Source organism: Leucopleurus acutus, assembly GCF_964270905.1.
Source record: "Leucopleurus acutus genome assembly, chromosome: 10".
NCBI lineage: Eukaryota > Metazoa > Chordata > Mammalia > Artiodactyla > Delphinidae > Leucopleurus > Leucopleurus acutus.
The window spans coordinates 51,952,014-52,239,225 of NC_139153.1; the positions used below are offsets into that span (position 1 = coordinate 51,952,014).

General features: G+C 38.3%; 2 protein-coding genes across 7 annotated transcripts; both read left to right on the plus strand.

Moving 5' to 3' along the window:
• Positions 1–339: 339 nt before the first annotated feature.
• On the plus strand, positions 340–190,291 carry CLASP2 (cytoplasmic linker associated protein 2). 4 transcript variants are annotated; one of them, XM_082848265.1, is made up of 38 exons: positions 340–684; positions 14,936–15,014; positions 20,893–20,996; positions 23,290–23,381; positions 24,581–24,656; positions 26,197–26,294; positions 32,326–32,396; positions 60,214–60,360; positions 82,462–82,541; positions 84,817–84,909; positions 87,730–87,875; positions 90,665–90,800; positions 96,515–96,585; positions 99,655–99,714; positions 100,903–100,980; positions 101,962–102,129; positions 104,339–104,394; positions 105,461–105,634; positions 122,915–122,938; positions 127,538–127,639; positions 133,320–133,490; positions 134,050–134,157; positions 138,869–138,975; positions 142,016–142,260; positions 144,367–144,430; positions 155,453–155,616; positions 156,471–156,549; positions 156,682–156,732; positions 160,910–161,053; positions 168,296–168,439; positions 169,830–169,936; positions 171,845–171,998; positions 175,177–175,405; positions 181,775–181,968; positions 182,468–182,596; positions 184,761–184,967; positions 186,031–186,147; positions 188,567–190,291. In XM_082848265.1, the coding sequence occupies exons 1-38, from the start codon at positions 490–492 to the stop codon at positions 188,651–188,653; spliced, it is 4,551 nt and encodes a 1,516-aa protein (XP_082704391.1). In that variant the 5' UTR covers positions 340–489; the 3' UTR covers positions 188,654–190,291. The 4 variants fall into 4 exon arrangements, with proteins under 4 accessions (XP_082704391.1, XP_082704393.1, XP_082704392.1 ...); XM_082848267.1 differs by lacking the exon at positions 156,682–156,732; XM_082848266.1 differs by lacking the exon at positions 122,915–122,938.
• A 25,145-nt stretch (positions 190,292–215,436) lies between these two features.
• UBP1 (upstream binding protein 1) lies at positions 215,437–286,038 on the plus strand. Of its 3 annotated transcripts, XM_082849155.1 has the most exons (17): positions 215,437–215,488; positions 215,861–216,052; positions 232,289–232,440; positions 259,292–259,368; positions 263,526–263,631; positions 264,834–264,940; positions 267,292–267,444; positions 267,547–267,657; positions 268,100–268,207; positions 273,362–273,465; positions 275,761–275,815; positions 276,059–276,152; positions 279,105–279,195; positions 279,952–280,061; positions 281,092–281,234; positions 281,940–281,991; positions 284,006–286,038. In XM_082849155.1, exons 2-17 carry the CDS (start codon positions 215,940–215,942, stop codon positions 284,041–284,043), a joined length of 1,614 nt encoding a protein of 537 aa, XP_082705281.1. In that variant the 5' UTR covers positions 215,437–215,488; positions 215,861–215,939; the 3' UTR covers positions 284,044–286,038. The 3 variants fall into 3 exon arrangements, with proteins under 3 accessions (XP_082705281.1, XP_082705282.1, XP_082705283.1); XM_082849156.1 differs by lacking the exons at positions 215,437–215,488; positions 268,100–268,207 and having other exon boundaries at positions 215,548–216,052; XM_082849157.1 differs by lacking the exons at positions 215,437–215,488; positions 215,861–216,052; positions 232,289–232,440 and adding an exon at positions 252,981–255,223.
• The last annotated feature ends 1,174 nt before the right edge of the window (positions 286,039–287,212 follow it).

Sequence of the window (287,212 nt, forward strand, 5' to 3'; positions counted from 1 at the left end):
TCAAGTGGAGGAAAACCTGGAAGTGTTCTCGATTTTACAGGGCGAGGGCAGGCTGCTGAGATGGCGGGTGGCAGAGAACTGTCGGCTTCCCGGGGGTGCCAACACGGTCCGACCCCAATTCCCCGCAGGGGTCCCACTGTCCCCAACGGTTCCCGCCCCTGCCTCCGCCTCCGCCTCCGCCCCCGCCTCCTCCGCGAAGCTAGAGTCCGGACAGGCGGGCGGGCACTCGCCCGCCGGCGTCGCGCTGACGTCAAGCGCGTGCTGACGTCGCCGGCGGCCGCGGCCTCTGAAGCGGGTTGGGGCGCGGGGGGCGCCGAGTTTGACTAGTTTGGGGGCCGATCCGCGCCTGACGCTGCACCCGCCGCGCCCCACGAGCCGCGCCTCGGCCGAACCCAGCGCGTCCCTCCCGTTCCCGTGGGGCCCCGCGCTGGCGGCTGGGCGGCGCTCGGCGAAAGTTGGTCCCTCACGGGCGGGCGAGCGGTCGCGGCCATGGAACCCCGCTGCATGGAGTACTTCAGCGCCCAGGTGCAGCAGAAGGACGTAGGCGGCCGCCTGCAGGTCGGCCAGGAGCTGCTGCTCTACCTCGGCGTCCCCGGCGCCATCCCAGACCTGGAGGAGGACCTGGGCTGTTTGGGCAAGACGGTCGACGCTCTCACCGGCTGGGTGGGTTCGAGCAACTACCGGGTAAGCGGCAGCGGCGCGGCCTGGCCGGGCACGCCCTCCCCCGTCGGCCCTTTAATCACGGATGTACGAGGCCGGCCGGGCGAGACCTCGGGGGGGCGTCGGTCACCTCGGAACCGCCTCGCGAACTCGGGGTCCCCCGACGCGCCCCCACCGGGGAGCCTGCCTCTCCGAACTCGAGCCGGAGACCGACTTCCCACCACGACCAACTTTTTCGACAATTGTGAACAGTGACAAATTCAGCGATTCCGTGACACCGCACCGTGCGGAGTTCCTTGTCAGTGGGATATAGTGTTTCATCACGTATTTTAAAAAATCAGTGATCATTTACATGCATAAAAGATTCGAAGACGTTTTACATTTCTACGTACCTATGTAAACACTACCCAGACCAAGACGTAGGACATGAGGATACAAATTTTAAGTTGAAAGGTGTCAGGTTAATCCCTGTTCATTAGTGATTTTTATCCTACTTAATCGCCTGTTTCTTTTTTTCTTATATAGTTTGTGTGTGTGTGTGTGTCTGGAAGATTGTGCTTTTCGTGTCTAAGGCATCTTTAGAGCTTAATAACATGCCTGATTAAGTTTACTGTTAAATCTGATGAAAAGATGCTGACCTCATGGCATTATTTATTTGCTTTTCGTTATGGCCGACGGAAGGCAGTTGAATGCTGTCATTTTGTTTTGCCGCAGTTGAGGACTGACTCGGATTTGAAACCGTGCCGTAGAAGGTTAGCTGATGCTGACAAAAAAATAAAAGGATGAGGTACAAGAAGGAATGAGTGTTTCTGAAGAGCCGGTAGTAGGCAGGTTGTAATGTAGCCAAGTTGGGAGACCAGGTAAATATTCTGTAATCAGCCTGAACTGTGGTTTTTGGCAGTAACTTTTCTTTCTAGTCTTCTGGTGGCAGTGTTGCTTTAAAATGTTGGCCCAAACGTCCTGTGGATGAAGTGATTCTTCTTAGTAATAGATCTTTAAAACCCAGCGAATAGGCTGTACTTTGAAAGCATTATCATCATGGAGAAGAAAAGCAAACTCTAAAATTATTATGCAGATTTAATGGTGAAACTTGTATGAGTTTTGGAAGGGTTTGACGTTTTACAAGAATAATAGACAGTTTGAGAATTAACCACTTCAGTGCTCCATTATATACTATCTCTTTATTATTTTTAAAAACTTTGGGAAAAGTTAATATTTAAGAATATGTCATTACTGTTTAGGGGATTAGTTTTATTTCTGTGGAAGAAACAAGCTAAATTTACTTACACTGTAAGAAGAGCATACACACTCAAGATAGGTGATTTTGTGTTACAGCCTAGGCTGCTGTAGAAAGTCGGCTCTTTGGTAATGCTTGCTATCCTTCCCAAGTGAAGGTTGATGTGTCACCTCTACGCTGGCTGTGGTTGAATTGGCTTTGGGCCATTTCACTCCTCAGATGTACCATCAGTGAATGGCAGTTAAGTAGTCCCATCTCTTGAAACATATTTTTGGCTTCTGTGATACCACAGTATCCTGTTTTTTCTTGTCTCTAAGCACTACTTCTACTCAGTGTTATGTTTTTCCTTTAACTGATCCTTAAGAGTTAGAATCCTTCAGGGATCTGACTCAAGTTCTTATCTCTTTACTACACATTCTCTCCATGGTCCTCAGTAGATACTATAGCCTGAGACAATTTCAGAAATCCGAAGAGAGCTCCCACATCCTCACCTACATACTTCCTTGTAGCTGTGCCCATATAACTCTGTCTTCTCTGTTATAGTGAACAGATTATCTATCTTTCCCACTTCTACCAATCCCCCCACATGGGTGTGAAGGCATGTGTATCCCATGCCCTCTTGCCTTCTCAAGGACATTAATTCATTAATTCTGATCTCTCCTTGAATTATTAGTTCTCTCCTTTCTACTGAATTCTGTAGTATAAGAGCTTTTCTGACATTGTTAGGGAGAGGGCATTCTAATTAGTTTATTTGGGATTTATAAACTAAGTTACCAAGCTAGGCCATCATTTTTTATTCAAGATACAATGAATATTTAAATCTTTTGAAAAAAGTGTATCATGGAATTTTTTGAACATACATACAAATAGAAATGTACTTAAATTTCAAGTTATGCTGAACAAAATATAGTTTTTCTTTGGATTTGATAGTACTTCAGAATTTGAGTTTCTTAATAACAGTGAATTTGAGTGACTATACTTATATGCTGGGTATTGTTCCAGATATTGAAGACCCACCTGTGAACAAGACTAGAAAGGCTTATTCATTCAGCTTCATTTGGATATTAATTGAGGACTTACTATGTGCAGACAATCTTCTGGGCACTTGGGATACAATAGTGAAAAACAGACAGAAATCCTTGCTTAGATTCTCGTGGGGGCAGAGGAATAAACAAGTTAAAATAACTAAAATCTGTAGTATGTTAGATGGTGGTAAATGCTTTGGAGAAAAGCAGTGAAGGGAATAGGAATGTTGGGCAGGATGCAGATGTTGGAATTTTAAATAGTTGGTCATTGAAGACCTCACTGAGAGAGTGATTTAAAGGAGGGAAGAGTGAGATCACTGCTGTCTTGGAGACAGATAGGTATAAAAATTGAATAGTTTCAAGTAACAAGTGTTTGTAAATCAACTGATGTGAAAGAATGAGGAGAAGATGAGACTATTTTGGAAGTAAAGGAAGTGAGGTGAAATTTGAGTACAGACAGGAAAGAAATACAGGAATGAAGAATGCCTTTAGGGAGAGGAAACTGCAAATGCAGAGAACCTAGTTCTGTGGAGGAACATAAAGAAGGCCAGCATGGCTAGAGTTTACAAATGAGTGAGGTGTTCAGAAAGGTGAAGTTGAGGAGGCAGGTGGAAAGAGCTTCGTAGGATTTTATTCTAAATTGGCAGAGGTTTTTATGCAGAGGGTTGGCTGCTTTGTGGGCAGTGGACAGTAAAGCAGCAAAAGCAGAAGGAGAGCGATGGTGGCTAAGGCTTGTTTGGTAGCAGTGGCAGTACTGAGAAGTGGAAGATTTGCTATGTGACTTGGTGGTAAAGCCAATAGCACCTCCTCTTGCATTGAATATGAGCATTGAGAGAGAGCAGTTAGGGGTAGTTGCGTTGCTTGAGCACCAATAGAGGGTAGTATTTACTGAAATGGGGAAGACTGAGAAAACAAGTTGGGTGAAGGAAGTAAAAAGTTAGGTTTGAGAAGGTCGTTTGACATCCAAGTTGAGATGTTAAATGGACGGTTGGGGTCTTCATCCCAGTGGAGAAATCATAATTGAAGATTAAAAATGTGGGAATAGGTATGTATATTATATAAAATATATATGCTCTGGTGTTTGACTTTGGTAAGGATAGTCCTGTGATTTCATGAGTTCCCAAATTTTAAAATGGTACAACAGCAATAAAGTGTCCCTTATAAAATGCAGTTAAATATGATACCCACCATTTTAAAAGTCCTTAGTGAGTATCAGGCATTGTCTCAAGTGCTTTATTTCCATTATCTCATTTTAATCTTTAAGGTGGCCTTAGAAAGTCAGTATTATTTCCTCATTTTGTAGAAAAGAAGATAAAAGTATCTTGGCGTAGGTCCTAGACCTGGTATATTGGTGGAGTACTTAAACCAAGGGAGATCAGGATTTTCCTTTCCTTTTCTGTACTTTTGTAAACCTCTTCAATATCCTATCATTTGTCAGCTCTACTCTCACTTTTTAATTTTATCTATCTGCAACTATAACAAGTTGACCCTAAAAATGGAGAAAACAGTAAGTACCATTTATATTATAACTAGTGCTGGGCTAGTAATGTGCTAGGATTTCAAGTCTTATAATCCAAAATCACAGCCCTTTTGCCACTTGAAGGATGATACTTTTCAATGTTAGCATCACCTTGATTGTATATCTTATAAACCATCAATTTCTTACAATATACTATTTTTTAGTTTGAAGTCTATCTGTATATATGGATGTTGTCTCTTCCTTTTACCTGCCATATAGGAAGAACATCCAGGTTGTTTTTAACTTTTTCCTGTTCGCATTGTCCTTTTGCATTGTCACCTTGTACATGTGCATGGGAGTTTCTGTAGGGTGGTGATTCTGAACCCTGTCAGATTCAGTGCCTTCTTTTAATGCCCCCTTTACAATCCTGAAATAAAATTTATAGATAATACTCAGTACACATCATTTTAAAAAATCCCAGTAATGACCTAACTGTACTATAAAGGAAAATTACACATACTTTATAATGAGATAAAATGTTTCAATATGTAAATGTGCCAGCCTGACTACCCAGGAAGACATAATGCTAGTCAGATGGCTGCATCAGTACATATTGCTATAAATGCCGATTCAGACCAATACAGGTATGTGGTTGCTCATTATTCAGACTTCACCAGCGGCATTACTGTTGGTGGTTGTGATATTCTGTGACTATAAATTCTGAACCTTATTTCTTTGACTATACCATCTTAAAGAGATTGACCACCCCATGTGACATCCAATTCATTTAAGTTTTAACTGTCCCATTATCCCTCTTGTCTGAGTTTAAATATCCTAGTCAGTCAATCACACCCTTACATTCATTTTTAATTCTCTTCTCCCTCCTCACTTTTCCTTTGTGGTTCTCATTTGATAAAATGTAATCCTAGTTAATCGAACTCTACCTACCCTGTATCTGCACCAGTGCAACTGAAGGTGGATGGAGAAAAACACAAAACCTCTAACTGATTTCATTTTATTTATTTATTTTTTTGCGGTGCGCGGGCCTCTCACTGTTGTGGCCTGTCCTGCTGCGGAGCACAGGCTCCAGATGCGCAGGCTCAGCAGCCATGGCTCACGGGCCCTGCTGCTCTGCGGAATGTGGGATCTTCCCGGACTGGGGCACGAACCCGTGTCCCCTGCATGGCGGACTCTCAACCACTGCGCCACCAGGGAAGCCTCTGCTTTCATTTTAAATTCCTGACCTTCAAGTGGGTCCTCTTTGGAGCCTGGCAATCTTCCTATGTTTTCTTGGTTCATTCATTCTTTCATCTGTTCCTCTCCCCTCAGACCTATCAATAGTTCTGCTTCCATCATCAGTTTCAGCTGATGGCCTTGCTTCCTACTTGACTGAGAAAACTGAAGGAACTAGAATTTATTAAGATTTCCACTGCTGTATGTACCCACCTTCCAGCATTTGTACCCATGGCAGGCTCTCAGTATTTGTAGAATCAGTGAAAGTGTGTGAAAGCACATTTGATTTATCTGCTGGCTGCATTCCTGGAAACCTCATATAGTAAAACTGTGTACACACACACAAAAGTGTTAGCCTCTGATAACTTCAAACAGGGCTTTTATTTACTTAAATGACTGGCAGCAGGGCTACCAAGTATGGCCATATACCTTTGGGCTGCAGAGCTGCAGGGAAGAATACTGTGTGTCTCCAATAATTGTTCTTGGTTATGTGTCTAGCAGTGGAAATATTGGGTTATACTTCCTGTCTTGTCCCCCTTGCCCTACCTAGAATTTATCAGTATCTTTAAGTTACTTATTTCCCTCCTTTTTTGAGGGAAATAGTTTTTTAATATATTTATATAAAAACCTGATATTTCTGTTCAGGTTTTCAAAATTTGTAAGCCATCATGTTTTACTTATTTGATCTGTGCATACATGTTCACTTGCCAATTATTCTATCCCATTCTTTTACTCATTTTCTTAGATGCTGAGTTAATTTGTGTGGGGAAAAAAGGTCCTGTACACCTACAGTATTTCCTAATGAGAGAAGGAGCATTACAGAAGTATGCTTGTTATGAATAACACATGTCTTTCCTCTGTTGCACCTATGGTGGAAAAAATCTATGACTGTGAATTAAGCTTATGTCCTACCTAGATTTCAAGAACTCTTGTTGTCAGGCTTTCTGACTTTTACATGGAAAGTTGTGATTTTTTTTTTTTTTTTTTTGGCCGTACTGCGTGGCATTCAGGATCTTAGTTCTCCCACCACGGATCAAACCCTTGCCCCCTGCAGTGGAAGCGCGGATTCTTAACCACTGGACCGCCAAGGAAGTCCCAGTTGTGATTCTTAAATTGGGGGTAATTACTGTCGCGTGCAATTACTTAGCTCTATTGTTGGTTGACAACATTTCTGATTTAAATCATTTTGAAGATTAAACATTATATTGAATTAAAACTGTCACCAAGATGACAACCTGCGTGTGAGTTTATTGATGTCAGATTACTCAAAGATGTTCAACCACTTGTAATTCAGAGGTAAAAAGGGAGTGAGAGAGAGAAAGAAAGAATAGGAAAATGACCCTAAAGGTTCTGGGACTTCTTGGGGTTAATAAAACTTCATAATTTTTTTTTTTGGCCATGCCATGCCACTTGCAGGATCTTAGTTCCCTGACCAGGGATTGAATCCAGGCCTTGGCAGTGAAAGTCCCAAGTCCTAATCACTGGGCCACCAGGGAATTCCCCATACATTTTTAAAAATTTTCAGTTTTGTGGCTTAAAAACACCGTAAAATTTAAGCTTGGTTGTAGCCCAAAGTTTGCTTTTTGGGGTTTCTGTTTTTCTACCTGTTAAAAGGTATGTTATTTGTGCTTTTATGTCTCTCTCTCTCTCTCTCTCTCTCTCTCTTTCTATATATATATATATATATATATATATATATACACACACATACACACATACACATATATACACAATCATACATATATATAAAATTTGGCTGAGCCACGAGGCTTACAGGATCTTAGTTCCCCCACCAGGGACCAAACCTGGGCCCTGGCACTGAAAGTGCCGAGTCCTAACCCCTGCACCACCAGGGAATTCCCATATATTATATATTTTACATATTTTATTGTTGTATATTTTATATTATATAATATGTTTTATATTTTTATTTTATATTTTATATATACATGTTAGAAAGTACATTATTTTTGCTCTTTTTTTTAAAGGATCTGAATGGAGGCATTTGAGTTCCTAAGAAATTGGTGAGGAGCAAATTGGAATACTGCTCTAGTTGTTTTTTCTTCTTTTTTCAGGGTTTTAGTATTCTACTGAAAGGATCCTTAGCCAAGATGCAGGCTAAGTTGAAAGATGTCTAAATGGAAATTCAAGAAAGTTATTTGTAGCTCCGTGGTAAATCTTGATGTTTGCTGTGTCATATTCACTCACCAGATTCTTTAGGAATGTGTTGGCTATTATTGGGTCTTTATTTACTATCCCATGCGAATTTTAGAACCAGCTAGTCAAGTTGCACCAAAAAATTGTGGCTTTTTATTGGGATTACATTGGATGTCATCTTTTGGGGGGAAGATTTGATATCTTTATAATATTGAATTTATCATAAATTGCAAATATATTGTTTCATCAGTTAAGTCTTTCTATTAATGTCTCAAAGATATCAATAAGTGCTCTTTAAAAAAAATAGCATAACCTCAATACTATTATACATAAAAAATTCCTTGATATAAAATATGTTGGGTTTAAATTTCTAGTTTTTAAAAATGTAGTACAAATTTTTAAATTAGTTGTTTTAAGAAAAATCAGGATCTGAATAAGGTTCACATGTTGTGATTCATTAATATATTTGTTTTCTATTGCTGCTGTAACAAGTTACCACACACTTTGTATCTTAAAACAAAGTACATTTATTTTCTTACAGTCCTGGAGGTCAGAAGTCAAAAATGGGTTTTATTGGTATAAAATCAAGGTTTCAGCAGGATTGTATTCCTTCTGGAGACCTTAGAGAATTTTCCAGCTTCTAGAAACTGCCTACATTTCTTGGCTTATGGTCTTTTCTTCCATCTTCAAAGCCCTCAGTATCTCATCCTCCCGATCTTTCTTTCTGACCACTGCTTCTGTCATCACATCTCCTCTGACTGACTGATTCTCCACCCTGTCTCTTATAAGGACTCTTGGGCCCAGGATAATCCCAGGGTAATTTCCCCATCTTAAGATCCTTAACCACATCTTTAAAGTTTTTTTTACCATGTAGTTAATCTTTTCACAGGTCTGGGGATTAGGATGTGAACACATTGGGAGGCCATTTTTCTGCTTACCTCAGTTAACATGTTTATTTGTTTATTTATTTAGGCTGGGTTGGGTCTTTGTTGCTGCACGTGGGCTTTCTCTAGTTGCAGCGAGCAGGAGCTACTCTTCGTTGCAGTGTGCAGGCTTCTCACTGTGGTGACTTCTCTTGTTGTGGAGCATGGGCTGTAGGTGCGCGGGCTTCAGTAGCCGTGGCATGCAGACTCAGTAGTTATAGCTCAAATCTGTGTCCCCTGCATTGGCAGGTGGGTTCTTAACCACTGCACCACCAGGGAAGTCCTAACATGTTTATTAAGTCTCTTAATCTGTTTCTCCCTCAGTGCCTTTTAAAAAAATTCTTGGCTTTTGTTTGTGGTAGAGTTTCCCACAGTCTGGATTTTGCTGATTTCATTCCTATGATGTTTTCTCTGTATTTCCTATAAATTGGTAGTTGGATCTAAAGTTTGATCAGAATCAGTCTTTTTTTTTTTTTGGCAAGACTACTTCATAAGTAGTGCTCTTCTTCCACCAGCTGGCATGTAACATTAGGAAGGCACGTAAGGTCTTGTTCAGTGACGGTAGCAGCCATTAATGTTCAGTGTTTAGATCTCTTATTCATTAGGGTTTGCAAAATGATATTCTAATTATGTCATTCCTTCATTCATTAGCTGGAATACTTTTATAAAGAGAAACTTCCACTGTTTACTAGTATTTGGTTACCCAGTGGTATAGTTTATATATAAACTATAGTTTATAGTTCGTATGATTCTTTATTTACTAATTGTCAAAATAATGAGGTAAAAATAACTAGTATCCTCCAGTGTTGACCAGATAGTTTTTGTTATCATTATGAACTCTTGCATTTAACTATATGTAATGCATTTCAAGACAATACAGTTATTATCCCCCCCCCCGTTTTTTTTTAATGTTCAGGCTGGTTTCTTTGGTGTTTTTTTGTTTTGTTTTGTTTTGTTTTGTTTTGGGCCACGCTGCATAGCATGTGGGATCTTAGTTCCCCAACCAGGGATCGAACTCGAACCCATGCCCCCTGTAGTGGAAGGGCAGGGTCTTAACCACTGGACTGCCAGAGAAGTCCCCAGTTATTATCCTTATTAATATCCAAGCTGTTCTGTCACATGACCCTAATAATCTTTGATAGAGTCTTTGATATCTGGTATAATGAGATCATATTTTCTGCTCCTGCCCTGGAATCAGCCACTTCTCCAAGAAGCTTTGGTTCCTTTTTGTGGGAAATGGTATGTGGAAACTACAGTGTGGGTACTAATGGAACTTATTGTTACTCATCTGATCATTGTTTCCAGATTTTTTTCAATGCATAAGGTTAGGTTTAATTTAAAGAAAAATATATCATGAGTTCATACTGATATTCTAATTCAGATTCAGGACTGCAGTTTTTACTATTATATATCTTCTATCTGTATCTCCTTCTATCAACAGAATTTCTCAAAACATTGACAGTTTCTTTTTTGTAGAGTTTCATTTTTGTCCTTAGGGTATATCCCACTGGAGAGATAATAGTCAAATTGCTGTATTTTAAAGTCACTTGGAATAGTCTTCTGTGTGGTTATGCTACTAATTGAGTATACATTTAGATTTACTTATTTTATTTTATTTTCAATGTAATTAGTTATTGCTACAAAGAAGGTATATTCAAAATAGTGTGGTTTCTTTCTCTGTTCCTTATAGCCTATTGCCAACCATAAATATTTTTTTCTGATTATCTTTCCATTGTTGCTATATTTTAAATAAACATTTATAACTAAATCTATTTGTAGTCCCCTTTTTAAAATATACACATGCATTTCTCCAACTTGCTTTTTTCACTTAATATATCTTGGAGAGCATTGCATAACAGAAGTAGGGTAGCCCTCATTTTTATTTTTAAAGTGTCATAGTACTCTCTAGTGTGGATGTACCATAATTTTTTGAATCTGTCCCATACCACTGATGAATGATTGGATAGTTTCCAGTCTCTTGCAATAATCTTTGTGTGTCTTCTCATAATTTTGCTGGTATATCTCCGGGGTAGATTCCTAAGTCAGATCTTACTAAGAGTTCATGTTTTTCCTGTTGATTTGAGATACTGCTTTTATCATCTATTAAATTTTGTGTATGAGTGTGTCTATTGGTGCACTTTCAGTTAATTTTTTAAATAGCTTTATTGATATAATTCACATATTGTACAGTTCACTCATTTGAAGTGTACAGCTCATTGTTTTGTAGTATATTTGTAGGTATGCATGAAAGTCAGCACAGTCAATTTTAGAACATTTTCATCACCTCAAAAAGAACCCTGATGGCATTTTTCACAGAACTAGAACAAAAAATTTCACAATTTGTATGGAAACACAAAAGACCCCGAATAGCCAAAGCAATCTTGAGAAAGAACAGTGGAGCTGGAGGAATCAGGCTCCCGGACTTCAGACGGTATTACAAAGCCACAGTAATCAAGACAGTATGGTACTGGCACAAAAACAGAACTATAGATGGATGGAACAGGATAGAAAGCCCAGAGATAAACCCACACACATATGGTCACCTTATCTTTGATAAAGGAGACAAGAATATACAATGGAGAAAAGACAGCCTCTTCAGTAAGTGGTGCTGGGAAAACTGGACAGCTACATGTAAAAGAATGAAATTAGAACATCTCCTAACACCATACACAGAAATAAACTCAAAATGGATTAAAGACCTAAATGTAAGGCCAGACTCTATAAAACTCTTAGAGGAAAATATAGGCAGAACACTCTATGACATGCGTCACATCAGGATCCTTTTTGACCCACCTCCTATAGAAATGGAAATAAAAACAAAAATAAACAAATGGGACCTAATGAAACTTCAAAGCTTTTGCACAGCAAAGGAAACCATAAACAGGACAAAAAGACAACCCTCTGAATGGGAGAAAATATTTGCAAATGAAGCAACTGACAAAGGATTAATTTCCAAAATATACAAGCAGCTCATGCAGCTCAATATCAAAAGGCAAACAACCCAATCCAAAAATGGACAGAAGACCTAAATAGACATTTCTCCAAAGAAGATATACAGATTGCCAAAAAACACATGAAAAGATGCTCAACATCATTAATCATTAGAGAAAGGCAAATCAAAACTACAATGAGGTATCAACCTCACACCAGTCATAATGGCCATCATAAAAATTCTACAAACAAATGCTGGAGAGGGTGTGGAGAAAAGGGAACCCTCTTGCACTGTTGGTGGGAAAGTAAATTGATACAGCCACTGTGGAGAACAGTATGGAGGTTCCTTAAAAAACTAAAAATAGAACTACCATACGACCCAGCAATCCCACTGTTGGGCATATACCCTGAGAAAACCATAATTCAAAAAGAGTCATGTACCACAATGTTCATTGCAGCTCTATTTACAATAGCCAGGACATGGAAGCAACCTAAGTGTCCATCAACAGATGAATGGATAAAGAAGATGTGGCACATATATACAGTGGAATATTACTCAGCCATAAAAGGAAATGAAATTGAGTTATTTGTAGTGAGGTGGATGGACCTAGAGTCTGTCATACAGAGTGAAGTAAGTCAGAAAGAGAAAAACAAATACCGTATGCTAACACATATATATGGAATCTAAAAAACAAACAAAAAAATGGTCATGAAGAACCTAGGGGCAAGACAGGAATAAAGACACAGACCTACTAGAAAATGGACTTGAGGATACCAGGAGGGGGAAGGGTAAGATGGGACAAAGTGAGAGTGGCATGGACATATATACACTACCAAATGTAAAACAGATAGCTAGGGGGAAGCAGCCGCCTAGCACAGGGAGATCAGCTCGGTACTTTGTGACCACCTAGAGGAGTGGGAGGGAGGGAGACGCAGAGGGAAGAGATGGGGATATATGTATATGTGTAACTGATTTACTTTGTTATAAAGCAGAAATTAACACACCATTGTAAAGTAGTTATACTCCAATAAAGAAGTTTAAAAAAAAATTGGTTCTGAAGAACCTAGAGGCAGGACAGGAATAAAGACGCAGACGTGGAGAATGGACTTGAGGACCCGGGGAGGGGGAAGGGTAAGCTGGGACGAAGTGAGAGAGTGGCATGGACATATATACACTACCAAATGTTAAATAGATAGCTAGTGGGAAGCAGCACAGGGAGATTGGCTTGGTGCTTTGTGACCACCTAGAGGGGTGGGATAGGGAGGGTGGGAGGGAGACACAAGAGAGAGGAGATTTGGGAATATATATATATGTATAGCTGATTCACTTTGTTATAAAGCAGAAACTAACACACTATTGTAAAGCAGTTATACACCAATAAAGATGTTTAAAAAGAAAAAAAGAACCTAGTAGCTTTAGCTGTTACCTTCCTATCCCCCACATACGCTGGTCCTAAGTACCGCTAATCTACTTTCTATCTATGGATTTGCTTATTCTGGACATTCTTATAAATTGAATCACAGAACATGTAGCCATTTGTGTCTGGCTTTTTCACTTATAATGTTTTAAGGTTTATCCATGTTGTAGATGTGTCAGTCATTACTATTTATAGCCAAATCATATTTGATTGAATGCATATACCACATTTTGTTTATTCATTCATCAGTTGATGGACATTTGGGCTTTTCCACCTTCGGGCTGTAATGAATGATGCGTAATGAACATTGGCATGCAAGCATCTGTTTGCGTCCTGCTTTAATTCCTTTGGGTATATACCTAGGAGTGGAATTATTGGGTCCTCAATGTTTCTGCGCCACCCCCCACACTTTAGGCCTTCTTTTTTCTCATGATTCATAGAGGGGTTTTCTTCTTCCCCAGTGGTAGACTGCCGTTGCTTCTTATTCTGTTCTTGCTGGCTGGTTTATGGGTAGTGGGGCTGGTCCAGCTGTTTTCCTGGTCCAGCTTCAGTCTTAGGAACCCTCTGTCCCTGAATCTTGGGGGCAAGGCTTTATCAGAAATCCTGCCCCTCCTCAGCTGAAACCTTTAATCATCGGAGCCCAGCATGGTTTTTTGTTTCTACCCTTGAAGTAGAAGCCTTTTTTTTTTCCTTTTCTCTTTACTTAATAGGTATGAGTTTTTACCTCTGTCTAGAGGGTAACAACGTTGTCTTTCCCTCAGTAGCTTCAAACTGTCGTTTCTTGTAGGACAAGGAAACGGGAAAGGTTTGTGCTTTTCCTGCAGAGGCAGCTGCTCCCTTCCTACGAGACCTGTAACCACCAAGAGACTTTCTCTTATATCCTGCCCTGTCCTCAGTCTTAATTATGAGTGTCCAGTGGAGGTTTGTGGAGAAAGAGCCGACAAGTGGTTGTGAACTCTCCTTGTGTCTGCAGCTAATAGGGATTCTGTATTTTCATGCTAACCCACACTCAACTATTAACAGTGAGTTGAATATAGCTGAATTCTTTTTACGCACTTGCATCTCAGCTTCATTTTCCATCTGTCCTCTGCCACATGTGACCTACTGCTTATGTCCCATTCTCCTTGGCACCTGTCTTTCCTAAAGATTTCAACCTAGATGATTTTTCTACAACCTTAGCTTTCTGATGAATTCAAGAATAGTTATGGTTTTGTAGATTATTTGGCTTTTTCTTGTTTATGGTGGGAGTGATGGTTTTTTTCCAGTTTCTTCATGCCAGACAGAAGCTAGAATTCCTCTGTAATTAAATGTGCTGTTTTGTTTAACTGTTTCATTTAAGAAACATTTCAACATTACAGGAAAGTGACAGGTATAGTCAGTGAACTCCTGTGTACCCTTCACCTAATTTACCAGTTATTAATATTTTGCCAAATATGCTATATCACTATCTTCCTGCATTTGCACGTCATCATCATTATTATTATTATTGAACCATTTGAGAATAGGGTGCTAAGCTTACCCTCATGACTGTTCACCCTGAATATTTTAATCTCCTTATTTTTTAAAAAACTTGGTGATATATGAAGATCTTATGTCAGCAGTTACATACTGATATTAAAATATGCATCAGTGGGCTTCCCTGGTGGCGCAGTGGTTGAGAGTCCGCCTGCCGATGCAGGGGACACAGGATCGTGCCCCGGTCCGGGAAGATCCCACATGCCGCGGAGCGGCTGGGCCCGTGAGCCATGGCTGCTGAGCCTGTGCGTCCGGAGCCTGTGCTCCGCAACGGGAGAGGCCACAACAGTGAGAGGCCCGTGTACGGCAAAAAATAAAAAGTAAAATAAAATATGCATCAATAATTTGTATTCATTAAAATTTCTTTCAATCTGTAGGTGTCATTAATGGGACTGGAAATTTTAAGTGCCTTCGTGGACAGATTATCAACACGATTTAAGTCCTATGTAGCAATGGGTAAGTTAACTTTATTTAAAAATTATTGTAGGGTTTGACATACTTTTTTCTCATAATTTTTAACAGAATTAGTTCTTTGTAAATGCGAAAATGTAATTTTATACAACCCAGAGATCTGCCACTTAGCATTTTAATTTGCCGAACATAAAAGATTTTAAGCCTATTTAAATAAATATGTTCCTTTTAAGACAAAAACAAAGGCAAAAAACTTACCAAATATACTGCTAATAGATTTTTACTTTGTATTTTCAAATTTTTAACTTATCTTTTACTTTTTTGTAACATATTAATAATTTATAATATAATTCGCAGCACCACTTTTTACTTATCTATGGTGAAGGACCAATTTTTTCATTGCTAGTCTACTGCAGACCAATATTTTGTAAAATACAATACAAATAAATTACAGCAAAATGAAATGAAAAAAATACAAGGCTCAGTTTTTTATTGGTAGATTCAACAAATGTATAATTTACTTTGGTCAGATTGTTTCCAAACCTTGTTTTAGAAAAACTTACAATTTCTTTACCACAAGTAGTTTGTAGACTGGTCCTGGGCTGCTGGCTGTACTTTGAGCAGCACTTACGTACAGTGTGTTTGCAGTCCAGAACGATGTGCTAGTATAAAGCTCTTTGTATAGTAGTTAGATTGCAAAGTTGGCTTTGACTTATCTTTTAAACCTAAGTGACCTTTGTGTGCCTTTTGGAGTGCTTCAGTGAGTGGATTTGGTCCTATTATATAGAAATATATTTAAGGGTAACCTCAGATGTTTGTGATTTCTTTTATGGATTAAGTTAATGCCTCATAATGTATCATCACCCTTATTTTCAAATTATCTTTGGTCAGCTTCATGTTCGGTATGCCACTAAATTCTGCCAATTTCTTCTTTTATTTTTATTGTCTATCCTTTCAGCAGAAGCATCTTAGTGACTTTCTCTATCTCTGTTATTTCCTTTTTAATCAATACCTGGTTCCAATTCAATCTTTGTATAAATATCTTCTGAAAAGATGATTTTTAAGCTGTCAGTCTCCTGCTTAAAATCCTATGATAGATGTTAAAAACTGTGCTTTGCAAACATGTGTTACTTGCTTATGTATTCTCTTAATGTATTTTGAATCATTGTTAGTAAAAATTCATATTTGTAGCTTGTCTTGAAAAATTGGCCAGTGTGGCAACCCTGCTCTTCCATTTCCACGTGTAAATAAAGGGAGAAGCTCTGTCGTAGCTTCCTTTTTGTCTGGGTCATGAGCTTTCCAATCCATAAGTCCCTCCCATCTCCTCTTGTTTCCTCATAACTGAGAATTTCAGTTATAATACACAGAGGTTGGAATACTGCAGTTCTTAGGTCTGGTTCATTTTTGGCATTTCTGGTACCTCCCTGACTGTAGGCACCTCTGTTTGTCACCCCTGCCCTGTAGTAGCTCCCTATTATTAGTTGTTACAGACAATATTTTAGACTTGAGAGTAATTCTAGGTATCACGTATCTCACTTATTTTTCAGACACAAGGAGGACCAGGTGGGGTTTGATATACCTACTGACTGCTCATATTGAGGCAGTAGGAGTATTAGGACTAGAACCCTAGTTTGCTGCCTCCCAGGACTGTCCTGTTTTCAAAACTTATTTCTGTTTTTCTGTCCTTGGTGTTTCAGTTCTCTCAGCGTGTATGGCTCTTCTCCACCTCAGCAGCCTTATTTATTTGTGATTGTCAGTAAATACTCTCCACTGTTGTTAATCAAAAACTTGCTCACTCTTGTTAGTTCTGGCTTAGCTTGTTTATGCCTCTGCTGTGCTGTTATTTCTTTCTGAAATCCTCTCTTCTTCTCCATGGTCCTTCCTTTCTGGGGTTTTTTTGGATTTTTTTTTTTTTTTTTTTTTTTTTTTATGGCTGTGTTGTGTCTTCTTTGCTGTGTGCAGGCTTTCTCTAGTTGTGGCAAGTGGAGGCTACTCTTCGTTGCGGTGCACTGGCTTCTCATTGCGGTGGCTTCTCTTGTTGCAGAACACAGGCTCTAGGCGCGCGGGCTCAGTAGTTGTGGCTCGTGGGCTCTAGAGCGTAGGCTCAGTATTGGTGGTGCATGGGTTTAGTTGCTCCGCAGCATGTGGGATCTTCCCAAACCAGGCCTTGAACCCATGTCCCCTGCATTAGCAGGCGGATTCTCAACCACTGCACCACCAGGGAAGCCCCCTTCCTTTCTGTTTTAACGATTTACTTCTGATTTCAGTATCTGGGAGGTTTGCAGGTTAATCTTACCAAATACTGAATTTTTTTTTTTACATGATTCTTATACCTGTAAATATTAATAAATTGCATTAAGTTGTTTTTGTTGGTTAGTGTTTTCTGTATGTTTCCCACATATCTACATATTCTCATATGTATAACTTTATCTTTTAATCTCCTAACTCTTTCTGGTTATCTGTGTGCATTTACTGTTAGTATTGTTTTCATTTTGAACCCTAAGTGTTCATTATTTTTCTTAGTGAAACCTGAACTTGTTACTACTTGAGAGTCAGTGTGATATAATAGGAAAATTTCATCCCAGTTTTGCTACCATTTATTGAATGCCCACTTTTTATCCATTTACTGGGCTTCTCTACTTTACATATATGAAAGATTATCCTCAAATAATTATTTCTAATTTGTATGACAGCTCTACAAGAGAGGCTACAGTATATCTGTGTGCTCTTAAAGAGATATAGTACTAGACTAAGAATCCCAGAGTTAGCTTTCTTGTTTTACTCCATCATAGATCTTAGCCAAACCATTTTAGGAGCCTTTCCGTAAAAGGAGGGAATTGAATTAAGTTATGTGCTGAAGGGTTTTTTTGATAATGTAACCTTAGATATATGTAACTTGATGTGGTGATATTGTTTTCCTTTTGGTACACTTAGGTTATTAACTATCATTACAGATATTTTTTATCTTTTTACATTAAAAGTGAAGTTTTAGGAAAATTGAGGTTCATGTTCAGTTTTAGACAAAGTACCAAAAAAAGTATGGACTCTATTAATGTAATTCTTTAATATATTTAAATTTTCTCTTGTGACTACATGTACTGTGGAAAAATTTAATGTTCAAACCAAAAAAAAAAAAATACAATTTACATTTAACACTGATCACCAACCCCAAGTTTTTTTTTTTTTTTTTTTTTGCCGTACCATGCAGCTTGAGGGATCTTAGTTCCCTGACCAGGGATTAAACCTGCACCCTAGGCAGTGAAAGCATAGAGTCCTAACCACTGGACCACCAACCCTGGTTTTATGATTCCCCCAAGCCTGGTTTTATGACAACAGTAAAGGATTTCATATTTTACAAATCTTAAACAGATAGTTTTAGTCCAAAATGGTTTTGTAGAAAGGGTATTAGAACAGTCAGGATGCCTGGTCATCAGCTTTGCATCTTGTACAATGGTTTGCATCTTGTACAATGCTAAGAGAATAAAATATGCTAACACCTATGCTTCAGATTTCTTCCGTGTTTTCACTGTCCAAATTCCAGTCTATGATAGATGTATTTGTTTAACAAGTTCTTTTTGAGAGTTTACAGAGTGAAAAGCTCTGTTTTGTATTCCCAATAATTATTGATTGCATGTTCATTATCTACAGATCTTTAAGGAATAGTGCTAACACTTCTGAATGGTTGTTATGGGCTTGGCCACAGGTGCTTTTTACCAGTTTTACTTATTCTGTCACTAGCTGTGTGAGGTATAGACCTGAATCCCTCCTTATTTTACAGACAAAGAAACTTTGAAGTTAAGAGAAGTTTACTATCTTGCATAATTAAATAACCAGTAGAGCTAGAAATAAATCTTGTTCTGTTTGACAAGAGTTTATATGTTAAAAAGGAAAAAAATTATGAATTTTTTTGTTTAATTTAATAGCTGTAAATCTTAAGTTTATGTAATATGAGGTTTTTTGTTTTAGTTGTTTATGTTTTACAAATTTTAGTTTTTAAATTGAAGTGAGCCCCGTTTGGGCCAAAAAAAATTTTTTTTTTTTTTTTGGCTGTGCCGCACGGCATGCGGGATCTGAGTTCCCCAACCATGAATTGAACCCGTGCCCCCTGCAGTGGAAGCACGGAGTCTTAACCACTGGACCACCAGAGAAGTCCCTTTATTTTGTTTTGGAGTTAAACTCTACCTCTCAGGAATGAAGTGTCTGGTTTTTTTTCATTATTGTTATGTGGTTGTTAATACACACACACACACACACGCGCACACACACACACACACACACACACACACACACACACAAAACACCTCAGTCACAAATAAATGGAAGTAGTTATAACTGTAGCCTAACACTGTGTAGATTACTTAAATCCTGATTTCACTATTTGCTACTTGTGTGACCTTGGTCAAAGTATTTAATTGCTCTGGGCCTTCTCTATCAAACGGGCCTACTCTGTTTCGTAGGATTGTTATGAGGATTAAGTGAGATAATTCAGTGCTTAGTACATAATAATATCTAACATTTACTAGTGTTTAGTATTGTCTTCTGTCTGTCAGAAGCTATCAGAATGAGTCCCACAATAGCCAATCCTGTAGATATAGGTGAATTTCTCTAGTGTTAACAATGCATCTAAGCAAAATGAGAAGGATTTATATTGTTTCAACTGACAGATACTTCAGTTGCCTCATGATTAGGCTTATGATTTTTATGACAAGGACTTTGTTTTCTTACACAATCATTTCCTTGATTAAGCTTAGATTTTTGGATGATCTTTCCATTTTGTATGGTTGGCTTCTCACTTGAATCATTTTCTTCCAGAAGGATGTGTTCCTTCTTTCCTTAAATGTTGTTGATTATTATATCAGTTCTGGTTGTTATGTTATAGACAATGTTAACATTGCAGCATACATTTGCATTACATTACATACACATTTAATTATATGTGTCTATAAATAAACTAGAGACACATTGAATGCTTACCCAGTGTCCTTCACTCTCTGAGTTGTTTACGTATATTTCAGTAATCTTCTGAGGTGAGTACTGCTGCACATATTTATGGGTTGAGGAGATAAAGACAAAAAGATTAAATAGTTTGGTCACACACCTAGTAATACTACACTGAGTGGTAGTGGTAATTTAAGGGATTACAAAAAGATAATTTTGACTATGAGATATTTTTGCCCTATGGGCTGACTTTAGAAACTATAACCTCAGTTCTAGCCCCCCTCCCGTTTCCTTCCCCCCACACCTAACAGATGTGATTTCTTTGTGGAGCTTTGTTGATTTATAGTTACAGCAACCTGTTTCATGAAAACTCTCTAAGAATGGACTCTAACCTGCCTTTCCTGCCTCCTTTCATGGAATAGTGTCAAAGTCTTGGACATAATAGAGAAAGACCTCAGTCCCATGGACCCGTGCTTTGTTTTTGTCATTTGAGTAATATGTTGTACATATAGAATAATACGTATCAAGCATGTACAATTTAAAGAATAACTATAAAACCAACACCTGCCTGTGCCCAGGTCAGAGAACTAGAGCTCTGCCAGTTCCTTATATGCTCCCTCTGCATTTCCTGATGACACCTCCCACCCTCTACCAGAGATGACTGCTGTCATGACCTTTGGGATAATCACTCCCTTGTTGGTCTGTAGAGCTTAACTGTCTATATGTATCTCTAAACAGAATAATATTAAATTTTGCCTGTTTTTTGAACATTATTATTATAAGTGGGTGTCATACTGTATGTATTCTTTTGAAACTTGCTTCTCATTTATTTTTGATTGTACTCATGAGTAAAGAACTTGAAACAGTTTGCTTACCTCATAACTTTTCATTTATGGAAATAATTGATGTTTGTAATTTTGTAAAATACAGTTTATAATGGAGATGAATTATAAATATTTATTCTTTTCCCCCTTAATTTCTCTAGTTATTGTAGCTTTAATAGACAGAATGGGAGATGCCAAAGACAAGGTTCGAGATGAAGCTCAGACTCTGATACTGAAGTTAATGGATCAAGTAGCACCACCTATGGTAGGCCTACATTTTAGAATTCAGATTTTGCTAATTAATGATTAAATAACAGTAAAGATAGATGGTAATCACTGCAAGTCAGTAAAACCCCAGGGACATAAAAGCTAAAATTTTAAACAGTAAATTATTGCTAATGCTTTAAAGAAGTTGAAATTTAAGATAAAGTGTCAATATTTAACTTTTTGATTTTTTGCTTTCCTTTTTCTTACTTTTCTTTTAATGCTTTTTCAAAAAGCTAACTCATAGATTTAAGTGATTTGACAATGTACTGATTATACTATTTGTTAGGATTTTCTGGTTTTTGCTACCTACAAATAATACAATGTTCAGTGAGAAAGCTTATTTTGAGAACTACTGAATGTTATATGAATTTCTGCAACTCATACTGAAACAAGGAGAAAATTTCTTATTTTAACAGATGGTTACTAATTATATAAGGCGTATATTAGATGACGGTGACCTGTGTTTTATGAATATGGTAGAAAAAAATTGCCCTTACGGACGTATTTTGAAAGAGGAGTAAAAATAAATTGACACGTAAACAAAGATTTAAAGAGTAGCTCATGCCGGGGGCTTCCCTGGTGGCGCAGTGGTTGAGAATCCGCCTGCCAAGGCAGGGGACACGGGTTCGAGCCCTGGTCCAGGAAGATCCCACATGCCGCGAAACACCTAAGCCCATGCGCCACAACTACTGAGCCCATGTGCCACAACTACTGAAGCCCGCATGCCTAGAGCCCGTGCTCTGCAACAAGAGAAACCACCGCAGTGAGAAGCCTGTGCACCACAACAAAGAGTAGCCCCTGCTCGCCACAACTAGAGAAAGCCCTTGCGCAGCAATGAAGCCAAAAATAAATAAATAAATTTATTAAAAAAAAATAAAAGAGTAGCTCATGTTAAGTGGGAAAAAAACCAGAATTTACAAAATGTAGTGATACTAATTGTTATCATTTAAAATACAGTTTAAGAATTGTATTACATATGTTTTATAAAAAATCCAAATAGTAGTGAAAGTAAACTTCCTCAGAGTTTTTATACCATAGAGTATAAAGATATATATATAATCCTTATAATTTGATGGGTATCCTTTGACACTTGCTTAGCAGTTCAAATTTTAACTTGTTTTTGACATGCTGTTATTATGAGTGCTGTAAAGAGCATCCTTGTACATGTGTCTTTGGACATAAATGTAATTATAGAACAGAGTTACAGAGACAGTGTTGCTGGATCAGGTTATTCACATTTAAGACTTTTTTGGTAAACTTCCAAGTTACCCTCCACAAAGTTTGGCAGAGGGAAATAATATTAGTAGAACTGAATATAGAGTCCAGGGAGAATAGAGTTCAGGAGTAGGGATTTGTGTGTATGTGTGAGAGTATGTGTGTATGTGTGTATGTACACATTAATTTAGTAAATGGTAAGGGTGGTGTTTCTTAAATGTGGAGAAAGGATTGATTGGGACAATTGGCTATACGTTTAGAAAAACAAAGTTGAATTCCTTCTTATAACAAACCCATATAATTGTTTTAGATTGTTTGAATAGGTTTATCTATGCTTTTTCAAAAAAAAAAAAGATTATAGTGGGTAGCAATAGAATGATTATGTTTCTGTATTTGGATCCAGTGTTAAAAGGAAAAAACCCCTGAATTATAAAATGCTGAAAAAGCCTGTTCCATGTGACAGTCTGTACTAGTTGCTAGGCAACATTGGACCTTTTAAATGCTTACAATACTACTAGGCTTATAATGGTAACATTGTTATTGAAGGTTTCTAAAGTTTAGAAGAAATTATATGTCCTTGGAAATTTTAAGGTTTTTAAATGTTGGACACAGTTTTTCTGAGAATAATTGAAATCTAAAGTGAAAGATATAAAATAAAAATTGAAAATGTGATTAAGATATTTAAAAATGGGTGAGAGGGCTTCCCTGGTGGCGCAGGGGTTGAAAGTCCGCCTGCCGATGCAGGGGACACGGGTTCGTGCCCCGGTCCGGGAAGATCCCACATGCCGTGGAGCGGCTGGGCCCGTGAGCCATGGCCGCTGAGCCTGTGCATCCGGAACCTGTGCTCTGCAATGGGAGAGGCCACAACAGTGAGAGGCCTGTGTACCGCCAAAAAAAAAAAAAAAAAAAAGGGTGAGAGCAGCATCAGTGCAAATTTGGCTTAGAAAAACTTGTAGAGAAATCTGTGGGAAAATTTAGGTACCAATAAGGTTGGTAGTAAAGTTGGGAATAGATAAAAGATTATAACATGAGTAATTTAATTTTTTGTTATACATGTTTACTTTTCTTTCAAATAGTACATTTGGGAACAGTTGGCTTCTGGTTTTAAGCACAAGAATTTTCGATCTCGAGAAGGCGTGTGTCTGTGTCTTATTGAAACATTAAACATGTAAGTTTTATGATTACTGGAGTATATTTTTCATTTTTCTAAAAAAGAAAAAGCAAAATCTGTTTCACAAAGCTCAAGGAAAGCTATGGAAATAACAAATTTTAAATAGTTATTAATTTATCTCTGGCACCAGAGTTTTTCTATTTGATAGCTTTATCTGTTAATTTTTTTGTATGTATGTTGTTATCTTTCATGTTGTTAATTTAAAATTATTAGTCATTGATAAGAAGAGTTTCTTTTTTTCTCTTTAGTATGTTAATAGTTGCCAACCAAGTAGATGGTCATATAACAAATACGCTGATACAACTTAGGATCTACCTCTGTTCTGGACCCAGTTTGGAATTTTTTTAAACTCAGTGGTATTTCAACAATTGTAGCCATTTTCCGCAGCCCGCTTTTGCCAATTGGCCCTAGGTTTTCTAGAGCAGTGCAGGTGGTTACCAAAGTCATAGACTGAATAAGACTCCCCCAGGTAACCAGACAGTGAAGCTGACAGCAGTGTGCAGAGCTCTGACAGCATAAATGCCTCAGAACTCCAGCCTGAAGAAATTGTAAACTAGGGCTTTTGTTCTCTTTCTGGATGATTTTTTCAAGTTCTCTGCAACAAGATAGGTAATATATAGTAGCTTTCAACTTTTTTGTAGTGTTACTTCCTTTTCTCTAACTATACCTTCATTTTATTTTCTTTTACTCCTCTATGGTCCTTTCTGCCATCTAGAGCTTGTAAGTGCATTCAGCCTGCACAACTTTCATGGTTTTTGGCTGTCTTGTCATTTGCTTTCAACCAATGACCTCATCAAAATATTAATAAGCATAAATAAAGATCTTTTAATTTACTTATTGTACTGGAATGCAAATTTGTTTGAGACCCAGAGTCTAAAAAACCAGTATTTTAATGCAAAAGCTCAAATTTTCTAAGTGATTGATAGGTTGCTAGGTTTAAGAGTGCCATTGGTTGAACATTTTGCTCTGTTGGGTCATGTGTTGACAGTTTTCATTGTCAGTCATGATTATTCAATTTTACATATCTCACATTGTTTAGAATTAGGTTTTGCTTGTGTCTCATATCCTTCATGTTTTAATGATGTGTGCTCTCCACCGTATTTGTCTTATCGAGACAGATAAAAGTATAAGGATATTTTGTTTACTGTTTGATTAAAACCAAATTCTCTTTATTTTTTTTTTCAAATTATATTTAGTTTTGGGGCTCAGCCACTAGTCCTCAGCAAGTTGGTACCACATTTGTGTATCCTATTTGGAGATTCCAACAGTCAGGTAAAATTTTATCTACATTTAAGCACTGACTAATTTTTTAGCCACCTCTTGTTTTCTAATGCTCTTGTTCCATTTTTAAAAAGAAGAGAGAGGGTGGAGGGGGGTGGTAAAATCAAGATTCCACTTCATTTTTTTCTTTTAAAGTCTACCACATTTAGTTTTTAAGAATACATTATATTCACAAACGTAGCTTAAGTTTGTTAGCTGTTTGGCTAGTATTAAGGATAGATGGGACTTAAAGGATAGTTCTTGAGTTTGAAAGATTGAGTAACAAAGAACCTGAATTTCCTTCTCTACTCCTCCTATAAGCTAGTTGTGAGGGCAGATTGTCAGCTTCCTTTTCATTCCTGCATAACAACTTTTGCAACAGTTATAACCCTGTTTGTGCCAGTGGTATATCACTTGTTGGAAATTTCATTCCCTGAGCTTCAAATACTATAGGCATAAACAAGGGTGTGTTCTGGATCTTGTCCTTTGTGGTGGAGTTGAATCTTGTCTGTAACCCTTTTGGCACAGCTTGGGCATTTGGAATGACCCTGGATATTTCCTTGCTTTTAGGCCCTAGCTGCGCCTCTAGAGGTTTGTAGAGAGTTCTACTGTCTCTTCATTTGCCCTTCGACAGTGAGCTATGCAAAGGAACTAAAAGCTGTCTTCCACATTCCCGTCTTTAGGCCACATTTATTTTTTCTTTTAATTGTGGTAAAATATTCACAATATAAAATATACCATTTCAGCCTTTCTTAAGTGTACAGTTCATTGGCAGTAAGTACACTGACATTGTTGTGCAGCCGTCACCACCACCCATCTCCAGAACTTTTTCATCTTCCCAAGCTGAAGCTGTCTACCCATTAAACAATAACTCCTCATTTCCCCCAGTCCTTCAGCTCTTGGTGGCCACGTTTTACTTTCTCTCCAAATGAATTTGACTACTCATAAACGTGGAACCATACAATATTTGTCCTTTTGTATCTGGCATATTTCACTTAGCATAATGTCTTCACAGTTCATCCATGTTGTAGCATGTGTCAGAATTTCCTTCCATTCCTGTTTAAGGCTGAATAATATACCATTGTATGTATATACCACATCCTATTTATCCATTCATCCATGGATAGACATTTGGGTTGTTTCCACCTTTTGGCTATTGTGAATAACGATGCTGTGAACATTGGTGTATAATTATCTGTTTGCGTTCAGGCCACATTCTTGAAAGGCAGTTTTATTCTACGAAAATATGTTAACCACAATAATGATTTGTAGTCATATAGTTATTATCAGTTCTTTATACAATATTATTACAAATAGAAGATATTTTAAAAGCCACATTTATTTGCATGTTTCTTAGATTTCTGTAAAACTTTTACAAGGTTTCTTGGCAGGTCGTCTTGGTTTTTGTTAATGACCTGCCATAATCTCCCAGGGGTTTAGAGACATTAAAACCAACTTGGGGCTTCAAGTTGGTCTGTGAATTTAATGTTACCTTGAGGTGAAGTATTTTATTGTCTCCTGTAAGTTTTTAAAGTTCTGAATTATTTGGCAGGTTAGAGATGCTGCAATATTGGCTGTGGTGGAGATTTATAGACATGTGGGAGAGAAAGTGAGAGTGGACCTTTATAAGAGAGGAATTCCCCTTGCTAGGTAAGTCTTGCTAAATTTATTATTTTGCCAATGGTTTTAAAGGTTTTAATTTCATGTGCTTATTTAAAATAGGTTCAATTTTCTGGAATGCTTTAATATTCAAAAGATATAAAAGGACATATAGGTTATTACTGTTTAAAAAATTCTTAAGATTCTATACTGTTCTAGACAGGATAGTATAATGAACCTCATGTACCTATTATCCATCTTCAATAACTAACTTGTGGACAGTTTTGTTTGTTACACCCTTACCTACTTACTCTTGTCCTGTATTATTTTCAAGCAAATCCAACTCATAACATTTCATCTGTAATTATTCAATATATTTTTAATTTTATTTTTAAATTTTTTTTCACTGAAGTATTAGTTGATTTACAGTGTTTCAGGTTTACAGCAAAGTGATTTAGTTTATATGCATATATATACATATATATAATCTTTTTCAGATTCTGTGCCATTATAGGTTATTACAAGATATTGAATATAATTCCCTGTGCTATACAGTAGGTCCTTTTTGTTATTCAACATATTTCTAAAGGGAAAAAAAAATTTTTTTTTTCCAATCACAACCACAATGCAATCATCACACCTTACATTTTTTTGCAAATAATTCTGTAATATCAAATATCCAGTTAGGGTTCAAATTTTCATAAATGTCATAATGTTTTATAAATGTTGTATATATATGTTTTAACAGTTTGTTTGAATCAGTATACAAATAAAGTCCAACAATTAGTTGTTATGTGTTACAAGGCTGTTTAAATCTTTGTGTACCTCCAAGTACTTTTTTCCTTGTGTTTTATTTGTTGAATAAGTTGGGTAGTTTACCCTGAAAAGTTTCCCGTATCCTGGATATTACTAATTCTTTTCCTGTGGTGTGGTTTACTGTGTTCTACTGTCTTTATTGGTAGTTGGATTGGTAAATTGGTAGTTGGATCTATAGGCTTGATCAGATTTTCGGTGGGGGGTGGCAGGAGGAGCAAGACTACTTCATAGGTGGTGGTGTGTTCTGTTTACATAAGTCTCATCAGATCTTGCTGCCTCTCTTACCATGTAGATTATTTCCAGTATGAATTATTTTTTAGGTAATAAGTTCATCTAAAAAATACGCATTTTGTTTACTTATTTATTCATTTGCTTTCTGCTTCCAGGGTTAACAAAAATTTTATTTGAATACTGTATCATTTTATGAAAGAAATGGTATTAACATATATTGACATATTTTGTGTGAGTGTATGTATAATGTTACATTATATATTTTTAAATTTATATTGAGATTATTTTTTTAAGTATTTAGAATTTTTATTCAATTTTGACATTCATACAGAATAGTGCATAAATTGTAAGTATGCAGCTCTGTAAGTTATCACAAAGTGAATACACACATGTATCTCCCACACAGGTGAAGAAGTAGAACATTACAACATTCCAGAATCCTCCCCAAATCTTTCTTAATCCTTGTCTTTTCTGTCCTTCCCAGAAGTAACCATAATCCTGACTCTATCACCATATGTTAGTTTTGCCTCTGTTTGAATTTTATATAAATGGAATCATATAGTGTATACTTTTTGTGTCTTTCTTCTTTCAGTTAACATTATCTCTTTAAGATTCATTTGGGTTGTTGGATCCAGCTATAGTTGTTCATTTTCATTGCCTTATAGTTCTCCTTTGTATGAGTAGGTCATACTTTATGAATCCATACTGTTGACGGACTTCTGAGTTGTTTTCATTTTGTAGTATTTATGAATTAATGTTGTTAGAAACATTCTTATGCATGTCTTTTGGTATACTTATGTATTTGTTCTCTTGGAATATATTTGAATGGAAGTGCTGGGCCATAGGGTATGTTTACCTTTAGTTGATATTCACAGACAGTTTTCCAGAGTGGCTGGAGTATTGGATGATTTCATTTATATGAAATGGCCAGATATGGCAAATCTATAGAAAAGAAGTTAGATTAATGGTTGTGTAGGACTGAGGAAATTGGGAGGAATGGGGAGTGACTGCTAATGGGTACAGGGTTGTTTTTTGGGATGATGATGACATTCTGAAATTGATTGTGTACATCTCTGGCTTTATATTAAAAACCATTGAATTGTGCACTTTAAAGGGGTGAATTATATGGTATGAGTTTTATCTCAATAATTGGCTGTTATAAAGAAAGATAAGTTCTGAGATACCTAATTACCTCTTTCATATTGTACTTGCGATTTATTATTATGACTCTAAACTTAAATATGTACTTTGGATAGAGTTGCTTTTCCAATTTTATCCTAGTGCTTTACTGTTCTCTATCCTTATCCTGAATCAGAACCTTCCAGAACTTTACAGGCCTCTATTGTTTGGCCTCCTGAGTTGTGTTTTGGATATTCCAGCCTCTGTTGTATTTGCCTTCTGTTGAATTTCCTAAATTCTTTTTCTTCGTGAATTACTTAAAAGATCCCAGTCTCTTCTTTCTACTCTTACGTTGTTCCTTTCCTCCTTTTCCATCAGATTATATGTGTAATGATCCTCCATTATGAATAAGCTTGTTTTTCTAAATAGCTGTATTATTATTTTATAATAGCTTTTTATTTCTTTTTCCTTTCTTTCTCCCTGTTACTGTTATATTTGCCTGATCTTTCAGTTGACCCCTCTTCCCATTAAAGCTGCCTGTATCTACATTCCTTGCTGTATATTTTATCTGTCCCACCTCAATTCCTTAGCAACCCTCTTTTCTCTCAGAGCTTCCAGCCCTGAGTTTCCTACTCCCTTTTTGCTACTGAATAGCTGAGTGTTAATTTCATGCTTCGTAACATCTTGTTCTGCCTTTTTTCCCAGAGAGCTTTCCTAAATCCTCTCCTTTCTGTTTCTGGGCTGTCTGGTCTTCATTCTGAAGTCCCATCTTCCAATTCCAGTTTTCCCTCCCCTGTCTCATCTTGTCCATCTAGTCTCTGGGCAGCCTGTCTAGTGTCTGCTCAATTCTCTGGAAGGTAACTACTTTGTAGGATGAAGGGACCTGTGTCTTTTGACTGCAGTGCTTTCAGATGTGTGAATATTTGTTGAATTTAATGGGGGTAAGAGCTGAAGTTAAGGTTTAGAAATCCCATTATAATGAATTCCTAGAAGGTTTTCAACTAAAAAAAATTTTTTTAGACCAAACAGTATTTTCAACCTCAATTTACAAGTAAAAAATGACAGGATGTGGACCAAGGCTTAACTAAGGTTTTAGAAGTGAAATCATGACAGAAACATTGATGTGAGAAAAACATTTGGCAATTAAAGACTTAACCCAAATCTCTAACTCATAATTTAAGAATCATAGTGGGACTTACCTGGTGGCACAGTGGTTAAGGATCTGCCTGCCACTGCAGGGGACACAGGTTCGAGCCCTGGTCCAGGAAGATCCCACATGCCACGGAGCAATTAATCCCATGTGCCACCTACTGAGCCTGCGCTCTAGAGCCCACGTGCCACAACTGCTGAAGCCCGCGTGCCTAGAGCCCATGCTCCACAACAAGAGAAGCCACTGCAATGAGAAGCCTGTGCACCACAACGAAGAGTAGCCCCAGCTCGCCGCACCTAGAGAAAGCCCGCGTGCAGCAACAAAGACCTAATGCAGCCATAAATAAATAAATAAATTTAAGAAAAAAGAATAAATCATAGCATGATATAATACTGGAAAGTAAAAATTAGTGCTGTCAGCATGATCCCATGATCATGGTCTGAAAAAAATTTATATATAAATATAAAACATCGGAAAGCATGCAGTTAAATAAATTCTCTGGATTGTGGGATTGTGGTTTTTTTCTTTGTTCCTATTTATATTTCCTAATTTTCTTCTATAATGAGTATACATTGCTTTTGTAATAAGAAACACTTTTTTTAAAGAAGTGATAGAAGTGTATTATTCTGAATATAAAATCAGAAGTGCTAATAGAATTGCTGTTGAATTAAAATAGGTTAACAGGAAAAACATCAGATTATCAGTCATATCAGCATCACTTTAATTTCTGACATATTTCATTGTTTTTATGTTTGCCTTAAGTTTCCTTAGCATGATTTTTATGTAATTTTTAAAAATATCTTGGTTACTGAGTATATTCATTATAAGGTTGGAACTAAAGTATTGGGTTGGCCAAAAAGTGCCTTCGGTTTTTAAGTAAAAATAAAAGACACATTTTTCATTTTCACCAAGAACTTTATTGAACAGCGTACTCACCCTTTTGTTCCACTATCTTCTGCCATTTTTCAGGCAACTTCATAATTCCATCTTGCCAAAACTTTTTATCTTTTTGAGCAAAGAACTGTTCCAGGTGCCTTTTACAGTCTTCCAGGGAGTGGAAATTTTTTCCATTAAGAGAATTTTGTAAAGACCTAAATAAACGGAAATCCAAAGGTGCAATGTCTGGTGAATACAGCAGATGAATCAGAACTTCCCAGCCAAGCTGTAACAGTTTTTGCCTAGTCGTCAAAGAAACATGTGGTCTTGTGTTATCCTGATGGAAGATCATGCGTTTTCTTTTGTCACTTTTCGTCGAGTGCTGCTTTCAGTTGGCCTAATTGGGAGCAGTACTTGTTGGAATTAATCGTTTGGTTTTCTGGAAGGAGCTCATAATAGAAGACTCCCTTCCAGTCCCATCATATACACAGCATCACCTTCTTTGGATGAAGACCGGCCTTTGGTGTGGTTGGTGGTGGTTCATTTTACTTGTCCACGATCTCTTCCATTCCACATTATTGTACAGTATCCACTTGCCATCATCCATCACAATTGTTTTAAAAATGGAACGTTTTCATTACGTTTAAGTAGAGAATCGCATGCAGAAATACGGTCAAGAAGGTTTTTTTCGCTTAACTCATGTGAAACGCAGACATCAAAGTGATTAACATAATCAAACTGGTGCAAATGAATTTCAGTGCTTGATTTGGATATTTTCAGTATGTCAGCTATCTCCTGTGTTGAGAACAATGTTGATTGGTCTCAATTAATGTCTCAATTTGATCGCTGTCAACCTCAACTGGTCTGCCTGACCATGGAGCATAGTTCAGCAAGAAATCTCCCACATGAAACTTCGCAAACCACTTTTGACACGTTCGATCAGTCACAGCACCTTCTCCATACACTGCCCAAACCTTTTTTTTGCATTTCAGCTGCGTTTTTACCTTTCTTGAAATAATAAAGCATAATATGCTGAAAATGTTGCTTTTTTTTTTTTGCGGTACGCGGGCCTCTCACTGCTGTGGCCTCTCCCGTTGTGGAGCCCAGGCTCTGGACGAGCAGGCCCAGTGGCCGTGGCTCACGGGCCTAGCCGCCCGGTGGCATGTGGGATCCTCCCGGACCAGGGCACAAACCCGCGTTCCCTGCATTGGCAGGCGGACTCCAGCCACTGTGCCACCAGGGAAGCCCCTTGATGTCTTTTTTTAAATGCATGCTGGTACGACAGCTGTCACATACAGTCTAACAAAATTGTTTCAAATGAAGTTAAAGACAACTAAGTGCTAGCTACTAGAGCCATCGTATGGAAAATACCGAATGAACCTTTTGGCCAACCAATATTTTTGATGGGTTTGGGGAAATAATTTTATGATGAAAATATGAAACTGCTTTGTGTGAAAGTTATCTTTTTTTAAAAATTGAGGTGTAGTTGATGGTACAATATTATATAAGTTTTGGGGGTACAACATAGTGATTCACAATTTTTAAAGGTTATATTCCATTTATGGTCATTATAAAATATTGGCTATATTCCCTGTGTTGTACTGTCTTCTTGTAGCTTATTTATTTTATACATCGTAAACCCCTACCCTTGAAGGTTACCTTTTCACAAATATACCTGCGAGTGTGTAGAGTGCTACCTGTATTTGACTGCTTTGCTCTACTGAAGAGATGCATTTTGTGTCTGCTTTCAGTGAGTTAATTGTAAAAGAGAGTTGTATAGAGCTAACTGAATCCTTGGAATTGTTTTTTCTCAGGGAGATGGTGAAGGAAATTGTTTCTAATTAAAACTGTATGTAAAACAAACAAATAAAATTTATTCTTTATTCCCAGATTAGAAATGATACTTGGCAAATTTGATGAAGTGCAAAATTCAGGTGGTGTGATTTTGAGTGCCTGCAAAGGTAAGAATAATTAAGTTATTCCAGTTCTCAGACATTTCTAAGATTATTTAGCAAAGTTTTAGACACTAAAATATGTCTTCTAGTCAACTATTATATCACTGATTCAGCAGATTTGACTTTGTGGCTTAAAACTTGTTTAGGATAACAAAGTCTTTACATTCTGCTGATCATTACCTATCCTCTGATTCTTTTGGAGTAAGTGAAAATTTAATAATGGGTTAATTGTGTAAAATGATACTACTCTTTTGCCTTATATTTGGTATCTTCTGAGTTGAAGGTATGATGACCCTCTTGCCTTCTATGTTCTGTGCACAAAATGTGTTTTTTACTCCCAGAGTAATTGTGTTTTTTAAAAATTAATTAATTATTATTATTATTTTTTTTGCGGTACGTGGGCCTCTCACTGTTGTGGCCTCTCCCGTTGCGGAGCACAGGCTCCGGACGCACAGGCTCAGCGGCCATGGCTCACGGGCCCAGCTGCTCTGCGGCATGTGGGATCTCCCCGGACCGGGGCATGAACCCATGTCCCCTGCATCGGCAGGCGGACTCTCAACCACTGCGCCACCAGGGAAGCCCAATTTATTTTTTTAATTGAAGTATAGTTGATTTACAGTGTTGCGTTAATTTTTGCTGTATAGCACAGTGACTCAGTATATATATATGCTTTTTTTTTTTTTGGCTGCATTGGGTCTTTGTTGCTGCGCATGGGCTTTCTCTAATTGCCTTGAGCGGGGGCTGCTCTTCACTGTGGTGCACGGGCTTCTTATTGCGGTGGCTTCTCTTGTTGCGGAGCACAGGCTCTAGGCGCGCGGGCTTCAGTAGTTGTGGCACGTGAGCTCAGTTGTGGCTTGCGGGCTCTAGAGCACAGGCTCAGTAGTTGTGGTGCACGGGCTTAGCTGCTCTGCGGCATGTGGGATCTTCCCGGACCAGGGCTCGAACCCGTGTCCCCTGCATTGGCAGGCAGATTCTTAACCACTGAACTACCAGGGAAGTCCTCTACATTCTTTCTTATTTTCTTTTCCATGATGGTTTATCCCAGGATATTGAATATAGTTCCCTGTGCTATACAGTAGGACCTTGTTGTTTATTCATTCTATGTGTAATAGTTTTCATCTACTAACCCCAAATTCCCAATCCATCCCTTCCCCACCTCCCCTCTCCCTTTGTAACCACAAGTCTGTTCTCTCTGTCTGTGAGTCTGTTTCTGTTTCATAGATAGGTTCATTTGTGCCATATTTTAGATTCCATTTATAAGTGATATCATGTGTTTGTCTTTCTCTTTCTGACTTCACTTAGTATGATAATCTATAGTTGCATCCATGTTGCTGCAAATGGCATTATTTTGTTCTTTTTTATGGCTGAGTAGTATTCCATTGTATATATGTACCACATCTTCTTTATCCATTCACCTGTCAATGAACATTTAGGTTGTTTTCATTGTGGACTTTTTAATGATGGCCATTCTGACTGTTGTGAGGTGGTACCTCATTGTAGTTTTGATTTGCATTTATTTAATAATTAGTGATGCTGAGCATCTTTTCATGTGCCTCTTGGCCATCTGTATTGTGTGTCTTCTTTAGAGAAATATCTGTTTAGGTCTTCTGCCCATTTTTCGATCGTTTTTTTTTGTTTTTGTTGAGTTATATGAACTGTTTGTATATTTTGGAAATTAAGCCCTTGTTGGTTGCATCGTTTGCAATTATTTTTTCCCGTTCCATATGTTGTCTTTTTCTCTGTGTGTGTGTGTGTGTGTGTTTTTTTAATGGTTTCCTTTGCTGTGCCAAAGCTTGTAAGTTTGATTAGGTCCCATTTGTTTATTTTTGTTTTTATTTCTATTGCCTTGGGAGACTGCTAAGAAAACAATGGTACGATTTATGTCAGAGAATGTTTTGCCTATGATCCCAGAGTAGTTGTTTTAGTTAGATGCTTTTAGTAGAAATTGTAGGGTTGATTACTCTGTTACATCTATGTGTAGTGTATCAGTAATCATACTAGTGAAGAGACACAGCCATAGGAACTTCACCAGTGTAATAATTTTTGGCTTCTTAATTAGAATGAGATCAAATTGGAACTCAAGGAGGTTTGGAGTTGGTATCTGGCATTTATTTGATTTTGTGGTTGCTCTTCTTTTTGTAAGGTTGCTAAATTGTGTTTGGTCTTATTGGGTAGCATTTACCTTCAATCCTTAAATATTAATTAACCATACATGTGAAGAATATATTCTATTTCCAAAGATAGTATAGGTGGTTTTTCTACCTGGGAAAGTAGGTTCATATTAAAGATAGTATGCTTAGCTTAGTAATGTGCATGATGTTGGAGAAAAAATTTGGTGTATGAGTTGTTATAGTCAAATAATAAGAAAGCTAGTTACTAATATAATTTGGTTCTCTTTTGCTGGATAAACCAAGACCAAGCCTTGTTGTATTGCAGGAAGGCAGATGGAGTGAGAGAATTTAGTGTTAAAAAGATTGTGTCTACCTTAATCTAAAATTAGTTACAGAAGCATAAATTAACTTCAGCCTACCAGTCCTCACCCTGATTGCCAGCTGTTTCTCACTCCTCTTCTCTAAATAGAAGGTGTTTTAAGTACCTTGTCCTTATTTTTCCAGCCGTTACCACTGTCCATTTCCATAGAAACCAGAAACAGCAAGAAGATGGAGAATTGTTAAAATTCCTTGAATTAAGACTGTGTGTTTTCATATCATTTATACTACATACTCATTTATGTATTCCAGACTCTGTAGTTACAGCCCTATGAAGAAAAGTATAATGCGTACTATAAATTTAAGATATTTATTATTTGGATATGGTTTATTTTGAAAGTATTGTCCTTGTATTTTGTGAGGTTATTTCTGTTACCTTCAAAATAGAAGATTTTTTTGTTTCCTATTCTTTTAGCTCCCATTTCTTTTTCTTTTCATTATCTCTCCACAAACAGGGATGTTTAGGGTTCGTATCTGGCATTTATTTCTCTTGGAGAGAGTTTTCAGAAACCTTTCTGTTTTGGAGATTATAATCTGAATATTGCAAGTATAGTCAGATGTGAACGTTAAAGTCTATAATACTTATTGGTGTGTAAAAATTGGTCATGATGATTTTGATGACAGTATTAAGCTGTCATTGAAAAATACTTTAATGGCTCTGTTAATAAGGGATGAGACTAGAAGAGGAAAGCCCATTTATCATGTTGGTAGGTCCCAGGGCCCAAGCCTCTTTTTCCCCTTGTCTTTATTCTCTTTCAGTGATTTAATCCAGACCAAAAGCTTCGAATGATAACTATTTGCTGATGACTCCTAAATATATAGTTCTAGCCCTCATTTATCTCTCTGTGCTCTAGATCTGGGAGCCTGTGGCCTCGATGACATTTCCATTTGGATGTCTAAGAGACATCTCAGGCTTAACAGGTCCAAAAGTTAAAGCCTGTTGTCTCTTCCTTTCCCTCAAAACTGTTCTTCCCCCAGTTTACCCATTTCAGTCAGCGGCACCACCATCAGCTCAGGCTAGGAAATTTCCTGATTAGAATTAGTTAGCATTGATCTCCCATTCTAACTAGTCATTTTTGCCTCTGAAATTCTAATATATGCCAAATTTGCTTATTTTTTTCCATCTCCACTGCTAAAACCCTACTCTAAGTCTCCTTTAGCTTTTTTTTTTTTTTTTTCCTTTCCTTTTTTTTGCGGTACGCGGGCCTCTCACTGTTGTGGCCTCTCCCGTTGCGGAGCACAGGCTCCGGACGCGCAGACTCAGCGGCCATGGCCCACGGGCCCAGCCGCTCCGCGGCATGTTGGATCTTCCCGGACCGGGCACGAACCCGTGTCCCCTGCATTGGCAGGCGGACTCTCAACCACTGCGCCACCAGGGAAGCCCTCCTTTAGCTTTTACCTGCATCACTGCAATAGATTTCTGTTTTATGTTTGACCCCTGGAATCTATTTTCTTCCCAGAAGTGAGAGTGGTCTTCTTAAAATATAGACGGATTTATGTCACAACAGTGAAGAAGACAGTTAAAGTTTTTGCCTCGAGGAGCCTACATTCTAGTGAGAGAGATAGATCATAAACAAGTAAACAAATGGATATCCAGAGTGATTACAGTTGGTAATGAAAGAAATACAACTACTCTTTGTTTAATGAATTTAATGAAATTAACTTAAATTATTCCTTAAAATCCTTGCTGCTAAGTGAAAAGCCATTAAATGAAAAAGTTATTTCTTAATTTTTCCTAACTAACATTATGTTATGTTTCATCCCAACCCAAGATGCTTGAATAATTTTCACAGGTAGAAAAATACATCAATTGAGCACTGAAAACAAATTTTTATAACTAGCAATTTGAAGGCAAATAAATAGTTTATACCTAAAATAATGTAATGAAGGTTTATTCAACTCCTTTTTTATTTCTGCACAATTTTTCCCCACATAATTTTCAGTCCCTGTTAGCTCATTGTTATTGTGCACTCAAACTAAAACTTGAAAATAAAGTTATAGACCAGGAAAACATCTAGGACAAAATAAAGGCTCATCATGGAAACTTGTGGAAATAGTTCATGCACACAACAGATTGAAGAGCTATTAAAGATACCACCTCTTTTCTCTCTCACTTGGTGTACATATGCAAAGCAAATTATTGTGAGTTCACCCAAACATGGCATTCTATTCGGATTTGTTTCATCTGATATTCTGTGACTAGAAACTATTATGGTAAGTAAAAATTTTTAATGTGTCTTTGCCTGAAACCATAATAATAAAATATCACACTTCTTATAATATATTCGTTGAGGGTGTTTGGGGATGAAAAAATCATTTTACTAAATACAGACAAAAACAGACAAACAAAAACCCAGAGGATTTGTTGTAAAGGTGGTATAACTTTTTAAGAGCCACTGCAGTTAAAAGTTATCATCTACACAGTCATTAAGTGAAGTAAATAGGGTATGGAGATGTGAAGTAACTCAGTGATGCCACTTTAGATAGAATAGTGGGGCAAGCGTCTCTCAGAGTTGACATATTTGAATTGAGACTTGATAAAGGAAAATGAGCTATTCATTGGATACATGGTAGGAAAAATGCTTTGGGCAGAGAAAATGTGACCATAAAGGCCGAGAGGTGGAAAAGGTCTTAGTGTATTTGAAGAAAGGAAGGAAGGCCAGGGCTGACTGGAGCCTAGTGAGGCTAGGGCTCTGTTGGAAGGGAGACTGTGTATGAGAAAAATTGGAAAAGTAAGCAGGAACCATTATATGAGGGTCTTGTAGGCCTTGGGAAAAGTTTGGTAGACTTCTGGGAGTAGGAAGGGTTTTAGGCTGGAGAGGCATGTGGTAAGTGAGAGTGACATGGCCCAACACTATCTTACATACATTTATTGTTTGGAAAAATTGTCTGTTTCTTTATTTCGTCTTCCTTCTGCCTCTTCTCCCCTTATACATGTCTTGATACATAACTTTACATCTCATGCTTTTGTCTCTGATTTCTTTCATTATTGCCATATCTACGCTTTTAAGTTTTGATTGAACTCTTTGACTTGATTTTCTAGAGCATTAGTTCAGCACACTCAAGAACACAAAGTAAATTCTATTATCAGAGATTTGAGCATGTCGTTTAATTTGGGAATAGTGAGAAATGCATGGCATTTTTTTTTTTTTTTTTGTCGAGGGTTTTTCAAGCCTGACTTTAATTCTTGTATTACAGAGTAAGTTAGGCAGAATCCTTAAGTGCAGTGGAATTAGCTCTGCTATTAGAAGGAAACTGGATTTAAAATTAATCAAATCATGGCTGAAAGAAGGCAACACCAGCCCTGTAGGAAGGAAAAGACTGAAAGTTGCAGGCCCCCCTGTGATTATGGCAGGGTCTGGTGTTTTCTAGACAGGCTCCTATGCTAACTGAGATACAAGCACAGACGTGTTGGTGGCTGTGACTGCAAGTCTTTTTCTTTTTCACTGAAAAAACTATGTGTAATTCTGATTTGTCACGTGTGTGTAGGACCTAATGCAGTCTTGGCATGTAATCATTGTAAAATATTTCCCAGCTTCTCTCTTTGAAAACAGTTGCTAGGAAAAGCATTGTTTTAGGAGGCTGGCAATAAACTAAACCACAGAAATTAGGCTTTGAAATTACCTTGATATTTCGCAAAAGAGGTAATGAGGTAACTTGCAGTCTAGTTTATAACATACCCTTTGGTGAAAAGCAAAGTAGCCTTTTTCTTAGGTTGATTTAAAAATGTATCTGTTTGTGACCATGAGCTCCAGGGCCTTCTTGGAGCTTGACAATGTGCTGATGGTTGTGCAGCTTGGATGGAGGGTGCTCGGTGTCCCTGCAGCTGCGCACTGGCCAGGTTCTGTCTCCTCCACCAGAAGCAAGCTTTGTTCCGTGTGGCCCTGCCGTCTGCATACAGAGCAGCCTTTGATGGGCTGCCTTTGACGTGATTTGTTTACGGCAGCCAGAAATGCTTCTTGCATAATGAGAGCAGTTAATCATGGAAACTGAGCTCTTCCTGTTTGTGCACTTCTAGCAGTCTTCTGTTGTAAATATTAAAAGGTAACGGCAAAAGGATGAAAACCTTTTAAAAAGGCACAAATCAGTTAATTCATCAGATCATGTGATTGCTACTGATTACATGGATATCTTTAGGGAAGCAGAAAATGATTGCTGAACACATGCCTTGTGTTTTGATGATTGCATTAAAAGTCCCCCAGTGGGATGGCATTTATTGGCTCTTAGAGCTTTTCTGACATTAAATTTCAGGCAGCCAGCACAAGGAGAAACACCGTAACGTATATCTAACCTCATATGTGCAGTTAAAGAATAATCTTGATCAAGCTCTGCTAGGCTTTGCTAAATAGACGAGGGCTTTCAGCAAGACCCCAGACTTTTATTTTGAAGTGGAGTAGCAGCTGTTGGCTATTGCGGTGCAGAGCTGCAGCGGCCTGGGTCACACAGAGCTCCGGGTGTCTGCAGGGTGTCTGCAGGCTGCAGGCCGAGCCCAGTGGCGCAGGCACCGAGCTGCATTTATTTGCTGTGCTGTTTGACCTGTTGGTTTGAGAGAGCTCCCTGGACCATCTGAATGGCTATGGGAGATGGTGAGTAAGATTTATTTTTCTTTTTTTTGCTTGTGCTATACACTTCCTTTTAAAGTGACAGTCATCTGCTGTATAAGAAATATATTTCTCCCTAAAGAACGAAGGACACTGTGTGTGTATGTGTGTGTGTGTATATACACACACACACTCGTATGTTCATGTGTGCACGTGTGTGCGTACTTGTCATTTGGTATCTTTTTCTACTTGATATGTCTGTATGGGATCTGGCAAATACAAGATGACAGTTTATCCTGCAACCCAAGCAAACCCTCTGTCTTTGGTGGTGGATATAAAGGGATGTTGGAAGAAACATGGAATAATATAAAAGCTTTGAAGAGAGAACATGGCCTTTGGAAGAATGACAGATTTGGCAGGAAGGTTTAGTTAGCTAGCTTGATATCTTTCCTGTTGTATTTGACAACAAGTAGAATTCTGTGGTGATAAAGTATATAAAGAAGCAAAATGGCTTGCCATGGGCACTGTTTCAATTGATATGCTTGTGATTTGTCAGTGTCCCTAGTAAATAGTTCTCTAGAAAATATTTAGTCTTTTACAAATTCTGTACTGGTGTAATTTGATCGAAAATTGATTTTGCCAGTGTTTTATTGTGATAAGAATAATTTTAAAAACATAAATAGTGCTGTATAGTTTTCCAAAGCACTTGAGTATACTTATTGTACATTAACTCCTAAGGTACAAATAACTGTGAAGTGTACAGAGTATTTGGGTATTTCCATTTCACAGATTGGAAAACTAAGGCTTGTTGAGATTATAAGTCCCAGATCCAGGCACAAAGCAAACCAAAATCAAATCTGGAGCCTCAAATGTGCATTCAGTATTGTGCTTCATAACACTTAATACTTGAGCTTTTTTTTCATTATTAAACATTTTGTTAAGATGCTTATAGGTATACTTTATAATTACATCAACACCAGAGATGTGTAAGAAGGGGAATTTGAGGTTACTTCAAAAATGTTTTGTGTATTTTTCACTATGTTCTTTAGGAAGACTGGTCTGTATTTGGGAGTTTTAACTCTTAACAGTTTCAGCCTCCTTTATGACTGTATAATGACTTCTCTCTAAGGAGTCTGTCCCCTTGGGACGATGAGGAATAGGGTGCAAACTTACCAAAAGGATGATATTGGTAAACAGTCATTTAAACTTTTATACACATGTTAATGGAAATATGATACTAAATCTGGTTTTGCATATTGTTATAGTTTATCCCAAGAATTTACATAAATGTTTTATATGTCCTTATAGAAATAAATAACAATATAAACTTCTAATTTTTAAGGCAAAAGCCATCAAAGTTAACAAATTAAGTTCTTATATACTTACTGGCATTGCCAAGTTTGTTTGTTTGATTGTTATTTCTAAACCTTAATTTACAAGCAACTCTAAATATTGCATTTGATTTGGGTTGTATCCAGATTTTATTTCTTTTTTAAGCATTATAAGTTCAATGGCTATCAATGTATATTTATTTAATTTTTCTTTTTTCAAGTAATACTGAATACATTCAGACTGTATAGGAATGCACTGATTTTTTAAAAATCAAAGTAACAACCTCATAAAGCTCAGAGGGTAACCTTCTGGCATATTCTCGTCTTTAAAATGGAAATACTTTTATTGGATTTTTATCGATAAAGTAATATATCTTTATTAAAAAATTAAACACCTAAACAGTAGTAACAGGTTATCTTGGGATTTATAGTTCTTAACAGTTTCATATATACTTCTCTGTATATTAGTCTCTCTCACATAATACACATACATCATACTAGTATCATGTGAACACATACAACAAATGGATTATGTTATTCCTAACCTATTTTGTTTCTTATTCTTTAATACACAAATATCTTCTCTTTTTAAAAATTCAAACAATGTAGATAAAGCAAAAATCCTCTCAGAACCGCCTCCAAGCCTTTTTATACCTTTTACTCTGCCTTACATATATATTAAGTATCAAAATGAATTATTTTGTTTTTGACCATGTTTACATAAATGGCATCATTCTTAACATATTTTTGCCATTTACTATGTCTACTCAATATCGCATAGTGATCTTTCTTTATGCCATCATGTGTAACTGTTTTATTTGTTTGAACTGTTGCACAGTATTCCATAGTATGGATATATCATAACCATTTCTTTGTGGAATTTCAGATTGCTTAATCACATATAACTTTTCTAAATGATTCTGAAATAAACATCTTTGTACAAATCATGTGTGTGTGCACATATATATTTTTTTAAATAATTAGAAGTTGAATTTCTGGATCAAAGTTTTTATTCATTTCAAATTGTGTTAGCTATCTCTAATTTCCTCCCAAAGAGGCTTTACCACTTACATTCCCACCAATAGTGCCTTCTATCTTGCATTCTTTTGAGTTCTCATTATTATTAATCTTTTTAAAATTTGCCTATCAGATGGGTGAAAAATATCTCACCCTAATAAAAAACATCTCTTCTTTCTAATAAGGTTGATCATCTTCATACGTTTGGTTGTTTGTATTTTCTTTTTTGTGGATTGCTTTCTGGCATCTTTAGCCAACTTTCTGGTTGTGACTTTTTTGTTTACTTATAGTTGCTCTGTATGTTCTGGCTATTAATCTGTTATCTATTAAATATATAAGCTTAACTTCAAGGCCATATGAAAGATTTTATTTATTAACAGTTTTATTTCTGGACAAATTCAGATTTGTGAAGTACTGTAATGACTAACGATTGAAGAGTTGTCAGGGGTGGCTTTCAGGTGCCTTTCTGTTTAGTTGTCTTTATCCTCACCTAAGAATATAAAACCAGGCAGTTAGATGATTGTGAAGTAGCTCTGGGCAGTCAAACCAGATAGAGTTAAAAACCTGTAGGATTATTATGTGGCTCTGAGCCCTGAAATCTGCCTCAAAAGCTCACGAGAGGAATTTGGCCTTTTGTTGTTATGCTGCAGAGTGGCTGGAAAGAAATAAGGTTTTGTTGCAAATAGACTGTTTCTAAACTTTAAACATTTCAACACAATCTATCATTCCAAACGCTGAATCTCTTAAAAAATCCATACAAGCGATGACATAACCTTGGCGTTCTATAGGTAAGCCTTTTGGGACCACTCCAAACTGACATATAACTACTGGTTTGGGGGATAGGGAACAATAGCAAGAAATTAATGTTGAATAGATCTCTATTCTTTGAAACCCTTGAATATTCTATGTGATACACTAGGATTGGATAATTTAAGTCACTGAAAGAAAGCAACCCTTTAACTTACTGGCCAAAAGGCCAAGCTTTTCTTCTAGGAGCAGTAAGGGAAAAAAAGAGTCTATGAGGAGAAAAAGTAAATTACAAAGGAGAAAAAAAATGGGCATTCAGCAGCAATAAAGGCAGATAAGTAGTGGGAACTAAGATTGAAAATCTTCTTGATACAGACCCATTTACCCACTGGGTGCAAAGTGTTGGACATCAGTAGCAAGTTATCCTCAAACATGATGTTGCTAATGAACCTGAATCTTCAAGAAAAGATTTACATCTTTTCTTTGTATATATATAGGATGTATAGTAGATGTTCTTTTTTTTTTTTTTTGGTACGCGGGCCTCTCACTGTTGTGGCCTCTCCCATTGCGGAGCACAGGCTCCGGATGCACAGGCTCAGCGGCCATGGCTCACGGGCCCAGCCGCTCCGCGGCATGTGGGATCTTCCCAGACCGGGGCACGAACCCGTGTCCCCTGCATCGGCAGGCGGACTCTCAACCACTGCGCCACCAGGGAAGCCCTAGTAGATGTTCTTGACAGCTGTTATAACCAAGCTGTAGCTGTCATGAAATTTTAACTACCTGAAATGACTACATTTTGTAAAGTTCTAAATAAGCCTTATTATGAGGCTCATTTATTGTTTAGTTTGATATCATGGTTATCATGAAATATGTTATTTACTTGTATTAATACCAAATAATGGTTTAAATTGTGTTTAGCTTTTTACTTCACTGAACTATTGAAGGTCTTAAATTTTTAAAGACCCCTTTAAAGAGGAGGGTAAAAGTCTTCAAATATTTTTTAACTAGTGAGTTAATATCTACCTAGAAATTTTAAGAGAGTTTATCAAATTTCTTGGCCTCTCTTAAACTTTGTATGGAATAAACTTTATTTTTAATAAATAAAATAGTTAACTTTTTAAGATTAACTGTACTGTTGAACACAGTATCTTCATGTGAATATTAAAATCTGGTGATTAGGGACTTCCCTGGTGGCGCAGTGGTTAAGAATCTGCCTGCCAATGCAGGGGACACGGGTTCAATCCCTGGTCTGGGAAGATCCCACATGCCGCAGAGCAACTAAGCCTGTGCGCCACAACTCCTGAGCCTGCGCCCTAGAGCCCGTGAGCCACAACTACTGAGCCTGCGTGCCACAACTACTGAAGCCCATGCGCCTAGAGCCCGTGCTCCATAGCAAGAGAAGCCACCGCGATGAGAAGCCCATGCACCACAACGAAGAGTAGCCCCAGCTCGCCGCACTAAAGAAACCCCATGCGTAGCAACAAAGACCCAATGCAGCCAAATAACTAACTAAATAAATAAATAAATAAAATTTATATTTTTAAAATCTGGTGATTATTTTATTTTGAAGCACTTTGATTTTCAGTTTCTAATCACTTAACTGAAAATTTTCATTTTAGTTTAAATTGAAGACATTCTTAGTTTTTACTATTTGATTATTTTACTTCTGAAAGCTTGTGATTCTCTTTAGCCCTGGGAAATCTTTTTTTTTTTTTTGATAAGTTTCTCCCCTTCATTAGTTTTAGTCTCTCCTTATAGAATTATTATTCGTCAGATATTGAACCTTCTAGGTTGATTCACTGTGTCTTTTATGTTTTGTATTCTCTCTTCCATTTATGCTTTTCTCTTTTATTCTGTGTTCTGGGAGATTTCCTTGACTTTCTTCTCCAGTTCTTCTATTAAATTTTAATTTTGGCAAACAAAAGTTTGCCACTAAAAACTGTCTTTCCTTTTCTGGTGGTTCCATTTTTACAGAATGCACGTGCACACCTGTGTGTAAAATACGGAGCTCCCTGAGTTGGGGGTGGGAAGAGCTTAATGATGAAATCATTCCATAGGTTTTCAGTTGTTCCTTGCTAATCAGCTCTGTACTTGCTGGCTTAGAAACTGTCACTTCTGTCATTCTACAAGGTAGATCAGTTCTCTCTGCTGTTTGATTCTGCTTCTGAGAATTCTAAGTTGCAGCTTTGCTATGGTATTCTTCAAAAGCCTTCCATCCTTTTTATTTGCATCTTATAAGAAATTGTTGCTATCTTTAGGTGCTGATTTCACATACTCTCTGCCTTGCTTCATTTTCTTTGCTCTTATGATGTTGCTTATCATTTTTTTGTGTTCCATTGAGGGTTCTGGGCAAGAGAGTAAACACACTTTCAAGTGTTCTGGGCAAGTGTTCAAATTACCATACATTTTTAAGGAAAAACTTCAAACATACCCCAAAATAGAGAATATATTATGACAGACCTTCCTTACCACCCATTATCCAGCTTCAAGAAATTATCAATACATAGCCAATCTTTATTCATCTGTATCCCTACCTATCTGCCCGAGCCCTACTATCCTGCTGGAGTGGGATGTGTTTGTGTGTACATACGCACATGCACTCCTACTCATATATAAAATAAAGTAAAACATCTTTTTAAGAGACACTTACAGTACCATTTTCACATCTAAAAAAATTAACCCATAGTATCAAATGTTCAGTGTTCACATTTCCTCGATTGTTTCATAAATATCTTTTGACAGTGAAATAGGATTCAAACAAGGCTTACCATTGCAGTTAGTTGATATATCTCTTAACCCTCTGTTCATCTCTTTTTTCTCCACTTGCCATTTATTTGTTGAAGAAAAAAACATTTGAGAGTTGCCAGCATATATAGAAGATATTTAAAACTGTTGAGAATGGATGAAGCCATTTAGAAAGTGTGTTTAGAGAGGAGGATGTTCAACATTTAGTGGTTGAGTAAAGGAGGAAGATACTGAGCTACAGGGACTTGTGAGGTCAGAGGAAAGCCAAGGAGAGTATCCTATTGTAAAAGCAGAGTGGAGAGTGGACAACTAAAATGTTTTTGAGTTTTCCGAGACACGTATGGTACAATAGCTTACAGGGATTATTGTTTCCTAGTCTCAGTTGCTAATTTAGCTATGACCATGGTCATTGCTGGATATGTGAGTGTATAAAACAGTTTAGAAATCCAAAGCCCTTTTACTCAATTGTTTTAATTAGAATAAGGAAGGATATAGCTTCAAGTGAAAAGCGGAACTTTGGTATAAGAAACTATTAATATGAAAGAGTATATTTTTTGCATGAAAATCTGTGACATGGGTTCTTACTGAACTGGTTGGTTCACTGAAGAAAATACCAAATGAATTCTTTTTTTCTTGAGAAATGGTATAAAGTTTTGGCTTGCTCTTTTGTTTGCCATGTAAGATGGAGCAGTTTTTCATATTTTGTATGAATTCAGAAGCAGAAATTTCAGGTTTTCACATACATGTACCCATAAAAGTGAAGTGGAATGTTTAAATATATGGCTTTCATTTGAAGGGAAAAAGAAAAAAGGTAAGGGACTTGATTATGGTAATATGAATTTACTATTTTATATCGGAAACCGTGGGGACCAGTTGTGTTTTGGAATTCAGAATATGTCAGATTTTAGAAAACTAATATGGCCACACACCATACATTGTATAACAACTCCACCTGGGTCTGAGGCTATACCTTGTAATCAAACATATTAATATTTTTGCAGTTAAATGTATACAAATTCACAATGAGTAAAATACACATAATAAATAGTCTCTTGTCAGTTCACATCATGTTTTGCTATAAACTGAGTTCAAATCAGTTCAGATTTTGCCACCAAATGAATTTAAAAAGACAAAACAAGTAAAGGTGGACTTTAAGAGCTTTTTGGCTTTCAGGTATGTAGGTATGGGATTGTGGGCCTGTAATAGCTCAGTGTTTGCTGAGGGCAGTTTCCAAGTGTTATATGAAGGGAACAAAAGGTAAAGCCTTATACTACTTGGGCTTCTTTCCCCCCCCCCTCAATTTTTGCCTGTCCCTCCCCCCCCTTTTCTTATCCCCTTCCTCCTTTCTCCTACTCCATTTCTTCATCCTCTATTTCCATCTCTTCCTTCTCCTCCTCCTTTATTTCTGCCTCTTCCTTCCATCACCATCTCTTCTTCCCAGTCTTATCCTCCTCCTCCATCTTCATCTCTTTCTCCTACTCTTATCAACTCCTCTCCTCCTTTTTCTCTCTTTCTCTTCCGTCATACACATAACCACTGCAGCCTGCTCACTTTATTAGTTTATGTCCTCTAGTACTTGTTAATATGTTCATCCTTTTCAGTTTCTGCACCAAACCATAGTATTGTCATTTTGAAACATTGGAGTGAGAAGAGAAGTGTCAACATAATCATGATTTATAGGTTACTTTTTGTATTTGATCCTTTTTTTGGGGGGGGGCACGCCACGTGGCATGTGGGATCTTAGTTCCCTGACCAGGGATCAAACCTGCACCTCCTGCATTGGAAGCCTGGAGTCTTAACCGCTGGACCGCCAGGGGAGTCCCTTGATCTTTTGTTTTTGTTTATTCAATTAATATTGAAGCACCTACTATAGGTATCCTGGGTGATTTTTTTTCTGATTTGTCTTCTGGTTCACTAATGATCCCTTGAGCTGTGTCTAAAATCTACAGTTATGCCTGCCTACTGAATTTAAATTTCAGTTATTGTATTTTTATTTTTAGAAGTTCTATTTGGTTGTTTTAAAAAAAATCTATGTCACTTTGAAAATAACTTTCTTATCCCTGAGTTATTTTCAGCTTGCCTAGTAAAAGCTGCCAAGTACAGGTGTTTTATAGCCTGTGCTTAATAATTCTAAAATTTGAATTTGAAATTCTAGGACCTTGATAATTCTAGGATCTGTTCCTATTGTCTATTTCTTTTTGTTTATTCTTGCTCATGGTGTCTTGTTTCCTGTCATGCCAAGTGATCTTTGGAAATTATTTGTGCAAATGATGTGAGGCCAGAGAATTTCTTCCAGGAAAAGTTTGCATTTGCTTTTGCTATTGCTTGGGAGTACTACCAGTGTGAGCCTACTGAGTTTTTTTTTTTTTTTTTTTTTTTTTTTGCGGTACGCGGGCCTCCCACCGCTGTGGCCTCTCCCGCTGCGGAGCAACAGGCTCCGGACGTGCAGGCCCAGCGGCCATGGCTCACGGGCGCAGCCGCTCCGCGGCATGTGGGATCCTCCCAGACCAGGGCACGAACCCATGTCCCCTGCATCAGCAGGCGGACTCTCAACCACTGCACCACCAGGGAAGCCCTTTTTTTTTTTTTTAGACATCTTAATTGGAGTATAATTGCTTTACAATGGTGTGTTAGTTTCTGCTGTATAACAAAGTGAATCAGTTATACATATACATGTGTCCCCATATCTCTTCCCTCTTGCATCTCCCTCCCTCCAACCCTCCCTATCCCACCCCTCTAAGTGGTCACAAAGCACCGAGCTGATCTCCCTGTGCTATGCGGCTGCTTCCTACCAGCTATCTATTTTACGTTTGGTAGTGTATATATGTCCATGCCACTCACTCACTTTGTCCCAGCTTACCCTTTTCCCTCCCCATATCCTCAAGTCCATTCTCTAGTAGGTCTGTGTCTTTATTCCTGTTTCACCCCTAGGTTCTTCATTGTAGAACCCCTAGGTTCTTACCTCATTGTAGTTTTGATTTGCATTCTCTAATGATTAGTGATGTTGAGCATCTTTTCATGTGTTTTTTGGCAATCTGTATATCTTCTTTGGGGAAATGTCTATTTAGGTCCAGGTTTTTAAGAAGACTTTTGTAAATGTACATTTTATCCAGTGTTTATAGTTGTTTGTCTTTGGTGTTTCATTTCAAATAACCTAGTAACACTTTTATTGGAGACAGAATGTCTCTGTACTATGAAAAATGCATTCTGAGTGCTGTTCTACATGTTGGAGATATGGTAGTCTGCAAAATAGACCAAAGTTCTCACTCTAATAGATAATGCATTTCCTTGGGAGGAGGCAGGTAATGAAATAAGTAAAATATGTAAATGGTAAGTGCTAGAGAGAGAAATAAAGCAGGGAGGTAGGGATAGATCAGTAGCATCAGGATGGTGGAAAGTTTATAATCTTAGTATCCAGAGCAGACCTAATTGAGAAAATGATAGATGAATAAACACATGAAGGAGGTGAGTAAGCAGTGTGGCTATGGAGGGGAGGAGCATTCTTGGCAGACAGGTGCAGAGCCCCTGATATGAGTCACAGCAAGAAGACTGATGGGACTGGTTGGAGAGAAAGGTGGAGAGTGAATAGGAGACCTACGTGGTATCTAAGGTCTCACAGATCTTGGAGTCCTGGTAGGCCTTTTTATGGAGTCATAGGAGGATTTTGAGCAGCAGTGTGATGTAACTTTGTTCAACTCAGGACATTATGTTGAGAATAAACTCTAGGGGGACAGAGGTGGGGAGCAGGAGGAAGAGTTAGCTATGACAGTTATCCCAGGATTGTTCTAGGTACTGGTGTTACAGTATAAACAAGACAAAGTTCCTGCTGACTTCCAGTCCACGTTGTAGTTCACTCAGAAGAAACTATTATTTCAGGAAGTGGTAGGTGCTATGAAGAAATATAGGATTTGTTCTGATATTTTATAATTATTAAGAAAATCTTTTTAAGCCTGTAATATTTATAACCTACATATAAACTAAACTACAGAACATTTTAAATTTGGGGGCTTGTGATAATGAATTAGTTTTATGAACTCTTTTATTTTTTTTTTAATTTATATTTAGTTTTGGCTGTGTTGGGTCTTCGTTGCTGCATGCAAGCTTCCTCTAGTTGGGACGAGTGGGGGCTACTCTTCATCGCAGTGCACGGGCTTCTCATTGCGGTGGCTTCTCTTGTTTGCAGAGCACGGGCTCTAGGTGCGTGGGCTTCAGTAGTTGTGGCTCGTGGGCTCTAGAGCTCAGTCTCAGTAGTTGTGATGCACAGGTTTAGTTGCTCCACGGCATGTGGAATCTTCCCAGAGCAGGGCTAAAACCTGTGTCCCCTGCATTGGCAGGCGGATTCTTAACCACTGCGCCACCAAGGAAGCCCCTAATTTTATGAATTCTTTTATCTAGCTTATGGTCAAGAAAGGTATAACCTTATGGGAAGTGGGTAAAAATCTATTTCCGTCTGTATTTGTAGATTTGTCTGTTTTTCCTTTTAGTTCTTCTTTTTGCTTTATATATCTGAAGATGAGTTATGGGTGCGTAAAAATGTAGAATTAATTTTTTTCCCCCTATTGGATTGGGCTCCTAAATCATTGTTAAAAAGTCTCTCTTTATCTCTAGTAATGCTTCTTCAAGGTGCTTTGTTTGAAATTAGTATACCTATGGCAACTTTCTTTTAGTTGGTGTTTGCCATGGTCTGTCTCTCTCATCATTTTACTTTTTATTTTTTATTTATTTATTTTTTTAACATCTTTATTGGAGTATAATTGCTTTACAATGGTATGTTAGTTTCAGCTTCACAACAAAATGAATCAGTTATATATATACATATATTCCCATATCTCTTCCCGCTTGCGTCTCCCTCCCTCCCACCCTCCCTATCCCACCCCTCCAGGCGGTCACAAAGCACCGAGCTGATCTCCCTGTGCTATGCGGCTGCTTCCCACTAGCTATCTACCTTATGTTTGGTAGTGTATATATGTCCATGCCTCTTTATCGCTTTGTCACCGTTTACCCTTCCCCCTCCCCATAGCCTCAAGTCCATTCTCTAGTAAGTCTGTGTCTTTATTCCTGTTTCACCCCTAGGTTTTTCATGACATTTTTTTTTTTTAAATTCCATATATATGTGTTAGCATACGGTATTTGTCTCTCTCTTTCTGACTTACTTCACTCTGTATGACAGACTCTAGGTCTATCCACCTCATTACAAATAGCTCAATTTCGTCTCTTTTTATGGCTGAGTAATATTCCATTGTATATATGTGCCACATCTTCTTTATCCATTCATCCGATGATGGACACTTAGGTTGTTTCCATCTCTGGGCTATTGTAAATAGAGCTGCAATGAACATTTTGGTACATGACTCTTTTTGAATTATGGTTTTCTCAGGGTATATGCCCAGTAGTGGGATTGCTGGGTCATATGGTAGTTCTATTTGTAGCTTTTTAAGGAACCTCCATACTGTTCTCCACAGTGGCTGTATCAATTTACATTCCCACCAACAGTGTAAGAGGGTTCCCTTTTCTCCACACCCTCTCCAGCATTTATTGTTTCTAGATTTTTTGATGATGGCCATTCTGACTGGTGTGAGATGATATCTCATTGTAGTTTTGATTTGCATTTCTCTAATGATTAGTGATGTTGAGCATTCTTTCATGTGTTTGTTGGCACTCTGTATATCTTCTTTGGAGAAATGTCTATTTAGGTCTTCTGCCCATTTTTGGATTGGGTTGTTTGTTTTTCTGTTATTAAGCTGCATGAGCTGCTTATAAATTTTGGAGATTAATCCTTTGTCAGTTGCTTCATTTGCAAATATTTTCTCCCATTCTGAGGGTTGTCTTTTGGTCTTCTTTATGGTTTCCTTTGCTGCGCAAAAGCTTTTAAGTTTCATTAGGTCCCATTTGTTTACTTTTGTTTTTATTTCCATTTCTCTAGGAGGTGGGTCAAAAAGGACCTTGCTGTGATTTATGTCATAGAGTGTTCTGCCTATGTTTTCCTCTAAGAGTTTGATAGTTTCTGGCCTTACATTTAGGTCTTTAATCCATTTTGAGCTTATTTTTGTGTATGGTGTTAGGGAGTGATCTAATCTCATACTTTTACATGTACCTGTCCAGTTTTCCCAGCACCACTTATTGAATAGGCTGTCCTTTCTCCACTGTACATTTCTGCCTCCTTTGTCAAAGATAAGGTGACCATATGTGCGTGGGTTTATCTCTGGGCTTTCTATCCTGTTCCATTGATCTATCTTTCTGTTTTTGTGCCAGTACCATACCGTCTTGATAACTGTAGCTTTGTAGTATAGTCTGAAGTCAGGGAGCCTGATTCCTCCAGTTCCTTCTTTCGTTCTCAAGATTGCTTTGGCTATTCGGGGTCTTTTGTGTTTCCATACAAATTGCAAAATTTTTTGTTCTAGTTCTGTGAAAAATGCCAGTGGTAGTTTGATAGGGATTGCATTGAATCTATAGATTGCTTTGGGTAGTAGAGTCATTTTCACAATGTTGATTCTTCCAATCCAAGAACATGGTATATCTCTCCATCTATTTGTATCATCTTTAATTTCTTTCATCAGTGTCTTATAATTTTCTGCATACAGATCTTTTGTCTCCTTAGGTAGGTTTATTCCTAGATATTTTATTCTTTTTGTTGCAATGGTAAATGGGAGTGTTTTCTTGATTTCACTTTCAGATTTTTCATCATTAGTATATAGGAATGCCAGAGATTTCTGTGCATTAATTTTGTATCCTGCCACTTTACCAAATTCATTGATTAGCTCTAGTAGTTTTCTGGTAGCATCTTTAGGGTTCTCTATGTATAGGATCATGTCATCTGCAAACAGTGACAGCTTTACTTCTTCTTTTCCGATTTGGATTCCTTTTATTTCCTTTTCTTCTCTGATTGCTGTGGCTAAAACTTCCAAAACTATGTTGAATAAGAGTGGTGAGAGTGGGCAACCTTGTCTTGTTCCTGATCTTAGTGGAAATGCTTTCAGTTTTTCACCATTGAGGATGATGTTTGCTGTGGGCTTGTCATATATGGCCTTTATTATGTTGAGGAAAGTTCCCTCTATGCCTACTTTCTGCAGGGTTTTTATCATAAATGGGTGTTGAATTTTGTCAAAAGCTTTCTCTGCATCTATTGAGATGATCATATGGTTTTTCTCCTTCAATTTGTTAATATGGTTTATCACATTGATAGATTTGCGTATATTGAAGAATCCTTGCATTCCTGGAATAAACCCCACTTGATCATGGTGTATGATCCTTTTAATGTGCTGTTGGTTTCTGTTTGCTAGTATTTTGTTGAGGATTTTTGCATCTATGTTCATCAGTGATATTGGCCTGTAGTTTTCTTTCTTTGTGACATCCTTGTCTGGTTTTGGTATCAAGGTGATGGTGGCCTCGTAGAAGGAGTTTGGGAGTGTTCCTCCCTCTGCTATATTTTGGAAGAGTTTGAGAAGGACAGGTGTTAGCTCTTCTCTAAATGTTTGATAGAATTCGCCTGTGAAGCCATCTGGTCCTGGGCTTTTCTTTGTTGGAAGATTTTTAATCACAGTTTCAATTTCAGTGCTTGTGATTGGTCTGTTCATATTTTCTATTTCTTCCTGATTCAGTCTTGGCAGGTTGTGCATTTCTAAGAATTTGTCCATTTCTTCCAGATTGTCCATTTTATTGGCATAGAGTTGCTTGTAGTAATCTCTCATGATCTCTTTTATCTCTGCAGTGTCAGTTGTTACCTCTCCTTTTTCATTTCTAATTCTATTGATTTGAGTCTTCTCCCTTTTTTTCTTGATCAGTCTGGCTAGTGGTTTATCTATTTTGTTTATCTTCTCAAAGAACCAGCTTTTAGTTTTATTGATCTTTGCTATTGTTTCCTTCATTTCTTTTTCATTTATTTCTGATCTGATTTTTATGATTTCTTTCCTTCTGCTAGCTTTGGGGTTTTTTTGTTCTTCTTTCTCTAATTGCTTGAGGTGCAAGGTTAGGTTGTTTATTCGAGATGTTTCCTGCTTCTTAAGGTGGGCTTGTATTGCTATAAACTTCCCCCTTAGAACTGCTTTTGCTGCATCCCACAGGTTTTGGGTAGTTGTGTCTCCATTGTCATTTGTTTCTAGGTATTTTTTGATTTCCTCTTTGATTTCTTCAGTGATCACTTCATTATTAAGTAGTGTATTGTTTAGCCTCCATGTGTTTGTATTTTTTACAGATCTTTTCCTGTAATTGATATCTAGTCTCATGGCGTTGTGGTCAGAAAAGATACTTGATACAATTTCAATTTTCTTAAATTTACCAAGGCTTGATTTGTGACCCAAGATATGATCTATCCTGGAGAATGTTCCATGAGCACTTGAGAAGAAAGTGTATTCTGTTGTTTTTGGATGGAATGTCCTATAAATATCAATTAACTCCATCTCATTTAATGTATCATTTAAAGCTTGTGTTTCCTTATTTATTTTCATTTTGGATGATCTGTCCATTGGTGAAAGTGGGGTGTTAAAGTCCCCTAGTATGAATTTGTTACTGTCAATTTCCCCTTTTATGGTTGTCAGTATTTGCTTTATGTATTGAGGTGCACCTATGTTGGGTGCATAAATATTTACAATTGTTATATCTTCCTCTTGGATCGATCCCTTGATCATTATGTAGTGTCCTTCTTTGTCTCTTCTAATAGTCTTTGTTTTAAAGTCTATTTTGTCTGATATGAGAATTGCTACTCCAGCTTTGTTTTGGTTTCCATTTGCATGAAATACCTTTTTCCATCCCCTTACTTTCAGTCTGTATGTGTCTCTAGGTCTGAAGTGGGTCTCTTGTAGACAGCAAATATATGGGTCTTGTTTTTGTATCCATTCAGCCAATCTGTGTCTTTTGGTGGGAGCATTTAGTCCATTTACATTTAAGGTAATTATCGATATGTGTGTTCCTATTCCCATTCTCTTAATTGTTTTGGGTTCGTTATTGTAGGTCCTTTCCTTCTTTTGTGTTTCTTGCCTAGAGAAGTTCCTTTAGCAGTTGTTGTAGAGGTGGTTTGGTGGTGCTGAACTCTCTCAGCTTTTGCTTGTCTGTAAAGGTTTTAATTTCTCCATCAAATCTGAATGAGATCCTTGCTGGGTAGAGTAATCTTGGTTGCAGGTTTTTCTCCTTCAACACTTTCAATATGTCCTGCCACTCCCTTCTGGCTTGCAGAGTTTCTGCTGAAAGATCAGCTGTTAACCTTATGGGGATTCCCTTGTGTGGTATTTGTTGTTTTTCCCTTGCTGCTTTTAATATGTTTTCTTTGTATTTAATTTTTGACAGTTTGATTAATATGTGTCTTGGCGTATTTCTCCTTGGATTTATCCTGTATGGGACTCTCTGTGCTTCCTGGACTTGATTAACTATTTCCTTTCCCATATTAGGGAAGTTTTCAACTATAATCTCTTCAAATATTTTCTCAGTCCCTTTCTTTTTCTCTTCTTCTTCTGGAACCCCTATAATTCGAATGTTGGTGCGTTTAATGTTGTCCCAGAGGTCTCTGAGACTGTCCTCAGTTCTTTTCATTCTTTTTTCTTTATTCTGCTCTGCAGTAGTTATTTCCACTATTTTATCTTCCAGGTCACTTATCCGTTCTTCTGCCTCAGTTATCCTGCTATTGATCCCATCTAGAGTACTTTTAATTTCATTTATTGTGTTGTTCATCATTGCTTTTTTCATCTTTAGTTCTTCTAGGTCCTTGTTAACTGATTCTTGCAATTTGTCCATTCTATTGTCCATTCTATCTCCAAGATTTCGGATCAACCTTACTATCATTATTCTGAATTCTTTTTCAGGTAGACTGCCTATTTCCTCTTCATTTGTTAGGTCTGGTGGGTTTTTATCTTGCTCCTTCATCTGCTGTGTGTTTTTCTGTCTTTTCATTTTGCTTATCTTACTGTGTTTGGGGTCTCCTTTTTTGCAGGCTGAAGGTTCGTAGTTCCTGTTGTTTTTTGTGTCTGTCCCCAGTGGCTAAGTTTGGTTCAGTGGGTTGTGTAGGCTTCCTGGTGGATGGTACTAGTGCCTGTGTTCTGGTGGATGAGGCTGGATCTTGTCTTTCTGGTGGGCAGGTCCACGTTTGGTGGTGTGTTTTGGGGTGTCTGTAGACTTATTATGATTTTGGGCAGCCTCTCTGCTAATGGGTGGGGTTGTGTTCCTGTCTTGCTAGTTGTTTGGCATAGGATGTCCAGCAGTGTAGCTTGCTGGTCCTTGAGTGAAGCTGGGTGCTGGCGTTGAGATGGAGATCTCTCTGAGATTTTTGCTGTTTGATATTATGTGCAGCTGGGAGGCCTCTTGTGGACCAATGTCCTGAAGTTGGCTCTCCCACCTCAGAGGCACAGCACTGACTCCTGGCTGCAGCACCAAGAGCCTTTCATCCACAGGGCTCCTTAATTTGGGATGATTCGTTGTCTATTCAGGTATTCCACAGATGCAGGGTATATCAAGTTGATTGTGGAGCTTTAATCCGCTGCTTCTGAGGCTGCTGGGAGAGATTTCCCTTTCTCTTCTTTGTTCTCACAGTTCCCAGGGGCTCAGCTTTGGATTTGGCCCCGCCTGTGCGTGTAGGTCGTCGGAGGGCATCTGTTCTTTGGTCAGACAGGACGGGGTTAAAGCAGCCTCTGATTCGGAGGCTCTGGCTCACCCAGGCCGGGGGGTAGGGAGGGTCACGGAGTGCGGGGCGGGCCTGCAGCGGCAGAGGCCGGCGTGACGTTGCAGCCTGAGGCGCGCCGTGCGTTCTCCCCGGGGGAGCCGTCCCTGGATCCCGGGACCCTGGCAGTGGCAGGCTGCACAGGCTCCCCGGAAGGGCGTGTGGCTAGTGACCTGTGTTCGCACACAGGCCTCCTGGCGGCGGCAGCAGCGGCCTTAGCGTCCCATGTCCGTCTCTGGGCTCCGCACTCTTAGCCGCGGCTCGCGCCCGCGTTCTTAATCCCCTCTCCTCGTGCACCAGGTAACAAAGAGAGACGTAAAAGTCTCTTGCCTCTTCGGCAGGTCCAGACCCCTCCCCGGACTCTCTCCCGGCCAGCCGCGGCGCACCAACGCCCTGCAGGCTGTGTTTACGCCGCCAACCTCAGTCCTCTCCCGGCGCTCCGACAAAAGCCGGAGCCTCAGCTCCCAGTCCCGCCTGCCCCAGCGGGCGAGCAGACAAGCCTCTCGGCTGGTGAGTGCCGGTCGGCCCGATCCTCTGCGCTGGAATCTCTCCGCTTTGCCCTCCGCACCCCTGTTGCTGTGCTCTCCTCCGCGGCTCCCAAGCTCCCCCACTCCGCCTCCCGAAGTCTCCACCCGCGAAGGGGCTTCCTAGTGTGTGGACACTTTTCCTCCTTCACAGCTCTCTCCCGCTGGTGCAGGACCCGTCCCTATCCTTTTGTCTCTGTTTAGTTTTTTCTTTTGCCCTAACCAGGTACGTGGGGGGTTCCTTGCCTTTTGGGAGGTCTGAGGTCTTCTGCCAGCGTTCAGTAGGTGCTCCGTAGGAGTTGTTCCACGCGTAGATGTATTTCTGGTGTATCTGTGGAGAGGAAGGTGATCTCCGCGTCTTACTCTTCCGCCATCTTCCCGGAAGTCCATTTTACTTTTTAAATTTTATGTGATCCTTATATGTAAAGTATATCTCATTTAAGCAACCTGTTTTTAAAAATTCAGTCTTGGTCTTTTACTCGGCATATTTAGTTCATTTACTTTTAAGGCACTTACTGATGTATTTGATTTTATTTTTGCCACTTTATCTTTTATTTCTTTTTTTTTTTCTTAACCTGAGTTTTGGCACCTCAGGTTAAGTTTTTTTATTTATTTATTTATTTTTAATTTTGGCTGTGTTGGGTCTTCGTTTCTGTGCGAGGGCTTTCTCTAGTTGCGGCAAGGGGGGGCCACTCTTCATCGCGGTGTGCAGTCTCTCTTGTTGCGGAGCTCAGGCTCCAGACGTGCAGGCTCAGTAGTTGTGGCTCACGGGCCTGGTTGCTCCGTGGCATGTGGGATCCTCCCAGACCAGGGCTCGAACCCGTGTCCCCTTCATTGGCAGGCAGATTCTCAACCACTGTGCCACCAGGGAAGCCCTTTATTTCTATTTTTATCCACTTCTTTTATCTTTCTGTCTCTTTCTGAATCTTTTCAATTAATCAAATCCTTTTTATTATTTTATTTTTCTTCTAGTTGTTTATTTATGTATATATTTACTCTTACTTTAGTGGTTCGGCAAACTGTTGCTTGCAGGCCAAATCCAGCTGCCCTTCTGTTTTTGTACATAAAATTTTATTGAAACACAGCCACACCCATTTGTTTACATGTCGTGGTATCATTGCTTTAACACTACAGTAGCATAATTGAGTAGTTGTGCAGAGAGACTACATATATGTATGGTTTGCATAGCCTAAAATATTTACTATATGGCCCTTTATAGAAAAAGTTGGCGTATTCCTACCGTAGGGCTATGGCTCTGAAAATTGAGCATGCATCATAATCACTAGGAGGACTTGTTAATACACAGATTGCAGGGTCCCCATCTCCAGAATTTCTGATTCAGTAGATTTGAGTTGGGGCCTGATAATTTGCATTTCTAACAAATTGCCAGATGATGATCTGGGACCACATTTTGAGTACCACTGCCCTAGAAGTTACAATACGCATCTTTGACTTTATACAGCCTAAAATAAATTACTGTGTTTACTACTTCCATATTAATACTAAAAGCCTTAGAACCCTTTAACTTTGTTTGCTTACCTCTTTGGAGCACTATTTTATAATAATCTCAGACTGGCCACAGCTCATATGTCCATCAACAGTAGAATGGATATTAATAACTTGTGGCACATTCATGCACTATAAAACTATAAGCAATGAAAATGCATCTTCCAAATATTATATTGAGTGAAAAGTAGCTAGGTACTAGAGTACCTATGATATGATTCCTTTTATATAAAGATCAAAAATGGGCAAAACCGACTGTGGTGTTACAAGTCAAGACTAGTTAGCTTTGGTAGGAAATAGTGACTTTTGCGGGGGTCAGTGAGGGTGCTTACAGGATGCTGATAGTGATCTGTTGGTCTGGAGACTGGTTACACTGGCATATTCCTTTTGTGAAAATTAATTGAGCTGCGTACTTTAATCTATATACTTTTCTCTACCTTGTTTTGATAAAAAGGTAAAAATTAATTTCCTAAGAGTTTAAGAATGTTGAGTTATTTTTAAGCAGTAGAGATATTTACTCATTTTAATTCTTGTGTGTGTGTGTGGGAACAGAGAACACTGTTTCCATGGGAACTTCTGGCTACTCAAGTTTTAGTACCTCTCTCTCTCTGTAGATTTGTGTATATACTCTGTCCCTCTTAGCTACATTTTTTTGTTTCAATATGGTAGTGGCAAATAAAAGCTTATTTGGGATTGTATTAGTTTTTTTAACAGAGCAGTCTCTATAGAGCATAGGTTTTAATTGATCCAAACTGGCTCCCCAATAGCATTATGCTAAAAATATATATATATATATATATTTTTTTTAACTAGAAGATACTTTTTTCCTACAAGTTGTGCTATTTAAGAAAAACACTTGCTGAAATGGAATGTGGTTTATGGGTGTCTACTGAATAGTAAATTTAATGGGTATCTATTTGATTCTTTTTTCCAATAAGTAAAACAGTCTTACTTGTCTGGTATATATATTTTAAAATATATTCAATAGTTGGACTTGCAGTCCTTTGTAGGGATGATTTTATTCTGCTGGATTTGGGTGTTTGCATAGGTAAGGGATGCAGACTGAAAGGAAGAGATTCTGGCACGTTGTTGTGAAGCCTGTTGTAAAGCTCCTTCTCTGCCTCGCCCATCTTGTTTGTCGTGGTTGGTTTGTGCAGGGTCCTAGAGAAAACCATCTTCTTGGACGAGTAAAATGCATACATCTTGTGATTTGGAGGGTGGGGTGGGGGTGGGTGGGTTCATTTTATATAAGGAGATTATACTTGTGTGGTTATTCATAAATATTCCAAAGGGAGCTTTGTAGAGTATTTTAGAATCATTTATGAGAACAAATTGTTCAGTTTGGTTCTGTGGCCTAAATAAACAGCAAATTGTAAGATTACATAGTTAATTATGCCAGTAATGAGCACTGTGATACTCCGTATTTTTACTGCTGCAATAATAAGCACTCCAGCAGATTGAATATTGCAGAAAACATTTTCTATTTGTATAAATTTTCATGTGAATTAAATAGGAGAAAACAAATGTAGGTTTATAAACCTTTAGTATTGAATGCCCTTGAAATTTTGATATAGACTAAGGATTGCAACTACATGGAGGATTTTTTAAAAGACATGGAGAATTTTTACCTTTCATCTGGCAGTAGCTGCCATAAGATGATGTCACCTTGTAGCTGATTGGCTGTTACAGCACCTAGGGCAGGGAAGAGAAAGAAAAATGCCGGCACAAACCTCAGTGGTGGTTCTGTGGTTGTTGCTGTCTGTTTTTGATAGAATCTTTGATTAGTATCAAATCTATTGTATTTGGCCATGTGAACTATTCAGAGCATCCTAGGGTGAGGAAAATTAAGAGCTTTCAGAGGAATGAGGCGACTGATTTGCAAACGGATCTGTGATTGTAAGTTGCAGAATCTGGGTATAAGGAATAAGGCAGGGTGTGCTGGAAGATGCAGTATGGGAGGAGCTGGCGGAAAATGCTTATATGAGTAGCAGAGAAATGAAAAATGCTTTTTACTGTTCTTAGAGTTAATGTATTCGGTTTTATGTTTTGACTTAATATATATAGGTAGGAAATATAATATTGCAGACTGATTTTAAATTATACTGGGTTATTTTATATAGTGTTAGTCAATATATAAATGCTTATTCAAAGGAGCTTTATTTTATATTATATATCATAGAAATTAATGGCTTTATATATAGCTTTATTTGATTTTGAGTCTTATGGAAAATTGAGCAAAGCTTAGTTCTCTTAAAATACATTTTTCTAATGATTTGTGCAGATAAAAGCTTTGATGATGAAGAATCAGTGGATGGAAATAGGCCATCATCAGCTGCTTCAGCCTTCAAGGTTCCTGCACCTAAAACATCCGGAAATCCTGTCAACAGTGCAAGGAAGCCTGGTTCAGCAGGTGGCCCTAAGGTTGGAGGTAATGTAAATCCATTTCAAATCTGATGTGCATGCCTCATGCCCTTGATATGGCCACACATACTTAGAACTTTAGAGGCATATGTTTATTCATGACTGCAGCAGGATTGCAGGTCTGGAGAGTCTGTTGCAACACACAGAAGAATGTGCTGCCTTTTTGAAAATGTTTAAAATATTGTATTTTGATATTTCCTGTCAGAACATATATGAGTTTGTGTTTTCTTGAGAGTGTTTATTTTTCAGAAGCCATGAAAAGATATTTAAGGGAATTTTTTGGGTTTGGGTTTTGTTTTGTTTTTTGTTTTTAAGGAGAAAGGTTTTACAGAATTTGGCTATTTTCAGATGCTTTAGTTGTTAAAGAAATATTGATATATGTAATGTTATATATTCATCTAGGGCATGAGTCTTAAATACTCTAACATTGGAAAAATGTTTGAAGATACTGGGTATTGAATAGTTTGTCACAATAGGAAATGGGTGGTGGTCAAGTAAAATTGCCTCAAAAATATTTTCTGGATTAGATAATAATAAATAGGAAAAAACAGGTTTTATGCAGTTATACAGAAAATAGTACATTCTTTGATCATTTTAAAACTATTTCTAGCATATTGTCTAATCTTTGAATTTTTAATGAGTATTTTTTCGTATACTAATTAGAAAGTTGTGAGTCCTTTTCAGGTGCTAGTTTTGCCAAGTTTTTATGGTAAAATGAATCCTATAAGAAAAAGGGTAAATATTTAATGCTAACAAGATAGTAGTTCCTTTCTTTCCCTTTTTTGTTAATAAATTTGTGTGTTAGTTATAATTTGGGAAAACAGATTTTTCCTTGTTTATGATAGCTGGTGGGAAAGTCATGGTCTTCAGGATTTTGTTTTTTCTCTGTCTGTAGTTCTTTTAGTAAAAGCAAAAAGGAAAGAAAAATAAACTATATTTTGACCAGGTTCTCTAAGTTGTGTGCTCTTGATCTTTTTATACAACCAAACGTTATTTTCTATGTTATATGATATTCTAAATATAGGAAAACTATTATAAATATTTCATCTTAAATATCTTTAACTAATATGTCATGTAACCAACAAGAAAGATGGTATGGTATAGGTATACACACACATATATTTGCATGCATATAAATAAATAGATAAATAAAATACTGTTTAATAGAAATGTCTTATTGATTTCTCTGGATATTTCGGGTAATTTATACTTTAGTATTTTAATTATTTTATTTTTGTTTTGCAATTATAGGAGTGTATTCTCATTCAGATGTTAGTTATTATATCCTATTACATGATGTCTATTATGCATTCTTACTTATTTCTGGTAAAAAGTAAATGACATTCTTTGCTTTCTTACTTTTGTAACAAATGACTACCTTCACTTACTACAAGGAATATTTTTTTATTTTGAGATATAGGTTTCCAATCTATGATACTATGATAATTATTTTATGAAATTGTCTTATTTGACTTAAAATGGATTAATATTTGAAATTCATGGTGAAAATATTTAACATTTTTGTGAATCTGAGCCAGTAGTTTATAATTAGCTCTGATTTTCATGTTTTACTTTCTTTTCTTAGATGAAAATTGAAGATTGTAGTTTACCTACCAAAGGTCACTTAATTCTGATGTTAATCAAATTGATAAAATCAGATTTCTTTTTAAAGAAACAGTAGACTTTCTTAATGCCATTCCCCCCTTCTCTGATTTGTAGTCCTACCAGATATGAGAATGTAGGTAGCTTTCATGATTGTAGTCATTAATCACTCATACAGATTATATTATCCATCCTGGCAGTGGCCCTTTTGATAAAAATAAGGGAGAGACCTTCGTTCTTTTTTCATTCTCCTCTTCCTCCACTTCTTCCTCCTCAGTCTTTTGGCAGTTGCGTATTCATTCTGCAATTTTTAGTTTATTTCTTTTGTTTGCCATAGCTCATTTAGGTTCATTCATTACCCATTTTTGTAAGAAAAAAGCTATTAGAGGATACTGATATTGCTTCAGAAATTGTTATTCTTGGCTGTCAGCCCTTCTTTGAAAATTTAACTTTAGATCTTTTTGTTCTTGGCAGAAGCTTATTGATTTTTAAATCAGTTGTAGAATGTTTTCTTAGAGTTGTAGAATCTTTGAGTTAGAAGGGACATTGGGAGTCATATAGTTAAATTTACTATTCAAGTATAGCAATCCCTTTCAAAATATTCTGATAGATGATTATTCAGCATCTGATGAAATATGTGCTCATGGATTAAAATTTGGGACAAAAACCATCTGCAGTACCACTACGTATAGACATAATCAACTGATAAATTATGATGTACTTTGTTCCAGTTATTTTTATAATAACTTTTCTAACTATTTTTACACATAGAAATATTTTCTCAGGAGGAGGACAGAATTGGCACCCTTCCTTTTGTAGTTTTGTATACCTTTTGTCTCATTAATATTTTACCCTGATCATTTCCTCATTGGTCTAAAATTATTAATTTAAAACTATTCATGGTTAGTATTCATATCTAGGCTGCTTTCATGTTTTCTGCAGTTATAAACGGTGCCATCATTCTTTTAAGTATATATTTTATTAGCATATCTCCAATCATTTCCTTGGAATAAATTTTTAAAGTTTACTTAATCAAAAGTTACAGAGATTTCTTGTGTTCTTTCAGTTTGGCATAGTATCCTCCAGAAAAGTTATAAGCCATTTCAATTCTGGATAAATTTAATTATTTTTTTATATTGCATTAAAATCTGCCTCCTTGTAACTTAGGCAGGGAAGATGAATTATCTGTTAACATAATACTTTCAAATTCTTGAAGGTTGTCCTGTCTCTCTTTATATAACTATTGTGTTTTCTAGACTGTACAGTTTCTTTCTCATAACTTTACATGGAATAATGGTGATTTAGTCCAGGCATTTTATTTGCTACTTCTTGGTATATAATAAACAGGTATGATTAGTTCCTAATTAAAGGAGTATGGTAGACGGAGGTATACAATAGTGGTATAAGCCAGTCACAGTCCACTGAGTTTAACAAATTTCTTTTCAGAAGGATTACCAAAATAATAAAGTGAGCTTCTTTGGAATCCTGATTGAATCTACTCTGAAGTTTTGGAGTTTAATTTACTTCACTTCTCCCAGAGATATATGTCAAGATTAAAGAGATGTATGCTATTTTTAGCAAAGTATCCTAGCCAGTTAAAGCCAGTAGGACCTGTGTTTAATCTTTACTGTGTGTTAGTTTTGTTTTGTTCTTTGCCTCGGTGTGCCAACCTTTTCTACTCATATTGTAATTGTGGGGCTTTTAAACCAAGGAGAATTAAAAAAGAAAAGGTTATGGGTTGCTCCCATAACCTTTTCCAAATATATCATGGCTATAAAAATCCATATTATGTGGATGTCAAAAGTGTTACCTTTGTGCTTTGCTAATTAGAATAAGGATAAATTGAATTCCCTTAAATAGTCCATTTTCTGAATAACATTTGTGGCTTCATAATAGGAATTTAGATAAACATATTTTCCCTCCTTTTGGCTTTATGGCTTTAATACAGTTGCTGATTATACCAGATTATTTGTAATACTTACATCTCTATAGTATTTTAGGTAATAGTTTTTTAAAATTGGGGGATGTTTTTACTTATGTTCTCTCATTTAAACCTCAGAACTCTTTGAGTTAGATACTTTATCTCAGTTTTACTGATGAGCAAACTAAAGTTCAGAGAATTTAAGCAACTTGAACAGGTCATGCATCTAATAAGTAGATGAGGCACAAAAATCACGTTGCTATACTGCCACCAACACTAATCTCACTGGGTAAATAAGAACTCTTCTAGATCCTAAAGCTCTGAGGTTATAATCTACAGGAATGATCACTACTTTCAGGGTCCACAAATCAGTCATTTTAAACCTCAACTAGTATGATTCCCAGCAAAATAGAATATTTGGAAGTAAGCAAACTGGTAATTTTTTCATTATAAATGGAAATACTTTTTAGAGTTTTCTTTTTGAAATTGCCTTTTTAAAGCTTACTGAGTTATAATGTCCTTATTCCTGTACCAATTATTTTGGCTGCTATTCTTTTCTAAAAATAAAAATTGAATTAGATGATGATATAATTGTTTTTGTTTATCATTAGTACCAGATTCTGACGTTAGTGATTTGTCACTGAGGCTTGTATGTAATCATTGAAACACATCATTAACCAAATCATCAATTGTCAAAGTTCTGTTGTTCTCTCTCACTTGCCCATTCATTCAAGCAGACAGAGTATTTTCTCTCAATTGTTTCCATCTAATATCAAAGGCTACTTTGAAATGGCTTTAACTTTGAATTCTTACAATTGGTTAATTACTGTCTTTTCAAATTCAGTAGTACTTACTTGTCTTTAGGGTATTTTATATTAGTTTTACTTTATGTCTTACCTGAGGTTTTATTAAGAATGTCTAAATATCTGTTTTCCACAAATTATGCTAATCATTCCCATTTTTTCCTGTGATGCAAACAACAAAGATGTTTTTCCTTTTAAACAAATAAAGATCATGAAAATCAGTATGTGTTTAATAAAACAAATCTCACAGAATTTGTTGTTTAATCTTGAAATCTAAATTTTTAATTCGTAAACCTAAATTTCTTGTTTTTGAACTTATGTAAAACCAAATAACTTTTCTGTTTGTGTATTTTGTTTTGCTCATTTTCTTCCTCCTTTCTTCCCCTTAATGACAGGGAATGATACTAAACCCAAAAGATTTTAGCCTTGAAGGGATCTTAAAAGATGATCTGACCACAGTTCAGATGAAGAGACTAATAAGCCTCAGAAAGCTAAATGATGTATCCAAGATCAGTTAGTTATTAGCAGAGATGAAACAAGGGCCCAGTGTTTGGCCCACCGTCAAGGGCTTTTTGGATTATCTCTGGGTCATCTCCTCACTAATACCGCATATAATACATATTTCGTATTTTTATCCCATATAGCAAAACACTATTAATGACATTTGGAATTTAAGGATTGGCCAGTCACCATTCTGTCTTAAATTTCTGTGAATCCCATGTCATTCATCATAAGATGCCCTGGTGCTGTCTCTCTTAACTGTGGTTTTAAGGTAAATAAGATTTGAATAATTAACCAATAAGTTATTATAAATATGAATCAATAAACTGCCCAATGGCCTACTGTGTCTAAGAATATGTGTGTTTTGCTGTAGTTATTTTCTTTGTCCTCAGTTTTGTTTTACCTCTTGTGCAAGACTTAAAGTCAAAGAAATTTCATTGTGCAAGGTTTATTTTCTGAAAAATTCAGAATGTTTGAGAAGGGAGGAAATTAATATAAACAGCCAAATTATTGTGATTAAAATTAGTAGATATATTGAAGACCCAGTCTCTTCACAGATGAGTTATTGTCTTTATCTACATGTGTATGTAGAGCTTACTGTGTGCAAGGCTTCATGTTAGGCACTGAAGAGACCATAGGAATGCTCAAGAAAGAAAGCAGAAAAGAAATTGGAAAAGAAATTACAATATCTGTCCATGCTCATTATCCCACCAACCAGTGTTAGTGGTTTTTAGTGTTTTGGCCTTTCCATACTTCATTTGCCTATACTTTTTGACTGAGATTTAAGTGTTAGAAAATTATAGTGTCATATAGGTAGGCAAATTGATTTCAAGGTTTGCCTCAGAAAAGAGTGAAATATTAATATAGATCACACATGTGAGGGATTTTCCATTAGTTAGATTTGTTATACTTGATCCATATAAAGTAGAAGTTTGTAATAACTTACAATTCCAACTTATATTTATTACATTATATTACTGAATTGGTAAGAAGCATTATTTCTGTGACGGGCATGCTGTAAATTTAATTTTTTCCATTAACTTGGCATTTTTCTTTTTTAGAACCAATTTATGTGTTTCTTACTAATAAATTGAATGGCATAATTTGATTTTTTAAATATAAAATGTATACCCACTGTTAACAAGTCTAACATTAGAGAAATGTTTAGAAAAAAAAAACTTTCATACCATCTTGCTTTTCTAATCTCATTGCCCAGTGTTATGTATGATATCCTTCCACATCTTACTCCATTTTTATTTGTGTAGGTATTTAGATTAGATTTTATTTTTGCCCCCATTAAACATACTAGTAAACACTTTGCAACTTGCTTTTTTTTCACAAAACATCCTCTGTCCTTCAGCATCAAGAATGAGAGCTATCACATTCTTTTAATAGCTATACAGTGTTCCACATTATTGATGTACCATGATTTAATAAACTATTTCTCTGTCAGTGTCATTCAGGTTGTTCGCAACTTTATGCCATTACAAAGAATGCAGGTCTCCATGTACTTATGTATTTGGTCATTCTGGTGCTTCTGATCTGTAGAATAGACTCCTCTAAATGAGGTTGCTTGGTCAAGGTTGTGTGCGCTTTTAATTTTTTTTTTTAACATCTTTATTGGAGTATAATTGCTTTACAATGGTGTGTTAGTTTCTGCTTTATAACAGAGTGAATCATGTGCTTTTAGTTTTAATAAAGACATTATTTTACCTTCTCTGGCCTTGAATATAACAGGTTCATTGTGATGGGTGAAAAATGGTACTTCTTTTTCTTAATCCTCATCCGTCTATCCAGCCAGCCAGCAGCTAGCAGATGTTTACTGGAAGCTTTTAGTATGCTGCTATTCTCGTAATCTCTGGGAAATATCAGTGAACAAGAACAAACACCCTGTCCTCCCAGAGTTTATATTCCAGTGAGATTCAGAATATTTAAATTCATTAATAGGGATTAGCATATCCTCTTGTGTGAGTTGTAATTTGTTATTATTTGCCCATTTTTTAATTGGGCTGTTTTGTCTTCTCAGTTTGTTACAGTTTTTAAAATATTAGGCCTTTTATGCTTTTATTAAAAGTTACAAATATTTCTTCAGTTCCTCCTTTGTCTATGGCATTTTTATGTCAAAATTAAAAAATTTTTGTTTTGGTAGGTAAAATATCTATCCTTTTTTTTTTTTTTTTAACTTCCCAATTTCCTGTCTTGAATAAGAAGGACTATTGTCTAGTCCCCAAAGTTTATACAAATAGTCTAATTTATTCTAAAATATAAATTATTTTACATTTAGTTTGTTAAGTATATCTGGAATTTTTTTTTGTATAAAGTGACAGTATATTCATTTTAATTTCTTTTCTTTCTTATGTATGGGCAAGTTAATGTCGATGCAATTGGATAAAGCATTCTTTACTCCATTGAATTGAGATACTACTAACTGGATATATTTTGGTTACTGATGTTCCTGATGTTTATCTGTACTTATTCTAACTTTTTAGTGAGTGGTTTCCCAAACTTTTTATTATGAAAATTTTTAAGCATATAGAAAAGTTGGCATGCAGTAAACACTCATCACCTAGATTTAATAACTAGCATTTTGTCATATTTGTTTTAACCATCTCCATATAGATATATTCCCACACGTATTCTTTTTTTTTCCAAAACTCAACAGTTGGAAAGTAAATTGTAGACATCATGACATTTCAGCCATAAATATTTAATATACACCTCCTAAGACTTAAAGGTGTGCTTCATTATAACCATAATACAATTATCATATGCCAGAAAATTCCATAATATTATGTATAAAAAAATCCCTTCACCAATTTTTATACCATGACATTGACTTTTTTTTAAAAGAGTCTATGCTAGTTGTCTTTTAGATTGTCCCATGCTGTGGATTTGTCTGATTTCTTTGTGGTGATATTTAACTTGTTCCTTTAAGCCCTTTTATTTTCTGTAAGTTTATTCTAACTATATACCTCCTTTTAAGCACTTCCATTCTGTATTCAAATTTCCTCAAATGTCCTAAAAATATTTTTTAATAAGTGATTCTTTGGGGCCAGAAAGAAAAATTTACTGTTTGTTAGTTCAGGAATGCCCTCTTCTGTTGGTATAGTGAAATGCAACTTCTTTTCTAAATGATACATGGAAGGCTTTCTATTCAGTGCTTCTGATTCTGTGATACCATCTCATTTCAGTAGAACTGTTATCTTTTTCTTCCTTTCCTTTATCCGCCAAGCTTTGAAGGAATACCTCCACCTTCTAAGTGCTACTTACCTCTTGTTCCGAGGGGAACCATATTTGATGTCTTCGTACTCCACTGCCAAGATCCTCCTCTTCCATACAAATTCCTCGGATTTTTCTCTCCAGTGAGGATTCTGTAATTGACGTTGCTGGTTTTGGATGTTTATATTTCCCCATTTACCTGTAAATTGAAGTTTGAAGTGAGAACTTGTATTACAAGTATGTGCTGTGGAGAGTTTTTCTTTTTGATCTCTGGTTTTTGGAGTATTTAGTAAAACATTTGATTTGAATTTGGATGACTACCATTTTCCCATGGGAATCAGAATGTCTACTGTAAGTTTTAAAATTGGGTAAGGAAATAACCTTTTTTTTAAAACTAGATAATCCATTATCTCAGCATTCTGTTGAATTTTAGGCATTATTATTGAATTACTTTCCTTGTTGATCTGAATCACTTCTTTGTCGTGTATCAAATTTTTGTACATTTGTGGGTCTGTTTCGAAGTTTGTATTTTGTTCATTTGATTAGTTGGCCTATCCCTGCACTAAAACCTGTCATCATTATCTTAGGTTTGTAAGTCTTCATTTCTGTTAGGGCAAGTACTTCCTCCCTTTTCTTATAAGGATTATCTCAACGGTTCTTGGCCCATTGCCCTTCCAAACTTTAGAATCAGCTTGACAACTTCCACAAGAAATCTGTTGGAGGCTTGATTATGGCAGTACTTTGGGAAGACTGGACATCTTTATGATACTGAGTCTTCCTGTCCATGAACACAGAATATCTACCCATTTATTTTAGTGTTCTTTAATGTCTCATTAAAATTTATTCTTTTTTCCACCTCAAGGTTTTTCACTTTTTTTGTTTTGTTTTTGTTTGTTTGGTTTGTTTTATTTCTAGATACCTCAGAATATTTTTATTTTATGTTAAAAAACGTAGTTTTTTTTTTGGCTGCGTTGGGTCTTCACTGCTGTGTGCGGGCTTTCTCTAGTTGCGGCGAGAGGGGGCTACTCTTCGTTGCAGTGCGTGGGCTTCTCATTGCGGTGGCTTCTGTTGGTGCAGAGCATGGGCTCTGGAGTGCAGGCTCAGTAGTTGTGGCGCAGGGGCTTAGTTGCTCCGCAGCATGTGGGATCTTCCCGGACCAGGGCTCAAACACATGTCCTCTGCATTGACAGGTGGATTCTTAACCACTGTGCCACCAGGGAAGTCCCAAAAAGCATAGTATTTTTTTTAATTGTAAAACTTCATTGAAAGAAATTTTAAAAGTCATAAATAAATGGACATACTGCATTCCTGGATAGGAAAACAGTGTTACAAAGATGTGAGTTCTCCCCAAATTCATCTATAGAGTCAACGCATTTTCTTTTTTTTTTTAAATTGAGGTATCGTTGACATGCAACGTTATATCAATTTCAGTTGTACAATATAATGATTCAATATTTTTATATATTGCAAAATGATCACCACAATAAGTCTAGTTAACATCTGTCACCATACATAGTTACAGAGCTTTTTTTCCCTTGTGATGAGAACTTTTGAGATTAACTCCCTTAGCAACTTTCAAACATGCGGTACAGTGTCAACTCTAGTCACCATGCTGTACTTTACATCCCATAGCTTATTTATTTTATAACTGGAAGTCTGTACCTTTTGACTCCCTTCACCTATTTCATCCACCCCTTGCCTCTGGCAACCACCAATCTGTTCTCTGTATCTGTGTGCTTGTTTTTTTGTTTGTTTGTTTTTTAGATTTCACATATAAGCGAGATCATACTGTATTTGTCTTTCTCTGTCTGATTTATTTCACTCAGCATGATGCCCTCAAGGTTCCTGGACATAGTATTTTCTTAATTTAAAATTTCTAACTTTGTTGCTGATGCATAGAAATGAAATCAATTATTATATTTTGATTTTATATCTAGTCACCTAGCTAAAGTTTAATTTTTAATGATTTTACTATATATTATTTTGGGTTTTCTATCTACACCAGGATTTGGCAAATTACAGCCAGCAGGCCAAATGTGTCCTTGCTATCTGGTTTTAGAAATAAAGGTTTATTGGAATGTCAGGGAACTAAGGTCCTGCAGGCCCTGCGGCCAAAAATAGTTAGATAGATGGACAGATAGATAGCTAGATAGCTAGACAAAGTGTACAGCTCAGTGTTTTAAAAAAAAAAAAATGTTTAAGTGGACCCGCATAGTTCAAACCTGTTTTGTTCAAGGATCAAATGTATTTAAACTTTGATTGTGAGCTCGTTGCTTGAACTTAATTAGTGGAAGTCCTTTAGGTCCAAATTGGGGATTCTAGAAGCTTTCCTCTGAGAAGTTTTTTTTCTGCTGGACACTGGGGAATAACCAATCAGGGACCCCTTCAGCCTCTCCTAGGTCTTGTCTCAACCAGAATTCTCAGTTACTCTTCTCCACCTCTTTACTGGGAACTCCACTTTTCAATAGGGAAATCTGCAAAGTCACATTGTAAAAGGAGCAGTTGTCAAGAATGAGAGCAATTGTTGCTGCTACCCTTGCAGCCAGCCTACTGCAGCTTGCCCTCTGACCACGATAATTTACACGCCTCCTACACACAAAATGCATTCATGGACATTTCCCCAAAGTCTCATCCTAATTATACCATCAGGCTCAAAGTCTGTGATCCTTTGATCTGCATCAGGTCCAGATACATGAGGTTTCTATCCTCTGGTGTGGCTCCTCTCCATGCAGAGGCCTCTGAACTAAAAAGACATCTACTTGCACCCCACATACTCAACATACAGGACAGAAAAACCATAATAGACACTCCCATTAAAAAAAGGGGAGGGGCTTCCCTGGTGGCGCAGTGGTTGAGAGTCCGCCTGCCAATGCAGGGGACACGGGTTCGTGCCCCAGTCCGGGAAGATCCCACATGCTGCGGAGCAGCTAGACCCGTGAGCCATGGCCGCTGAACCTGCGCGTCCGGAGCCTGTGCTCCGCAACGGGAGAGGCCCGCGTACCGCAAAAAAAAAAAAAAAAAAAAAGGAAGGAGGGCTTCCCTGGTGGCGCAGTCGTTAAGAATCCACCTGCCCGGTGCAGGGTACGCGGGTTTGAGCCCTGGTCCGGGAAGATCCCACATGCCGTGGAGCAAATAAGCCCGTGCACCACAGCTACTGAGCCTGTGCTCTGAAGCCCGTGAACCACAACTACTGAAGCCCGTGTGCCTAGAACCTGTGCTCTGCAACAAGAGAAGCCACCGCCATGAGAAGCCTGTGCACCGCAACGAAGAGTAGCCCCAGCTCGCCGCAACTGGAGAAAGCCTGCGCACGGCAACAAAGACCCAATGCAGCCAAAAATTTTTTAAAAATAAATTAAGTAAATAAGTTTCTTTAAAAAGGTTGGGGGAAGGAATGGGAACTTCATAGTAGTCACTGATTTATAGCAATTTTGAAATCCAACAGGAACCTGCTGTCAGTTCCCTTATTACAGGGGTCATGAATGTTCCATCATGAAGGTTTCATTCTCTCTTTGGGTGTGCTTCTCTAAATCAGTGTTTTCTTCTGTTCTTGGTTTCGCCCTGGACTCTGGGCTCTGCCCCCGAAATCTTTTCTTCTTTTGTATCAAAATGTCCTGTGTTTTCAGCTGATTGTCGTTTTCAACCTACTTCCCTTAGAAAGTTGGGGATCCAGAAAGCTTTTCTGTCTTTTCATAGCACTCTTCAAAAGCACTGATAGTGCTTTCATTAGTGTAACTCTCTTTAAAAATTATAAATTTTGTATGAATTTCATCAAGGTTCCTGCCATATTTCCCTCCATGTGTTTTTCCAGCATTTATCTTTCTCTTCAGTGCTAGTCGCTTCACTGTAGCATGAGAAGAATCTGCCTCTTTCCATCTCTAAAACTTTGCTCTCCTTGCTCCTGTATCTGTACTTTACCCTTTGTTTCATTCACCATTGTATCCAGCACTTCACCTTATTAGTAGTTAAGGACTAAGTAGAATGGAGTTTTCTCTTTATACTTGAACCTTTTAAAGTAGTATTTGAGGATTTCTGAGAATGCCTCGTCTAGGCAGTCTGGCACACTAGAAACCATGGTATCTCCTGAATGACAGTACCCTCTAATCCCCCTTCCCCTCCCTCTGCTTCCCAACCAAGTGATTACCAGCTTAGAGTGGATTCTAGAGCAGGGATCAGCAAACTATAGTGCACAGGCCAAATCCAGCCAACTGTCTGTTTTTGTTTCACCCATGAGCTAGGAATATTTTTTACATCTTTAAATGATTAAAAATAGTCAAAAGAAGGATAATATTGCATGACGTGTGAAAACCATATGAAATTCAAATTTCAGTGTCCACAACTAGAGCTTTATTGGAATACAACCTTGTTCATTGTATATTGTCTGTGGCTGCTTTCAGGCTACAATGGCAGAGTTGAGAAATGGCAACAGGAACCATATGGCCCATAAAGTCTAAAATATTTGCTCTCTTGTCTTTTACAGAAAAAAATTACTGACCTCTGTTTTAGAGTGGTTAGACAGCTGGGCAAAGCTCTTCTGTTCTGTTTCAGCCCATTAATATTTTCTGGTATGATTGTTAACACAGTTATATTTGAAAGAGCTTTAGTAGAATTGGAAGCCAGCTTCGCTTGTCCCTTCAGCCCAACCTCTACTTGTGCTCCTGCTCTCAAACGTAATTTATCTAAACACATCTCCTCTTGGTGTGCACACTCATTCTCCTTTTCTTGCAGTAATATTTGACATTAAAGCCCATTACTCTTTTTGACTGTCTTCCTATGTAATTCATTCTCCTTGCTGGTGCTAAAGGGATTTTATAGTATTTTTGGGTGAACTTTTTAAAGCTGTATCAGGAAATGGAGTGATGATTGCAAGATAAAACAGTTCATTCAACAGTTTATTCGTGGCCCATTACTCTTTTTGACTGTCTTCTTATGTAATTCATTCTCCTTGCTGGCGCTAAAGGGATTTTATAGTATTTTTGGGTGAACTTTTTAAAGCTGTATCAGAAAATGGAGTGATGATTGTGAGATAAAACAGTTCATTCAACAGTTTATTCCCTATGCAGGCATCCTTTTCCTACTTTGTAGGCCAGACAGTCAAAACCAAGGTGAGGAGAAACATTAGGCAAACATGGATTGTAAAAAGGTTTACTTGTAATACATGCAAGGTATAAGCAAGGTTAGAATGGGGAGCTCAAAATGTCCTCTGTCTTTACACTATTCGTATATCCCAAACACTCCCATTAGCAGCCCCTCTGCTTAAACAAAGTGATTCTCCAAGGTAAGAGTGAGGTAGATTAGGGTTAACTATTCAGACCATGCAAGTTCTTACCAAATTTGGTAATGCCCATGTCCAGGTTTAGAGACCTAACTGTCACATCTGAGATAGTCACAAGGCTGCATTTATTTGTCTCTGCATCTTCTGTGGGACTTTTAAAAGCCATTATATTCTACTCCCCCACCACTCCCTACTAGCTTATTTGGCCCTAGTCATAAGAAATTACTGCATAATAAAGAAATTATGATTAGAGTAAATTGTGACTTTCAAAGTTAGACTTTCCTATGTATGTCCTTAGTGATTGGCACATTTTTCTGGCCTTATCTGGGATCTGTTCAGATGCTCTGCATCCCCTTGAAGGATTTTGACATTGTGTTATGGCTGGCGGGTTAATGTATCGACGTTAGCATTCTGTTGTATGTATGATACCTTAGTAAACTGCATATACACTGTAGCAATCCTTCATACTGATCTCCCCTTCACTTCTCCATTCCTCTGTAAAACTTTCTGTCTTCCACACTTTAGTACACTAAGGTTGTTAACTGGCTCTGCTCTGGTACATCTGCACAGATCTCCTCTACGACTTGAGATGTATACTTTCTAGGTGTCAGTTGTTTGTTCTCAAACTTGCCTAATGGTTGCTCTTATTATTGTAACAAAGTAATTTGCAAGAAGTGGTAATATAAAGGAACAAAATATATTAATGAATGTGGAAAGAACTTTGTTTTTATGAAAACTGTATTGAATGTTTAGGAACTGCTTGGTAAGGACCAGTCCCTAAGGAAATTTCTGTTCAGTGGCTTAGACAAAGACAACTGTGAAAGACTGGGAACAAATTGTAAAAATCTAGGCATATGCACTCCTATGAGAGGACCCACTGTCGAAAGCAATAAACCCTGCCATATTAAGAGATTGTAAATGAATGTAGTATCTTATAAGATGTTAAGATAATATGGTTAGCTATCTTTTTGTTTCTTTGCTTTAGCTGATTATTTTCAGGTAATCAGTTAGTTACTAGTACTGATTATGGGGTTGGGAGTTTTATTATTTTATTGGATTTTTTAATATCTAGGGAGTAACTATAATTTATTTACTCTTCTAATTGAATTTCCTATAGCAAGCATACATCCATTCCTCTTTTAGTTTATGAAATTGTCATTGCTTTTAATTTGCAGTTTTATATTGCCTTAAACTTTATGCTGTTCTGTGGTCCATTTCTTATTGCTGTTAAAACGCATATACAAAGACCTTCTGAGGTTTTTGTTTGTTTTTAAGATAAGGAGCTTTTTATACACCTTTGGAAATCCTGAGTATTTTTTATTTTTTAGGATGATTTTTTTTTAAGTCCAGTTTTGCAGTATTAATATTTCCTTTGGTAGATGATAAACTTAATTGAAGAGATATTTTCTGTTTAATTTTTTTTTTAACATCTTTATTGGGGTATAATTGCTTTACAATGGTGTGTTAGTTTCTGCTTTATAACAAAGTGAATCAGTCATACATAAACATATGTTCCCATATGTCTTCCCTGTTGCGTCTCCCTCCCTCCCACCCTCCCTATCCCACCCCTCCAGGCTGTCACAAAGCACCGAGCCAATATCCCTGTGCCATGTGGCTGCTTCCCACTAGCTATCTACCTTACTACGTTTGTTAGTGTGTATATGCCCATGACTCTCTCTCGCCCTGTCACAGCTCACCCTTCCCCCTCCCCATAACCTCAAGTCCGTTCTCTAGGAGGTCTGCGTCTTTATTCCTGCTTTACCCCTAGGTTCTTCATGACATTTTTTTTCTTAAATTCCATATATATGTGTTAGCATACGGTATTTGTCTTTTTCTTTCTGACTTACTTCACTCTGTATGACAGACTCTAGGTCTATCCACCTCATTACAAATAGCTCAATTTCGTTTCTTTTTATGGCTGAGTAATATTCCATTGTATATATGTGCCACATCTTCTTTATCCATTCATCCGATGACGGGCACTTAGGTTGTTTCCATCTCCGGGCTATTGTAAATAGAGCTGCAATGAACATTTCGGTACATGACTCTTTTTGAATTTTGGTTTTCTCAGGGTATATGCCCAGTAGTGGGATTGCTGGGTCATATGGTAGTTCTATTTGTAGTTTTTTAAGGAACCTCCATACTGTTCTCCATAGTGGCTGAACCAATTCACATTCCCACCAGCAGTGCAAGAGTGTTCCCTTTTCTCCACACCCTCTCCAGCATTTATTGTTTCTAGATTTTTTGATGATGGCCATTCTGACTGGTGTGAGATGATATCTCATTGTAGTTTTGATTTGCATTTCTCTAATGATTAATGATGTTGAGCATTCTTTCATGTGTTTGTTGGCAGTCTGTATATCTTCTTTGGAGAAATGTCTATTTAGGTCTTCTGCCCATTTTTGGATTGGGTTGTTTGTTTTCTTGTTATTGAGCTGCATGAGCTGCTTGTAAATTTTGGAGATTAATCCTTTGTCGGTTGCTTCATTTGCAAATATTTTCTCCCATTCTGAGGGTTGTCTTTTGGTCCTGTTTATGGTTTCCTTTGCTGTGCAAAAGCTTTGAAGTTTCATTAGGTCCCATTTGTTTATTTTTGTTTTTATTTCCATTACTCTAGGAGGTGGGTCAGAAAGGATCTTGCTGTGATTTATGTCATAGAGTGTTCTGCCTATGTTTTCCTCTAAGAGTTTGATAGTTTCTGGCCTTACATTTAGGTCTTTAATCCATTTTGAGCTTATTTTTGTGTATGGTGTTAGGGAGTGATCTAATCTCATACTTTTACATGTACCTGTCCAGTTTTCCCAGCACCACTTATTGAAGAGGCTGTCCTTTCTCCACTGTACATTTCTGCCTCCTTTGTCAAAGATAAGGTGACCATATGTGCGTGGGTTTATCTCTGGGCTTTCTATCCTGTTCCATTGATCTATCTTTCTGTTTTTGTGCCAGTACCATACCGTCTTGATAACTGTAGCTTTGTAGTATAGTCTGAAGTCAGGGAGCCTGATTCCTCCAGTTCCTTCTTTCGTTCTCAAGATTGCTTTGGCTATTCGGGGTCTTTTGTGTTTCCATACAAATTGCAAAATTTTTTGTTCTAGTTCTGTGAAAAATGCCAGTGGTAGTTTGATAGGGATTGCATTGAATCTATAGATTGCTTTGGGTAGTAGAGTCATTTTCACAATGTTGATTCTTCCAATCCAAGAACATGGTATATCTCTCCATCTATTTGTATCATCTTTAATTTCTTTCATCAGTGTCTTATAATTTTCTGCATACAGGTCTTTTGTCTCCTTAGGTAGGTTTATTCCTAGATATTTTATTCTTTTTGTTGCCATGGTAAATGGGAGTGTTTTCTTGATTTCACTTTCAGATTTTTCATCATTAGTATATAGGAATGCCAGAGATTTCTGTGCATTAATTTTGTATCCTGCCACTTTACCAAATTCATTGATTAGCTCTAGTAGTTTTCTGGTAGCATCTTTAGGGTTCTCTATGTATAGGATCATGTCATCTGCAAACAGTGACAGCTTTACTTCTTCTTTTCCGATTTGGATTCCTTTTATTTCCTTTTCTTCTCTGATTGCTGTGGCTAAAACTTCCAAAACAATGTTGAATAATAGTGGTGAGAGTGGGCAACCTTGTCTTGTTCCTGATCTTAGTGGAAATGCTTTCAGTTTTTCACCATTGAGGATGATGTTTGCTGTGGGCTTGTCATATATGGCCTTTATTATGTTGAGGAAAGTTCCCTCTATGCCTACTTTCTGCAGGGTTTTTATCATAAATGGGTGTTGAATTTTGTCAAAAGCTCTCTCTGCATCTATTGAGATGATCATATGGTTTTTCTCCTTCAATTTGTTAATATGGTTTATCACATTGATAGATTTGCGTATATTGAAGAATCCTTGCATTCCTGGAATAAACCCCACTTGATCATGGTGTATGATCCTTTTAATGTGCTGTTGGATTCTGTTTGCTAGTATTTTGTTGAGGATTTTTGCATCTATGTTCATCAGTGATATTGGCCTGTAGTTTTCTTTCTTTGTGACATCCTTGTCTGGTTTTGGTATCAAGGTGATGGTGGCCTCGTAGAAGGAGTTTGGGAGTGGTCCTCCCTCTGCTATATTTTGGAAGAGTTTGAGAAGGATAGGTGTTAGCTCTTCTCTAAATGTTTGATAGAATTCGCCTGTAAAGCCATCTGGTCCTGGGCTTTTCTTTGTTGGAAGGTTTTTAATCACAGTTTCAATTTCAGTGCTTGTGATTGGTCTGTTCATATTTTCTATTTCTTCCTGATTCAGTCTTGGCAGGTTGTGCATTTCTAAGAATTTGTCCATTTCTTCCAGATTGTCCATTTTATTGGCATAGAGTTGCTTGTAGTAATCTCTCATGATCTCTTTTATCTCTGCAGTGTCAGTTGTTACCTCTCCTTTTTCATTTCTAATTCTATTGATTTGAGTCTTCTCCCTTTTTTTCTTGATCAGTCTGGCTAGTGGTTTATCTATTTTGTTTATCTTCTCAAAGAACCAGCTTTTAGTTTTATTGATCTTTGCTATTGTTTCCTTCATTTCTTTTTCATTTATTTCTGATCTGATTTTTATGATTTCTTTCCTTCTGCTAGCTTTGGGGTCTTTTTGTTCTTCTTTCTCTAATTGCTTGAGGTGCAAGGTTAGGTTGTTTATTCGAGATGTTTCCTGCTTCTTAAGGTGGGCTTGTATTGCTATAAACTTCCCCCTTAGAACTGCTTTTGCTGCATCCCACAGGTTTTGGGTAGTTGTGTCTCCATTGTCATTTGTTTCTAGGTATTTTTTGATTTCCTCTTTGATTTCTTCAGTGATATCTTCATTATTAAGTAGTGTATTGTTTAGCCTCCATGTGTTTGTATTTTTTACAGATCTTTTCCTGTAATTGATATCTAGTCTCATGGCGTTGTGGTCAGAAAAGATACTTGATACAATTTCAATTTTCTTAAATTTACCAAGGCTTGATTTGTGACCTAAGATATGATCTATCCTGGAGAATGTTCCATGAGCACTTGAGAAAAATGTGTATTCTGTTGTTTTTGGATGGAGTGTCCTATAAATATCAATTAAGTCCATCTTGTTTAATGTATCATTTAAAGCTTGTGTTTCCTTATTTATTTTCATTTTGGATGATCTGTCCATTGGTGAAAGTGGGGTGTTTAAGTCCCCTACTATGAATGTGTTACTGTCGATTTCCCCTTTTATGGCTGTTAGTATTTGCCTTATGTATTGAGGTGCTCCTATGTTGGGTGCATAAATATTTACAATTGTTATATCTTCTTCTTGGATCAATCCCTTGATCATTATGTAGTGTCCTTCTTTGTCTCTTTTAATAGTCCTTATTTTAAAGTCTATTTTGTCTGATATGAGAATTGCTACTCCAGCTTTCTTTTGGCTTCCATTTGCATGGAATATCTTTTTCCATCCACTTACTTTCAGTCTGTATGTGTCTCTAGGTCTGAAGTGGGTCTCTTGTAGACAGCATATATAAGGGTCTTGTTTTTGTATCCATTCAGCTAATCTGTGTCTTTTGGTGGGAGCATTTAATCCATTTACATTTAAGGTAATTATCGATATGTATGTTCCTATTCCCATTTTCTAAATTGTTTTGGGTTCGTTATTATAGGTCTTTTCCTTCTCTTGTGTTTCTTGCCTAGAAAAGATCCTTTAGCATTTGTTGTAAAGCTGGTTTGGTGGTGCTGAACTCTCTCAGCTTTTGCTTGTCTGTAAAGGATTTAATTTCTCCATTAAATCTGAATGAGATCCTTGCTGGGTAGAGTAGTCTTGGCTGCATGTTTTTCTCCTTCATCACTCTCAGTGTGTCCTGCCACTCCCTTCTGGCTTGTAGGGTTTCTGCTGAGAGATCAGCTGTTAACCTTATGGGGATTCCCTTGTGTGGTATTTGTTGTTTTTCCCTTGCTGCTTTTAATATGCTTTCTTTGTATTTAATTTTTGACAGTTTGATTAATATGTGTCTTGGCGTATTTCTCCTTGTATTTATCCTGTATGGGACTCTCTGTGCTTCCTGGACTTGATTAACTATTTCCTTTCCCATGTTAGGGAAGTTTTCAACTATAATCTCTTCAAATATTTTCTCAGTCCCTTTCTTTTTCTCTTCTTCTTCTGGAACCCCTATAATTCGAATGTTGGTGCGTTTAATGTTGTCCCAGAGGTCTCTGAGACTGTCCTCAGTTCTTTTCATTCTTTTTTCTTTATTCTGCTCTGCAGTAGTTATTTCCACTATTTTATCTTCCAGGTCACTTATCCGTTCTTCTGCCTCAGTTATTCTGCTATTGATCCCATCTAGAGTACTTTTAATTTCATTTATTGTGTTGTTCATCGTCGCTTGTTTCATCTTTAGTTCTTCTAGGTCCTTGTTAACTGATTCTTGCATTTTGTCCAATCTATTGTCCATTCTATCTCCAAGATTTCGGATCAACCTTACTATCATTATTCTGAATTCTTTTTCAGGTAGACTGCCTATTTCCTCTTCATTTGTTAGGTCTGGTGCATTTTTATCTTGCTCCTTTATCTGCTGTGTGTTTTTCTGTCTTCTCATTTTGCTTATCTTACTGTGTTTGGGGTCTCCTTTTTGCAGGCTGCAGGTTCGTAGTTCCTCCTGTTTTTGATGTCTGTCTCCAGTGGCTAAGGTTGGTTCAGTGGGTTGTGTAGGCTTCCTGGTGGAGGGGACTAGTGCCTGTGTTGTGGTGGATGAGGCTGGATCTTGTCTCTCTAGTGGGCAGGTTCATGTCTGGTGGTGTGTTTGGGGGTGTCTGTGGCCTTATTATGATTTTAGGCAGCCTCTCTGCTAATGGGTGAGGTTGTGTTCCTGTTTTGCTAGTTGTTTGGCATAGGTTTTCCAGCACTGTGGCTTGCTGGTCGTTGAGTGAAGCTGGGTGCTGGTGTTAAGATGGAGGTCTCTGGGAGATTTTCGCCGTTTGATATTATGTGGAGCTGGGAGGTCTCTTGTTGATCAGTGTCCTGAAGTTGGCTCTCCTACCTCAGAGGCAGAGCCCTGCCTCCTGGCTGGAGCACCAAAAGCTTTTCATCCACACGGCTAAAATGCAGCTGGAGGAGGTCATGGAGAGGACATAAAGGCTGGCTGCACGGAGAAGCCGGCCCAAGCAATTCCACGACTCGACCATCGGGCTAGCCGAAGCGCCTTCCTCCTCTGTTTAATTTTTTAACCAGAGAGATTTTTTAAGTGAATTGTCCGTTGGAATGTACATCTTAGGTATTTGAATACCATTTCATGTGTTGGATTTTTACCACAAAGAAAATAAATAATAGAGTTATCAGCCAGATTTCAGTTAGAAGACAGAATCCACAAGTTATTTTTGCAGAGAGAATTTAATATAATTTGTTAAATGGGTATTGATGAATTAAGAATGCAAGAAGAGAACACTAAAGTATCATGGAAGAGGCCGAGGAGGCGAGAAGATTACTGACCCTTCTGCCGGCTTCACAATCCATCAGTGCAGAGCCTTCCTGGCTTTATTCTCCTTCCCCCCCAAACAGGTGTCTCCTCCCCAGCTACCTATACCACAGTACTCTCAGCAGCCGTGTTAAGATTCCTTAGTTGAGCTTTGTGACGACAGTTCTCCATGAAACCAAGTTACCTCTGTTGATTCTGGTTTCTCCACTGTCATTAAGAGCAAAGACACTATTTTAGTGTCTTCTGCACAACAATTACATATAGCAGCTGACTACCCGGGAAATAATATTTATAATTCATACTACTTCTGCTAAACAACTCCCCTCCCCATTTAAATACTGGTTAATTTGAAAAAAATAAAAATAAAAAATAAAGTATCATGGATGTAGCAATCACAGTAAATAGCTCCTACCCCTAAAGCTGGAAGAACAAAATGAGTTTAAAATTATTGAGACATAGAGGCTTAGAGGAGAGGCCCTGCAGAGCTGTGACTTGACCTCTGCGGAGCAGGTACTAGCTGTCTGGTGTCTCTGTCAGGCATAGTGAGCTGGTTTCAGTGAATGTTAGAAAAACTGCAGTCTGGAACTGCTACTGAAATGAGCAACCTGCCAGAGTTGCTAGGGTTTTACTGACAAGAAGAGGAAGTAGTTAGGAAGGAGCAGGTCCCTTCTTCCTTCAGCTCATTCTTTCCAGCATCCTTATTGACACAGTTTAACAGGAAACCATTAGAATCAGCAGAAAAATGGTTTGCTCAGTCCTAGGCCCAGCATCACAATATAAAATAGTGTATTTGGAGCTGAAAGACAATAGCTAATTATTGGCTGTTAAACAACTACTGCCTATTAAGTTTACTTTTTTATTGTGTATGTGCAATAAAAAAATCATTTTTGTATTTAAAGTTAATTTCAAGACCCTCATTTCTTTCACATTTGCTTTCCTGACCACTGCAGCACATGTGGATCCTCTGCCTCACTTATTTGGCATCATTATTGACATTTAGGGTTATATAAACTGACTGCTCAGCTTTTTAAATGTTTATCCTTTCACCTGTATTTCTTGTGTCCTTGGTCTTGCATTGAATGAGGGATGAGAGGGCTGTGTTCTTATAGTTTGGATTCTACTACCAGCCTCATCTAGTACCTTATAGAGAGTTAATCAACTACTGCTAAGTACCTTCTCTTTTCTGAAAAGTTGGAGATTTTTTTAATACCTTCTTATAAAATGGAATGTCTCAAAATTATGCCTTTTTCATATCAAAAGAGTTAATATTTTTCATGGTGTTCTCAGTGCTAAAATGCTTAAAAGTAAACTTTAAAAAATAAATTTATTTTTAATTATCAGGTGCTTCTAAGGAAGGAGGTGCCGGAGCAGTTGATGAAGATGATTTTATAAAGGCTTTTACAGATGTCCCTTCTATACAGGTAAGGCTGCCAGTGAAGTGGCATTCCCCATGAATATTGCCTATGTGCCTGTTCGTAATATTATTTATTTTTGTCCCTGTTTTCCAAATTCTTTTCTTCCTGAATTGACTTAACAAACTATTATTTGTTGGTACAATTAGACTTCCAAGTGATTTTTTCAGTGAGGCTGAAATAAAATTGAATCCATATCATTGAATCATATTACATTGCAGTGTCCAACTACATCCACTTTTTTTTTTTAAAGGTGCCTGTGATACAATGTTCTTCCATTTTTTTTCCTCCTACTTTTCTGTCCACTTCATCTCTTTCTCCTTTAAAGCCACATCCTTCTTTACTTGACTGTTGAATACTGAGATTTCTTAAGGGTTGGTTCTGGGCCTCTCTTCTCGCTCTCCATTTCCTTCCTTCCTTCAAATCCATGGCTTTACTTCCTGCCTTTACATAGGTAATGCACAGGTTTTTATCGCTCAGCCAGAACTCTCTTTAGTGCGAAACTAATTTTTCCACTGATTGTTTATTTGACATCTCCTTTTAGATGTCTCAGAGGCATCTCAAATTCAACGTGCCCACAACTGGACTCATGATCTTCCCCTTTCAAACCTACTCTTCCAGTGTTTTATATGTGGAAACCTAATCAGTTACACAAGTTAGAAACCTAGGAATTATTTTATTGCAGCCAATTCCTAACTTAGTGGTATTCAAACTTCTTCTCTCTGTATGCCCTCTAAAAGAATGTTTAAAAAATTATGTACCCCCTCACTGAAGTAAATTTTTGAGTCGGCCCTTTTTTCCCTTGTTAGGGAAGCGGGAGCCTGGCATTGTATTCCAGAGCAAAGCATCATAATAAGATTAGGAGTGGGAGAGGAACCTGCCTTTCTTTTTAAATATGGCAGAAGGACTTTTGTGAAGGGAAAGTGGGAGGCAGGAAAGGCTCAGAAGCCTCCAGTAATCACTCTGTAACAAATGTTTATCTGGTTCCACTCCTGTCTCTTCAGCCTTGTCTCATGCCTTGCTCCCCTTTGTACTCTTGTTTTTGGCAAGTTTTTGTTTTAAGTAAAAGGGGAATTTAATGGCCATTGAAAGTGGAAAATATAAATAGGGCCTATTTGTTGGCAGTATCTGTTTGTACTACTCAGATGGTATCTAGGACCCCATTCTTTCTTATGTCTCATTTCTGGATTCTTCTGCATCGTCTTCCCTCATGGTCAGCAACATGGCTGCAGCTGTCCGAGCCTCACTCCCTTAGTACCCTCTGCCTCTTCCGCAGTTGACCATGTTAAACTTTGAAATTCACTCTAACTGAACTAATTTAGGTCATTTGCCCCCTCTGAACCTTGACTGTGATGTAGAGAAATACTGTGCACTGACTGACTCAGGCCTTGGGTCACTGTCTCTTCCCCTGATCCCCTTTGCACTCTTTACTACTGTACTTGGCCTTCTTTCAGTTTCTTTCAGTCACAGAGCCTTTGCACGTGCTGTTCACTGCAGGGAAGGCTGATCTTTCTCTATTTTGTCTAATGATGTCTGCCTCATGCTTTAGCTCTCAATTCAAGCTTGACTTTCCTAACTAGTTCAAACCCCCTATTGTATGTATACTTTCATGGCAGTATGTGCTTCTCCTTGGTGATACTTTCTATTTGCAATTTCATATTTTATATCATTTGATTAATTTTTTTCTTTCCCTGACTAGATTATAAGTTCCATAAGGCAAAGACCATGCCTATTTTTTGCTCACCATAGTGTCCTTAGTGCCTAGAATGTTACATCCCTGTTATGTGAATATTTGTTAAGTGAATGAAAGGATAATGGTGTTTGGCAGACAGTTAGCTCCAGAGGGAATAAAGCATGTAGCTCTCCTGGCTACAGTCTATTGAGAGGGTCAGAGCAGGGACTAACCTAAAACATGTCCTTTTGCAATATTGTATAATAAGTATACGGATGCAATAGATATGTTATATACCTGAAGTCATTTTGAGAACTCAGTCCTGTTTTTAGTAATCTGTAGGATATTTGCATTTTGTTTTTTAAATGACAAAGTACTTTAAAAGTATATTTGAAGTTACTCATGAATGGAGAAATACCCTTACCTGGGTAATAGGTAAGGAAGACAAAGCATTTTATTTTATTATTATCTATAATGTATTTTCATTCTCCATTTAAAAATGGTGCTAGAATGGGAAATAATACTATTATTGGAAAGATTATTTGAACATGAGGGCATAATTTTGCTGTGGCAAGAAATATTAATGTTATAATTTTGCATCTTTTCTTTAAGATCTATTCTAGTCGAGAACTTGAAGAAACATTAAATAAAATCAGGGAAATTTTGTCAGATGACAAACATGACTGGGATCAGCGTGCCAATGCAGTAAGTTTTTTATTTTCTTATCCCTCTCCTTGTTTTTTCAATGTTCTTTTTCAAAAACTTGGAAATTCAATAGTAGTACTATCTGGTATTTGCTTATGAAATAGAGAGTCTGATAGGTAACATTTCTTTCTGGAAAACACATTGAGATAATAGGCCTTTTCTTAGTTAGGGTCCATTTTTTTCTGTTTTGCTAATCAGGTGGAGCCTATCTCACCCATTTGTTAGTGTCTCCCCATGTGCTACTTTTTGAACTTCATTGATGCCCAGGGACCATGACTCTCATTAGGGTTACATAGTTGTGGAGTAAAGGGAACCCTCCTGCACTGTTGATGGGAATGTAAATTCATAGGGATGGCGTTAAATCTGTAGATTACTTTGGGCAATATGGCCATTTAACAGTAATTAATTCTTCCAATCCAAGAGCATGGGATGATTTCTTTGAATCATCTTTAGTTTCCTTTATCAACGTGTTATGGTTCTCAGCATATAAGTCTTTCATCTCCTTGTTCAGGTTTATTCCTAGGTTTTTTTTTTTTTTTATGTGATTTATAAAGGGATTTTTTTTTTTTTTTACTTTTTCTTTTTGATAGTTTATTGTTAATGTAAAGAAATGCAACAGATTTCTGTATGCTAATTTTGTATCCTGGTACCTTGCTGAATTCGTTTATCAGTTCTAATAGTTTTTGTGTGGGATCTTTAGGGTTTTCTATATGAATTATCATGTCATCTGCATATAGTGACAATTTTCCTCTTCCCTTCCAGTTTGGATACCTTTAATTTCTTTTTTTGTCTGATTTCTGTGGCTAAGACTTCTAAGTTGAATAGAAGTGGTAGAGAGGCCATCCTGTCCTGTTCCAGATTTTAGTGGGAAGGCTTTCAGCTTTTCACCATTGAGTATTGGGTTTGAGTTTGGCATAAACCATTGGCTGTGGGTTTGGCAAAAATAGCTTTTATTATGTTGAGATATGTTCCTTTTATACCCAATTTGATAAGAGTTTTTATCATGAATGGATGTTGAATTTTACTAAATGTTTTTTCTGCATCTGTTGAGATGATCATATGGTTTTTGACCACATTGACTAGTGTATGTTGAACCATCCTGTGACCCCAGGATGCTAATATTTGTTGAGGATTTTTGCATCTATATTCATGAAAGATATTGACCTATAATTTTCTTTTTTCATAGCATCTTTGTCTGATTTTGGTATCAGGGCGATGGTGGCTTCATAGAATGATTTTGGGAGTATTCCTTCCTCTTCAGTCTTTTGAAAGAGTTTGAGAAGGATTGGTATAAGTTCTTTTTTGTACATTTGGTAGAACTCCCCAGTGAAGCCATCCAGTCCTGGACTTTGTTTGCAGGGAGTTTTTTTAATTGCAGATTCTATTTCACTCCTAGCAATTGGACTGTTCAAATTATCTATTTATTCTTGATTCAGTTTTGGTGGACTGTATGTTTCTAGAAACTTGGATGGACTTGTTTTTATATTTTGTGCTGTTTTAACAATATTGCAATAAACATCCTTGTACATATTTATAACAATGGTGTTTTTATTTTTGTAGGTTAAATTTTTAAAAGTGGATTGGTGGGTAAAGAGTAGATGCAATTTTATTTTAGTAGACATTGCCAAAATATTTTGAACAAAGGTATTAGGCATCCATGATCTTAACAGTAAGAGCTATTACTGGGTACTATCGAGTCTTTTTAACTTTTGCCAATCTAATGAAGGCAAATGATGTCTTTGTTGTAATTTGCATTTGCTTATCACTAGTATGGTTGAACACATTTTCTTATATTTATTTTGCCCAATTTAATATTTGGTTATTTGTCTTTTTCTTATTTTACTGTCATTCCTTGTGTGTTGTACTTATATATTGCAGATAATTTTTTCCTACCATATTGTAATTTTTTTTAGTTGTTTAGATGCTTTCTGATTTCTCTTCTGCTTATGATAGTTTGCCTACCTTATATACCCTAAGATTGTATAACTATTCTTTCAGATGTTTTTCTAATATCCACAGTATTTTATTTTTGTGTTTTCCATCCTTAATTCATCTTTAACTTTAAAGATATCTTTAAAAATTTAGAAAACCACAGAATTTAATATGAAATTATACATAATAATGGGTATGATAGGTAAACTTTTAGCTTGTATGTGTGAGCACAGATGTGTACCTGAGTGTATCTCAATTGACTGATTAATTTTATTAGGTATGTATGATGTTTATATGGAAAACATTTGGCAATCCTATTCTTAAAGGTTTAGAAATAGGGAGAAAGAGCTATTTGTGTCACAAAGTAAATGTGATAATGTTAAAATATTGGAGATGGTGATGACTTAATGGTTGATCCTTTTGATTTTTTACTTTTGCTTATGGATGAATATAGTTTACAAATTTGGTTCTTTTAAAAATAGGCTTCTTAGTAGATAGTGGTGATGGTTGCACAACATTTTGAATGTACTTATTGCCACTAAGTTATATACTTTAAAATGGTTAAAATGGTAAACTTTATTTTAATGTGTATTTTGTGACAATTTTGAAAAGACTCCCTTAAAACTTTAAAATTTACTTACCTACTCATACATTACATGTCTATTATGCATATAATTAAATCTATAATGTTCTTTTCCAGAAAGCTTTTTTGTTTGTTTGCATGTTTATTTAATAAAGATACATTTAATGCTGTTAAAATGTCTGAATATATAATGAAATATAATGAAAAAATTTTTAATTTTGTTCCAGTAGTGAAGTTTAGGTAGTTTTTTTTTTTTTTGCACTGCCACTTTTTAATGTCAGTAATGAAAATTCTCTTTTTTTCAGCTTAAGAAAATTCGATCATTGCTTGTTGCTGGAGCTGCACAATATGATTGCTTTTTCCAACATTTACGCTTGTTGGATGGAGCACTTAAACTTTCAGCTAAGGATCTTAGATCCCAGGTGGTTAGAGAAGCTTGCATTACTGTGGCGTAAGTAGATTCTTTTTTGTGATAAGTATTTTTTATGAATGAATTTTGTACTCATTGATTCAGTGATTATTCAGTAAAGCATTAGCAGGATAACCCCAAAAAAGCATATATATATTCCAAAAATTATATATATAAGGATTAAATTTGTGTGATTTTAAAAAAATCTTTCTTAATAGCACTTTATACCAACCTTAAAATATGTTTATATGTCTAAAATCTACTGGTGGATTTTTGGTCACTAACTCTGTGAGTATAAGAATAAAGTGAATGGGTCTGAGAACTGGCTATATGTAACTTTATCTTTGCTAATTTGGATATTAAGCTTTTTATTTCTGATATTTTAGCAGTTGTCTTGGAATTATAACATGCATCATTAACTTATCAAAGTCTAAACCTATTCTGTATGTTTATGTTTTTCTAAAATTTAAGCATGGTAGAACACTTAAACTTCTTTTACCACTTCTCCCGACCAGAATACTTTGTTGTATATGTTGTTGTATTCCTTTGAAGAGAGGGAACACAAAGATGCCTACTATTAATATTCATAATCTGGATTGTACTAGATGTCCTAGTCAGAACAGAATAAATAAACAAATAAAAAACCCCTCAGGAAATAAAAACTATGAGGATTGCAAGAAAAGGAACAAAACTGCCCTTATTAACAAATGATATAACTATCCATGCAGAAAATGATAAGAATTGATAGATAAATTATTATAAGTAAGGGAATATATAGTAAGATTGCTAGATGCAAGTCAATATACCAAAATAATTGAATATGTCTTGATAGAAAAACAAAACAAAAATCCACAAATTGTAACCTCCAAAAATAGTCCGTGATGAGAATTCTGCTTCTTGCCATGATGCAACAACTGGTACAGGATTAGCCCCTTTGCAGAAAACTGGAGAAAATATGTTAAGACAACTGTGTACAGATGATGGACAGCAGGCAGAGCAGGAGTGTAATTCTTGAAACAAACAAGTCAGTTGAACAGTATGATCAGCACAGTTTTGACCTGGATGCATTTTCTGGACCGTGGAGAGGGAGGGAGAACGCAGGCAGAGCAAGGGAGTTTTACTGAGTTGAAGAAGAAACAGATTGGAGGTTCCGAAAGCTGAAGTGGCTAAAATTTGCAGTGCAGAACACTGGAGAGGAGAGACATACAGAAAAAGAGCTATAGAAATCTGCACAGGGGATCCCATGAGTCTAGTTGAATACTAATCTGTGCATGTGAAAGGTACAACTCCCTGAGGACTGGAAAGAACTACTGGAAGCTATAAGATAAACAGCAATTCCCAGAGTTCACCTGGGCCGGGAGAGGTTCAAGTTCTGATGAGCCAGACTGGAGAAACGTTGTTGAACACCCAGGGCATTCAGTAGAGACCCCAGAAAGGCTGTTGGATAGGAATAGGACTGTTCAGGCTACTCTGGAGGCTGAGTACTCTGCAGTATTCTCAGGCCACCCCTCCCAGTAAGCTTATAAGGATCAAGCTGATTCCAAAGTACATCACTGGCCTACCAGAACAAAACTCTTACACTCTTTAAAGGAAGACAGCAACATCTGGGCACAGGTGGCACCTCTCTGTTTCTGATTTGAGTTTCACATGGGAAAACTGAAGGTATAACTGAACACTAGTAAGTAAGTCTGAGTCTGAGTATCTCTTTGAACCAGGAACCTGAAATTCTGGAACTAACTGTACCCCAACCATGTATTTTAAATAAGATATAAGTATATAGAAATTAAATAATTCCACAAACATTGTCAGAACTATAATTACAGCATTCTTCCTAAGTGTTTTACCCAAAATCATATTAAATTAATTAGCCTGGATTAGTTGTTTAACTACAAATTTGGAAAGAGAAGACAGATGTCCTTAGAGTCACCCAACTAATCAATGTATGGTAGAGTTCTGTTTTCAATCAAGAATTCTGAAATCCTACACCAAAGATGTCAGGGAGTATTTGTGACCGAAATATTAATATTACTCATTAATAGAAATAGAGAAATACTGGGACTTCCCTAGTGGCACAGTGGTTAAAAATCCGCCTGTGAATGCAGGGGACATGGGTTTGATCACTGGTCTGGGTAGATCCCACATGCCACAGAGCAGCTAAGCCCATGCACCACAACTACTGAGCCTGTGCTCTAGAGCCCACGAGCCACAACTACTGAGCCTGCACGCCACAACTGCTGAAGCCCATGTGCCTAGAGCCCATGCTCCACAACAAAAGAAGCCACCACAATGAGAAGCCCACACATGCAATGAAGAGTAGCCCCCACTCACCACAACTAGAGAAAGCCCGCATGCAGCAATGAAGACCCAACACAGCCAAAAATAAAATTAAAAGAAAAAAAAGAAATAAATAGAGGAGTACTGATTTGGGAAAGATTTTACTTATTTGTAAAATATGTTGAATTTAAGATTGATATTGGGGCATCAGAATGGAAATATCCGATGGTTAAAGACTAAAGTTCAGGACAGTCAGAGCTGAGTGTTTTACATGTCATGTTAATGGTTAAATTCTGAGATCAGATGACTTCTGCATTGCGAAGAGATGGTTAAAATGCCAAATTTCAACTTTGCACTAGATAGTAAAAGGACGGGGAAAAGAAGGAAATAGGTAATATCTGCACTTGCCTTTCTCTCTTTTGTTTTTCTGCCATTGGAACTGGTTAAAATAAAAATTTTGTTAATTCAGTAAAAGAATATTTTAAAATTGTATGGTCCTACCTATATTTAATGTTAAACTATTTTTTTAGAAAACATTTTTCTGTCTTCCTTTATAGCCATCTTTCAACAGTTTTGGGAAACAAGTTTGATCATGGCGCTGAAGCCATTGTACCTACACTTTTTAATCTCGTCCCCAATAGTGCAAAAGTCATGGCAACTTCTGGATGTGCAGCAATCAGATTCATAATTCGGGTAGGTTCTTCTCTTTTCCTTTCTTTTCTTTTCTTCTCTTTTTTCTATCTTTCTCTCTGTGTGTTTGTCCACCTCTCTGTCTGTATGTCTCTCTCTCAGTGTACTTAAATAAATCATTAGTATTTTTTTAAACCCCAAAGGAAAATTACATTTGAATTATTTTTCTGATAATAAAAGTAATACACAGTTATTATTGAACATTCAAATAGTACAGAGGATTACAAAGTAAACATGCTTGCATACAGAATGTAATAGACATAATATGCATGTACATGTGTGAGTGTGTGTGTGTGTGTGTGTGTGTGTGTGTGTATAACCATGTTATAGGTGGTAGCAGGCAAATGTAAAACAATAAAAAAGTTACAGGCAGTGGTAAAAGATGACAGACAAATTCTTAATATTTCTCATCATCCACATCTTGAAGGTGCCCAAAAGAACAGAGTTAAAAAGAATAAATCTTCCACACTTGAATTCTGCTCTTCTGCAACTAACCACACTAGCCATTCAGTATGTACTTTTCCAAATTTCTGTTCTTGCCTATACAAACTGTATTTACTACAAAATGTAAATGTAGCATTTATATTTTACATATATGTAAAAATAATGTTTTTTTACACTTGCTTTTTAAACTTCATGTACTTGGGCAGCTTCCCTTGTCCATACATATAATTCTTTTTAATGTCTAAATCAGTTCTCTATTAAAGAACATAATATTAAATTGTCCTCACCATTCTTCTCCCTGAGGTTTATGAAGTTCTTTCTCTCCACCCTTTACCAACATTGAGCATTATTAGTATCTTAAAGGTTTTAAAAATTTAATAATTGAAATATTATTTCATATTCTACTCTGCATTTCTTGCATTATTAGAGACATTAGGTATTTTTTTTCCTTTAATAGTTTTTCTTTGGATTGCCAGTTTATACTTTGTGCATTTTTTCCTCACTTATTTCTAAGGCCTTTTTTATATGTTTTAAGAACAGTCAGCCCTCCTTATCCATGGGTTCTGCATCTGTGGGTTCAACCAACCTCAGATCAAAAATATTTGGGGGAAAAAAATCCCAGAGAATTCCAAAAAGCAAAACTTGAATTTGCCTCCTGCTGGCATCTATTTATAGAACATTTACAGTAATTACAACTATTTACTTATCATTTACATTGTATTAACTATAATAAGTAATCTAGAGATGACTTAAAGTATACAGGAGGATGTGTGTAGGTTTTATGCAAATACTGCACCATTTTATATAAGGGACTTGAGCATCCACAGATTTTGGAACCACCCCTGTGGACACTGAAGGATGATTGTAAATTAATTCTATGTTGCAAATATTTTCTACCAGTTTGTCAATTCTTCAAATATTGTTTAAGTTATTGTTTGTTATATATAGAACTTTGAAATTTTTTTGCTTTGAGACAATGCTCCTTTTGTGGTTTTTGTTATAGTTAAAACAACCTTCCCCATTTCTCAATTATAAAAATATTCAATTGTTTAAAACTTTCATGATTTTGTTTCTTAGGTTTAGGTCTAACTCAGTTTTATTTCTGTGTGAAATACAGGTATATAACTTCATTTTCCCCCAAATACAAAGCCATTTGACCCAGTGGCACGTAGTGAATTACAGTTCAGTCTTTTCTTAAAATACCACTGTTTTCATGTAGTAAATTTCCCTAAATATATGGGTCTGTTTTTTAAATGCCTTTTCAGTTTCTGTGATCAGTTTGTCCTCTCCTGTTAAGTGATGTTTTTTTCTAATACTGCTGTACCAGAAGGTTTTTTTCAGCAATTAAATCCAGTGCCTATGAAGAAATCTATGAATCTATCTATGGAAATGTTCATTTCTTTCTGTTTTAATATTTTTGTAAGCTTCACTAAATCTGGCACCTTCATAACAGTGTTCAAAAATAGTGGAAATTATTGAAATCTTTGTTTTATCCCTGTGTTTAATGGGAGTGCTTTAAATATGATGTCTGGGATAACTTTCTCGATAGTTTACATTAGGTTATGAGAATTTCCTCCTATTTCTATTTTGCTAAATTTTGGTCAGCAATAGATGTGGAATCTTGTCATATATCCCTTTAATATCTTTAGAAATGGTTGTCTCTTTTCATTTATCCATTGTACATTCATGAGCTAAATTCTGCTTGATCATTGTACCATATGATGCTGCTAGATGCAGTTGGCTAATTAAGATTTTGGCATTTACTTAATATGAGTCTTTTGTAGAATTTTCTGTAATTTTTCTGTTGTTTAACATATTTTGTTATTAGGGTTTGCTGACTCAAAGTTATCCAATAACATTTCTGGTGGTTTAGACTGGGCGTTCTTGCATCTCTTTTTGAAGTATTCTTGGTTATTTGTGTTTTCTCAGAATATCTATTTCATATAGATTTTAAGACTCTTTGGCATGAGGTTGTATACTGTTAATTTTAAAAAAAGTTTCTTCCACTGTGGTTATATTGCCATTTTTTTCTTATTATATTATTATATGTTCTTTTTAAAAAAAAAACACTTGCTAGAGGTATTGTTATGGATTTTTTATAAGCTTCCAGTTTGTTTTATTGGTACCAATGGGGTTCTTTAATTTTTTCTAGTTCTTTAGTTTCTACATTTGTGTTTCTTAATTCCTTTCTTTGACTTGCTGTGGCTTACCTCTTTTTTTTCCCCTAGATTTTTGTGGTATATCCTTAGATAATTTGTCATAGATTTTGTTGTTTAATATTATAATGCTTTCTTATTATAATGTTTTCTTCTGAGTTTGGCATTAGCAGCATCCAGTGATTTAGATTTATCACATTCTCTTTATTTTATAATTCTCAATCATTTGTAATTTCCATTTCAACTTTCTCTTTGAATTACATAAGGATATTGTTTGCATTTTCAGATGGTTCTTTTGTTGTTCTTATCATCTTGTAATCTCATGATATTCTGATCATACAATTTCTTCTTCATTGAATAACCTGAATTTTATTAGTATCCTAATACATCATAAATTTAGATAGTCTTTTAGTATTTGCAAAGTATGAAATTCATTTATAGGGTACTTTATTCATTACTAAATCTAGTTTGTTTATTATTCAAATTCTTCATGGTCTCATTTGTTTAAAAAACTGCTTTATCTGGCAAATTCTGATTCTAGTTTTTATCAACTTTATTTTCCTAACAATTCTTGCTTCATGTACTTTATGGGTGAAAGTTTTTGACTACTACCATCTTGAAATAGTATTTTTTCTTTCCTGTCTTTTCTGTTTTATGTTCATTGTATTTGCTCCTTACCTGTTTCATTATTTTCTTAGAAGTTTCTTACTCATTGTCGGTGTCAGGAATAAAACCTCTGTTTTACTTCTCCAGCCTTTTAAAAAGTATATATTTTATCTTATTCATGTCATTTTTTTTCCCTTAACCATTAAATTAAATTGAGCCAAAGACATTTTCATTTTCAGCAATTGAAATTAATTGCTTTTTTTTTTTTTTTTTTTTTTTGCTGCCTTTATTCCTGCCCAATCTTTATTAGGAAACTCTTCCCATTTAAAATTTTTGTTTGATTTTAGTGTGTTCTCAGTTTTCATATATATTTATCTTTGCATATTTCAAAATGCTTTTCTTTGCCCTTTTACAAGAACTCAAAAATTTGACTTTAGGTTCACATTTCTTTTCCCTCAGAATTATGTCTTTTCACTCAATTGTTTTCTTAACTTTTTATTGTTTCTATAATAAGTTAGATATCATTTGATTTTTTAATTTAAAACAAAACACCACCTTAGGAGGCTTTATAGAAGAGTCTCTGTGTCAGGAGTTACCTCACGGCAGGCCTTGGAGTAGATCATCTTTCATTAGTGCTTTCTTTACATAGTGGAGCCAGATTTCTGACTAAAATGAAGTTTCCTTAAATTTATGTTAGTTTTCATGGATCATTTATTTATTGCTCCTGTTTGTCATTTATCATTTCCTAAATATTTTTTTGTTTTCTGTCTTACAGCTGTATATGTTCTCAGGAAAAATTCCTTTAAATTCTACTTACTATCTTATGATCTCACTGAAAATACAAATCGGGTGTTATGTTGTTGTTTTTTTACATTATTTCCTGTTTTCTATATTTTGTTTCCCAGGTTCTGACTTGGTGTTTGGTTGAATGTGTCATCTGTAAGGGTGTCATCTGTGTGTCATCTGTAAGACAATGTGTCATCTGTAAGACACATTGTGAGGGTCACTTTTTATTTTCCTTTGGTATAGCTCCCCCGAATATGGTGTAGCAATAGTTAGGTTAGTCTTTTGCCCCATCGCTGCCACTGTGTTGGATGTGGGTTAATCAGTCAGCAGTAGGGTTTTGAGGAGGTTATGAGAGAGGAGGAAGAAGGTAGGTGAGACCTCCTATGTAGTATGTTGTGGCTAGGGAGTCTCCTTGAGCTTTAACACCACAGTAATGTTTGAGGATGGGTTCTTCTGGATGCTCTGAGGGAGCCGGGTCCACAGAGCCCTTCCACGCTGAATGTAACAGTTGAATAATATTCAGGTCAGCACTGTGTTGCATTATCCTCATTTGAACAACTTCAGGTCTGTGGGTGGTTTCCCTCTGTAGGAACTGAAAAAAGTTTTCCCTCTAATTTTGGTTGAGTTAGTTGTGGCACACACTGATGTGCCATTCACGTTCTCCTTCACTGAAAGACTTGTTTCCCCAGGACTGGAAGCAATGTGGGCAGACAGTCTTCAGCTGCCAGCCTCTTCAAGGATTGCCTCAGCTTGCAGAGAGCTGCTTTTCCCAAGGTCTTGCCTCTTCCTGGTTATGGCCCATATCTAATAACTGATTGATGTGGAAGTATAGTGCTGTGGCTATCTTAGACCAATTTGAGACTACTCTGAAGGACCATTTTAGCTCCAGAGCTTCCCAAAGCTTCAGCTTTGGGCAAAGATGTCCTCGGGCCATATCACAGATTGATTTCTTCTTCTGCTCACTCCTGCTTTCTTCTCCTCACTTCCACTGGTGTTGATCCCAAGAGCACTTCTTAATATCCTGAATGCTAAACTCCATCTCAGAGCCTGCCTCCTAGAGAACCCAACCTGTACCATTAGCTCAGAAGAAAAATAGGAGATTTAAAACATCAAATACGTATGCTTAGGTTACTATTTTATTCTTGTGTCAATTATGAACTTTTTAGTGTTTGCTTCACTAAAGAAGAACATAAGAATTACTAATAGAAACCAGAAGATTGTATATACTGACCTTTACCTGAATTCTAGAGAGCTGTGGTTCAGCCAGGATGAAAGTTCAATTAAAATCACCATTTCAAAGTACATTCACAGTAGTTATGTACATTCACAGAGTTATTCACTCTGATAACCTGCTTTGATGACATAGCAGTTACTGTCTTCTCCAGCAGTAGCAGGACGTCAGAAAATAAGACCAGTACATGCCTGGTCCCTCTTAGTGCTCCATCCCCTCAAAGTACACTGTCCTAACAGTTATCTGTATTTATACAGTTAACTTGTCTTTATTATTTAATATTACAATCACATCTGCCCTTGTGAAACTATATCATTACTATTACTTTAATTTGGGGAAACTTTTTGACTGGTCTTAATTTCTTTCAAAATCTGATTTTATGGTATTTTTGTTCTGTTCTAATATAGCTAAATACTTGAATGCAAGGCAAATAGAAGAAGAGATTATGTAAAGTACACAGTATTTTTAAACCTCTTCTAAAATATCTTTTTCAGCATACTCATGTACCCAGACTTATACCTTTAATAACAAGCAATTGCACATCAAAATCAGTTCCTGTAAGGAGGTAAGCTTTGAAAAAACTTACTATAGCTTTATGTTGGATATTGCATTATGTTTAGTTCTTAGTTGGGTGCAAAAATTAGTTGTCATCAATTTCTTGCCTTCTAGAAACCTTATTAAAATTTTTTAATCATTTAACATAAATTTAACATAAAATTTAACATCATTTTTATGTTATATAAGGGAAAAAGGAACGAAGTGCTTATTATGGCTATGCACATTTCTCAGTTTTATCCTATTAAGGTTTGGTTTATTTGGGCCACTAGTTGTTTGGTATTCAGAGAGTATGGAGTCTAGAGTCAGCCCTTACCTAGAATCCTACCACTGTGACTGATTGTCCTACCGCAGGCAGTTATTTTAACTGCCCTGAACCTCAGTGTTTTCGTATGTTAGTGGGGCTAATAATGTGGACCCCATGGAGTTGTGAGGGTTAAATGAGAAACACAATGGTAGAATTGAACATAGTGTTTGGCACAGAGTATGCAGCCATAACACGTCAGTCTGTCAGTATCTCTCTCTCTCCTTATGGTTTCTACAATCTTTAATATCATCACTATCTCCACGAATAATAAAGACAGCAAAAACAAGATTTGTGCATTGGATATTTAAGAAAATTGTAAAGAACTCTTTCCCCTTTTTTGTTTGATAACTATGTTTATTTAAGTACTTTGAATGTTAGGAAAAATAAGACATCATTATTACCTGTAAGTGATTCGGAGTTTTGGGACAGTTGTTTAATTACCTCTCTCTTATGTCAGGGGTCGGCAAACAACAGCCCACTGGTCGAATCTGTCCAACAGTCTAGTTTTCTGTGGCCCACAAGCTAAGACTGTTTTTTACGTTTTTGAAGGGTAGTTAAAAAGGGGGAAAGAAAAATATATAAAATAGAGACTATGTATATGCTTCTCAAAGTTTAAAATATTTACTGCCTAAAATATTTACTATCTGGCCCTTTACAGAAAAGGTTTACCAGTCTCTGTCTTACACTGAAGAAAATGGTAATTGGAGAAATAGGAATGTGACAGAGAAGAGGAAGTCAGGAAATGCATCAGAAAATTACCTTGCAAATGGGGAGCAATTCAATACCTATAAGGGAAGAGAGTGGGGTATAATGTACACAGAGATGGAAAGCTATGCTGTGTGCTGCAGAGCCATTGGACAGACCACTGAGGCCAAAACACATGATAAATGGGAGGATTCAGTAGGAAAAGAGACTGACTGAGGGGAAGAAGGGGATAGGTTGAAGTCAAAGTATAGAAGGCTTTGAATGTCAGGAAGAGAAATTTTGATATTGTTCCATTAGCAGTTTTTGGTGAGGAGGTAATGTCATCCATCCTAGTTTTTATTTCAGCTATGAACAGCAATTAAAAAGGGACAATGAGGGCTTCCCTGGTGGCGCAGTGGTTGAGAGCCCGCCTGCCGATGCGGGGGACATGGGTTCGTGCCCCGGTCCGGGAAGATCCCACATGCCGCCGAGCGGCTAGGACCGTGAGCCATGGCCGCTGAGCCTGCGCGTCTGGAGCCTGTACTCTGCAACGGGAGAGGCCACAAAGTGAGAGGCCCGCGTACCGCAAAAAAAAAAAAAAAAAAAAGGGACAATGAGAAGCATTGGTTTAACTAAGTAGGACTTCTTACAGCTCATGTAAGAGAGGCAGGGTCTGAACTAGAGCTGTATTTATGATAATTGATTGAAGGAGGTTTTATTCAATAATCAGGAGATTTCAGATATAGAAATGAGTCTTGATAATTGGATATGGATGAGGAAGGTGATGTCAAGTGCTTCAGACTGTGATCTCTAGAGTCAGAATGCCAGGGTTTAAGGCCGTGCTCTATCCTTTGGGCAAATTAATTTAACCTCCATGTTTCTCTTTTTTCTAATCTGTATCATATGGGCTCGAAGAGTAGAATTGAGAGGGTAAGAATTAAATTTGTTGTTCTGTATCAGTATGTAGTGTTTGAGTTGACACTCACTGCCTGTGTAGAGATGTCTGTGAGCTGGTTGACACTCTGACTTAATGGCTGAATTGAAGAACCAGTGCTGGAGATAAAGGACTAGGTGTGAGAAGTACAGCTGATAGAGCTAAGGGTACAGGTGATACTGCCCAAGAAAAGACAATAAAAGGGAAGTGGGCTGAGATCAGCACCAACCAGGTGGGCACCTACGTAAGGGTAGGTGGAGGGAAAGTATTAATAAAGGAAGAAAAACAGGGCAGAGCTGTGTCGTCAGATGCCAAGAAAGAACAAAAGCTCAAGAACGAGACAGTTGAAGAAGTTAAGAACCAGAAGGCTAAGGAGAAAACACCAAATACTTGATTAAGAATCATTTGCATATATATTTAAGGGAACAAATGTAGAAATGGAAGATCCAGCCCAGCTTTCTTGGTCACCATTGTATGTCTTCAGTTTATAGTACGCAGTAGGTGTTCGGTAAATATCTTTTAAATTAAGTTAAATTGTATATTTGACAAACATTTTAAGTTAAAATTATGGGGAACCCTTAAGGTCTTTTTGAACTATTAAGCATAGGAATAGTTGGAGCCTTAAATAAGTTAAGTGGGACTTCCCTGGTGGCACAGTGGTTAAGAATGTGCCTGCCAATGCAGGGGACACGGGTTCGAGCCCTGGTCCGGGAAGATCCCACATGCCACGGAGCAACTAAGCCCGTGCACCACAACTACTGAACCTGCACTCTAGAACCCGTGAGCCACAACTACTGAGCCCGTGAGCCACAACTCTGGAAGCCTGCGTGCCTAGAGCCTGTGCTCCGCAACAAGAGAAGACACTGCAATGAGAAGCCCGTGCACTGCAACGAAGAGTAGCCCCCACTTGCCACAACTAGAGAAAGACCGCACCCAGCAACGAAGACCCAATGCAGCCAAAGCTAAATAAAAAAGAAATTTATTTTTTAAATTAATTAATTATTTGACAGTAAAGATATCTAAAAACATGTCTTATGCTTTAATTTAGGGGACAAAGTGGAATATTATAGAAGAAAGTGTTAACATTTAGTTATAAATTAATATAACTTAATATAATGTTATGACATTTAGTTATAATTAACTTTATTTTTCAGGCGTTCATTTGAATTTTTAGATTTGTTGTTGCAGGAGTGGCAGACTCATTCATTGGAAAGGTATGCATTGACTATTCCTGTCCCACCACTCTCCCCTCCCCATTGTTACCGGTTCTTTAGAAATTGATGTGACTGGTTTTGCATTATTTCTCATTTTGCTTTAACAGTTATTAGCACTGATTTTCCCTTAAAGCTGTGGTGCTCCTCTTATTCATTACAGCTATGATTTTCTTCTTTGTGGGGTGAGTGAGGGTCTCTTAGTAAATGGGTTATATAAGGTATTCCAGGTTAAATTGGGCAAATATTTTAAAATGTATTTCTAGTCACATGAGATAGGTTTCCTGAGGTGCAGTTAACCAAGTAATGAATTATTTAAGATAGAAGAAAGGCACTTCCTTTCAGAGGAAAGAGATTAAAAAAGTGAAAGAGGAATTTTCTGGTGGTCCAGTGGTTAGGACTTGGCGCTTTCACTGCCAGTGCCCGGGTTCGATCCCTGGTCAGGGAACTAAGATCCTGCAAGCCTTGCTGCGCGGCCATTAAAAAAAAAGGTGAGAGAGATTTGTTGGAAAGTTTTTCCACACCAGTTGTCAGTTGTCATTGGTCAAGTATACACTGGGCAGCATCTAATGAAGCTCTGAGATGAACAAGAGGAAAATGTTGGTCACTGGCTATTTGCATGGCTGTATTTCTCATTAATTTCAAGTTTGAAGCTTGGGATATACATGCATTTATGTTGAACACGTTGCTGATTTTCCATTCTCATGGAAATCATTAAATCTATTCATAACCCATTTCTAAAAAATAGAATTTGTTGTTTACTGCAGGCATGACATAATTCCAAATTTTCTTTAAGTTCCTTTGTGGCAGCTGCTATTCAGTTTGGTTAGATTATAACTGATCGTACTATTAGCAAATAATTTTATACATTGGTAGATTAGTGAGGAACCACACAAAAGGTTTTTTTTAATTCATAAAAAATTTGAGATTTGAGTGCTATATGTCTGGACTCCATCTGAAAATAATTATGTCCAGGTTTATAATGTTTGACTTGTCAGAAGGAAACCATACATGAATGAAATGCATGGGATGGGTTATTAGGAAATCTTGCAATCTTAGATTTATTATTGTGTACTAATTATCTTTTTATCTCCCTTGCCCCTTTGTGATTGATGCATAATGTATAGGCAGTATCATTTATGGTGAAATACATAGTTTTACACATGAATCTAAAGGTGTTTTATTTTATAGACATGCAGCCGTCTTGGTTGAAACTATTAAGAAGGGAATTCATGATGCTGATGCAGAGGCCAGAGTGGAGGCAAGAAAGTAAGTCTATAATGTAGTTTTTGACAGTTTAAACATACTTTGGTCTTTTCTTTGACAGGAATTATATTGGGAGAATGAAAATATCATTCAAATGTCCCAAGTATTCTATTTGATTAGCTCTTTAGTAAAATGGAGGTTGATTTGTCTCCATTAAATCTGTACTGGGTGTCTTAACAGTTCACTTAGCATTGTCATTTGTACATTCAGCAGTATTCCCGTTCCATCATAACATACTCACTTTTGCTGTGAATAAAAATAACTAATTTATTGAACATTTAACATGTACCTGATACTGTTTAAGGCAGTAGGTATATGTTATTTTCTAATCCTTAAAATGATCCCACAAAGGTGCTGTCTCCTTATGTTGGCAACTGAAGTTTGAAGATTTGGGAGTTTACCCAAGGCCACACAGACCCTAAGGATTACAGCCAGCTTTTGAACTGAGATCTCCTTTTCTCAAAAGCTTGCCGTCTTTCTACCAAAACTTGTTAAATATAGAAAGTATTCTACTTGGCACATTGTGGGTATATTAAAAACCTATGGGGGACTTCCTTGGTGGCACAGTGGTTAAGAATCCACCTGCCAACGCAGGGCACACAGGTTCGATCCCTGGTCCAGGAAGATCCCACATTGCTGAGGAGCAACTAAGCCCGTGTGCCACAACTACTGAGCCTGAGCTCTAGAGCCCACAAGCCACAACTACTGAAGCCCACGCGCCTAGAGCCCACGCTCTGCAACAAGAGAAGCCACTGCGAGGAGAAGCCTGTGCACCGCAACGAAGAGTAGCTCCCGCTTGCCGCAACTAGAGAAAGCCTGCGTGCAGCAACGAAGACCCAACGCAGCCAAAAATAAATTTAAAAACTAAAAAAAAAAAACCTATGGGCTTAAAAACCTTTGTTCTTCTTGAACGTACACATTTTACGGTTAATGTCTAATAATGCAAAGTTATTACTTTTTGTTGTTTGTTCATTTGTTTTACAGGACTTACATGGGTCTTAGAAACCACTTTCCTGGTGAAGCTGAAACACTGTATAATTCCCTTGAGCCATCTTATCAGAAGAGTCTTCAAACTTACTTAAAGAGTTCTGGCAGTGTAGCATCTCTTCCACAATCAGACAGGTCCTCATCTAGCTCACAAGAAAGTCTCAAGTAAGATCATATAAATGATAATTACTAATTTCTTTGTCTCTCCAGCTCCACAAAGTTCCTTATGTTGGATGGTTGAATATCTGATTGCTTTCACTTGAAGCCTTTTTGAAAGATGACGACTGATTGTGCTTATTTTCTTTGGCCTGTTTTCTCAGGGGTTGGATTACATACTTGTATAACTTCTCGTTAGGTAAAGAGTATAGGGATTCAAATTTTGTTTGAATATGTTCGTGTCTGTGAAAAAGATTGGAAAGCATTAATTTGTATACTTTTCTTAATACCTGGAAAATAGTCAATATAGTAAATAGCCCATTTCTAGGGCACTGTAGTGGAAGAACTGTAACGGAGATTCAGAAGTCATCTTCAGAACTCTTACACAGCAGTGTAACTGGTAAAAACTCCACTGCTTTCTTTCCTCACCTCTTGCACGGTTTAAGATTTCAGCAAATCCCTCAAGGGGGCAAAATTATCTAGTATCTGACTCACTTCTCTGTACCTCCACTCATCATTATGTTGGCTACCTCAAACCCTTGCTTCCTTGGCTTACCCCTATTTTCTGTTTCTGTAGCCCTATGAGACTGCTAAGATACCTAGCAGTGGCCACAACTATCTGAAGATTTCCCCAGGGAAGAGCAGCTCACAGAATGTCAGTTTACCTCCCTGTAATTCCTATCTCTTTAGGACCTTAACCCCACAATGATTGCTGTTTGCCTTTGCAGCTCTCTGGTACAGAACTGGGACTGGGAGGCACCTAGGGCACAAAATTCAAGGAAGCACTCACAGGGTCTTGTGAGTACTGTACTAAATAAAAGTTCAGTGACTTACATGTTTTCAAAGTAAAAGCAGATATGATTTGATTTTAAAAAACAATTCCTGTAGGAATAATTACCTATTTAAACTTCTCTTTAAATTTGTGATAAATCCTTCACCTCAAATGAGGTTTGTTGCTTCTTTTCCCTTTACTTTGATTTACTATACTCAAACTTTAAAGTGTATGTGAATCACCTGAAGATCATGTTAAAATGCAGAAGCTGATTCAGTAAATCTGGGATGGGACCTGAGATTTTGCATTTTTTACATACTCCTGGGTGATGTCAATGCTTTTTGTCTGTGGACCAGACTTTGAATAGCAAGGATCTAAACAAGATATTTTCTTACTCTAGTAGAACATCTTTAAACATAAACAAACAACTTTAAAATCTGTGGACTTGAAATGGTCTGCCTCAACCTATTAGAGTAACAATTTTAGGGGACAGTTATAAAAATAATATAATACTGGGTTTAATAACCAACTACCAAATTTACCATTTGATAATAATAACTTAAAGAATGTTTTTCAACACTCTGTCATTAACCTCTCTTCCCCTTACCTTTAAAATTTGTAGACAGGGAATTCCCTGGCGGGCCAGTGGTCAGGACTCCATGCTCTCACTGCCGAGGGCCTGGGTTCAATCCCCGGTCAGGGAACTAAAACTCCCACAAGCCACACAGCGTGGCAGATAGATAGATACATACATACATACATAGATATACTTTCCAGACTCTCTCACATACTTAGATATTTATTTATGGGCTTCAGAGTACCATAGTAATTAAAGATAAATAATCAAAAAAGATATTAAAGGAGGCAGTGGATTCTTTGAATTGATTCTAGGTGTTTTCCTTTCTAATCATACATGTTATCCTCAGCAGTAGTCCTTAGCTTTGTTTCTGTTGCCCCATGCAGTAATACTTAATAGAACTGCTATAGACCATGTTATACCTACAGGGTAACTGCACGAGTTACCAATGGCCACAACCATATGACTTCGGTGAGACAGGCCTTGGTTACACTGAATTCCCTGTGTACTAGCAATAATACTACCTTTCTCTAAGTAAAATATCTCAGACTAGAAGTGTTGGAGAGTGCTATTATTGAGTTCCCTGTGGTAGTGTGTGCTGAGGACCAGAGTGAACAACAGCAACCTGGTCCCTGTTTCTGTAGAGCTTACAGTCTTTATTCAATGCTAGTTATTTCATTTTTGCTTCACAGCTAACTTAGATACCACTGATATATGACAACAAGTGTTCTAAAGTGATTTGTAAAAGGAAAGTTGAAATCAGAAATACTTCTCAACTCTTCGGAAAACTCAATGTTATTTCATTAATTTTTGTCAGAGGAGTGATAAATTATGTCGTCTTACTAAAAGTATTTCTTTTTACCTTGCAGCCGCCCTTTTTCTTCCAAATGGTCTACAGCAAACCCATCAACTGTTGCTGGAAGAGGTAAATTGCCTTTTTAACTAAGAGTCATAGCATATTTTACTTAATAGAGTAAAAGTGACTTTATAAATAAATTAAAAGTTACTATGTAAAAAGATATTCTCACTCTGGGTCACATGAAGAGTTGAAAAGTTTAAAACACAGAGTTACACTTTAAAAGTTTTAAAAGCACATTAGAACAGTTTTAAAGCTAAACAGTTTAAAGCAGTAGCTTTTAAACTGTTTTAATATGACCCACAGTGAGAAAATCATTTTACATAGTAAATACCACACTTATATACTGTACCTGTGTTTGTATACCATATACATATACTACATGTCATATATATAATATAGTGTATATAATTATATACATACAATATACATATGCTGTGTAGTATATTGTATATAAGTATACATATATAGTATAATCCAAAGTTCCAGGAAGCCTACTTACCCTTACTTGTGATGCATTCTCTTTTCTACTGTGTTTCATTTCTTTAAAGTGCTGTCATGACCCACTTAGTTGATTTCACAGCCTATTAATGGGTCATAACTCAGAGTTTATAAAACTCCTCATTAAAACTGAAAAACTAAAGACCAGAGATTTAATGACTTAATTGGCATTACCTAAGAGTGGCAGAACCTGCATTATTTTCTGAATTATTCTATTCCCAGGCTAGTTCTACTTGCATTATTCTTATAGTTAAAAAATAGCCCCGCTGTCATCTATTTATCTTGTAACAGTGCTTCATTTTCATGAATCAATCATAAACATCATCCTTTCATCTATAAAACAGTCCTATGAACTTTACAAAGTATAGTTATTTTTCCCATATTATGAAAGGGGAAAATGAGGCAGAGAAATATTGAGAAAATTGTCCAAGAAGAATTAGTTATGACAGCATTGAAACTGAGGCATTCTGATTTTAAAATATACTAAAGTACTTTCTAGTATCCATTTGGCCACTACTTCCTTTTTGACCATTTGTCATCATGGATTAATCTCATGGTGATTTCAAGTTTATATAATTTTTGTGCCGTTTGCAGTAACTGAAATAATAGGTTACCTTTGCTTTGTTTTTCATAGTATCAGCAGGCAGCAGCAAAGCCAGTTCCCTTCCAGGAAGCCTACAGCGTTCACGAAGTGATATTGATGTGAATGCTGCTGCTGGTGCCAAGGCACATCATGCTGCTGGGCAGTCTGTACGAAGTGGGCGGTTAGGTGCAGGTGCCCTGAATCCAGGTTCCTATGCATCACTAGGTAAGACAGCTAACTATGGGAAAGTACAACATTTTCTCCCTGGTCTCAGGGAAGCAGTGAATCATCATCAATTTCAGTGATTGATGATGGTGATATATTTATCATTTCTATTTCATTCTTGCTAGTTAAGTATAGTCCATATGTTTTATATGATTCTGTCCTTGCAATGTAGTTCTGAGGTATCTGAAATACCTTGTTTCTCTTTTCCCCCTGTTGTGCTCCTAACCATCTTAATCAAAGGAACAATTCTTTATTCCATGATTTGCATATAGAATTTTCAAAGTTCTGCACTACAGCCACATCCAGCTGCTGGATACTAAGGGAGTTTGGTGTTGTACCCAGCTTCTCTATCCTCTTTCTCCTACTTCAGTTCCCTTACCAAGAAGTTAAAGCCTTTTGGAAATCTGGGAAAACTGCAAAGGTGAATCATAATCAAAGCTTAAAAATAAATAAAATACCTAGGAATAAACCCACCTAAGGAGACAAAAGACCTGTATGCAGAAAACTATTAGACACTGATGAAAGAAATTAAAGATGATACAAACAGATGGAGAGATATACCATGTTCTTGGATTGGAAGAATCAACATTGTGAAAATGACTATACTACCCAAAGCAATCTACAGATTCAGTGCAATCCCTATCAAACTACCAATGGAATTTTCCACAGAACTAGAACAAAAAATTTCACAATTTGCATGGAAACACAAAGGACCCCGAATAGCCAAAGCAATCTTGAGAAAGAAAAACGGAGCTGGAGGAATCAGGCTCCTGGACTTCAGAGTACACTACAAAGCTACAGTAATCAAGACAGTATGGTCCTGGCACAAAAACAGAAATATAGATCAGTGGAACAGGATAAAAAGCCCAGCGATAAACCCATGCACGTATGGTCACCTTATTTTTATATAAAGGAGGCAAGAATATACAATGGAGAAAAGACAGCCTCTTCAATAAGTGGTGCTGGAAAAACTGGACAGCTACATGTAAAAGAACGAAATTGGAACCCTCCCTAACACCATACACAAAAATAAACTCAAAATGGATTAAAGACCTAAATGTAGGCCAGACACTATAAAACTCTTAGAGGAAAACATAGGCAGAACACTCTATGACATCCATCATAGCAAGATCCTTTTTGACCCACCTCCTAGAGAAATGGAAATAAAAACAAAAATAAATCAGACCTAATGAAACTTAAACGCTTTTGCACAGCAAAGGAAGCCATAAAAAAGTTGAAAAGACAATCCTCAGAATGGGAGAAAGGATTTGCAAATGAAGCAGCTGACAAAGGAATTATCTCCAAAATATACAAGCAGCTCTTGCAGCTCAATATCAAAAAAACAACCCAATCGGGCTTCCCTGGTGGTGCAGTGGTTGAGAGTCTGCCTGCCGATGCAGGGGACACAGGTTCATGCCCCGGTCCGGGAAGATCCCACATGCCGTGGAGCGGCTGGGCCCGTGAGCCATGGCCACTGAGCCTGCGCGTCCAGAGCCTGTTGCTCCGCAACGGGAGAGGCCACAACAGTGAGAGGCCTGTGTACCGCAAAAAAAAAAAAAAAAAAAAAAAAAAACAACCCAATCCAAAAATGGACAGAAGACCTAAATAGACATTTCTCCAAAGAAGATATACAGATTGCCAACAAACACATGAAAAGGTGCTCAACATCACTAATCATTAGATAAAATGCAAATCAAAACTACAATGAGGTAATACCTCACACCGGTCAGAATGGCCATCATCAAAAAATCTACAAACAATAAATGCTGGAGAGGGTGTGGAGAAAAGGGAACCCTCTTGCACTGTTGGTGGGAATGTATATTGATACAGCCACTATGGAGAACAGTATGGAGGTTCCTTAAAAATCTAAAAATAGAACTATCATACGACCCAGCAATCCCACTGTTGGGCATATACCCTGAGAAAACCATAATTCAAAAAGAGTCATGTACCACAGTGTCATTGCAGCACTGTTTACAATAGCCAGGACATGGAAGCAACCTAAGTGTCCATCAACAGATGAATGGTTAAAGAAGATGTGGCACATATATACAATGGAATATTACTCAGCCATAAAAAGAAACAAAATTGAGTTATTTGTAGTGAGGTGGATGGACCTAGAGTGTGTCATACACAGTGAAGTAAGTCAGGAAGAGAAAAGCAAATACCGTACGCTAACACATATATATGTATGGAATCTTAAAAAAAAAATGGTCCTGATGAACGTAGGGGCAGGACCGGAATAAAGACACAGACGTAGAGAATGGACTTGAGGACACAGGGAGAGGGAAGGGTAAGCTGGGACGAAGTAAGAGAATAACATTGACATATATACACTACCAAATGTAAAACAGATAGCTAGTGGGAAGCAGCCGTGTAGCACAGGGAGATCAGCTCGGTGCTTTGCTACCACCTAGAGGGGTGGGACAAGGAGGGTGAGAGGGAGACGCAGGAGTGAGGGGATATGGGGATATACGTGTGCGTATAGCTGATTCACTTTGTTATACAGTAGAAAGTAACACACCATTGTAAAGCAATTATACTCCAATAAAGATGTTTAAAAAAAAAAACTTAAACATATATTCCCAAAGCTATTCAGGGTTTGTTTTTTATATCCATCAACCTTAAAAGTTTGAGATTGGTTATCCATATTATTTATCTCTGTTTTGTGCTTCATTTTTCTTTCTCTTGGGTAGTACTCAGGGAACACTAGGCAGGCAGATCATTGGAACACAATAGGAAGTGTAGAGATTCTAGGTGTGAATGTGGTACATGATAAAGGTGGCATAACTACATTCAATGAGGAAAGCATAAATTTACAGTAAATGGTGTTTAGACATATGGCTTTCAGTTTGGTACAAAATTAAGTTAGAACCATGTTTCATACCATATAAAAATTTATTCCAGATAACTAAGAAGTTGAACAAAAATATAAAGCATCTTGACAAAAACATAGTAGTTGAGTATTCATCTAATCTCAGATTGGAGAAGAAATTTTAAGCATAAAGAGCCAGAAAACCATGAGGGAAAATCCCTTAGGATCGAAATCTTAAGTGTGAAAATATAAAATCAAGTGACTGAAAATTAAAAGGGAAAAAAATTTTGCCAATACTACAAAAAAAGCTGAAATGTCAACAAGTTTTATAAGTCTATGAGAAACAGATGAGCTTATTTTTATAGAAAAAAATTTTACATATATCAAGAAAAGCATATTTCAAAATTGCCCCCAAAACCCCCAAACAGATGTTGGACCTCCACTGTAATCAAACAAATGCAAACTGAAAGACCGGTAAATGCAGCAAGAAAGTTAAGGTTCGTGCCTACTATTCATAAAGAATGTGTTTAAAAGTGCTGATGTGAAGTAATCATGGAATACTTTATCTGAGTGGCATTTTAATAATACCCATGAAGCTTTTTAAAATGTTGAGAGTTTTGAGCCAGTAATTCAATGTTTATAGATAATTATGCCAAGAAATAAAAGGAATATTCATTATGTTTCTAAAAATAGACGTATTAGCTTCAACCTTGATGTGTAACAAAGAGGGAGTGATTAAGTTATGGTATATCCTTACAGATACTATGCAGCCATTAACAAGTCATATTTTTTTAATTTTAAAAAAAATTTTATTTATTTTTGGCTGCATTGGGTCTTTGCTGCTGCACGCGGGCTCAGTAGCTGTGGCACACTGGCCCTAGAGCATTCGGGCTTCAGTAGTTGTGGCGCCTGGGCTCAGTAGTTGTGGCTTGAGGGTTCTAGAGCTCAGGCTCAGTAGTTGTGGTGCACGGGCTTAGTTGCTCCATGGCATGTAGGATCTTCCTGGACCAGGGGTCAAACCCATGTCTCCTGCATTGACAGGTGGATTCTTAACCACTGTGCCACCAGGGAAGCCCCAACAAGTCATATTTTTAGCAAAGATCAAATGATACGCCTACCAAGCAATGTGTGATACTTTCATTATTTTGTATAAAATTATACATAGATGAAGAACTGGACAAAAATGGGTTTGTTTGTTTGTTTTTTTGTTAAGATTCATCTATGTTGTTGCATGTAGCTAAAGTTCATTTATTTATATTTCTATGTACAATATTCTATGGTATGAATATATCACAATTTAGTTTTCTGTTCTACTGTTAGTGGGCATCTTGGTTGTTTCCTGTTTTTTTATTATTATGAATAATACTCATGAACATTCTTATATATAGGACTGGACAGAGATGTTTACAAAGATGTCAACAATGGGTTGATTAGTGCTTTTAAATTTTCATAAAACTTTTCTGTGGTAGAAACATTACCTTCCTGGAAATGCATTATTATTTCAATATATGAAAACTAATCAATATAATATACCATATAGTAAAATAAAGGACAAAAATCACATGATCATCTTAGTAGATGCAGAACAGGCATTTGACAAATTTCAACACCCTTTCATGATAAAAATACTCAACAAACTAGTAGAGAAGGGAACTTTCTGAACCTGATAAAGAACATCTGTGAAAAATCCACGTATATACAGGTAGTATATACGTCATGATGAAGGACTGGATGCTTCCCCCAAAATCAGGAACAAGATAAGGATTTCCACTCTTGCCCTTCCTAACAGCATTATCATGGAAGTTCTAGCCAGGTCAGTTAGGCCAGAAAAAGAAATAAAAGGTATCCATATTGGAAAAGAACTGAAGCTATTTGTAGAAAACATGGTCTTATATATAGAAAATCCTAGGAAATTCACAAAAAAACGATTAGAACTTATTAATAGTTCAGCAGAGTTACCAAAGATAAGATCAATATACAAAAATCAGTTGTATTTCTAAATGCTAGCAATGAGGGACTGCCCTAGTAGTCCAGTGGTATAGAATCCGCCTTACAACACCGGGGACACCGGTTCAATCCCTCGTCAGGGAACTAAGATCCCACATGCCGTGGGGCAACTAAGCCCGCATGCCACAACTACAGAGCCCACTCACCCTGGAGCCTGCGCACCACAACTAGAGAAGAGAAAACCTGCACGCCACAACTAGAGAGAAGCTGGCACACCACAATGAAAGATCCCAGATGCTTCAATGAAGATCCCATGTGGCACAACTAGAGAGATGCCCGCACACCACAATGAAAGATCCCACATGCCTCAGTGAAGATCCCATATGCCACAACTAAGACCCGACGCAGCCAAAAATAAATAAAATAAATAAACAGAAGATGGTGGAGTAGAAGGACGTGTGCTCACTCCCTCTTGTGAGAGCACCGGAATCACAAATAACTGCTGAACAGTCATCAACAGGAAGACACTGGAACTCACCAAAAATGATACCCCACATCCAAAGACAAAGGAGAAGCTGCAATGAGATGGTAGGAGGGGCGCAATCACAATAAAATCAAATCTCGTAACCACTTGGTGGTTGACTCACGAACTGGAGAACAATTATACCACAGAAGTCCACCCACTGGAGTGAAGGTTCTCAACCCCAAGTCAGCCTTCCCAACCTGGGGGTCCGGCAAAGGGAGGAGGAATTCCCAGAGAAACAGACTTTGAAAGCTAGTGGGATTTGATTGCAGGACTTCGACAGGACTGGGGGAAACAGAGACTCCACTCTTGGAGGGCACACACAAAGTAGTGTGTGCATCAGGATCCGGGGGAGGGAGCAGTGACCACATAGGAGACTTAACCAGACCTACCTGCTAGTGTTGTGGGGTCTCCTGCAGAGGCGGGGGATGGCTGTGGCTCACTGCAGGGACAAGGACACTGGAAGCAGAAGTTCTGGGAAGTACTCTTCGGCATGAACCCTCCTGAAGTCCGCCATTGGCCCCACCAAAGAGCCTTTAACCTCCAGTGCTGGGTCACCTCAGGCCAAACAACCAACAGGGAGGGAACTCAGCCCCACCCATCAGCAGACAAGCAGATTAAAGTTTTACTGAGCTCTGCCCACCAGAGCAACACCCAGCTCTACCCACCACCAGTCCCTCCCATCAGGAAGCTTGCACAAGCCTCTTAGATAGCCTTATCCACCAGTGGGCCAACAGCAGAAGCAAGAAGAACTACAATCCTGCAGCCTGTGGAATGAAAACCACATTCACAGAAAGATAAACAAAATGAAAAGGCAGAGGACTATGAACCAGATGAAGGAACAAGATAAAACCCCAGAAAAACAATTAAATGAAGTGGAGATAGGCAACCTTCCAGAAAAAGAATTCAGAATAATGATAGTGAAGATGATCCAGGACCTCGGAAAGGAAAAAGAATGGAGGCAAAGATCAAGAAGATGCAAGAAATGTTTAACAAAGACCTAGAAGAATTAAAAAACAAACACTTAGAAGAATTAAAGAACAAACAAACAGATAAACAATACAATAACTGAAATGAAAAATACACTAGAAGGAATCAATAGCAGAATAACTGAGGCAGAAGAATGGATAAGTGACCTGTAAGGCAGAATGGTGGAATTTACTGCCACGGACCAGAATAAGAAAAAAGAATAAAAAAAAATGAAGACAGCCTAAGAGACTGGGACAACATTTAATGCACCAACATTCACATTTTAGGGGTCACAGAAGGAGAAGAGAGAAAAAAGGGACCTGAGAAAATGTTTGAAGAGATTATAGTCGAAAACTTCCCTAACATGGGAAAGGAAATAACCACCCAAGTCTAGGAAGTGCAGAGAGTCTCAGGCAGGAGAAACTCAAGGGGAAACACGCCAAGAAACATAGTAATCAAATTGACAAAAATTAAAAACAAAGAAAAATTATTAAAGGCAACCAGGGAAAAACAACAATTAACATACAAGGGAACTCCCATAAGGTTAACAGCTGATTCCTCAGCAGAAACTCTACAAGCCAGAAGGGAGTGACACGATATATTTAAAGTGATGAAAGGGAAGAACCTACAACCAAGATTACTCTACCTGACAAGGATCTCATTCAGATTTGATGGAGAAATCAAAAGCTTTACAGACAAGCAAAAGCTAAGAGGATTCAGCACCACCATACCAGCTCTACAGCAAATGCTAAAGGAGCTTCTCAAAGTGAGAAACACAAGAGAAGAAAAGGACCTACAAAAACAAACCCAAAACAATTAAGAAAATGGTAATAGGAACATACATATTGATAATTACCTTAAATGTGAATGGATTAAATGCTCCAACCAAAAGACATGGATACAAAAACAAGAACCATATATATGCTGTCTAAAAGAGACCCACTTCAGACCTCGGGACACATACAGACTGAAAGTGAGGGGATGAAGAAAGATATTCCATGCAAATGGTAAACAAAAGAATGCTGGAGTAGTAATACTCATATCAGATAAAATAGACTTTAAAATAAAGACTGTTACAAGAGACAAGGAAGGACACTACATAATGATCAAGGGATCAATCCAAGAAGATATAACAATTATATACGCACCCAACATAGGCACATCTCAATATATAAGGCAAAAGATAACAGCTATAAAAGAGGAAATCGACAGTAACACAATAATAGTGGGGGACTTTTAACACCTCACTTACACCAATGGACAGATCATCCAAACAGAAAATTAATAAGGAAACACAAGCTTTAAATGACACAATAGACCAGATAGATTTAATAGATATTTATAGGACATTCCATCTGAAAACAGCAGATTACACTTTCTTCTCAAGTGCACACAGGACATTCTCCAGGATAGATCACATCTTGGGTCACAAATCAAGCCTCGGTAAATTTAAGAAAATTGAGATCATATCAAGCATCTCTTCCAACCACAATGCTATGAGAGAAGAAATAAATTACAGTTAAAAAAACATAAAAAACACAAAAACATGGAGGCTAAACAATACTAAATAGCCAAGAGATCCCTGAAGAAATCAAAGAGGAAATCAAAAAATACCTAGAGACAAGTGACAATGAAAACATGACGATCCAAAACTTATTGGATGTTTATAGCAATACAGTCCTACCTCAAGAAACAAGAAAAATCTCAAATAAACAATCTAACCTTACCACCTAAAGGAACTAGAGAAAGAAGAACAAACAAAATACAAAGTTATTAGAAGGAAAGAAATTAAGATCAGAGCAGAAATAAATGAAATAGAAACAAAGAAAACAATAACAAAGATCAATAAAACTAAAAGCTGGTTCTTTGAGAAGATAAACAGCACTGATAAACCTTTAGCCAGACTCATCAAGAAGAAGAGGGAGAGGACTCAAATCAATAATATTAGAAATGAAAAAGGAGACGATACAGCGGACACTGGAGGAATACAAAGCATCATGAGAGACTGCTACAAGCAACTCTATGCCAATCAAATGCAACTCTATGCCAATCAAATGCACAACCTGGAAGAAATAGACAAATTCTTAGAAAGGCATAACCTTCCAAGACTGAACAAGAAACAGAAAATATGAACAGACCAATCACAAGTAATGAAATTGAAATAAAATTGTAATAAAATCTTCCAACAAACAAAAGTCCAGGCTTCACAGGTGAATTCTGTGAAATATTTAGAGGAGAGGTAACACCCATCCTTCTCAAACTCTTCCCAAAAATTGCAGAGGAAGGAACACTCCCAAACTCATTCTACGAGGCCACCATCACCCTGATACCAAAACCAGAGAAAGATGTCACAAAAAAAGAAAACTACAGGCCAATATCACTGATGAATACAGATTCAAAAGTCCGCAACAAAATTCTCACAAACAGAATCCAGCAACACATTAAAAGGATCATACACCATGATCAAGTGGGATTTATCCCAGGGATGCAAGAATTCTTCAATGTATGCAACTCAATCAATGTGATACACCATATTAACAAATTGAAGAATAGAAACTATATGATCATCTCAATAGATGCAGAAAAAGCTTTTGACAAAGTTTAACACCCATTTATGATAAAAGCTCTCCAGAAAGAGGGCATAGAGGGAACCTACCTCAACATAATAAAGGCCGTATACGACAAACCCACAACAAACATCATTTTCAATGGTGAAAAACTGAAAGCATTTCCTCTAAGATCAGGAGCAAGACAAGGATGTCCAGTCTCACCACTCTTATTCAGCATAGTTTTGGAAGTCCTAGCCACGGCAATCAGAGAATAAAAAGTAATAAAAGGAATACAAATTGGAAAAAGAGAAGTAAAACTGTCACTGTTTGCAGATGACATGACATGATACTATACATAGAGAATCCTGAAGGTGCCACCAGAAAACTACTAGAGGTAATCAATGAATTTCGTAAAGTTGCCGGATACAAAATTAACGCACAGAAATCTCTTGCATTCCTATACTCTAACAATGAAAATCAAAAGAGAAATTAAGGAAACAATCACATTCACCACTGCAACAAAAAGAATAAAATACCTAGGAATAAACTTACCTAAGGAGGTAAAAGACCTGTACCTAGAAAACTATAAGACACTGATGAAAGATATCAAAAATGACGCAAACACATGGAGAGATATACCATGTTCTTGGGTTGGAAGAATCAATATTGTGAAAATGACTGTACTACCCAAAGCAGTGTGTAGATTCAGTGCAATCCCTATCAAATTACCAATGGCATATTTTACAGAACTAGAACAAAAAATCTTAAAATTTGTATGGAGACACAAAAGGCCCCAAATAGGCAAAACAATCTTGAGGGAAAAAAATGGAGCTAGAGGTATCAGACTCCCTGACTTCAGACTATACTACAAAGCTACAGTTGTCAAGACAATATGGTACTGGCACAAAAACAAATATAGATCAATGGAGCAGGATAGAAAGCCCAGAGATAAACCCATGCATCTATGGTCAACTAATCTATGACAAAGGAGGCAAGGATATACAGTGGAGAAAAGACAGTCTTTTCAGTAAGTGGTGCTGGGAAAACTGGATAGCTGCATATAAAAGAATGAAATTAGAACACTCCCTAACACCATACACAAAAATAAACTCAAAATGGATTAAAGACCTAAATGTAATACCAGAAGTATAAAACTCTTAGAAGAAAACATGCGCAGAACACTCTATGACATAAATCACAGCAGGGTCCTTTTTGACCCACCTCCTAGAGAAATGGAAATAAAAAACAAAAATAGGGCTTCCCTGATGGCACAGTGGTTGAGAGTCCGCCTGCCGATGCAGGGGACACGGGTTCGTGCCCCGGTCCGGGAAGATCCCACATGCCGCGGAGCGGCTGGGTCTTTGAGCCATGGCTGCTGAGCCTGCACGTCCGGAGCCTGTGCTCTGCAATGGGAGAGGCCACAACAGTGAGAGGCCCATGTACTGCAAAAAAAAAAAAAAAAAAAAAAAAACAAGACAAATGGGACCTAATGAAATTTAAAAGCTTTTGCACAGCAAAGGAAAGTATAAATAAGACGAAAAGACAACCCTCAAAATGGGAGAAAATATTTGCAAATAAATCAATGGACAAAGAATTAATCTCCAAAATATATAAACAGCTCATGCAGCTCAATATTACAAAAACAAACATCCCAATCAGAAAATGGGTAGAAGACCTAATAGACATTTCTCCATACAAGACATGCAAATGGCCAAGAGGCACATGAAAAGCTGCTCAACATCACTAATCATTAGATAAAATGCAAATCAAAACTACAATGAGGTATCACCTCACAGTGGTTAGAATGGGCATCATCAGAAAATCTACAAACAGCAAATGCTGGAGAGGGTGTGGAGAAAAGGGAACCCTGTTGCACTGTTGGTGGGAATGTAACTTGATACAGCCACTATGGAGAACAGTATGGAGGTTCCTTAAAAAACTAAAAATAGAATTACCATATGACCCAGCAATCCCACTACTGGGCATATACCCTGAGAAAACCATAATTCAAAAAGACACATGCGCCCCAGTGTTCGCTGCAGCACTGTTTACAATAGCCAGATCATGGAAGCAACCTAAATGCCCATCGACAGAGAAATGGATAAAAAAGATGTGGTCCATATATACGATGGAATATTACTCGGCCATAAAAAGGAACGAAATTGGGTCATTTGTAGAGACGTGGTTGGACCTAGAAACTTTCATACAGAGTGAAGTAAGTCAGAAAGAGAAAAACAAATATCGTATACGAACTCATATATGTGGAATGTAGAAAAATGGTACAAATGAACTGGTTTGCAAGGTAGAAATAGAGACACAGATGTAGAGAACAAACATATGGACACCAAGGGGGAAAGCAGGGGACGGTGGTCGTGGTGGTGATGGGATGAGTTGGGAGATTGGGATTGACATATATACACCAATATGTATAGGATAACTAATAAGAACTGACTGTATAAAAAAAATAAAATAAAGATAGTTGATGGAGTCAGAAAAAAAATAATAAACCTTTACAAAAAATGCTAGCAATGAACAATCTGAAAATAAAGTTAAAAAGCAATTCCAATTACAATAGCCTCAAAAAGAATAATACATTGTACATAGGAATCGATAGAACAAAAGAAGTGTAAGACTTCTCTAGGATGAACCACTCTTATGTTTCTCCTTTACTCTTAGGTTTCTCCTTTACTCTTACACTCATAATATTGCTGACACCAGATGTGTGGGATTTTCACATCCAGCAATTCTTAGACAACACCTAGATGTCCTAAAATTCAATTCAGTTGTGGCCCTAACCATAGTTAACACAGACCTTACAGGTTAAGGGCTTAGCCTGTCACGACCCCCGCCCCCACTCACCCCCACCTCAGACATCAATTGCAAGTCCATGTTGTTACCGGTGCTTCTGACCAACTGGCTCTAAGTCACAGGTTCCCTTGCCCCCTCCTTGAGTTAAATTAATTTGCTAGAGTGGCTCACAGATCTTGCGAAAACAGTCTGCTTACTAGATTACTGGTTTATTACAAAGGATATTAAAGGGTATGAATGAGAAGCCAGATAAAGAGATACAGGGGGTGAGGTCTGGAAAGGTCTCAAGCCCAAGAGCTTCTTTCCCTGTGGAGTTGCAGTGTGCCACCCTCCCAGCATATGGGTGTGTTCACCAACCCAGAAACTCTCTGAGTCTTGTGCTTTTGCCATTTTTATGGAGGCTTCATCACATAGTCATAATTGATCATTAACTTAGTCTCCAACCTCACAACTCTTCCCAAGAGGATGGAGGATGGGGCTGAAAATTCCAAGCTTTTAATCATGGTTTCATCTTTCTGGTGACCATCCCCCATCCTGAGGCTATCGAGGAGACCACCAGGAAATGCCTTATTAGAACAAAAGACACTCCTATCACCCAGGAAATTCCAAGGGATTTAGGAGCTCTGTCAGGTACCAGGGTCAAGGAGCAAATATTAGAGAAAAAGGTACACCAAGTGCTCTTACCACTTGAGAAATTACAAGGGTTTTAGGAGCTCTGTGCCAGGAATTGGGCTCATATGTATGTTTTATTTCACACTTGTGCACTAAAAACTACAACACATTGTTAGAAGAATTTAAAGCTCTAAATAACTGGAAAGACACACAGGTTATTTAAAGACTTAATATTAAGATGGGAAATTGACATACAGATTCAATGCAATCCCTATCAAAAGTCCAGCTGCCTTTTTATAGAAATTGACAAACTGTTCCTAAAATCCAAATGACAAAGCAAAGTTTCCGGAATAGATGAAACGATCTTGAAAAAGAAGACCGAACTTGGGGTACTCACACTTCCCAATTGCAAAATTTACTTCAAAGCTACAGTAATCAAGTCTGTGTGGTACTGGCATAAAGATAGACATACACACCAATGTAATAGAATTGAGAGTCCAGAAATAATCCCGTATATCTGTGGTCAGTTGATTTCCAACAAGGGTGCCAAGACCATGCAGTAGGCAAGAATTCTTTTCAGCAAATGTTGCTGGAACAACTCAATAGCCAGGGGCCAAGGAATGAATTTGGACCCCTACCTCATATCATATCCAAAAAATTAACTCAAAATGGATTAAAAACACAAATGTAGGGCTTTCCTGGTGGCACATTGGTTGAGAGTCCGCCTGCCGATGCAGGGGACATGGGTTCGTGCCCCGGTCTGGGAAGATCCCACATGCCATGGAGCGGCTGGGCCCGTGAGCCATGGCTGCTGAGCCTGTGCGTCTGGAGCCTGTGCTCCACAATGGGAGAGGCCACAGCAGTGAGAGGCCTGCGTACCGCAAAAAAAAAAAAAAAAAAAACCCAAATGTAAGAGCTAAAACTATAAAATGCTTAGAAGAAAACACAGGTGTAAATCTTCATAACCTTGAACGATGCAATGTTTCCTTAGATACTACACCAAACACAAGCAACCAAAGAAAAGCTAGATAAATTGGACTTCATCAAAATTAAAAACATAGTGCTTCAGAGGGCACCGTCAAGAAAGTGAAAAGACAACACACAAAATGAGAGAAAACATTTGCAAATCACATATCTGATTAGGGACTTAACATCTCAAGTATATAAAGAACTCATAACTCAGTAACAAAAAGGCAATTCTATTTATAAATAAGCAAAGGATCTGAATACATATTTCTTTAAAGATAATATACAAATTGCCAATAAAAGCACATGAAAAGATGCTCAACGTCCTTAGATATTAGGGAAGTGCAAATCAAAAGCACAATGAGATACCTCTTCACACCTGCTAGGCTGTTATCCAAAGAATGGACAATAACAAATGCTGGTGAGGATATGGAGAAATTGAAACCCTCATACACTGCTCCTGGAATGTAAGTGGAGCCACTATGTGAACAGTTTGGCAGTTTCTCAAAAAGTGAAACAGAGTTAGCATGTGACCCAGTGGTTCCACTCCTAGCTGTATACCCAAGACATGTGAAACATATGTTCTTATTAAAACATGTACACAAATGAATGTTCATAGCAACATTATTCATAACAGCCCAAAAGTGAAAACAACCCAGATGTCCATCAGCTGGTGAATGGTTAGGGAGGTATGTGCATACAATGAAGCAGAATATTACTTAGCCATAAAAAGGAGCACATTACATAAAAGTGAAATACTAACGCATGCTCTAAGAGGGGTGGAACTCGAAAGCATTATAAAGTTAGACACAAACAGCCACATACTGTATGATTCCATTTACATGAAATGCCTAGAATACGTGAACCCACAGAAACAGAAAGTAAATTAGTTGTTGCCAGGGGTTGGGAGTTGGGAAAATAGGGAATGACATCAATGGGTATAAGATTTCTTTTTGGGATGATGAAAATGTTCTGGAATTAGATATTTATGAGGGTTGTTAAGTCTTGTGGATATATTAAAAACACTGAATTGTATACTATGAAAGAGTAAATTTTATGGTACATGACTTACACATTAATTTTTTTAAGTGGGGAAAATGGAAAACAGAAATACAACATTCATCCTGAGTCTTAAAAATAAAACATTATATTTAGTATCCATTATTTTTTAGTACCAGAAGAAAATACTGAATTTGAAATGTTTTAATATGAACTCGAAAGCCATTTGCAGCAATTCTTTTTTTTTAATTTTTGAACACGCCACGCAGCTTGTGGGATCTTAGTTCCCCAACCAAGGATTGAACCCAAGCCCTCGGCTGAAAGCGCAGAGTCCTAACCACTGGACTGCCAGGAAATTCCCAGCAGCAATTTTTTTTTTTCATAAGAAAGTCATAATAGTGCCATGAGATTGCTTAATTTGTTTCTTTTGGTTCTTTAAGGTTTGAATGGCATGTTTGCTTCTTTACAGAAGGGAAAGGTGTCCCTCTATCCTCTTTTCTTCATCTGGCCCAGGTTCACACTCAGGCACAATGAGATACTTGTCTGTGCCTCTCTCCAGGGCTTAGAGAATAGATTTTCTCATTCTTTCTATTTCTATGTCTTTTTTTCTTTTTCTTCCCTCCCTCCGCCCCTCCCCCTTCCTTCCTTCCTTCCTTTTTCTTTCTAAACCCCCTTCCCCCCCCTTCCTCAACTTTCTTATACAGATGTGACTTGTGTATTCTTTGTTTTCTTCTCTTTGAGCCTTGTTTATCATGGCTGAACATTTATGGATCCAGAGATATAGGCTTCTATATTGAAAGAGTCTCTCAGTGTATTGGTAGGTTGCTAAAGGATGAGCAGCTAAAAGCTCGTTGAGTTTTATGCATTTTGAGTTTGAAATCCCTGAGACATCAAACTGGAAGTGTTCGGAGGCATAGTAGTATATGAAAGAATTACATACAGTGGTAGAGAACTCAGGAGAGAGATCTGTGCTTGAGATTAGATTTGGAAGTCATTAGAGGATTGTTCTTACTGTAATCTTCTGTAATTAAGGTACTGTAATCTTTCAATATTAAACTCAATACATTACTTAAAGCAGTTGCCACAGGATTTTTCGTCCACTGAAGTGCTGAATCCTTTGGCAACGGGGATATGATGAGTGTTTTGAGGTTTACCCTTGAAAACTTTATCCTGAAGAGTAAGCTTGGTATGATGGGAGACAGGAATTTCTGTTAAGGAAACCTTGATATATCTATGCATATTTATGAATATTTGTTCTCAACAACTAGGTCTGTGGGATTGCTTAAATGAAAAAGAAAATAAATGTTTTCAGTTGAAGTCATGTGGACAGAAATCAGATTTCAGTTGATTGAGGAAGAAGTTGGAAGGAGAATCTGTATAAATTATTCCTAGGCTTAGCGGTTGAGAGGAGATGAAAGAAGATTGTAGGAATTATCCGTTGTTAAAGGTTAATGAACTTCTTGTTTTTTAAAATTGAGGGAGTTGAATATGTTTGCATACTAAGATGGTAGAGTCAGTAGAGAAGGAAAAGTAAAAAATGGAAGAATAAAAGGAAATTGTTTACGGCCAAAGTTCTTATGAGAGACATGAGGAATAGGATGTATAGAGAAGAGCTGGGGAGTTAGCCTTGGATGTGGAAGGGTCATCAGTTTCACTGAGGTAGAAGGGAAAGAAATGAAGGAGGTAGATTCAGATATATTTTGGGCGGGTGAGCATTAAGAGCCATGTAATGGGGAGGTAGCTATGTCTTCATGTTTGAGGAATCAGAGTCAGGACACTGAGCTAATAGAAAGCAGGGTGTCTGAGAGGTGGCTTGAGGTTTGGAATAGCAGTTCAGGAGGCACAAGAGGAGAGGCTCTCTTCCGGGCTTCCTGCAACCACCCACACATTGAGAAACTCACCAGAGAACTCATTGGACTGTTAGCTGTACTCATGGCTGAGGTTTATTATAGCAAAAGGACACACAGCAGGATCAGCAAGGGAAAAAGACTCATCCGGTAGTCTGGAGGAGTCCAGGCACAGGCTTTCAGAGTTATCCTTCCCAGAGGCGAAAATGACAGGCTGCACAGAACATGCTCCTTCCTCCAGCAATGAGTGTAGAACATGTGCATAGTGTTTCTGTCCAGAGAAGCTTCCTTAAGACTCAGAGTCCAGAGTGAGGGTAAAAGGACTGCAAGCACTCTGCTGCACAACCAGCCACAATTACCAGAATTCCGTACTCCGAAAAAGATAACAGGTATTCCCCATAAATCACATTGTCTGCAAAAACAATTCAGGCAAGTTGGTATAGCAGGAGTTCAATACCCCGTTCCCAACACTCAAACACACAAAACAATCTCATCATTGATAAAATCAGGATCCAAAACTAAATTCCCAAAGGCCAGCTAAGGGCTAGCCCTGTAACTAGACTCTTCTTAAGAGTATCAGACCTGGTTTATTAACACTTTTCTGCACAGTCACTAAAAGCCAAGCCTGATAATTACCCCAGTTTCTAATAGTGCCAGTATGCATGACTTCTTGGTTTTGTAATTTTCTCTATTGGGGCACCTCAACGTAGCGGGGTAGAGAAATTTAGTTGTTAGATTTATCCATATTTCAGGTCTTAAAGGGACTGAAAGTACTAAGAAAGGATGGGGTGAGGAAGCAGCAACGCAGTAGACAGAGGATAATGATGAGACAGCTAAATTTAGAGTAGAATTTGGGGGTGTGCTCTAGCCTATAGAGGAAAAGAGAAAGCAGGGCAAGGTGACTCTTAGATTACGAGAAACTCAGCAGACGCAAGCAAATGGTTTGTCTGATGGTGCAGGGGTCCAAGGTTGGGACATGGGCTTCTCTAACTTATTTAGCTAGTGAAAATCAGACTTATTGTCAATTCAATTCTATATATATATTTTTTTTGGGGGGGGGTATTTTTATCTCACAAAGAAACCTCGTCTTGTTTAATCTCCTAGTATGTTTTAGTTGAAAACAAGCTTCATATATACGTGTGTGCTATGAATTCTGTGTTCTTAAAAATAATGTTTTCCAGGGGTTATAAAATCCTTTTCTAATATACTAAGTTTTGTTCTGTTCTTTGCTTGCTCTTTCATCAGAGGATACTTCTGACAAGATGGATGGTAAGAACTTCCTTTTCTAATACACCTAAAAAATTTTATGGCTCTTGGATTCTACATGATACCTTTGTTCATTCTCTTAACTTCTGAAAATAGGCTGCTTATTTGGCAGCACTCTTAATGTGAAAATGGCTACGTAATTCTCTGATTGAATTTTGGGTTAGACATATCCATTTTGGGTTTCTCAGTTTACTCAAGTACTAGGTTACTGTTTGTTATAAGTTAAATCAATTTTCTTAATTTTTTATACCTGAGCTCTTAGAATATTCTTGATTTCTTAAGTCTTTCTCTGAAATATTAGATTCAGAAGAAGGGAAAGGAATCTCATAAGTCACTTGATTCAGTTCTGTAGTTTAATAACTCTGATACAGAGAGAGACAAATGACATATTTTACAGATTCATGTGGTTATTTATGAAAATGAAATGCAAGTCACAGATGCTGTCTTTCAGAGAGTGAGTTTTAAATTAACATTTAATCAAAATTGAACTTACTTTGAGCTATGCCTTTTTTTTTTTTTTTTTTTTTTTTTTTTTTTTTTTTTTTTTTGCGGTACGCGGGCCTCTCACTGTTGTGGCCTCTCCCGTTGCGGAGCACAGGCTCCGGACGCGCAGGCTCAGCGGCCATGGCTCACGGGCCCAGCCGCTCCGTGGCATGCGGGAACTTCCCGGACTGGGGCACGAACCCGTGTCCCCTGCATCAGCAGGCGGACTCTCAACCACCGCACCACCAGGGAAGCCCTGAGCTATGCCTTTTTAATTTCAGTATTTAGTTTATCTTTAGTTGCTTGATCCAGTGTGGTAATTTTTATCTGTATGGTATTTTTGTCTAACACTAGACTGTGTATTATCCACACTTGCCCTTCACTTCATCAGATACCATAATGTTATCTAAGAACTTGAGCTTTTTTATAAGAACTTGTAAGAAGATCCTGAATCTGTAAGTCACAGTATGAGATCTAGGGAAAATGGAAAACTATGTTTTTCTGTCAATTATTACATAAACTCTGAAATTGATATGTCTTCCATTCTGATGAAATGGAAGATTTATTTAATCTTGGATTGGGTACATGAGTGTTACTTATAATTAGTCTCTGTGCTTCTGTGTGTGTTTAATGTATTTCATAAATTTAAGAAATTATTAAATGAAAGAAAACCTAACTAAGAGATAGTTTCTATATTTCAAACCATTCAATATCACTTCTAACACTGAGATTCTAGATCCTTTAAAAACAAATTATTCTCACATTCCAGATCAAAATGTTTTCTTTTTTGGGTCAGAAACATCAGCCTATTTGAGGAATCACCTGTGTTATGTGATGTGTTACTCTCACTGATGTTTAATCCTGTTTTTTTAAAAAAAATCTATATACACACAGACGGAGAAACATCTGTTATTGCCCTGTAGTAGTAGTGAGTTTTTTTTTTTTGGCCGTGCCGTGCGGCTTGTGGGATCTTAGTTCCCTGACCAGGGATTGAACCCGGGCCCTCAGCAGTGAAAGCGTGGAGTCCTAACCACTGGAGTGCCAGGGAATTCCATTTACTTGATCATTTTTGCTAGTTTTCATTGACATCTTAGGGAGTACAAGAATTTTTGAATAAATATCTAATGGATTGATAGGTCTTTGTAATGCTTTGGTGAAAATACTGGGTTAATGAGACCTAGGTCATGGATTTGATTCCCATGTTTGTCAATTAGTTTTCTAGTTCTTTTATGGACTACCTTTTGAAAATGCACAGAAAGAATTCTTACATTGGAAAGATCTATAAAAATCTTCATTTTGGAGAGAGCAACGAAAGTTGCATCTTTCTTGAGTAATTAATTTCTCTAATTTTCTTCACCATTTAAAATTTTAAGTATGAAGTATAGCAGATAAACGTGTTTGTTATAGAATTTTGCTATTTTTAATTGTCTAGTTTTAACCTTTTTTGTGCTATGAGTCATTAGGTTACCTCAAATTTTCTTTTATCTCAAAATGAATCTTTTAAAAGCTAATTTAAGGCTATCAAACTAGAAATTTTTTCTTTTGCCCTTTTGTTTTCGTTGGGTGGGAGGCACGAGGAAGGTTTTAACATCAGCATTGGCAGACTTTGTTGAAATGTTATTGTTTTATTTCTCTTATTTAGGAACAGCATCTGAAGATGGTAAGAATTATACATTTTGTTAGTAACACAAATACCTCTACATTAATATTTTCATTGGTAGGAATTAAATATTAAAAACTAAAATAGGCTAATTTCTTTGCAAATCTATATAATTTGCGAGCTGTGGTAGCTTTTACATTTCATGTTTGGTTGTGTTAGTTATACATGTGGATTTTTTTTTAATCCTTCATCTTGGAGTTTTGCTTTGTATCTTGCATCACCTCATGCTAGAAAAACATAAATGCTTAACATGTTTAATAATACCTAGTATAAAGTTACATAGTTTCATTTTTTCTTGTAGTGACATTAATGCCTTTATTTTGTGTTTCTGGTTTTTAATTTATGCCAATTCATTTATACTTTGAGAGTGCACGTGCCATTGCTTTATCGTCTTTAAATATCCTCAGCATTTAAATGCATTTATTTTGTCAGCTTTTAAATGTATCTTTGATTTTGAATCAGTGACTGGAGAATTGCATATGATTTGAATTTGGGATTACAAAAACCTTGCTAGGTATAATACTTTATTTTACTGAGCCAGTTTACCTTTTAAAAAATTATTTATTGCTTTTGAATTTGTAGAAAGGAAAAATTCAGTTTTTATATTTATCCTGCCTGAAGGCTGTCTTATTAAGCCTCTGATATGAAACACATTTTTTTTTTCTAAATTTTACATGGATGACATTTTCTTGTGATACACAGTTAAGTAGATTTAACATTTTGGAGGCCTCATACTTACTCTGATATATTTGAAATATTTTCATATTTTAAGTTTTAAATTAGAGTACTAGTTTCTGGCACTGTGGCATTGTAATTTAGAATGGTAGTATCAAAATACTTAATTTATCCTAATTTCTTTGTTGTACTGGATACATTCTGCATTTCAAAAATAATAATTTTTTTCTATTTTACTTCTTAGTCAGGAGAACATTGTGTCCTATTCTAAACAGACTCTGTAAAAGGGTGAAAGTCCTGAATTATGGGCTTTTTAGGGGCCTCAAAGAAGTTGATAGAATGCTAGGATCTACCAACTGTACTTCTCCTTTTGCTTCATTTTATTCCTAGTTCCTAATTATTCTCTTATCTTCCCTCACTCATTTCTTAATTTTTCCTTACTCTTTACTGTATGTTTTCCTAATTAATATTACCATATCAGGCTAGCCCCTATATTGTTGGGGTTTTTTAAAATTTATTTTGTTTATTTATTTTTGGCTGCTTGGGTCTTTGTTGCTGCGTGTGGGCAGAACTAGTTGTGGCGAGCGGGGGCTCCTCTTCGTTGCGGTGTGCAGGCTTCTCATTGAGGTGGCTTCTCTTGTTGTGGATCACGGGCTCTAGACACGCAGGCTTCAGTAGTTGTGGCACGTGGGCTCAGTAGTTGTGGCACACAGGCTTAGTTTCTCTGCAGCATGTGGGATCTTCCCGGACCAGGGCTTGAATCCGTGTCCCCTGCATTGGCAGGCAGATTCTTAACCACTGCACCACCAGGGAAGTCCCCAGCCTCTATATTGTGATTGCCCTAAAAGTTGTGACTTTTAACTAAAAAGTATTTTGAGTCCTTCTTTATGATCATGTTTGGTATTGGTTCTGATTTGATAGTGATTGAGACTGTTGCTTGAGAATACCAAAGTACCTGCTAGTAATATATTTTTGTTTTTTCTAATGACAGTTTACTTAAGCACTTTGGTAAGCATTATCTCCTTTGGTTCAAGAGCTCTAGAAACATCTTGCGTCTTGGTTTTGTGGAGGGGGATGAGGCAGTAGTAAGAGAAGAAAGGAACGCAACTTGGAGGTAGAGAAGGAAATGTGTGTAGAAAAGTGCCATCTCTTTGAGGATTGGTATTTCCTCAAATAATTTTATAAATGAAATTGGTTAGTTGGAGGAAGAGAGGAGTAAACGTGTCCATGTACACCTGTAGTAATCTCATGTTTAGCACAGGATATAAAAAGATGAGATATTTTACCTAGTATGGTATCTTCTTGCAGATCTCTTTAGAACTACATTTTCAGTCCGAAAGATTGTTTGGGTTGTTGTTTCCAAGATTAGCTTGTATATTAAACTACAGGGTGGATTTGAGAATAAATTAAATTTCATGGAAACGGAAATTTTAAAATTGGAACTACCAATTAAGAATAAGTGCATGCCTGTAGTAATTATCTTAATTATAACTCTACTTTACTGGACTAATAATATCAAACTGAGAATGGAGATCTTTAGTTTGACTTTATTCTTACACGTAAAGGAAAGTTAGCTTATGGTGCAACACGTAAAAAGCAGTATGTATTTTTAAAATTTTAAGAGAACTATAATCTTATAATCTGTAAGTGAAGGTTACATTATTACAGAATTTAACAATACTTGAAAAGCACACCCAATTAGAAAATTATAGTGGGATTTTTTTCCTAATTACTAAATATTATAGAAAAAAGTCTTTAATTATGTAAATAATTTTATTCCTTAGGCCGGGTGAGAGCAAAGCTTTCAGCACCACTTGCTGGTATGGGAAATGCCAAGACAGATTCCAGAGGAAGAAGTCGAACAAAAATGGTGTCTCAGTCACAGCGTACGTATTGCCTATTAGTTCTCCCATATTTCTAATATGTTAGGATAAGCGTATTCCTTGTATGTTACTGTGTGAAGAGATTGACCAGTGGAAAAAGACAAAACTAATTTCAAAAAAGACAAGCCACATACTGAGTTCTTGTTCTGTACTTTAGGTTCATCATCACCTGACAAAAATGAAGGTATTTTTTTTTTTCAATGTTTTGGGTCAGTTGTTGTGCATGTTTTGGAATTTTTGGAGTGGGTGTTGTCTTGTCTTTGGTGTGTTATTAGGGCTGCATCATTGATATCTGCACTTAGTAAGAAAAACTTCATCTGCTATACAGACTTTTGCATGGAGATATTTTAAATAGTACAAATCTTTTAACATTAAGGTTTTCACAGTCTACTCAGAAACTTGTAAATGTGGAAAATTGTGCTTTTTAGAGGCAAAATAATTGCCATATGTTAGCATCAGATCTGGTTGCATCTAGCTAATGTTGTTCAAGGGCAGATATGTGGTATCTTTGTACTCTCCCTAAAATCTGTTAGAATGAAGTTAGCATTTTTGGCAGCTATATACTGATTCATAAAGAGGAAACAAATTGAAATGACCAGTTTTGTTATATTCCTTTTTAAATTTAAGATTTATGGTTTTGCTATTTCATTGGAAGCTGAGTTTCTCATAAGCACAATTATTAAAAAGCACAATTTTGAATTCTAGGTAAAATGAATGATCCATTCCTATATATTCCAGAATAGTAGTATATACACTTAAGGCATAATTAATTTAAAAGAGTTCACATTCCTTCTTTATCAAGAGATTTTCCTTAGCACATACCTCTTAGAACAGGAATTTTTTCTAGGGAGATAATTCTGGGGTTCTTCTATATACTTGGCCATTTTGGAAAGAAATAGATGTAGCTATCTTCCACTGTTGTTTAGGTGACTCTTCCAGGATATAGATGCCCAATTTGTCTGTTTTTTTAACTTGATTCTTGAATCGTCGAATCAGGGAAAGGAGCTGGGCTTAGAGGGGGTCAGGGCAGTGATTAGACAAGTCCGGCCTAGCAGATTCTCCTCTTTCCAAAGTCAAAAAATCTAGACAGAGTAATGATGGGAGCACTCAACAGGAGTCCTAAAAATAAGCAGAAATCCTTAGTAAAATTGGTTTGCAAATTGAGGGTTATTTACAAATAGGAAAACATGGCAAATGCCCTCTGGGTGAGAGCTCTTCTCCCAACCAAATTAGGAATAGATCATACCACATTCTTCCCAGATCTTGTGTATTTTTAGGGTAACTGTTAAAGTAACTTAATCTTTAGCAGTATAGCATAGTAGTTTAGAGCCTTGCTATTCCAAATGGGGTGCCCAGACCAGCATCAGCATCACCTGGGAAATGTACAATCTCATGCCACCACAGATCTACTGAATTCAGTCTTTAACAAGATCATCAAGTGATTTGTGTTACAATCAAGTCTGAGAAGTATTGATTTAGATCATGGATTTGATCCATGGCTTTTCCAGGTTATTTAAAGTTGCTGTATTTCTATATACTTCTACTGTAACCAGTAAAATGAAGAGGATAATCTCACAGGATTGTTGTGAGAATTAAATTAGTATTTTGCCTGAGCACAAAGTATGTGCTATATATTTTAGCTGGTGAAATTGATGTCCTTGTTTTTCTTAACCTAATGTCAACTGAATTTCATACTCCTATTGTGCACTTCTTTGTTGTTATTTCTTATGGACTTCAGGAAGCAAAAATAACGGTGAAGTTAGGAAATTTAAAGCAGAAAGAAAAATAAAGGTAGCAACCAGAAACTGTCTGTATACAGCATCTTAATGATAAAACAATTTTATATGAGATATTTTACTGAGTTCTAAAGTAATACTAAGACTGAACTCATGGCAGAGATTCAAAGTGCTTTGTGTATGTTTTTTTAATATATTACTTAAGGAACTCCCTTTTAAGTGTATTATAACTACTGATCACTTCAAGAGAATATAGAATAATTTTTTTACATTTGGTTTTTCACTTTGAAACCCAATCCACAATACTTGAAATCCTCTCCTAGAGTGTGAGAACATAATGATAGATTTTTAGACCTAGTAGGATTTTAAGATCAGAAGACGTTCCCACCATAAAATCACTTAGATTTTAAATCATATTGGTGAGGTTTTTGTTTATCTGCCTGCTTATTTATTTGAATGACTGTTTTTTTCATTTCAAATTCTTTTGAGAAAAGATATTGTGGCCTTGTATAATTTGATGCAAGTTTCTTTACACATATTTGCACAGAAATATTGCTGTGCTCTCCATCTTCACTTTGCTTTTAAGTAATTCATTAGGGTTTGCATGGTCTTTTCCATATTTTTATATCACCATTTAGGAAAAAAAAAATCTCTTGGGTCAAAGCAGGTATGTTCTGATGGCTAACCAAAAATAAATAAAAACAGACCCAGTGGAGAGACTTCCAGACTTAAATGTTTACGTAAAGATTGTGTCTTTTGTTGTTGGTAGTGACTGATTATGTACAAATGATTGTACAGCCTGTCAGAAATTTTGTCTCTCCACCCCACCCCTCTACTGTTTGGTTTTTTCCCCTGTGTGTCTTAAGAAAGATAAAACCTGTAGCTTTTTCATTTAATTTTTCTTCAGCTAGAAGATGTTGTTCTTCCTTACCTGTAGTTTTAAATTAAATGTTTAAATTATAAAAATTTAAACATTTAATTATTTAGATTTTAGACTATCAGTAGAAGAAAAGCTGAAGAATTTACATTTACTTTTGCACCTTCATTTCATCTGCTTTGTACATGAGTGTCTGATTTCAGTTTATCAGCTAAAAACTACTAAATGTTCTGCTTTTGTTACAGACATCAATGGTTTTGGGATTTTTTTTTTAAAGTTTGCTTTTTTTCCTTTAGAATTTTTTATTTTCTAAGAACTGATTAAAGCTTTCTTATTTCCATCTGCCATTCATTTTAAATCTGCTTCTTCCCTCTTCATGGATTATAACCCTTACCCTAATTCTGCCTTTACACTTGTTCAGGATCACAATCTGCTAATACCATTGGTGGTAAGAATATATAGACTTTATGTGTGCATCTATTGTTTGATCACCTGTTTTCATTATCAAGAATGGGTTCTATTCAGCAGAAATTCTTAACATTTAATATTATATCATTCTGTAGCCATTATTGGGGTAAAAATCACCAATTATGATTTTTCTTTGACCTGTCCTTATTTATTACCAAAACCCTGGGTTTTTAAAATTATCCATGTTGATGCCACAGATGTAAACATTCAAAAATGAAGGAACTTTAGTAATGCCTTGAAAACATCTCATAAAAAGTATAAAATGGTAATTTGAAAACTTTAGGCAGCACAAGAGAAATTAGATATCTAATTCCAAACTTCATAAATTATTTTCTAGTAGCATGCTATTCCCTAGGTACATCATACTCTTTTTCATCAACTGTGTGGTTTTTCTAGAAGAAATAATTAGCCTTGGTAGTTCTTTTGCTGGGGAAAGAGCCTTGATATTTTATTCTAAGTATAAATAATTCCAAAATGGGTTGTAGGCACTGTAATAAACGCGCTGTTGGTTGGGGCCGGGGCGACCATTGGAGAAGAGTGGGTAATGATTAACACTGCCAATTTTATTTCCCAGGAGAGGGCATGAATGAATTTAAATATATAGAGAGTGAGCTTGCATAGTTTTGATAAAGTCAATAAATCTAGAATAGGTAGCGTGATTACTCTGCTTCTATACTATATGTTTCCTCTCTGCTGAATAGATCCACATTTCAAGGAATTCTCCAGACTCCTACCAACACTGTCACCCCCTAAACTTACATTAGTTTTAACAGAATAACATGTTGTATGTGTTCAGTTCATAATTTATACTTTTTATATTGTTGCAAGTGTTCCCATAAAATATTCCATCAGCTTATCTTGCATTGTGAGTTTGTAGCATGTTGGGTGTTTGGGTGTTTTGGTGTGTATGTTTAGTTTAGATGCTGCATGGAGAAAATAGGTGCCTTGTGAGTATCTCTAAGGTTATAACTGAAAGAAACTTGATTTAAAGATTCTTCATCTGAAATATCATGAAACAATTCAAATGACTCATCATTTTAAAGTACACTTGTATAATTTCCCTGCAACAATTTAGAATTCCTTCTACACAGATAGTAAATTGCTAACGTCATCGTAAACATTGATTTGTTTTACAGTATTGCTATAACCAGCGGAAGATGAGTTTCATTTTGTGTGCTAATAAAGTTTAGGAATTAAGCATGAGTTTAAATTGTATTCAGGAAGACCATGCCAAGAAAACGGTAGCCAGGGTCACAGATCAGCAGCCCATGAACCACATTCAGCCTGCCTCTATTCGTGTATTATATGGTCTACACAACATAATAAAAATCAGGACATGTCAAAGCTTTCATTTAAAAAACAAAAAAGTCCCAAAATGTAGCCAGTATTACCTCAAGACAGAGCTGGCTTGAACTAAAATGTCACCACTCCCTCCCTTACATTCAGCACTGCTCCCTGGTTGATGTTCCCTGCTTGTCCCCATTGGCTTTGACTCTTTAATCTTTGCTCTGTGCAAGTGAAGTGTCATTGGGTAAGATTATACCGGGTGAGCAGTGACTGTGGAGAAGTTCCCAACAAAGAGGAAACGTTGCTTTCATGACGTTTTATTTAAGTGCAAGTTTAACGTTTACAATGCTACCATCCAGAGTCTAGAGTTAAATTATACTTTGGAGTTATCTAGTTCATTTTCCTTTTCAATGCAGACAAAAAATATTTTGATTGACAAGGAGCTTATCCCCTTAAACACTAACGCGTGCAATTCTAGTTTAAAAGCATGTTTCTTAACTTTTTTTTTAACTCTTACCCCAATCTCTGAGATTTTGTCCAGCTCCCTTTCTCTGTCCCTGACCACGTATCCTTTGTCTTCCAAGACTGAAAATCACTAGTTTAGAAAGGGTCTGCCTTCTTTGACATTTATTTGCCCGTTAGTTGTGTTTTACCCTCAGTATACATCAACTTGGCAGACTGGCCACCCAAGGACCCTTCGCTATTTGAAGGCAAATAGCAAAATGCAAGTTTCTTTTTCAGCTGGCCTAACTTTGTAAACATTTAAAATTAAATCTTGTAAAAATTTTAAAATATACATAGTTGCAAGATAACCTTGTTATGCCCATTTAGAGGCATCTCAGCAGGCAAACTTTTAACAGGAAGCACATTTTCATTACCATATTCTTAACAAAAATGATAGCAATAATAGAACTATTAATTTTTTCCTTTTAAATATATAGCTTTAATATATAGCATTTTAACATATAGCTTTAGCTGCATGAAATGTATTGTTAGATAAGTTTATTTCTTTGGAAATCTTTTCTACTATTTATGTTCTGAAAATCATAATAGTGTTGTCCTTATTAAACATAGCATCTTATACTCCCCAAACTGAAAATATATTTACATGATTTACCATTCAATCCTAGTATATATAGTATACGTTTTTATTCCAGGTTTTGAGTATATATAAACCTTCCTCAGTCTAACTCCTTTGAACTTAGAACTGCCATTCCATCACAGTTTTCTCAGGTGTACTTCTTGAATTTTTATCCTTTCAACAAGTTCTCTTGGAGTTCATATCTTAACATTTGTATGTGTGTTTGGTGTTTAGCTGGCAGCCGGTCTGGGTCTCCGGGAAGAGTTCTGACCACAACAGCCCTCTCCACTGTGAGCTCTGGTGTTCAAAGAGTCCTGGTCAATTCAGCCTCAGCACAGAAGAGAAGCAAGATACCACGAAGCCAGGGCTGTAGCAGAGAGGCTAGTCCATCTAGGCTCTCAGTGGGTAAGATTTTTGTGCAGAACTTGGGACCTTGTATTTCTTTAGTATTTCAGGCATTGAAGACTTCAATTTAGGCACTTTAAGTTAGAGAAAAACAACTTAAAATTCAAGGACAACTGAAATATAGGTTAAAAATGGAATTAGATATCTTATCTTGAAAGTATAATTCATTTGTATTTTAAATCTTTTTATTTTAGAAAAATATCATTTTACTCTTCTAATCACATACAAACTAGAAGACTGTATTCAAGAATTTTAATTGTATTCCTGGTAATGCTTCATCAAGAAAAGTTTCTTCTCAACCTTAGAAAAAACTTATTTATTAGTTTTTAAGAAAGAAAAGAATAGGGACTTATCTGCTGATCCAATGGTTGAGACTCTGCACTTCCACTGCAGGGGGCATGGTTTCGATCCCTGGTCGGGGAACTAAGATCCCGCATGCTGCATGGAGTGGCCAAAAAAAAAAAAAAAGAAACAAAGAAAAGAATAAAACCAAAATATCAAAAATACAAACTCTGTCTCCTGTTTACTCCCCTTCTGTGCTGCTGTTGCTTCATACTAGCCCGAAGCAGTCGTATTCCTCGACCAAGTGTGAGCCAAGGGTGCAGCCGGGAAGCCAGTCGGGAGAGCAGCAGGGATACGAGTCCTGTTCGCTCTTTTCAGCCCCTTGGTAAGTGTTTGGGCAGGTGTGAGGCATATTGCTTCACTGTTGTGTTCCTACCATCTGATAACCTCAACACACCCTGGATTTAGTTGATGATTTCTTCAACTGTATCTTTTCCTCTATCTCTTTTCTTTTTAAGGACAGTCAGAAGGAAATTATATGTTTGGGCAATTCCTTGGACATTTATCTGTCTTAAATGAGCAAGTTAGACATTGGATAAACAAATTGCCTTCATAATCAAGTAAATATCATACAGATTTAAACTACAGAATATTGAATTCAAGATTTTTCTTAACAAATCTCCCTATAAAATTTAAAGACAATATTTAAATATTTACTCTTAAGTGAAATATGGACTATTTAGTTTGATAAAAATAAAGACTTTTGTCCTTTTTAGCAGAAATATTAACATTTCACCTTAGATATTTCAGATTACTAGAAAGAATGCTACAAAACAATATATGAACTTATTAAAATAGGAGGGATTAATATTTTTACAGTATTTTACAATTTAACAACATTTCCCTTGCATTAGCTTCTATCATGTCATTGCTGTGAAACCTGTCTGTCCCTGATTATAGAGATTTTATTATACCCTTGATTATAATATATTTACCTCAATTATAAAAATATTAAATGATTTTTTAAAAACTAAATATTTTAGAGTAATTGGAGAGGCAGAATTTTTTACGTTGAAAATCTTTAGAATTTCTGTGTGGTCCTCAGCATTTTAACTAATACTTTGTTTATATGCACTTACTTATAGCCATTTCAGGTTTTTTCTTTTAATTCCATAAAATGTAGGTTACTGTAATACTTAAGAGAGTTGCACTTCAGACTTTGTGACACTTATGTAGAACATAGTTCCACTCATTATTTATTGGAATTATTATTTCCTTCAATAGACACGTTAATATAGAATTTCTAGAGATTAATTTCTAGTTCTTTGGGCCATTTGGCTCAACCATATCACTACTGGACTATCCTGTACTGACCCTTTGAGCTAGGAACTCAGGCAGGGGTATCCTCAACCCTTGTTTGTGTTCCAGTCCCAGGTGCCAAAGAGTTTCCTTCTATACTCTGCCAGAGGTAGATTTAGTTCATGTACAATATACAGTAGGCTTAGTCTGTAGAGTATCCGTGTGTGTGTGTGTATACATGCACACACACATACATATACATATATATATGGTACATCCTCATGCATATATGTTTAAAAATGAAATAAATCTTACATTTGTATAAAGTAAGCATGCCACCTTGAAGAGTCAAAGGAAATATAGTGGGTGTGTGATAGTTTAAGAGCATATGTTCTAGGGTCAGATGGCCTGGTTGATACCCCAGCTCTGTAGCTGTTTTATATCTGGGTTTTTCCTTATCTGTAAAGCTAGAATAATAATAGCATGTAGTTCTTAGCATTGCTTTGAAGACACTGTAAAGGAGAGAATACATGAAAACTGTCCCTCAGAGCAGTGTTTACACACGGTGAGCACGTGGTTATCACGGTCATCGTCACTGCTGCGACTGCTCTTCCCAGTCTTCGCCCTGGAACAGTGCTTGCTTACCTACAGTTAGTTGTGTGACACATCAGTGGCAAGGATCTTAGGTTTTTTTAACAGTATAATACTTATATTTATATAATGTAAAATTAGTAGAAAATGTGAGATATCGGGAAGAAACAAAAATAGGTTTCTGTACCATTTAAAAGTGTACAATAGTCAGAGATTAGAGGAAATTTATAACCAACTTCTAATTACTTAAAAAATAAACATGTTAATGTGCCTTTTTTTAAAAACATCTTTACTGGAGTATAATTGCTTTACAATGTTGTGTTAGTTTCTACTTTATAACAAAGTGAGTAAGAACTTATACATATATCCCCCATCCCCTCCCTTTTGCTCCCTCCCACCCTCCCTATCCCACTCCTCTAGGTGGTCATGCCTAATTTTTAAAGAGATACGTTGTTTAGTCATTGATCTAGATTTATCTCAAAGCTGCCATTTGGCAATTTAAATCATTTAAATTTTATTATTAAAGGAGGCAGTTTTCCCAATTGTGATGAAACATCCTATTTGGTTTAAAGGTGGTTAAACCTTTTAATCATATAGTTTTAGAAGAATTGAATTTTGTAGCCCTTTATTTACATATGGATATTGCATAGTAAAGGTAGCAGATTAGTCCTGTTTATTACACAGAGATGAAGATAGCATTCCCAGAAATCAGATTGTCCTTTTCATTCCCATTTTCTGCCATATTTGCCTACATTTTTCTCTTTCTTTATTTGGTGAATCCTTTTGTCACCTCTGACTTGAATATGGCCATTCAGCAGATGAATCCCATAGCTTGCCATTTATTCAGTTGTAACACAAGGCCAGCATCAGGGTCCTAAAACACCAGAAATAAATCAGGGCTAAACAAAGATGAACTCTGGAACTCACACTCTTAGTTTCCATCTGTTTCTGGAACCCAGATTCAAAAAAAGGCTTACATTATTACAAGCACATGAGTGTTATCTTCAGCCACAGATAGCTATTGATTTCAAAAGGTTTTCAAAATTTTTTCATCTATTAAAGTATTTCCATATTGCTTCAACTCTTCCTTATCATTTTAGAAATTATTCTGTTGGGTAAAATTAAAACTATATATTAGTATGTTTTACTAATGATACCAATCACCTTTCAGGGTCTGTTAAACATTTTATGCAACATTCTCTCTTTAATCCTATCTCTCAATCTTTTTGATCATTTTCTTATTCATTAAGGTCCTGTGGCAAAGGAAAGAGTAATTCATGTAATAAAAGTATTTTAACTGTTCTCATTAATATATGAAGCAGAGTAACTTTTAAAATGAGTAATATGTTTCATTAAATAATAAAATGGTTTTTTCCTGGCTTATTTGTGTGTGTGTGTAAGAAAAAGACTGACTTTATGATGTTATGAAAATCAGGATTTTAAGATCTAAAATTTTAAATATCCTAAATTTAGATTTAGAGAGATGTCATAAATATAAGAAGTCACAAGTTTCTAGGTTTTTTGATTAAATTGTTAATACTTCCCTTTTTTGGTGCTCAAAATATGCTTTGATATTTAAATAATCTACTGAATGCAGAACTTATATACTGTGAACCATTATAGAAAACATTTATGTTAATATAAATGAGGTATGTTATCTTTTAAACAATGTAAAGATGGTATGTGTACTATTTAAGAGCAAAGGCCTTGAAAGACTACAAATACTGAGGTGTGGCCTTGATCAAATTAATTAACTTTTCTCTGTGCTTTAGTTTAGCTATTTGTAAAATTGAATAGTAACAACTGCCTCACTGGGTTCAGGATTAGAGGAGATGGGATTATTATTGGTTACTATTTACCATAGTGGTTTTTTTTTTGAAACTACAGTGTTCATTTTTTTGTCTCATGCTGTACTTTTGACATTTCCTTCCATTTGAATACTTACTTTTTTGTCTCCTGTGAGCTTATGTCTGTCCGCTTAGGTGTAAGATCTGTTGTGTGTCAAGGAAGATATTGCAATGCAAGTGTTCAGTTGCCCTAGTCTAAGGCAATATTCTGATCCTTAACTATTAATAGTAATACCATTGTGAACTAACTCTCCTTGCCTGACTGTAGTGCTGCCACTATTCCTTGTTTCTGTAGTAATAGATGAGGTTTGTATGGTCCTGTTATTCCAGCCTCCAGACACCATTCCAGATCTACTGGTGCCCTCTACGCCCCCGATGTGTATGGGGCCTCAGGTGAAGGATGAGTACATTTTCACTATCATCTGTGCATTCATCTTAAGTTTTTTGTCCTTGTCAGTTTCCATTGAGTAATCATGTTTTAAAATTGATTTGTTTTATTTACATTTAATTTGTTGGAGAATAAGTCATTTGTGGGTTTTTAAAAAAATTTTCCCCCAAGTAACTTTTTTCCCTTTGGCAATCTTATTTGAACATTTTTCTCACTGGAGATGGGCATTTTTCTTTTGTATAACCTAAGTTATGTCATTTTAAAATATAAAAATTGTTTTATGTTCTCAGTTATGTACTTCATCTTTGTATATATGTTTAAAAAAAAAAACCAAAATGGTGGATGAAGTGTTTTAATTGTAAATGATGATATGTTGTAGACAGTAGTTGAGAGGAAGAACCCATCTATGGTTTGTCTTTACATACCTCAGAGTGTCGGGCAATAGTAGGTCCTTGACAAATATCAAATGATACATCTTAGTTACAGAATGAATCAGCCTGTCTTGAAAGAGAAGAGATAATAATTGAAGGGGTTTTCCCTTGTAAATTCCTGGTGTGCCTTCCTTGAGCTCCCTAATCGTTACTGGTTTGAGAATTGATCTTTGTTCTGGGCTACTCTGTGGCTCAAGCAAACAGATGAGATTTGCCTGACTGATAGAGCTAGATTAATTACAGGGCTATAGACTTGCAAGCCCTTAGTTGGCCAGCCATGCTTTCTTCTATCTTCTGGTGAAAAGTATATCATAGCTACTATTCTTTAAATTTACTTCCCACACACTGTCAGTGATTTTAATTGCCTTTGCCCTTTTATTTGACTAAAAATAAATGTACCCAGAGAATACAGTATTGCTTTTAAAATGCTTTGCCCCATTGGTTTTTTTTTTCCTCCTCTTAAGGATCTTAAAGTTTCCAACGTGACCCTGTTACATTTATGGCCCTCTCAAAGCTATTTTCCTTCTTCTGATGAATTAGGTCCAGGGTATGGGATCAGCCAATCAAGCCGACTGTCATCCTCTGTCAGTGCCATGCGAGTCCTGAACACAGGTTCCGACGTGGAGGAGGCAGTAGCAGATGCCTTGGTACTTTTCTCCATTTCCTTATCTTTACAGATGTTCCAACTGTGAAACTAATGTATGAGTGAGCCAATCCACAAGTGTGGGAAAGGAGATGGGAAAATTCTTGGTATTAAATCTAGGAAGATCAAATGTGGGCAATGTAAAAAGCAAAACAGTATAATTAATTCTTGATCTTTATTAATTGCCAAATTTTTAAGCCAGGGCCCATAGTAATTGATGTGATGTCAGGAATATAAATATTGATATTGTTAATATGGTGATGTTTTTTATGTACTGTAATACACTGAGAATAAAGGCAGATAGATTAGTATATAAATATGTACACTACAAGTATGTAATTTCAAGTTTAGCTTAACCTTGGGTATTTAGGGATTGTTTTAGTTTGGGGTACAGTTTTGTTTAGTCTTTATTTATTTGTATTTTCTGAGCTGAGAGAAAGTACACCTTCAAAACAAATTATATTTAAGATATCTTTCTGGCTCTTTATACCTGACACATTAAACAGTGAGGCTTAAAAACATAATCCGTAGATCTATGATGGTTTGTCAGAAGAGTGCTGTTCAGATATCACTGTAGTTTTTCTCACTTAAAATTATGAAGGAAGTATTAGAAACAGTGATTATAATTGCTTTTTCCTTTTTCCCAAGTCAATTCAACATGATAATTTCTCTTTCAAGTTATGATATTAATCCTATATTTGAGAAGTAAGCATTTACTCAGTTTTTTACACAGAACTTATAAAGGTGTCATCTTTGTTTTGAAATTTAAAAATACATTATGCCTTTTAAAACCACATATCACCTCTTAACCAGTGTTGATACAATATTTGCCACATATATTTGAAAAACAAGTTTTTAAAAATATTCATTGATCATAGCTATAATATATTAAATGTAATCACGTGCAGTTCTGTTCTAACAGTCTGTATGTGCTGAATTTTTCTCTTTACCTTAGCCATCTGATTTTTCTAATCAATACAACTAAGTAGGAACTTCGTTCTCTTGAGCTTGGGACATATTGATCACATCTTGTTCTGGTGATATTAAATTAGTCATACGTTTTAAATTTACTATTCCTCATCAGTGTATTTCTCAAATTTTTTTTTTAGTTTCTTGTAAATGGATGATTTACTAGTTAAATTCTGCTCGCATAAATTTTTTGAATTGAATGGATTATTCTTGAACTATTACTTGTTATAAGATGTTGTATTTGATTTATATGAGGAATATTTAGCCACCAGGGCTAAAAGCTGAATCCCAATCATTTGACTGTGAATACTTCCATTATTTGCATAACATAGATATTCCAGTTATAACTATCAGTTTTTAGGAAAAGACTATCCAACTATTAAGTCTAATTGGACGTAGGGAAAATCATAGAAATAAAATTAACTTTGGAAACAACAAAAGGATCCAAATAGGAAGAAGACTTGAGTTTCTTTGGAAAACTGGTTATGGGAGTATTTCTGTAGCTTAGATTTTTTTCTTTGGACTAAAGGATATTGACAAGTTAAAGATATATTCTCCTAGTAAGCAGTTCTTATGTATCTATATATTTTAAAAGTTAATGTTTCTAATTATGGGCATTGTTTATGCCTACTTCACTGTGCTGTTTAGCAAAATGTTTTTCATTATTTTCAATTTTTCTCTTTAAAAATCTGCTCTCAGCTCTTAGGAGACATACGGACTAAGGTATAGACATTGCTGTTTTCTGACATCTTATGATACCATAACTTTTTTTTCTTTCCTTCATCAGTTTAACAGATGATAGTCTTCTATAAAAAATTCAAATGGAAGTAATAAAATCCTTAGATATACATCATTTTTCTGTATATATGATTATCAGCAGGGAGATAGTGCTTAAACAGAGTGTCCTATGGGGGTTCTCATCCTTTAAGCCTGATTACTTTATACAAATGCGATGATGTCATCGACACTGATGTCTATAACAAAACTGGTCTTGAAGACCAACACAGGAAATACCACATTTTTGCCATTCTAAATTAAGTTGGTGTCTCTAAAATCAATTTAGTGATGGGAATGTCATTATAAAACTATTTTTAATTGAATTCAAATTATATTTCTTTTAGATTTTAAACTTGGAGAATTTAAGTCACCTGGAGCTGTGTAAAATTATTGTGCTTAAATGTTTCTTAGAAATATCCGCTGCTCACCAGCCTAAATTCAAATATCAGGTTACATAAAGATTTATAATTCTTCCAAAGAAATCTCAAATAAGCTATTTATTCTGTCTCATTTCACTTTTAATATTCAAAGTAAAATTAGCAGTTACATTTATTAAATAATAAGCTTCAGATGTAAAGAAATCAAAGGAATCTAAATATGCTTTCTCATAAATATTGAAATAGACAGTATAGACACATTGGGAAGAACATGGAGGACCCTCCAGGAGCTTGCCTCCTAAAAGGAAGAGTAAGCAAAACAGGCTCTCATCATTCTCTGTATTTTACTTCTCTAGGAAATGTCAGGGTTGCGTACAAGAGAAGAAAGAGTGGCAAGACAAGTGATAGTAGAAGTGAAAGGAGAATAGAGGAAAGAGAAGGTTGAGAGACAGAAAAAAATAGAACTTTACATGGGGAAAAATGTTTTTCTGATCCATTGCCCATTTTCTGATCCATTCTCATCCTTTAAAAAGGTAGTAATTTCTTCTTAACAACTCAGAATTTTAGTACAGAGTCCATTCGTTTATACTCTTGTAGTTCTTTTTGGTTTTCCAGAAAAAAGAAAGGGAAGAACCCCATGTTTTTAGTGCTCCCCACTTTACATATCTGACTTCCATACAGTAGTCTTATTCTGCTTTTATCACTCGCCATAGTTAAAGAATATTTCATCATCTACTAACTCCTAAAACATGTTTTTTGAAGAAAAACTAAATATCAACATTTTATTATTACAATGATTAGCAGCAGCATGCTTTACACTGATTTTTAAACAAAAACCAGTCTTTTTATGGTCAGTAGAAATTTGTGAAATACCAGCATATTATTTTAGCTACCACTAATGAGAGTCTTTATGTGTAACAGAAAAAACCTGCTCGAAGAAGATATGAATCATATGGGATGCATTCAGATGATGATGCCAACAGCGATGCATCCAGTGCTTGTTCAGAACGCTCCTATAGCTCTCGGAATGGTAGTATTCCTACATACATGAGGCAGACAGAAGATGTGGCAGAAGTCCTCAACAGATGTGCTAGCTCCAACTGGTCAGAAAGGAAAGAAGGCCTCCTGGGTCTGCAGAACTTACTAAAAAATCAGAGAACGCTAAGGTGAGTTATATTGTCTTTAAAATAATTGTCCTGTCTGGTTAGGACAGGACAATTGACTTGACTTGACTTTTTCATAACACTTTAAAGATACTGGTATGGGCTCATACGTGTCCTGAATTCAGAAGGTGGCATCAAAGTATTTTCCCAAGCCTTAATCCTTTAGGACCATCTATACTATTGTTACTTTTAAAAGTTTTAATTAACTTGCTCTATTTAAAGAAACTTTCTAAAAGGAAACTTTTTATTCACAAATAGATGTTAAATGAAAAATGTTATTAATTTTTTTAATGAAAATAAATAATAAAATATGCATAATATTAAAGCTGACTCATTATTAAAATTCATTCCTGATAAGTTTTTCAGTGAGATGAAAGAATATTTATGCTCATTTGGAAATGAAGGTATATTCTTGATGTTTGTGTAATATTTGGATCTTGGTATAATATGAAATGGATTTGGAGTGAATTTCTCTAAGAACAGAAATTTAGGGACTTCCCTGGTGGTCCAGTGGTTAAGACTCCACGCTTGCACTGCAGTGGGTGTGGGTTTGATCCCTGGTCGGGGAACTAAGATCCCCCATACTGTGTAGTGTGGCCAAAAAATAAATAAAGTTAGAAAAAAAAGTTTATATTGGTTTTTAGTTGAGTTTGATTCGGTTTCCTTTCCTAATGGCTTTTGCTTGCTTTTCCTCTCTAAATTCTTTATTTTTTTTAATGTATTTTATTTATTTTATTTTCATCTGCATTGGGTCTTTGTTGCTGTGTGTGGACTTTCTCTAGTTGTGGCAAGAGGGGGCTACTCTTTGTTGCGGTGCGCGGGCTTCTCATCGTGGTAGCTTCTCTTGTCATGGAGCACGGGCTCTAGGTGCACAGGCTTCAGTAGTTGTGGCATGCGGGCTCAGTAGTTGTGGCACGCAGGCTCAGTAGTTGTGGCTCACGGGCTTCGTTGCTCTGCGAAATGTGGGATCTTCCCGGGCCAGGGCTTGAACCTGTGTCCCCTGCATTGGCAGACGGATTCTTAACCACTGTGCCACCAGGGAAGCCCCTCTTTATTGTTTTTTATCTGTGTAATGTTTTAAATCGCTATGGTCTATCCCTTTAAGAACATAGTTTTAGAAAATTCATAAGTTTGATTTCAGGTATCAAGTCAGGAAGTGGCCCACTATTTTCCACCACACTCAGAGTTTGATTTACTAGCTGTTTATTTTAGGAAGTATTAGAACTATATAATTTAAAATAAGTGTTTATCTATAAACTTCCTCATATATTTTAACGCTTTCATGTCACAGTTCGTGAATCACTACAATAAAGCATCATACTGTTGTTTCCCAACCCCATCAAGATTAGATTAGTATTAGGTTCAGTATATCATTTTAAATGGCAAGGAAATAGTCATAGTTTGGAAAGATTTTAGCCCTCAGGTGGCAAAATTTAAGAAAACATCATAGCATTTAAAAGGGTAAGATTCATGTGCTGGGAATGTCATCTGTATACTTTCCTCTGTTGCGCTTACATTAATGAAGTACAGTTGTATTTCTTTTCATATAACTTTCAACCTTTAAAATAGTGTCTGTTACTACAGAATTATTGTTGCATTTGATAAATTTGTATTTAGCCCTGACTAGTAAATCCCACTAATTTTTCATTTAGGAGGGATGATTTTTTTTAGTTTTTTTTTTTTTTTTTTAAGAAGCCCAGTTATATGTAAGGTCACTTTTTTTTTTTTTTTTTTTTTTTTTAAGGCTGTGTTCGGTCTTCGTTGCTGCACACTGCTTTCTCTAGTTGTGGCGAGCGGGGCCTACCCTTAATTGTAGTGTGCGGGCTTCTCACTGGAGTGGCTTCTCTTGTTGCAGAGCACGGGCTCTAGGCGAGCGGGCTTCAGTAGTTGTGGCTCTCAGGCTCTAGAGCGCAGGCTCAGTAGTTGTGGTGCACGGGCTTAGTTGCTCTGCGACATGTGGGATCTTCCCAGACCAGGGCTCAAACCCGTGTCCCCTACATTGGCAGGTGGATTCTTAACCACTGCGCCACAAGGGAAGTCCCTGTAAGGTCACTTTTAAATGACTTCTTCCTACAGCAAGATATTAATTCCACTTTATTATTTTGACAGTCGAGTTGAACTGAAAAGATTATGTGAAATTTTCACAAGAATGTTTGCTGATCCTCATGGCAAGGTATGTTTTAGTATTTAAGATTACTCCTATAAGGTGTCATTATTGTATTGCCCCAAAAAAGAAGTGAATAATAACAAAAAACTATAAGCCATTTTTGCTTTGTTATTGCTCTAAAATGACAATGATCTTTTCAAACATAATTGAAATTGAGTATTTGATATCATACTTAATTTAGAAATTGCTCTCTAGTAACTGTTTAAGCTTCTCCAAAGAGAGATTATCTAAGACTATAAACTGAAGAATATATAGTAACATGCAAAACTCTTTTACACTTAGGGTGAGTATTTGTATTTCTAAAAACGTTTTACTATTTGTAAAGGAAATAATTGGGGTAAGTTGAAAAAATTTGCCAACTTTTTATTCAGTTTCCTTCTCTATTAACATAAATATATTCTTAAAAGAGCAATTTTGTAGAAAAGAATTGCCATTAAATAACAAAAAGCACAAAATATGGCTTCACCCATAGTTTGTTAGTAATATAAAAGAAGCATTTCATATATTGAAATAGTTCATAAAAATCATCAGAACTTTGTTTAGTTTTTAATGTGGATTAAAATGTATTTAAGTACTTATGCATAGTCTGCATGTATACTGTGAAATTTTGCTTTAAAATGTAAAATTTTGTTGTAAAATGGACTCATTTATTCTGTTTTCAGCAGTGTGTTTGACAGTGGTGAAACTTTATTCAGTATCTTCCTTTAGGACACCAGGTGTCTACATGAGAATTTCTAACCTAAGTGAGAGGGAGATGTGGAAGGGAAATCATAAGAAAGATATTAACAAATTTCACTTTATTGTTTTTTTTAATTGTCTTCACTTTATTGTTGCACATGTCATTTCCCCCTCATTTTTTTTTCTGTTTTCAATATTTTCATTACTTGTGACACTACTTAAAGATACTAAAATCCTACTCTATACATAAACTGAAATCCAGCTAAGAATTATAAATTGCTTGTACTTTAACTTCTAAAGATTATCCTTTTATCAGAAGGTATATTTATTTTATCCAAGAATGCAAGATCCTATTAAAGACAAAGATTAAAGTACACTAAGTTTATAACTTTCAAACTGAGCATGTAGATAACCATACCATTTTATACTGATATTGCTACCACTAATTACAGCTGTAGGAATTGCTTTAATGGAAAAATTTCTGTGAATCCTGAACAGATTAGCTGTTGACATTTTTTGTTAGCAGTATGAGCCAAAGGACAAGACAATTATGATCTGGGTGGACCTGTTTTAGTAAATGATGTTTTAATTAATAATCTCTACAACTTTTAAAAATAGAGTTTTAAAACATCTTCAAAAGTAATATAATTCATCTCTGCTGGAAGGTATGAGAGTGTAAGGCTAGATTATTTCTTGAAGTCACAGTTTTTAATTTTTTGTTAGGACAATAATGCAATTTAGTTGGATCCTAGGATTTGCACAGTAATAAAGAGAAACACTTTTTTAAAAAGTCTCTTGAAGAAAAAATTTTTAAAATAAAGTGAATGTCAAAATTTTAAAAAAGTCTCTTGAAGATCAAGTAGGAAAACCAAGTTTGATGTTGGTGAAAGCACACATGTTTGGCCTCCCTTAGTAGATGCAGAGAACCAGCCACAATCCTTCCGAGAGTTTTCGGGAAGGAGACTTTTTTTGTCTGTGGGATTTTATAAGAACATACAATTCTTATTGATCCATCAGCTTTGTTTGTTTGGTTTTGTTTTTTTGGTTAATTCAGTGAATACACATGTAAAGGGAAGATTATTTTTAATTCGTTTTTGTTTAGCTTTTGTTTGGTGATTGTCCATCAGGGACTCTACCAGTAATGTAATTCATTAAGAATAAACTGGATAGGGGCCTCCCTGGTGGCGCAGTGGTTGAGAGTCCACCTGCCGATGCAGGGGACACGGGTTCGTGCCCCGGTCCAGGAGAATCCCACATGCCGCAGAGCAGCTGGGCCCGTGAGCCATGGCCACTGAGCCTGCGCATCCGGAGCCTGTGCTCTGCAGCAGGAGAGGCCACAGCAGTGATAGGCCCGCGTAACGCAAAAAAAAAAAAAAAAAAAGAATAAACTGGATATATCACCATACTGTGCTGAGTTAAAAATATCAGGGTTTGATTTGAGCTTTTGCATCATATCCTTATATTATTAAAATAGTAGATATCCCCCCCTTTTTAATTTTATAAAGTACTAACAGTCCAATCATTGGATCAAGCAGCTGTTTTTGATGCTTTCTTTTCTTTCCAAGTAAAATTTTGTTCTCTATCAAGAGTTGGCCTTTTTTGTTTGTTTGTTTTTCCCTATAAAGGGCCAGGTAGTAAATATTTGTAGCTTTGTGGGCCATAATGATCTCTGTCACAACTACTGAACTCTGCCATTATAGCACAAAGGTACCTATAGACAATATCTAAACAAATGGCCATGGCTGGGTTGCCATAAAACTTTACTTATGAACATTGAAATTTTTATTTTCATAAAATTTTCTGTCACGAAATAGCCTTTTCTTTTGATTAAAAAAAAATTTTTTTTAAAGGTAAAACCATTTTTAGCTCTGAGACCATAGTTTCCCAACCCCTGCTCTATACAGTCAACTCTGGTCATTGACACTAAAATAGAAATATGTTCAAGAACCTCTGCTCATGCTCATGCCACTGGTTGAAAGTTAAGACTGTTGAAGGGAAACAATGTACTGGCCCCTGCTGGGTGAAATCAGCCCTGTTATTCCTGTATATTGTGCCATTCTCCATTTCTGATCTGTGATTTTTGTCTAAAAGCCCAGTGCTGCCTTTCCTCTTCCTCTAGTTTTTTTCTTCTGTCCTCCACAGAGACTGTGTCAGATAGTCTTTCCTCAGAACTCCATCCCTGTTCACCTCTCCACCCATCTCATGCCCCAAGCATATGTCCTGGCCTCTTAGCTTACCAAGAAGATAGAAGCCATCCAGCAGAAACTCCCATTTCCTGTCTCCAAACTGGCAAAGTTAACCGCACATAAGCCCATTCTTTCTACCTTTTCTTCTATGGAAATGGCAGGAGGTCTTACCTTGAAGCTGTTGGTAGCCACATAAACATGTACTCTGTTTTTTGCTAACATGGTCTCATCTGCTTGGCCACCAGGAATTTTTCATAAATTTCAGTTTGCTGCTTGACATCCCTTTTTATTTTTCAACCTTGTTGTGAGTTTATCCAGCATATCTTTTCTGACACTTTAAGGAAAGGGATGTGGGAGAGGTGGAAGAGGGGTGTTTTCTGTTGTGCCTGATCCAGTCTTCCTCACAGTAGACACCCTCTCTTTTCAGACACTTATCTCTCTGCTTGTTTTACTTACATTGGTGTTGCTTAGAGCATTGCCTTAGGCCCTCCTCTTTCATTTCTGTACCTTATCTGAAGCTTAAGTCACCCACTTTATCCTAATGACTCTCATATGGTACTTCCAGCCCACATTGTTCTCCTGTACTTACTTAGTTACATGCCTTTTGCTCATCTTAAAACTCAAAACTACTTTTCCTCCTGCATTGCTTTATCTCATTAGATGAAACCACTATCCTCTCATTGCTCAAGTGAAGAATTTGGGCATTATTCTAGAAATTTACTCAGTCCTAATTGATTCAACCTTCTAAACATTTCCATTCTCACTGCTAATTCAGGGCACAATCATCTTTGGCCAGCTGCACCTCCTCCCCACCTCCTATCCCTAAATTCTCTTCCACGCTGCATATTTGAATAACCTTTCTAAAAGGTAAATCTTCTCTACTAACTTAAAACCCTTCAGTGACTACTCATTACCCTCAAGAAAATATTCAAACAAAGCCTATCATTTTTGCTTGTCATTCCCTTCTCACTGTCACTCTCAATCCTGGAAACTACGTTCATTTCCCCAAATGTGCCACGTGCTTTTCCTCATAGCCTTGAAATAGGCCATCAAAGAGACTTCTCTTTTCTTCCTCAAGTGTGGGTTAGCTCTCCACTCTGAATTGGAATCACTTATCTGTAACCTTAACTATCCTGAAACTCACAGGGCAGAAATCATCTGAAGGCTTGACCCCAGAATGGGCCGTAGTGTTTAGGAGACACCTCATGCCTTGAGGTTTGTTGGGTGGGTTTTCCCATGTCCTTTTTTTTTTTTTTTTTTTTTTGCGGTACACGGGCCTCTCACTGTTGTGGCCTCTCCTGTTGCGGAGCGCAGGCTCAGCAGCCATGGCTCACGGGCCCAGCCGCTCCGCGGCATGTGGGATCTTCCCGGACCGGGGCACGAACCCGTGTCCCCTGCATCGGCAGGCAGACTCTCAACCACTGCACCACCAGGGAAGCCCTCCCATGTCCTTTTAAGTTGAAGTCAACTTAAAGCTGTGTTAACAGCTTCTGAATAGTAGCTGGCTTCCATGTTAACTGGAAGCTGTCCTTACTTCTCCCCAACATGATTGAGACCACCTGCTGTCCCCAACAGGTTACTTAGAGAACTAGGGTGTGAGCAGCAGCCCCATCTCCTTTCATCTAGGATCACCTCCAACCCCCAGAATGTTTCTCTTATATGTGTTAGAGTAAGCATCTGAGTCCAGCTGAAATATCAGGTGAGCTCCAATACACATCCCAGAAAGGAAGGGCTAGGAAAGAGCTTCTATTTCAACTTCTGAATACAGTTGAAATAGATGCTGGGTTTTTTCCTGGGACAGGAGTAATGTGGTTGGTAGATAGTTCACAAGCTGAAATTATTTGATGTCCATAACTTGATAAATAAACTTTTTAAACTTTCAGATACTACGCATACAATCACAGTGTATGACTCTGTAAAACCTCTAAATATTTTTCTAAGAGAGGCAGTGCAACACAGTAATAACAACTATGGGTAGTGGAGCTAGATTGCTTGGGTTCAAATTCTGCCTCCATCACTTATTAGCAGTGTGTGCCTTGGTTTCTTAATCTGTAAAATAGAGTTAATAAGATTGCGATGATGATTAAATGAGTTAATATATGTAAAGCCCTTATAACACACCAAGCACTATATAAGTTTTTAAAAAATAAATAAGTTTGAAAAATTAAGGAATTCAGAGAAGATTTTTATTTTGATTGCTCTAGACCCATTTTTTCCTTCAAATGTAAGGAGTGTCAGATGCCAAAAGCTATCCCCTGTGATTCTGACATTTGACTCTGAAGGACCTACTTGAGAAGAGCCACCTTCATTAAAGTGCATGGTTTGATTTCACATTTTATGGTCTGTTTAGTCCTACCTCTTGAAGTCTTGAACATCTGGAGTAGGAATTCAATCAGTGGCTACTAAAATGCAACACAGTTGAGTGCCCTGCTTAGAAGGACATATCTGGTCTCCTGAAGAGTGTCTGCAGTCTTAGGATCAGGAGGCCAAAACATACATCTTACCTGGGGAAAATTAAAAGTTGTGGTATAGTTACTTTTTACCTCCAAACAATAGTAATTATTCCAAGCCTTCACAGAAATAATTTAACTTGTGAATGCATTGCTTCTGAAGAGGAAAAAAAAAGATAAAAGAAAAATTCTAGATACTGTGCTTTAGAAGCAAATGTTTGCACTGTACAGAAATTTTGGCAGGTGTCTATTAGTCTTAGATTTTTTCCAGAAGTTGAGCCTCAACAATAGTATGGTCTGGAAAAGAAGGGAGTTTTTGTTTGTTTTTTGTTTTTAAATTTCCTTGGCAAGAAGATGAGAGAGAAATATAGGAAAATCACATACTCTTATCCCATACTATTCATTTAACTCTTGTTTTAAAAACTATTTTGAGTTTATTGTAAAACTTTGAAACACATTTGTCACTTTTATTTTCTAAGTGTTTTTATTCCATACAGGAACTTGGCATTGATGGCGACTAATTTGTGTGTTTTTCTTTTTTTTCTTTTTTTCCTTTTGCATGCTGTCCCCTGTGTTGGAACTCTCAATAGAGAGTAAGTTGGTTCAATATTTGTTGGAAACCTAACTTTACTGCATGACTGTGAAATTAACCCTTTTTCTCTGTTTTCTCTCCCGAAGAGTTCATGCAGTGTTGGACCCTTTGCAATCCACGAAATGCTATTTGCAGTTATGCAAACTGTCATTCTGTTTGGAGATGTGCTTTTTAATCTACTAATTAATCTAATTTGATTATGTTCTTCTGTTCTATATTGGATGACTGGCACACCTAAGATATAAGAGGTTAAGAAAAGGCTGCCTCAATTGTAATAGCTCAAATATTATAATTTTCCAATAAACTACAGTTATAAATAGATTCCATTGAAGGTTGGTTTCATTGAATTATTAAAAAAGTAATTCCCAAGTTTCACAATTAATTTTTTTAATTGAATTCCAGCCTCCACATATGAGCTTTCTAATAGTCTATTAATGGCATTCCACAAAAGCCAACAGGGCTGTTTAAGGAGCAGTGATTCTCAGCTTTCTGTTCTGAAATCAAATTTTTAGCCCTAGTGCTATATTAATGTGTCCACTTTCCTCTTTCTCCTTTAATCATAGATAAGGAAATGGGAGAATATCAACATCTGACAGTGAACTCTCTGTGATAGGGCAGTCAAGTAAGAAATTTTATGCAAAATTTCCAATGTATATTTTGGATGGATATATATATATGCATATATTTATCATTTAGTAAGTACCATTGATAAGATATAAGTATTTTGAAAAATATAGTATAATTCTATATATAGAGTACCATAAATAAAATGTCTACATTTTTATTCAGTTATACTCACATTTTATCTAATCAAAAGAAATTTCTACTTTTGATAAGAGACTCAGAGAAGTCTTTTTTAAGAAAATAGCAATTCAGATCTTGACAGGAACATAAGCTTTGGATTATGTCAGGATGAGAAGAAAGGGCCTCCCCGGCGTGACTAGCCTGAGTCCAGAGAAGTGGGAGATGTCAGAAAGACTATAGGAAAGAAAAAGAAAATCTTGGCTGCCATGAAAGGAAGGTCTTACATATCTTCCCTTGCATTGAGAAAAAGGGTTGGCTACCAATTGCAGGGTAAGGTTTATTTACTTATGAGAAAATTCTTACTCTTTAAGGAACTTTTCCTGCACATTCATTGAACAACATTTTTGTGTGTGTGTGTGTGGTACGCGGGCCTCTCACTGTTGTGGCCTCTCCCGTTGCGGAGCACAGGCTCCGGACGCGCAGGCTCAGCGGCCATGGCTGACGGGTCCAGCCGCTCCGCGGCATGTGGGATCCTCCCGGACCGGGGCACGAACCCACGTCCCCTGCATCGGCAGGCGGACTCTCAGCCACTGCTCCACCAGGGAAGCCCTGAACAACTTTTTAATTTGGTCCTCAGCCTCTGATAACTTTAGACTTCGTTCTAATCGGTGATACAAGACTAAAAAATATATAGTCTTTTTTCTCAAATGTTATATATTCCAGATGGGAAGATGATATAAATTCAGAAAAAGTGAAATAGCACCATAAAGCTAGCCCCACTACAAGTTCCAAGTAGGGATGATCAGTGGCTATTATCTAAAGAGGTCCAAGAAGCTTTTTGGCTGGGTCTTGAGTGGTAAGCTTTGTAGGAAGTCATGCACTTTGTATAAATAGGGGGATTAGGGAGTGTGGTAGAAAATGCAGAGTGTGTGTGAGATGTGTTCAGGGACAAAGAGTTTATGTTGCCAAAGGGTCCAGCATGAGTCTGGAGAGTTAGAACTTCGTCTAAGCCTTGGAGACATTATTCTATAGACAGTGAAGGGACATGAAAGGATTTCGTTTCTATCAAAAGAGTGATGTCACAATCTGATAATGAGAAAGAAGTATGAGTTGGCCAGCCGTCTGTTTTGTAAATAAAGTTTTATTGGAACACAGCTGTGCTCACTTGTTTGCATAATGTCTATGGCCGTGCTACGATGACAGAGCTGAGTAGTTGTGACACACTATATGGCCTGCAAAGCCTAGGATATTTACTTTCTGGCCTGTTGCAGAAATCCAGACTTGAGGTCAGAAAGAATTGGTGCCTACGATGATGTTGTGATCAACAGATTTGAGGAAGGCCAAAAGTGAGAGCTATTCTAGGGGTTATTTTGGGGCCTAGTAGGCTAGGACAGAGAGGCCCAGTCAAGGAAGTCATACTTTTGGTGAAAAGAGAATCAGGATGAAGACTGGCTCTTACATCTCTCCTTATTTAGGATGCAAAAGGAAAATGCCTGGTAAAAAGAATGAAAGAAGGAAGGGAGATAATAAGAGGAAAAACAGTGTCAAGCTACAGAATGGCTAAGCATGCTAAGCTAATGAAAAAGCTATTATATATCACGATTAGAAGATAATTGATGGGTGCAATAGGATGGAAATTGAAGGTGAAATTCTTGAGACAGTGTCTTCTGCATCTGTAAACAAAGAATTTAGGTTGAGAATAAAAGAGTAAAGATAGAGGAGACCATACTTTAAAGAACAAGAATATAGGGGCTTCCCTGGTGGCGCAGTGGTTGAGAGTCCGCCTGCCGATGCAGGGGACACGGGTTCATGCCCCGGTCCAGGAAGATCCCACATGCCGCAGAGCGGCTGGGCCTGTGAGCCATGGCCTCTGAGCCTGTGCTTCCGGAGCCTGTGCTCCGCAACGGGAGAGGCCACAACAGTGAGAGGCCCGCGTACCGCAAAAAAAAAAAAAAAAAAAAAAGAACAAGAATATAGAAAGCAAGATTAGTCTTAACAGAGGAATAAAATTGGCTCTTCCTTGGAGAAATGATTATGAGAAGGATAGCTGTAGAGGAAATCAAAGTGAGGGAAAAGTCAGTGGAGAATTTTATTATGAATGACAGTAAAGTAGATGAGGAAAGTTGTCTAGTAACAGAGCGGATGGAACACAACTAAAAACCAAGTGACTTAGCCATTGATTAGCTGTGGAAACCTTGGGAAGTCACTTAATTTTCTAGTTCTCAGTTTCCTGAGAACCAGATAAAATGGGAGGGTTGACTTGGACATTCTAATGTCTATGATTTTCAAAATGGATTTTGGCATAGAGAAAGCTTAAAGTTGGACTCTTCAGGAAAATAGGCAAGAGTTGAAACAATAAGAGTGAAAGTGAACCAAAGAATTAGAGTGTTGTACTGGTAAACCATGTTTGAGAGGGGGCAGGAAGCCCTGATTTGTAATGTTTATTATAAATTCTGAGGTGTAAATATTCCCACATGGCTGATTTCAAGCCACCAACCAGCTCACTATATTCCTGAATATTTAACATTTGACTTTCTAGGCAGGTACTGACTGACTCCAGGACATCACTTGACAGATTTGCCAGGTACCAATAAGAGTGAGTACTAGATTAGACACATGGACTTGTCGCAGAGCAGGTCTAGAGAAGTTCCTCAGCAGCGTTCAAGCCCTGAGGAGGGAGCCAGAGACAGTTTCAGTGAAGCTATGGGCCACGGGTTGTGGGTGGGGTTAGGACCAGCGTTAATGGTCTGCATTGTGAATAAGAACAGTGTTGAAGCAGGTACTTACTGCCTGGGGGTCAGAGGTAACAGAAAATTCAAAGTGGTCACAGTTTCTGCTTTTACAGATAGTATCTTGAGCAAGTAGCTAAAGTGTACTTTTTCTAACTCAGATTCAAATGTTGAAAAGCTTAGTTATAATTCTGATAGATAAAAATCCTTCATTTCTAACATAAGAAAAGAAAGGAGTTCATGTATAACTATATAAAGGAAATTCAAGAAATAAAATATATATTGAGAACAAAACTCTTTAATTTTCAAATTAGTGTAGTTACTTTGAGCTTAACTTTTGAAACCATAGTTTTTATAATCCATTGTGATTATAAATTATCTCATATAATACAACATGGCTGACATTGTCTTAAGAGCTTTTCCCTCTTTACCTAGAAATAAATTTTCCTGTATGATATTGAATTTATTGAGGAGATACAACCTTACCGTATGTCACTTTTCCTTAGTTTTGTTTTGTTTTATTTAATTTTTTGGCTGTGCCGCACGGCATGTGGGATCTTAGTTCCCCGACCAGGGATCGAACCCCTGCCCCCTGCAGTAGATGCGTGGAGTCTTAACCACTGGACCACCAGGGAAGTCCCCATAAGTTTTTGTTTTTTGTTTTTTGTGGTACGCGGGCTTCTCACTGTTGTGGCCTTTCCCATTGTGGAGCACAGGCTCCGGACACACAGGCTCAGTGGCCATGGCTCACGGGCCCAGCCGCTCCACGGCATGTGGGATCCTCCCAGACCGGGGCACAAACCTGTGTCCCCTGCATCAGCAGGCGGACTCTCAACCACTGCGCCACCAGGGAAGCCTCCCCCATAAGTATTTTTAATGAGATAAAGCACTTATGAATTTTAGCTTCCCTTCCCTTAAATTTTTCCTGAATCTTCCAAAAAGTTTCAAACTTGTAGATTAATATTGGAAACAGTATAAAACCCGTCAATAGAAATGGAAACTAATAGCATGCCATCTAGGACTTTTTAGAAATCATTAAAATGTAGATGTAGATTTGTATCCTGATTTTATTTATTTTAGGTACAGTTATAGTTATCCCAGGTCATTTAAAATTACTTTTGGGGCAGTTTTAATAAATAATATGTCTTATACCAAAAAATTTTGTGACCACTGACATTTTGAGAACTAAGAAGTCTCCAATTAGCACGTTGTACCAAAATCATCTTATGTGTTAAGGTAGCTGTCAGCATAGTCGACCTCTGATTAACTCACTGCCACTCTTCCAAAGAGCTGGGGGCTGATGAGACCATAGGTAGTTCCTTGCCCTAAATTTCAGATAAAATAGATTGCAGTTTAAGCTGTGGCATCATTGACGACCTTAGGTGTGCCAGCCATTATAGCCAAAGTTTCTTTACCAAGTGATGCTGCATGGAATAGCTAATTGTCGAACTTCAGCAGAAGTTGGATAACAGTTCAGATGTACTCTTGTATCACAGAGTCCAATGAAAAGCAAGAGAGATTGTTTTTCCGCTTGGCTGCCAATCGCTGTGCCTCTGATTCCTGTATTCCTTTCTATTTCAGTTTTGAATTGATCATAGAGGTCAATATTTCCTCCTTTTTCTCCTCCCTCCCCCGTTTATCCACTGTAGGTGTTCAGCATGTTTTTGGAGACTTTAGTGGACTTCATACAAGTCCACAAAGATGATCTTCAAGATTGGTTGTTTGTACTGCTGACCCAACTACTAAAAAAAATGGGTGCTGATTTGCTTGGGTCTGTTCAAGCAAAAGTTCAGAAAGCCCTCGATGTTACAAGGTAAGATTTTCTTCATGTATTTCAAATTTACCCGGTAGTAATCAAGAATATTTCGTTTCTTTGTTAAAAGTTCAGATTTCTGAGTCTTTTCAAACTATGTAGATTGCATGAGTTCCATTTGAAAATTATTGATGTTGCCCATTTACATGGTATATTTAATGCAACGTTGATCCTTAGTTCAAACACTGCATTTAATCTATTAAAAAATTTTATTAACATTGGTTGAGTAATTCAAGGTAGTGTTTTATTTTAATTAAGATGTAACTGCAAAGTAGAGTTGAAGATTTTATTCAGTCTAGTGTAAAGATAAAAATATTTTCTAAGTTTAAAAAGAATGTTTTATTATGCATTCTTTTTTCAGAAGATTTTGAACCAATGATATATTTCTACTTTCTTGTGTAGATTGTTGAAGTGACTTATTTCAAATATCCATTTACTAAGTTGAGGTGAGTCTAGAATTCAGATATTAGGTATGGAAACTTCTCTGATAATGTTGAACTTTAACATTACATTAAAGTTTAACATTACATTAAACTTTAACATTTTTCTGATTAAATCTATAAATGAGGCAAGAGATCATTCTTTGCTATAGTGTTGCTTTTTAACCCCCTACAGGGGGTTAAATTTATACTTACAGGGTATAAATTCAGACGTTCAGATTCTTCTGGGAGTAGCTTTTATCGTATACTTTACCACATAGACTATATACCACATACAGGTGCTACTTCATGCATGCTTTCTGAATGACATTGTGTTTTGTTTGGTATTAAGCATAATCTTCTGTTAAGTTTGCTAAATGCTTACTTGCTGACTTAATTTTTATTTTATTTCGCTTTGTTCTTTCCTTATCTCAGAGAATCTTTTCCAAATGATCTTCAGTTCAATATTCTAATGAGATTTACAGTTGATCAGACCCAGACACCAAGCTTGAAGGTAAAAATTTGAGGTCTTTTGATGACATTTTAAGGAACTGAAGTATTTTATTCATAAAGTTATGCTAATATTTGTATTTCTGTCACACAAGAAGCTGTTCAATCAGTGGATTTTGTTTTTATAAACTTTCAGACAGTCAAGCCAGCACTTCGGGACCAGCTTCACTCTTTTTGGAGTTCCAAGGTTTTTTTTGGTTTTGTTTTAATCTGCATTATTTCTTTTCTTAACTCTCTTTACAAACTGCAGTGTTTCAGATAATGTTTGTATGCATCTATATATTCAACTACTAACCTTTATAAGCCTATAAAGCATGCATGGATTTGATTTTAAATGTTATTTGATACCAGATTATCTTTTGGAGAAGCTTACTGGGGATACATGTTTAGAAGGCAACACAAGTATGGCCGCTAACCCTAAGCTGTTATGCAAACTCGCTCTATAAAATCTTATCTAATTTTATGTTTGTGATTTCCCAATCCTTTTTTTTTTTTTAAGTTAGGCATTTGAAGAGTTATTCTGGGCAAAATGTCAGTTTTGCCTATGTATTTCAGTAAACAGAACTTTTTAAGTTTGATGATGTCAGTGCTATTCTCCAGTTCTTAACTGAAACAGTAACGTTTTTTTCTTTTTGCAATGTGATTTTCTAATGTGTGCACAAAATTTAGATTCAGGATTAACTTCCTCCATTGTTATTAGCACACATTTTCTAGTTAATTTAAGTGAAAACTAGGTAGATTCCAATTTTTGATTAAAAATAATTATTTAACATAAAAGAAAAGATAATATAAAAGATCTGCCCTGAATTCTTTACTAAAGATGTTTCTTAGTGAGTTTTCTTAAATTAAAAAGAGGTTAAAGTCAGGGAAATAACAAGCATATGAGCATTTATAAGCCTTGTATTTTCTGCTCTATTCTGCACGAAGTATGTTTCTATATGCATTATTGCCTTGGATTGATTTTCCTTTAAGTTTCTGAATATGATTTTACCTTAAAATCACAATTATGTTTCTTACCAGGGTTGACTTATACTCAACATAATGTTATTTTCTCAGAGCTGCTTTGTGAAAAAGGATCCATCTGTTTTGATTTTAAAAAGTGACCTGCAGAAAGAGAATAATTTACTTGATATTATTGATAAATACTGTTTAAACTTATTTTTTTGTCTAAGCCTAGCATAGGAATATAAAACTTACAATTTCCTATCATTATTGTTTATAATACATGATAAACTGTAAACTGTGATAAGAGTTATGATTTAGGTACTGGGGGTAGGTATTCAAGTGCTGTTGAAAACATGTTTCATGGCCCAGTAGAAATGGAGGTCTAAACCATTAGCTTAAGAAATAAGGGTGATAGGTGAGTTGAAGGAGAGAATAAAGTTGCTGAAGGCCTGAAGAGAAAGACAGTGGAAAACATATAATTAAAACATCATACTATTGGGGCTTCCCTGGTGGTGCAGTGGTTAAGAATCCGCCTGCCAATGCAGGGGACACGGGTTCGAGCCCTGGTCCGGGAAGATCCCACGTGCCGCGGAGCAAGTAAGCCCGTGCACCACAACTACTGAACCTGCTCTCTAGAGCCCGCGAGCCACAACTACTGAGCCCACAAGCCACAACTACTGAAGCCCGTGCTCCTAGAGCCCATGCTCCACAACAAGAGAAACCACCGCAATGAGAAGCCCACGCACCACAATGAAGAGTAGCCCCCATTCGACACAACTAGAGAAAGCCCGTGCACAGAAATGAAGACCCAACGCGGCCAGAAATAAAAACAATAAATAAATTTATTTTTTAAAAAAAAGTCATACTGGAGACTAGAATCACAGACTGTTTCTCTAAAAGCCCTATATACATATACATATATATAATACATATACCTAGACTGTTTCTCTAAAAGCCATGTATACCTGTATGCATATATGTATATATGGCTTTTGTATATAGGGCTTTTAGAGAAACAGTCTGTGTATAATATATGTGTATTATATATAAACCATAATATATAATACGAACATAGTATGTACTTGGCTTTTATATATTATATATACACACATATGCACACACACGTAAAGCTGTAGGGGAAGATCACTCTTCAACTCATAAATTGATGTTTTAAGACAGCACGGAGACGTTCTATTAGAGCTACACCTTATGCTGAAAATAAAAGTAACTTTCAGATGGGTGACAGGATTAAGAATTAAAAACTTAACAGGCTGTAGAAAAGCACAAATAACTTGAGTATGAGATGCATAAAAATTCTTTATTGAAGAAGTGCTGGATCTTTCAGATAAAATTTTACATCTCTCACAGAGTATCATGTGGGTAAATGTCAGAAAGGAAGCAATAAAATAGGGGGAAATCGCATACAGTGATTCTATTTGAGTAATATTTTTTAAAACAAATGGAATTTTGTTGACTTTTTTTTCTGAGTTTCATAAACGGGTTTAGAATTATACGCACCTTAGCGACTAGATTGTTTTTCCTCTCTGAAGAAGAATGCATGTTTATGTTATTCAGAGTACAGACCATGTATAGAACCTTGTGAAATATTCTACCAAAATGTAAATTTTCAAATGATTATAGGTGTATCATGGTTATTTTGCCTTTGGTATAGTAGACACACCTATTCTGTGAAACCCTTTAAAAACTTTACATACCTCTCTATAAATTGTCAAGACACGGAACTAACTGAATCTCACATAGTGCAAATAAATATATTCAAAAAAACAAAATACATTGATGTTCATTCTTTGATTTACTATAGTCACCTTTCAGCCAGTCACACTGAAAAAAGGTGACGTGGCTTCAAGAATCCAGAATGTTATGTGCTGCCATAATTTAGTTGAGCCTGCTGCTGCAAAAGTAACCATAAATCTCTTTCCCTCTCCCCTGTACAATTTACTCACGATGGCTGATAGGTTAATTCTTGTTTTTTTCAGTACATTTCTTAAAGTTATAGTTACTTCTTCTTAAAATTCATTTATTATGAAATGAAGAATGTAAGTTGATGCATTCTGTCTTTTTTTTTAAACTGGAAGCAGAAGGGGGAAAATGTACAAGAGTCAGAACTTTAACATATTACTTCCTATATATTAACTTGGCTTAGTACTTCCCAGAGACCTTATTTGGATTGAGTGAGAAAAATGACATCTTAAGATCAATAATAAGGGAAGGAGTATAGAAAACCTGATTACCTTAATCTTTGACAATATTTTTTCAAAGTCACTATTTTAATATATTTAAACCTTCCTTTTTCTAAGTCAGCAAATCAGCATTTAATATGTGTTTAGAATCTGCTGTATATAAGGACTGTGCACTGTGCCAGGTGCCGTTTCTAAAGGGCACTGGTAAAGTCTTAGAGAACCATTACTTAGAAATCCTAGAATGTTAGATGTGACTTTAAAAACAGTGGTTCTCAAACTTTTTTTCTACCCCAACATACCTGAGACAGGGGAGATTATTTAACAATGGCTTACTCTAAGGATAAAGAAGGCTGCATCTAAGAGAGAAGCACGTGTACTTTGCCCCACCTCCTGCTTACTTGGAAGCCTGCATCCTACCACACACCTACCCACCATGCCACCCATGCATCAGGAATTCCTGGGAGAATAATAAGACTTTTTAAACTCATATATGATAGTTCTTTTATACAGATAAGTACTGTCTCTTCTCCAGTGATACTTGTGTAAAACTTTTTTGTCACATTTATTTTGAGACGTAGTTCTAGCAGTTGATGGACCTATTAAGGAACCTGATCTCATTGTGTGAGTCGTACTGTATGTTTGCCAAAAACCTGTATTGCCCACCTTGATTACCCAGTTGATTTATAATACCTTATTTCCAAAATTCTTTGATTTCCCCAAGAGGCAAATTGTACTTCAATTTATAAAGACTGGTTCCTAGGGAAATCTAGACAAGAGTCAGCTGTAATCTCTGAAGGCAGACTCAAGGAGAAGTGTCTGATCTTATCAAGAGAGTCTTTAGCAGTTCAAACACTGCTAAATGTTTGAATGGGGAATGAAACTTATAAGTTCTGCTGTGTGTGAAAAAAATCCACATTTTCATATACTTGTACCTCTGGTAGGTAGGTGATTGTATAACTTCTCTTTTGTTGTTGATGCTTATTCATTTTGTATTTGTCAAAAAAATAATCACCTAGGGACTTCCCTGGCCGTCGAGTGGTTAAGACTCTGCACTTTCACTGCAGGGGGCATGGGTTTGATCCCCCGTGGAGGAACTAAGATCCCACATGCCACATAGTGCAGCCAAAAAAAAAAAAGTCACCTAATTATTTCTGACGTGTTCTCATTGCCCCTCAATGACCAGCTGATTGTCCTCTCTCATTGTGCATCCCTCTGCAGGTGAAGGTTGCTATCCTTAAATACATAGAAACTCTGGCCAAACAGATGGATCCAGGAGATTTTATAAATTCCAGTGAAACTCGCCTGGCAGTGTCTCGGGTCATCACTTGGACAACAGAACCCAAAAGTTCTGATGTTCGGAAGGTATGTTTTAATTTAAGATTTAGAAGATAAATTAGAAAAGCAAGTCAGTCATTTTGGATTGCCAGTGAAGGAAGCTAATATTTTCAGGATGTTACCAGTTAGCATAGAGTTATTTACCTGGTAATATAAAGACCTTTTTTAAAAAATATCTTCTCTTTTAAATTTTATTTTAAATTTTATCCAATTAATATGAGTATAATTTTCAAACTTAGAATTAAAGATAACTGTCTTTGAAACAGTCCTCCCAACCTCTAATCTTATAGCCATTCAAAATATTTCAAATCTTTCCCCTCACATTTACCTATATATTTCAAATAAGAGCTTGCACTGTTTCTTGATTTATTAATTTTAGGCATTATTTATTGATCCATTGATAAATTTAGTCATTATATATGTCTGTCTACCTTTGTAAATTAAGACTTAACTTTCCCCTATCCTTTCCTATGCCTTTCCCCATAACCTTCAAAATACTTATGAATCAATTGTTGGTACTCAATAGAAAAGATTTAATTTTGACTGTGGAAGTATTCACCCCTACGCCAAGTGGTTTATTACAGCCTCCTTCCTTACAGAAGCTTTATTTGTCCTGGTGTTAATAATTTACCTTTTCATTTTCCTTTTTTTTTTCCCCCACATGTTTTTTTTTTTTTTTTTTTTTTAAATGTATTTATTTATTTATTTTTGGCTGCTTTGGGTCTTCGTTGCTGCGTGCGGGCTTCCTCTAGTTGCGGCGAGCGGGGGCTACTCTTCGCTGCGGTGCGCGGGCCTCTCACTGCGGTGGCTTCTCGTGCTGCCGAGCACGGGCTCCAGGCGTGTGGGCCTTAGCAGTTGTGGCACACGGGCTCAGTAGCTGTGGCCCACGGGCCCAGCTGCTCCGTGGCATGTGGGATCCTCCCGGGCCAGGGATCGAACCCATATCCCCTGCATTGGCAGGCGGATTCTTAACCACTGCACCACCAGGAAAGCCCCCCCCCACATGTTTTTTAAGTACTTGTTGTTAGGTTCAACATCTCTGTCATATGCTCATGGCTAAGATTTTCCATATGCTCAAAAACATAGGCTATTTATTTTCTGGGGAGTTCCTTTCTAGACCCTCCTCTGTTCTCTTCACCTTCTTCCTGAGACTTCTCTTCAACCCTAATCATTCGTTTCTTGCATTCTGTATCTAGCTCTGTTGACAAAGCCAGAATAATCAAAACAGTATGGTACTGGCACAAAAACAGACACACAGATCAATGGAACAGAATGGAGAGCCCAGAAATAAAACCCATGCACACGTGGTCAATTAACCTATGATAAAGTAGCCAGGAATATACAATGGAGAAAAGATAATCTGTTCAGTAACTAGTGCTGGGAAAACTGGACAGCTACATGTAAAAGCATGAAATTAGAATATTCTCTATCACCATATATAAAAATAAACTCAAAATGGATTAAAGACCTAAATGTAAGACTGTAAAAATCCTAGAGGAAAACATAGGCAGAACACTTTCTGACATAAATCACAGCAATACTTTTTTGGATCCATCTCCTAAAGCAAAGGAAATAAAAATAAACAAATGGGACCTAATTAAACTTAAAAGCTTTTGCAGAGCAAAGGAAACCATAAACAAAACAAAAAAACAACCTGTTGAATGGAAGAAAATATTTGCAAATGATATGACCAATAAGGGATAAATATCCAACATTTATAAACAACTCATACAACTCAACATCAAAAAAATGAGCAACCCAGGGGCTTCCCTGGCGGCGCAGTGGTTGAGAGCCCGCCTGCCGATGCAGGGGACACAGGTTCGTGCCCCGGTCTGGGAAGATCCCACATGCCGTGGAGTGGCTAGGCCCGTGAGCCATGGCCGCTGAGCCTGCGCGTCCGGAGCCTGTGCTCTGCAACGAGAGAGGCCACAGCAGTGAGAGGCCCGCGTACCGCAAAAAAAAAAAAAATGAGCAACCCAATTGAAAAATATGCAGAAGAACTGAATAGACATTTTTCCAAAGAGGAAATGGAGATGGCCAACAGGCACAGGAAAAGATGCTCAACATCGCTAATCATCAGGGAAATGCAAATCAAAACCACAGTGATATATCACCTCATACCGGTCAGAATGGCTATTATCGAAAAGAACACAGATAACAAATGTTGACGAGGATGTGGAAAAAAGGGAACCTTCTCATACACTGTTTTTGGGAATGTAAATTGGTGCAGCCACTGTGGAAAACACTATGGAGGTTTCTCAAAAAACTAAGAATAGGGACTTCCCTGGTGACGCAGTGGTTAAGTATCTGCCTGCCAATGCAGGGGACACGGGTTCGAGCCCTGGTCCGGGAAGATCCCACATGCTGTGGAGCAACTAAGTCTGTGTGCCACAACTACTGAGCCTGTGCTCTGGAGCCCACGAGCCACAACTACTGAGCCCATGTGCCTAGAGCCCGTGCTCTGCAACAAGAGAAGCCACCCCAACGAGAAGCCTTTGCACCGCAACAAAGAGTAGCTCCTGCTCACCACAACTAGAGAAAAGCCCACGCACAGCAACGAAGACCCAATGCAGCCAAAAATAAATTAATTAATTTAAAAAAAACATTATTTGAAATGTTTGAAATAATTTGAAAAGATACATGCACCCTAATGTTTATAGCAGCATTTTTTACAATTGCCAGGATATGGATGGAAGCAACCTAAGTGTCCATCAGCAGATGAATGAAGGGACTTCCCTGGCAGTCCAGTGGTTAGGACTTCGCCTTCCAATGCAGGGGGTGTGGGTTTGATCCCTGCTTAGGGAGCTAAGATTTCACATGGCTCAGGGCCAAAAAACCAAGACATAAAACAGAAAATATATTGTAACAAATTCAATAAAGACTTTAAAAATTGTCCACATCAAAAAAAATAATAATCTTTAAAAAAAAAACAGGTGAATGGATAAAGAAGATGTGATGTATATATATGCCATGGAATACTACTCTGCCATAAAAATGAATGGGATTTTGCCATTTGCAGCAGCATGGATGGACTTGGAGGGCATTATACTAAGTGAAATAAGTCAGACAGAGAAAGACAAATACTGTATGATATCACTTACATGGGGAATCTAAAAAATATAACAAACTAGTGAATATAACAAAAAAGAAGCATAGTCACAGATACAGAGAACAAACTAGTGGTTACCAGCAGGTGAGGGGCAATATGGGAGTGGGGAATTATGAGGTACCAACTATTAGGTATGAAATCAGTCACAAAGATATATTGTACAATGGGGAATATAGCCAATATTTTATAATAAGTATAAATGAAGTATAACCTTTAAAAATTGTGAATCACTATATTGTACACCTATAACGTATAATATTGTACAGCAGCTGTACTTCAATTTTTAAAACCAAGCCAAACAAGACAAAACACATAAAGATTAAGCAGAAATTAATAAAATAGAGAATAGAAAAACAATAGAGAAAATTAGTGAAACCAAAAGTTGTGTTTTTTGGAAAGATCAACAGTATTGATGAACTTTTAGCTAGATTGACAGAAAAAAAGAGAAGACTCAAATTACTAGAATTAGAAATGAAAGAGGGAATATTATTACTAACCTTACAGAAATAATAAGGATTATAAAGGAATGTTACAATATTGTATGCCAATAAGTAGTTAACTTAGATGAAATGGACAAATCTCTAGAAAGACACAAACTACCAAAATTGACTCAAGAAGTCAATAGAACAAGTAAAGAGTTTGATTTAGTAATTAAAAAACTACCGACAGAGAGAAGCCCAGGCTCACATGGTTTAACTGGTGAGTTCTACCAAGCATTAATATCAGTTCTTCACAAACTCTTCCTTAAAAAACAGAAGAGGAAGGAACACTTTCCAACTCATTCTGTGAGGACAGTTTTATCTTGATAACAAACCCAAAGACATCACACACAAAAAGAAAACTACAGATCAATGTCTCTTACAAATATGGACCCTTTTAATCCTGGCAAACCAAATTCTACAACATATAAAAAGAGAATTATACACCAAGACCGCATGTAATTTATCCCAGGAATGTAAGGTTAACATCTGAAAGTCTATTGTAGTACTCCACATCAATAGTAAAAAGACAAAAACCACATGATTATCTCAACAGAAAAGGCATCTGGCAAGATCTAACATCTTTCATGATTAAAACAAAAACAAAAAATCGTAAACTAAACAAACTATCAAGGGAAGGGAACTTCTTAAACCCAATACAGGGCACCTCTACAGCTATTACTAATATCCACAGCTACTTAATGTGAAAGATTGGATGCTTTCTCCATAAAGTCAGGAACAAGAAATGGATGTCTTCTCTCACCATTTCTGTAAAACATTGTAGCAGGGTTCACTGGTTTCTAGCCAGGATAGTTAGGCCAGAAAAAAGAAAGAGAGAAAGGAAGAAACGTAAAACTATTTCTGTTTGCAAATGATACAATTTTATATATAGAAAATCCTTCAGAATCACTAAAAAAACATTAGAACTAATAAACACATTCAGCAGGGTTGCAGGATACAAAATCAATATATGAAAATCAATTGTATTTCTAAACACTTGAAATGAGCAATCCAAAAATGAAATTAAGAAAACAATTCCATTTACAGTAGCATTTAAAAGATTAAAATAGGGATAAATTTTTAAAAGGAAGTACAAAATTTATAGTAGAAACTATGAAATAATATTGAAAGAAATTAAAGAAGATTTAGATAAATGGAAAATCATTTTCCATTGGATCTTGGATCAGAATACTTAATATTCTTAAGATGGCAATACTTCCCAAAGTGATCTACAAATTCAGTGTAATCCTTACCATATTCCCAGCCGGCTTTGCAAAAATTGACAAGCTGATTCCAAAATTCTTAATGGAATTCCAAGGGACCCCTAATAGCCAGAAGAGCCTTGGGAAAAAAAAAGCAAAGTAGGAGGACTTTACACTTCCAGATTTCAAAACCTAATACAAAGTAATAGTAATCAAGACAGTGTGGTACTGACGTAAGGCTAGACATAAAGACCAGTGGAATAGAATTGAGAGTCCAGAAAAAAACCTGTGTTTATGGGCAACTGATTTCCAACAAGGGTGCAAAGACCATTCAATAAGGAAATCATAGTCTTTTCAACAAATTGTGCTGGGACAACTAAATAGCCACATGCAAAAGAATGAAGTTGAACCCTTACCTCATACCATATACAAAAATTAATACAAAATGATCAAAGACTTAAATGTAAAAGCTAAACCTAGAAAACTCTTAAAAGAGGGATAGGGTTTCCCTGGTGGCGCAGTGGTTGAGAGTCCGCCGGCTGATGCAGGGGACGCAGGTTCGTGCCCTAGTCTGGGAAGATCCCACGTGATGCAGAGCGGCTGGGCCCATGAGCCATGGCCGCTGAGCCTGGGTGTCCGGAGCCTGTGCTCCGCAATGGGAGAGGCCACAACAGTGAGAGGCCCGCATACGGCAAAAAAAAAAAAAAAAAAAGAGGGATAAATCTTCATGACCTTGGATTTGGCAGTGGATTCTAACCAAAAGCACAAACAACAAAAGGAAAAAATAGATCAGTTGGATTTCATCAAAATTAAGAATTGGGGATATTCCAAGACGAAGAATACTGATGGGACTGTAGAAACCATTGATTGACATGTTTTTTTGTTTGTTTTTTGGGTTTTTTTTTTGTTGTTGAGTCATGAGGAAAGGATACACTCATTGGTTTGGGAACAGTTGGATTGTCTGTCTCTAGAGAGAAAATAAAGATGCATCTCATACACCAAAATAAAATCTAGGTGGAATAAAATATACCTTAACAATTATTAATTCATTTGCTCAAATTAACTTGAGATCCTTTCACTGTTTAGGTTCCAAAAAGACACAAGATCATAAAGTTTTGTTTCAAAATGCAAATAGCTTTATTTAAACACTATTAACATGTTAGAGTACACACCCACACAGTGTATACTTTGTTGTTGTTTTTAACAAAATGGACTTATGTTACTGGTGTTTTATAATTTTTTTCTTCAGCAGTATGTAATAGTCCTCTCCCAGTCTCTTCATGTATAAAGCTACATCATCTTTCAAGGCTGTGTTGTGTAGTATGTCATCGTGCCAATGTAACTTAATTTCACCATTCCCTTCCTGTTGTTTATTAGATGTCATAAACATGGAACACTTAGGTTTTCATAGAGTGGGGTCAGAAAGGGTCCAGAACAAGATGTGCACATTTACATACAAGTCATGATCGTGAACTATTTGGGTTTCTTTCTCCTCTCAATTAAGTTTCTATGTAATCTGAATTTCACAGTGTGTCTTTTAATAACTCAATTGATTACTTTATAAGAAGAAAGGAAATTTATGTTTTCTTAACTGATCTGAGTAACATTTCTTTTGTTCCCATTTCCACAGAAACATTAGACTAGTTTTAACTTTGAATTGTAGATTTGTTAAGATTAGCTGCTTTGAGAGAAGACTAAATACAGCTAGTTAATTTAAGAATAATATAATGGGACTTCCCTGGTGGTCCAGTGGTTGAGAATCAGCTTTCCAATGCAGGGGACATGGGTTGATCACTGGTCAGGGAACTGGGGTTCCACATACCACAGGGCAACTGGGCCTGCGTGCCACAACTAGAGAGCCCACGTGCTGCAACTACAATGCCCATACACTCTGGAGCCTGCGCAACACAACTACAGAGCCTGCACACCGCAACTACTGAGCCCATGTGCTTTAGAGCCCACAGGTCACAACGAAAGATCTTGTGTGCTGCAACTAAGACCCGATACAGCCAAAAAGAAATAAAGAAATAAATATGTTAAAAAAGAATCCTATATTGAGAAAATGAAAATTAAAGTGCTAAGTTGCTCTTGATGGGCTTTGTATAGTTTAGGGATGTAGTTCCTTATTTCCATCTATCTTTCTTCTTGTAATAATTTTTTTAGGAAAACTGAAGTAGGAGCATATATTGACAGAGTAATCCTAGAAACTGTCTGGTTGACTTTTGCCATTGATTGTTAGGTCGTATTTGTTATACTTTTTGTTATACATATTCCTGTCTTACGTTCAAAAAATAAATGGTAAGTCAAATAGTTTTTGATTTTATTCTTCCAGCAAAGAAATTTTAAAGCATATAAGAACATCTTTTTCCCTGGGAAAGATGGCCTTGCACTATTGAACAGAAATGTTGAGTGAAGAAAATGGTCTCCTTTGAGTAAACAAAATATATTCATATGCTTCTTGTATGTCTTTCTTTTCTAGGCAGCGCAGTCAGTCCTGATTTCCTTATTTGAACTCAATACCCCAGAGTTTACAATGTTATTAGGAGCTTTACCAAAAACTTTTCAGGATGGTGCTACCAAACTTCTTCATAATCACCTTCGAAACACTGGCAACGGAACCCAGGTATTTTTCAGTTATCTTCTTGGCCATTGTATAATGTGATGACTGGTTAACAATAATTGTTTTTGTTTTTTTTACATGAAGTAAACTTTGATCCTAATGTACAATTTTTGTATCTGCATTGGGCAGTATTTTCTGGGCAGAATTAAATATTTTCCTGGAAAGAATAGAGTTCTTAGGCCTATCATGTTTCTATTATAATTTGGTGTACATTAGGATGGTGGTGAACGGTGGCCAGGGTATGAACAAGGAAAGTGAAATGTAGCAGAACTTAGATGAGGGCATCAGCTTTGCAAGCCATGAGAATTAGGACATGCTCTTTAGATGAACCAGTCCTTATTTGAGGACCAGAAAGGATGACTTATTCCAGGAATAACAAATAAGGCCCGAGGAGGGTAGTGCTTTAAAGGATGTGTTCACATTTAATAATAACAGGCTTGTCAGCCCATAGGTGGTTGGATAACACAGGATTTTGTTTTGGAGAAGCAAGATCTGAGTAAATGAAACATTAGTGTTATATTTAAATGGTATCAAACCATTTACATAATATGCCTGAAGAATTGAACTTAAGTTTTAAAAAGACAAAGAGAGCGATACCTTTGCTATTGGATAAAGGAGAAAGTAGATGCACTTATGGCAGGATTGAGGTAATGTCTAAGGGGAGAACAATCTGAGAACAATTTCTTGGGACCAAAGTCAGTTTTTTTAAAAGAAGGGGGAATTCCCTGGTGGTCCAGTGTTGAGAACTCTTCACATCCACTGCTGAGGGCCTGGGTTCGATCCCTGGTCAGAGAACCAAGATCCCACAAGCTGTGCGGTATGGCCAAAAAATAAAAATTAAAAAATTTTTAAAAATAAAAGGAGAAAAAAAAAGAGAGGAAAAAAAAAAAAGAGAGAGAAAAAAAAGAGAAAAAAAAATAAAAAAATAAAAGGAGAAAGTATTGTTTTGTTATATTTTAAGAGATAGGCAAATTACTAACATGACCAGATTCTATTCCTTTGGTGTCTTTGTAAAATTCATTTGTAAATCAAACTCAAGAGGGAACAGAATTTGAGCATTCGTAATGGTTGGAGGAAGGAAAATTGTCTCAGAGCAGGGAGCTAATTTAAAATTGTTAATTTGGGATCTTGTTTTATCTTTGAGGAAAAAGATATTGTGGTAATATTTGAGAGAAGGAAGTGTGTGAGGAGAACAATAAAAAGAGCTAGATTTCTGAATGGGAAGAAAGTTTTTTCCCACAGAAACTAGAGATAAGTACATGAATATTTAAAATAATGACCTATAAATATGGCTCTCTCATGCTGTTCAACATCTTGATTGTATGACTTCCTGAAGAGCCTTTGGGTTGAACTACCTGTCATATGTTAATGTTTATTTGACTCCGTCCATCAGGGTTCCATGGGGAGTCCTTTGACAAGACCAACACCACGGTCACCAGCCAACTGGTCCAGTCCTCTTACTTCTCCTACCAACACATCGCAGAATACTTTATCTCCAAGGTAATAAAAGGGTTATTTTCCATCATGGTTTGTATTTGCAGATTCCCCATTCTTAGAAAAACAGACATTAATATAATTCCAGTTGATTTCTACTCAACTTGAAAGGTCTTAGACACATAGAAACTTAGCAAATTCAAAAAATGTTGTTTATTCCAAAACTTAACCCTTTAGATGATAATAATCTATAGGATATGGAACTGTTTTTTGTAAGTGACAGGAAAACTTAGGGACACAGCTTTTGGAAATTACTGCTTGTTGCCTTAAATAGCATAGTTATGTTTCTCAGATATGCTGTATAAATCCATTAATTACCAATTGTGTCTTTCAATTATAATACTCAATATAAGTGATGAGGTCAAGTTATAATGATGAATATTTAGATCTAATATTGGCCAGCCACCTCTAAAAATAGAAGAAAAAATTAACCTTATAGACAAAAATGTAAAAATAAAGGAAAAAACTAGGGAAGGGTTAAATATAAAATCGCAGTATGTATAGTTAGGAAAAGATGTGACTGTGAGATTGATCCTTAATAAGACATGTGAAATTTTCACACACTTGTGCAGTTCAAGCATGGGCTATCTTTCAGATGAAGTTCTTAACTCATTAATGGATTAACATTTTTCCCATCTCCTGGCCTTTTAAAAAATTTTGCCTAGGGAATTCCCTGGCAGTGGACTGCACGCTTCTACTGCAGGGGCCACAGGTTCAATCCCCTGTGGGGGAACTAAGATATCCCGCAAGCCTTGCAGCCAAAAAAAAGTAAAATAAAATAAAAATTTTTAAATTAAAACACTTTGTCTAGTGGGTCATATTTGTACTTACTAGCTTGATTTTTGTTATTAACCATATATCATAACATATGCTTCATCATATTCATTACAATTATAAGATGCTTCATTATACTGCAGACCAATTGCAAACTTATCATGTAGCCTGTTTTTTCCATGTTATACATATGTTACAATTTTGATGGCTAAATTCCATACTCAGTTGAATTTTAGAATCTGATTATAGAATTCAGATCAGTAACACTTACGTTCACTGTTAAAAATTCTCAGCCGGGCTTCCCTGGTGGCACAGTGGTTGGGAGTCCGCCTGCCGATGCAGGGGACACGGGTTCGTGCCCCAGTCCGGGAGGATCCCGTGTGCCGTGGGGCGGCTGGGCCCGTGAGCCATGGCCGCTGAGCCAGTGCGTCCGGAGCCTGTGCTCCGCAACGGGAGAGGCCACGACAGTGAGAGGCCCGCGTACCGCAAAAAAAAAAGAAAATTCTCAGCCTTCTTACAGATTTATATAAAATACATTTATCTCTTCTTTAAGCAGTACCATTATTGTGAGTTAACCACAGGGGTTAGCAAATTCTCTGTAAAGGGCCATATGGTAAATATTTTAGGCTTTGCAGGCAATGCAGTCTTTGTCACCTCTACTCAGTTCTGCTCCTGTAGTGTGAAAATAGCCATAGATAATAGCTAAATAAATCAGCATTGCTATGTTCCAAAATTTTATTTATGGACACTGAAATTTGGGTTTTATGTAATTTTCTTGTGTCATGAAATGTTATTGTTTTGATTTTTTTCTCAACTATTTAAAAATGTAAAAAAAATTCTAAGATTTCAGGGGCCGTAATTTGCTGGCCTCTGGTTAGTCAGAACATTTTTGAAGGTGAAAAGACAAACCAGTTGTTAAGGGCTGTGCATTCTAGAGTCACTGTAAGCTGTCCTTGATGGGCAATCAGTGGGACATGTTCTTTAGCCATTTGTAGCTGTCAGGTTTCGTTTTGCTAATTATGCTTTAGAGCATATACATTCTCTAATCCTGTCTTTATAAATATCCTGTGTAATCTCCTCAAATATATTTGTATTTTAAAACTACAGATAAATAAAAATTAATTGTTGTCTTTTTCATAGTGCATTTGATTATGACACAGAAAATATGAATTCTGAAGATATTTATAGCTCTCTTAGAGGTGTCACTGAAGCAATTCAGAATTTCAGCTTCCGCAGTCAAGAAGATATGAATGAGCCATTGAAAAGGGATTCTAAAAAAGATGAAGGCGATTCAGTGAGTATTTGAACATTATTACATCGCACATGTTTTCATTAAGAGTTTTTGATTTTGTTTTATTTTTAAACTTTGCTTTCTGTCATTTTCAAAGATAATTTTCCAGGGGTCAGTTACTCAGTATTTACTGAGTATCTACCATGTGCCAGGCACTGTTCTGGGCAGAGTCACTGCCCTCAAGTTCCTTGTATATTTTTGGGTAGAGATGAGTACTGTGGAGTTCTAGGTTAGAATGTAAAGTGAATCTATTTTAGATTAAGTTGTAAGGGAAGATGACATTTGCATTGAGACCTAAATAAAGCTGTACAAGATCTAGGAGAGAAGAATTCCATAAAAGAAGTAGCAAGTGCAAAGACATTTAGATGGGAGCAAGCTTTGTACAGTTGAGAACCAGGATGAAATCCAGTATAGGAACATGGGCCAAATCACGTGGCTCTTGTAGGACAAAATAAGGTGTTTAAACCTTTTTTATTCCTGTTCAGTGTAGTGATAGTGATTGTTTCATCAGTTTCTGCGGTTCCAGTTAAGAATGTTATGACCCATCTTTCTGACATTTGTGAGTATTATTGCTCAGTTTGTTACCCCGCCATTATACAAAAAAATGGGGTTTTTTTACTCTGCTTCTTCTTAGACTTTTCTCTCACAGCTTAGACTTTTCTCAAAACAAGCTATCCCACCAGTTCCTGTGGAATCTGTGGTTTCTCAGTGTTTACAAAATTATAGAACATTGCAATGCTTCAGCAAATCTCGACAGGGCTCCCTGCTCTGCTTCCTGACTTCCTTCCTGCTATTGTTTTTCTCCCGGTGCCTGTATGGCAGATGAGCCTAGTAAACTGGATGCCAAAAACCTGCTTACCACTCGTATTTGAGGTTCCCTACCCCAAAAGCTGCCTATGGTACCAGTAACAGGTTAGTAAGAGTCACTGCTTAATTGAGACTTTCTCCCAAGTGATAGCAGGGTACAGTGTCAGGAGGCCAAGTAGTGGATTCTGGCAGAAGTGAGTTTGGCATTTACTCACTAGTCAGATTATCACTTCTAAGCCTCCATGTCTTCCTAAGGAAAATAGGGATATTACTGCCTACCTTAAAAATTATTATGCATATAATAAATCATATGACTCCATCCAGCCCAGACCTCTCTCCTGATTTCCAGATTCACACATCCAGCTGCCTGTTTGAACTCCTGATCTTTCCCATCTCAGTTGATAGCAATGCTAGTTGCTCAGCCAAAAACCTTGGACAGAACAGTTGTCCTCGTCTCATCTCTTTTTCTCATCCTCCCTTCTCGGTCCAGCAGGAAATCTGTTGACTCCATCTTCAAAATATAAGCCACAGTCTATACAGTAGACTTTTTTCCCTTTTTACCTCTCTGGCTTCATCTCCTACTACTCTCCTCTGCTTTAGCTACATGCTTCCTTGCTGTTCCTTCAACTTACTGGGCATGGGGTTTTTTTTTGCTCTGTTGGGTCTTTGTTGCTGCATGCGGGCTTCCTCTAGTTCTGGCGAGCAGGGACTACTCTTGGTGTGGTGCACCGGCTTCTCACTGCAGTGGCTTCTCTTGTGGAGCACGGGCTCTAGGCGTGTGGGCTTCAGTAGTTGCAGCATGCAGGCTTCAGTAGTTGCAGCACGTGGGCCCTAGAGCTCGTGGGCTTCAGTAGTTGTGGTGTGCGGGCTCAGTAGTTGTGGCTCGCAGGCTCAGTAGTTGTGGCACATGGGCTTAGTTGCTCTGCAGCATGTGGTATCTTCCCGGACCAGGGATCGAACCTGTGTCCCCTGCAGTGGCAGGCAGATTCTTAACCACTGCGCTGGGCATGCTTTTGCCTCGGGGCCTTTGTCTTGGCTATTCCCTCTGCCTTAAACATTCTTCCTGCAGATAGCCATGGCCAGTTTCCTCACTTCCTCCAAGTCTTTGCTCCAGTAGCTTCTCAGTGACCACCCTATTTAATCTTCAGCCTCCTCTCTTCCACCTCGGCACTCATGATCCCTTTAATACTGTACTGCCTCCCATACACTAATTACCTCCTACTGTACCACATACTTTACTTATTCATTATGTTTTCTTAATGTCTCTTTCCCTCCACTAGAATGTAAACTTCATGAGGATAGACAGCATTCTCTCGTTTGTTCAAGAATATATCCCTAGTGCCAAGAATAATACCTAGCATGGAAAAGGCGCACAGCAAATATTTAAAGGATATTTGTGAAGCACCTAGCTAACGACTTGGCACAGAGTTGCTCAGTAGATGGTGGTAATGGTGATATTGATGATCACAATTGATATTTTGATAAGTATGTTGATGTGCCCGAACTCCATCAGGCATCCTTCCAAAAGTTATGCAGTCCTTTTGGGACGTTTTTATTTTTTCTTAAGTAGGCCTTTTTTTAATTTGGTTTTTTTATACTTTGTTGGACACACTGTCATTGTATAATTTACAACCTTAAGCTTTTAGTTCTGTGTTGCTAATGAAAGTGTTGCTAATGAAAGTCCTTTTGTATCTTTAACTGGCGTAGAGAAACTGTTGCTAGTCACATTGTATATATTGCTTGATCAAGCCACTGGCAAGGAAACTATAGGAATCATTAGAGACAGGATTCTTTTTTTTTTTTAACATTTTTATTGGAGTATAATTGCTTTACAATGGTGTGTTAGTTTCTGCCTTATAACAAAGTGAATCAGTTATACATATACATATATCCCCATATCTCTTCCCACTTGCGTCTCCCTCCCTCCCATCTTCCCTATCCCACCCCTCTAGCTGGTCACAAAGCACCGAGCTGATCTCCCTGTGCTATGTGACTGCTTCCCACTAGCTATCTATCTTACATTTGGTAGTGTATATATGTCCATATATACACTACCACTCTCTCACTTTGTCCCAGCTTATGCTTCCCCCTCCCCTGTCCTCAAGTCCATTCTCTAGGAGGAGAGACAGCATTCTTTTACAGTTCTTATTTGCCCTTATGGCTGTGGTTTCTTTACATCTCTTTATAAAAAACTGTGACTTTTTGCATGTAAGTTTTAACTCATCATGTTGATTTCCATTACTTAATTTTTTTTTGGCTGGTTATTGTTACCTTTTTAAAATAGCCTTTGAAGCAGTAGGGAAATATCTTTTTAGAATTTCAAAGAGATTTAAAAAGGAGTTAATTTGCTCTGCCTTCCCCTTCCCATTAATAGACATGTGGCGGTCCTGGGATGTCTGACCCAAGAGCAGGAGGTGATGCTACTGACTCAAGCCAAACAGCCCTTGATAATAAAACTTCATTGCTCCATTCGATGCCTGCTCACTCCTCTCCACGCTCTCGAGACTATAATCCGTATAACTACTCAGATAGCATCAGTCCCTTCAATAAGTCTGCCCTCAAGGAAGCCATGTTTGATGATGATGCTGACCAGTTTCCTGATGGTATGTCCTGGGTCCTGCTGCTACTGTCTGTGTTTTGGAGGACTGATAATCAACGAAGCAAATGAAATATGCATGCTCTTTTATTGTAACTCCCTAAAAAGTAAGGATCTTTGGGGGTGGGAACGTTCTCTCCCATCTTCTAGGAGCTCATTTCTAGTGGTTTGGTGGTTTTCTGACCCTGAATAAGAGACAGATTAATCATCCTAATATTATCCTTGAAATCAAGAAAACCTCAGTGACCTCCCAGAAACAACTGAAACCAGTTGTAGCTTATAAATTTAGTCTATCTCTAGACACATTTCATTTAGTTATTAATTTTTATACCAGAATGACAAAACCCTTTGAAAGGATACCCATTCTTTACAGTAGCCTTTTGAGTGTGAAGTCATAAACTCTTTAATAAGATACATTCAAGAACCAAATATGGGAAAAGCTACCATTAAGATTTGGAGTTGGCTTAGGTCTAAGCTCTGACACTATGCTGCATCACCTGGGAAGTTGGTTGACCTTCCTGAATCTCACTTGTCCCTAGGTTGGAGATGCTATGTTACCTGCCCTTCTGATCACAGTATGCAGTAAGGTTTGGATAAGGTGTATAAGAACTGACTATAAAGTACAGAACACTGTAAATGTTTTACTTATTTTTAATAGTAAGGAGTTACATTCTTTTCCTTTACAAATTACATGATCCATTAATTCTTTTCTTAACTAAGTAATGTATAGTAATATATAACTTTATGTAAATAAACTTGAAAGTCTCCCCCTCAACACTCTCATGATTTCACACTTAGGTAATTTCTGATTTTCCCTTTATTCCCTCAGTGTTGCTGTCAGTGAACATATTTCTGCATAAAATTTATGTACACATACAGGTAATTCTAAGAGATTTCTAGGGATAGAATTGCCCAATTAAGGGATATCTGTAAGTTTGTTTTGAGAGTTACTACCAATTACCAACTCAGAACACTTGGCCAGTTTAAGTAGTACTGATTTCCTCACCAACCCAGAATGTTTAAGTGTTTTCATTTTTTGTCATTGTGATGGATATAAAATAGGTGATCCTAATGAGCATTTCCTTAATTGTTAGGAAGACTGAGAAATTAGATATCAGATTATTTTTTAATTTTTCTAATTTTGATGAATAGAAAAATATCTTCACTTCTGAATTTCTTTGATTACTAATGAGGTCAATGAATCATATTTTGGCCAACATGTCATGTTAAGAGACTTAATATATCACATATATCACAAAGGCAAAATTATGATAACATACCAAACTGTCTAAATTACATAAGAATCTATAAAATCGCCACAATTACGCACTTTGGTGTATTTTAATCTATCATAAATAGTTGACTATGCTGTTGAGGTTTAGTCATGATAGCAGCATAACAGAAGTGTATGAATTGGACCTAGCAGCAAAGTGCCTTTGGAACCCTGCATAGTAGCAACAGCCTGGTGATTGAGACCTAGCTTTAGCAGCTTAATTTAAATTGGTTTTAAAGTATTTATGCACAGAGGTCACAACTGACATTTCTTGCTTCGGCTCCGCTATATATATGTATATCTCACATATATATGCACTATATAGGTATATATATATATATATATATATATATATGTGTAGGGTTTTTTTTTAAGTATTATTTCAAAATAGTCAAAAGCTTAAAAGTTGGGAGTACAGTAGAAGGAACTTTTTCTTGAACCATCTGAGAGTAAGTTGCCAAACTGACGCTCCATCACTTCAAATACTTTAGGACATACTTTTTATAAACAAAGACAGTCTCCTGCGTAATTACAATATATTCATCAAAGTCAGGGCATTATCAGTGCTACATTAATAACTATCCATCCTTAGAGTTTTTCCACTTGTCCCGATAATATCTTATAGTGGAGTATCCAGTTCAGAATGTCTGTTGCATTTAATCATCACGTCTCCTTCAGTGTTCAGTCTTTTCTTGGCTTTCATGACCGTGGCACTTTTGATGGTTAAAGACCAGTTATTTTGTAGCATTTCCCTCAATTTAGGTTTGTCTGATGTTTCTGATGATTGGATTCAGATTTTGTACTCTTGGCATCAGTATCACAGAAGTGTCAGTGCATCTTTCAACTAACACATGATTTCCCTTTGCCCCAAGATTGGTGATGTAATTTTGATCACTTGATTATGGTGCTGCTAACAGGCTTCTCCACTATGAAGTTACTCATTTTGTAATTAATAAGTGTTTTGTGGAGAGGTACTTTAAAACTGTAAATATCCTGTTCCTCATTAAACTTAAATTTTATTTATTTTAAAAAAATAAATATTTATAACTGTACAGACACATAGTTTCCTGTTGTATTCAATGGGCTATAATGTTTAACTGTTTTTATTTATTTTGATGCTCAAATTGTCCTTAATTTGACCATCAAGATCCCATTCAAGCTGGCTTTTGTGTCCTTTTAACATGTCCCCATTCTTACATTCTGACACAGCAAAATCTTATACCGTCCTTGCTTCAGTCCTAGAATCAATCATTTCTCCAAGGATCGATCCTTGGTTTCTTTTAACAGAAAATGGTCTTTAAAGACTAAAGTCTGGGCACTAGGTGTACTCAATGCTGGTGGGACATCACTACTCCCCAGACCTCTTAAGTGACTAGAGCTAAGGAGTGTGTGTGTTTGTGTATGCACGTACGTGTGTATACACGCGTGCACGCTGATTTATATCTATTGCTGTATCTGTCAAAAGCTATGTGTTTATACCAATAACTCCAATTCTAGTCTAGCACCATAAGGTTAATTTTAGTTTCTCCCTTTCCATATTAATAACCCCCTGTGAGAAACCTGACTTCCGTTATCTTGAATATACTTACTTATTTGATCAATCCTCCTGTGTGCAGCCAGTTCTCCATCTCTGCCACCACCTCCTCACCTGCGCGGATGCACTCCCCACCCTGCTGGGCTCTACCATTCCACCCTCAACTTCCTTGGCCTCAATGCCATTCTGCTTGGGCTCTGACACATAACACCTGGTTGCCACTACATGTGGACTCACTTCTTGTTCTAGCTGAGCTCTTGAAACCCTATCTTTCCCACTCTCACGTGTGGAAACCCTCCATACTCTGCCTGGGAATCTGTCCCCAGGCCTGTAATTTTGATAAATGGAAAAACATCTTCATTTTATGAGATTGAGGAATTGTGTTTTTACCAGTTTCTCATGTTGAGGCTTGATATATCACAAGTACCACAAAGCCAAAATTATGACAACTTAGCAAGGTCACCCCCTTATTGTCTAATTCTCTTCTCCTTTACTAAGGATCATATATTTCTCATTTGTTAAAGGAAAATATCTTTGGAAATTATATAACTGAAACCTAACTGGGTAGAATATTTTTGAACTTGAGAACGTTATTTCTTCACAGCATAATACTTGATTGACTTCTGAAACATTTGAAGATAGATAAGCCTTCAGTTACACCAAAATAGTAGTTGTTCCAAGCTTCATATAGCAATTGTTTTCATCTACTGTCTATTTTCTTTTTTAAATTTGAGGTGGGGAAGACCTTATTTGACATTATTTTATTGTAAACATTGCTGACATTATCTTTTTTAACATATTGACCTCCATTTTGCTGTTTTAATTTTTCTTTTATGCCCTGCCCCCAAGTAAAATTTCTCCTTATTTTGTTTTTAAAATATAAAACTTTTGGCAGGAGATAATTATTTTGTTCAAGTAGGAATTTGTTTTAAAATTCTGAGACTTATTAAGTATCTCTCTTACTCAGATGTGTCTGTACATATTACAGACAGATAACACACATTAGTGATACATTTATCAAAACTAATAAGTCAAACCCACTAATGGCCAGTTCTAATTATGACCTTTGTAAAGTTTACCAGGGACTATAATATTCCAGAATATGTACTACCTCTAGTGAGGGTGATACTGTTATTCAAGGGAGACTCATATTTCAGGCCCAGGTCCTCACCATGACCCTAGGAAGTGCGTGCTATTTTCCCATTTTACTGATAAGAAAACCCAGCCTCCACAATAATTGAGAGTGTGCTCCTATCACACAAAGACTAAGGGGCAGAGGCTTGGTGAGACTCCAGAGCCTGTGTTCTTTTCACAGAACAACAACGCTTGTATGTGTCAGAAGAGGAAATACAGTTGATTATACTTTATCTTAATTAATTCAGTACGTTAGGTTTATCTCGTTTGTATGACATAAATAGTTCAGTTTTTAACAAATAATTTATGTGCTTTCTTTGGCAGAAGTTATTTTCCTGTCAGTCATCTGTCCAGACCATTATATGACAAGTCATTTCTAATTATCTTCTAGAGTAATTACAAAACCTATATTCATGAAGAGGAGAACTGAGTTCCTTTGAAACAAAGCACTTTCTTGAGATTTCCCTTGATTCAGCTGAAATAAAATATACTCTTATCAGAATGATTTTATGACATCTTTGAAAGTCTGATAATGTAACTTCACAGGAGTGATTTTTGAGTGGTTTATAGAGATGTATTGATCCTGCTGCAGTAGTTCTTGTTAAGCCAGCAATATTATTCTAAAGTTGGTCTATACAAATGAAATTCTTATAAGACAGTTTTTATTCTCCAAGTTAAGATCTTTGAACTCAAATTTCTCATTTTTCATGGTTTTGCTCTGCATTTTGCAGAGGTTCTTCCGGATCTTCCAAAACCCTAATTTAGTTCTCCTCAGTGATCATTCTTTCCAGATTATCTCAAGTTTTTAAATTCAGTAATCACATTTTGTGCTCTGTGTATGAGTGTTTGGGGACCAGAAGTTCTTCGTGCTCTTATTATAGTTCCACAAAAGTTGTCCTAACAAACTTCCTTTTTTATAGGCAGTGAATATTATCATTACATTTTGGTTCAGTTTCCCTTCCCTATCATCTGTTAGTTTTGTTCCAGTAGAAGTCATCTGTTCTAGTAGTTCAGCTTGATTTCCTTTCCTCAGTTTTCTGAATCCTCTTAAGTGAAATATAACTTTTCTCTCCCTACTTGTAGTTGTGGGTTCCCTGAGACCTATAATGTCAGGCCATTGGTATCGCTAGGTCAGTGGCTAACCAGCTGGCAGGATGAGGCACAGTAGCTTCTGTTTTTATGGACCCGTTGTGAACCATCTGGCAAACTACAACCTCAAAGTTCATTTTTGGGAAAAGTGCTCTTTCCTCTTGAGCATTTCCTTTTGTAGGCAGCAACCCTCTCCAAAAGGCCAGCATACTCATGCCAGGTGAAGCCACAGAGAACACAGCTCCACAGTGTTAGCTGTCTTTCCTGGAGACTTGGCAGAGGGGGTGACCCCAGGTGTACCTTCTAGGCTCAGGCACCATGTTCTGTGATTATTTTATTCCAGAGAATGAGTTAGAAGGGAAAAGAGTCTATGGCACAAGCTCAAGCAAATGCCTGCCCAAGTCCCTCAAACCTGAATTGATCATGTATTTTATCATCAAAAGAATTTAGGAAGAACTCTGGTATTTTTTAATGTTCTAATGTGAGCTTTTGGATTTAACTGTCTTTCCTACAAAGATTTCTCAAAGCATTATCTGATGACTTCGAAAAATAAACAGTGTGTCCTTTAACATTCATAAAATTCATGAGTTCATAATTATACTTTAAAAAAAGAAAGCAAAAACAAATGAAAACTCCTTGATAACCACTGGGCCCAACTCTTGACTTAGAAATTTAAAGGGAAATATATTAGGTATTCTGCCTTTTCTATCAAACTGCATTTCAGGGCAATCAAAATAGCTCTAGTTGATAAACTCACTCTCAAAGAAGAATTCCAACCCATTTTTAACTCCTAATAAAATAATTGATTTAGCAACATCAGTGGGTGAAATCATTAGTTAAAAGGTTGAAGGGGAACTTTACAACGGTGGGATCAAGTTGTTACCAGTTAAATCCAGTGATCATTTATTAGTATCGCTGAAAATTGAGTACCCAGACACTGTGAGCCTCCTGGCATGACAACATAGAAGTGCATGCTGAAGTGTGTAAGGATGAAATGATACATTTGGGATTTGCTAAAAATTTTTCAGAAAAAAAGTTGGGGGGGGGTACAAAGATGATGTAAGAATGGTAAAATCTTAATAATTTTTAAATCTGGGTGATGGGCACATGGGGGTTCATTATACAATTCTCCTGTGAATTTTTATTATAAATGGTTTTAAACTAGCATTGAGGTTTTGGGGATGACAAATGGAAAAGAATATTACTTGGTCATTTTTCTTTGTTTTGGGGTTTTTTTTTTACAAGCAACTTTCTGTTTGTGTTCATGATGTTATAACGTTGTCATCCCCATACTTGTGAAAGTTGACCTATAAAGTTACAGAATTAACATCATGTCCTTATGACAGATCTTTCCCTAGACCATTCTGACCTGGTTGCAGAGTTATTGAAGGAGTTGTCTAACCATAATGAACGTGTAGAAGAAAGAAAAATCGCCCTCTATGAACTCATGAAACTGACACAGGAAGAATCTTTCAGTGTTTGGGATGAACACTTCAAAACAATATTACTTTTATTGCTTGAAACCCTTGGGGATAAAGAGGTAAAACGGCAGAATATGTAAACAATAGCCTGTTTTTCCTGTCTTGGATTGCCTGTCATTGCCTATTAATCAAGTGCTACACAGATTTGGAAATTGGGAAAATGAGTCTTTTCTGCTGCTTCTTTCTGCCTGAAATTTTCACTGTAAAGTACTTTTTCTTCCCAACCAAGCAGCTCAGTGATTTTCAACAGTTGACAACAGGGAAAATGAAAGGTTGCTGACAAAATTTTTATAGGAGAGTACTTTTTTTTGCATATTTGAATTAGTTGTTCAAAAGTAAAACTTCCTTTTTAATAGAATGTAGTGGTTCTTGGTTTCTTTAAGAAGTATTAGTTTTCAACTAGAGATGTGAAAACTTAATTGTGTAATATACCGCATATTTTATGCAGTTGTCTACAATTCCCGCAACCCATATTAAGACCCTTAAGTTACAGAAATGGAAAATATAAAGATCGTCTACAACCCAAAATATTAAAAACATTAAAATATTTCTTCTTAGCCTACAATCAGGGCTTTGGCATTAAAGGTTTTAAGAGAAATCCTAAGGCATCAACCAGCAAGATTTAAAAACTATGCAGAACTGACTGTCATGAAAACACTGGAAGCACATAAAGATCCTCATAAGGAGGTAAGTGACCTGACAGTACTTCTGATATTATTGCATGAAACATACAAATGTTGTTTGAAAGTACTCTTAGCAAGCTTTTTCTTAATGTTCAAGGTAGTATCTGATTGAGAAGCAAACATATAATCTTTTCTGTTTAACTAATTATATTGATACCATGGCCTTTTACCTAAAATAGGTGAGCTCTAGGATATAATTTATATGATTTCATTTTCTCCTATAATTCACTTTTAGATTTCCATTTAGAGTTCACCAATCTTAACTTCACTTTCCATTTACCAATAAGAATTTGTTTTTTTAAAATAACTAATGAAGATAAGAATCATTGTTATTTTAAAGTGGTAAATTGCCTATAGGAGCTAGACGTCTGTTAAAAGTTTACTCAGTAAAACAATGAGTACAGCTTTCCTGAAAGAGTCCTGTAAACCTGTCTTGTTACATTATAGTCCGGATATCCCCATCATGACCAATGACACTGATGAGATAATCAGTGAGATGAGATAATCATAAGGACTTTCATTAAAATAATTAGAAAAGCAAGTTTCAAATAGGGACTGCAACTCTAAGAGAAAGCATCAGAGCAATACATAAGCAAAAGACAAGTCAAAAAAAGAAAGTTAAAACAGCAGTGAGACAAAATAGATTAAAGTTAAGTATAAGATTTAAAACTGTAAAACTCTCAGAAGAAAGCATAGGTGTGAATCTTTGTTACCTTGGGTTAGGCAATAGTTTCTTAGATACAATACCAAAAGCAGAAATAATCAACAAGGAAAAAAAGAGTAAATTGAACTTTATCAAAATTAAAAACTCTTGTGCTTCAAAGGATGCTCTCAGGAAAGTGAAAAGACAACCCATAACACAGGAGAAAATTTTTGCAAATCATGTCTGATAAGGGACTAACCACCATAATATATAAAGAACTCTCATAACTCAACAATGAAAAGGTAAATAACTCAGTTTTTCAATGAGCAAAGGATCTGAGTTGACATTTCTTCAAAGAAGATATACAAATAGCCAATAAGCACATAAAAGGATTCTCACCCTCATTAGTCTTTAGGGAAGTGAAGCTAAAACCACAATGAAATACCACACTTCACACACATGAAGAAATGTTGGTGAGGATATGAAAAAATCGAAACCCTCTGGGTAATTCACTTTTCAGAAGCTGAGACTGTGAATCTTATAGGAGAGTGAGCCATAACTTTTAAATCTACCTGGATTTTTAATCCAATTTTTTAAAAAATCCACTTGGTGTTTAGTAGTGGTACATCTGTAACATCTTGCTGAAGGCTTAAAAAAGCTATGTAATATTTGTACTTTAGTTATCCACCTTCTGACCTAAATAAGGCCTTGTAGCATACCAGTTTTTACCAAAGATAAAATTGACATTCTTAAGCTGTTAGAGTTGAAATTAGCCCTAGGTCTTCTGACTTGCAGTGTATTTTCCACTATACCTTTCTAAGTACCTCTCACAGATTGAGAGCACAAATGAGACAATACCAAAGTAGCAGCAAAAGCAATAATTTTTACATGTTTTCAAGACCATCTTTAGAGATTACAGCTTCCAATAAAAATATAGATAACTGTTTCTTCTCTTCATTGCAGAACCAGTGTTTTACCCTCCCCAAGTCCAATATAGAAGGAAAGAAAATCATTATGAACAGTAGGGGAAATAGCCTGTTAACTTGATAACATATTAATGAAATGATTTTTATTTTATTTTGTTAATAACTTGATAAAAGGCACAAGCCCTCCTGGAGTTGAGGGTCCTAACAATGAGCAGGGTCTCAGCGTGGCTGATGCAGAGGACTCCAGTCACAGTGTAGTCTAGGCGGACAGAGCCTCCACTCCCCTGCAGAACTAGACCACAATATCATGTTAAAGTTGCTTTTAATCACTGAATCAAGCCAACATTAAGAGAACACAAATGAAGGAAGAATGATGTAAAAAAGCACCATGTTTCCATCTTCTGGCTTCAACAGTTATCAACGTTTTACCAAACCTGTTTTATCTGTACCCTCACCTTTTATGTTTGTTTGTTTAGTGTTTTCAAAGAAAATCCCAGATATCACGTCCTAGGACTTATTTCATGAAATGTATACATCCAGGCCACAGTATACGTTTTACAAAATTACTTCCCTGCTAAATGTTGACCTCTTTGTTTTAGGTGGTGAGATCTGCTGAGGAAGCTGCGTCAGTGTTGGCCACTTCAATCAGTCCGGAGCAGTGCATCAAAGTGCTTTGTCCCATCATCCAAACTGCAGATTACCCAATTAATCTGGCTGCAATCAAAATGCAAACAAAAGTGATAGAGAGAGTTTCCAAGGAAACCCTTAACCTGCTTTTGCCAGAGATTATGCCAGGCCTAATACAGGTAAGCAGCAAAGCTTGGAGGAATAAGCTATGTGTGATACATTTGGGACTCAGTTATTTTAGGCACTTGCAAGGCAACACTAGTGGCATGACCAAGCCTTCCTGCTGTCTTAGGTGTTCGGAGCAAAGACTTTCTGTAATTAGCTGTGTGTGTGTGTGGTAGAATATACATAACATAAAACTTACCATTTAGCATGGTAACTTACCATTTAATGTGGTTTTTTTTCTACGCATACAAACCCATACATATAAATACTTCTAAAAAATGGGGTCATATTTTGTAACATGCTTTGCTTAACTTAATCATAGATTGTGAACTTTTTCCATCCAATAAATAATATTCTATAATGTAATTTTAATGACTAATATTACATGGTATATATATTAAGATCCCTCCTGAAGAGCGTTAATCATTCATTTCTTTGTGCTTCTATAGTATTACCTTTGTGACTGTTCTAAGCCAAATACTACTAAATTGTGAGGTCCTTGAAGATAAGATCCAAATCTTTTCCTTTCTTATCTGTACTTTGGTGCTAAGAACAGAATATACATAATAGGTGTGTGTCATACATATAGTGGGTACTGAATAAATGTTTGTTGGATGAATAACTTAGAGTAATGGTAGGGATGGGCCAGATGTTAAGATTAATTCAGCCTGGATTACAGGAGTGCCTTGACTGCCAGGCCAAGGAGTTTAGGTTTTATTCAATAGTGAGGAGCTGTTGAATTCACTACAGCTGAATGCTTTAGGAAGGTTACTTCAGAGACTTTGGCAGGGTGGAGTGGCAGAGGGGCAGCCCCAGAGTCAGAGGATTGCAGCTTTCCAAGCTAAGTAAGAAAGAACCCGATAAGGAAGTCTGACAGTGGAGTGGGGATGCCGAAGGGGAGGTGGAGGAGGGAAGGGCACGTCTCTGCCTGAAAAGGTGAGAAATTAACTTTGTCCAGTCAGTAAAGCTCTGTCTCCTCAGCATACTTGGGATCTCCTCTTTGAGTTGCACGTCTGTCTCTGGAATGGTACTTTCCTCAGATCCTGCAGGAGTGCTAACAAGGACTTTTCTTCCCAGGGTTATGATAATTCGGAGAGCAGTGTTCGGAAAGCTTGTGTCTTCTGCCTGGTGGCTGTTCATGCGGTAATTGGTGATGAACTAAAACCACATCTCAGTCAGCTCACTGGCAGTAAAGTAAGTAGTGCTGCTCTGTTCTAAAGATGGTGGCTGTGGGTCCTTCTTCAAAATTTAGTTCTTTGAGTGTGTTAAAGAGTAAATTTGGGGGCTTCCCTGGTGGGGCAGTGGTTGAGAATCCGCCTGCCAATGCAGGGGACGTGGGTTTGAGCCCTGGTCCAGGAAGATCCCACATGCTGTGGAGCAGCTAAGCCCGTGTGCCACAACTGCTGGTCCTGCACTCTAGATCCCGCGAGCCACAACTACTGAAGCCCGCGTGCCTAGAGCCCATGCTCCACAACAAGAGAAGCCACCGCAATGACAAGCCCAAACCACAACGAGGAGTGGCCCCTTTTCGCCGCAACTAGAGGAGGCCTGCGTGCAGCAATGGGGACCCAGCACAGCCAAAAGTTAATTAATTAATTTAAATAAAAAGAGTAAATTTGTTATTTGGATTTTAATTAAGCTTTGCGAATCCAACTTATTCCTCTTACCGTTTGCAGTTTAGCTGTTTGTACTTTCACATCTGTTACTCAGGTGAGGTCAGTGGTTTGGTAGGGTGGTTGGTAGACTGCTGTGAAAAAAATGCCTACAGCTTCTGGTTATTTATTGATCACCAACTGACTCTCCTCACTCCCACACCGAAATCCTTACCCCCAAGGGCTGTTTAATTAAGAATAATAGATAAATAAATAAATAATAGATAAATAATAGATTTACCCCCAAATAGATTTACCCCCCCTTAAGGATTTAAGGGGGTAAATCCTTACCCCCAAGGGCTGTTTAATTAAGAATAATAGATAAATAAATAATAATAAAATAAATAAATAATAGTTATATATCCATGGATTTATATGTCCCCAAATATGGAAAAATTGAACATTAAAAAAAATTTCCTTTATGAACTATGATAATCAAGTATTTGTTTTTCCTCTTTCTGTTCTTATTATGATCACAATAAATGTTTAACTTTGATTTGTTATGTTAAAATAAATTTTCCAATTAGTCCTTAAGATGCAAAAAAACACAAAATCAGTCTTGCTTTCTTCATTTCTTTGATACTATCAAAACCTTGACATTTGTTCTAAGGGGTGAGGATAAACTATGATTGTTGAATTATGGTTTATGAACCAGTTAACTGGCAAGACACTCACCTTCATATAAAAAGTTTCCCCAAATCCTAACAGTTGTCATTACTATAATCAAATTTATTTTTTAAGTAGCAAAGGGAAGAAAAAATACATAGAAAGAAAAAGAGCTCAGGTATATACCTTACAATAAATACCTATACAAGTTATAGATAGATTAAAGCAGTGGTTCTAGGGACTTCCTGGAGGTCCAGTGGTTAACACTCTGTGCTTCCACTGCAGGGGGCACAGGTTTGATCCCTGGTCAGGGAACTCAGATTCCACATGCTGTGTGACGTGGCTGAAAGAAAGAAAGAAAGGGAAAGCAGTGGTTCTTAACCTTTTCTGTGTTACAGACCACTTTGAGCTTTAGCTATAATCTCATCCCAAGAAAAATAAATGCATACAGTTAAATTTTACACATAGTTTCATGGGTGCGGGGGGCGTTCAGTGAGCCTCTGAATCTTCGGTCAAAGACCCTTCGGTCAAAAACCCTTCGGTCAAAGACAATGTTAAAAAAGCAAACTTTGAACAACAAAGTGGTTTTCAGAGAAAAATGTATCCTGAGTTTTGTCATAAATTTAAGTTAGGTCCTGATAATCCAGAGTTGTCTGTAGAAGAATTAAAATTCAGCACTTTACCAGAATACTAGGCAGCCAGTAGTAATGTTGCATGTGAAGACAGTAGGTAGGAAAAATACCTGAGAATGACATTAGGTGAAAAAAAAGTAGAAAACAGAATTGGATGTGCTTTGATTCCAAACTATAAAAATATGATCTCATACAATAACGACTGCAAAATGACACAGAGAAATCAAAAACATTCTTGTTAGGAGAGCAGTGACGTAGTTGTCTGAGATCTTGGGTGCTGGAGCCCAAGTGCCTAGTTGCCTCTCCTGGCCCACTTCTCTCTACCCCTGTGACCTTAGGCAGGGATGGCACATCCTGTATCTCAATTTCCTCATCTGTAAAATGTTGTGAAGATAAAAAGAGAGAATTTAAGGCAGTATATTGTATAGCACATACTGCTCAAATGTTTATCATTATTGTCTTGATGGTGACTTCTTTTTCTAAGTTTTGTATGTTATCACTATAACATTTTTTGAAAAGGCATGCTAGAATACTGTCCTGAACAAACTGAGACTTAAAATTTTTTTTTGAAATTCTTAATTATCAACAGTAACTGGGGCATTATAATAACCCCTCAGTCTAAAATATCTTTTGAAGCTCACATATGTATAATTTTTTTTAATGAGCATCTTACAATAATTTAGAGCAGCTTTCTCAAATGACGTGTTTGGCTTGAATCTGCAGATGAAGCTACTGAATCTTTACATCAAACGCGCACAAACAGGTTCTGGAGGAGCTGATCCCACTACTGATGTTTCTGGACAAAGTTAGTGAAGCTGATGGAAGTGAACCAGGTCTCTCAAAGAAAGGACAGACAGACCACCCTCATCAATGAAAGGAAATTTTCAAATACATCTTTTGGAAGTTACCATTGTTTCCCAGTTTTAGTTTTTTGTTTTGTTTTGTATTTTCTGTAACAGAGGGCTATCCTCAGTCTGCATGTAACTTTTATGATAGTTATTCCAAATTCAAAAGAAGCAGTATTAACATCAGTTGGTCAATACAAAGTAATTTTTAATCTAATTCATCATTTCACATGTTTTACTTCTTTGTCCTCCCATTAACCTTTGCCAGTGTTATGACTGTATACATTTTTTAAAATGCTGGTTAAACAGGAATGCTTAAAGCTTTAAAAGTTTAACAGTCTAAAACATTTTTTGGCCTTTATTCAAATGCAGAATAATATTTTTATTGCTACTTTGAGTTTTGTTCCGTATCATGTCCTATGCTAGAAATATTGAAATGATGTGAAATAAAGCAGGACTAATCTGAACTACAGCTGGACTCTGTTGGTGTGATGGTGATACACGTCATTAATTAGTTGCAACTTCTTTGGGGTGATCTGTAGTTTAAAACTAAGACCTCAAAGAAATGTTACAGAATCAGCCAGTTCTGTAAGGCTGATATCCTTTGTTGGTTGTTGATCTTGCCATCTTTATTTAAAACCATGTCCCCTCTATGATCCCTTAAGAAAGCTGTACCAAATCATCAGCCTGTGTTTTTCCTGTTACTTATTGAAATAGAAGGTTTCATTGCAGGGTTTTTTGGTTTGTTTATCTTTGTTGTGAATGATGCTTTTTTTATTTATTAATATCAAATTCACTTATGAATAAACTTGATAATGGAAACATAAAAAAAAAATCAAGTGCATGTGTGTCCTTGACCGTCTTCTGTTTCTCATTTAATAAACAAACTAATTATTGAGACATGGGAGTCGACAGCACCTTTTCTTTAAATGGTGGAACCTGGTTTCCTTTTACCGTGAAATTGTCTTACTTGAAAACGTTGATCCTGATGAGAGAGAAGATGGTGCCAAGGTTATTATCTTTGTATAATGGGCTCAAATTCTCTACCTCTTCAGGGCTAATACTTTTAACTGAGCTGCTGCCTATAGTGTCTTTTGGAAAACTATTAAAAGGGTGATTTTCTGTTACTTTTTAACAAATTTTTTTAATCACCTTTTGCTACACCTCTTATTTTCATGTGCAACCAACTTTCAAAAATTACCAGTTTTGGTGGAAGGCAAATTTGGTAATTTGGAACCAGGATACTAATGATTTCTCATCTTGACTTTTTAAAAAATCCTAACATAAAGTGAATTTGACTGGAAAGGCAAATACCTATTAGGGAGGCAATTTGCTTTTGTTACAGAGTTAGCTGTACTTTCTTTGTTTAATCAAAAAAATGTAGAAATGTATGTAAAGAATTTAAGGCAAGAGTTCTGAATGGATGATTTGTGATAGGCTTTTACCTTCCTTCCTTTTTGTTCTAGCAGCAGGAAAATAGTTTCTCTATATCCCCCCCTTTATCTGTAACAATTTTGTTTTCTACTGTTAATTACATTGTGTATTTATAGTTCTATGCTTACTGTTGTGCATATACTGGCAATAAAACTGTACATAACATTACTTGAACAAATTAACAATGTATATCAGTTGTTTTTCCGTCTCACTGTGTGACAAGTCACTTATCTCATAACTAGGTTTTTTAAAATGTTTAGAAAGTCCTGTTTCCGTGGTATTCTCATGAATTTGTAAGTGCATCCAAGGAAAAGATCTGTCAGGAGTAGCAGCCACAGTCCAATGTATATAGCTCTATATGCATGTATATATTATAGCTTATCCTTAAAAAGAAAAGGTATTTTAAACATTGAACTCGTCTCAGTAATGCTTTATGTTCCACAACCTTTAGTATGTTTTATAATCATTTGGGATCTAAACATTGATCTAATTTTGACCTCTTCTTTAAGGTCCTGCTCTAACTACTGTTGACAACTAAATAGAGTGGCTTAAGCTGAATAATAACTCTACTTGAAAACTTAGATCAAACACCTGGCATCTAAAGGCAGGCACTCAAGAAATGAATGAACTGAGTAACAGAAGAGTATGGTTTAATGTGACGAAGTGAAAGCTAAGTCATGTTTAAAATTCTGTTATTTCAGTTGATAAGACTATAAGAAAGTTATTGTTGACTATTCAGATTGCTATATATAATACCTTTAATTTGTTCATTCCAGAAACATATTAAGATGTCAGCTATTAAAGAGTGGTGATAAAAAGCTACTGGTTAAATTTTTTTCTTTCTGCTTTTCTCCCCTAAGCTAATCATCAGTGTCATTCATTTACCCACGCTGCTGAGAACCAAGTAAAACATATAATTCCAGGTTTTAAAACATGTTTGTTTCTTGTGGGTTTTCAGAATCTGTAATAGACTTCTGACATTTTCAAGTAAGATATGATTTGAACCTGAGATTTCATATTCAGAGTAAATTTGCTATATTCCTTCATATTTTATTATAAACTTCAGGTCAAAATGACTTTTCATCAAGTTATGTCTTACAGTAAAAAACTAAAATCTTCAGGCCAGATCTATTTGTAAATTCAAGTGTTTCTTATTATTGTTAATTTAGAAAAACATTTACAGTAAATAGAAATGAGGATTAATGTTATTCCATAATACCTGAGGTTTTTTTTTTAATTTAACCTTTGACATCTTTGCTTCCTGTATTGTTCTAGTTCATTTTATTGCAGTTAATCAGTATAGTTTTATAGCCATGCAAATGAAAGGTCTAGAATTAAGCTTTAAAAAAACCTGTCAGTTAAAAAGTTATCCATCTGTATTGTGGAATATTTGGAAAATAATGAAAAACTGAAGGAAAAAAATTACCTCTCATAGCACCACTTTAGATGATCTGTGTTGTTATTTTGTGGCGTGCTAAGATAATCAATTTGATTTAATGCTGAAAACTGTAAGGGAACATTAAGTTTTGTTAACCAGAGAATGACAAGATTAGAATTAGCTAAGATTTTGAATGCTTCTGTTCTGTGCATGTATATAACAATACATTTTGAGGGCTTCCCTGGTGGCGCAGGGGTTGAGAGTCCGCCGGCCGATGCAGGGGACACGGGTTCATGCTCCGATCCGGGAAGATCCCACATGCCGCGCAGCGGCTGGGCCCGTGAGCCATGGCCGCTGGGCCTGCGCGTCCGGAGCCTGTGCTCCACAACGGGAGAGGCCACAACAGTGAGAGGCCCGCGTACCACAAAACAAAACAAAACAAAACAAAAACAATACATTTTGAATATATTCCTTCTTTGTTTTTCTATAGGATGACTTCTAACAGCAGCAAAATATTCATTGGTATGTATGCAGCATAATCCTGGGTTGTTGATCTTCACTGGATATTCCTATAACAAATAGCTACATCTTTGGCACATCTCCAATTATTTCATACTTGGCAATTTTACAGACGCCTTTACTATGAAATTACTAAATACAGAAAAACAATCCTTATTTAAAGATATACTGATTACTTAAATAGCTGGGTTTAAAGTACTCTTATAATAGTAATCTAAAATAGAACAGGAAAATACAAGAAATCTTTAAATGTATCGGAATTTCAGTATTTCAAACTTACGTACATTCATCCATGCAGAAGATATGTGAGTAGTTGCCTTCAGGGAGACAGAGTAGAGCAAATAACCATGATACAGTGTGGTTAGTGCTATAGTAGAGAATAACACAGGGTGCTGATGGGAGCTAGAGAATGGGGGTGGGGGTACACATAAGGTGTAATCACAGAAGGCTTCCTAGGAGAAGAGGTGATATTTAAATTTAGTCTGGAAACAATGGGTCTGAGGCTCATTGGGGTGACAGGGTAGGGAGAGCAGAGGGAAGCCAAAGAGCAAGGCAGTGCTCTATGAAGTAAGAAGCATTACGTCATGTCACTGGAACTTTTTAAACCATGATTTGTTTTGGAAAATGTAAAAGAAATCTCATATACTCTCTTAAAAGTCCCCATAAAATATCGTTCAAAAAGAAAAAAAAAAACCTGTGCATTCTCACAATCAAGAAAGCTTGGCTATAGCTTTTCTTTCAGGTGTTTTAGTTCAAAAGTTTTCCTTTTCTTACAAAGTTATAATATTGAATTCGCTTTCCAGACTGTATCATTTATGTCTCCCCAGCTGGGCATCATTACACAGGTTGGTTTAGATGGGAACATGGGATGCCAGTGGAGAATGACCCCGGATTGAGTACTAGATACTCTGAGATATAATCTAACTGAACTAAGGAGTTCACTGAAGACTTAAACTGAAGAACAGCATGGTTAGTTAGAATTAACATCACAAACAACTCAATTTTACATACTCTGAAAACATCAGAAGTGAGTGAGTTTTTAGGTTACAATTTTTTTATGGATTGGTCTCTATGAATCTGGTTCTGATTACCCTTATTTACCTACTAAATATTTGAGCACCTGCCCTGCATCTGACACCTCTAAAATCTGTCTGCTGTAAATATGTAGCTGTGGATCTGGTAATAGGAGAGATGCATTAATGTGCTTTCAGAAATGTGATCGGTACAGGAGGGACCGGCCTGTAACTCAAGGTAGAAGGTGCTGCTTCTTGCAAACCATCCTGACCAGATAGCCCTGCATGCAGCCCCGGTCCCCCAGTATTTTTTCCCTTAAGAAAGTGTGAATCTGTTATTTTTATTGGAAATGAGTGCAAAAAGGGATTGCTTGCTGGTTTTAGTCTAAAGCCAATTTGACAACATTAATTTTTATCTAAGTTCAGGTCTGAGTAAAGACTTAGGGTTGAATTTCTTCAACAAAGCAAGAAATATGCCTTTTCTTCTCCATCCTCCTAAAGCCATGGTTTTCAACTAGGTGTGATTTTGCCCACTGGAAGACATTTGGCAATGTCTGGAGGTATTTTGGGTTGTCACAACTTGGTGGGGGAGTGCTACTGACATCTAGTGGGTACAGGCCAAAGGCGCTGCTAAGCATCTTACATAGACAGGACTGCCTTACCACCCACCCCACCACACGCAAAAAACAAGTATCCAGCCCCAAATGTCAGTAATGCCCAGGTTGAGAAAACTTGCACCAAAGCAAAGGAGTTTCCATGGATAGTTCCATGGGCAATACAGCCCAGTTTAAAAACACTGAATCAGTTTTTTACACTAATGTTGAACACAAAAGTGAACAATCCAGAACTCATTTCCAGCTGAATTTTAGGATAAATTTTCCCATTTTTTAATACATATGGGCTCACATGCCAAACATTGAACACAAGTCATTGATCCCCAACTCAACCCAAACTATTTTCTACTTTTTCTCCTACAACTTACTCCATTCTAAAGTCTCAGTCCAATGCTAGGGTATTCCTTCAAATTTTCCTCTAAGAGAAATGGTGATTTTTATTTCAAAGAACTGATTTCTAGCTCTTGAGGTCAGAGAATTTCCATACAGTGAGGTTTCCTCCAGGTCTGCAGCAGTGTGAATGACCGAGGAGACTCAGAAGAATGGCCTTGAGGTTTGTTGGCCAGTATTAAGTCGATATTCAAATATTGTGTAATTCTACCTGTATGAGATACCTAAAGACAGAAAGTAGAATGGTGTTTGTCAGGGGCTGCAGGGAGGAGGGAATAGGGAGTTATTGTTTAATGGGCACAGAGTTACTGTTTGCAATGATGAAAAGAGTTCTGGAGAAGGATGGTGGTGACAGTTGCAAAACAATGTGAATATACTTAATACCACTGAACTAAACATTTTAAAATGATTAAGATCGTAAATTTATGTTATGTGTATTTTACCACAATTAAAAATAATTTAAAAAATAATGGTCATGGGCTTCCCTGGTGGTGCAGTGGTTAAGAATCCGCCTGCCAATGCAGGGGTCACGGGTTCAAGCCCTGGTCTGGGAAGATCCCACATGCCGAGGAGCAACTAAGCCCGTGCGCCACAACTACTGAGCCTGCGCTCTAGAGCCCACGAGCCACAACTACTGAGCCCACATGCCACAACTACTGAAGCCCACGCGCCTAGAGCCCGTGCTCTGCAACAAGAGAAGCCACCGCAATGAGAAGCCCGTGCACTACAACGAAGAGTAGACCCCGCTTGCCGCAACTAGAGAAAGCCTGTGTGCAGCAACGAAAACCCAACGCAGCCAAAAATAAATAAATAAATAAAATTTCTTTTTTAAAAAGTGCCTTAAAGATTTTTTTTTTTTTTTTTTTTTTTTTTTGCGGTACGCAGGCCTCTCACTGTTGTGGCCTCTCCCGTTGTGGAGCACAGGCTCTGGACGCGCAGGCTCAGCGGCCATGGCTCACAGGCCTAGCCACTCCGCGGCATGTGGGATCTTCCCGGACTGGGGCACGAACCCGTGTCCCCTGCATCGGCCGGCAGACTCTCAACCACTGCGCCACCAGGGAAGCCTTCAAAGATTTTTTTTTTTAAAAAGTAAATAATGGTCATTAAAATGAGGTCAAAATACAAAAGTAATTAAGAACTCTGTTCACCACCTGATTACTGTGAACAACTCTATGTAAAGATATTTGGGTAAATAATAAAACAAATGATACCCATGGTGTATTTTATATATATATATATATATATATATATATATATATATATATATATATATATATATACTGAGTATATAAAAGAGCAGAGTAGGCAAATTGAAGCAACTCTTTATTTTGTTTTTAATTTTTTTGGCTGTGTCGGGTCTGGTTGCGGCACGCGGTATCTTTCATTGTGGCGCACGGACTCCTCTCTAGTTGTGGCATGCGGTTTTCTCTCTCTAGCAGTGGCGTGCAGGCTCAGTAGTTGTGGTGGGCAGGCTTAGTTGCTCTGCAGCATGTGGGATCTTAGAACTCCGACCAGGGATTGAACCCACGTCCCCTGCATTGGAAGGCGGATTCTTAACCACTGGACCACCGGGGAAGTCCCAAAGCAATTCTTTTAAAAGTTGCTGTGTTGTGTTGAGATGTGTTGCCCACAAAGATTGCAAAATTTCAATCATGGCTTCCTCTCCTGCACTCTGCTCATTTTGTTCATTCACTGATTTCAGTGATTCTGACTTCACCACTGATGGGTTTTTCTAAATTTGGCATATGGAATGAGACCCACTTTGTCTAAGTCCTGCCTCCTTCAAGGCACCTTCTGCCTCCTGTCACCACCCTTGCCTTCTGCTGTTGTATCAACTAGTTGGCATCTGTCCTAGATTTCCTCACCTTCCCAAGAGAGGATAGTAGCAGAGAATGGATTATGCAGTGAAGCTGCTCAAGTGCAAAATCACTATTTCCACCACTTGGGCAAGTTAATCTCTCAAAGCTTCAATTCCTCATCTACAGAGCAGCAAAAAAACAATAGCACTTATCGCATAAGAATATTATGGAACTAAATGAAATAATGCCTGTTTCTTGGTCATAGCCTGACACTCCACATGTGAGGGCCTTTAGAGCTGCAGTCTTAGACGGGGTGCAGCCATCCAGCTGACTCCCAGCGCTGCTGCTGTCTTCCTTTGTGCTCATTTATTTCACCAGCCTTGGACCTGAGCTGCTCCACCCAGCCATCATAGACCCAGCATTTCATTTGCTAATTGCGGGGCTTTAAAAAATTTTTTTTTGATTGTGGTAAAAAACCATGTAACATTAAACTTAACCGCTGTAGCCATTTTTAAGTGTACAGTTCAACAGTGTTAAGCACATTCACACTGTTGTACAACAGACCTCTAGAACTTTCTCATCTTGCAAAACTGAAATTCTACTCCCATTAAACACTAATTACCCTTTCTCTAGCGCTTGGCACCCATCCGTCTACTTTTTGTTTTTATGATTCTAACTACTTTAGATACTTCATAGGAGTGGAATCATACAATATTTATCCTTTTGTGACTGGCTTATTTCACTTAGCATAATGTCCTCAAGGTTCATCCATGTTGTGGCATGTGCCAGGATTGCCTCCTTTTTTAAGGCTAAATAATATTCCAGTGTGTGTATATACTACATTTCTTTATCCATTCATCTATTTTGGAAATCTGTGTTGCTTCCAACTCTTGGCTGCTGTAATGCTACACAGGCCTTTTTTTTTTTTTAAACCATTTATGTGTTTCTAGCACTGTCCACAATACTTGAACATAGCAAGTCTTAATATTTGTTTTATAAGTGAATACATGAATAAATTAATTCAGTGAGTCTTTAGAATATCCAAGTCTCCTAAAAACAATAAAATTGTTCTATGTGTCTTTACATTCTGACTTTTGTTGCCACTTTATATTTTAGCATGAAAATATGTAATAAATACTGTATACTAATTGGTCTTTCCTATGTGTCAGGTTTTGTGCCGAGTACTTTAGATGCATTAACTTTTCATTCTAATCCTACAAGGCAAGTATTATTATCATCATCATCTCCAGTTTACAGAAGAGAGACTAAGACTTAGAGAAGTTAATTGATTTGCCCAAGTCATGTAGCTTATAAGCTGTGTTTTAAACCCAGACTGAGGCCAGAGATAGAAAACTTAATCTCTGTGCTATAAAGGCTCTAGTTATAGTACATGAACATTTTTAAGGTCCCCTCCCAACTTTGTGAATAGTGGTGCCTTTAAGATCTAAAAAAAAAAAAAAAAAAAAAAAAAAAAAAAAAAAAAAAAAACGCCACCACCTATGGCATTTCAAAACTGCTCTAGCTGCTGTATGAATAAATAAATAAATAAATAAATAAAATTCAAAAATTAAAAAGAAACTGCTCTTTAGGTATTTTGAAAATCTGGTGCATAAAAATAGTGAGTTTCTAAAAATGCACACATCTCACCTAGGGAAGTACAGAAGTACTCAGAATAGGTAAAAATAATATCCATAGTAGTTAAAGAAGAGGATGCAATTTCCATATCCTCTATTGTCCTGGAAGCACCGATAAAATGAGGCCTTATAATTCAACCCAAACAACATTTGTCTTGGAGATGCCTGATAACCCAAAGTGTGGCTAGGCAGGGCAGCTAAGCTCCAGCCCTGACATCTCGCTGAGACTAATACTTATCTCATCATCCTTTCTAACTGTCCTTCCTTCCTTTGCTTGCCTGTCTTCAAGCCTGGTTGGCAAGAGACGTCGCAGGAAGACACCATACAATAGCCCTAAGGAGGGGCAGTGAGCCCAGACTGGAATACAGGTATAGTAAGGGAATGTCTCCAAGAAGAGGGGAAAAGGGAAAAGAAAGAGGGGGATTCGTGATGAGCTAATGTATTGAGAAGGGGTTTTCTCAGACTTTGGGAGTGAATGTAGGTAATTGGACAAGCAAATGAAAAGCAAAGTATGTATCATAATATACTATATCCTTATTTGTGAATATTTACACATAATGATGGTATTAATGAAAGTTGACTTCACCAAAAAGCTGCTTTAGCTCTGATTGGGTAGGAGGTATATAGATTACCGAATCCTTACCTTCTCTTGAAGAAAGTGAATAGATAGTGTCTAAAACCACATACAATATCAGGAGATATAGCTAAAGGTTGAGAGTGGCTGCTTTGGAAACTAGCAACGTCATGAGAAGGGAGGTTGGGGCAGGGGACTGTGCTTTGTTATTGATGGATGTTTTAAGCTATGTACTTTTACCACTTTGATTTTCTTAAAAAGTAAATGAATTACACCAGCACTTCCAGATGTGTATTGTTCATGGTGCAAAACAACAACCAAAAATAAAAAAAAAAAAACTAACGTGTACATGATATATGATTTTAAAGTTTGGGGGAGAAAAGGGTACATTCAAGATTGCAAATCTAGGATATAGAGACAGGAGGAACTGAGGAAGAGAGGGAAAAGACCATTTGAGATGTGGGGTATGACTTCATTTGTATGACTTCATATATATTTGTTTTATTAAAGTATTATCCCTACAGAAATGTAACTGAGACTTCTGGTCTTTTCCTCTGCTTCCTTGGCCCAATCTGCTCTTTTTCCTGCCTCCGTATTCAAACCAGTATTTATACATTACAAACACCAGTCTTTGGTGTATGATGTTTGGTCAAAAAAAAAAAAGTGATATCTCAGTTCAGAAAATCCCTTACCACATCAGTGATGATTGGGGAAGATTGATGCTCGCTTTAGGTCCCCAGACCTTGGTTTTTATTTATTTATTTATTTATTTTTGGCTGCTTTGGGTCTTCGTTGCTGCATGCGGGACTTTCTCTAGTTGCGGCGAGCAGGGGCTACTCTTTGTTGCGATGAGTGGGCTTCTCATTGCGGTCGCTTCTCTTGTTGCTGAGCACGGGCTCTAGGCACATGGGCTTCAGTAGTTGTGGCATGCAGGCTCAGCAGTTGCGGCTCGTGGGCTTTAGAGCACAGGGTCAGTGGTTGTGGTGCATGGGCTTAGTTGCTCATCGGCATGTAGGCTCTTCCCAGACCAGGGCTCGAACCCATGTCCCCTGCATTGGCAGGTGGATTCTTAACCACTATGCCACCAGGGAAGTCCCCAGACCTTGGTTTTTAACACCTTTCCTGCAAAAGAAGAAGTATTACCTTTGAAATTTCTGATTTTAATATCATGTAAGATTTTGCTATTCCATGGACCAGCAGTATCAGCATCACTTAGAAATTCATCAGTGCAGAATCCCAGGCCTCACCTCAGAATCTGCATTTTTTTAACAAGCTCCCAGGTAATTCATATGTATGTTATGGTTTGTAGTTCATATGCATGCTAATGTATGAGAAGCAGTGATCTAGAGGTATTTATGATAAACAGCACTAATGTTATTTATATTGCGTGGTTCTTTGATTTTAGAATCCTTTTATTTTAGCAATTGTCAAGCAGTTTATGGACTCCACTTTGAATCTTTCCAGTTAGCAGCTTTTTTTTTTTTTTTACATTACACATTCTCATAGGAAATCTATGCACAAATTTATTAACTACACCCTGGGAATCCTAGTACTGTACCCTATGATCACACAGCCTCTAACAATGAAATGTATGTTGTATCATGGTGAAGTATCAAGTAGGCGGATTCAAGTTACCAATCAAATTTATTGTTTGAGCAATAAATACTACAAAACATATGTAATTCCATTCCATTTTTTAAAAAGTCATTTATTTGGGCTTCCCTGGTGGCGCAGTGGTTGAGAGTCCGCCTGCCGATGCAGGGGACGCGGGTTTGTGCCCCGGTCTGGGAAGATCCCACATGCCGTGAAGCGGCTAGGCCCGTGAGCCATGGCCGCTGAGCCTGTGCGTCCAGAGCCTGTGCGTCCAGAGCCTGTGCTCTGCAACGGGAAGAGGCCACAACAGTGAGAGGCCCACGTACTGCAAAAAAAAAAAAAAAAGTCATTTATTCAACAAGTACTTGGGCACCTATTCAAATGTCAGGCATTGTTCTAGGCATTAGGAATATCATACTGCAAAACTGGAAAAAATTTCTTCCCTCATGAAACTTATGTTCTAGTTGAAAAGATAAGTAAGAAAAATATAGCATACTTGAGATAGTGATGAAGACTAAGGAAAAAAATCAGGGAGGGGGCATGAAAAAATGTGAGGATGTGATAGAGTCTTAACAAAGACTGGCAGTGAAGACCTAACAGAGCAGAATACTAAGCAAAGAGATGAAGGAAGTGAAGTATGGAAGTGTCAGCGTAAAAATCGATGAAGAGCCACTCTAAGAAGGAAGTGGAAAGTTTAATTCGAGCCAACCTGAGGATTATAACCCAGGAGACAGACTTTCAGAAAGCTCTGAGGACTGTTCCACCCACTAGAGGTCAAAGCACAGTTATATAAGATTTTGAGACAAAGGGTTGTACAGATAACATACTGACAGTTTACATAGTCCAACAAGACTAATAATCCACTAATAATAGTGGGTTATTGTTAGCCTTTACAGGATTGAGAAAGGAATGTTGTCTCCTAAGGAGTTACCCTGCTGGCACCAGAAGGAAATAGCTTTTTTTGGTGGCATTTCTGTGTGTTTCAAGGGGATCTAGTTAATGTGTAATGCAGATGCACAATGCACACTAAAGGGGAGAGGGTAGTGGCTCAAATGGGCAGAGAGGGAATTTTATGTTCAAAATTTCTTGTCCCATCTTAAAATAATTTATTTTATCAGTAGCAGAATAGTGGCTCCCAAGACGTCCATATCCTAGTTCTGGGAAACTGTGAATGTGTTACTTTACATGACAAAATGGACTTTGCAGATGTGATTAACTTTAAGATCTTGAAATGGAGAGAGTATCCTGGATTATCCAGGTGTGCCCAATGTAATCATTATAAGTGAAAGAAGGAAGGAGAGTCAGAGTAAGTGAAGACGAGATGGCGGGCAGCCTCCAGAAGCTGGAAAAGGCAAGGCATCAGACTCTCCCCTAGAACATCCAGAAGAAACACAGCCCTGCCAACACCTTAACTTTAGTCCAGTGATACTGATTGCAGATTTCTGACCTCCAGAGCTGTGAGATAATAAATTTGTGTTGTTTTAATCCACCCAGTAATTTGTTACAGTGCAATAGGAAACTAATAGAGGCAGCTAGACCTGTGGTTGTAGAGACAAGTTATCCGCTTGAGCAGACATCTCCAAAATTACAATGGCTTTATAAAACAAACATTTATTTCACTTATGTACTGCACGTTGTCTAGGGGCTCTGCGGCACAGAAGCATTCAGGGATCTAGCTCCTGTGGCCCAGAGAGTGCCTCCACCATGCCCTAGGCCTCACAGTCCTCTGCTGACTTGATGATACAGGAAGAAAGAGCATAGATGATCACAAAGGCAAATTTAAATGACTGAGCATGGAGGAGGCAAAAGATACCTCCACCTGTGTGCCATTGGCCAGAACTTGGGTAATTACAAGGCCACCTCTAACATTCCAAGGGAGACTGGGAACTGTTCTTTATGTGCCTAAACAAAAGGAAATTGGTTTAGTAACATAGCCAATCTGTTACAATCCACCTTTCACGTGACCAAGTGTCTGTGTATACCTTTATCCTGTACAAAGAACATAGTCAACTCTTTCTGCAAGGGATGTAACCCCAAGTCCCAGTCAATACACCCCACTCAAAGTCCAGATCTCCAGTGATGTGAAATTCTTTCCATCAGGTCTGGATGTTAAAGGAAACCAGAATATGCTACCCTAAACAGGAGAATGCAAAGAATCTCATAAGAGTTTTGAAATGGCCAAGGCTGGAAGTAACTCAGGTCACTCCTGCCCATATTCCACTGGTCAGAACTCAGTCACATGACCACACTAAACTAAGGCAGTAGCTATGCTCAAGAAGGGGAGACAAGCACTCCAAGTAAGGGGATGAGTAAGAACAAAGGGTGGTTCTAGTCTTTCGTTACCTATCATTCGGATAAAAGTTCTGTTTACTTTACCAAATGAATTTATTTTACTTGCAGTTCCGTAGCCCTACTTACTTTTTCTTTTTAATTAATTAATTTATTTTTTATTTTTGGCTGCATTGGGTCTTTGTTCCTGTGCACGGGCTTTCTCTAGTTGCAGCAAGCGGTGGCTTCTCTTGTTGCAGAGCACAAGCTCTAGGCGTGCGGGCTTCAGTAGTTGTGGCACGTGGGCTTCAGTAGTTGTGGCACGTGGGCTTCAGTAGTTGTGGCACAAGGGCCCAGTAGTTGTGGCTTGCGGGCTCTAGAGCACAGGCTCAGTAGTTGTGGCGAATGGGCTCGGTTGCTCCGCGGCATGTGGGATCTTCCTGGACCAGGGCTCGAATCCGTGTCCCCTGCATTGGTAGGCGGATTCTTTTTTTTTTTTTTTTTTGCAGTACGCGGGCCTCTCACTGCTGTGGCCTCTCCCGTTGCGGAGCACAGGCTCCAGACGTGCAGGCTCAGCGGCCATGGCTCACGGGCCCAGCCGCTCCGCAGCATGTGGGATCTTCCCGGACCGGGGCACGAACCCGTGTCCCCTGTATCGGCAGGCGGACTCTCAACCACTGCGCCACCAGGGAAGCCCTGGTAGGCGGATTCTTAACCATTGCACCACCAGGAAAGCCCCTACTTTTTCTTTTTAATTTATTAATTAATTTGGCTGCGGAGGGTCTTAGTTGCGGCACACGGGATCTTCGATGCAGCACATGGGGTCCAGAGCGCACGGGCTCAGTAATTACAGCACATGCGCTTAGCTGCCTCGCAGCATGTGGGCTGTTAGTTCTCCGACCAGGGATTGAACCTGCATCCCCTGCATTGGAAGGTGGATTCTTAACCACTGGACCACTAGGGAAGTCCCCGTATTTACTTTTGTGGTTAGCACTTTATGTAAGGCAACTTATTTTGAGTATTTCATTTGTCCATGCTTTTCTGGAAAGAAAGCATACAGCACATATTAAAGAAAGTATTCATAGATACAGAAAAACATATACTAGTGAAATAGAATAATACAGTTTTTTAGCATTTAGATTCTTCTTCTCCTCTTTCTTCCCCAATATCTCTACTCCAGTTTTCATTGCAGTTTTTGTTTTAAATAGGAGAGAAGTTAGGATGAAAGTAGATGGAAGGACTTGCTGTTCCAAGGCAGGGAGCGTGGTCAGCACACAGTCCCCAGCTGTCAGCCCCTTTCTGGTCAGCACATGCCTTCGGCCATGCTGAGGTCCTGTGCATCCTGCTGTAGGAACAGGGAAATGCCTGGGTTTAGTGTATGGATGGTTCATCTTAGTGTGTGGTGCATATGGCACTCACTCAGGAGCGGCCTTGAAAGGTAGTAGTGAAAGGAAATCCTCCCTATGGGGGAGAGCTTCAGACTCATCCACTTTGTGGGGAAAGAAGTGGCCTGAGATTAGAATGAATATATATATATATATATATATATATATATATGTATATATATATATATATACACATATATATACACACACACACATATATATGTATATACATATATATACACATATACACATGCACATTGTGTGTGTATGTGTATATGTTATATATAATTTTATATGCACACACACACTCATGGGTAGTGCTGAATTACCTATCTCTCTCATCAGGGTACTAGAAGCAAAAATATTACAATATAGCTGTGTTAATAATTATTGTCAATTAGCCTTTTTCTGATATCCACAGCCTATGAAATTGTAGAGAGCAAAAGCAAAACCAAAACAAACAAACAAAACTGACCCATCAAATTAATCTCAATTAATTATCCTAGCACAAAAAATCCATAAAGGTAATTTTCACGTGGCCAAGACAGCCCAATAGAGTGTTTTGGCTAAAAGGAAGAACAGAGAAGGAAAAATACCCCACATTCAAGACAGGCAGCACTACATTATTCAATATTTCTGGAAAATGGCCCTAGGTCATGATGACTCAAATTTAACTTGCCAGTTTATTAAAAGGCTACAATGTGACTAAAAATAGTGCAACAGCTTGCCTTCCCTCTATAAAATTCTTCTTTATTCCAAGAGAATCCCCCTTTAAGAATGTCCGAGAAGCCAGGGTTTTTTTCTGATTCCCTTGATATCAAATGCAAGATAAAATTATGACAAGTGCTCATAATCTAACCTGAGATTTTTCTTTCATATCTGTGCCTATCAGTGCCCAGCTACACAGTTCTGGGACACTTAAATACTGAGGTTCTGTTCTGCAATCCTTCTAACATAAAAGTATCTTTCCAGAAATATACCCCCAGTCCAAGGAGATGTATGGCAAATATCTCCACAGTGTGACTCTTTGTGAAACCCTGAGTTGAAAATAATTCTATCTTTGCTTGAAGATCTAATTGCCCATGAGCTGAGTTCATCATGGATTACCTGAGAAGCTGCAGCTTATACACTGCTTTCCAGAGTCGCAATCTCTTGTAAATTACAAGAGTTGAGTGCTACTTAATCTAATAATACTGCACATTTAACCTGCTTTTTATGGATATTTATCAACCATGCTTTGCCAAACATTTGTCTACAAGGCATCTGCTTGCTGTTTTAACCAGGATGACTTCATCACTGTTGTAAATAAATGTAGACCAGTTGAATGATGGAGTGATCATAGTTCCTGCAAACTAAACAGGGACACTGAACCCGAGAGTTGATGTACCTCTAAGAAAAGTGGACGTATAATGTTGTCCCTGCCAGATGAAAGCAAACTGCTTTTCGTATTCCAGTGAGTGGGAAACAGAAAGAGGAATTTGCAGGTCAGTAACTGCCTGTACAACTATGGTGGTATTGCTTTGCTTCAGCAAAGAGTCATCTGAAACAGGAGCTAAATTTAACCCAGGGACAATGATTTCAGACTTCTGGGCCCCAGAATTTAAGAGAATACATTTGTGTTTTTTTGTTTTGTTTTTTTGTGGGTTTTTTTGCGCTACGCGGGCCTCTCACTGTTGTGGCCTCTCCCGTTGCGGAGCACAGGCTCCAGACGCGCAGGCTCAACGGCCATGGCTCATGGGCCCAGCCTCTCCGCGGCATGTGGGATCCTCCCGGACCGGGGCACAAACCCGTGTCCTCTGCATTGGCAGGCGGACTCTCAACCACTGCGCCACCAGGGAAGCCCCCATTTGTGTTATTTTAAGCCACCTGGTTTGTGGTAATTTATCACAGCAGCTATGGGAATCTAATAGTAGCTATGTTGAGAGAAAAGGAATGTTATTGTTCCTGAATATAATGAACAATTTTCCAAGGTCATCTTTCCTGCTTCAAAATGGGAGTCTTGAACTTCTTAAGAACCACTTTCATCAGCTCATCACCATAGTATCATGAGAGCCTCAAGTTTAAGGTTTTTGTAATCTGGAGCATGAATGTAAATAGATAAAGAAAGAGGATCTATACCTTCAGCTCTTCCTTATTCACTCAGTGAGAACCTGGGGCTGCATCTAGTGATGCCCATGCCTGAAACATGCTATCTGTGTTTAGTATATTACAAAGGCTGAGGCAAAGGAATACTGCTGTGACTTTATAGGTTTATGTATCCTTTTATGAGTAAGTGCTTTTCAATTCCCATTAGACTATTCACAATACTCACAAATGAATCTTTTTTTTTCACTAATAAAAAAGAGAGAGAAGAATTTACAGATATAAAGAACACCTAAAGTCAAAAATTTTAAAACTCAGAAATACAAATGGATGTAAAACAGGAAGGTATGAAAAGCGTTGACAGAACATACAACAGAAATTTAATAAAAATTTCAAAGCAACTCAGAAAAGAAGACTAAATTAAAATTTCCAAGGAAGGAGATTTGACTGAAAAACATAATGAGAGATATTGAGGAGATAAATAAAGACAACCAAGAGAATGAACTGAAATAAGGACAGAGGTAAAAATGATCAGAGAAAAGGCCATAGTGATAGAAGATAGGCAAAGATGGTCTAACATCCATACAATTGGAGCTTCTAAAGAAGAAAACAAAACAAGCAAATAGAATAGAAAACCAAAACCCAAAAATATCTTCCAGAAAGAAAAAAAGATCTGAATCAACGTATTGAAAAGGCCCACCCTGTTCCTGGAAAAATTATTCTGAAATGATCAATTCTTAAACATGTCCTAGTAAACTATTAGACTTTAAAAGTAGTGGGGGAGGACCTCCCTGGTGGTGCAGTGGTCATGTTGATACTGTAGACCCTTCATATATGTGATGAAGTGGCACTTTACCCCTGTGGTTTTCCTCTTCAAAACCTGTAACATTAGTCCCATCATGTGAAGAAAATCAGACAAATCCAATAAAGGGGCAGTCTATAAAATACTTGACCAGTATTCCTCAAAACTGTGAAGGTCATCAAAAACAAGGATAGTCGAAGAACCTGTCACAACCCAGAGGAACCAAAAGAGGTGTGAAAACTAAAGGTAATGCAGCGTCATGGATGGGATCCTGGCACAGAAAAAGACATTAGGTAAAAATTAAGGAAATCTGATCACACTATGAACTTTAATGAAAATGATAATAATAGTAATAAATCAATACCGGATCATTAATTGCAAATGGAACATACTAATAAAAAATGTTAATAAAAAGGAAACTGGGTGTAGGTTATATGAGAACTCTCTGTATTAGCATCTCAATATTTCTATTAATCTAAAAAACAGTTATAAAAAATAAGTTTATTAAAGAAAAAAAGGACTTCCCTGGTGGCACAGTGGTTAAGAATCCACCTGCCAATGCAGGGGACATGGGTTCAAGCCCTGGTCCGGGAAGATCCCACATGCTGCGGAGCAACTAAGCCCGTGTACCACAACTACTAAGCCTGCACTCTAGAGCCCACGAGCCACAACTACTGAGCCCTCGTGCCACAGCTACTGAAGCCCGTGCACCTAGAGCCCATGCTCCGCAACAAAAGAAGCCATTGCAATGAGAAGCCCATGCACTGCAACGAATGGTAGCCCCTGCTGCCCACAACTAGAGAAAGCCTGCGTGCAACGAAGACCCAATGCAGCCAAAAATAAAATAAATAAATTTTTTTTTAAAAAAAACAGAGAGGCATAGACGTAGAGAACAAACATATGGACACCAACAGGGGAAAGGCGGGGTGGGAGGAATTGGGAGATTGGGATTGACATATATACACTACTATGTATAAGACAGATAACTAATGAGGACCTACTGTATAGCACAAGGAACTCTACTCAATGCTCTGTGGTGACCTAAATGGGAAGGAAATCCAAAAGGAGGGGATATATGTATATGTATAGCTGATTCACTTTGCTGTACAGCAGAAACTAACACAACGTTGTGAAGCAACTATACTTCAATAAAAATTTTAAAAAAACAAAACTCAGGTGGGCAGTGGGGAAAACTGCTTTGAAGGAGACTAAAGAGACTGAAAAAACAAATGTAATTGTGAGCCTTAATTGAATTCTGGATTAAAGAAAAAACTATAATAAACAATTTGGGAACAAATGGAAAGATTTGGAAATGAATGTTAATAGATATTATTTAATGATATATAATAATAGAAATTAAATAACTCAATTGAAGTTTAAAATTTTGGGGATGTGATAATGATATTACAATTCTGTTGGAGAATTTCTTTGTCTTAGAATATATTTTGAAGTATTTACGTATGAAATACTGCAGCTTAATTGTCATTGTCAAGAAATATGCAACTTAATTTCACATGGTTAAGCAAATAATAAATAAGTAGGTAAAGAGAGAAAAAAACAAATAAAATATTAACAAGAGTCAAATATATGACTAAAGAATATACAGGTGATCATTTTTCTGTTCTTTCAGTTTTTCTGTAAGTTTTTTAAATTTTAAAATACATAGTCGGAGAAAAAGTAAGAAAGGCTTGAGTTTTTGGAGAAGCATAATATTACATTAAATTTGCCTAGGAGAGAAAAAAATTACCTGTTCTGTTTTCCTCAAGATGAAGGGCATTTGGAAGCATATGAATTACCAGTTCCACAATTCTCCAGAGTAAAACTTTTTCAGTCAGTCATAACTGAGTAAAATATTCAAGCAACTGCCAAGTGGCTGGGGTGCCTCAGTGAAACGATGATAAGCTGAAGACTGTTCACATTCACATATGGTCAAATAGCATTTCATCCTTTGTTGGTTTTTACAACATAGTCAAAGACACCATGAGCGATGTCTATGCTTGAGTTGCCTTCTTATCCAGGCTATAGTAGTCAGGTCATTCTTGTTGATGGGATAGGTCCAAGACTAAAAGCTCTTCAGAGATTACTGGGAACCGGGCAGAGTTTCAAGCTCAATCAATGTATTAGTTTATTTAATCCTCATAACAACTCCATGAAGGAGATATACTATTATCTCCGTCTTACAGATGAGGAAGCTGAGGTAAAGAGAGGTTATGTAACTAGCCCTAGATCACACAGTAATAATTGGCAGAGCTGGAATTCAAATCCAAAGCTAGCTACGGAGTCCAACCAGTGTCTCACATTCAAAAGAGTACCTGGCCCTTACTTGTGGTTACGTATTCCACATGATGTTCATATTCTTTGTGACATAGTCCCCAGTTCTCAAAATATGGTTGAAGGGCATTCTTCCTATGCGCATACAGAACCAGGAAGGTACATTCTCATTTTAAAGGCAAAGGGACTTTGATCAAATCCCACCTAATGATATTGTTATTCATCAACCTCAGAATGAGCATATTTGTTAACTGTTCCAGGAACAAATTTTGCTAGTTTTATATCCAGCTGACTTGCAGTATTTCAAACAGTTTCCTACCTAACTGGTTGTGGCATGTTTTTACAAAAATGGCCACAATTTCCCAATCCCGCCCCTATTTCTCTTAACAGAGAATATGAAAAAACATGCATTTTATTATGGTGAAGCATTTTAAGAACCAGCAGACAAAAATCATCTTTGCTCCCTGTCAGCATTTATAACCTCATAATTGTTGTGATTTTGCATCTCCTCATGTTAAGAGGCAGAGTCTGTTTCCCCATCCCTTGGACGTGGGCTGGTCTTATGACTTGCTTTGGCCAAGAGATTTCAGCAGAAGTGATGGTGCTCCCGTTCTGGGCCGATGAAGGCCTTACACTGTCCTGTTGTCTCTTGTAACCCATTCAACTGCCATGAGCATAAGGCAGGGCTAGTCTGCAGAAGGACGGGAGGCCATGCCATGCAGGCAAACCCCAGATGTTGGCGAGAGCCGGCCAAGATCAGCAAGGCCATCCCACAGCTCATTGCTGCAAGATGAGGAAGCCTCACTGAGCTCACAATAGCTGCCCAACTGAGCCCAGCTAAATTTCTGACCCACAGAAGCATGAGCTAAGTAAATGCTGCTTGTTTTAAGTCACTAAATTCTGAAATGGCTGGTTGCACAGCAAAACCTAACTGACACTCCAGCTCACTGGGTACTTAGCACTGGCTTTTCCAAAACCTCAATATGTCCCAAAGGTACACCCAGCACCCCACTGTCTTAATCTCTTCAGGCTGCTATAACAAAATACCACAGACAGTGTGGCTTATAAACAACAGAATTTATTTCTCACAATTCTGGAGGCTGGAAGTCTGAGATCAGCGGGCCAGCATAGACAGGAGAGGGCTCTCTTCTGGGCTGCAGACTTCTCATTGTGTCCTCACATGGCACAAGGGGCTAGAGAACTCTGTGGAGTCTCTTTTTATGAGAGCACTTATCCCATTCACCAGGGCTCTGCTCTCATGATCACCTCCCATCACCTTGAATTTTGAGGGAACACAACAGACACTAGCACCATGAACCTCTTAACAAAGAATCTGAAAGGATGCATATTTTGAAATGGTTAAGCAAAGCCCAAGGACCATCACACAGAAAGTGTCTTTGCTAACTTGCCAGCATTTGAAAATCATACTATTTATCATTGATTTTTCTCAAGGACTTCTTGCTGTGCAGAAGTCCAAGGAGGTAGCACTTTTTAATCTGGCGCTCAAATGTGAACATTTCTCAGACCCGATTTTCTCCATCAGGAGCTCGTCCTTCCTGTTTACCAGCTGTCTTCCTGGTCATTAGCTGTTACTAAGTACTGATTGGATGAAGGCTCTGTAAGAAGAACAGTCGTTCATTGGCTGATCTCCAGGGTCACATCTGAGAGGAAACGGTAGGTATGGGATCACTGACCATGGCAATAGCAGCTTTTCTGTTGAGAGCTGTAAGAGCTGCTCTCACAGTTTTGCAAAACAGCAAGAACAGAGTGTTCTTCAGATGCGGCTCATCTTTACCATTACTGGCAACATAACATTCTAGTGGTGAGGTTTCAGGTCGTCCTGCAAGAGGTAGCCCCTCAATTTAGTTGCTCTTTTCAATGAAATTTTCTGTGTGGGTATATCTCAAAGATGTGCTCCAATTTGTGTATTTTTTGGAGTTGCAGTGTACAAACGCCGTTTTCACGGTACTTTGTTTAATCTATTTATAGGAACTTTATATATTAGGGAAATAAAACTTTGGTCCATGATCTAAGTTCTAAACAGTTTTTTTCTGTTCTCTTTTCATTTTGCTTATGGTGGTGTTTACTAACAAGAAAAGTACAATTTTTATGTTTTCAAATGTTATCAGCCTCTTAAGATTTCTAGATTTTGTGTCATAATTAAAAAAGCCTTTTCATCTCTGAAGGAAATTATGTTCCTCCTCTAAAATTATGTTCTCATATTTTCTTTAGTGTTTTACGATTTTGCTTCTATCCTTTCAAACCTTCTTGGAAAAACAAAAAACTTCAAGTCACTTGGAGTTTATTCTGATATGTCTTTCAGATAGTTAATGTTGATTCCCAAATCACTTATTGAATATCCCATTTTCCTCCACGATTTGAGATGCCACTTTTTACTGCATAAATTTCCATATTCATATTGATTTTCATTCTCTTCCCTTGCTCATCTGTCTATTCATTTACCAATGCAAACTTTTTACATAGTTAGGTTTTACAATGTCCTAATATCTTTTGACTTTTTCAAATTTTTTGGATTGTTTTTGCTCATTTATTTTTCCATATTAATCTTAGAATCAGCTTGTCCAGTTAAAAAATTCTGTTACTATTTTTTACTGGAATCATATTAAATGTATTGGTTAGCTTAAGGAGAACTACCATTATAAAACTGAATGTAGTATTTTTTTTTTTGGCTGCATTGGGTCTTTGTTGCTGCGCACAGGCTTTCTCTAGTTGTGGCAGTGATCAGGGGCTACTCTTCATTGTGGTGTGCAGGCTTCTCACTGCGGTGGCTTCTCTTGTTGCGGAGCACGGGCTCTAGGTGCGAGGGCTTCAGTAGCTGCGGCGTGTGGGCTCAGTAGTTGCTGCACACAGGCTCTCGGGCGTGAAGTCTTCAGTAGTTGTGGCCCATGGGCTTAGCAGTCATGGCTCGTAGGCTCTATAGCGCAGGCTCAGTAGTTGCGGTGCACAGGTTTAGTTGTTCCACGGCATGTGGGATCTTCCCGGACCAGAGATTGAACCCATGTCCCCTGCACTGGCAGGTGGATTCTTAACCACTGCACCACTAGGGAAGTCCCTGGATGTAGTATTTTTTGTTTTCAATGTACAGTTGTGTTTATTTTGAGAATTAAAAAATTTTGCTCACATAGTTCTTTACAATTATTAGGTTAGTTCCTAGGTATTTTACCTTTTAAAATTACATTGTAGGGACTTCCCTGGCAGTCCAGTGGTAAGACTCTGCACTTCCAATGCAGGTGCATGGCTTCAATCCCTGGTTGGGGAACTAAGATCCCACATGCCATGCAGCACGGCCAAAAAAAAAGAAAAAAAAGAAAAGATTAAAATTATACTGTAAATTGATCCTTTCCTTCTATTATATTTTCAAACTTGTTTGTTTATATAAAGCTATTGATTTATGAATATTCATGGCATATGCCACTGTGTTATTAAATTTTTACTTGTTTCCCATGAGATTCCCACATATATGAGCATATAGTCTACAAACAGTGATAATCTTAACCTCCTTCTTTCCATTTCTATACCTCAAATTTTTTTTTCTGATCTAATTCTGCTGTTTTAGTGCCTTCAAAAACCTATTAAGTGGAAATTCCCTAGCGGTCCAGTGGGTAGGACTCCATGCTTCCACTGCAGAGGGCACAGGTTCAATCCCTGGTCAGGGAACTAAGATCCCACAAGCCATGTGGTGCAGCCAAAAAAAAAAAAAAAAAAAAAACAACCAAAAAACCTATTAAGTGATAATGATGAATGTGGCTGTTCTGGTTAAAAATATGTTCACAAGTTCCTTGACATTCATCCCTTCAAAAGATGGACTCATCTTTTTGAATGAAGGCTGGCTTGAATGACTTACTTCTATGGAACAGAAATAAAGTGAAAGGGATGGTGTGTGACTTTGGAGACCAGGTCATAAAAGGGACTGCAGCTTCCTTCCTCTTTCATGGTTTACTTACTCTGTGCCAGTGCCATGGTTTGTTTTGTTTTTTTTGGCTGTGTTGGGTCTTTAGTTGCGGTGAGCGGGGGCTACTCTTCATTGTGGTGTGCGGGCTTCTCATTGCGGTAGCTTCTCTTATTGCAGAGCACGGGCTCTAGGGGAGCAGGCTCAGTAGCTGTGGCTCGCAGGCTCTAGAGCACAGGCTCAGTAGTTGTGGCGCACGGGCTTAGTTGCTCTGTGGCATGTGGGATCTTCCTGGACCGAGGCTCGAACCCGTGTCCCCTGTATTGGCAGGCAGATTCTTAACCTCTGTGCCACCAGGGAAGTCCCCAGTGCCAAGTTTTGAGGACACTCAAGCAGGCTTGTGGTCCCAAATGTTGAGGCACTGAGGCTTCTGGCCAACAGTCATGCAAGTGAGCTTGGAAGTGGATCCTCCTGCCTGGATTAAGCCTTCACAACTGAAGCCCCAGCTGATATCATGACTGTGACTTTATGAGAAACTCTGAACCAGAAGAATACAGTTAAGCTGCACCCCCCCCCCTTGTGTGTTGGTGAAGTTTTTGCTTATTGGACTAGATTATAAATTGATTCACATGACCCACAAAGTTTAAAAATGATTTGTATCAGCTTGGACTGAAAGGGACAGTGACAGTACAACGTGAAGAGAGGTCTTTAGACCCCTGCACAACTATAGACAGGAAGCAGCTGAGAAAATGATTTAACTGTAAACATGGGTACCTTTTATGGAGATGGAAGGATAACTCAGAGGATGGAGCCAAGAGCCCAGTGGATGGAGAAAAGAGCCACTGAGTACTCTCAGGAAGTTGACAGAGTCCTAATCAAGGAACCGGCAACATTTACCCAGTTAGATTTCAGAATTTCTGTGGACCAGTGACTACTATGTGCCTTTCATTGCTCTCCTCTTTGAAGGGAAATGCCTATAGAGACACAGTTTCCCATGCCTCTCTCATTGCATGGGATGTATGTGGTAGTGGTTAGTGCAGATCTCCTGTCTTTTTAATTCACAGACCTTCATATGGAGAGGAACGACTTGAGTTACACCCAAGGAACTGCATCCAAGAGCTCATTTGCTCCAGGACCTCACAAGATTCCGGACCTTAATGCTGTATTGGAATGAGAACTTTACAGGGGTCTGGGGAGGGGATGAGTGTATGCTGCATGTAAAAAGAATGTAAAACAATTGTGGCCAGAGGGTGGATTCTGGAAGTTTTAAAACATGGGCCCCAAATTATTTAACTCTCCTCCCATCAATCTGATTCTGTGGCTGCTTGACTAATAGAATACAGTGCAGAATAAAGATTCTGTATCAGTTTCTGGTCCCAGGCCTTACGTGTTTAAAAAAAAAAAAGATAGTTGTTAAAGATGGTAAGCAGATTTTATTCAGGACGGTGACTGGTACAGGGATGGCTGCAATGGGATTTTGCAGTGGGGGAGACTGGGCTCAACCTCAAATACAGCATGGTAATTGGGAATTTAGAGCCAAAGAGCAGTGTGGGGGGTTAGCAGATGGAAATTCACTAAGAGGAAACATCAAAGGTAAGGGGGTTTCTGGTTAAACCTATCTAACAGGATTCTTGTTGAAGGTAGTCCAGGGTGATCAGATATTACCTAGGTCAGCGGTCCACAACTGACCAGGGCACCAGGGACCGGTTTCGTGGAAGACAATTTTTCCACGGCTCGGGGGATGGTTCAGGCAGTAATGCAAGCGATGGGTGGCTGTGTGTGTGTGGGGGGGGGAAGTTCAGGCGGTAATACAAGCGATGAGGAGCGGCAGATGAAGCTTTGCTTGCTTGCCTGCTGCTCACCTCGTGCTGTGCGGCCTGGCTCCTAAGAGGTACCGCTCTGCGGCCCACAGGTTGGGGACCTCTGACCTAGGTGATGATGGAGGCTAAGAAACCTAATCAGTTACGGAACTAGAGGGTTCCTAGAATGACCTAGTGGGGTTCTTGCTAAACCTGAATTTTACAGATGGGACAGGAGGTCAGCAGATTGACTAAAGTTTGATCAAGCAAAGAATCTTTGTCCTAAAACACCAGCAACTGCTACTTCCTGTCTTTTGGGACACTAGCTTTTGGAACCCGTATGCCACGCTGTGAGGAAATCAAGACCACATGGAAAGGCCACGTGTAGGCATTCCAGCAGGCCCAACTGAGGTCCCGGTCCACAGCCAGTATCAAGCATCAGACATGAGTATGGGAGCCCTTGACATGATTTTAGCTGCAGTCATAGGAGAGGCCCTGGATGGGAATCCCCTAAGCCCAGTGAACCCCAGAAGCAAGAACAATAACAACAGCGTAATTGCCATCTGTTCCTGCGACCCAACCCCTCCTTTAGTTCAAGCTCGCCAAACCACTCACGGGAATTAGCAGTTGAGGGAACTTTCCGGAGCCCTTCCTCGGGAGTGATGATTGGCTTGCACTCACGTCAATCAAGACTTTCTGCCCAATGGACCTTTCAGCCTCCAGACAGGGTGCGAGCCTATTGGCTAGCACAACCGCTCTCTCCATCTGTAGTGTGGGCAAAACCCAGAAAGTACCCACAAAGACCACACGGGATAAAAACACCTCCAGAAGTGGCGTTTAGGGCGGCTTCCTACAGTGCGGTCCAATGAACTCTTTCTTTTGGCAGCAACTTCAGTCCTCGAGCCCGCCCAAAAGGAAGAAGATCTTGACTGGTTGTTTAGCACAGGGGCACAGAGACTCACGGGAGCCTCGACGAAGCGCTTGCCGTTATTGTTCAGATCGCCTGTCAATCAGCGCGCCTTTCTGGATGGGCGGAAACTGGGGGCCCTTTGGCACCGCCTCTTCCTGGGCTGGTGTGTAGGGAGGTCGCCAGGCCGCAGCGGCTGGGAACCTGCCGCGTGGGCGGGGCCGCGCTGCACGGCCCTACAGTTGCTTCAACGTGAAGCGTCGGGAGTGCAGCGAACCTCGGGGCCGTGAGAGGGGGGCTTGGCCCGGTGCGAGCGCGGGGGCGGGGCCGCGGCCGGGGCGGGGCTGGAGGAGGCGGAAGCGGCGAGCGAGCTGGAGCCGGAGCCGTAGCGAAGCCAGCGTCCGGGCCGGCGGGACGGCGTCGGCTGGGTTGGCCGGGGCGGCGGGGCGCTAGAGCCGGGGCGGGCGGGCAGCGGGCCGGGGGTCGGGTGACGGGCGGGCTGAGCTCCCGCCCCCGCGCGGTCCCGGGGAGGATGCGGCCGGGGGCCTCGGGGCGGGGCGGGCGGTGGCGGCGGCAGCGCTAGCGGCGCAGGGGGTGGGCGGCGGCGGCATGAGGCGCGGGGCCGGCGTCCGCGGGAGGGAGGCGCTGCCCGCGGCCCGGCCGCTCCCGCTGCAGCTGCTCGCCGGGTTCGCCGTGCCCTGCCCGCGGGGCCCTGGCTGTTCTCATCCCGGCCGCCGCCCGGGCTGCCGCTGGTGACCACTCGCCGCGCCGCCGGAGGCTTCACCCGCGCCCTCCCCCAGGACGCGCCCGTGGAGCTCCGGCCTCTTCGCCCCGCTCGCGGAGGCCGCGCTGCGCGCCGGGCGGCGGCGAAGCCGGAAGATGGCCTGGGTGCTCAAGATGGACGAGGTGATCGAGTCCGGGCTGGTGCACGACTTCGACGCCAGTCTCTCGGGCATCGGGCAGGAGCTGGGGGCCGGCGCCTACAGCATGAGGTACCAGTGCCCGGGCGCGGGCGGGCTGGCGGAAGCCTCTGTCTCCTTGGGAAAGGCCTGCACGACCCTGGGCCTCTGACCGCGCCATGGAGCCCTGCGGGCCTCTGCCCGCGGCGGGGGCCGGCGACGGAGGGCGGCCCCGCAAGCTTTGGCCCGGGGACCGCCCCTGAGGGCTGCATTTTTGCTGTAAAATATGCCCCGCTGTTAGGATGGCTTGAGTTGGGGGAAGGGACTTCCTTGCCTTGCAAGTGATTTACAAGTCACTTAGAGCTGGAATACTGTGTACGAAATGCTAGGACTCGTGTTGGGAGAACACTCTCCAGGGTTTTGGCATTAGTTCCTATTCTGTTCTACATTGTAGTCTTTATTGGCTGCAAATTTTAATCACTTGATATTCCAATAGTAATTATCATAAGTGAAAGTAGCCACAGGGGGGAAAAGCACATTAAACTTGGGTTTTTTAATTGTCTCAAAGTGAAGTTTTTCACTGGGGGGACTACCCTCTGAGGCTGTTTCCTTTTGAAGAAGGCTTTAAGATGCACTGATTGCACCACAAACAAGAGTTTGTTTAGTCTCAGCTGTCTGAGACTAAAGCAGCCATTCATTTTGTTTAATTTTGATAGGTTGAAACAGATCTGAACTTAGTCTCTTGCCTTTATCCTGAAGAACACTGGGTTTTTCCTATCAGTTTGGCAGCTCTGTATTTTTTTTTTTAGCAGTTTTATGGAAATATAGTTTACTTAGTATACGTTCACCCGATTAAAGTGTAAAATTCAGTGGTTTGGCAGTTTTTCGTAAATGCGAATTAAATGAGATTTTGCGAAGAGACTCTTTAAAGTAATGACTGATGTCTTTGACGAGCTGTCCAGTTTCCCAGTACCTTTCATACCTCTCACTGCAGCTCTGGGGGAGGACAGGGAGCATTAAAGTCCTGAAGAAGAATGACTTCTGGGTCAGAGCAGGCCTTGGATGGTAGGGGCTGCTCCCTGAAATAATTTGGCTTTTAAATCTTAAACAGAAACTCTGAGCTGAAAAGTGGAGATGTTTCTTAGGGTGTGGAAGCACATGGATGAAAGCTTCGGGTCGCCGGTCTCTGACCCTGATTGGGTCTGTGCTGGTCTGCCTGAACTTGGCACTTCCTCTCTCTGCAGCTGTGCAACTTGAGGGCTCTGGATGAGGTGGCTTATTTTCTAGAACAACTGTCTTAGTGTTGAGGAAATTGAGCTACTGAAAGTCATAAGGTCACCCCAGTCGGCAGTACAAGAGGCACTGATTCACAGTGAAAACGTGTGGGCCTCAAGGGCCATGCTGCTCCTTGAGACCCTGGACTTGCAGTGAAGGCAGAAGAGGGCAGGTGAGGCAGATTCAGTGTTTCTTCTCAATTATGGTTAAGTGAAGGTTTGCTGCTGAGAGCTTTGCTTACTGAGGGTTATTTTGAGCTTTTACTTTTTTTTCTCGAGTTCTGTGTGTTTCAGTGATTCAGCCAACTAGTGAACTTTTGTTTATGGTCTAGAAGGAAAATCTTGATATTAAACCTTTTCATTACCTTGTCCTTAAAGGTATTTTCTGACATCTTTGTAATTCTGTGTCTTTTTACAACACTTTCCATGGGGACTTTTTCCATTGATTGTTTTTGGTTATTGGTTATATGGTATGTGTCACTTAATCTGAATTTTCTAGTATCTTTGAAGGCAAATACCATTTTTAAGGAGCTTATTTAGTTTTCTGTACTTAATTGGGTCCTCAAGAGGAGCCAGGAGAGTACTTGCCTCTTACAAATTCAAGGCCCATTATTTCAAATACAAATTTAGGAAAACTCCAAGATTGCTTTGATCTGAAGAAGGTCTGAAGAAGGCTTTAGGCTGTTGCAGTCCTCCTTTGATGGCCCTTAGGCTTCCCACGCCCAGCCCTGGAGCTGGGGAGTGCCCAGCCTCCTCTCTGCAAGGGCAATGGCCTCCTTTCCTCAGGCATCGGGGAAGCGGGACATTCCCGAGCTCCAGGGAAGTAAGGCTCATGATTCTTGTCTGTTTCATCTGTTCTCTCAAATTCAAGAAATAAACTTTAGGCGCTAAATTTGAAATTATTGGAAAAGTGACGTCTTGATAAAAATTTGCTCTGGAGGCAGCTTTGCATTTTTCTTTCAAAGTGAAGTATGCTTGAGGGACTTCCCTGGAGGTCCAGTGGTTAAGACTCTGCGCCGGAGTGGTAGGGGAACTAAGATCCCACCCGCCACGCAGTGTGACCAAAAAAAAAAAAACCCAAATTGAAGTACGCTTACTGTATTTGCTTTTTGTATGGCTTAAACCAAGAGGTATTTCTAAAGACTTCTTTAGGAAATGATTTCTTCAGCTTTGAAGGAAGATAGCATGAAAGAAACATGTGGTTTCTCTCAGTAGTCTAACAATTTAGAAATATATATTTGCATTGAATGATGTAGGCTGATAGTATTGGGATATGATGAGGCTAATTTCTGGTAAAATCTTTGCTTCCCTTATTTTTTCTACACTCGTTCTCATTGTCTGTGTTCTTCTGTGTGTACTCTGGTACCCCATTTGTATGTGAGGCATAGGCTGCTGCAGATTCTGTTTGAAATGAGGCAGGTCATAAATGCTTTTTAAAATCTTAGTTACAATATCAGGAGTCTAGAGATGGTTGAAGAGACCCTAGAAAGCTAATAGACCAATCCTTTTCTTGTAAGTGTTTAAACCAAAGTTTGTAGTTGTTAAAGTGATTGTCAGTGGCACCACCATTCCAAGTGAGGACTGAGTTTCCCCTCACTAAATGAAGGCCGAAACCCATTGTAACTTGAAATCTGGGTCATTCATGTTTTGTGAAGTAAGGAGCAGATAACCAAAGGACTTGAAAAAGTAAAACTCATTAAAACTCTCCTAGGAGGGTCTTTTGGGCCACCTGGTAATTTTATTTCCATCTTAAGTGTTCACATGAAATGTATAATCTATAATAAGTTAACTTTCAGGATTTAACGAGTAATTTGAAAAATAAAAGTAATGTGAATTCTTTATGCATAAAAACTTTTTTAATATTAAATTATTACTTTACAAAGGGCATTGGTCTGAGCCCTCTTAAACTTCACTATGGTATACATCTGTTTTGAAACAAAAGGTATACTTCACATATTCTTAAGTGAGAGGTACATTCATAGTTTACAAATAATTTGCTAAATCAAAACTGGTTTGGGGTGAAGACAGATTTCCTATGTTGATTGAAAGATTAAAATGTCAGTTTATAGACCCTTTGAGGTAATGGGAAAATTTTAACTTTGATCAGTGTTAAGTTAGTAAAAGATTACAAAGGATATGGTTTATTATGTAGCTATTAATAGCTTATAATTTTCTTTGGGTCTCATGCTAAAGCAGAATGTCCTTGAGTAGGTGACATTTCTTGGAAGTATAGAAAATTTTCAGGATCAGTGAAATTTGAACAATTTATTAGGGTGGTACCTGAGACTGCTTCCAGAATCGGCAATAATTTCTATAAAATTTCTCATTTCAAATTTTAAAAACTTTTTCTGGGTTTAATCTTGAAAGACTTTAATAAATTGTTGATAAAAAAAGATACTCACTTCAGAGTATAGTATCCGTATTTGTTATTACCTTAAAGCAGGGATTGGCAAATCTTTTCTATAAAAGGCCAGATAGCAAATATTTAAGGCTTTGTAGGCCAGAGGGTCTCTGTCACTCTGTTTTGTTTGTTTATAACCCTTTAAAAAAATGTAAAAACCATTCTTAGGTCCTGATTGTACAAAAACAGGCCAGCTGGGTTTGGCCTTTGGGCTGTAGCTTGCTGACCCCTGCTGTAAAGGCTAGATTCTAATAATATACTTTGATTGCCTTGGAAAAACATTTGCTGAGTATTGAAACCTTATATTCAAAAAATAATTTTTATGTAGACTAAGAACTCAGCTAATTTATGTACCTCCTATTGTTTGTCCATAGATTTTATTGTGTTCAATTTTTAAAATCAGGTGTTCTCTCCCCGCACTAAGTAAGATTCAGTACAGTTTATGCCCTTCAATCAGGGCTCTTTGAAACTTGGTAGTTTATTGATACGGTCTCATAAATGTGATGTTTCATCAGAGTGACACTTATTAGTTTGCTAGGACAACTTGAACATTTACTTTTGGTGGAAATACTGTCTGATGGTTCATCTTATTTTGCTGTAATTTCTGTGACTGAATTTAAAAGAAGTTCTGTAATATTTATTTTGCTTGCTTTGGGACATATCTGATACATGGTTGTGAAATTCTTCTGCGTTGAACCTTGGTAGTAGAGTCTTTTTGTTTTAAACTTTCTGAGTTTGAGTTAGGAGTTTATGTTTACAAGTTAAAAAGATTGTGTAGATAGTTGACATATACCCTTTACCCAGCTTCTACTTCCATAACTGGAATACAGTCTTCAAAACTGCCTTGGTGCAGAACTGTTACCTAAAGTGCAAAATTCATTTGAATTTCACAGGTTTTTCTTCTCTATTGCCCTTTTTCTAGTCCAGGTTCCAATCTAGGATCCCATATTGCATTTAGTCTTTACCTCCTTCAACAACAATTCCTTAGTCTTTCCTTCTCTTTTATGACTCCGACACTTCTGCTATGTAATAGTCAGAACCGTTGTTTTTAAACACATAAAAATTTTTTGGAAGCAACAATAGAATACCTGTGAATACTATTTAGCTTTTAAAGGATCTCTGTCATTTTAGCAGAATGATTTTTTTTAAAGGCTCATTTTTATTTTATTTTATTTTTTAATTTTATGGCTATGCTGTGCAGCATGTGGGATCCTAGTTCCCTGACCAAGGATTGAACCCACGCCCCCTGCATTGGAAGTGCAGAGTCTTAACCACTGGACCTCCAGGGAAGTCCCAGCAGAACGATTTTGAGTAGAGTAGGACCACTGTTGATGTCATTCATTTATAGATTACTTTGTCTCAGTCTACCTGAATAGAATGGTATGCTGTGTCCTTTGTAGTCTCTTCATAAGCAAGAACTTTTAAATTTTATTAATTCATTTGAAATAACAATTACAAACCATTATATATTACCACAAATATATTTTATTAAAAAACTTTTTTCAGAAACAAAACACTTTGTGAGAAGAGTAGTATTGTCTTACACTTACAAATTTCTTTTTTTTTTTAACATCTTTATTGGAGTATAATTGCTTTACAATGGTGTGTTAGTTTCTGCTTTATAACAAAGTGAATCAGCTATACATACACATATATCCCCATATCTCTTCCCTCTTGCGTCTGTCTCCCATCCTTCCTATCCCACCCCTCTAGGTGGTCACAAAGCACCGAGCTGATCACCCTGTGTTATGCTGCTGCTTCCCACTAGCTATCTGTTTTATATTTGGTAGTGTATATATGTCCATGCCACTCTCTCACTTTGTCCCAGCTTACCCTTCCCCCTCCCTGTGTCCTCAAGTCCATTCTCTAGTAGGTCTGCATCTTTATTCCCATCCTGCCCCTAGGTTCTTCATAACCATTTTTTTTTAGATTCCATATATATGTGTTAGCATACGGTATTTGTTTTTCTCTTTCTGACTTACTTCACTCTGTATGACAGACCCTGGGTCCATCCACCTCACTACACATAACTCAATTTTGTTTCTTTTTATGGCTGGGTAATATTCCATTGTATATACATATGCCACATCTTCTTTATCCATTCATCTGTTGATGGACACTTAGGTTGCTTCCATGACCTGGCTGTTGTAAATAGAGCTGCAATGAACATTGTGGTACATGACTCTTTTTGAATTATGGTTTTCTCAGGGTATATGCCCAGTAGTGGGATTGCTGGGTCGTATGGTAGTTCCATTTTTAGTTTTTTTAAGGAACCTCCATACTGTTCTCCATAGTGGCTGTATCAATTTACATTCCCACCAACAGTGCAAGAGTGTTCCCTTTTCTCCACACCCCCTCCAACATTTATTGTTTGTAGATTTTTTGTTGATGGCCATTCTGACTGGTGTGAGGTGATTCCTCATGGTAGTTTTGATTTGCATTTCTCTAATGATTGATGTTGAACATTCTTTCATGTGTTTGTTGGCAGTCTGTATTATCTTCTTTGGAGAAATGTCTGTTTATGTCTTCTGCCCATTTTTGGATTGCGTTGTTTGTTTTTTTTTTAATATTGAGCTGCATAAACTGCTTGTAAGTTTTGGAGATACATCCTTTGTCAGTTGCTTCATTTGCAAATATTTTCTCCCATTCTGAGGGTTGTCGTTTCGTCTTGTGTATGGTTTCCTTTGCTGTGCAAAAGCTTTTAAGTTTCTTTAGGTCCAATTTTTTTTTTTTTAATTTCTATTTCTCTAGAAGGTGGGTCAAAAAGGATCTTGCTGTGATTTGTCATTGAGTGTTCTGCCTATGTTTTCCTCTAAGCAAACTTCTTTAATATTTGGTGTAGAAAAGCAGATGGATTCTCTTATCTGCTATCGGAATATATTGTTTTGGTTGACATATGTGAAGAAAATCCAGCCTCACGTAGATATGTGTTTGGAAAAGGGGAGATTATTTTAATAGCCCTTTCAGATCATTTTGGAAAGTCGTCTGATAATATACCAGCACTTGAAAAGTGGTAGTTTCTTAAAGTTACAATGTGGACTCTGAAACTGTATCAATGTACTTTTTGTACTGTTACATTAGAATCGATTTGTCTGTTTTGAACTTTGATTGGGTCTCTTACCCTGAGTAATTTTGAAATATGCATGCATTGGTCATTTGGAAAATAATGATTTCTTGAGTTATGCAGATCTTCTAAATGTTGACATTTTTCTCTTTGCAGTATCAAAAAATCATATTCCTTAGTATCACCACTGTCCCATCAGAGAAAGTACATGGTGGAGGGTGCAGATTTTATCATTGGTAACAAATGCTATCACAGTTGTTTTACTCGAAATGATAGGCTCGTTTTATTCATTTTTGAGGAAATTTCTGTCAGATACTCAGGTATGAATAATCATAGTTTGTCAATATTTATTTCAAGTAAAAATGATATTCTGTGAGAGAAGCTGCTAGATCAGCTCACAGATCATAATTTCGTAAAAAACTTTTCCTTGAGACAACCATTGCACTTAGATGTGCAGCAGAAATACCTTATACCTACCCAAGGACCAATATTTAATAAAATTAATACTTTTTATACAATGACTGCTAGTGTAGCTTGGTGCCACTGCCTTGATTCATGCCAAGGCACCTGCAGTTTTAACCACCATCGGTTTTGTGCAAATGTCAACTGAGTGAGAAAGGCAAATAATGGTTCAGTGTTATCCTGAGAATAGGTTTGACCTCCTGAACCCTTGAAAATCTCAGGGTCCCCAGGATTCCATGGACCACACTTTGAGAATCTCTGGTCTAATGTGTGCCTAGAGTTTGGATACTTAAAATATTTTCTATTAAATTAAAAACAAACTAGAGTTCAGAGAGTCCTGGTGTCACTCAACAAAGGGCAGAGCTGGGATTTGAAGCTCCAGAGTTGGGATCTGACCTCCACTTCTTTCCATTGCACCCTTTGCTGCCCACCAATGAATAACTGAGAAGTCTTCTCAAAGTAGAAGAAAATAATCTTTCTGGATAGGAGAAAAATCAGTTGGGAATGCCATATATATATATATATATAGATAGATAGATAGATAGATATAAAATTTATTTATTTTTCTTGTTGTAGCTTTTTTTATTCTCTTTTTCTTCTCTTCAGGACCTTGCTGAACTTATTAGTTCTAATAATTTGTAGGATCTCAGACTTCCTAGTTGATATCTTTAAATAATTATAGATTTATTTCTTCCTGTGTAATCTTTTTTTTTTTAACATTTAGTTTTTGGCTGCTTCGGGTCTTAGTTGTGGTGCACGGGCTCTTCTTTGCAGTGAGTGGGCTTCTCTCTAGCTGTGGTATGTGGGCTCTGTAGTTGCGGCATGTGGGCTTAGTAATTGCAGTGAACAGGCTTAGTTGCGCTGTGGCCTGTGGGATCTTAGTTCCCCGGCCAGGGATCGAACCAGCGTCCCCTGTGTTGCAAGATGGATTCTTAACCACTGGACCATCAGGGAAGTCCCACTTCCTGTGTAATCTTCACATTTCATTTTCTTGCCTTAGTGTGTGGTCTAGCCTTCACTGCAGTGTTGTTTAGAAGCACTAAGAACTTGAATCTTCAGTCTTCTTACTGATTAGAGAATGCTTCCAAAATTTCATAAATAGGTTGTCTCTGTTTATAGCTGAGATTGGTCCTCAATTTTCTTTTCTTTTCTTTTTTTTGGTTCTCCTGTCCTTTTAAAAAAACATTAAGGCTGTATCAGCTTCAAGTGAGCAGGAGAGCGTTCCCTTTATGACCTAAACTTTTTTTTTTTTTTTTTGCGGTACACGGTCCTCTCACTGCTGTGGCTTCTCCCGTTGCGGAGCACAGGCTTGGGACGCGCAGGCCCGGCGGCCATGGCTCACGGGCCCAGCCGCTCCGCGGCACGTGGGATCCTACCGGACCGGCATGAACCCACGTCCCCTGCATCGGCAGGCAGATTCTCAACCACTGCGCCACCAGGGAAGCCCTGAGCTAAACATTTTTGTGTGAGGTGGGACTTAACTGTTTCTTCAAGGTTTTGTGAAGCTCACCTGGAATACAGCATTTGGTGATTTTAATGTTTTTTTGTTTTTTTTTTTTGCATGTGTAGATGTTTGACTGCCTGTGTAATTTATTTAATGGGCATAGGAAATATACAATTTATCTGTCTTACCCAGCTGTGGGAATTTTTTTCCAGATTTTTTTTTTAACTGATCTCCATGATGTTTGTGATTACTCTTTCTTTCATTCCATGTATTGCTTGTGTCTTTTCCTTCTTCTGTGACCTATTGCAGAGGTTTGTCTATATCTAGTGTTTTGTAAGAAATCAAATTTTAGTTTTGTTTTTCTCCTCTATTGCATTTTCTCTTTTATTTTTGTCGTCTTCCTTCTTGTCTTGATTATGCTTGTTATTTTCCACCTTCTTTAGTTAGGTGCTTTGTCCTTGGTTTTTGGTGTGTGTTTTCTAATAGATGCATTTACAGCTACATATTTATCTGTAAGTCTGTCTCCCAAGGTTTTGTGGGTTTTTTTGTTTTTTTGGCTGCATTGGGTCTTCATTGCTGCGCACGGGCTTTCTCTAGTTGTGACGAGTGGGGGCTACTCTTCGTTGCAGTGCATGGGCTTCTCATTGCAGTGGCTTCTCTTGTTGTGTAGCATGGGCTCTAGGCACACAGGCTTCCGTAGTTGTGGCACACAGGCTCTAAAGCGCGGGCTCAGTAGTTGTGGCGCACAGGCTTAGTTGCTCTACAGCATGTGGGATCCTCCTGGAGCAGGGATTGTACCCGTGTCCCCAGCATTGGCAGGCGGATTCTTAACCACTGCGCCACCAGGGAAGTCCCTCTCTCCCAAATTTTGAAGGCAGTACCTTTGTTTTCATTCAGTTCTTTTGTTTTCTTTATCTTCTTGTAGTTTTTTATATATTCTGGATACTAGCCTTTGATTATGCATATATGTCACAGATACTTTCTTCTACTCCTTGGCTTGCCTTTCCATTCCCTTTATGTTGGCTTTTGAACAGAAGTGCTTGATTTGGATATGGTCAGATTGACCAGCCTTTTCATTTATAGTTAGTCTTTCCCTGCTCTGAGGGTATAAAGATATTCTTATAGTCTTCTCTGAAGATTTATTACTTTACATATTCCATCTAAGTTTATAATCTCTCTAGAGTTCTGTTTTTTCTCTTCTTCTGTTTTTGGTGTAGTATGAGAGGAGGCCAGTTAATTGCAGTTATCCTTGTATGAATATGCAGTTTACCTAATATAACTGAAAAGACTGTTTACTTCTTAACTCTTTATATTGCCATTCTGTTATAAATCCAGTGCCCATCAAGTTCTAAATGTGGTGTTCTGTTTCCAGATTATGGATTCTGTCCTTGTGTTCCTGGGGATACCCAACTAGATCATGTTTTGTCATGGTTTGTCATTATCTCTTGGATTTGACTTGTTAATACTCAATTTAGGAGTTTTGCATCTATATTTATAGTTGAAATGAACTTTTCATTTTCTTTTCTAGTTTTGCTTGTACCTAGTTTTGATTTCAAAATTACCTAAGTCTTCATAAAATGATTTCGGAAGTATTTCCTCTGCTTCTGTTCCGTTGAAGGGTTTGTGTAAGAGCTGCCATTGAAAGTTCGCTAGAACTCGCCTGTGAAAGTTTACTCTGGAGGAATATTAACCACAATATCAGTCTCTGTAGGATTATTTTTTAAAGCTTTTTATGTGTTTTTTTTTTTTGGCTGCTTTGGGTCTGCGTTGCTGCACGCTGGCTTTCTCTAGTTGCTGTGAGCGGGAGATACTCTTCATTGTGGTGCGTGGGCTTCTCATTGTGGTGGCTTCTCTTGTTGCAGAGCACGGGCTCTAGGCACGTGGGCTTCAGTAGCTGCGGCACGCGGGCTCAGTAGTTGTGGCATGTGGGCTCTAGAGCACAGGGTCAGTAGTTGGGGCACGCGGGCTTAGTTGCTTCACGGCATGTAGGATCTTCCAGGGCCAGAGATAGAACCCGTGTCCCCTGCATTGGCAGGTGGATTCTTAACCACTGAGCCACCAGGGAAGTCCTGCTTTTTATGTCTTGAAGAAAGCTTTGGTGTTTTTTCCTAGGGAGTTGTTCATCTTATCCATATTTTCAAATATGTTGGCATAAAGTTGTTAGTATTCTCATCTTATTAGTTTTTATATTGTTAGTTATATCTTTTTTACTCATACTGATCAGTGCCTTCTCTTTTTGATCAGTCTCTCCTAGACATGTATCTCATTTTTCAGGGCACACTGGACCAGTCCTTTTGTGCACTTGATTCTTGTTTGTCAGGAGTAGGAGAAGTTCCAGATTTTTAAAAAATTTATTATTTTATTTTTGGCTGCACTGGGTCTTTATTGCTGTGCATGGGTTTTCTCTAGTTGCGGCGAGCAGAGGGCTACTCTTCATTGCAGTGTGCAGGCCTCTCATTGCAGTGGCTTCTCTTGTTGAGGAGCACGGGCCCTAGGCACGTGGGCTTCAGTAGTTGTGGCTCATGGGCTCAGTAGCTGTGGCTCGTGAGCTCTAGAGTGCAGGCTCAGTAGTTGTGGCACACTGGCTTAGTTGCTCCGTGGCATGTGGGATCTTCCTGGACCAGGGCTTGAACCCCTGTCCCCTGTACTGGCAGGTGGATTCCCAACCACTGTACTACCAAGGAAGCCCCACTACTACTGTCTTAATTCTTGGTGATTTCAAAAGATATTTAAATGGGACTTCCAGTAACGTGACACTTCTGTTCCTTGATTATCTTTCTTATAATGACATGATCTCAGCTACTCAATCGTATGGTCATAGGTTAGACCTTGGCAGTACCAGTCATGCAGCCGACCTGTAATCTCAAATTCGGAGTTCATCTGCTGCCCCCTGCCCTTCACTCGCTACCTCATTACCCTCCTCCTGCCATCACTGAACCCATTAAGATCTACAGTCACTGATGCTGCTCTCAGTTCACTGCTCCTTACCCTCTTGAACTCCTGTTTTCTTCCCCAGCCAGTTTAAGTTTCCCTGGTCAATCATTGTAATTACTTTTTGCATATACCTTTGTCTCCCTTGACCCCCTCTTGCTTTATTCTCCTCTCCTATTTTTTTTTTTTTTTTTTGCAGTACGCGGGCCTCTCACTGTTGTGGCCTCTCCCGTCGCGGAGCACAGGCTCCAGACGCGCAGGCTCAGCGGCCATGGCTCACGGGCCCAGCCGCTCCGCGGCGTGTGGGATCTTCCCGGACCAGGGCACGAATCCGTGTCCCCTGCATCGGCAGGCGGACTCTCAACCACTGCGCCACCAGGGAAGCCCCTCTCCTATTTTTTATTTTAATAAAACTATAACCCTGATTAAATCTGATTCTTCACCTCTTAGGTAGCTGAATGTGGCTCTAGGAAAGCACTGATTGGGCCTCACTGGAAGTGCATGACCTCAGCTCTCAAGTGCATCCTTTTGCTGCTCAGTGGTCTCACCTCAGTGCCCTTGTCCAGTCCCTCTCCAGTCCAGTTCCTTTCCAGCTCTCCGTAAGGATGGGGTGGCTCCATCTCAGACCCACAACTCTTCCTCCTAGGGCCTACTTTCAGTTGATTTCCGTACTTGGTACTTTACTGAGAAAATTGAACTTCCACATGACTGTACTGGCTTATAAGTTTTTCTTGGTGTATTTAGGTGTGGTTTTTAAAATTATTTATGTTTCTTTGGTTATTTGGGGTTCTTGAATCAGTGAATTAGTGTATTTCATCAATTCTGGAATTCGCTTATTAGCCTTTATCTCAAATATTGCCTCTACCCCATTCTTTTCTGAGACTTCACTGTAAAAACTTCTCACTTTGTCTTTTCTTTCTTAACATCTCTTCTGCATTTTCTATCATTTTGCTCTCCATGCTGCCTTCTGGATAACTTCTTTTACCTATATTCCAGATTCCTTATATATCTTCATTTGTGTGAGCTGTTATTAAATGTGGGTTCTTAATTTTAGCAATTTTATCTTCCGGTTCTCAAAATTCTATTTGTTCCTTTACAGGTTTGCTGTCCCTTGAAATTTCCTGTTCCTTGCAGATCTTTTCAGGCTTATCTTTTATTTCTTTCAACAGAGTAAGCTTAATTTTATCATACGGGTACAGTAATTCTGGCATCTTGAAGTCTTCAGTGGGTATTGGTCCATGTCCAATCAGGAAAAGAGAGAACACTGAGATGTTTCAAGCAGAGAAGGATTTAGTGAAGTATTTGATTGCAAAGGTGCTAGAAGGGTTCAGGGAGGAGAGTTGGCTGCGGGAGGCATGGCTGCTGATGCCCTGAGCTCTCCTGCAGCTATGTTTGCCTCTTCTGCTCTTTCCCACTCCCTTTTAATTTCCCACCAGTGCTGCTTCCCTTTGGAGCAACCTAGGAAGATTCCAGCTGGCAAGAAGTCTTGTATATGTAGTTTTCAGGCCTCTAACTCTGCAACAAAGGCAGAAAAGAACTGAATACCAACAGACAGAGTCTTCTGTTGGTTCGTGCTCCTAAAGTCGTGTTTGTCTTTGTGTGCCTGGTTATTTTTGGATACTTGCATTTCAGAATTACTTGGAATAATTCAAAGCCTTGAGTCTTTTCATCTGCTTGTCAGATCCCTGGGCGGCCTACCTGTCTGGGATATGAGATGACAAAATCAGGTGAATACCAGAAATTTCTTATGGTTCAGCCTGGTAGAAATTATGACAAATTATCTGGAGACCTAGTTTTTCATTTTAGTAATAATTGATTACCAGTGCTACAATTCATTCATCAATTTAACAGATATTTGAGCTCCTTCTTTGTGCTAGATGCTGGATTTAGTCAGTAAAGAGAAACCAATTTGGAGGGTGGTTATATACTTATGGAGGTTACAAATTTAAGTCCCGTATACTGTTGGAAAATGAAACGCTTTATGGATAGAGCAGGAAAGGGGAAACTGGGAGTACAGATGGGAAGATTACAGTTGTCACTGGAAAGGTGACATTTGAATGAAATGAGCCAGTAGGACATCAAGCAGAAGAGGGGCCAATGCAGAGAGGCCCTGGAAAAGGCGGGGAAGGAGACTGGCTGAGGCAGAGAGACGGAGGGTGGGTAGGTGAAAAGGAAAGAAGAGCAGATTGAGTAGGGCCTTGTTGGACCTTGTAGGGACCCTGGTTTCGAAAGTGAGCTGATGGAGAGAGTTCAAAGGAATGAAATGATCTGAATTCTGTTTGAAGAGGCTTTCTCTGGCTGCTGTGTTGGTTGGAATGCATTTTCTTTCTAATTAAGTAAGAAATTAATTGGGATTTCATTAACAAATGATCTCTATGTGTTTATATGTTAAGTTTATTCAGGAGTCTTTTAGCACCTACCATGAGCATAGTAGCCTATAACCAAGTGAATAAAATGGTGGTTGCGTTATAGAATCTGAAGCAAATAAAATTTTATTTACTATGTGTAACAGTTTACTTACAAATAGCCATTCTTATGCAGTCTTATATCTTATTTTGATGACCTGTATGTAATGATCAACCCAAGCAGTTAGTGTTAAGATCTTAAAATTATTCTCCATGTCACTTTTTAGTATAATTAACTAAATGCATCTGAGTTATAGCTCTCATCTCATTTTTTATTTCTTTCTCACCAAGAGAACTTTTTTTTTTTTTTTTTGGCTGCACCATGTCGCTTGTGGGCTTTTAGTTCCCCGACCAGGGATTGAACCCAGGCCCTCAGCAGTGAGAGCATGGAGTCCTAACCACAGGACCGCCAGGGGATTCTCTCACGAAGAGAACTTGAAACACTTACATATATATGACATAGAATATGTATGTATTTTCATCTACCATGGAGCCACTTTGACTGCTATGGTTGTTTTTAATAAAGAGAGCTGCTCTGAATCTTAAAGTACCATTTGCAAGTTTCCTGAAAAGTTTTTATATCTGCTCCAAGGTTTTTATCCCTGTCCTGGAGGAAGACTGGGGACCACTCCTGACTATGTGTTCCTCACTTATACTTTTGACTTAGGAGTGTTTTGACAGTTCCTAGGTATAAATAAAGGAGGAGGAGAATTAGTGGGTAATTCAGTCCCTGACTAATCAGTCTGGTGCTTTAATAGAAATGTATGTGGGAGGAGGGAATGCAGGGTTTCCCTTTCATTTCATTCATTTCCACATTTTGCTTTTAAATTGAATTTAATTAAAATGGGGTAGCCAGATATCTGAGTCAGTTAACAGCTTGTAAGAAGAAATAAACAATTCAGACAAGCCTTTGCTGTTCTTGTTGTTATAGTAGTTATTCATTTGGATATTTTGCTGTTTTACCTTTTATTGAGGAATGGACGTAGAAAAACCATCGATATATAAATGTACAGCTCAGTGAATTATCTCAAAAAAAGAAATACCCACCCTTCATATGTTAATGGTGGGAACGTAAAATGGCGCAGTCACTTTGTAAAACAGTTTGGCAGTTTCTCAAAAAGGTAAAGAGTTACCATATGACTCAACAATTCTACTTCTAGGTATATATCCAAGGGAATTAAACATGTCTACACAAAAATACATGCAAGTGTTCATAGCAGCATTATTCATAATCAAAAAAATGGAAACAAGCCAAAGGTCCACCCTCCAATGATGGATAAACAGAATGTGGTATATTCATACAATGGAATATCATTCAGCCTTAAAAAGGAATGAAGTACTGATACATGCTACAACATGAATGGACTTGAAAACATACTAAAAGAAGCAAGTCACAAAAGGCCACATGATTCTTTTTGCGTTAAATATCCAGAATAGGCAAATCCGTAGAGACAAAGCAAATCAGTGGTTGCCAGGGTTGGGGGATAGGGAGTGACTGCTAAGGGTATGAGATTTCTTTCTGAGGTGCTGAAAATGTTCTGGAATTAGATAGTGGTGAAGACTGTACAACTCTGTGAATATATTTTAAAAAACACTGAATTATACACTTCAAAAGGGTGAATTTTGTGGTATGTAAATTATACCTCAGCTCCTTTTTTTTTTTTAAAGGCAAACCAGACAGAGCCATGTGTGTTTAACCACCAAAGTTAACAGAATATAGACAGTACCCCAGAAGACCCCCCCATCCCCCTCCCGATCAATGACCCAAGTTATTCTTGGAGGGAAAAATAGCAGCTGTTTCTACTGCTACTGTTTGCTTCTCAGAAGAAGCCATTGTTGTAGACTAAGTATGAAGCTTTATGCTCTCAGCGTTTAGCTAGGACCAGCAGGGAACTTTTTGTAAAATACCATTTAATCAAATGCTTCTTTGTGATTTCATGGTGCCAGTGTGACCTACCTTTCAAAACAGGTGGCTATGTACTCTTGCTTTTATTTATTTTTTAATAGAAATGAGTTTAAAGTTTTTAACTAATTTTTTTCACATAACTTTTTTTTTTTGTACCACATGTATTATTAGCCTGATCTCTTTTGTCAGTAGTTTGGACTTAACTATTAAATATTTCTTATTTTAATGCTCTGCCTAATCGTAGGCACCCCCCCCCAACTCACACTAGAGGTATGGTTTATTAAAACTATCTTTTGGGGGAGCCAGATTAGCATTAATAGTTCTTTTATTCTACATATCATATCTGATCTTAAATTTTAAAACTACCCCTAAATATTTTTATGTTTTTAAATGTTTTAAACCCAGAATAAGGTCAGTGCTGATTTTTGTTTTTGCTTTTCAGCGATGTCTTGGCATTGCCAATTTTCAAGCAGGAAGATTCCAGCCTTCCATTGGATGACGAAACCAAACACCCGCCCTTCCAGTATGTGATGTGTGCAGCAACGTCACCAGCTGTGAAGCTGCACGATGAAACGCTCACATACTTGAACCAAGGTTGGTACGGCTGCATCACACTTTAAGAGTTCACAAAAATCTGAACTAGGGTTTTGGCATTGCAGCCTAGAATAATGGTAATAATTGAAAATTAGATTCTTTTTCTCAATTTTTACAACTTTAGTTGTAAAATTGTAGGAATTTTAGTGTGAGCCAACAAAGCAATTGTTTGTGGAAACTTATTTGCACAAAGAGGGTCTGTGGAACAAGATTTATTACAGGATTTCTTTAGACAAAATCCAAAGGAGGAGCAGGTAATAAAGGATGTCAGTTATTTTTAGGAACATGGTTTCAGTGTGGAACTTGAGAATGAATCAGAAGTCCAGCTAGCAAGGGACTTGGTCTCAGGAACGAAGCAGGTTTGTGCTGGTGATAGAGTCCACCAAGGTGGAGTCTGTGGCTAAAGTAAACTGTGTCAAATCTTGTCTGCACTTAATGAGGATACTATGTTTCGGTGATATGAAAGCGAGAGTGGGCAGAATGGAAAACGGAGATGTGAGGGTAGGATATACAGTTGGAAAGAGGAAAGGATTTTTTTTTGAGGTGCTGTCAGCAGTTTGGGCACTGGCCAATGTGACTTACCAATGTAAACAAAAGTACTTAGTTATGCAGGAATTCATTTGTTGGAGACCTATACTGAAAGCATGTTGGACTCTTATTTTTAAAAAGAATTGAACGTTTTTATTGTTATAAAAATAGTACATACTTCGTAGAAAAATTGGGGAATATGTCAAGGGATAAAGCTGAAAATGGACTTCAGTTACATCCCCCTCAGGAGAACCAGTTAACATCCTAGGTGTGTTTCCTTGTCTGTATATTTATTTTATTTCAACAAAATGGGAATTAACATCTGTTCATTTAAGAGTATATTCTGATTATTTTTCTGTCATTAAATAGACTCTTTAATTCCTCAAACTTTTGGAAGGAACTATAGATTTTAGACTACTTACTAGTGATTATTTCAAAATGTGGAAGAATAGCTTCTAACTTTTCGTTTAACATATTAATTTAGAATTTATGAGGTTTTACTTCAGGTAATTCTAATTTGTAGCCTATGGCAACACTCTGATTTTGTTGTTAATATTATTTTAGGATTTGTTTGGGTAGGCATTCAATTTGAGACTTAAGGTTCTTTCAAATCTGAAACTTAAGAGTCTCTATGGTAGTCTGTTTTAGCTATAAAAGTATGAGAAGAAGCACTGTAGAGGTAAGGCTACAATATTCAGCGTAGCTTTATTTCTAATGACAAAAAAAGGAAATAACCAGAATTTCTCTTACTTAGGGAATAGTTGAATAAGTTACATGTATACCATGGGATGAATGAGCATGTGCACATACACCCCTCTGTTTAAAGAACATTGGATATGTCTGTCTGTTGGCCTGGGAGAATATCCATAACTTACCACTGTTACTGTTAAACTGGATAAAGACATCTCACATTGATAAAAATTGCAGTCCACCATCTATAGTGATAATGTATTAGACCTGCATTCACAGAGTGCTGACTGTGTATGAAGCAGTGTACTGAATACTATACGTATGTTGTCTCACTTCCCACAATAACCTGAGGAGAAGTGTTATTGATCCATTACAGATTTTAAAAACGGAAGCTTAGAGCAGTTGATAGACTTGCTCAATGTCAGTTTGGTCAAGCTTAAATTTTAAAAAATAGTTACTGAATATCTACAGTAGTGTGCACAAGTCTTTTTTTTTTTTTCCACACCGCCTGGCATGTGGACTCTTAGTTCCCCAACCAGGAATCTAACCTGAGGCTCCTGCAGTGGAAACATGGATCCCTAACCTCTGGACCACCAGGGAATTCCCCACAAGTCTTAAGTGTACAGCTCAATGAATTTTTACACAGATCATTCCCTTGAAAATACTACCTATGTCCAGTATTTCCAGTACCCTGGCAGGCTCCCTTGTATCCCCCTCCCAGCTGACACCCACGTTCATGGTGATAGTATAATAAGTGCAAGTGATTTTCTGGCATGTGACTATGCTCCCTGCAGTATTAATGATGAGTATGTTCTTGGTTGTAGAATTGTGTTAATTTACCTCTTAATTTCTCCCAGCCTTTTAAGGGAAAAAAAGTGGAAAAGTGAACTGCATATACAGGCTGCATTTTTGAAAACATATATTTGAATAATCATTAAAAATGCATTTGAGTAACCATAAAGAAATTCTACTTTTATACACTTTTTAAAAAGAAATTATAATACTTTAAACTTACATGAATATCAGACAGTTCTTTCACAGGTTTCTCTCCTAGCATTTATCTCCTAGCATTATATTTTGACAAAAGGTTCTGAACCCAAGATTTTTTGTGAATCCCCTAAATCATTTTCAAATTTTTAATGAATGTATATTTTTCTAAAGAGAGGATCCATAGCTTTTCCTAGATTCAGGCTAAGTTTGAACCTGATTGAGATGTTGCTCGAGTGTCTTTCACCCCACCTCTTTTATTTTTTTATTTTTATTTTTTTGTGGTACGCAGGCCTCTCACTGTTGTGGCCTCTCCCGTTGCGGAGCACAGGCTCCGGACACGCAGGCTCAGCGGCCATTGCTAATGGGCCCAGCTGCTCCGTGGCATGTGGGATCTTCCTGGACCGGGGCACGAACCCGTGTTCCTTGCATCGGCAGGCGGACTCTCAACCACTGCACCACCAGGGAAGTCCCACCCCACCTCTTTTAAACTGATAAGTTAACAAAGGTCCGGACTTAGCAAAGTGTCTTTTTTTTTTTAAATTGAAGTATAGTTGATTTACAATATTGTGCCAGTCTCTGCTGTACAGCAAAGTGACTCAGTTATACACATATATACATTCTTTTATCATACTCTTTTCCATTATGATTTATCCCAAGAGATTGGATATAGTTCTCTGTGCTATACAGTAGGACCTTCTTGTTTATCCATTCTAAATGTAATAGTTTGCATCTACCAACCCCAGACTCCAAATCCATCCCTCTCCCTTCCCCTCTCCCCCCTTGGCAACCACAAATCTGATCTCTGTGTCTGTGAGTCTGTTTCTGTTTTGTAGGTAAGTTCATTTGTGCCATATTTTAGATTCCACATATAAGTGATATATTTGTCTTTCTCTTTCTGACGTACTTCACTTAGTATGATAATCTCTAGTTGCATCCATGTAGCTGCCAATGGCATTATTTTGTTCTTTTTTATGGCTGAGTAGTATTCCATTTTATATATTTACCACGTCTTCTTTATCCATTCATCTGTTGGTGGACATTTAGGTTGTTTCCATGTCTTGGCTATTATGAATAGTGCTGCTATGAACATAGGGGTGCCTTATCTTTTGAATTATAGTTTTGTCTGGATATATGCCCAGGAGTGGGATTGCTGGATCACATGGTAATTCTATTTTTAGTTTTCTGATGAACCTCCATACTGTTTTCCATAGTGGCTGCACCAGCTTACATTCCCACCAAGAGTGTAGGAGGGTTTCCTTTTCTTCACACTCTTTCCAGCATTTGTTGTTTGTAGACTTTTTAATGATGGCCATTCTGACCTGTGTGAGGTGACACCTGATGGAAGTTTTGATTTGCATTTCTCTAGTAATTAGTGACATTGAGCATATTTTCATGTGCCTACTGGTCATCTGTATGTCTTCCTTGGAGAAATGTCTATTAAGGGTCTTATGCCCATTTTTCGTTTGGGTTGTTTGTTTTTTTGTTGTAGCGTTATATGAGCTGTTTGTGTATTTTGGAGATTCAGCCCTTGTGGCATCACATCATTTGCAAATATTTTCTCCTGTTCCATAGATTATGGTTTTGTTTTTTGTTTTTTTTAATAGTTTCCTTTGCTATGAAAAGTCTTGTAAGCTTGATTAGATCCCATTTTTTTATTTTTGTTTTTATTTCTATTGCCTTGGGAGACTGACCTAAGAAAACATTGGTACAATTTATGTCAGAGAATGTTTTGCATATGCTCTCTCCTAGGAGTTTTATGGTGTCATATGTTTAAGTCTTTAAACCATTTTGAGTTTATTTTTGTGCATGATGTATGGGTGTTTTCTAACTTCATTGATTTACATGCAGCTGTCCAACTTGCCCAGCACCACTTGCTGAAGAGACTGTCTTTTTCCCATTTTATATTCCTGCCTCCTTTGTCAAAGGTTAATTGGCCATAGGTGTGTGGATTTATTTCTGGGCTCTCTATTCTGTTCCATTGATCTGTATGTCTGTTTTTGTACCAATTCCACATTGTTTTGATTACTGTAGCTTTGTAGTATTCTGAAGTCTGGGAGAGTTATGCCTCCTGCTTTTTTTTTTTTTCTTCCTCAGGATTGCTTTGGCAATTCTGGGTCTTTTATGGTTCCATACAGATTTTTGGATTATTTGTTCTAGTTCTGTGAAAGATGTCATGGGTAATTTGATAGGGATTACATTAAATCTGTAGATTGCTTTGGGTAGTATGGTCATTTTAACAGTATTAATTCTTCCAATCCAAGACCATGGGATATACTTTCCTTTATTACTGTTTTATAGTTCTCAGTGTATAAGTCTTTCACCTCCTTGGTCAAATTTATTCCTAGTTTTTTTTTTTTTTTTTTTTGGTGCAATTTTAAAAGGTACTGTTTATTTACATTCCTTTCTGGTATTTCATTGTTAGTGTAAAGAAATGTAACCGATTTCTGAATGTTACTCTTGTATCCAGCTACTTTGCTGGATTCATTTATTAGGTCTGGTAGTTTTTGTGTGGAGTCCTTAGGGTTCTCTGCATAGTATCATGTCATCTGCATATAGTGACAATTTTACCTCTTCCCTTCCAATTTGGATACCTTTTATTTCGTTTTCTTGTCTGAATCCTGTGGCCAGGACTTCCAATACTATGTTGAATAGAAGTGATGAGAGTGAGTATCCTTGAGTGTTTTTTTTTAATTTTTAAAAATTTTTTATGTTTTTGGTCACGCTGTGTGGTATGTGAGATCTTTGTTCCGCAACCAGCGATCGAACCCACACCCCCTGCGTTGGAAGCGCAGAGTCTTAACCACTGGACAGCCAGGCAAGTCCCGGGGTATCCTTGTCTTGTTGCAGATTTTCACAGGAAGTCTTACAGCTTTTCACCATTGAGTACTGTATTGGCTGTGGGTTTGTCATAAATGGCTTTTATTGTGTTGAGATATGTTCATTCTATATCCACTTTGGTAAGAGTCTTTTATCATGAATGGATGTTGAATTTTGTCAAATGCTCTTTCGGCATCTTTTGAGATGATCACGTGGTTTTTGACTTTTCTTTTGTTAATGTGCTGTATTACACTGTTTCATTTGCATATGTTGGACCATTCTTGTGAACTTGGGATCAATCCCACTTCATCGTGGTGTATGATCTTTTTTATGTGTTGTTGGATTCGGTTTGCTAATGTTTTGTTGAGAATTTTTGCATCTATATTCATCAAAGATATTGGCCTGTAATTTTCTTTTTGGTGGTATCTTTGTCTGGTTTTGGTATCAGAGTGATGGTGGCTTCATAAAATGTCTTTGGGAGTGTTCCCTCCTCTTCAGTCTTAGGAAGAGTTTGAGAAGAATCAGTATAAGTTCTTTTTTGTATGTTTGGTAGAATTCACCTGTGAAGCCAACTGGTCCTGGACTTTTGTTTGTAGGAAGTTTTTTTATTACAGTTTCTGTTTCACTTCTAGTGATCAGTGTGTTCACATTATCTGTTTCTTCTTGATTCAGTTTTCATGGGCTGTATGTTTCTAGAAAGTTGTCCATTTCTTCCAGGTTGTCAAATTTTTTGGCATATAATTGTTCATAGTATTCTCTTATTCTTTTTGTATTTCTGTGGTATCAGTTGAGATTTCTCCTTTTTCATTTGTTATTTTGTTTATTTGGGTTCTCTTTTCTTCTTGTTGAGCCTGGCCAAAGGTTTGTCAATTTTGTTTACCCTTTCAAGGAACCATCTTTGGTTTTAGTGATTTTTTTTCTTTTCTATTTTTTAGTCTCTGTTTAATTTATTCCCTCACTGATCTTGATTATTTGCTTCCTTCTGCTGACTTCAGGTTTTGTTTGTTCTTCTTTTTTTCTAATTCTTTTAGGTAGTATGTTAGGTTGTTTATTTGAGATTTTTCTTGTTTCTTGAGGAAGGCCTGTATTGCTGTGAACTTCCCTCTAGAACTGCTTTTGCTGCATCCCATAGATTTTATATGGTTGTGTTTTCATTGTTGTTTGTCTCAAGGTATCTTTTTAGTTTCCTCGTTGACCCATTGTTTTTTTTAGTAGCATGTTGTTTAGTCTCCATTTAATCTTTTCTTTCTCATTTCTTTTCCTGTTGTTGATTTCTAGTTTCATGCCTTTGTGGTCAGAAAAGATGCTTGAAGTAATTTCTATACTCTTAAATTTGTCGAGGCTTGTTTTGTGCCCCAGTATGTGGTCAATCCTAGAGAATGGTCCATGTGCCCTTGAAAAGACTGTGTGTTCTGGGTTTTTTTGGATATAAAGTCCTGAAAATGTCAATTCAGTCCAACTGTTCTGTTGTGTCATTTAGGACCTCTGTTTCCTTACTGATTTTCTGTCTGGATTGTCTGTCCATTGATGTCAGTGGGGGTGTTAAAGTCTCCTACTATTACTGTATTCCCATCACTTTCTCCCTTTATGTCCATTAGTATTTATGTTTTGGGGTGTTCCTATATTAGGTGTATATATGTTGCCAAGTGTAAAACCCTCTTGTATTGATCCTCTTGTCATTATATAGTATCCTTCTTTATCTTTCTTTATAGCCTTTGTTTAAAAGTCTGTTTTGTCTGATACGAGTATTGCTACTCCCTTTCTTGTCAATTCTGTTTGCATGAAATATCTTTTTCCATCCCCTCACTTTCAGTCTGTGTGTGTCCTTTGTCCTAAGGTGGGTCTCTTGTAGGCAGCATATTGTAGGCTCCTGTTTTGTTTTGGTTTTTTTTGGCTGTGACATGCAGCTTGTGGTATCTTAGCTCCAATCAGGGACTGAACCTGAGCTGAGCCCTTGGCAGTGAGAGCACAGTGTCCTAACCACTGGACCACCAGGGAATTCCCTAGGCTCTTGTTTTTTTATCCAGTGTGCCACTCTATCTTTTGATTGGAGCATTCAGTCCCTTGGCATATGTATTTATTGCCATTTTAAACCTGGTTTTCCAGTTGATTCTTTTGTTTCTTCTTTGTTCCTTTCTTTTTGTTTTTCTTTTTGTGGTTTGATGATTTCCTTTTATTTTATGTTTGTGTTCTCTTCTTTTTGGTTTCTGTGAATCTTTTGTATGGTTTTGATTTGTGGTTACCCTGTTTTTCAAGTATGTTAACCCCTTCCTATATCTGCTTGCTTTAGGCTGTTAGTCATATAGGCTCAAATGCATTACATTAAAAAAAAAAAGGAATCTGTATTTTCTTACTCTCCTGCCCCACATTTTATGATTTTGATGCAGTACTTTTTTACATCTTTATGTTTATCCTCCTGCTGTTCTGTGAGTTTATCATCACTTGCACAAATAGATTTTCTTTTTGATACTGGCTAGTTTAAGCAATTTAGTTTCCAGTTGTGGTTTCCTCTTTCTTATATCTTCTGGTTTCCTTTCTATTTAGAGAAGGCCTTTCAATATTTCTTTTAGGATAGGTTTAGCATTGCTATATTCTTTTAACTTTTGCTTATCTGAGACATTCTGATTTCTCTTTCTATTCTAAATGATAATATTGTTGGGTAGAGTATTCTAGGTTGCAGATTTTTCCCTTTCAAGACTTTGAATATATTTTGCCACTCCCTCTGGCCTACAGTGTTTCTGTAGAGAAATCAGCTGATAGCTTTATGGGGGTTCCCTTGTAATTAAGTTTTTCTCCTGTTGCCTTTAGAGTCCTCTTTTTATCTTTAACTTTGTCATTTTTATTATAATATGTCTTGATGTAGGTCTGTTGGGGTTCATCTTGTTTGGGACCCTCCATGCTTCCTATATCTGGATATCTGTTTCCTTCTTTAGGTTTGGGAAGTTTTCAGCCATAATTTCTTCAAATACATTTTCAACCCCCTTTTCTTTTTCTTCTCTTTCTGGAATCCCTATTAAGCTTAGGTTGGCATGCTTTATATTATCCCACAGGTCTCTTATATTGCTTTCCTTTTTTTTCATTTGGCTGACTGCTGTTTTGCTTGCGTAATTTCCATTATTCTATCTTCCAGATCGCTTATTCTTTCTCCTGTGTTATTCATTCTGCTATTCATTGCCTTTAGCTCAGCTTTTGTCTCAGCAAATGAATTTTCTAATTTTTCTTGGTTCCTCCTTATAGTTTGTAGTTGCTTTTTACAGTAATGTGCGTTTTTGTCAATAGCCTTTCTTAATTTCTTCAGTATTTTCATCACCTCCTTTTTGAACTTGGTGTCTGTTAGACTGAAGAGGTCTGTTTCATTGTTTGTTCTTTCAGGGGAATTCTCTTGGTCTTTTAACTGGGAGTGGTTCCTCTGCTTCTTCATTTTACTTGAGTTTCTCTTAACTCTGCGTTCAGGAGAAACAATTATCTACTCTAGTCTTGGAGGACTATTTATATGTGGGAGCATCCCTGTGTAGCTTGTGTGGGCTTAATATTTTTTTGGCACGAGGGCTGTTTTTGGTTTGGATGCTTGTCATCTCTTTCCCCTACGTGTGCTGGCCGTTATCCCCTTGATAGGGGGTGTGCAGATGTGCACCCTGCACACACTCCCAGGAAGGCGGGGCTAGCAGTTGGCTCCCGGTTGCGGGACCCTCAGCAGCAGTGGCAGGTCGCGCACGCTCCTGGGTAGGCATGGACAGCGATGGGTGCTCAGTCGCAGGACGCTCTGCGGCGGCAGCGATCCATGTCCGCCTCTGGATTCCGAGATGGCAGTGGCATCTTGCACCTGCCCCCGGAGCTCGGGTAGGTGGTGCACTGCTGCCTGAGAGTGGGCACGGAGAAAGAAGCTTCTGTGGCGGCCCACCCCTCTCCTTGTGTGCCCCCCGCAATGGTGCCTTGCCTCTCTGGCAGGCCCAGGCTTCTTCCTCGACTCCCTCGGTTGTGGCTCACCACACCCTAGCCCCCTCAGGCCGTCTCCACACAGCCAACCTCAGTCCTCACCTCCTGGTCTGACCTCCAAAGCCTGAGCCTCAGCACCCAGCCCCCACCTGACCCAGTGGACGAGTGTCCCAGGCTGGGGAGTGCTGCTCTGTGGCACCAACCATCTGTGCAGGTCTCTCTCCACTTTGCCCTGCACGACCCGGTTGCTGTGCTCCCCTCCAAGGCTCTGAACCTCCCCCTCTGTCCCAGCTGATCTCCCAGGCAGTGAGGGGACTTCCCAGGGTGCAGGAACCTTTCTTCTTTCACAGCTCCCTCCCAGGGGCATAGGTCCTGTCCCGATTCATTTCTCTCTCTTTCTGTTTCTTTTCTTTTCTTTTTTTTTTTTTGGCCCTACCCAGTTATGTGGAGATTTTCTTGCCCTTTTGGAAGTCTGAGTCCTTCTGCCAGCATCCAGTAGATGTTCTGTGAGAAGCATTCTGCATGTAGATGTATTTTTTTTTAACATCTTTATTAGAGTATAATTGCTTTACAATGGTGTGTCAGTTTCTGCTTTATAACAAAGTGTATCAGTTATACATATACATATGTTCCCATATCTCTTCCCTCTTGCATCTCCCTCCCACCCTTCCTATCCCACCCCTCTAGGTGGTCACAAAGCACCGAGCTGATCTCCCTGTGCTATGTGGCTGCTTCCCACTAGCTATCTGTTTTATATTTGGTAGTGTATATATGTCCATGCCACTCTCTCACTTTGTCACAGCTTACCCTTCCCCCTCCCCGTATCCTCAAGTCCGTTCTCTAGTAGGTCTGCGTCTTTATTCCCGTCTTGCCCCTAGGTTCTTCTGACCATTTTCTTAGATTCTATATATATGTGTTAGCATACGGTATTTGTTTTTCTCCTTCTGACTTACTTCACTCTGTAGGACAGTCTCTAGGTTGTAGATGTATTTTTGATGTATTTGTGGGAGAAGGTGAGCTCCACGTCCTACTCCTCTGCCATCTTGATCCGATCCCCCAGCAGAGTATCTTAAGTTGATCAGACTCACTTTTCAAAAGGAAACATTCTAAGTAGTGCATGTATAGTTTTGATTTTTTTTACAGAAGACTTTCCTGAAATATATAAAGAGAATCAGGCATAGATATGGAAAATAAAAATGATTGATTTTTATCTAGGAATTCCGGTAAAATTCCATGGATATTTTTTAGCTGGCTGACATTGCCCTGGGAAGTTTCTGCAAAGTATGTAAAATGTGTCTCAGTGACCCATTTTAGTATAGTGTCATCTGTGCATCAGCTTTAACAGTGTGACTGTTAAATATTGACATAATTTACTCCTTAGTCTTCCTGTTCTTAGGAGTTAGATTTTTATTCAGATTTACTCATGAATTAATTTACTTATCTTCAAATGGACTCTTCAGCTCCACCAAGGGAAAATGACTCATCATGGCAGTGTTGCCTTGTTTATCAAAAAAGGATACAGAAACTTTATAAAGAAGGGATTAGATAGGGCACTTGAAGTTGTTCTTCATCAGCACAAGTTTTAATTCCTTTAAGCTTCCCCACTCATTATAATAAGTGAGAGGGAAATTAAGCAGTCACTTTTTTCTCTGTTACTTGGAAATAATAGTGACAGTGAAAGCACAGTTATCCCCACTTCATATTAAAGCTTTAGAGGGAGTAATTTTTTCCTACAGTTATCTTTTAGATTGACCATACTTTTTATAGGGACTTAAACCCAGAGATTTCTAATTCCAAACCTCATTTTCTTAACCACTGAGTCTCTTTACTAGAATAGTTCCAGTGTTTTCTAACTTTTCAGTTAATGGTCACCATTTAAAATTTAACAGTGTAACTAAATGATTTATATACATGGTTCAAAGTTCAGAAGGTATGAAAGATTATACAATAAAACTCTTCTGCTCGCTGGCCCCAAGTAGCCATTGAATTAGAACCCTTTTTAGACACCTAAGAAGATTGTAATCCTGTTAAATGATACCCTTTGTATAACAAAAATATTGTATCATTAATTTATTTATTCCAATAAACTTATTCTGTGATGACTGAATTATATGCTTAAGCATAGTTGTGGTGAATATAATGATCTTGTCACTAAAGGATGAAATTTAAGAGAGAACCTCCATCCCTAAAGTAATGCCTGGTAGAAGAATGAGATAGAACTGCCCAGGAATATGCACCTCTGCTGCATATGGGATGTCTTTACACACATTATTCACATACCTTTTTGTTCCTTTTAAATGTGTCAGCTCGTTACTGTGACTGGATTTAAATGTTTTTCTTCATGTAGCAGGGTGAGAGGTAGAGGGCAGCAGTGAGCGGTTGTCATTAGCTGTCTCTGGGGCCAGGCTGCCTGTGTTTAGATCCCATTACACCACTTGCTTGTCCAGGCAATTTCCTTTAATAAAATAACCCCCACCTAAGGTAGCTGAGAATTAAATTGAGTTAATATGTGTAATGCACTTATAAGGTGGCCAGCACATAGGAAGCACAACACTGGCGTTTGCTGCTGTTACTATTATTTATAACTAGATAGCTTTAATGGTTTCTCATTGTACTGGAAAACCAAGTGGTTAGACCTTGGCTGATGTGTTAGTTTCCTATGGCAGATAGATGAGCAATTTTTACAGATGGTTAGAATGCAACCCTGGGACTAGATACCTGTGTAATGACTCAGGATTTTTGCCAGGTTTGTTGGCAAGTATGATTACAATCTTTTTTTTTTTTTTAATTTATTTTGGCAGCATCGGGTCTTTGTTGCTGTGCGCGGGCTTTCTTTAGTTGCGGCAAGCTGGACGGGGCTACTGTTCGTTGTGGTGCAGGGGCTTCTGTTGCAGAGCATGGCTTCTAGGAGCGCGGGCTTCAGCAGTTGTGGCTTGTGGGATCTAGAGCGCAGGTTCAGTAGTTGTGGTGCACGGGCTTAGTTGCTCCGAGGTATGTGGGATCTTCCCGGAATGGGGCTCGAACCCATGTCCCCTTCATTGGCAGGCGTATTCTTAACCACTGTGCCACCAGGGAAGTCCCTACAATCTTTTAAATAAGCCTGTAGCAGAGTTTGTTTGTTGTTTGTTTTAATATTTATTTATTTGGCTGCATCGGGTCTTAGTTGTGGCATACGAGATCTTTCGTTGCAGCGTGCAGGCTCTCTAGTTGTGGCGCGCGGGCTCTAGAGCGGGCAGGCTTAGTTGCCCTGTGGCATGTGGGATCTTAGTTCCCTGACCAGGGATCAAACCCACGTCCCCTGCATTGGGAGGCAGATTCTTAACAATATTGACCACCAGGGAAGTCCCCCTGTAGCAGAGTTTTGAACTGTAGAAATAACATGTTTGCACTGCTTAGCAACTGTGGCAGGTAGAATAATGGTGCCTCGAAGATGTTCGTATCCTAATCCCCAAAACCTGTGAATATTTTAACCTTATACCAAAAGGCACTTTGCAGGTATGATTTAATTAAGGCTGTTGAGATGAAGAGATTATCCTGGGTTATCCAGGTGGCCCAGTGAAATCACAGGGGTCCTTAAAAGTGAAAGAAGGAGGCAGGAGAGGCAGGAGTCAGAGGGAGATTTGAAGATGAAGGAAGACTGCCACAAACTAATGGATGTAGGCTACTTCAAGAAGTAGATAAAGTCAAGGAAGTAGATTTTCCCCTACAGCTTCCAGAAGGAATGCAGCCTGCTGACAGCTTCATTTTAGCCCACTAGACCCGTTCTGGACTTCTGAACTCTAGAACTGTGTGATAATAAATTTGCATAGTTTCAAGCCACTGAGTTTGTGGAAATTTGTTACAGCAGCAATAGGAAACTAACCCATCAACCAAGGCAAATGTGTACTATGTAGATGATCTCCAAAGTGGTGCATACTGAGCTACTGTTGTGTATCAGAGCTGTTTCCATAGTGTGGCTGTCATTTACTCTTAAGATTTTAGACAGAAACACTCTGCATACTATAGTACTTACTGCCTCCTAGCTTATCTCTGAAGGCCAGTCAAAGCTGGGTCTTGAAATGGGCATCTAATGAACCCTGAGCTCTTGCACGCATGAGTGTGTGTGTGTGTAAATGTGCACATATATGTATATTCAGATATATGGACTGTATACACATGTGTAATGAACATATATGAGGATAAGTGGATTTGTGGAGCATGTGTGTGTATTGGAGTGAGAGCTATCCTAGACTGTTACAGGATTTACAATCCTGTCAAATAATAAATGACTGTTTAATGAATTTTGGTTGCTTATAAAGGGATCATAATGTAATTTACTTTAAACAGCTTTAGAATGACTTAGTTCTTAATTTTGGCATAGACAAGTTATTCCCAGGAGAAGGTCCCGAATGCTTTGTGCTAGAAACAGCATTGACTGACTGGATATTTGTAGCTTTGCACAGAGCAGTGGTCTCCCAACAACAGCATGCATTGGGATCACCTAGAAGGCTTGTCAAACATGATTGATAGAGTTTCTGAGTCAGTGGGTCTGGAGCAGGGCTGGAGAATTTGTATTTCTGACGTTTCCAAGTGATGCCGATGCTGCTGGTCTGGAGACCATGCTTCAACTTTTTATTACTTTGAATATTCAGGCAAATATGTGAGCGTCCCCTCACCACCACTTCTTATAGACAGATTTCCTCAGAGGAGCGTTGACACATAGGTGGGGCTGTAGCTATTCTTAGGCCATAGCTTGGTCACTCCTAGTAGCCTCCCCTTCAAGCTCATTGCTCACCTTCTGCCTCCGGAGCAGCTGTTGCTAAAGAATATTTGCCGTTGTGTAATACCATTGTGCAACATAAAGAAAAATAATCTTGTGTAGTCTTAACTTCATCTCAGGTAGAAATTGGAACAAGTACTGATGCTTTAGAGTGTCGGTTTTTGTACTGTTTTGAATGATAGAAGTACAGAGTTTAAAAGCTGTATTTGTGTTTTTCTCATTATGCCTGGGCAGCTGTCCTTTTCAGCTCTTAGGTAATGAGAAAACTTAAACCTCTAACTTTTCTAAAAATTATTAAATATTTATTTATTTGGCTGCATCGGGTCTTAGTTGCGGCATGCGGGATCTTTCGTTGTGGCGTGTGGGCTCTCTAGTTGTGGTGCGCAGACTCTGGAGCGCACAGACTTAGTTGCCCCACAGCATGTGGGGGTCTTAGTTCCCCGACCAGGGATCGAACCCCGTTGCCAGCATTAGAAGGCAGATTCTTAACCACTGGACCACCAGGGAGGTCCCTAAACCTCTAACTTTGTGGAGTAAAAAAACTGTAGTTCCAATATGGAGCCACAGAAAGGGGAGTAAGCAGTTGCCTATCCCTTTGGGCAGGGATCTGGCTGGAATAGGCTGCCCCTTGTCCAGTAGCCCCAGCTGAATCCATGATGCTTCCCCACCATGATATGAGTGACACGACTTCTTGTTTTCTGGGTTTTTTTTAATAGGAATATCTTACTATTCTTTTCTTTTTTTTTTTTTTTTGCGATACGCGGGCCTCTCACTGTTGTGGCCTCTCCCGTTGCGGAGCACAGGCTCCGGACGCGCAGGCTTAGCGGCCATGGCTCACGGGCCCAGCTGCTCTGCGGCATGTGGGATCTTCCCAGACTGGAGCACGAACCCGTGTCCCCTGCATCGGCAGGCAGACTCTCAACCACTGCACCACCAGGGAAGCCCACTATTCATTTTTATTTATTTAATTTATTATTACATTTTGGCTGTGTCGGGTCTTCGTTGCTGCGCACAGGCTTTTTCTAGTTGCGGCGAGCGGGGGCTACTCTTTATTGAGGTGCGTGGGCTTCTCATTGCAATGGCTTTTCTTGTTGTGGACCACGGGCTGTAGGTGCACAGGCTTCAGTAGTTGCAGCACATGGGCTCAGTAGTTGCAACACACAGGCCTGGCCTTAGAGCATGCAGGCTTCATTAGTTGCGGCACGCAGGCTCTAGGGCACATGGGCTCAGTAGTTGTGGCTCATGGGCTTAGCTGCTCTGTGGTATGTGGGATCTTCCCGGACCAGGGATCAAACCCATGTCCCTTGCATTGCCAGGCTAATTCTTAACCTCTGTGCCACCAGGGAAGTCCCATGAGTGAGACTTCTGATCTTAAACCGTTGATTTATTCCAGATCAGCTTATTGCTGCTATTAGATCAGAAATACCTGTTCATATGGAGGCCAAATTCTACTTGGAGCACCCTGTTAATTAACCAGTATTAGCTACCTTGCAAACAAGTTTTAGGTCTAGGAAATAAAGTAGCATGTCTATTGGATTAAAAATACTGTTAAATGATTGACGCTTCAAAAAAGAAAATATATTTTTTGGTAAGTTCGTTTTACACTGTGATAGATTTCCTTGAGGTTAGCTTTGGTTCTTGTTATAGATGAAAGTTCTGTATTAGGACCTTAGAAATAAATGCTTTGAACTTAACCAAGGTGGATCTGTCAAACCTTGGGCTCCATTTTGCTCTAGAGTCCATCTTACACTCTATATTCAAAGGTAGGTGGGGACATGAACTCATAGCACTTACATTTTTCAATTCTGTCAGTGCTTTTGCTTTTCAAAGCCAAGAAAGGAGTAAACAAATCCAAACATGACAGGTAAATTCAGAAGATAAAGCTAAAAATAGGACTAGTAACTTTTAGAGTATTGCAGTTTGTGTTAACTTTATACTTCGTTGGTAGTGGGACCTTTTTAACATTTCATTTGGAACTTAGACTAACATTTCAGGAAGTTGTTTTATTAGGAGAATTATGGAGGGGGATCAAATAGAAGGAGAAATTGAACCAATAAAAGTCTGGTAGTATATCAATGGATATTGCCATTGAGTAAAACTTGGTGGGGAGGGATTTCTAAATAGTGGGAGACATGGGATAAAACTGAAGAAGGAAGAAAGCTAGGACATATATAGTTTCCAACAGGGAAATCATTTGAAGCATAATAAGTGTTACAGAGCCTTTTTTAAAAACCTGCTTTTGACTTCAGAAGAATAAAAATCTATAGTGCTTTAATACAGGAGCAGCCAAGCCTGAGATCTGTTCGTGGAAACAGATAGAACTTTATATTGAGCACAGAAATATCCTAAGGTTGAGGAGGAAAAATAATACAAAAGAAGATAATACAGAAGAAGATAAAATAATACGAAAGAAGATAAGGCACATTGAGATTTCTTCCTTTGATCTTTTTCAATCCTTAGAATTTTGAGTTTTTGGAGGACCACAAGGGAATCCTGGCGAGAGAAGTTCTCCCTCCCTCCTTGTGCATTTGGTCCACCTCCCATCTCACAGACTGCTTTTCTTTGGGTTATTCTCAGATTTATAAATCAACTTGGTAAAATGTATGCAATTGCACTCCTTGATTTTCTCTCTGAGATCTGCTTCTTGTGATCTTCCCCATGTCAGGAACTTCCTTAGCCAAAAATCTGGAGTAACCCTCAGCTGCTCTTTCTCTCACACTTTAATTAATATACCAGAAAATACATAGGCTCTACCTTCAGAATCTCTCCAGAGTGACAACTGCTTCTTAAACCATCTCCACCTCTACTGTCCATAGATGAGAGTGACTGTTTCCCTTTAGCCACGACATCTCAAACTGAGAGATTCATGCTAATCTGATAGGTGAAAAGCCATTTCAATATGGCTTTAACTTGCATGTCTCTGATGGAGTTCAAATGTCTGAATGTCTTTTTTCTTTTCTTGGCCGTGTGTCGCTTCTTGCGGGATCTTATTAGCTCCCTGACCAGGGATATAACCCGGCATCCTGGCAGTGGAAGCATGGCGTCCTAACTGCTGGATCACCAGGGAATTCCCAGACGTCGAATGTCTTTTTCTTTCTTTTTTTTTAAAATAAATTTATTTATTAATTTATTTTTGGCTGTGTTGGGTCTTCGTTGCCGCGCGCAGGCCTTCTCTAGTTGTGGCGAGTTGCAGTTGTTACGGAGCTTGGGTTCTAGGTGTGTGGGCTCAGTAGTTGTGGCGCATGGGGTTAGTTGCTCCACGGCATGTGGGATCTTCCCAAACCAGGGCTCGAACCCGTGTCCCTGCCTTGGCAGGTGGATTCTTTAACCACTGAGCCACCAGGGAAGCCCTTGAATGTCTTTTAGTATGTTTAAGAACTGTTGGCTTTCCTTCTTTTGTGTGAAGTACATGTTCATATCATTTGCTCATTTTCTGCTAGGGTTGTTGGGCATTTGTTAGCAATTTTGTAAGAGTTCTTTTCCTTTGGTACTAGGGAGATTAGCCCTCTGTGACTAATGTGAGGTGCAAATATTCCCCCCTCTTGATAATCAGAATCCCTGAGTCAAAAGATGCAGTATTTAACTTGTTATCAGGTGCAGGCAGACTATCTTTCAGAAACAGTTTATCAGTTTACATTTCCCCACATTTTATGTGCTTATTTCTCCCCCATCTTTACCCACTTGATTTTTTAAATTAATTAAACAGTTTTTTGTTGATCTGATAATCACAAACATTTTGTTAGTTTTTGTGTCCTAAATTCTTGAGGTTGAGTGTAATTTCAGATATGTAATGCTGTATTTATCAATGATATCTATTCATTTGCTTTTAAAAAATCTTTTATTTTTTAACTTTTTAAATTGAAGTATAGTTGATTTACAGTGTGTTAAATACTGCTGTACAGTAAAGTGATACAGTTATACACAGACACACGCATATATATATATATATATATATATATATATATACACATTCTTTTTCATATTCTTTTCCGTCATGGTTTATCACAGGATATTGAACGTAGTTCCCTGTGCTATACAGTAGGACCTTGTTGTTTATCCATTCTATATATACTAGTTTATATCTGCTAATCCCAGACTCCCAGTCCCTCCCTCTCCCACTCCCGTCCCCCTTGGCAACCACTAGTCTGTTCTCTATGTCCGTGATTCTGTTTCTGTTTCATAGATAGGTTCATTTGTGTCATTTTTTAAAGTCTTTATTGGGGCTTCCCTGGTGGTCCAGTGACTAAGACTCCATGCTCCGAATGCAAGGGGCCTGGGTTCGATCACTGGTCAGGGAACTAGATCCCACATGCTACAGCTAGGAGTTTGCATGCTCCAACTAAAAGAGCCCACATGCCACTACAAAGACCCGGCAGAGGTCTTATTTAAAAAAAAAAAAAGTCTTTATTAAATTTATTATAATATTGCTTCTGTTTTATGTTTTGGTTTTTTGGCCGCGAGGCATGTGGGATCCTAGCTCCCTGACCAGGGATTTTGAACCCACAGCCCCTGCATTGGAAGGCAAAGTCTTAACCACTGGACCACCAGGGAAGTCCCCTGTGTCATATTTTAAATTCCACATGTAAGTGATATCAGATGGTATTTGTTTTTCTCTTTCTGACTTACTTCACTTAGTATGATAATCTCGAGTTGCATCCGTGTTGCTGCAAGTGGCATTATTTTGTTCTTTTTTATGGCTGAGTAGTATTGTATTTTATCTATTTACCACATCTTCTTTATCAATCTGTCTGTTAGTGGACATTTAGGTTGTTTCCACGTCTTGGCTATTATGAATAGTGTTGCTGTGAATATAGGGGTACCTTTATCTTTTTGAATTATGGTTTTGTCTGGATATATGCCCTGGAGTGGGATTCCTGGATCATATGGTAATTCTATTTTAATTTTCTGATGATTGTCCATACTGTTTACCATAGTGGCTGTACCAGCTTACATTCCCACCAACAGTGTAGGAGGGTTCCCTTTTCTCCACACCCTCTGCAGCATTTGTTATTTGTAGACTTTCTAATGATGGCCATTCTGACCTTTGTGAGGTGGTACCTTATTGTAGTTTTGATTTGCGTGTCTCTAATAATTAGCTATGTTGAGCATCTTTTCATGTTCCTACTGGCCATTTGTATTTCTTCTTTGGAGGAATATCTCTATAGGTCTGCTGATTTTTCGATTGGGTTGTTTGTAAATTTGGTGTTCAGTTTTATGAGCTATTTGTACATTCTGGAAATAAAGACCCTGTCTGTTGCATTGTTGGCAGATATTTTCTCCCATTCTGTAGGTGGTCTTTTCGTTTTGTTTATGGTTTCCTTTGCTGTGCAAAACGTTGTAAGTTTGATTCGGTCTCATTTATTTTTATTTTTATCTCTGTTGCCTTGGAAGACTGACCTAAGAAATATTGGTATGATTTACGTCAGAGAATATTTTGCCTATGTTCTCTTCTAGGAGTTTTATAGTGTCATGTCTTTTAAGTCTTTAAGCCATTTGAGTTTATTTTTGCGTATGGTGAGAGGGTGTGTTCTAACTTCATTGATTTACATATGGCTGTCCAATTTCCCAACACCACTTGCTGAAGAGCCTGTCTTTTTTTCCATTTTATATTCTTGCCTCCTTTGTCGAAGGTTAATTGACCGTAGGTGTGTGGGTTTATTTCTGGGCTCACTGTTCTGTTCTGTTGGTCTGTATGTCTGCTTTTGTGGCAATACAACACTGTTTGATTACTGTAGCTGTGTAGTAGTGTCTGAAGTCTGGGATGGTTATGCCTCCTGTTTGCTCTTTTTCATCAGGATTGCTTTGGCAATTCTGGATGTTTTATGGTTCCATATCAGTTTAGGATTACTTGTTCTAGTTCTGTGAAAAATGTCATGGGTAATTTGATGGGGACTGCATTAAATCTGTAGATTGCTTTGGGTAATATGGCCATTTTAACAATATTCTTCAAATCCAAGAGCATGAGATATCTTTCCATTTCTTTGAATCATCTTCAGTTTCCTTTATTAATGTTTTATAGTTCTCAGCGTATAAGTCTTTAACCTCTTTGGTCACGTTTATTCATAGGTATTTTATTTTGGGGGTTGCAAATTTAAAAGGTTTTTTTTTTTTATGTTCTCTTTCTGACATTTCATTGTTGGTGTAAAGAAATGCAACTGATTTCTGAATGATAATCTTGTATCCTGGTACTTTGCTGAATTCGTTTATTAGATTTAGTAGTTTTTGTGTGGAGTCCTTAGGGTTTTCTATATATAGTATCATGTCATCTGCATATAGTGACAGTTTTACCTCTTCCCTTCCAATTTGGATACCTTATGTTTTGTTTTCTCGTCTGATTGCTGTGGCTAGGACTTCCAGTACTATGTTGAATAGGAGTGGTGAGAATGAGCATCCTTGTCTTGTTCCAGATTTTAGCGAGAAGGCTTTCAGCTTTTCACCATTGAGTATTATATTGGCTGTGGGTTTGTCATAAATGGCTTTTATTATGTTGGGATATGTTTCCTCTATATCCACTTTGGTAGGAGTTTTTTTTTATCATGAATGGATGTTGAATTTTGTCAAATGCTTTTTCTGTGTCTTTTGAGATGATCATGTGGCTTTTGTCTTTTGTTGATGTGGTGTATCACGTTGATTGATTTGCATATGTTGAACCATCCTTGTAACTCTGGAATGAATCCAACTTGATCATGGTATATAATCCTTTGTATGTGTTGTTGGATTCGGTTTGCTATTTTGTTGAGAATTTTTGTTGAGAATTTTTGTTGCTATTTTGTTGAGAATTTTTGTTGAGAATTTTGTTGCTATTTTGTTGAGAATTTTTGCATCTATATTCATCAAAGATACTGGCCTGTAATTTTCTTTTTTCGTGGTATCTTTGGTTTTGGTATCAGGATGATGGTGGCTTCATAGAATGCACTTGGGAGTGTTCCCCCCTTTCAGTTTTTTTGGAAGAGTTTGAGAAGGATAGGTGTGAGTTCTTCTTTATATGTTTGGTAGAAGCCATCTGGTCCTGGACTTTTGTTCATAGGGAGTTTTTTTTTTATTACAGATTCTATTTCACTTCTAGTGATCTATCTGTTCAAATTATCTATTTTTTCTTGATTCAGTTTTTGTGGGCTGTATGTTTCTAGAAACTTTTCCATTTCTTCTAGGTTGTCGAATTTTTGGCATGTAATTATTCATAGTATTCCCTTATGGTTTTTTGTATTTCTGCAGTATCAGTTGTTAAGCCTTCTTTTTCATTTGTTACTTTGTTTATCTGGGTTCTCTCTCTTTTCTTCTTGTTGAGCTTGGCCAGCAGTTTGTCAGTCTTGTTTATCCTTTCAAAGAACTGGCTCTTGGTTTTATTGAATTTTTTTTCTATTGTTTTTTATTTTTTTCTTAATTTATTTCCTCTCTGATAGTTATTATTTCCTTCATTCTGCTGACTTTAGGTTTTGTTTGTTCTTCTTTTTCTAATTCTTTTAAGTGATAGGTTGTTTGAGATTTTTCTGTTTCTTGAGGAAGGCCTGTATTGCTGTGAACTTCCCTTTAAGAACTGCTTTTGCTGCATCCCATAGATTTTGTATGGTTGTGTTTTCATTGTCGTTTGTCTCAAGGTATTTTCTAATTTCCTCTTTGATTTGATCATTGACCTATTGTTTTTTTAGTACCATGTTGTTTTGTCTCCATGTAATCGTGTTTTATTTTTCTCATTTCTTTTTCTGTGGTTTACTTCTAGTTTCCTGCCATTGTTGTCAGAAAAGATGCTTAAGATAATTCCTGTACTCTTATTAAATTTGTTGAGGCTTGTTTTGTGCCCTAGTATGTGGTCATTCCTAGAGAATGTTCCATGTGCACTTGAAAAGAATGTGTATTCTGGATTTTTCGGATGTAATGTCCTGAAAATATCAATTAAGTCTAACTTGTGTCATTTAGGATCTCTGTTGCCTTATTGATTTTCTGTCTAGAAGATATGTTCATTGATGTCAGTGAGATGTTAAATTGTTGTATTGTCAGTTTCTCCCTTTATGTCTGGTTAGTCTTTGTTTTATGTATTTGGGTGTTCCTTTATTAAGTGCATATATGTAAAATCCTCTTCTTGTATTGATTCTTTTATCATTATATAGTGTCCTTTATCTTTCTTTATGGCCTTTATTTTAAAGTCTATTTTTTCTGCTATGGGTATTATGACCCCCACTCTCTTATCATTTCCGTTTGCATGAAGTATCTTTTTCCATCCCCTTACTTTAAATCTGTGTGTGTCCTTTGCCCTAAAGTGGGTCTCTTGTAGGCAGCACATTGTAGCCTCTGATTTTTTAATCCAGTATGCCACTCTTTGTCTTTTGATTGAAACATTTAGTCCATTGACATTTAAGGTAATTATTGATAGCTATGTATTGGGTTGGCTCAAAAGTTCATTTGCTTTTTTTCTGTAAGCTGGCTTTAGTATTGCTTAGTTATCCTTAACTTCATTTGAAACAATTTTGTTAGACTCTATTGTGACAGCTATCATATCAGTGTGCATTAAAAAAAAATCAAAATTGGTGAATTTTTGTGTAGCTATTTTAATATTGAAGATGGAAGAAAAAAGCAACGTTTTCAGCATATTATGGTTTATCATTTCAAGAAAGGTAAAAACGCAACTGAAACGCAAAAAAAATTTGTGAAGTGTATGGAGAAGGTGCTGTGACTTATTGAACATGTCAAAAGTGGTTTGCGAGGTTTCGTGCTGGAGATTTCTTGCTGGACGTTGCTCCACGGTCAGGTAGAGAGATTGAGGTTGATAGCGATCAAATTGAGGTATTCATTGAGAACAATCAGTGTTATTCCACGCAGCAGATAGTCGACATAAGCAAAATATCCAAATCGAGCATTGAAAATCATTTGCACCAGTTTGGTTATGTTCATCGCTTTGATGTTTGGGTTCCACGTAAGTTAAGCAAAAAAAAAAAACTTCTTGACTGATTTCCGTATGCAATTCTCTACTTAAATGTAACACAACCGTTCTGTTTTTAAAACAAAATGTGACAGGCGATGAAAAATGGATGCTGTACAGTAATGTGGAATGGAAGAGATCGTGGGGTAAGCGAAATGAACCACCACCACCAACCCCACCAAAGGCGGGTCTTCATCCAAATAGGTGATATCATGTATATGGTGAGATTGAAGGGAGTTCTCTATTATGAGCTCCTTCCAGAAAACCAAACGATTAATTCTAACAAGTACTGCTCCCAGTTAGACCAACTGAAAACAGCACTTGACAAAGAGTCCAGAATTAGTCAACAGAAAACACATAATCTTCCATCAGGATAACACAAGACCGCATGTTTCTTTGATGACCAGACAAGAACTGTTACAGCTTGGCTGGGAAGTTCTGATTCATCTGCCCTATTCACCAGACATTGCACCTTCAGATTTCCATTTATTTTGGTCTTTACAAAATTCTCTTCATGGAAAAAATTTCAATTCCCTGGAAGACTATAAAAGGCATCTGGAACAGTTCTTTACTCAAAAAGATAAAAAGTTTTGCAAAGATGGAATTATGAAGTTTCCTGAAAAATGGCAGAAGGTAGTGGAAGAAAATGGTGAATACATTGTTCAATAAAGTTCTGGGTAAAAATGAAAAACGTATCTTATTTTTACTTAAAAACCAAAGGAGCTTTTTGGTCAACCCAATGTTTATTGCCATTTTAAACCTTATTTTCCCATTGATTTTTATTTCTTCTCTGTCCCTTTTTCTTTGTTCTTGTGTGTGTGTGTGTGCATGTGTGTGTGTTCTGATTATTTTCTTTTGTATAGATATTATACTTATGTTCTCTTCTTTTTGTGAATCTGTTCTATGTTTTTGATTTGTGATAACCCTGTTTTTCAAGTATGTTAACCCCTTCCTATATCTGCTTGCCTTTGATAGTCATATAGGCTCAAGCATATTTTAGGGAGAACAAATTCTACATTTTCTTCCCTGCCCCCCATTTTACAATTTTTTAAATTAATTAATTATTTATTTTTGGCTGCGTTGGATCTTTGCTGCTGCAGGCAGTCCCTCTCCAGTTGCAGCAAGCAGGGGTCACTCCCTGCCGCGGTGCACGGGCTTCCCATTGCAGTGGCCTCTCCCATTGTGGAGCATGGGCTCCAGGTGCACAGGCCTCAGCAGTTATGGCACGTGGGCTTAGCTGCTGTGGCTCACAGGCTCCAGAGTGTAGGCTCAGCAGCTGTGGCGCACAGGCCCAGCTGCTCCGCAGCATGTGGGATTCTCCCAGACCAGGGCTCGAACCTGTGCCCCCTGCATTGGCAGGCAGATTCTTAACCACTGCACCACAAGGGAAGCCCCCATTTTACAATTTTGATGTCCTCTTTTACATCTTCATGTTTATCCTTTTGCTGTTCATTGTGGTTTTCATCACTTTCACAGAAATTTTTTAATCTTTTTAAATCTGTACTAGCTCATTTAAATGATTTATTTTCCAGTTGTGATTTTCTCTTTCCTATAGATTCTTCATTTCTGTTTAGGGAAGACCTTTCAATATTTCCTTTAGGATGGGTTTAGTATTGCTGTATTCTTTTAGTTTTTGCTTGTCTGAGAAATTCTTTATCTCTTCTTCTATTCTAAATGATAATCTTGCTGGATAGAGTATCCTAGGTTACACATTTTTCCCTCTCAGAACTGAATATATTGGGTTGGCCAGAAAGTTCGTTTGGGTTTTGCCATAAGACAGTATGGGGAAACCTGAACGAATTTTTTGGCCAATCCAATATCTTGCCACTCCCTTCTGGCCTGCAACGTTTCTGTATAGAAACCAGCTGATAGTCTTATGGGGGTTCCCTTGTAATGAACTCTTGCTGCCTTTAAAATCCTCTCTCTTTAAGTTTTGCTGTTTTTGTTATAATATGTCTTGGTGTAGGTCTGTTTTGGATTTATCTTGTCTGGGACCCTCTGTGCTTCCTGTACCTGGATATCTGTTTCCTTTTTAGGTTTGGAAACTTTTCAGCCATAATTTCTTCAGATATTTTTTCAGTCCTCTTTTCTCTTTCTTCCTCTTCTGGAATTCCTAGTATGCATAGGTTGGCATGCTTTATATTATCCCATAGGTCTCTTATGTTGCTTTCATTTTTTTTTTCATTTGGCTTTCTGTCTGCTGTCTTGATTGGGTGGTTTCCATTATTTTATCTTCCAGTTGACTTGTTCTTCTGCATTATTCTTTCTGCTATTCATTGTCTTTATCTCAGCTTTCACGTCTGCAAATGAGTTTTCTAATTTTTCTTGGTTCATCTTTATAGTTTCTAGCTGTTTTTTTTTTTTTTACAGTAATCTGCATTTCTGTCAATAGCCTTTCTTAATTCCTTCAGTATTTCCATTGCCTCTTTTTTGAAATCGGTGTCTATTAGACTGAAGAGGTCTGCTTCATTGTTTGTTCTTTCAGGGTAATTCTGTTGGTCTTTTAACTGGGAGTGGTTCCTCTGCTGATTCATTTTACTTGTGTTTATCTTACTCTGTGAGTTTAGGAGAAACAGTTACCTACTTTGGTCTTAGAGAGCTGTTTATGTGGGGGTGTCCCTGTGTAGCTTGTATGTGTTTAATATATTTGGTACGAGGCTGTTCTTAGTATGGATGCCTGTTGCCTCTTTACTCAGTGTGTGCTGGTCATTACCCCTGAGAGGGGCGGGGTGTGCAGATGCCATGGCTGGTGTCTGGTCTGGCAGCGGCTCAGGCACACCCTCGGAGCACGCAGTGGGGGCAGCAGCAGCTCGTGATCACTCCTGGGGTCTGGGAGGGTGGCAGTAGGGGCTCGTGACCACTCCTGGATATTCATTTCCGTTTTTAAAGAAGTTATTGTTTATTCTTTTTCCAGGTTCAGATCCATTGTTAAGTATGCTGCAGATATAACTTTTTAAAAAATCTCTCTTACCATAAGGGTGTTTTTAGTTTAATCTCTCTCAGTGTGTTGAATGAATTTGACTGTTCCTTAGTGGTGTATACAGCAGTTGTTTTCCTTCACCAACCTTGGAGTGATTTAGTCTTATTTTGGTAACTGTTATGTTTTGACCCTATGATCTTGTACTCTTTGTATATTTTTGTAAGCCCAGTAGAGTGTGGGCAAGGTATTGGTAGTTTTATTATAAAGAGCCTCAACTTCATATGTTACTAGAAGCACTCTTTAATTACTACTAATTTTCTGCATATCAAATTATGCTGTCATTTTTACTATTTAATGGCAGGTAATCCAAACATCTTTTTTGTGGATTTGGAGCATATTACTAACTTTTGGCGGCAGCAGCTTATTTTCCTAATTAAATAGATTGGTGTGTGAGTTTCTATTCGTGTTTTTTTTATGGACCCTAATTGAGCAGTGGCAAGATGTGAGTTGGGTTCATTGGACACAAGGGAGAAAGCTCCAGGATTATAATTTGACCTTAGTTTACACAAAAACCTGTCCACAAATGTTCCTAGTATCATTATTCATAATAGCCAAAAAGTGGAAATAACCCAGATGTCTGTCAACTGTTGAATGAATAAACGAAGTGTGGTGTATGCATTCAGTTGAATAATTTGGCCATAAATAGGAAAGACTGACACATGCTACAACCTGGATGAACCTTGGCAACATTATAAGTGAAAAAGCCAGTCACAAAAGGCCACCTGTTTTGTGATTCCGTTTATATCTACTGTCTAAAGCAACCAAATCCCAAGAGAAAGAAAGTAGATTGATGAGTGGTTGTGAGGGGCTGGGGGTGGGTGGATGAGAAGGGACTGCTCACGGGTATGAGTTTTCTTTTTGATGATGAAGGTGCTCTAAAATTAATAGCAGTTTGGGCTTCACAGCTCTGCATTTACTAAAAACTAGTTAATTGTACACTATAAAAGGGTGAATTTTATGGCATGTAAGTTATACCTCAATAAAGCTGTTATGAAAAATTGGTCTCAGATAATGAGTGTGAGAGGATAACAGGAAAGTAAACTGACTGAGGAACTCTTCAGTCTTCTTTGAGAGTGGAAGGAGGAAAATATGATTTGCAGGGAAGAGAAAGATTAACCTGAGTTTGCTTCTTTAGAATTTAATATCGGGCAGTCATATGTTTGAGTTGAATTTTTGTTACACAGAGTGATGTTCTTTATATGGATTGTTTTTGATACACAATTTTTAAAAATAGGTCAGTCTTACGAAATTCGCATGCTGGATAATCGGAAAATGGGAGATGTGCCTGAGATCACTGGAAAACTGGTAAAGGTAAGGACCATCTGTTTAAATTCCTAAAAGATACTGCAGTGACTCAAAAAAGTAGCAGTTTTACTGCAAGAGTTTTGTTTTTTGTTGCAGGAGTTATTAAAAATTATCTAATTTCACTTTAAGAAAGTAATGGCTATATTAAAACTCTTTTGAGCTATATTTTGTTTACTCCTCTGTAAAATAGGAATTATAGTAATTACTGAGTGAAGTAAATGTGAAGGCCCTCTGGAAACAAGGCGCCAGAGAAAAGTTAGTTGCAGCTAAAGGAGGGAGAAAAACCCACTACCACAACAAAAACTTTGTTTCTCTTTAAAAGTAGAAGATAGTGTGGAAACTTTCTCTTTCAAAGTAAAAGATAGTGTGGGGGGAAAATATAAGTGTTACTTTGAAACTTTAATTTCACCTCTTAAAATTTCTCTAAGTAAAATTTGATCTCTTCACGCTACTGGTGTATCTGAATGAAGAGTCCGTTATTCCAGGCCTAGGAGGCGCAGCCAACCCATTCCTTTTAGGATGGATGTGCCTTCAGACCCATCCCCGGCCCCTGCAGTGTCATGCAAGGTGGGTCCTTCTAGCCTCTACCTGTCACGCACCACACAGTATCATAAACTCCAGAGCATTACAGGGCAAGGGTTACGGAAGAAGCTTAATTGGGAAAAGGGAAAACTTCATTGTGGCTAACTGTTAGCAAGGGAGAAGCAGGATGAGTTCTCTCGGTCCTTCCATCTTCCTACAGAGAGGCCTGTTGGGGGCCCGAGTGCTGCTGGGCCCTCATTGTGGAGAGGCATTCCATTGGAAAGACCCATCCCTTTTCAGACTGGCGAGCATGGGGAAGGCAGCCTGTGGGGGGAGTGGACAGCAGTACTAATGCTAACAAATTAGGCTTGTCCAGAAAGCAGCTGCTCAGCACTGGAGGCCTGAGAGTCTTTGGAGAGCTCTTCCCACTCCTGGGGGCAGGAAGCTCCCAATCCTGTGAGAGGTTCTAGTCCCCAGTGGATCATTGTCTTGGCAACCTGGAGTAAGCTCCCAGGTTTCTTCTGACTCCCGAGGCTCCCAACATTCTCAGAACAGAAGGAGAGAAGTTATTTACCCATTCTCACGTGTGCCATCTGAACATGGAGTCTGTCATGTCTGTGTTCCATCAGTGGGTTTGATCATTTCCCTAAAGGGTGGGTCAGATGGCCTTATTTTTTTATTCCCTCCTATTGGCTTTCTCACCTGTATTGAACACTAATTAGATTCACCCTTTTAAAAAGGCATCAGCACTGTTCCCAGTGAGCAAGCCCTATTGAATTGGTTATGCTCTGCTGGACTCTAGTGACAAATAGCTATGGTTTGGTCAAGGAGCAACAGCTCTCATTTTTCAGAGTCTAGAAGGCTTAGCAGTGTTGAAGATTCTCTCAGCATGTCTTGCTCCCAGCTCGTCATTCATTGTCAGACAAGTATTGGGCACCCCGGCAAATCTTTGCCAAATTGTACCACACGTGGTTAAAATTCAGCCTAGTAATATATTGTTTAAGGGAAGATGTGGGTGAACTCTTGTCATTGTGAAAGTCACAGGGTTACTTTTTAAGAAGTCTTAGTTTCATCTTCCACTTGATAAGCCACATGTCTGATTTTTGGTGGATGTGCCAGAATACATCCAGTTACATCCTGAGAGCTTGCCTGGGATTCAGAGTTACAGTCTGCTACTGCCAGAGACTACAGGATAACTTTCTTAAAGACCACATGCTTCTTCATCTAGAGGATCCCTAAAATACTCTGCAGCCATCTAGAGTTTAATTTCCTGGCCCCATGATCTTTGACTCTGCTATTGAGTGGGGGGGGGGGGTCTTCGGGATCAAATGCCGCTGATCAGAGGTGTTTTGGAACTTCTTGACCTGCTTAAAATATTCAGTGAAGTGCTTTCTCTGATTGTTCTCTTTCTGTCTTATTGTTAGGGCCCCTTTATCTGTGGCTGATTCTCTAGGTGTATTGTCTCCTTTTAGTCAGAACTTCCAGATAACAGCTTTTCCCCTTCCAGTTTTATTTAAGAGGTTTTCTTTTATATCTTGCCATTTCTTAACTATGGTCCTCCATATTCCTTATTTTACTGTCTTATGTCTTAGTCTGACCTAGAATGGGGTTTAGTAAAGCACTTAAAACTAATACCTGTATTCTCATACTATTTTCATCTGAATTCGTGGATTTGATCTGGTTCTTACTAAATATGGAAGAATCAAAATCATGACATTTTCTGTGCTGCACTTCTCAGAGATCAACCTGCTGGTGACTGTGAACCAGGAGCCACCACTGGCTCAAGCACCATCACTCTGTGAGGGCTTTGCTGCCAGCAGGCACTTGTGTGAAGTGGGTGCTGGGGGGGAAGTGGGTGCTGGGGGGAAATTGGGTGTGGATCAGAGTGGCAACTGTGCCTTCATAGACGTCCACAGAGGTCCTAATGACTGACTTGGCCTCTTTTTAAACTATTTCAAATTACAGTATTTCTACTTTTAAATGGTTCCCTTCAAAATATTTATCAGCTATGTTTTGGACAGCATTTTGGGGGTACAGAAGGCAGGGGCACTAAAGATAGTATTGATATGTATCGCTAACAAGTTATTTCCTGCTCAAACCAGCAGAGCGTCTACTGGAAATACGATTATCTTACTGCATCATAGTCTGAGAAACAGTTATTTATAAACATGTCAGAAACGTTTACTAATTAGTGCAAATCTGGTATCTGAATCCATTTTGATGACCTGTTATCCTGTTCTTGGAATGGAACAGCAGCTGGCAGCCCAAACCTGTGGGAGGTGAGGGTGGGATGGGTGGAGAGCAGAGAATGGCCTAGAGTTTGTGGCGTCGAGTTAAAGCCTTCCCTAGGAATGAACCTGAGTGTTTGGATGAAGTTTACCTGTGTTTTATCTGTTTTGTTTTGTTTTTCCCTTGCTTACCTCAGATAATCTCACTTGCAGGTTAAATAGTTGAGGATGAATTTTGCATATAGGTTCTCTTTTTGGGGTGGTGGGCAGATTTACCCCCCTGCCCTTGACTTTTGTTTTCTGGGGGGCGGGGCTGTGCCTCACAGCACTCGGGGATCTTAGTTCCCCGACCAGGGATCGAACCCCAGGGTCCCCTGCAGTGGAAGCGCAAAACCCTAATCACTTGGGCACCAGGGGATTCCCTGATGTTTTCTTTATAGAAATATAATTCTTACTAATTTTTTATGGACATGGACCTTAATTTTGAATTACAGTATCAAATTTTTTAATAAAAATTTAACCTAAGAGGGCTTCCCTGGTGGCGCAGCGGTTGAGAGTCCGCCTGCCGATTCAGGGTACACGGGTTCGTGCCCTGGTCCGGGAAGATCCCACATGCTGCAGAGCGGCTAGGCCTATGAACCATGGCCGCTGAGCCTGCGCGTCCGGAGCCTGTGCTCCGCAATGGGAGAGGCCACAACAGTGAGAGGCCCGCGTACCGCAAAAAAAAAAAAATGTAACCTAAGAATCCATTTTATTTGCTCTTGTTATTTTTGAGTTATAATTCTTTGTACCGGGACTTCCCTGCTGGTCTGGTGGTTGAGATTTCACCTTCGAATGCAGGGGTTGTGGGTCCAATCCCTGGTCGGGGAGCTAAGATCCCACGTGACTCATGGCCAAAAAACCAAAACATAAAACAGAAGCAATATTGTAACAAATTCAATTAAGATTTTAACAATGGTCCACATCAAAAAAAAAAAAGTTAAAAAAATGATAGTAATAATTCTTTGCACCAAATAATTGTACCCATACCCAGGTATCCAAGAACAAAACAGTGTTTTGTAAAACACTTACAAAATGTTTAAAGCAGAATTTGTTTTTGTTTTTTTGTGGTACGCGGGCCTCTCACTGTTGTGGCCTCTCCCGTTGAGGAGCACAGGCTCCAGACGCGCAGGCTCAGTGGCCATGGCTCACGGGCCCAGCCACTCCGCGGCATGTGGGATCTTCCCGGACCGGGGCACGAACCCGTTTCCCCTGCATCGGCAGGTGGACTCTCAACCACTGCGCCACCAGGGAAGCCCCAGAATTTGTTTTTGTATGCTTTTCTATTATAGGCTAATGCATAAGAAGTGAAAACACTTGTGCTTTTTAGCTGGAACAATTTTGAAGTGCTCATTTCCCCTACTTATTCCATAGAGCATCATAAGAGTTGTATTCCATGACAGACGGCTCCAATATACAGAGCATCAGCAACTTGAAGGTTGGAAGTGGAATCGCCCAGGAGACAGACTCCTCGATTTAGGTACAAGTCAGAAGACCACGGAGAGATGAGGCAGTTGTTTGGCTATACCTGTTAATACGCTAGCACCACACCATGGGTGATTGCGTAGAGAGTTTTAGTCACCTGTGTGACTTGAGTTGTTTTATGTATGTATGTATGTATGTATGTATGTATGTATTTTAACATCTTTATTGGAGTATAATTGCTTTACAGTGTTGTGTTAGTTTCTGTTGTATAACAGAGTGAATCAGCTGTATGCATACGTATATCCCCATATCCCCTCCCTCTTGCATCTCCCTCCCACCCTCCTTATTCCACCCCTCTAGGTGATCACAAAGCACCGAGCTGATCTCCCTGTGCCATGCAGCTGCTGCCCACTAGCTAGCTATTTTACATTTACACGTAGTGTATGTATGTCCATGCCACTCTCTCACTTTGTCCCAGCTTACCCTTCCCCCTCCCTGTGTCCTCAAGTCCTTTCTCTACGTCTGTGTCTTTATTCCTGTCCTGCCCCTAGGTTCATCAGAACCATTTTTTTTTTAGATTCCATATATATGTGTTAGCCTACAGTATTCGTTTTTCTCTTTCTGACTTAACTTCACTCTGTATGACAGACTCTAGGTCCATCCCTCTCACTACAAATGACTCAATTTCGTTTCTTTTTATGGCTGAGTAATATTCCATTGTATATATGTACCACATCTTCTTTATCCATTCATCTGTCGATGGACACTTAGGTTGCTTCCATGTCCTGGCTATTGTAAATAGAGCTGCAGTGAACATTGTGGCACATGTCTCTTTTTGAATTATGGTTTTTCTCAGGATATATGCCCAGTAGTGGGATTGCTGGCTCGTATGGTAGTTCTATTTTTAGTTTTTTAAGGAACCTCCATACTATTTGAGTTGTTTTATAGTTAAAAATGAAGTTGTTTTTGGTGCTTAACGAAACTAAGCCAGGAATTTTATGAGTTTTAAACCATTTATTTCATTTTTGATTGGCATCATCCATCATATTCTTAATAAAATGAAATAGAAATCATGGTGGGAGAAAGTATGATACACATTAGGTGGGTTTTTATGTTGAAATGATTGACCATGGAAAACATTGAAGGGAAAAGTTCAGCAGGGAGGTGTAATAACTTCATTAGAACAGAATCATAGTAGATTGTAACCTTTTAATCATTCATAGTTTTGTTTCTGTGTCACTTCTTTTTAAAATACAGATATTCCAATGTCTGTGGGAATAATTGACACAAAGACAAATCCAAGCCAGTTAAATGCAGTTGAATTTCTGTGGGATCCTGCAAAACGCACATCTGCTTTCATTCAGGTTTGGATTCTTACATTATTAGAGTTATACTAGTGTCATTCAGGAGGCTGTGGGTGAGCTTGAATTCTTGATACGTGATATCATTTTCTTTAAATACTTATTTGTAAACTATCTTGTAATGTTTTTTATACACACACACACAACACACTCTGTTAAGTTAGAGTTAATCTACTAAATTCATCATTTATAGACTAACCTGTAAAGACAATCTTAATATGTAAAGCATTATTTAAATATCACTTTTACCACTGGTAGTAACAATAATCAAAACTTCCATTCTTCTTAAGATGCATTTCTCTTGAACAAAACCTGCTGTTTTAAAGGATATGATTGAAAAAAGTGTAGTTTTAAGATTCTGTCTAGCTTTATTTAAAAATATTTTAATACTGACATTTTCAATCCCCCACAAAAGTGAGAGGATAATAATGAATCCTCTTGTGCCCATCTCCTGGCTTCGACAGTTATTAGTAGTTTCCCCTTTTTGGTTATTGGTGGAATACTGTAAAGCAACGCCCAGGCATTTCATTTCACCCATGAATACTCAGTTTGTGTCTCCTAAGACGGGGGTCCCCAACCCCTGGGCCACGGACTGTTAGTGTCCATGGCCTGTTAGGAACCGGGCTGCACAGCAGGAGGTGAGCGGCAGGCTAGCGAGCGAGCGAAGTTTCATCTGTATTTACAGCCACTCCCTGTCACCCACATTACCACCTGAGCGCCGCCTCCTGTAGATAAGTGGCGGCATTAGATTCTCAAAGGATCATGAACCCTACTGTGAACTGTGCATGCAAGGGATGTGAACCGTACTGTGAACTGCGCATGCAAGGGATCTAGGTTACATGCTCCTTATGAGAATCTAATGCCTCATGACCTGAGGTGGAGCTGAGGCTGTGATGCTAGCGCTGGGGAGCGGCTGCAAATACAGATTATCATTAGCAGAGAGGTTTGACTGCAGAGACCACAATAAATCAATTGCTTGCAGACTCATATCAAAACCCTCTCAGTGAGTGGCAAGTGAAAACAAGCTCAGGGCTCCCACTCATTTTGCATTATGCTGAGTTGTATAATTATTTCATTATATATTACAATGTAATAACAAAAGAAATAAAGTGCACAGTAAATGTAATGCGCTCGAATCATCCCAAAACCATCCCCACCCCACCCCTAGTCTATGGAAAAATTGTCTTCCATGAAACCGGTCCCTGGGGCCAAAAAGGTTGGGGACTGCTGTCCTAAGAGATTAGTTTTTGAAAAACAGATATGGTATTATTATATGTAAAATAAAATCAACAGTAATTCTAATAGTATGTTCAAATTTGTAAATGGTGAAATGAAAACTACTGAGTAGGTAATCTTTATATAGAAAAGGAAAATCAGTTAATTGCTGACTGGCCGAAGTAGGCTATGATTTGTGTGAACTATAGAGAATTTAGTATTTTGCATTTTCGTGGTCTTCCAAGTAGTATCACCCATCAGCTAGTAATCAGTAGGGCCGTGGTTCATATTAGTTGAATATTTTCTCATATTGTTCATCTGACAGGGTGACTGGGTATGTGGTGAATGAGAGCAATGGAAGAGCTGGCCTTACCTCTCAGGCTGTGTACAGTCTTGGTGCAGAAATCAGTTTTAACCTTGAGTCCTTAGAAGAGGGGGTGTGTAGCAGTCAGAAATTACCAAGGTCTTGTTAATGACACTGTGCCATGCCCTGGAGCTGTCACCATGGTGTTGTTGCAAGAGTGGGCAGAAGTGGTGGGAAAATGAATATTGCCCTCAGGATTCTCTGTGAACTGTGAAGCGTTGACAGGAGAGTTCAGATGGATGCAGGTGGAGTGAGGAGTGGGCTTGGTGGACTGTGGAAGCTCCCCAGGCGAAGGATCACGAGTTGATGACCGTAGGAACAGCAGTGAGGTGACTAGCTGGCTGGAGTTGGGGTGATGGCAGTAGAGGGCAAACAGCAGGGGCTCTGAGTAACGAGGTGATGGTTGCTGTGGATTGAGCCCCACGCAAGGCTGAGGACCGTGGGTCCAGTCTGGGGTGGGAGTAGGGGACAGACACAGGAAGCTACTGTACTGATGCGCTCATCATTGGAGCAAGTCCTGCCTTCGAGGAGGGCACTGGAATGGGGCAGAGCCCATTCCCACAAAGTTCAGGAGGGCTCAGCTGGATTTGTGAAAGGAGAGTCATACATGTTTAAAACAGTTAGAAATTCACAACAGACACCTGAGTAATATGTGGGAGTTCCTTTTAAAGGATCTTGAATTCATACCTGTGGCCCAACATCTGAAAGGGAGCAAAGTAGAAGGGTAATCAGTGGACAAGACTTTGAATCCATTTCAGCCTGACTCATTTTCTAGGTACACTGCATCAGCACAGAATTTACTCCCCGGAAGCACGGAGGTGAAAAGGGAGTGCCTTTTAGGATCCAGGTTGACACCTTTAAGCAGAATGAAAATGGAGAATACACAGATCATCTACACTCAGCTAGCTGCCAAATCAAAGTTTTTAAGGTAAGAGGTGGAAACTAGGCTTTGAGGAAGTGAGGCCCAGTGTTGCTGGTAAAGGTGTTTGTCTGAAGCCTGATAGATGAAAAAGTCTACTTTGTTTTTAAGCCGAAAGGTGCAGATAGGAAACAAAAAACTGATCGAGAGAAGATGGAGAAGAGAACCGCTCATGAGAAGGAGAAGTACCAGCCATCCTATGACACCACGGTCCTCACAGAGGTAATGCGGGCACCATTCCGGTTCTGAGGAGAAGCCGGGCTGTGCACTCTGGCACCACCTCTGAGGATGAGTTTGGCTGCAAAGGGTCTGGGAAGATTGGGTGGTAGATTGACATAATGTTCTTGGTGAAATTTGTGGGGAAGATATTCTCTTTAAATTTGGGGATTTTAATAGATTCGTTTCCTGGGTGGGATCGTGGACGAAGATGCTGAAATCCCAATCAGGTCTCAGAAACAGACCTTAAAATCCTTGGAGTTGATAGAAATTATGTTGGGGCCCAGAATGTCCGATGTTTGTCACTGCTGGGGTTTTGCATCTTCCTTACCTTTGAATCCTGCTAGTCATACGTTTGTTTAATTGGACGGCAGAGGCATAAACAGGGTATTAGATCTTTCTTTGTATAATGAAAAGACATTGATCCCAATCTTTGGTGTTTGTCCAGATGAGGCTTGAGCCTATAATTGAAGATGCAGTTGAACATGAGCAGAAAAAGTCCAGCAAGCGGACTTTGCCAGCAGACTACGGTGATTCTCTGGCAAAGCGAGGCAGTGTAAGGGCTTCTGCTTCTCTTTTCATTGTGCAAGAAACCTTGTGCAGTGTTAGATATAGGACCAACTTCCACTGAAAAGTAAAGCCAAATTTGTTTTTGATGTCCTTGTCTTGATTTAATTTGCTTTTGTTTAGACTTCCTGCTTTCTGTTTGTTCCTCACTGAGGAAAATTTCCTAAATCTAACACTTTCAAACAAAGTTGGCCATATTGGGTGGTTTTGGAGAGAAAACAAATGACACTCAAAAATGTGTTCCCTCCCTGTCTCCTTCCTTTCCTCCCTCCCTCTCTCTCCTTTGCACATACACTTGCTTTACGAGCACTGAAATTAATTGAAAATACTTTCTTTAGTAAAATAGTTATTTTTGTGTAATTAAAAAAGGTTTTTGCTTTCTCGTGTGTGTAACTGATAAGAAAGTGTCACAGATATTTGGAGAAATTATGGCAGCAAGCTTGACGTTAACATACGCAGTACTTTGTGTCCCATTTCCCTGCATGGAGCGTAAGAATGTGTCTGCTTTTAAAAGCCTGATTGGCAGCACTGGTAGAAAAACAATCCTTGACTGCATTAGTGTTTCCTCTTGGCACCTGCATTGTGACCTTATGCTTCAGGCCAGCATAGGACACCTTGCTACACTCAGCCCTGGTTCCCCACTGTAGTCCAGGGGGGTTTTGGTTGAATATGAACTTTGCCAGCTTATTAAGTAGAGCAGATCTTTATTTTATAACACAGTTCTTCATCAAACAGTTGACAAAGGGTTATCTTGTTATATAAACTTAGATCAGCTATATACCAGCAGTAAATGTAAACAGAGAACATTAAATAATTTTTTAAAATAACTTATCATACATATTAATGGTTACTGTTTCATCATTGCAGTGTTTATACTATCAAGGTGCCAGAAATGGAGTTTTCACTCTTACACATGTATCTGTAATTATCTGTAGACTATGAAAGCCACAGGCATTATCACAGGAACATTATTTCCAAATTAAAGCATTGAGTGAAAATATTTTAAATGCTTCTATATGCATTTAAATAATATATGCAATAAAACTGAAAATGTCCTCTCTGAGGGGCAGGGGAGCACACCATGTTGCATTTTCTTTAAGTGGGCTTTTTTGATTCAAATCAAAAGTTGTATGGAACAACTGTATGCTCCTTCCCCAGAACGCCCGCCTCTCCAGTTTTATCTTTTTATTCTCCTAATTTCCCAGCTGAAGACACAAATGGTTCTTAGTAAACTTTTTTTGGGAGACACTGGTAATTCAAATCACTTTTCCTCTTTTGTTATAAACTAATTAAAAGGAATGGTTCTGATAATTTGTAAATTAAAGAAATCTGTTATAGCCTAGAGCTCATCCGAAGATGCAAGTCTAAAGTATGCAAAACGTCAGCAGTTCACTGGCCTGGGATTTCACATCTTCCAAGTGTGCATTGCTTGCTTCCCCAGGGCTGCATTTGGTTTGGTTAAGATACTTCTAGGGGTGGTTAGAGATCTTCTTGGAAACGTGTTCATTAAAAGCAAGGTACAGATGAATCCCTTAAAAAAGAAAATCCGCAGCATTTTATATATTTCTTCAAGCAGCTACAAAAGAAGGCCAGCATTTCTTACAGTTCTCTGATAGTTACAATTGGCTTTCAATTGAAAGGGTATCCAGACTTACCTGTCAAAGCTACATGGCGCTGTGTGAGATGGTCCTGCACTGAATAGAGGCAGCACTGTAGGTTCCCGAGAGCCACAGCACAACCAAACCCTTAGTGTCTCTGTTGGTCTTTGCATCTGAGCTGTATTTCATTGGCTCAAATCTGGCTTGCCAGTGTCTACAGTCTGCAGTGAGTCCTCATTTTCTAATCTGCCTGGGGAGGGACTTTGTTCATAGTGTACCAAAGCTGTGACTCTACAAGGCCAAGGCAGATATCGCTGGAGCCTTGATGAATCAGTACCATTGCTTACTTTTAAAGACAGGGAAGAATGACAAGGTAGAAGAAACACTGAAAATATTCCTTGGTATGCCTGTACTCTCCTGGGTCAAGACTGTAAGAGAAACTTAGGAAAAAAGCAGGTGGGAGAGTCTTGGTGTTTCATCCAGCCTGGCCATTGAAGAACTTGGAATCCATCATTTCTAAAAGTAGAGGCCTCCTAACAGGACCAGTTTTCATTGAATGCTAGTTTTCCTGTGTTCTGTGAATTGAGTCTCCTACTTATTGGGCAAGTTTTAGATGTCAAACAGCCCTGCTTTTCTACTGCTGGAAGAATCTAGATGTGTAAAAGTGAAATAGGTATGTTTATGGAGTTTCAGTAAATTTGGTGTCTTTGCTGTATCACCTGCCATGCTCACTTGGAGCTTTTGATGGCTTTATTTCCTCAAACAGCTGGCAATAATTACCAAAGCAGATCTGGGGAGACTTGATGATATTGAAAGGTCTGTACGGTTTTGATGTGCGTGTTATGCCGTGTTGTAATATTTTGTATCTGGGGAGAATGGTGTAGCGGGAAGATCTTCCAAGTAGTAGAGGTGACCATGAGCATGTGACACCCGCAAGTTAGGAGACCTGCCAGGTGGCCCACAGCATCTTGGGTTCCTCAAACTGTATAAGCTGGGGAGGTACTACTTTGTAAACTGGAAAGAAAAACAAAAGACCCTAGTTTAAAAAGAATGGGCATTGTGTAAAATGTCATTTATAGTGAAATTGGTACAACATGCAGAGAGGGTTTAGCAATGCATTCCAGCCAAATTAGATTTCTTTTTTGAAAGTTGATAATAGTTGAAACATTAAGTCTGCAGTCATTTTCCCCATTTCTGAGGGGATACCTAATGGGTAGTTGTAAAGAATGTTGAGATGATGGGATTTGTTTTATTTTCTTTGTACCCATGCTTTTTTTTTTTAATTTATTTTTGGTTGCATCAGGTCTTTGTTGCTGCGCGTGGGCTTTCTCTGGTTGCGGCGAGTGGGGGCTACTCTTTGTTGTGGTGTGGGCTTCTCATTGTGGTGGCTTCTCTTGTTGTGGTGCGTGGGCCTCAGTAGTTGTGGCTCGTGGGCTCAGCAGCCGTGGCTTGTGGGCTCTAGAGCGCAGGCTCAGTAGTTGTGGCACACAGGCTTAGTTGCTCCGCGGCATGTGGGATCTTCCCGGGCCAGGGCTTGAACCCATGTCCCCTGCATTGGCAGGCGGGTTCTTAACCACTGCGCCACCAGGGAAGCCCTGTACCCATGCTGTTGATGGGTGTCAGACACGCTGTTTGAAGCTCCTGTAACCATTGGGGAGACTTGGTTTCTGAGCTCAGAGTCCTTCACACTAGTGGCCTTAACTTCACTCAAAAGAATTTTGAAAAAGAATATACTCCTTGCACATTTTTAGGTTGACATCTGAAAGTTTTCATCATAAATTTAAATAGTTCCAAAGGATTTCAAAAAAAGGGGGGATATATGTATACATATAGCTGATTCACTTTGCTGTACAGTAGAAACTAACAAAACATTGTAAAGCAACTGTACTGCAATAAAAATTTTTTTTAAGTAGCTGCAAAGGACACAATTTTCTGACATACTTGAATATCTGTATTTACAACTTAAGGTGAAGCCATCACTTTAGTTAAGTCTGAGATTTTACTCTGCTCTTCCTTCTTCATCTCATGTTTTCTCCTTCACTCCCCTTAAATAATATTGTCCAAATAGGACATACTTTCATGCCTGGAAATCTTTTAATGGTCACCTTAATCACTTTTTTACAACAAACAATATAACTTGAAATTTAATTTTTAAAATTTCCTGTGACCATGTAAGACTTAAGTCAGTTGAGGAATTTAAAACTTATTATTTTTACCAGTTTATCAAAACAACAAATCATACAAATTTTGATGAATAATTTTTAACTATAAAAATAGAAATGTTATTGGAAATGCATTTTGAATGATGAGACAGGGTAGAACATATTTAAATTCTAGATTTTTTATAGGTAAGAGAAACTTTGTTTAGATAAATTTATTTTTCTTTCAGCAGTGTCATTCAGGTCTTGGAACTCCTTCTGAGATACCTGCCAGAAATTCCAATGATCTCTCTTTGTATGATCTAATAAATTATTTCAGTGTGTCAGCTGACAAGATGTCCTCCTGAATTATTTTGAAAGCAAAGAATTGAAAACCCCCTGACGTAGAGAAGAATTTTAGAGTCGTGTACTTTCTTAGTGTCTACCCTGATTTCTTTGAATCGTCTTTAACTTGGCTTTTGGCAGAGCCTTACACCCCACAGCCATGGTGAGACAGGATGCCGTCTGTGTGTGAAATGGGAGGAGAGTGCTTATGAAAGGGGACCTTTGAAACCCAGGGCGTTCTCAGTCTTAGAAAGAATACCGTGGAGTGAGATGAATTCCCTCCATCCTCAGCACTTGAGAGGCCACCCTGGCCTATTCAGCATGTTTTGACTTTAGCTTTTTCAGTATTCCTAATTGGAATAGTTAGTGTGTCTTTGTATCTTGGCTCTATTTTTGGTCAGAATTGTGCCAAGGGCTGAAAAATATTTAAGTCCACCCTGCTCCTTCTAGAAAGTATAAACAATAAACGTAGGTAGGTAGGTAGATGGCTACAGGCAGTACCATCCACAGTTGATGTATTTTGATGTTGGGCCTGTCTTATCTTACTTGGGGATGATCATGAACCTTAGAGAGATCGGGGAAGTACATGGGTACCGGTGAGGCTGCTCCTTGGGGAAGAGGGCGGAAAGAGCACTAGGTGGGACAGATCTACTGTCCTTGTCACCACGCGATGTCAAATGTTGCTTCTGAATCCTTTCTTGCCTCTGCTGTTCTTTAAACCTCGATAGGTACCTACTGGGGAGTGGATGAAGAGGGAGGTGAAAGTTCTTGAAAGCACATTGTACTTAAGCACACATTTAAAACACCTTTAGAAATGTTTGCTGCTGTCGTCACCTCAGGTCCTCTCTGAGAGTAATCAGTGTCTAGACACGCACAGCAGGTAACATTTTCCCTGCCACACACCAGTCAGTTTGATGCGTTTCTGTGAGGTTGCTTGATGAATGTTAGGTGTCTTGTGTTTCACGATCTTGCATTTGGCCAGACTAGAGAGTGAATTACAAGGCTATTACTCCCATGTACTTTAGAAGCGAACCATTAATTTATTTCTGTTTCTGTCCGCAGTGCTCTCCATGGCCCGACACCCCCACCGCCTATGTGAATAGCAGCCCTTCCACGGCGCCCACCTTCACGGCCCCGCAGCAGAGCGCTTGCAGCGTCCCGGACAGGTAGCCGGTGTGCGTGATGAGTGCCCGTGCTCCTTTATGTCCCTTCCTGTCAAGTTACGCAGCCTCTTTGTGTGTGTATCTGGGGTATGTGGTAATTAGAAATAGCCTGCTGCAGGGCAAAACTGTCTTTTCTTCACCTTCCCGCCTTTTTGCTCCTAGCCCCCTTGTGCCTCACACACTCACAACTGTGGAAATTATAGAAAAGGTTGCATTTTCAAGGTATATTCTTTGTGAGATAAAATCAGCATTAATGGGCTTCATGGATAGAGAAAAGGACAGTGAGTTATTAAGGTGAAACTGTGACTTGAATATGTTACAATTGAGTTTATGGTAAAGTACACTTCAATGCTCACCATGTCGAACAAAGATCATTTTCTACCCTATTTCTTCTCCCTCCCAAAGACACTAATTTTTTTTTTTAAATTAAGTCTTTAAAACTTAAAGGAAGGACTTCCCATTTTAAAGACTTGCTCTGGTTTTAGAAATGGGAATGGTGGGCTCTGTTCATCCTAGTTTCTGGCCTTGACTGTTAGCTGCTGGTCAGCAGTGCCCCGGGGAGATTGTCCTTCCTGGGGCTTTGCTCAGGAGCTCCTGCTGAGTAGTCAGATCAGAAGGTCCCCGCTGTTATGACATTTCTTGCTGGGAAGTAAAATTATGAAAGTTAAGACCATAAAGGAGGGAATTCCCTGGTGGTCCAGTGGTTAGGACTCAGTGCTTTCACTGCTGTGGCCCAGTTCAGTCCCTGGTCGGGGAACTAAGATCCCGCAAGCCACGGGGTGCGGGGAAAAGAAAGAAAAAAAAAAAGGAAAGGGTTCTCATTTTTGTACTCTGGTCACGCCAGCTCGGGCTGCTATAACAAACACCAGGGACTGAGTGGCTTATGAACAATAGAAATTCATTTCTCCCAGCCTGGGGGCTGCGTGTCCAGGGGCTGGATGCTGGCCGGAACGGGTTCTGGTGAGGACTCTCTCCGGGTGCAGGCTACCAGCCTGTGTGCTCACCCAGCGGAGAGCAGAGGGGAGGAGGCAGACTCTTCTTACGACTCTTAACGAAGTCACTGATCCCATTCCTGGGGCTCCGTCCTCACAGCTTCTTCTAATGCTCATTACTTCCCAAAGGCTCCACCTCCTAATACTGTCCAGCACGTTGGGGGTAAGGTTTCCACCTGTGGTTTTTGAGGGGACACAAACATTCAGTCTGTAGCAGGGTCTGGTGAGAAAACAAAGGAGAACATGCCTTTTCCCTGAGGCGATGGATAGACCAAGAGGCAGCTTGTTTCCATGTAGGTTATTGTGCTTCAGGGTAGGGGGACACTCCTGGACTCTGGGACCAGCATGTCACCATGCAGGGGACTGAATAATCCTAGAAAATGACAACAATTTCAGAGAGGAGCTGTGAATTCGTGTACACACAGGCTCACTAGATATTTCCCGAGAGCCCACGGTGCCCAGCACTGTTCCAGGTACTGTGATGTGAGTGAGAGAAAGCCCTGTCCGAAGGAGCTCAAGTTCTAGTGGGCAGAGGACAGTAAACAATCAACATGGTAAACCTAAGTAACTGGGGTACAGGTGCTAAGAAGGGACCAGAAAGGTGGATGCACTCCCTGAGCAGCTGTTCTCATTTTCCCCTGGAAACACAGGGTTAGTGGCACACGTTTGTTTCTTTTGTTCTCTTGAATTTCACCGTTTAATCATGGATAAATATATTCATTAAAGGGATATTATTTTTATTTTGGCTTAGGATTATTATATCATTTCTTATAGCTCATAATCAGATTTTTTTGCAGTTATTTTCAACTGTTTATCTTATTTGATTCTCAAACTTTTTTCCTAACTAAAATGAATGAGTATCTGTCATTTTCCTGGCACCCCTGGAAATCATTGGAGCCCTTTTGTGTCATGAAACGTGACTTTTTTTACTAGAAGAGATGTAGGAGGAGAAGGCACAAATTAAACCGTCCTCTGTGTCTTAACTTTTTTTTTTGTTTTTTTTTTTTTGGTCGCACTGCGCAGCTTGTGAGGGATCTCAGTTCCACAACCAGGGGTTGAACCTGGGCCATGTCAATGAAAGCGCCAAGTCCTAACCACTGGAACGCCAGGGAATTCCCTTCTGTGTCTTAATCTTATCAACGTATTGACTCCTTGACCAGTTGTGCGCTCTTTTTGCATAGTTACATTGCTCTGTCCCACAGTATTATTTTAAATTCACCTAGTTTAATAGCCTTTAATGTCTTGATTAAAAAATATATATCATAATAATCATTCTTTTCTTCCTTTCCCCCTTCCTTCTCCCCAGCAATTCTTCTTCCCCAAATCATCAAGGAGATGGAGTTTCACAGGCCTCTAGTGAAGTAAGTATCTTTACCCTAAACTATCATGCTTTCAGGGTCCTGCATTTTGAAGCCTCTGACAGGGGTTTGAGTCATTGTTTGGGTCACTGAATAATCACACCTGTGCTCTTCGTGGGTGTTTTAAACTTTAAACCTGGAGGATTTCTGTGTTTTGTTTAAATGTTCTTTATAACATGCCAGTGACTTGGATTATTTTTTGTAAGCCTTAATAGTTTCTTCTGTGTTCATTTTCTTTGTTAATAGCAACTTCAGCCTTCAGCCACGATCCAGGAAACACAACAGTGGCTGCTCAAAAACAGATTCTCTTCCTACACAAGACTGTTCTCCAATTTTTTAGGTATGTTTGTGTTTGTGTGTGCACACACACACGTTTGTTTTTGTACTTTTATTAGCTGTAATTAAATTTTGGGGAAGTAACTGTATGTAGATTCGTAAGAAGTTGCCCAAACCTGTACAGGGAGCTCCTGTGTACCTGTACAGGGAGCTGCCCAGTGTCCCCAGTGGTAGTGTCTTGCAGACCTATGGTGCAGTATCAGAACAGGAACTCGATGCTGTTTCACCAGGTTTACATGCCCTCATTTTTGTATATGTGTATATAGTTATATGCAATTTTTTTGATTTTATTAACTTTTTATTTGAAATAATTTTTGCTTTGCAGTAAGTTGCAAAAATAACACAGATATGTTCCAGTGTACCCTTCACTCAGTTTCTCACATACTTATAGTACAGTATCAAAACCAGGAAATTGACATCGGTGCTATGTGTGTATATAGTTCTGTGTCATTTTATCACATGTATAGATTGTATGCCCACCACCACCGAAGTTAGGACGCAGAATCTTGCCATCACCACAGGATCTCCCTAATTACCCCTCCCCCACGATCCCTAATACCTAGCAACCATTAATGTATTTTCTGTCTCCATGATTTTGTCATTTCGAAAATGTTACATAAATGGAATCATACAGTATGTTACCTTTTTTTCTCTCAGCATAAGGCCCTTACTTCCATCCAAGATGTTGTATCAATAGTTTGTTCCTCTTTATTGCTATGTAGCATTAGAGGGTATGAATGTACTCATATATGGTTTTTATAGACTTAAGTTTTTTTCTTGCCTAGTAAGCTACGGGAGTATTTAGATGTAATTTCAGAAAGGACCGGGCGGTGCTGCTTCAGCTGGTGCTATAGGAAGCCTGTTTGGAGGGACAGTAATAGATAACGCCAGCTGGGGCAGGGGCAGCATTTCCTAAACATATTTGGCCCTGGGACCCTTTCCCGACAGAACACTTAGTAACATGTCCTGGCCAAACTCCTCCTGGGTCACGGTGAAGTGGCAGCTGGCTCTCCTTAGCCCATGGTGTTGGGGGACCATCCAAATGCAGCTCGAGCCTTTTGAGAGAACATGTGTGCACACAGCTGGCCTAGAGGAAAGCCTGGTTTCACAAAGAACGTGGTTTTCTATTACATCAGCCCTTTATTTCTGTGCTTGTGTCATGGTTAGTCATTCCCCAGGTAGCGCTTCGTCTCTTTAAAATTAAAGTGCTGGGTGAAAGTCGTTGGCTAGCTGGGATGCACATTTTTATGATTAAGCCTTTTATCTGTGAAAAACTCGTTTAAAAATTTCAGCGTGTTGCGGGATGTGGGGCGCGTCTTGGATGCTCACAGGGGAGACAGGGAGAGCAGTGCACAGTCGGAAGGCTCTGCCATGAGGGCCCAGGTTCCTGTTCTGTCAGACGATGCGTGTTATAGTTCTGAGTGGTGATCGCGGTGGCTTGGCCTCCTGCCTTTTCCTTCCCCTGTGAGCTTCCCAACAGTAGAAAGGCGAGGAGAGGGAGGCTTCTTTCTCCTAGCGTGTTAGGCAGTCATGTTTTGGAGAGGGCTGTGCAGCGTCTGTCCAGCTCTGTGTGTGGGTGAAGGATGGGCACACACGTCTCTGGTCGCTCCTGGGAGCCCTGTTGGCAGAGGTGTGTATGGAAAGCCCCCTGGTAGAGATGACAGCGTCTGTCTCTGCTTACCTGACTCCATAAACAGCTCCAACAGTGCTCGTGCCTCATGGGAGATGTGCTTCTCTGGTCTTTGTCCTTTTACAAACTAGAAGATGATTAGGCTCTTAACATTCAAGCCCTCAAAAGTAGATAACTCCATTAATCTCGTTACATATGTAAGTGGATATTTATCATATGGAGGTCATGCTTTAATCCCAGAGGGCATCTTCATTCTCCCAATAAACTACATCTTGAGCGTCAATAAAAGGTAAAACAAAAGATTGTAGACACACTCAAACGTAAAACATAGAAGAAAGAGTCTGATGAGCTCCTGTGTCACCACACCCAGCTCCAGAGAGGACCAGCCTAGATCAGTGTCATTCTCTCCCACTCCCCCCACCTTCCCTTTCTGTCCTACTTTAAAGCAAATGCTAGATACCATGTCACTTACACACCAAATACTTATGGGGGAAACCTTAAGTATAATATGCAATTCTCTGTCATGCTTTTGTATTAAAACTGGCTGCTCTGATGGAGTTGTTTGTTATAGAATGTTGCACTGTATGTAGCATGTTACAGTATAAAGAGACCTAGTCCTGGGGCTTCCCTGGTGGCGCAGTGGTTGGGAGTCCGCCTGCCGATGCAGGGGACATCGGTTCGTGCCCCGGTCCGGGAAGATTCCCACATGCCGCGGAGCGGCTGGGCTGGTGAGCCATGGCTGGTGAGCCTGCGCGTCCGGAGCCTGTGCTCCGCAACGGGAGAGGCCACAACAGTGAGAGGCCCGCGTATCGCAAAAATAATAAATAACTAAATAAAAAATAAAAAAGAGACCTAGTCCTAGCTCTGCTGCCAACTTGTGTGCCTTTGGGCAGGTCCCCCAAACTCTGACTTCCACTTCTTCCTTTTGTAAATTAAAGATTGGTCTGGGTCATCTCAAGGTGAACTGTCTGGGGTCAGAATCATGCTCATCTTCACGAGCTCCACCCAGCCAGAATAAGGCAGGCACTGAAATCCTGTATTGGGAAGAGACATTCCTGTCGGCCCTTTGCTGTCGGCTCATTGCTCTGATTTTCCAGCCTCTGGGCTTCTGAGTTCCTTCTTGATAGAGAACATGGAGAGCCAGCATTCTCTTTGGCTGTGAGGGACAGGTATGTGTGTGTGTGTTGTTCATGTGTATGTGTATACACAGGAGACCTGGCGATGGCTTCGAAGGACGTTAAACTGTGAAGACAGATGCTGCAGAGTAGCCTGTACTGCTGGTTCTTCTCCCATTTCCTTGAGAAGATTCTTTTTGCTCTTCTCCAGGTGCCGACTTGTTAAAACTGACAAAGGAAGATCTAGTACAAATTTGTGGTGCAGCCGATGGAATTCGGCTCTATAATTCACTGAAGTCAAGGTAAAATACCGTGTTTAAAAGGAACTGTTCTGCTTGAAATAAGAATGTGCCCTTGTTCGCGTGGGGACTGCGGGCAGGATGTGTCCACGCCACGTCGGCGTGTGCCCTTGCGCTGTGGCCGCTGGCCCGCCGTGCTCACGAGGAGACTGTTTTGTGTACACCTTCAGGCAGGCCCAGATATGATGCAGGCACTGAGGGCAGAGGTAGACTGTAAGACTAGAAATGCACATGGGCAGGACTGTGGTCTGGAAGACGACTGGGTTTGTTGCCAAGAAAACAAACTTCTCATTTAGGTGAGCTATACAGAATCTATGGTTTTCAAGGTCATGTGACACTACTAAACAGTTATTAAAAATGTAAACTTCTAATTGTGAATTAAAATGATAGAACTGTAAACTGTGCTGGCTTTTAAGATCCATTTACTATCGTTGGTATTTCTAGACTTGTGGTGTGAGAATTCCATTAAACTGAATTTTACTGATGTTACATTGCTGACATAATCTTGAAACTTAAATTTACCAGCATCTGACCGACCATCTCAATGGTTTAGAGTCTGGATCATCAGATTAGACCACCTGTGATAACCTGTGATAGTTGGTGTGAGGTGTGTGTTTTTATATTCTTCCTAGTAAATTATTTCGTATAATGAAGTAACGTTGTAAAGTTCTCCTAAGGAAATAGACCCTAGATTCTTGTAGCTGTCGCTTGCGCGTGCAGCCCTCCTGCCGGCTCACAAGCACTGTCTTCTGGTTGCAGGTCGGTGCGGCCCCGCCTGACCCTCTACGTCTGCCGCGAGCAGCCAGCGCCGCAGGGGCAGCAGCAGGCAGCGGGTGGCGGGGGCGACAGCAGCGCCGCCACGCCCTACGGTGGGTATGGGGGGGCCAGGACACTCGGCTTCCTGCCACTGTCCTTCTGAGTTGGTGGGGACCACCGGGTTGTCCTGGCAGCGGTGAGAGGCAGTGGCCCTTCTTGGCTGTTGTTATGATAAAATTTAATTTTAAAAGAACAAGTGTAGGGCAGAGTATGGCACCCCTGCTTTAGAGCCTCTCTGTAGTCTTACCTTAATTGTAGTTCCAAATTCTAAGCAAAGGTTTCTGTACTCACACACATGAAAAAACCCTTGTTTGGGGAAGCAAAGTAAAAGCACTGATATTCCTGATCCGTGTTTGGCTTGAGTCAGTAGTAGAGCAGGACCTGCAAGACTCAGGCTCACTGCAGATGTGCCTGACGCTTTGCAGACAAGGGCTGCTGCATCGTCACGTGTTCCAAAAACAGCTGGGCTTTCTGTGGAGAAGCAGGAGGCCTCGTGGTCCACATCCTTAGCTTCTCGTGTGCCGTCTTCTACACTGTTTTTAATTCTTTAGGGGAAAGGAAGAGGGGAGAGGTAGCTTTTATTCTTTAGGATAAATTCCCAGTAGTAGGTTTACTGAATCAAAAACTATGACCTTTTTAGAGTTCTTTTTATATATGGCTAGAAATACATAGCATTTTTGAAAATGGCTTTCTTTCGGTGTAACTTACATACCACAAAGTCCTCCCACTGCAAGCGCACAATTCAGCGATACTTTAATCAGTTTACAGTTTTGCAGCCATCGCCACAATCCAGTTTTAGTCCCATTACTCCAGAATGATCATCTGTGCCCAGCTGCAGTCACTTCCTGCTTGCTTTTAAGATAAAACCTCAGATACTTTTGTACAGAGGTTAATGTTAATTAAATTATGTGTGAGCATAGATAATGTATTATTATATTCACATGGGTAGTAAGGGGAGAAGTATTCTTATCTTTATAATTTTTATATTTCTTTAGTACTTTGAAAGGAGTGATCTTCCAATAGATCAGGTGGAAAATAGATCAAAGATTACTGCTAAAATGCTGTTCTTATTTTTTATTTCAGTTTATCATGCAATCTACTTAGAAGAAATGGTTGCTTCAGAAGTTGCTCGAAAACTTGCGTTGGTGTTTAATATTCCTTTCCACCAAATTAACCAGGTTTACAGACAGGGTCCCACCGGTATTCACATTCTTGTTAGCGATCAGGTAACTGGCATGCCCTTTTCCCTTTCACACTGATATTTACTTTTATATGTATTACTGAAGTGCTATAGAAAAAAAGTCTGTGACTCCTTTGGCAAGTACTCATGAGAATCATTTTCAGAGTTGGGAATCAAGATTGGGAAGAATTTATAACCAAGAGTTCTAGGTGTCCTGGGTGGTAGAAGGAATACAGGTAAAGGAGAACCGGAGCTCCGATCCCGCCCTCTTTGAACTCCGACACTGGTCACTGGGGGGCTCTGGGTTAGCGAGCCTTTGGCCCTTTTTAGCAAGGTATTTGAATGTGTTTTCCTTTTGTGTACTATTTGATGGCTGATTTTAAAAAGCTGTGAGGTTAGAAGGGCAGTTCACTGCCGCCCCGTGTTCAGTGACAAGCAAGTAAGAGCACTTTGGCAGCAACTTTTTGTTAGTCACTATCACAGAACCCAGCAGCGAATGCCTCCCTGTGGGCTGGAGGGTGACTGACCAGATCGCTGGGCCCCCATGGGCAAGCACGGTCAGCACCGAGCTGGCCAGTACAGCAGGTGTAAGCCCTTGCTAGCTCACACTGCCTATGTGAATTACCATTTTGGCTGTTGAGTCCTGTACTTGTACAGCTATATATAGATTATGACATTTTTCTTTTACTACTTTTACTCAGTTAAGAAAAGACAGTTGGATCTTAATTATACATCTGCTTTATCCTTCTAGATGGTTCAGAACTTTCAAGATGAGAGTTGTTTTTTATTCTCCACAGTAAAAGGTACGTGTGTCTTGAAATGCGAGAATCATGAAAGATAGTGTGTGCCTGAAATCAGCAGTCATCTTGCATATTTACTTTTGGAAATGCTGGCTTTACTAATTTTAAGAAGTTTGAAAAAGGAATCAAGGAAATATTTCTAGTGACTGAAATATTGTGGAAATTAACTAGCAAGTAAGGAAGAGGAATCAGTCCTTCTGGATGCCTGGAGAAAAACCCCAGTCCATTTAGCCAGCATTTTACTGAGCACCTCATGTCAGACACATGCCGTTGGTGCTAGAAAGGTCTTCCCCTCCTGTAGTGGGGAAAGGAAACCAGAATTGGTCCATAGATGCACACAGATTACAAATAGGTAATTTAGGTGCCATGAATGAATGGGGAAGTGGGGTTGCTTGTGGACGAGGGGGCCACGCAGCTGTGGAGGCTTCTCTGAGGAGCTGTCACGAACGCTGAGACCTGGAGCCTGAGGGGGAACTGAACACACGAGGAGCAGCACCCCAGCTGGCGCGGGGCCGGGTGCAGAGGAAGGAGCGTGGCTGCTCTGGAGGCCTGAGAGGGCCCGTGGCTGCTGTGCAGGGCGAGGACAAGCAGAGCTGGAGGCGGGTCTGGTAGGCAATGCCTGGCGGTGGTGGGAGTTTAGATTTTATTTGAAATGCATTGGAAAGTCAGTGATGTTGCTTAAACAGACGAGTAACGTGAATAGATTTTTCTTTTCTTCCACTCGCAACTCTGTGGAGACAGATGAGAAGGTGGGAAAACTGGAGGCAGGAGATGTCATCTAGATGAGAGGTGACGGGATCTTGGACGCTGATAGACAGGGCCCTGCTGGGCTCCACATTGGAGGGAGGAGTGGTTGTGACTCTCACAGGAGCAGCTGGGCAGGCGGTGGTCGGTGGTCGCGGTGGAGAGGTAGGCGGGCTTGGGGGAAGCGGCCAAGGCTTCTGTTTTAGGACGTGGAAATCATAGCCGGCTGGGGCTGGCAAGAGAGGCCTGGGCTTGTGGTGTAAACCTGGAAGCCTTCAGTGTGTCCGCCGTGACTCAAAGCAGTAGAAATTCTTGAGATTATGGAGGGAGAGAATGTGAAGAGCAGGCCCAGACAGGGTTCAGTAGAGTTCCAGTTACAGGGCTGGATAAAGGAGGAGTTTTTTAAATGTAAAGTTACTATGAGAAGAGACCTTTAAAAGTCTGATGAGTTAAGATCTAAAGCTGCACCTCAAAGAGCATGATGTCACGTGTCACCCTTTCCTGGGAAGAGAGCAGCCCACCTAGAAGGGAGGGCCTGAAGTTAGGACTTCACCCTGTGCCTGGCATGTCTCCTAAGCCACCAAGTTAACCTGCAGTGCAGGGCTGTTCAGTCTGTGAACTGGCCCACTTTATCTTTTCTCATCAGACATGTTTAGTTTAGTACCCTTCTGGCTCAATTTTTCGTTCTCCAAACAATGCAGTTTTTACTCTGCAAAACTCACACTGTCTATAAAAGAGGCAGCTCGTACAGTGAATGTGTGGCTGCGTCCTGTGAAGGCGGTGGGGTTTCTGGTGTCAGGCATCACAGGACGTCCCCGCCCTGCTCAGTGTACTGTTTTCAGACATTGGTCCTTACGGAAAAATTCATTTGTTCCTTGATGACCGCCTGTACTGCTGCTTCTCGTCATCTCCCGAGAAACACTAGGCCATCGCGCAAAAGTAGTGATGTGTTTTTTAAAAATGTTTCAGATCTACTTTTGAGGAGTTCAAAAATTATTTCCAGAAAAGGTGGATGTAAGCACCCAGTTCATTGGATAGTCTGTGCCCTGTGCCTTGCCCTCAGGTCGGGGGTGGGGCGGGCCAAGGGAATGTGTATGTGATGCTGCCGTAGAGAAGAGGGACTGGAGCAAGTTAGCTTGTTTTCCTCTAGAATACTTAAAGGTACCCTCTGAACTGGGGCGGGGGGTTGTAGAGTTCTAGGAGTGTTCAACGTAGTCTTGATTCTCCAGCCTGGTAAAAAATTGAGCCTAACGTCCCTTTCTTTTTTCCACAGCTGAAAACGGCGGTGGCGTCCACATAATTTTGAAGTGACGTCTTGACGTAGTCTGAACTCTATTCAGCACCAGTTAAAGTTACGCTTAAAAGTGTGTGAAGACTGAATCCAAGAAGTCTTGGGATTGGATTTTACCGTATGAAATGTTTCATATTGAAAACACAGGATGACCCTTCTCACAAGCTGGATGAGAGGCACGTCTCCTTCGCTTCACGGCCTCGGCCTCGGCCCGGGACAGTGAGCATGTCGGGCCCCGGTGCAGGTAGGCCGCCTGCTTCTCTGCCAGAGAGGCCAGTAGACACAGTCCCTAGAAGCAGCCTTCGCTGTCTTTTTACACTGTATGCGGTTTGGAAATGAATGTAAAGACGTACTGTGGGCATTTACCTTTCTGGGCCAGTTCGGCTTCTGCTGCCGGGACCTTATGCTGACCTGGGTGGGGGTGGGGGGGCACTGGCCGCTGCGGGGCCGGTGCCAAATCCACGTGTGGAGAGAGGGAGGTCGGCGCTGATACGGGCCGATCAGTGGTCAGGGGAGAGGCTTGGCGCCTTCTTGGAAAAAATCATGTCTAAGGGTGCGCATCTGCCGTGATCATGCCAGATCGGAGAAGCCCCAAGCCAGGAAGAGGGGCGTGAAGCAAACTGCATTATCAAGAGTACCTTGGTGAGAGGATCAGTGTAAATCCTAATAGGTACAAAGACTTTTGTGTTTTTGCTTTGTCACAGATTTATTGAAAAACTTTTTGCTTCTGCTTCCGTTTTTAGCATTTTGGTTTTCATTTTTGAAGCCCCAATGCCTTTTAAACTCATGTGGTTTTCTTTCTCCTTTTCCTCCCTCTCTTTGTCTCTGACCACCCACCCCACCCTGCACCATACTGTTGTTGAACTTTATTTTAAAGACCTGTCCCCAACATTGGAAATACACCTAAGCAGGAGAAAACAGTGTGATAGTTTCTGACTTGGTGTTAAGGGGTCTTCATTATCAAGAGTTGAAATTTATTTGTGGAACACTAGACATCACAACACTATATTGTACCATCAAAATTCCTCACATTTCTCTAATATGGAGCTTTAGTACAATCACGGGTAACATTCTGGTGATCATTTAGGGACTTTTTTATACACCACATAATAGCTTCTTTTTCTATAAAAAGAGTGCCTCTTTCACAAAACCAATGCTTGTTGGCCAGTATACTTTCCAAAGGGAATCACTGTTTTTGCAATTTTTTCTACTATCAATCAATCAATCATTATTATCTCTTCCCTTCACCCGAAGCCGTCCCAAAATTCATCAGCAAGCATTTGAGGCCTGTGGTGTACTAGACACAATTTTCTTTTCAAACTTCAATTCCATTTTAATTATACCATCTCTGTCCGTTCACCCAGTGTCTTGGTTTTGAGTGTATTATTTGATCCTTATCTTTGTTCAGGCAGAAATAGGAATGGGTAATTTTGAGTTTAAAATCTCTCCCAGAAGACAAAACTACTTCAGTGGGTGAAAGCTTTGGCATTTTATGTTTTATTCATAAAGGGGGTTATTTGATATGAAAAAGTAATGTCTCTAAATATTCCATCTTTGGTTTGAAAATATCCATAACTTGTATAGACCCTAAAGCAGGAGAGCTTTCCTTTCCGTCATTTTCCCTTTGCTTTTGTATGACCACATGTTTTCTGTACCAGTCACTTGGGAAAGAAGTGAGCTTCGCTCTTAATTAATTGTTTAGAGTTTTGCTTGTCTATTTAGCATTCCTTTTTGAGTCTCAAGATTTATGGAACAATAAATGTCATTTTTAATGCTGTGTGCTATTCTGAATTCCTCATCAGGTTTTACAAGTGGGGTAAAAATAATTAAAGCTCATCAAACTTGAAATGACACCAAGCAGCATTGAACATTAGTCTGTCCCAGTGAAACAGGTTAAATTATGGCACCAGCAAATTTGCTACTTTGTTTTTTTAATAGTAGGATGTACACATTTCAGTATAATAAATGTTTTCCGATTGTTTTGCAAATGTGTGTCTCATTTAAAATCCAAGTTCCTGCCAGTGTGTCACCTCATGTCATAGAATCAAGGAGTTCACTGTGTATGTTCTGAGTATACACCAGTCCCAATGTTGTTATAAGAGCTGATGGGAGTGTGTGTTTTCAGTTTGTTTCCTCAAAGCTGATGCAAACTGAGGACAGCTTATCCAGTGACTGTGCCACACTTAAAGGGGAAGCAAACCTGATTTTTCTTAACAGAGGTTCTCCTGTTTTGTAGATGTGGTCCAACGTCATTCAGCCAGAGTCCAGCAGCTGTGAGAGGTTGTGTCCGGGCTCAAAAGAGATAATGTATAGAAGGCCCATGGTCATTTAAATTTTTAAAATAGAAACTATATTCATAGCTTCCTGCAACAGCCATTTTTCCCCCACACAGTGGTGTAAATGTATATTTAGATAACTGCTATGGTATACACACAATAAGGCAGCAAAATCATCAGGACTTTAATGCTTATTCTGATAATCCTGTTGATTGATTTATAGAGTTGTATATCCATCTGTTTGCCTTCTCTCCCCAGAATGCAGCTGAGGCCTTGTATCCTAAATGCTTCTAAAACTCTCCACCTAATAGAACCGTAACCCGATTAGAAGTATTGCTCGTCATGGGGAAATTTCTCGTTTTTGCTGTTTCCCTCAGCTTCTCATGAGCTCTGGGCTCTTCAGTTTGGGGCGTGGTTACTAAGAAGGGTTGGCTACCATTAACACAGAGATGCAGTAAAGGTCACAAATGTGGACAGCACAGAGCAGAAACCAGATCATCTTATCAGATTTCAGGTAACATTAGGAACGCCTGAATTTGCAAGATGGATTTGCTCAGATTTGTCTGCCATGAGATAATAGCAATAAAACCCTCTGGCTTAAGCATTGCAGTGGTTTATTCATTTTTATATAAGTCTCAAAGGTGCCAACACTTTACTGATTTTAGTTTTAAGTGTGTAAAATTTTTGAATAGTCCTGGTGTAACTTGATTTCTAAGATTTTAAAATAAACTTGGAAAAAAATCACACCCATTCTACATGCATCCATTATTTTTAATTGATTATATTATAGATAACTTGAGCCTTAATTCTGTTTCTTTAAGGTCCCCCAAAGTTTGTGAGACGTGACATGATCAGCTTTTCTATAACAACAACACATTATGTGCCATAGCCTACGCCAGAGCTTATGATTTCC

Bases quoted from the DNA above. Each gene is read 5' to 3' on its own strand.
- CLASP2 (XM_082848265.1), top strand. From the start codon at position 490: ATGGAACCCCGCTGCATGGAGTACTTCAGCGCCCAGGTGCAGCAGAAG. The intron at 24,657-26,196 runs GTAAAATTTTAT...ATTATTTGGCAG, and splicing joins TTGGAGATTCCAACAGTCAG to GTTAGAGATGCTGCAATATT. The intron at 127,640-133,319 runs GTACGTATTGCC...TTTGGTGTTTAG, and splicing joins AATGGTGTCTCAGTCACAGC to CTGGCAGCCGGTCTGGGTCT.
- UBP1 (XM_082849155.1), top strand. From the start codon at position 215,940: ATGGCCTGGGTGCTCAAGATGGACGAGGTGATCGAGTCCGGGCTGGTG. The intron at 273,466-275,760 runs GTAGCCGGTGTG...CCTTCTCCCCAG, and splicing joins GCTTGCAGCGTCCCGGACAG to CAATTCTTCTTCCCCAAATC. The intron at 275,816-276,058 runs GTAAGTATCTTT...CTTTGTTAATAG, and splicing joins TTTCACAGGCCTCTAGTGAA to CAACTTCAGCCTTCAGCCAC.